The sequence below is a fragment of the Neopsephotus bourkii genome, unplaced genomic scaffold, assembly GCF_033783945.1.
Source record: "Neopsephotus bourkii isolate Nb327-2 ecotype Australia unplaced genomic scaffold, CSIRO-AGI_Nbou_v1 NB_1707, whole genome shotgun sequence".
Taxonomy (NCBI): Eukaryota; Metazoa; Chordata; class Aves; order Psittaciformes; family Psittacidae; genus Neopsephotus; species Neopsephotus bourkii.
In genome coordinates this window covers 8,630,653-8,919,010 of record NW_026902181.1, presented here as the reverse complement: position 1 = coordinate 8,919,010, position 288,358 = coordinate 8,630,653, and the positions used below count along the sequence as shown (strand labels likewise).

Here is a 288,358-nt window from a genome sequence, read left to right as displayed (position 1 = left end):
TCAAGTGCAAGTTTCAACCGATTTCTTCTCTTTCCCTTCTTAGATGATTTTAAGAGGATTTGAAATCTTTGGATTGTTTAAAATAACAAAGGGCTATAAGCTCTGAACATAGCAATGAAATCTTCTGCTTGAACTCATGACAGAAATGTTCCAGCCTGTCTCTTGAAAATCCAAATCTGAACATCAGAAGAGAACAGCACCTCATTCATTCTTGTCCTTTATTCCTCTATGTTCTTCCTACTTTATTTAAATAGGGTATATCCATAGTAACATGTTAGCACTGTTATTGTTATTATTTTTATTATTTTAACTTGGGCAACAGAACTCAATCAGGGAAATTCATCAGTTTCTAGATTCAGTACCAGCCTCTGCAGTTTCATTATTCCTGTTGACAATTACAGATCGCAGAAGTGCAGATGCCTGGCCTGGGAGTGCTTGTGTATTGCACCCAAATTACACATTCCTGTTCATAAAGAGTGAAGCAAAGTATGAATGTGAACGTCATTGCTCTGTCTCAGGCAACTACTCACATCTTGATTGAAAATGATCAAATAACAGCGTTCCCTTTGGCAAACAAATGACAATGTATTGCCACCCTCACTGAGGATGAGGTCAAACTGAAAAGCTATGGGCAGCAGCTGGTGTTGGCTGTAACATGCCAAGAACACATGCTTGCGCACTCCCACGTGCACACTCCAGTCCCGGACCATGTATCCTTTCAGGTGAGTTCCTTGAAGGATGCTGCTCCTGAATCCAGGATTATGCTTGCCACTTTCCCAGTTTTGATTTTGCCTTCTCCACAGGCACCTCACCTTCGCTTCTGCTGGTGAGCTGCAGGTCAGTGCCATGATGATAGATCAGTTGCTCTCACCTCCGCTGACACTTTGAAATGTAATTTAGGACGATCAGGCTACCTCGGTGCTAGGTAGACCAGAGGTTTGATAGCACCCTAGTCAAAGGCCACATTGATGCGAAGCATGTATGGAACAGCAGATGAAGCCTTTTCTGAGCCAACTGTTCCACCTGGACCCCACTACAAATTATTGTTTTCAATTACCACCTGTGTACTCCTTCCCATGCAACTTATTGATGTAAAATTACAACAACACTGGTATAAATAAGTTATGCTGCGGTTGTAAAATGGAAGAAATTTTGTTGTAGCAATTATGTTCAGCAAGATGACAAAATAAATTTCCAGTGCTGTGCTTGCAGTAACCTGGGGAATTTAAACCTCATAATTTCCATTCATTTCAGATAATTTGGAGTAATTTCTATATGTAATAACTTTGTAATGAAAAACACAGCAGTACTGAAGTGATTTCAACTCTTTTTTTTTTTTTTTCTTTCCTATGGTATACATGGCACAAAATAAATAAAATAATATTTCCTTTTTGTATGTGTTCTGTAATTCTTTCAGCAAAATCATAAACTAATACCAGGACTAAATCTCTGTCCATGAAATGAAAAATAAATTGAGTTAAAGAAAGTGAAAAAGTATGAAAGGCCTTGGATGTTTTATTGTGACTTTATTAAATTGTATCATCTCTATGCTCTATGGTATCCCCAGGGGTTACTGTTCTGGGGAAGGGCAGAGAGCTAGATAGGTACATGTCCCTAGATCAAAAGCAGAGATGGTTGGAGGAAATTCATACAGAAGTGTTTAATTCAACCCTTTAATTTTTAAAATGGAAACTAGAAGTAATAATAAAAAAATCAAAAATGTGAGAGGTGTGGGATAGTACAGGACAAAAGGCACAAGTCGCTTTGGGGTGCTGATTTTCATTAGTGTATTTGATGGTAAGTTACTTAGATACTGTAAACACTTGTAATCATAGAATATGTTCCAATACAAGGGAATATCATTTAATTAAAGATAAGAAAGAGTAGCATACACCACTGAAAAGCTGTATCTGTGTCCTACTTACCATCAAAACACAAGGCTATTACTACACAATAAACAAGAAATCATGTGCTCTGCTTTGTGGAAAACAGCGATTTCCTTGGGAAAAATAATAATACAATACCAATATTATTATTTTTTCATTTATGTCTCACTTGCATCTCCCAGTGATTCATAAAGGTTGAAACGGTTCTCCTAGTAATGAGCAAAAGGAGGCATAAAAGGTGTTCCTATAACCTTGAAAGGTTACCCAGCCATGCTGTGGGACAGATGCAAAAATGCAAGATTATAAAGACTAAAAGCCAGTTCTCTTAACTGCTAAAAATCCATCTCCCAATACCACCTCTACTTCTCTTCTTCAACAACAGCAATATTAAACGTCATGTTATTACTCAGTATGCAGCTACTGAGCTGTACAAGGAGAGGGTCAATTGGAGTAAGTTAGTCAGTGTCATACATGGATTGTACTCAAGGTTTGTGCTTGTCTCTGCACACCTTTGAATTTGCAGATGCCCAGTGACTGCAGGGTCACTCGCTTGCTAGCTTCCCCATGGCCTGGCTGTAACTGAGCTGCCTGAAGATAACGTGAAACACAAGAAATTGAAGATTTATGATGGCCCACTGGAAATGTTGGCCAGAGATCATGTAACAGCAGCATAGGGATAACCAAAACAACTTTCTGCTGAGAGGAGGAAAGAAAAAGGTAGCTTAGAAAAGACTGATTTTGAAGGGGACACGTGCAGATTCTTAATTTGGGGCTTACCTGCTATCAAAATCAGTGGTCATTCATTGCCTAAATAACTCCTGAGGCTTTGTTGCCAATCTGATCAAGTAGGGATTTGCCATACAACAGTTTATGTCCCTGGTCACCAGGATATGTGGGTCCAGAGGCTGTATTCCAGCAGATATTTTGGACAATTCAGGTCTAGAAACACAAGAGGAAATGTAAGAGAGGTAAAAGTGAGCCACAGTACAACAGCACACAGCAGTTGGCACCAAGATTGTAAAAATACAGATTCCCATCCCTAACCTTCACACTAAAGAAATGGAAATGGAAACAAAGTTCTAAAAGCTAGAAGCAGGTAGAGGTCAACAGCAACATGTAATGGCAGGGAGCTGAAAAACTCTGATCCCTTCATCAAAAGCAGCCTCAAAAGCAAGGACCAAAATAGAACCCACTTGTGGTGGCAAAGTTGAGGGGCTACATTTGAATAGTGGCTCCTGTGTCTCTGTATCTTTGTGTAACGATGTTTCAGCCTCTGAGAGGAGGGAGCTGTCTGCTGATGCTCGGAGCCTCCATACCAAAGCCCAGGAATGTTTTTAGAAATTGATTTTTTAAACCTATATATATATATATATACATGCGTGTGTGTATATATATATGCTCATTCTACCTTTTGTGAATTTTCTGATCCCCCTTCAGAATTACAGGTATTTGCATTGCCTTCCGCTAAATTACTCAAAAATTCAGTAGATGCTTTCCCAAATATAATTTTTTAAGAAAGCAAGTTAATGCCTATGAGCGAAGCAAACAATCATCTACCAAAGTTCATACCTAAATTCTTCTGAGTCAGGTTAAGACAAATCCTTCCAAATAGCAATGCCCTTGCATACCAACCGCCACCATTCAAAGCCTGACCCTTCCTGAGCCTTTCCTGCGAAAGAAGGTGTCTTGTATTGAATCTTACCTGGGACAGGGTACAAGTGGATTTTGTTTGTTTTACTGAATATATGTAGGTGAGGTGAACCTATAGATATAAAAAACAAACCAACCAACCAAACAAAAAAAAAAAAACAAACCCCACTATATTTTCTGTATTCAAATCTTAATTGAGATACTGAGCTCAAACTAGCTATCCAGAAGCAAAAGTATACTGGGAGGTGGAAGGAAAGAGAGATAGAGACACAAGCAGGTGTCATTTAAAGCACATTACTAAGTCCTCTTGCTTTTTAGATTATTCATGTGTTTGCAGAATCAGGGCCTTATACTAAAGTACACCCAAGGCCACGTTTGCCTATATGCACAGCGATGAGCACACTACCAGCATTTGCCATGCAAAGGAGCACATCGAATAAGAATAAAACCATGCCAACAAAATCCCCCTCACCCCATGCGCAAATTAAATTCATGATGAGCAGGCCTGAGGGAGGGAAGCAGCAGTGGAGGCCTGGCATGCCATGTTAAACTGAATCTCCCTTCTGCCTACTCCTCCACCTCTTTCTTTTCCTCCTCCTCGCCATGTGGCATCCTACTCTCCTGCTGCTTGCCTGCTACGCCTCTGCATCCCCTCCATGAAGCACCGTACGATAGCAGTAGCAGCAGCAGGAGCACGCTGCCAGTCCCTGCCTAATCATCCCCCACCGTGCTGTCCAGGAAGATGTGCTCACCCTCTCAGCCTCCTGTCCCACCGACCATCACGCAACTAATTGGGGGAAATCAGGCATTAGCACCACAGCCAGGAGCCTCGGGCACCTTCTGGACTCACTACAGTTGAGGACACAAGTGTTAGGCAGCTGATGGATCTTCTCCCCCTCCAAAGACCCCACCAAGGCTGTTGTTGCTGCCATGCCTGTGATTTATTTGGCAATCTGTAAAAGAATCTCAAAACAGCCTCCATGGGGCACTTAGACCTACAGTCTCCTGTCCTCTGCAGCAGCTCGCTGGCATATTGAACTGTTCTGTGCCCTTTTTCAGGATGAAGCCTCACTCTTCAGGGTGGATTTCATTGCCATAAATCCTGTGCTGGTAACTTGTGGTGATAGCTGCTGCTTTATCACTCTCTATCACAGCCACGTTGCTCAGGCTGTTCCTGGTGGTGGTGGGTGAACTTTGCTGAACTCCACACTTACCTGCAGGGAACGTCACAGGAGGAGCCTTGGGACCAGCAGGAGAGGAAGTGGGGTGCTCCGGACCGCAGCTACCGACCAGCAACACTGGTGATAATACTTTTACCACTGACAAAGCAAGCCTACCTCTGAACCTAAGTACAGCATTATCTGTCTGCTGCAGGCTGGACATTGTTCTGAGATGACCAACCCATGATATTAATTTACAGTTTCAGTGTGATACAGTCTGCTGATATTAGAAAGGATATAAAATATGAACACAGTAAAACCATCATCCCTAAAAGCCTCAGTGTACATCAACTCAGTACAGACAAAACCAGCAAATACTCTTACCCTGTGTACACAACTTGTGTCATGTTTGCAGAAAGGCATTCAAACATGCTGAGGAGGGCTGGGCTTGACAGTGGGCTCTGAGCAGGCAGATTCTGCCTGTGGGCATCAATGGTGGGCAAGCACTGCCCTTCCCAACACAGGGCTGGACAGTCCTGCTGGTGATGCTGGGGTAGTCAACTCAGCCATTGACCCAAACTGCCAAGATATGAGACCTTACAAACTCATCGTAGCAGTGGGATGAGGATCTCTTCACCGTGTGAAGCAAATCTGCCCAGGAAGCTGCAGCCATAGCCTTGCTACTGTTTCATTGCTGCCATCTTCAGATTTTATTAAGATTTCGGCACTTTTTTTTTTTTTTTTGTGAAAAAGTTCACAGTTAAAAAAAGAGCTTTTCCTAACTGCAGAGGGAAAAAAATCCCTGAAATGAGCCAAAAGCCCAAACTGTGCCAACCAAAAGGCTCAGCATTTCAGAGAAAAAGGACACTTTACTAAACACAACAAAAGGAACTAAAACAGCAAATGCTTCTTCGATCACACACACAGCGCTTAGGCTTACCTCATGAATCCCAAGTGCCTATGGTTACCATCTTGCTCTTCTGTACCAGCTTGGGTACACACTGTTCCCCCACTGGCCAAGGCAGAAACCTGCAGAGCCTGGGGGCTTTGGCTGACCAGCAACCATCTCTGGGGGCACAGCAATTAAAAGCACAGTAATGAAGCTGCAGTTAAAGCCTGATGGGTTGTGTGAGAGCTCAGCAATTGTGCTCTGCTCACCTATCAGAATTCAGCAGGTGAGCTTTGGTGCAGAAAGCAGATGGAAGGATTAAGGCTGCCTGGTGTGGCCAGGCATTGACCTGGCTTTGGCTTCTCAATCCGCTTACATTCCATGGTGCGGTGCAGAAGTGCCCACTGCTCCCTGACACAGCATACGTGTGCTTGTAAGCTGCTGGGTGCTGCCTGGATTTAACTGTATGTCACTGCAGGCATATTCCTGTATGCTTGAGGTCTTAATTTTACTGATGAATATGGTGAAACATTTGGATTTAACAAGGACTCTCCTTTTTCGGCCATTTGGGACATTTGGTATTCAAATTGCATGTCTCTGGGCCATGTGCAATTCGAACCTTTCCACTTTCAGAGATCTGCCCATTGCTCGTGAGTACTTGGATTAGTTGGCTTGAAAGCTGGAGGCTACTTGCATAATGCAGGCAGCAGAACCTCACCCAGGCTTTCGAGCAACCAAACCCACAGCTCACATTGCAAGTCTGCAACAACCCTAAGTTAATTGTTTCAGTAATACATTGCCTCCCTTATTGACAACCTGAATTTGTTCAGTTTCAGCCTCCAGCTGATCTGACTGATTGATTTGATTCTGATTCAGTTCTCTGTCCTAACTGTGCTAGGACAGACAACTGAATCCTTTGCCTAATACCGGTCATCCTAATTCCTGGTCATGAAATTTCTGAACTTTCTCCCTGGTAAGTCAGGTGTGCTATCTCAATAAGATGTGCAGAACCAGAATCCTTACCACCTCCTTACCTGTTCTCTGAACTTTTTCCAGCACTCACAAAATTAAACAAGACTTCCTTTACAGCACCAAAAAGGAAACAAAACTGGTGTTCTCACCTTGTTTGCAGAGCCAAAGAAATCAGTCATCTGGAACCAAAATAGATTTATTGTGCATAACAGACCTAAAGAGCTTTTTGCATTTTTTTAAATGAACTGGTGAAGAAAGGATGCACAAAACCCATTTTAGAACCAGAGCTGTGCTATAACCAGTCGGCATCAAAGGCAAATTTACTGAGGAGAATAAAAAAGACTCAACCCTCATCCTCCCTAATTAGTTCTAATCAGTGAGAAATATTCCTGCCACAGGGTAAAAGAATTGCCACATCACTGCAGAGCCCTCATATCCTTATCACTGCTGTCTCATATCCTGGTAATTTCACTGTATTTACCCTTGTTCTCCCTCTCCTTTGGTTATTATCTCCACTTTCTTCAAACCAGAGGATGCCCAGTATTTTTTTTGTTTCTGCTGAAACAGACAGCAACCAGGAGCTTCTGCCCTTTGAAGACTCCACCGAGGTATTAATTAAGTTTTCAAGGGACACATACACCTTCAAAATCCTACTGGCCAGAGCATGAGTTTGGGACTTCTGAGAGGCAGGTGCACTTAGTAACAACCAGTATCAGCATCGTCATCCAGTCTAACATACTTCTCTTCTTCCCCACCCCACTCCCCATCTCCCAGCCCACTTTGATTCTAGTTTAAATGTTACTTGGAGCAGAATGGAGTGATTGTCCTCAGTACCCAATAAACTGATTTGTAAGTAAGTGCTGTGTAAGCACTTTCTGCAAGGGATTGTCTTCTTCGATCTTGCTTGTACCTTGCCAGCACAAAAAATCCGTAATTCCCCATGAAGGATATTGTGAAGAGTAACTTTTCCAAGAGAATTAAAAGCTGTATTTGTATCTATAATTGTTGCACAGATGTCTTATCTCAAGTTGTGCTTCAAAAATTGTATTTACAAAAGAAATACATGTTTAAATGTATGTTTCATGCTTTACCTAGTATGTGTTGGAGTAATAGAACAGATGTTCTACAAGGCCATGTTTTAAAGCTAGGTCATCTGTGCTGCCGCATATTTATTGGAGAAAATGTCCAGCTTAAAATCTCTGCCTATTCCTTTCCTGTTGTTCTCAAAAATTCTTACTCTGTCTTTAACACAGGTCAGCCAAGCTGTTTTGATAGTGAGAGACAAACTTCAGGTTTTGTTACTTATTTTCATTAAAAGAAGGGCAGAGCGGATTCCTTTGAAATTTCAGCTGTCAGGAAGTGATGATTGTTGTGTAAGTTATCTTTCTTTTATTGATAATTCCAGCATGTCAGTTACTTTGAAATATATAGATACCTGCATAGGATGTGTCAGATATTTATGCATCTTGATGCCAAACAAAGAGGCAGTTGGTCCCACTGTGATTGCACTTGAGCTCATGTAGATGGGATTTCTTCATCTGCAGAATGGCACCACTGGTTTTAGAATTCGACCCCATAGTCTGCAAGGAGATGTGTGAAAGCATGTGGCCACGTGCCAGTCTCTTGGCATGGTAGGCAAACCACAAATTTAGCCATCTCTTAAAAATACAGGCTGAAGACATAATTTTTGATGATTATATAAATTAGCAGCACAAGATCTATTGTAAAGAATATAATGCACTTGCTGAAACAGGAATATATAAGCTCTGGACTTGATCCATCTCTGGTAGCTTGTGTAGGTATTCAGACGTGTCCAAAACTGGGTGCCCAAAGCAGGGCAGAATATTTTATTGCCCTTTTACCCTTTGTACACCACGCACAGGGGCATGCAGTCAGGAGGTCTCTGATCACAATGCTGGCAGTGTCTGGGCCAAATTCTCTGGCCATGTTATCTTTTCTGATGTGGCACAAGAAAGAGAGCTATGCCCTTTAGTCCTGTTCAAATCCTGGTCATGGCCAACAGAGATTGTCTCCTCGTACAAGTGGAAGGTGCCGAGGGTTTGTATCGTGACCAGAGGAAGGCTGTGCACTGCCCCAGTGCTCTGCCCAGGTGCTGATCTTGAATGTCAACTGCTGTAAACTCTGAGCAATAACATCCTGTATTTCATGGATTTATTATCAACAGCCTGCATTGCCCATTGACCTCAAGGTGGTTTTATTGTTCATCACCATGATGTGGTCACATTTCTCCAGGTTAGAATTGCTGCTTATCGCTTCTGTCAACGGCATCACAGCTTCATGACTCAGTTGGCTCTGACCTGGCTGTTGATGTAAGGGCAGATGTGGGTCCTGAAGGCAGGTGACCATGCTCTGCCAGGTGTGTGGACCCCCAAAGTCCCTCCTTCTGCTGAAGCTGCGCTGCAGGTATCTGAAAGACATTCTGCTTTCTAATTCTTTAAGAAGCTGCAGGATTGATGGAAATGTTTTGTTTCTCCACCTCTTTGCAGCTTTGCACTTGCCAGGCATTTTTCTTTCAGCCTTTCTTGTTGTTTCACTACAGAGCTCCCACACTGGCCTCTTCTGCGTGTGTTATTGGTAGGTTGTTCCCTCGCACCCACTGCCTTCCTTTCCTGTATTGGCTTGACCTTTTCCTGGGATAGCTAGCTGTTCCCTTGCTATCTTGAGGTGTTTCTCCAGGGCTAGATCTCTTTTTATACCTTTCTGTAAGAGGGAATCATGTCCTACAGATGATCTTGGCTCCATTTAGGGAGTGTTTAACATCTCCAGAGCTATAGATTTTGCAGCTCTGGAAGGCGGGTGTCTAACTCCGCTCCTTCTTCTTGAGGTGGGATAAAAGATACAATATTTCTCCAGAGTCTCATTCTGTCTGCAGGGTCATGATCCTAATCAAACACCTTTATCAGCTATTCCAGTGTTTCAGGCATTATTCCTGGCAACAGCATCTCACTTGCTTCTTGTCGTTTAATTCCCAGTGAGACAGTAAAAATCTTTACCTTCATTTTCTCACCTTTATCTTTCATGGTCAGCTCTGCATACAGACTTGTTTCTGGCTTCCCAGCTAATATACTGGGGGGGGGGGGGGGGGGGTTCCCTTCACATTACTTGTTTGCTCTTCTTCTAGCTGCTGCTCTGCAAACTTGCTCTTCCTTGCTTGCTATGGGTTCACTACCTGGATTCATGTATCACATGCTATGTGATCCCATGACAGAACTGTAATACTTCTAGGTGTGGCTCTCTATCAAGACAATTTCTTTGTTTGTGCTGATATGCCACAGACACTGTCTTCCTGGTGCCAATAAATGCTTCTGTCCTGCAATTCTTGTCTCCCTGTTGTGTTCCCAGGAGGAGGCTGGAGGTGTCCATAAAGGCATCATCCATCACAGTACCTGCCAGAGTGGTGGGGTGAGACATGCAGGAACAGCAGCTCCTTTGTACTTTCATAAGGGGTCAGAATCTTTACCAGTTATCAGGATAAAACTGGCCAGACACGATGGGACTGCCCAGATGCAATGGGCAGAACTTATACAGTCACACACATACATTTTCAGGGCTTGAACTTTATCCTACCCAGAAAGAAAAAGACATTCATCTTAGCCTAAAATGCATCCAAAGATTTACTCCGAAAAAAAAACCAAAACCAAACCTATTTCCCTCTTTATCAAAAGAGCAGAGTATCTCCAGAATGGAGATAGCATGAGGCAAGAGTGCTGAGGAAAGAAGGAAGCTTAGGGAAATAACCAAGGAAAAAATATTGATTTTGCTCTGTTTTGCTAGGAGAAAGAGGATAAGAATTCTTTTGTACTTAGAAAAGGAGAACAGTCTGCTGTTTTCTGCAAATGTTCAGGGTCCAGCTCTCTTTTGCTGGTACTTTACTGAGTGCACCTATCCCAGTATAAGACCAACAACAGAATAGAGAAGCAGGCCATGTATTTATTTTGTTTTTTAATAATAGATAAAAAAATAGATGAATGAAAATTCCTGGTCTCCTGGTGTTAATGGAAGGCTTCTTTGTATTTAATACTGTGGAGAAAATTTGTCCAAGAGCAATTCAACCAAATGTAAATATTGCCCCCTACTAGTACTGCCAAGATCAATGAGAAGCTGGATTATCAGCCTCATAAATGCTACCGTTTATGTTAGATCAATGCTGGGGCTAGTTACATGTATGAAAAAACACGTGTATTAAAAGTACTGATTTTTCAGTACTTTTATGATATTTTTTTTTTCCTGTAATTTCCTCATAGTGAATGCAATGCTGATGAAAGCTCTCAGGTTGGGATGTCTGGAAACTAAAGTCATCTGATTATCATCAAAGCAGCCTCAAGTGTAGAACCAGCTAGTCCCTGGGCTCTTTCCAGGAGACACCCCTCAGGTAACTCCAATCTGATGCCCTCTGGTCGATTGGTCAGTCTGACAAAGACACTTATACAAGTGCAGGACTGCTGGACATGTCCATACCCAAAGGCTTCCTCACTCAGGTTAAAGGCCACAGAGCTCATTCCTCACTGTTTGTGTAAATTTAAGTTCTTATTGCTATGTTGAGTTGTTTGGTGAACATGATAAAGCAGTGGAAATTCATCACACATTTTTATTAATTTTCCACAAACATTTATAGAGGAAATGTTTTTGTTTCCTTCTTCTAAGAGCATTCCCAGAAAGTGAAAGTCTTGCCGTATTTACCAAGAAATTTACACCCTGATCCAGCAAAGCAATTAAGCATGTGCTTGAAATTATATCCCACTGCTGAAGCACTCTGCCAAAACCAGGACATCTTTATTCAGTCCTGAAGTTTCATTATCGAAGTAATGGAAGACAAAGCAGAGACACAGGGTAGACTTACACCACAAGTGCACAAGTGTTATCCCATACAACCAACCCCAGAAACAGCTAGTTGGAACCTGGAAAGCACATTTGTACTTCCAGATCCAGACTCTCATGTCCACTTAGCACTGCCCCCTCCGGCCCCCAGCTGGACCCAGTGCCTAAGCACCCCTGGATGGCACCCTATGCACATACACACAAGCTCCCTGCAGCACAAGAACTTTCCCTGGGGGGCTCCTACACACAGATCAGAAGGAGATAAGCACCAATTCTTTGGGAAAACTCCCATGAGATGGGATCCCTACAGCTTTAGCATGGCCACAGCAGCATTTTTGAGCAGCTTGGGATGGAGGTGGTGGTGCCAAAGCTTTACAGGAAAGCTGCACTGTGTGGAGCAAAAGTGGTTCAGGACACCCTGAGGAGCCTTAAAGCAATATGACATTTCATCAAATTTAATCCAATTCCACATATTTTGCCAGCACTTTCCAAACTTCGTTGTCCTACGAATTTGGCAACTCTTCCTTGTCTACCCTTACAAAACAGGATCAGCTTTCAGAGAGAAATGTGCCCAAGCAAAATCTTCATCTTCCTTGCCAGCAATTATGGGAACATTTTCCATCTCTTTTGCCTTTCTGTAAGAGCCTTCTCCCTCCCATTCAGTATAGACTTTATGGGACATTCCGTCCTTCACCATGATCTCCTCCAGAAGGATTCACTAGCTAAGGAATTTCCCAAGCTTTCTCTTTTGTAAGCTGAATCTTCTTCAAGAAAATGAACATTGTTTGGAAAAGGAATTTTCGCTTACTGCTGAGGGAAAGTAGCTATCTTCCATAACAGGGATGAAGAGGTGGTATCTCTGATGAGGTTAAAAGAACCAAATAACCCTCATGCAGTCCAGTAATAAGTGAAAGAGCAGTGGGCTATATACATGTGCTCTCACAAGTACATTCATACCTTGCCGTCTGCTGAGCAGAACCTGAACTGGCAAGTTGTGTTGCCTGAAAGTGCTAAGAATTAAAGGAAATTCTCCTTTGGCTCATGATGTCTGAGTGTTTCTCCTGAGAATCTGAGAACTAGGACCACTGTTGTCCCAGTATAGCAGCAGCTCTGAAGATTCAAGGAGCCAATACTCTTGCAATAGTTTGTATTTTTAGTGCTTTTCCTTGCAGAGGTTTTGTGTTGGTTTTTTTTTCCTCAAATCCCATCAGTGAAAGGATTAGGTGGGGTGAGGGGAGAGATAACTATCCAAGAAAGTAAGAATATACATCTGTGAGTCATCACTTGTCTTAACAGACCAGTCCTGAGAGCAGAGTGCTATAGAAATGTCTATTTTAGTCCAATAGGGAAAAAAAAAGTTTGGAGAAGTGAACATTTCTGCACAGATTGTCACTACTTTGTGAATGCTCACTGCAAAAGCCATGAATCTGGTGCAGCTCTACAGCAGACAACTTTGGAGGAAAGCTTATTCTCCGGCCGTGAATTATGCACAGATAATTATACTGTTCCTTTTTGGCAGCCCACTCTGTGGTTCCCAACTTGGCACATCATCTTCTGTTCCAAGTCATACACCCATTAGCTCAAGCCTGAGAGCCCTTCCCCGGGTCACATGCACAACACCCTCTGAAGGAGTGGAACCATGATGACAATTTGTCAGCTATGATAACTAACAAATTAGTGCCTCGCACCGCCGTCAACGTTTGGGGTTTCTGATATAGTGCATGTAGAGCTATTCATTAGGCATGTTTGACAGAGGGTGGGAGTGGAGAGGTTGTTTTGTCTTCCTTCACTTTTAATTCTGACAATTACAAATACGCTGCAGGCTTCTCAGCTCAAACGCTTGTTGCACTATCCTGGCTAAATCCTATTGAGCAGAAGAAATGAGCTCTCTTGGGTGACCACTCCAGTGTGTAGGAGTGAAGCATCCTTTTCATATTCTGTCAGAGCTACAGCAAAAGCAAAAACCTCTCAAAACATCCTTCATGTGTATATTCAGATTCCTCATACTTTTATTCTACTTTAGGAACATAAGATCACTGGAGACGTCCTAATTCTAACAAGTATTGTGGAAATACATTGTCAAAGCCTTTTAAAATGTTCCCTTAGATACCTCATCTTAAGAGTCAGCCAAGCTTTCAGCAGCTGTGAGGTGCTGTAGTTAGCTACAACTGCTACAATTTGTTGCAGCTCAGTCTCCTGGAATAATTCCTGTCAATGAATCATTATGGATTAGGCCATACTTAAAAGGTTAATTTATATACAACTGCTGGAGCTTGTATTGACCCTTCTTACATTGGTCTAAGGCGCTGAATGTTTTATTGCCTCTCTGTATAAACAGAAGTTCCAGATAACTGCATATCCTTGACAAGATGTTTTTAACTCTTTCAGCAGTGGCCAGCATTTCTGAGTTAGCTCTGCCGGTGAGGACATCAGGAACAGTACGCATGGGAACATAACACCTCCTGTCTGGGGTACCACTTGCAAGGTTGTACCATTACATCACAACAGTGCCAAACTAGATTTTGTAGGTTTGTATCCCTCATAAACATATAAGAAAGGAAAGCTGCACAGGGAGAGCTAAAATCTTTCATTGGAGGAAATGATGTGATTTAAGGGATATGCTTATTGTTCGTTGCTCTTTCTTCTGCCTGGAGGAAGTTGTGTGCCTGGGAGATTGTCCGTTTCTCTCCAAGTCCATCGCCTTTCTAACAAACATATGACTTACCCTTACAAACCTCATGTCACCTGATGCATGCTTAGCCACAGCATAGGTAGGTGTTAGAGCCTTAAGTGCTAGTCATGAATAAAGCTAACCATATGGCCTGGACGTTACTCCACACCATAGCCACAAGACAACAGGTAGTGTCCAGGTACCCAAGGTATGCTTTAATCCCCAAACATACATGGTGCTAGTATGCCTTGGGAAAACAACAGAACCACACTGCAGTAACAGCTCAACGGTGGTTTAAATGTCTACAGTTGTAGAGAGTGTGTTTGCAATCCTTCCTGGCCCAGCCATATGTTATGGGAGCACAGGCTGATTTCAGCCATCTTCCCTGCATGTCAGCTGCCACAGTGCTGCAACCTGATCCTCCCCACAGAAACGTTTGTCGGTACTGATGCCAGGACCTCTGCCATCCCCAAACGATTGCGGCGGAACAATCACATCAGAGACTCCCCGGGCTGCATTCACTATGGGCATTTCATGTGTACAGATGCTACTGGAACCTGCAACCACATCCCAGATGGCGTGCCCCATGTTGTAACACCTGTCCCACAGCTCTCTGTGCTACACAGATTGACACGCTTCTGCACACCTGAGATAGCATGTGCCTCACATGATATACCTAATTTCATTGTATGTACAGCACCCATCCACCATGCATGCTCTCAGCCATCCATTAATCAGGCATCCACTACCCACATGTGAAAGCGTGCTTCTCACTGCCAGTCTTCCCAAAGTTTGAGAGGCAAGATGTGGGATGCATGTCTTTGTCAAGGTTTTCCCAGGTAAGGAGACTTAACCTTTCTAAAGCCATCGCAGTCTGTGTTTGGCAAAGATGTTTCCATCATCTCTTCCTTCTGACATGGGCCAGGATCACAACTATGATGTACAATTTTTTCACAACTTAGGATGGTGGGAAAAGGCCATCACCCTCTCTTCCCAAAGTTCCATGCTAAGAACTTTCCCTCCTTCATCTATGGGATTACTAAAGGGCTAAGGGGCCTTTTCTGCAAAAGCCATGTCGATCCCATGCAGTGGAAGTTAAACCCAGCACCAAACCTCCCTGGACAGGTTATCAGCACTCCTTTGCTGCTGTTTGCCCCCATATCTCTCCCCTGTATAGTGATCCTGTGCCTCCCCCAGGCTCAAGCTGAGGCCCAGCCCAGTGCTGTCCTTCCTGGTGCTACTCACCCATGTGAACAGGGAAGTTAAGAAACTAAAGCAACCTCCCCACATCCTCAGATGTAAGGAGGTGGCACACCACTATGTACTAAACACATTTAATAGTAACTGTTCACTTAGATCAGATAAAAAATGCCAGCTTGGCTTAAAAATAAATGCGATACCAACTTGGACAATAAAAAAAACCCCAACAACCCAGTGTGTCCAGTGCTCTGTTGTAGCACCTTGCTGCTGTCAGACCCTTAGCAGGACTGGACAGGCCGATGGCTGGGACAAGCGTTTGAGAGATTTTTGTCATGGGAGAGTGACTGAGCAAGCACAAAAGTGCTTCTTAATCCTGCTCCTGTTCTTGCAGCTTGTGCTCTGGGTAATGGGGACATGAGATGCCTGTTGGGATCACTTTTGCTTAGGGAGGGTTCACTCACTGTGTGTTGTTACATTCATGTCCAGCTGTTTGCTGCCAGAAGTGATTTGTGATGTGGTGAATTATTTTTGCTGGAAATGGAGGTATTTCTACTAGGAAGATAAAATGGTTCTAACTCCTGCCCCACAAAAGCAGATAATCATCCATCCCTGCTTTAAATCGGGGGCTGCTAAAGCAAGTCAGTCTTTTCTCATAAACACTTTGTGGAGGGAAGAAAAATGTCTCCTCCCATATCCTCTGGACAGGGATACAACACAGAAGGGAAGGCTTGCTTTCCTCTTACCATCCTGCCTGAGCTCAAGGCCAGGTTTCCCCTGAGAAGAGGCCCAATCAACCGTACACTGTTCTCAGCAGCAAGACTTCTCTTGTGCAAGCCCTTCCACTTGTTGTAGATAATAAAATATTTATTAGCCCAGAGATTTGGACTTCTCTTCCTTATTTCACATTAGTGCGTTAATCTCTGGCAGCAGAGTAAGTCTCTCTCCCCTCACACATGTGCAAGTGCACTCCTCCTCCAATTCAGTGGTATTTATTTTTCATACAAAGTAGACTAACTGGAAGACCAGAGTGTCTGATTGCCTGGGGAGAGCACATGATGCTCAGAGACGTGCAGCAAGCAGGCAAAGAGTTTAAAGGTGGTCTCTAGCTCCCATTCTAGATGGTGTGGTTGCCATGGGCAGAACGGGATGTATTAGCGGGCTTCTTAGGCCCTGATTCATCAAGTATCTAAATAGTTTAAAATGCAACTCTGGTCCTCTAAAAGGACTTCCTCTAATGTAAAGTTTACTCCTGTGATGAGACCAAAGTCACATTTGGCTAATATCCAATATTTTTCCTTTAAAATGTCATGGAGTTTAGGGATGATGAAAACCCAGAGCCACAATCACCTCCTTATCTCTCTTGGCTTAGACAACACCTCTTCAAAATGGATAAATTTCTAGTACATTTTTCATTCTGACACAGACCTCTTTCTGGTGAATTGCAGGGTTTTTGTCTGAGGATTTCTGTCATTGAACTCTTGAGTCCAAGACTGGCAAAAAAAGGTTCTCAAAGACCTGTCTGAGATTGCCTTGCATTGTGAACTTGAAAGTAAAAAGAAATCTCAACTGTACCATGAATGCTGTGTTCATCTTCATTCCTTCATACCCAATAGAAGTCTCACGGGACCACTTACCTGAGTGGACAACTGCAGATGCAAGCAAAGAGACCGTAGTTTGTCTCCTAGAAAATTTGTGGAACGTAGACAGAGGGCAAGTCCTGTCCCTTATCACCATTCCCTGAAGAAATCAGCCATTGTAACTACCTTGAAAGTTGGGTGTACCTAGAATGCTACTGAGAGCATTTTTCCAACATTGCAAAAAAAATTGTCATGACAACGTATTATTAATAACTAAACCTGCTGCTGTTCTTCCTCTGTGGCACCAAAATATTAGAAACTACTTAAAGCAGGAAATATAATAATCTGTTTAATAAGCATGTTTGATTGTAGAAGACAGTGCTTCTAAAACTTCCTAGTTGAAGAATCACCTAATCTGTACTAAAAAAAAAAAAAAAAAAAAAAAAGAAAAAGAAAGAAAAAAAGGGACAACGGGAAATCTAAGAACTGCTGGAAATTGAGTTCATTTATTTTTGTCAAACTTCTGTTTGAAGATTTCTAAATGGTAGAAAGCACATATTCAAGAATTTATGTTTATTTTTGCAGTATGCCTACAGTATTTCTGTGACCAGGGTGGACCAGAGCGTTAGATGGTGGGCTTGATAGTGAAGATATTACATGGCTTAGGTGACAGGATGCTTTGGTGGTGAGAATTACTGATGCTTTTTGCTTCAGTTAATGTTCCAGCACAGCCCTGATTTTGTAACTGCCCACATCTGATGGTTGCTCTCGATAAACTCATTGCTGCCTCAGAGATGACCACACTAGGACTGGCTTAGTTAAAGCTCCACAAACCAGAATGGTTGTAAGGTGTTTTTTTCAGTGTAGACCAGCAAAGCCATGACTATTGTTAATGACTGACCACATATGCAAATCTCAACTAATTTTGGTCTCTGCACCAGGAAGTGTTCTGATGGCCACCTGCAGCTGCAGACTCTAATGTACGTAAGCTGCGTAAGCGTCCCTGTCACTAACTTTAGTAGCAGCAAGTCAGGCTGGGGCTTACACGAGAGGGGTTCTTTTCCCTACACCAGGTACCCTTTCAGAATAGGACCGAAGCACGCTGGCAGGGTTTGAGACAGCAGTTTGCAGAGTTATCATTCAACCTGCACCTATGTTGTGACTGAATATATGCCCTCAGGTCTACAGAGAGCCATACACAGCCTTTCTTTTAAAAATATGTTATATTGGAAAACATTTAATGTACGACAAAGCCAGTAACTGGGTGTGTCTTTTAAAACTCTGAGTCATTTCTCAAGTCCACTCCAAAGCCAAATCATTTGAGTCCTAACAGGCAAAGGAGCAGTTAAGCAATTACTGCAGCACTGCAGTCCACACTGCTGATAAAAGAGAAGGGCTCAGGTTGTTATCAGTGCTCAGAGAAATGGCCATCTCCATTTTGATATTAATCAACAGGGCTAAGGTTTTCATTAACATGCTTGTCAAATTTCGTTGCAGTAGGTTGTAAAGTAAAATCGGATACATATTCATTTCAGCCAGCCCAAGTTACAATTATTGGTCAAAAGTCACAACGCCAAACACATTTATTGTTACTTATCTCAGTAATCTTTAACCTTCCATGGCAAAAGATCTCCAAAGAGAAATAGAAAACAAACAAAGGTTGGGCATTAAAACATAATGACTCAACTGAATCTGCACTAGCCTAAGGCACTATTTTCTCTTCTTTTGTTTTAAATGTCCCTCCAAGCTTGCAAAGCAAGCCTGATATCTGTATCAAGACACAAGAGGTGTTAGCTTAATACTGATCTTATTCATAAAGTATCTGTAAAAGCATTAGGTTCCCTGAAATGCATGGGTCTGGGCAATCAAGACAAAAACCATCCCCTACCACTGTGTGATAACTTCACACATTGCTTGAAAGTCTGGCCTGAACTGAAGGTGTTCATTAAATCTGTGTGTAAGTTCCAGCCTCTCTGTTAGAAACTGAAAGGGTAGGTACTTCAGATACCATGCAAAAAGCCCTGAAAAAGTGCATATCACTGTGCTGAATTCATATGCCACTTGATATTATGTGCACCAGAGCACATAAGGTATGTCCAGAGAGAGATAACTCACCTATTCTTTAAATATGCAAACCGAATCACGAAACGCCATTGGCACAAACAGAACTAGATAGCTCTTCTGCCAGCAAGGAAGAGAAGCTTCAGTTTAAAGCTCTAAGGAGACCATGGTTCAAACCTTAGTACTGACTTTTTGTTTGACCACATGTCAGCTAATTACTCACATAATTTTTGCACAGTGATGTGAGATCTTTGAGTGAGGGATGGCGTAAAAGCAAGGTGATACAAACTTCTGTTAATCCATGTCTCTAAATACAGTACTGAAAAAAAAGAAGAGCTGTGTGAAACTACCATTTCATATCACAGGGATCCATTTCACTTTGGTCTGCAAAGGAAATACACACCCATGCTTCATTTTGACTTTTGGGTTTCAAAAAAATCCAGCTTTGGCCCTAACACTATGACAATCAGTAGGTTTACTGAGACATTTTCAAAGAAGGTGTTCAATCCCTTGATGAACTGAGTCTGCAGCTCATGGATTTGCAGGAACTGGGAGGATGTTAGTTGACCATTGTTCTCTTGTTTTTATTTTATGTGTTTTGTTTGCTTGTTTTTCTTGGAATGAATCACCTACTTTCACCTGGTTTTGAATTGACACCATGAGACAGTACTTTTGGCAGGTTTTTATCCAAACCTGTGAGTCCTCCTAGCTCCTAAACACTGTGGAAACAGGCTTAGAAATTCAGACAGATTAGAGAGAGGCAGAGAAAAGGAGTGCACAAGAGAAAGAAAGAGAGAAATTTCTCAAAGGCCTAGCAAATCTCAGTAACCTTTTGACAGACGTGGTCTGAGTTCCAAGTTTGCAATGAAACCTGAAGCCGGGCAAGTTTCTTGTGATTTGGGGCTCTGCTATGAACATTTTGCACAGCTCTAGCTAAAAGGATCTGTCCTGCTGTGCTGCACTCTGTGCCCTGTGTGCAGTGCATTTGTCACTGTGCAGAACAGAGGAGGGGAGTACAGATCAAAGGCAGCAGAGAAATATGGGCTCAGCAGCATCCAAGGATCAAGGTGCCCCTTAAAGTTTTTGTGTTTTTCTATTTGTTGTTTAATATTTTTATTTGGGGGTGGATGAGGGGGAGATGCGGAGAGGAATCTGAAGCCTTTCTATGTTTTGCTGATCATTTCTGTCCTTTCACACTGATCCTTCTCATCAATTAATGTCCTCGCACCCACATAGAAGTACATTTGTGATCTTGACATACAGAAAATCAATCTGATTCCTTTCTGGATAAACCCTTGTTTCCCAGAGCAGGCCAGCTCTAGAAGCCCATTTCCAAAACAGTGTTTGTGATGCTGCAAAGGAAGGATTTGGATTCATTTCTGTTGCCCTGCTTATGTGCAGAGATCTTCAGGCAATCAGAAACATCACCTGCAAATCTTCCTGACAGTATAATTTTGCCTGTAGCTATGCAGTTCAGTCATACACAACACGTCTTCCTTCTAGTCTCATTGCTCTTAGAACAGTGCCGGGCACATTTTCTGTTTGCGTTACGTGTAATTCATAGACTCAGCATTTGGCATTGTTTATAAGTCTATCATTATCTTTTTCATATTTACATCAAAAGTTTCCCTTCCTGTGTGTGTCTGTGAGCTCGGTGGAGCCTCTCTATCAATCAAGCAAGCAAGTGGGCAATCAATCTATGTACACATATCTGAAGCTGCTAAATACAGCAAGAGAGCATGTCAGGCAGATACCTGGCTTCTAATTAGGACTAGGTTTTATTCTAATTTCTCTGACTTTGTCTGTACTTCATAGGACCTGGGGAAGTACTTTGTCATTAATATGTCAATAAAGCAATACAAATGAGGCTGGAGGGAAATATCAGCTTCCAGCACCACAATGTCAGCCCTGGTCTCTGATGCATTCTTTGGCTGTGGGGGTAGGAGAGGGGGAATGCACTTTCAGACGTAGTTGATCAAAGAAATATCATATACAATAGATATTCTTTTCTTCACTCTAGTGGCTGGGTGGCCCATTGCGATTGATTGAATTTTATGAATTAAGTGAATAAGTGAACACACAATGACAAGGAGGTTGTGTTACAAAAGCTAGGATGCCAGATTCTGCATCCCTTAAGCCAGTGTTAGTTGGGAATAATTCTACTGGCAGCAATGGAGTTACACTAGATTTCTTCTGAGGCAGCTTGGATCTGGCCTGCCTTGTTTTTTGATGGCTGTAATTTAGTTTAATTATTTATGCTAACCCTTCATGCCATACTTTAAATGTACTATGATATATTTTCTCAAGGTAGAGAAAATTTAGTAATATAAGTCATTAATGCAACATTAACACTGTTGGATCTTTGGAGATCAGGGCTCCAACAGCTGATGGTGTGAAAATGATGAAGAATGTAGATTAGCATAATATAAGATAAAAACATTTGACTGTAAAAGCAGGGAAAAACACAACAATTATTTTTCACTTCTTGTGTTATTTGGGAATATCAAACCCATCTTATTTATTTTTTTCCTTATGTGATATTTGAAAAATAAGGAAGGACGTTTAGGGATTATGAAAACATATGTCTGCAATTAAAAGTATCCATCTAAAAACCTTTCATATGACAATGTACTTTCCCTGCCCCCTGAAAATTTCTCCACTGCATTAACAACAAGAGAAAAAAAAAAAAAAAAGGCAAAAGAATATGAGAAATAATAGCTTTGGTGACTGAAGAACTTGAGTAAGCAAAATTATTTTGCTTTATATCTTATAAATCTTTATTCTTAGATGGTTGCATAACACAAATAACTTTAAGGAAGAGATGTTCTCTTCATGAGACTTAGGGATTGTTTAATGCATGAATGAACTGCTGCCATCTTCTGACTTTTCTGAGTTCTGCAAATTAAAAAGACAATTTTCTACTGTAATCAAGTGCCATAGGGAAAATACTTGTAGTGTTAGAACTTGGAGGCACCAAGGGCTTTCAAAATCATTTGTAAAGATTATAAAGTTCTTTGGGTGTCTTTTACAATTGTATAAAGAAAGACTAAATTTGAGGTATGGATACATTGGTGGCTTACCATGAAGAGAAGCTCGTGAAAACACTTTTATCATTGTCTGAAAAATGTTTCTTATCACAGAGTTAGACCCTAATTTCCTTCTCGACAACCATATGGACAACTCTACTAAACCACTGGGCAATGCCCATGTGTAAATGGGATGAAAACAAGACAATGAACTCTAGACAGTATGATCTCACAAGGGGACTGAAAAGCCTTAAATTTAAGCAATTCAGTTTCAGAGTTTTCATGTGACTCTTCAGCTTTACAAGAGGCCAAGCTGAAATCCGAGTCCTGAGCATCCACAGCCTTTGGGACATTTGAAATGAGAAGTTTGAGCCCTTTTGAGTATCAATGCCTTTTTTTTTTCTTTGTGTTGTTGTTCTTGGTGGGTTTTTTTATTCTTTTTTTCTGATGCAGTGTTTGCTTCTAGAGGCCGGATATATTCATTTATCAGCCTCTCATCTACCATCAGGGAATTCATGGCCCTGTTAAATTCCAATAGTTATTGGTGAAAAATAAAGACATTATGGGCTACTTTAAGTGAACTGTGGCTGCTGCCTGGCATATCAACTGGCTATGGATTGCCTTGTCCTTCCATATGGACCCTACTCAGGTAGGATTGCCTGAAGAAAGACTCTGTGCTGAGTCTAAAGACTGGCTATTCACATGCTTCAGGAGGAGATAAGAGGATATGCCTAAGGAGAAAAAGAGTTTTTGAGAAAAAGTTGAGGTCCAACGGTAGGACAATTTGGCTGCCACCTCTCGGTTGTGCTCAGCACCATCTGTCCCCCATGTTTACAGCTGACTTTGGAGAGGTCTTTGCACTCAGCACATAGGTCTGGGTATCTGGATGCTTATTTCTGTACCTGTTGGGGCTAAGTCTCAACGCCAGGCAGCCCCTGCTATCACACCCTGCCGGCAAAGGCACCCAGCCAGGACAAACACATTTTGCAAGCAGTCATCCTGCTCTGGGAAACAGCCATTTAAAAGAAGTTCCCCTGGATCACAATATGCATCCAAAATGGAATTGCTTTGGATAATTTAATAAACCCAGAAATTCACTGGCACTGTGCACATAGTCATAAGGAGCAAATTACATGTCAAGAATCACAGATACAAACATTACCTGGTTAGAGCCTTCCTCTGCTTCCCTAGGAGATGTACCTCTGCCCTTTTTTAATTTCTTTGGCTCTGAGGAACAACAAGTTGATAAAGTACATTCTGATCTGCAAACCAGTAAGATTCAAACAACATACGATTCTATGATTCCATGACACAGCATAGCTCTTTTCCATGTGCTCCTTTCCTTTCTAGCAGCTACTCAAATCATACAGAGATGGCATGGCTTTCAGTGGGATGCTAATAGTCTCAAGTGAGATGAAGCAGAAATGCAGGATTCCTTTTGCCATGTGAATAGGTTGTTAGGCCAGGCACCAGAGCAAGTACAGGACAAGTACTCAGGAGTACTTCTGTCAGGGCAGGGAGAAACTCAGGGCCAGACAGTGCCTCTGAGTGTGGAGCTTTTAGGAATCACAAGCTCCTTGCTCTAGCAATGTAGCAAAGCCCCAGAGCATCCTGAGATGCACCTCCAGACTCAGGAGCATTCATCCATATCAGGCCAGACCTGATTCAACAACTCAGTTACCCACCTTACCCTTTGCCCTTCACTTCATGGCATTGTGCCGTCCTTCGGGTGGCTAGGAGCCCCTCGAGGCATGGTGACCCGCTCTCACCCTGGCAGCTTGCACCATCATGCCTACACAGTATTTACAGCTTTTCTGTGCCAACCCCACTGCCAGCTGTGAGAGTGCCAACATACTTCCTTTCTATCGCCTGTGGAGAGCCATGAGACGAGAAGGGCTTCTGCCTGTGTGCTGAACCGGTGTTGGCTTATGAAACATATTTAACATCCAAAGGCCAGCTGTGCTCCATTCCACCCCTGAAATCTCGAGCCAGTGAATAAAATGAATGAAATGTAAGTGCTGCTTTATTAGCTTCTTTTATGTAGTCACCTCGGGCTGCACAGGTGTGCTAGGAGCTGTTGGGGATGTTAGATGTATGTGTTCCGTATGTGGTTAAATGATGTGGAGATATTTCGTATCAGAAGCACACAATGAGGGACAGAAGGGCTCCCCAGTCCATGTCTCTTCAGAGACTGTTGACCTGGGCCTTTAGGAGTTATAAGGCTGAAATACTAACTGCATGTGGCTTTCTCCTTAGCCCTAGCTAAATTCCAGGGTGGGTAAATAAATTTGCATTGTTTCTATATGCTTCAAAAGAATATAATATCTCCTTCCTATCTTAAACTACTGTCAGTTCTGCCTGAAACACCTGTACCCTCCCATCCCAGGGATGCCCACAGCTTTTCCACGCAACTTCACTCGTGGGGAAAACCTTCCAAACACCTTAGCAGGTTTCCACATCATCATTGGTTAGGAAACATGTTTCTGCCATATTATATATCCTAACCCCAAGAATCCTTGAGGAGAATTTTGTGTTATTAGATGATATTGCTAACAGATGAAAGTGACAGTTTTCTCCGTATTCTGTTGCCCCCGCCTGTCTTGTGCCATTAAACTGAAGATCCAACATTTTGTCATTCTCCTCAGGAACATGCACAGCTGCAGTCATCTCCGTGGCTTCAGAAAGTGCCTTCTTGCTTGATGAGGAAAGCTTGGATTCCCTAGGACCCCCTTGGAAATTTGTCTCCACTTGCCCAAGAGATTTACTTTTCATGATACCTCCTGCATTTATTGATTGTGAAAGAAACCAAGATTTTAGAAGAAAAATGCATTAAAAGTTGATGTTTTTTTCCCCATCCTCATGAGTGTTTCCTGCAAAATATTTTGAATCATGCCCATTGCATTTATATACTGAGCCTTCCTCAAGGAATCTGGCAAGACTCTCTGGTGATTTACAGCCCTTATCTGTAGACATACAATCTCTGGTCTGTAAGTAGGGAACAGCTATGACCCCGCATTAGACCTTCCATGCTGACAGCCTCCACCACTGACCAAGCTTGGCATGACATCTGATGGATGTAGTCATACGAAGCCTACATGGTGCAGAGACATAGGAGACAAGGGTAGCCACAGGCCTCATCTGGGCCAGTTCTGAAGCAGATGCTGCCTAAAACAGTACAGTGACCTCTCTAACAATTGTAAGTTCCAACTTTTCATCTTCAAAAGTAATTCTGATACCAGGGCAAACTCATTTTTCCAGTGAAGAAAACAAAATCTAAATAGCTCGCAAGTTCATCCTGTGTGCCTTCCTAACAAAATCTTGTTGCTGTTTACACAGGCTGGAAAATTAAGAATTCTGCTTTCTTTAGTAAGAATAGAAAATGGTTGGTCTTTAATCCAACCCAGAGGATGTGGATGTTTCCAAGCACAGTAGAGTTACTGCTACATCTGTCTACAAATTGCTCATCCTGGACTTCAGTGCTCAGGGTGCTTTGGGTATTCAGGGTACTGTCATTGAGGCGCAGGAGTGAGAACTATGACAAAGACGCTCCATTGCACAGACTCTCTGCCCCAGCTCCAGACTGTCAGAAGTTTCATCAGGAGAAAGCTCTTTGGCTCAGTGTGTTTGCAAATGGAGGGGGGTAACATGTACCGAGTTTCATTTGCATAGACTTCCACTGCAGAATTCATTTTGTAATGCTTTAGGAATTGCGATGAATAAATGCTAATTCAGAATTGTTGAAGTAGTAAAACTGGAAAATCAGAAGACACTGCACATTGCAGCAGGATCTATTTTTTTTTAAGTGTTCAGTTGCTTATTCTGTTCCTTGAGAAAGTCTTTTACTGAAAGGGAGAGTAACTTACACGTGGTTGAATAACCTTGGGTGATATACATATATATATATCTGTGTGTATACTATAAACAAACACCTCACAGATTAATATGTTTCTTTTTTCCAGAAGATATTCCACAGTTGATGTCTCTTTTCACAGATTCCCACCTACACCATAGTGTCACTCACTTATTTACCTCCACTTGGAATGAATGTATATTTGGAATACCTTCAAATGTAAGTTATACAGAAGGTTGTCCATCAGAGACTGACTGCATGTTAATTGTAATAATTTGGATTTGATGATTACAATTCAATGAGTATGTTAAATCTGGTGGACGATGGAAAGGAATTCCACACTCCCAAGAGCAAAGCACTTGACTAGAATTGGCTTGAACTTGCATGGTGCAGCGTTGGTGTCAGAAGTGTGTTGAGTTAAATTTAATTCTTGCTTTTGAAATCCAGAGAAATTCAGGCTTTACCCACTCTCACTTTCCATGGAAATAAGAAGAAATGCATTTAGGTTCTGACTAACATCTCTCATGAGCAGTTTGTCCTAGAATAAATTGCATCTGCCTGTATTGCTTTTTAACTCAAGAATCTCCTCCTCTGTAACGCTGGTTAAGAGGACAGCAAAGAGGTTCACAGTGCCCTGGCAGCAGAGAACCAACTTGCTTGTGGTAGTCTTGGCTCTGTCTTCCATGAATGAGCAATAGTTCAGCCTCTCCTCCATCCAATTTCAGTCTTACAACAGCAAAACCCAGGGACTCCAAGGCTCAGAGTTGCCAGCCAGTCTTTACCAAGGAGATTGAAACAATAGCCTGGATTTTTGGGGAAGCAATAATTTGAGAAAAGAGCTGAGGCCTGACATTTCCCTTGATGTTTACCTAGTATAAACCCAAAGATCATGGAGGTCATGGGGTGTTTTTGATAATCTGTGCACTGCTGTAAAGTTTCATACCAATTGCATCGTCTTGACTGGGCTACTAACGAGATTCAACCTGCGTATTACAAATTGATTTGTCAAAGGACATGGGGGAGACTCTAAACATCAGGGGTGGTAGTGGTAACCTTGGATCAGCAAGCATACATGCAGTTCTCTTGCTTTGCCTGGCGTTTCACAGTCCTCTGGGTGGGCAAAGTGATCTGCTTACCAGTGACCCCAAACAGACTGTGAAAAGAAACAATAGGACTGAAATACTTTATGAGAATGGGAAATAATTAAGACATTTAAAAAAAAATGTTCTGTACATGTTATGCAAAAATGATTCCTCCCCCTCCCTTTCCAGTGCACTGGGGAGACAGTAGCTGTAAGAGAAAGCCAATGTCAGGTTTTTTGTTGTTTGTGCTTGCTTTCAAATTGCAGCCTGAAATGTTTCTTTAATTAAATCTAAAGGAAAGAAGTTGCATTATTGATTTCCCCAGAGATGTTTCTGGTTGATACAAAGGCGGTATAAGCCTTCTGACCTCTTCAGAGGCTAACTTCAGGCACCTTCCCTCTGTCACCTTCTTATATTGCTGGACACAGATGCAAGCTATGAAGTGGATACCAAAAAGATGTGGAGCTCTAAGTGTTCCGGCAAATAGCAACACAAACCGCTGGCTAAAGCAAACCTTAAATCCAAGCAAATGTACAGGTGCAGCACTGAAACTTTTAGCACTTTCCTGACTGCCCCATCTTCTGCCACCTGCTTTTCTGTCCCTGAGGGCATCACCACCCCTTGCCTGGTATTCTGTACCTGTCTTTTAATTACTGTTTTCTGACTCTCTCTCCTGATCTTGACCAGTACTGGAGGGGGAGAGCTGTAAACTGAGTGAGTCCCAGTGCTGGAAAATCACCTGGGAAAATACTGTTCTTACAGGGCTCCTGAGAGGATAGAAAGCAGATAAACTAGAAATTTTTTCAGATTAATTTTGCAGTTGCTGTTGTTGCAGGTCAAAGCTGCTTGGACAGCCCACATAGCCATCTGTGTTTCAGAGTGCTTACCTGAACTCAACTGTCACCTTTTTGTATTTTATTTCAGGCTTATCATTAGCTTTGAAGAGAACTTTTTCAGGTCTAGGCGAGGAAGGCAAGGATGTATCTGTTGGCCAAGTCTATCTTCCTCCACCTTCAACAGAAGGGATGAACCTGTCAGGGGCTCATTTGCCTCAAGGTGTCCTGTGGCACTTATTTGTTAGTCCTGTTACCATTGACCTGACCACTGACAGTGACTCCGGCTCCTGGTTATGGACATACAGAAATTACAAATCAGGTGCTGGAAACACAGAGACAATTATTTTGCAAAGAGCCACCTCTCCAAATATGTGTTGGCACACACATTTGTGATTTTGCAGTGAAGGCTTTCTCTGCCCATCATCCTTACAAATGATGAGCCCCAGTTGTCAATGAATATCTCAAAAATCTGAAGTTAATCTTTCAGAGACCTGCTCTGGGGCCTTCTGTGTTAGAAGAGTATTTTCAAAGCAGTATGTTAGAATAACTTACAGCCAGCTGTAAGGTGCAAGGAATCATGCTTTAAAAGCAAAACTATTGTTCAATGGTGCCAAAATTCATTCATTCCTGTAAAGCCTCAGATTTTCTTGCTGCAGCACATTCATTCTTAAATGTCGGAATGCACACAGCTCAATTTGTTATTTATATGATGAACACTGAAAACCAATGCTCCTTAATATAGTTGCATCCTTGTGATGGGATTATTTCCCTTGTGAAAAAGCAGGATATTAAGTCCATTAAAAGATATGTGAAGTATGGCAGGTGCACAGCAATTCTGCAAGACTGAGGGAAAAAATGATACCTTGATATGCTGAGTTGAGGCCTTTTCTAATTTTTGACAGTTTACATTTCCAAGCTATCTGGTAAATATCCTCTTTGGTTAGCATCACTGGAGCAAATTCAACTCTCAGCGAATGTGGGTGTAGACTGGAGTAATTACATTTTGAACAGCAGAGCCACTCAGAAATACTCTAGACCCTCTGTTACACGGATGGCACGGTGGAAAAAGAGGAATCCAGTTCATGAAATGATTACCAGTGATGTGACTGTTGCCTGTGTTTATCCCCAGGGGTATTGCAACTGGTGAGGTGAGGGACCTATCCCTGGAGATGAAAGAGCCATATTTCAGACTTCTTTTGTAAGAAACAAACTAAAACAGGCCTTGCTCAGAGCCATACAACTCTGCATCTAATGGGGGTTTATGTCACTGATCCCACTCTGCCTGCTGGAGAACTGGGGTACAGGGACAGAAATTGCTCCAGGGCACTGGAAAGCCACCAGCAGAGAGAGGACCAGCCTCTGGTTTGGAAGGTGAGCCAGGTGCATTGGCTGTCTTGGAAGGAAGCATTAAGGTAAAGGTAGGTGTGTATGAAACAACTAGTAGGGCTTTTGCATATGGTTGAACAAACTCTTTGCAGGACAGGAAGAGCGTATGTATGTGGGGATCAAGAAATTACTGTTTTGTGCCAAGTTTCAGGCTGCCATTCAGCCAAGTTTCCATTCTTCTTCCACCACCCCACTCCCAAAACAGTAGGATTAACAACAGGGTGATACAGCTGCCCACTTGCTGGGGACAGATTCTGCAAGCCCATCCCTCGAGGCAGCTAGTGGCTTCCACAAGAGCCTATAGAGGCAGTGTGAGTGTATTTTAGGGAGGAGGGGAGAGATGCTCATGTGGAAGGGAGCCAAGGCCAGCCACCTGAGGACAGGTGTCACCTCCATCCCACCTTCCCGATCCCTCCCTTTCCCTTGCTGTGGACCTGATTTTCAGTCAAGCTGTGATTTTGCCTTCACAGGCAGGGCTGGAGTGGGATGTTGCTGTTTGCCCTCTGGCTCATGGTGACTACTTCACATTACTGCCATGTTGCTAAGGCTTTCGTGACTCTTGTCCAAGCCAAGCAGCTGGATTTTGGCAGTCTTCAAGGCACATCCACTAATGTAACTCAAAGTTACCGCAGGTTTTCTCAGGAGGTTCAGGATGCTTCTGGATTTTCAGGGATGCTCGCCTTTCCAGGCTACCCTACTCCAAGGCTTTAGCTTTAATTCTGGGTAGTTTACATCTCTGAAGTTGTTAGCAGTGAGACCTGTATGCTTCTTCCTGAAGATGTGCCACACCAACATTTCCTCAGAGCAAGGCGCAGCTCTGGTGATGTATGACAATAGTATATCATCAGTCAGCCATCGCAATAATGATGCATTAGCTAACATGCCTTCAGGATGGAGTTGTACTGATGATGTATTTTCAGAAAGATGGAGTCCCAGAGTAAAGAAACAGTCTTGAGCTAATTCAGTATGAACATGGCCACTGAGAGCACACAGTGTGCAGCTTACTGGGATAAGAAGGATGACTTTACATTACCCAATCTGACCCTGATCCTTTCTTTTTCCCTTTTAATCTTTCCTTCTTCTCTCCTTGCTTCTTTTTTTCATCCACTAGCAGTTTTCCCCTCTTACTCTTTGTTCTTCTTTCTCTTCTTTTTTCTTTTTTTTTCTTTTTTTCTTTTTTTTTTTTTTTCACACTGGTGACTCTCATGGCCACTGGCTTTATTCATATATTCTTGTCTCTCACAGTCTGACCTTGTGTCATGCTGTATAACTTAATATTATCCCACTAGAAACTTTTTCCCCCCTCTGAGTGAGATAATATTAAGGTGACCTGTAAGTGCAATAGATAAAAATCTCCAGGCCATCTAGGCAGTGACATTAAAAATCATCACAACCCTTTAGTGATAGAGGGGGGGAAATCTTATGGGATCTTTCCTTGGCAAAGGCAGCAAATGTGGGCTGAGGAGTGGCTACCCCTGGGATTTCTCATAGCCTTCAGCTTCTGGAAGATGAGAAGTGTGTTAACCCATTCACACAGCTAACAATATTAAAACAACAAACAGTGTTCAATCAAACCCAGATTGTCATCTATCACTGGATAAAAAGTAAGCTTTCTAATAAACATTTCAACTAATAAAGACTACAAAAGTAATTATACTATTAGCTCACTAGCCCCTGACACCAGACATTCATTTCAAAGTAACTTTCCTGCAGTGTTTAGACTGAGACAATTGAATGACGGGAAGATATTATACCAAGATGAAACATAAATAAAATTGGCTTCAGTCTCGCCTGGAATTTAGGCTATACATGGAACTCAGATAATGTCCTCAGTCCAGTACTAACACGTTGTTTGCATCCACCTCAAGAATACATGAATTCTAGGAATTTGATCTTTCAACACTTTCAAATGTATATTCTATGAAATAAAGTATATTGCAATACCTCACAATATCAAAGTGTTTTGGAATAAATACTCCCCACAGAAAAAAAGCAAAAGACCTTTTGTGTCATTTACAGTCATTTTAAATTTTTGTTTTTACTTTACCTCTTGATTTATAAGTAGTCCTATTTACTCAAGTTACATTAATACTCAGAGAGTCCAGTCAGGACATAGTAACCCATTGTGAAAGGATGAGGGCACACACACATCAAAAGGCAGTTCTTGCTTGGGCATTTAATCACTACATCCTACACAGTGCAGAATTTCTCTTTATGTTTAGAGTGAGTTAAAAATCTTCTGAAAAATGCAGGGCCTTGTAGCCCTGGTGGCTGGAATCATCTGTTTATTCATGTATAACTCAGGCACATCAGTGTGCCTCAGCACTGAGCTGAACTGACACAACAAGTGTTGATTTCCCATGTCTAGCTTGTAGCCTCTCTGCTATAAAAGCTACTAAGCAGGTCAGCTGTGGAGACATGCAGAAAATGGATTGTAGCCCCTCTGCTCATTTTCCATAGCCTACCACACTCACTGCAGTCAGGACTGGGAACCAGTGATCTGCAAGCTTGATGTAGTTCTGCCCTTGTTGCTCCAAATTCATTTCCAATTAAATTGTTTGTGTGGGAAACCATAGTATCACTGGAACGGGTGTCTTGCTTTTCATTTACTTCCAACATGAGCTAATTCATCCTCAGATTATCCAGACAGAAAACCAGCTTTATTCCCATTTTACAGGTAGTGAAATTGAAGCAAATTTAATTGACATACTCCAAGTCATAAAAAGAAGGAAGAGCATGAAGTGGCTTAGAAGTAGGAATCGACTATTCTTAAGCACCAATTCTGCTTTCAGCCCAGGGAAACCAATTCTGCATTCAGCTTTTACCCCTTCTGAAATACAACTTCTAAATATCCACTCGTTAAGTATCAGCATGAATAATCTTGCAATTCTTTGATGTTCTTTTCCCATAAACTCTCATGAGTTCCTCTACCAGGTCATAAAGGTTTGGCTTGCACAAGAAATGTTACCATATATAGCTAAGAGGCTATCTCTTATGCTCTCTAGCACAGAAGCTCTAATTGGCTGGTGAGATTGATTAACATGTGAAGCAAAGCTAAGGTCTTTAATCAATCTTAGAAGTCATTTATTGAGAGTATATGACAAAGCCGTAAAGGTTATTGCAAATGACATATTTTAATATTAAACCCAGAACCTTCTGCCTTTGTAGAGATTTGAATATGCTTTTCCCCCTGTTTATAATAAATTAAGATTAAAATTAAATAGATACAAAATAAAAGTATGAGTTCAGGAATGTAAGCCTCTTTAAGTCAGTAATATCCGAGCACTGAAATTCCCTGCCCCAGAATGCCTCAGAGCCCAGCCCAAGGTTCATTCACCCCATCTAACACCTACTATCACTCCAAAGTGGTTACTTATCATCATGTCTGATCTTGATGAGAAATTGGAAAGCACTATGCACACTATTCTCATTTCTCTCTTTGTAGAAGTAAGGTTGAATAAAGTATAGGCGGTTACATGAAATGTTGGTCTCCGTGTATAAAGAAGTCATATGCTGAGGACTGACTCTCTGCTCTGCAAGGCAGAAGGGAACATTTACCCTGCATAGATATCAGATTCAGAATGGATCCTCAGGGAAGGTTGGGGGTTGTAAAGATAAACCTGTTCCTAAATCTGAAAGCTCAGCCCGAGACTACACTTCTATGTAAGGAAGAGCTGTGCCAAGAAGTTGCATAAGCATCTGACAGCTTGCTAGCTGGATGAAACAGAGAGAGACACCTCTTGGGTGATCTAACATATAGATAGTTATAATTATGTTTTTCTATTTCTATCCACCTGTCTTGAAATTGAGTAACTATTCTGTTAAATTTGGATTGCAATAAAAACAATCTTCTTTGCATTTACCTGAATATTTGCCTTCTGCTAAGAGTGACTTCAGAATAACTGGAAGTCACCCCATTGTAAGGACTTGAGAAGCCCCAACATCAGAGTCCTGGACCAACATCTTGTATTATCTCATAGGTAGAGCTGCACAATACTGCTTGGCGACTTGTAGTTCAGGTCCTGAAGGAAACCCAAAGAAAGTGTCTGTTGCTCCTCTTGGCCCAGGAACTTCTCCAAAGGACAAGTGCAGAAATCAACATTCAGGATAAGAATTTACTGGTAGTTATTGTTTTTCCAAATATCACATTTTCAGTCTTGCTTTGACTACAGATTTATTGCCACACACTTTTTTCATTTGTTCAGCTGCTCCCCCACTCCTTTTCAGTCACCTCAGGTGAAATAAAAGGCCAGTCACATTCAAGATCAAGTAAAACTGTCATAACGAGGATTTCCAGGACAGTTCAGAATAAGCCCAAATTCATCCTCTAGTGCAGATAATATGAAACAGGGAGCAGCCAGGTGTGATTTCCATGTATTTTGCAAAGAAGAAGGAATTCAATTCCACAAAATCTGCAACCTAGATTGTCAGATAAAGAAATAAAAGCACAGAGAAATCTATATTTTTTTCCTGTGACCATACAAAATAGCAAAGGAAATCCAAATGCCTGAAATGCAATTCCAAAACTTTGACCATGAGACCAATCCCCTTCTTTTTTTTTTCTTACTATTGCCAGTCATCAACATGTAGAAGAAGCAACTTTAAATGCATGTCCTCAGCCCTGAAGACGTGTGCATAAGAAGTTAGGATTTCCATGGGAAATCGAGTGATCTGGCACAGAAAGACTAAAGTGAAAGACCCCACTATTGGTTGCCAGAAAGCCAGTGCTTGACCTCAGAAGAGTAAACCCCATATCTTTGGTTTCTCTGACCAACGTAAAAGTCCCCTAAAAAAAAAAAAAGAAAATGAGAGCAATAGATAAGAAACAAGATGTGCAATTTTGTTTCTAATGATGGAGTCTATACGACCCTTAATGACCTCCTTCCATCTTTGGGCTCTTAGCACCTTGAAGACCAACTGATGCATATCTGCTACTGATAAATCAGGGCCAACAACACAGCAAGATGGTTAGGGAAAAAAAAAAGAGAATTTTTTTTTTGAGATGCTAAGCTTGAGCCTCTGCCTTTTATTGTGCAGGAGTGTCATAATGAGGGAAATGTGTATATAGAAATTAGAGATGGCTATCAGGTCATCTTGTCCACTGTCCTTACAATGAGAGGTTCTGAAAGTAATACAACATTTATGTCAAGCCAAAGAACAGAAAAAAAGGCAGAAACTAAGTGAAATAAGTTCCACAAGCATTAGTGGCTCTTATAGGTAATACAAGTTAATAAATAGCATTAAGGCAGATGTGGATATTAATTGGCCATTCGCATGTGTGTGTGTGCTCAAAGTTATTAATGACAGACAAGTTCTAATATATCCTGTCCATGTCCACAGTAGAAGTCAGAAAGAGTCTTCATTCAACAGGATAATGAGACTCTTAATAGATGATCCAGCTATTTGATCTGTATTTTTAGTGCATTTAAATAGCATAACTATAATATGGCAGCTACAGCTGATATCCAGCAAGTAGAGTGACAAAAAGAGGAAGATGACATTTCTTTGCAGGGAAAAGGGCTGGAAGCATTACTTCAAAGTTCACACTATGCTCAAGAGTGGCAGGAAACACAGAGGAGAGGATGTATCGCATGAAATACTGCACTCCAGGAATCTCTATCACAGCACAACCCTGGTCGCAAATGTCACCAGGGAAGAACCGTCCTGATCTAGTTCCTTTTACCAGGATTCACTGCAAGCCAGTGCTGTCTACCACGGAACAGAGGTTTTGCTGGTTGCTGTGGTTTAGATGAGTCAGGGACTTATGCCTGAAACACCTTCAAAACTACATCACAGTGGTTGTCTCATAAGAGGAGACTAATTTAGACAGCTGAGGAGCATCCTACAGATCTGTCCAGCTCTTACCAGATCTCAAAAGCCTCCTCAATATAAAGAACAAAATATAAAACCAAAGCTTGGTCATAGCATTGCCTCTATACATGTTCTATGACTGTAGGTGACACAGTCTATAATCTTTGTAAACACAGAAGCTAACAACACTCCTAGTGCTTGATGTTTTTAGAAACTCTGTGTAGGGCTTACTTGTAGGCATGACACTGTCACTGCCTGAGTAGCAGGCTGCAAGTAACCCCATGGTCCCAAAGTGCTCTGTCCCAGCAGCCATCACCAATCACATTCTCCAAGAGATGGCCCAACCTCCTTGGCATACACCAAGATAGCCTAAGCTCAGTGGGGTAGAACCAAGTCCACGGGAACAACTGGGCTTGTGAGACAGGAAGGCAAACCTTGTGGTGTGTGAACACAGCCCATATTCATTGGAAGCAAACAGCGTGGCTATGAAACACGGCCAGATTTCTTGTGTGACTGGGCCAAGAAAAAATGCACACATAGAAGAAAGATGGAGGTCATCAGCTACTAGGAGAGACATGAAATAGTTTTGTAACTAGAAAAAAAATGGTCCTACAGCTTAAGTAGGCTGTCCAGTCCTTTTGGGACCCCACCTACTTGATGATGAGTGTTTCTCATACCACTGTTTAAAAAGAGTTTGGGGGAAATTAGATAGTTTTAATCTCATGATTGACCTCTACAACGTATTTACATACACAAATATTTAAACTGTGCATAGGACACCTCCTGTTGGCCAGTTTGTCTGGCTCAGTAAGCCCCTCCTGAAGAGCACTTCACACCTGCAGTGGTCCTGATCTCCCCTCCAACTCTGCTGGCCTGCCAGGGGATGTGGATGCCATCCCAGATTCTCACTCACTAAGATGAGGGGCTACATCATCATGTGGGGTGATTGCCAGTGCTGGGATGTCTAAAGAGGGAGGTCAGTGCAGCCCGAGCACTGGATCTTACTCTGAGGCACCAATCTCAGTTTCTGACAAGGGGATGGGAATGTCTCCAAAGGAGTTAAGCAAGGTAAATCCCAGGTAAATCCCAAGACACCCATATCTATACATCAGGAGAGAAAGCCCGCAGTACAGATATTAAAAATGTGGGTTTTCAGGAGGCAGTTAGTGTCATGCAACTTCCTGGTAGGGTGTTTAGCTCTCCCAGAGGTTGTAGGTAAGGGACTGAAAAGCAGTATTCTCAACCTTTTTCTCCCAGAGAGTCAAGCTATAATATATCCCACCCTCCCGCAAGGGTTAACAAGAAGCCTTTTCTGTGCCCCTGACTTTGTCTTCCCCTTTTTCTATATTCTTGCTTCCTTGCCGAATCCATTTGCAAATGATATCACTTGTCTGCATATTGTCACTTGCCGCCTGCCCACCCATTTATCAAGTGTCTGCAGCTCAGCACAGGCTAGCCCTGTCCTCCCTGCACCATTGTTCCTCTTGACCCAGGGGAAGGTGTGTGTGTGTGAGACAGGGCGGGAAGATGGGTCTCCCACAGCACCGGGAGCCGGAGTCCCAGCAGTGTGGGCAGCGGCAGGCAGGCAGTGCAGCTGGGAAGACACAGTTACACGGGGAGACTGACAGCTTGCCCTCCCCGTCTGGCATTGACAGATGACCTTGCAGAGACAGCAGCCCTGGGCCTCCCCACAGACATTAGTTGATATAATGGGCTAGACTGGACATGCCATACTGAGAACGTAGGAGGTTGGTAAATCATCCCAGCAAAGTTGAAATAAACCCTGCCATTTACTTTCACAATAGGTTTTCCCTCAAACTCACAAACTTGTTTCTCAGTAACCCTAAAGCAAAATGATCATGGAATTTGAACACAACATTTACCAAGTCCTAATGAATAACATAATTATCACTTTATGCAAATCAAAGATCATTTGCATCTGTGAATATTTAACTATTAAAAACAACACTTTGATCTTGAATAAAAATATGTATATCACATAATCATAGCCTTATGGAACATGAAAACTATCTTTTTTCTTCCTTTTTTTTTTTAACTGCACAGTTTTGCTGTGCTCGGGCTTGCTGTTTGAACCTTCTCGGCAGGGATTCCATCTATGGATCTTCTTCCCCAGGGATGTCCACTGGGGTCTCTCGATGGCTGTCATCCAAGCTGGGTACATCAGACTTTTCTCTTCAGGTCACTTTGTCAGGAGCACTGCAGCCTTCTTTCAGTTTGCTCCTTTATCCTCTGGTACTGTCCACTTTGGTGTCAGGAGTGAACCCAAGCTCTGGAACACAGGAGTCCTGCTGTGTTACACACCACACCAGATACATTGCCAAGAGATGGGTACTTTATACATTAATTACAAAGTAAGGGAAGAAGTAAAATTCTACTTGCATATTTAAATTAAGCCACAGCAATGCAGATTTTTCTCTTGGGGAAAGATTACCAGGGATAACAGAGGAAGCATGACTCTTTCACAGGATATTTCCCCTCTGAAAGCTCTGAATCTTGTTCATGGGATAGCCTGGACACTTTGCCCAAGGATCTAGAAGTATCCACATGCCCAATACCCACTCATATCATCTTGAAATTGCTAAGTAGCAGCTCTTTGTCCCAGTCTGCAGATTCAAACCTTGCACTGTTAAATGATAAATATCCTGTTTTCATATACTAGAGCTATTATCACTGGTTGTTGTCCTGGGTTATGCTTCATTCACAATAAAAATTAAAGAAACCTTTACCTTCTCTGCAGAGATCTTCATAGGTTATTAAACCAAGTGAACTAATTATGTATAACTGGCAACTCAAAATTCCCCCAATGGCTGTCATTGATTATGACCCCTGATCAATGAGTAAGTGGCCACAAATGTGCCTACCAAACTGGAGTAAGTAAAGAATATCAGGGCATGGTGGCTTAACGTGCCTCGCCCAGAATGTGGCCTCTTACACACTGATGGAGACATCCCTTCTCTCCTTCTCTGCTCCCCTGCACCATCAACTCCTCCCAGCTCCAGGCTATCAATTACTGCCCTGCCTGCAGCAAAATCCTGTACTATAAGGGGGCCAGACAGGGACACAAAGTATGTGCTTGACACTAATTTAGCAAAGATGTAGGTGTTCACCTAGGAAATAACCCCACAGGTTCCAGCTCTTAGCTCCAACGCCTGCTTAAGTATTGCCGTGAAGGTTTTCCTAGAGCAAAGCTTGGTATCTATGCCTCCTTATTTCAGGTAATCTTGTAATCTTGCAGGGGGAGGGGGGGGGGGGGGAATCATGCTAAAATTCTTTTATTATTATATTATTTTTATTATTAGATTTTATTATTATTATCTAGCATCAGACCAGTGAAAAAGCCTTTTGCAGGACTGACTAAAGGAACCCCTCCTGAGGATACCCTGAGACTCTGTGGGCTCAAATGCTTTCTCATCCTTCCCGGAAACCAAACTTGGGTCATCCCCATCCTGGCAGAGCACACAACCACTGAGCTGTTGCAAAAACTGGGAGTGGTGAGGAAGAAAACAGGTGGTAGCACTTGCACCTCTTCTGATATTTTGTAAGCAAAGGCTGGTGCGGAAATTCAACTCCAGGACTGCCTGTAGTGCCGCGATTCCCAGTTGGACTTCAGTGACTTTAAAGTCTGCGCTGTTTAGAATTTGAGTGTTGGTTTGAACTTTGCAGTTTGGGCTTCAGTCTAGCAAGTGCATATTTTAAACAAAGAAAACAGTTGGCAAATAGTTGATTCTGCATTCAGGCACTGTCCCTCTGCTCCACATGATTTATTTTTAAAAGGGTCTAAGGGACACACATTTCTCTAAAAATAAAAGACATCCACACGAGGCTGAATTATTCCTTCCCAAACACATACTGATCTTTTGCTTGTTTCCAAGCACTTGACAAATTGTAACAACAAAGCTGCACCGTACCCCTTAAGTTAATGAGCTTATGACGGCACTTTTCGATCCTACCCCTTCCAGTCCCAAGACATACGCATGGCTCCTCTAATCCTTTTGTCCATCAGAATTGATATTGTGACCCCTGACTTCTGAAACTTTAAAAGTTACTGATTGCATTTCCTACCCACCATGTAAAATCATGAAGTCAATGACTAAGGCAAAAGCAAATGATTGGAGAAGGATCTTAATTATTTTTTTTAACTATCGAACTTCTTTTTGCAAAAAGCACAGGAAGAAGATCTTGTTCAAATCATTCAAGGCCTCTTAATGTGCATAGCTTACAGTTCAGTGATGTGTAAAACAGAAACTCCTGTAGGTCTGTGAAAGAGCCTAGAAATAGATACCAGCACTATTTTGATATTTTTAAGAGTGCCAAAAATCTTCCAGCATGTGGTGGGTTGACCCTGGCTGGACACCAGGTGCCCACCAAAGCTACTCTATCACCCCACTCCCTCAGCTGGACAGGGGAGAGAAAATATAAGGAAAGGCTTGTCAGTCAAGATAAAGGCAGGGAGAGATAACTCACCAATTACTGTCACAGGCAAACAGATCTGACTTGGAGAAATCAGTTTGATTTGTTACCAATCAAATCAGAGTAGGATGAGAAATAAAACCAAATAATAAAAAACTCTCCCCCAACCCCTTCTTCCTGGTCTTAACTTTAGTCTCGATTTCCCTGCCTGATCCCCAACAGTGGCACAGCGGGATGGGGTATGGGGGTTGTGGTCAGTTTGTCACATGTTGTCTCTGACACTCCTTCCTCCTCAGGGAAGGCCTCCTCACACTCTTCCCCTGCTTCAGTGTGAGGTCCCTCCCATGTGAAACAGTTCTCCATGAACTTCTTCAACATGAGTGCTTCACAGTCCTGGTCCCTTCCACAGGGTGCAGTCCTTCAGGAACAGACTGCTCCAGCATGTGATCCCCATGGAGTCACAAGTCCTGCAGCACACCTGCTTCAGCGTGGGTTCCTCTCTGCACAGGTCCTGCCAGGAGCCTTGCTAAAACATGGGCTTCTCACAGGGTCACAGCCTCCTTCAACCATCCACCTATGCTGGCATGGGGTCCCCTACAGGCTGCCGGTGGATATCTGCTTCACCATTAACCCCCATGGGCTGCAGGTGGATATCTGCTTCACCACTAACCCCAGTGGGCTGCATGGGGACGGTCTGCCTCACCATGGTGTTTACCATGGGCTGCAGATCAACCTCTGCTCAGGTGCTTGCACCTCTCCTCCCCTTTCCTCACTGATCTTGGTGTCTGCAGAGCTGTTCCTTTCACATACTCTCACTCCTCTCCAGTTTCAATTTCAGTATCCTGCACAGTAACTTTTTCCCCTTCTGAACTATGTTATCCCAGAGGCACTACCACCATTGCTGATGGTTTTGGCCAGTGGTGGGTCCATCTCAGAGCCACTGGCATTGGCTCCATTGGACACAGGGGAAGCTGTTAGCAGCTTCTCACAGAAGCCACCCCTGTAGCTCCACCCCGCCGCCCCCCAAAAAAAAACCCCACCTTGCCATATAAACCCAAAACACAGCATATGTTGAATAAGTAACTCTTCTGTTTACCTGCCCAACACAAAGCATCACCTCTGTGCTGTATGCATGAAATCAGTTTGCTGGGCTATCTCCCTCCTCCTCTGAGAGCTGCCCCTCAGGAGGACATCCAGAAATGACCAGCAGAAGTTTATGCTTGAGCATCTTGATTCAAAACATGTAGAGAAACAGGTGAAAGAGGATGTGAATGCAAAGTATGTTTGTCATTGCCCCCCCTCCCCCCTTTTTCAGAGGTATAGAACAATGAGGCCCAGATGTTATGGTTGCAGGAATGCTAAAAATTTCATAAGTTATTTTGCAGACAAGAAAAGCCACAGAAGGTCAGGCCAAACAGGCTTAGGGTTTGTGCAGGGCAGGAGCTGTTCAGAATGAATGTTTTTAGTGTGCAGTATCCATTACCAATTGATGTCAGAGATCCTCTTATAGATAGATCATCTAATGTTTTTTCTTAGAAGGCAGAAAAATAGCCATGGCAAAGTTTCAACACATGTATTTGAAGGGAAAGTTGGAGTTATGGAGACAGAACTTCTGTTTTGACCAGCTAAGAATGGCAAGTTTGAGCTAACCTGCTGTCTTTTGTTCCCATGGTAGAATGATTACCACTGAAAAAAAAGAAAAAAGTTGGAAAATTCTATGCTGTATAAGAAAAATCTTCTGGAGCTCTCTATTTCTGGATGATAAGTGAACCAACCCTGCTTTCATCTAGTAGCTTGCTGTCAAGTAAGCAGGTTTGAACACGCTTGGGTTTATTAGTACATAAAGTGCAGTGTGTGTTGGTCTGTGTTTCTAGGACAGTTTAAAGTTCAAGGTTATATCTAAGGCAGAACCACGTGGATAGTTTGCAAAGAACCACTAGCCTCCAGCAGCTTCCAAAAACTGCTGTGTTTGCTCAAAACGATAGCCAAACTATGGGCATACTGCTGTCTCCTGGCTCAAGAAGGAGCTGTGGCTTCTTTGCCAGGATGTTTCCCATATCACAGGGGTTTCCCATATTAATGTACCTACACGCCAGTGTCTGCAGTAGTGTCTGCTGGAGCTCCAATTACTCCAGGCCACATCTGAATCAGCGCCCCACCTATGTCCTCTGCTTTAACCCCTCTTGTGGCCTCCTCAGAAAAAGTTTCCTATCCCTTTTCCCTGACATCCAGAGTAGTTTTGGGAAAAGATCAAGCAGGTTTGATAGTCTGAGATAAAGATGCAAGGACCAGTAGGACTCTATTGTCCTCCAGGAGTGGAAACCTAGGTGCACCTCAGGACTTCAGTAGCTCTCATGCAGCACCCACCTCTGCCTTGGCCATTCCACTAACACTGTGGCCATTGGCAGGACATCAGCTCCCTACCCCTGCGGTAGAAGAACCATACACCCTTGGAATTTCCCCCTGTCCTCCCCATTAGTGCCAGCACAGCTGAAAATGACCTTCAAGCATTGTTTCCCCACTCAGAGCTCCTATTTCCAGTCCATCCTGCCATGCTGATCTGCCCATGGTCACCCTCACACGCACATCTCACGCTCTCAGTTACCCACTGTCAAAACTTCTGACATAAAGAAGATTAACCAAAAAGCCAACCAATGTCTTCCTCCCATTTAAAACAAATCAGAGCAGGAGCAGAGAGCTTTTGTCTTGGCTAAATAGGGTCATACATTCAGTATTTGCCCCATTTGCAACCAGCCCTATCTCCTTGCTTTCCCTATGGCACCTCTGCAATAATGTTTGGGAACAGGTCTTGCTCTGTATCAGCAAAGCCAGACTATAAATGGAGAAAGGTGACGTTTCCCCAGTGCAAACACCTTCCCCTGGCTTCAATACAAACATATAGAGCTTGCTGATGATGAGCCTCTGCTGGCCACAACCTTTGGTAAGACAAAAATCAGGGTTTCATTTATTCACATTTCCTAGGATTTCTCTTTCGTTTGTTCATAATTTCACACAGGCTTTAAGCTTTTTTGCTATATATATCTCAAGTAGAAATCCGTTTAACCAGAATTCCCTTAATAAAGGTTAAAAGATTTGCAGTGAAGAAATGTCAAAATACACTAGCTTATAATTGCCCTCAAATATGCAGTTTTATGTATTTACTTCATGGAGAGGAACCTTGGCATATATTTAATTAAAGAAATGGAACCTGCAGGAGGTCTGAGAATGGAGCTCATTGTATTTTGGTTTGAGGTGAATTTCACAATCTACTATATAGTTTTATTAATCTCCCCAAGCATGAACAAACTCCATCTATTTCTGTAGAAAATGGGAAGGAAATAAAACTTAGAAGCCCTTGGAAGTGGTTTTAAACATAGCAGGAGAAATTACAGTATTTAATGTCAGAATGTAGACAATTATTACAGAATAAATGGCTGCATGTGAGAGAAATAAACTTTGAACCAAGACTGCTAATTGATACTTCAACAAAGGAGACATTTTTATGAAATAGAAGTTCTGAAATAGACTTTTAGCACTTTTGTCAATTAACCAACAATAAAAGTTACAATCAGCACGGGGAAAGCCTACAATATGATTCCTGTTGACATCATCTTTTTTGATTAAAGCTAGAAAGGTTAACCTGAAGACCTGCAGAACAGGAACCCAAGAAGTGAAGCTCTGGTGAGCTTCCAAACACCAGCAACCGGATCTAGGAAAGAGTGCAGAAATATGTCAACTAAAAGGTTAGTTGGAGGCTAATATACAGCCACAGCTCAGCAGCACACAAAATGGTGCCACGCCAGTTGGAAGGCCACGAGACTTGTGGACAACCTTCGATAAGAGGTGGAAAACCTGATCTTGTGATACAAGTAAAAATAGGAAATGCATACATGTGATACTGTGTGTGCCAGGACCAGGGACATGTGCATGTGGGGAGCACCACTGTGAACTTTCAGTCTGAAGCCATGTCACATCATCAATGAAAATTACCTTCTCTCCTTCAGAAGAGGGAGAGTTTTAAGACCTCAGTGAGGCTAGCAAGGGATGGGTCTGGGGTATTTATAGGGGAATCTGTGACAGGAGCATGCTGCTATAATCTTTGACTTTGCTAAGGGAAAAGCAGTATTCTGTTCTGAAACAAAGACTAATGCTTTCCTCCTCCTCTCTCTTCTTCCTGAAATGCCAGAGCTAGAGAAAGAGTGACCAGAGTGGTAAAAACATGCAACAAAATGCTACAAAATGTGACTAATTCCATTAGTCAAGCAGGCTCAGGTATCAGAGAGTTGTAGGTCTAAAAACCCAAGCCAACCCTGTTTTCACTGCTTTACTCCTCTTCACTTCTACTTTTTCTCATAGGAGAGTATGGAGGTTAAAATGTGTGGGAATGGAGATATTTTCCACTGAAGTAAATGCAATTTACATGTAGGAAGGGAAAATATAAATTTCCATGGTGAAGCAAAGAATTTAAGAAACATCCCATACAAACCCAACTTGTTCATTAAGAAGAAAAAACCTCAACAAATATATTTATCTTTCCCTGGCTGGTGACTGAAATACTTATTGATCTATAAACCCAGAGTCATGTACCAGTCAGATTACAAGCATTATCTCTAAACAGCTCCCTTCAAGTCCCACATACATGGCAGAAAGTATAAAGTAGGCTGAGTTTAACAGCACAAAGGCCTTAAGCATATATTTTCAGCCAGAGGGAGCTCCTTACAGAAGATCTGAGACAAAGAGCTCTGTGTCATAGGATCACAAGGCTTGATTAATTGTGTGCATGCATTAGCCAGAAGTACTTCTTTCCTCACTGTTCAACATGTTCATAGTTGAGGTAAAAGAAGATTTCACACCAAAAGAGAAAACCCACACTGTTGTAATACCTAACTTCCATCTATCCCTGTGCATACCGGAATCCTCAGCCTTGGGTTAGAGACACAGGCATCCCAGTGTGCAAGGTCTGGCATAGGGGACAGAGTAAATCTGATACCTCAGGATGGGATTAGAGAAGCTGGAGAGGAGAAAACAGAAGCTGACCAAGCTGGCAGCAAGAAATGTCTACAAGAGGTCTTGTGGTGTAAAGTATTTAGTGGTGAGGCAATTAAGCAGAGGCAGTTACATAGCTACTGGTGGGAGAGAAGGTGGCACCTATCTCCTTTGGGAGTCTTGGCTGTAAATCCTCCCCTGGAGATCAGAAAAGTACTGAAAAAAACCTAACAGTTATCTCCCCCATGTTTTTTCCTTAGCCACATAAGAGGTAGGAAATCTGCTTTCAAGTCTTCCTCCTCTCTCCTCGCCCACACACCCAATTAGAAAGCAGATTTGAACCTTGGTCTCCCACTGAGGAGAGTGGCCTCACCACCACCTTCTCAGGTATTTGGGAACAGGACTTACTTAATACCCTCTGCTGAATCTGGTGTACTTTGCCATAGCTAATTAAATACCTGCATTCAATAATAAACCAAACCTGACTCTTACCTTTCTCTGTAAGGCCAGAGGATGAGGATATTCCCCCAGGATGTGACAGATTCAAGTTTAAATCACTATTCCTGAGGAGATGGGCTCAGATGTCTAGCATGAAAGGACTGGTTCTCAGAAGACTTTAAGGCATTTCCCATCCCAATAGGCATGTTCAGAGCATGCTGGGAGGTGATCCCATGTGCTTTCCTGCACCACTGTAGTATCAGCTGTACATGGAGAATCCCTCATAGGCACTCATGTTGCTTAAAATCTCTGGGGATAGATACTCCATGACCTCCCCAAGCAATCCACTCCAATGATCCCCTTTGGAGCAGCTTTGAGCAAAGCACTTAAACACTAGGGCATAAATACCCTTTGTACAACTAACTTCTGACTCAGTCCAATGTACTCCACTTTCAAAGGTGGCTCTTAACTATTGATGCTCTCAGTGGATGTCTGACGGGTTGCATATCTGTCCAGGAAATACAGCTGGAGCACTGCTCCTCTCCTGGATCACTGCAACAAGAGTGATGACAAGAGTGCTTGTGCTCATTGCACCACAATAAGTAACAGAGCAGAAGCAGCATTTTGCCAAGGATAGGAAAGACTGGCTGTTCCTCCACCTACTTTCAGTAGCAAGGGGAAGCATTAGAGTCCTCTTAAAGAGGAGAAAATACATGGACATGAAAACAGGGTGGGAGGATGAAACCTGTCTGCATCAGGCATCCTCCTCCCTCTGGTACTACAGATGCCCTATCAAGAGGAAAAGGTTACGTAATGAAAGAAGTCTGCCTACAAAGCCTGCTGCTACAAGAGTTTGCCAAGAAAAGACTCGAGAGAGAGTGCCATACAACAGCCTTAAAGTGAGACATTGCAAGCTAGAACCTCAAAGCAGGATCTCTGACTAATATCCTAGAAGGGATTAAAAAGATAGAAAGACCACTGAATCAGCCAGAAAAAGCATATAATGGGACATCTCTGGAGATTTTCACTCACTGATGTTACTGCTATTGCACATAATAATAATTCTCTTTGCTACTGTAGAGTGTGGAGGCTCGAGTGGCCAGAGCTGGTTGTACTTGCAATTCAACCAGCAAGGAGAAAATTTGAATCTAACAGTATGATAGACAAATTATCACACTGAAATTCTTTGATGTTCATTGACTGTCATCTCCTTAGGCCCATCTAACAAAGGCCAACAAAGAGAAACTGTGTCGCTGGCCACTGCCTTCATGTTGTCCAGGTAGCTTTGTCTTGCCCTGGTTTTGTTTCAGTTCTGTTACTCTTACAGCCAGGACCTGCATATGCACTGGCATGAAGGAAAGAAAATGGAGGTGTTTAAATACTTAGCTGCTCAGTGAACCATGAAATAAAACAGTCCTGATTTGATTGAAATTTTGGTTGACAGTTTGAGACTGCCAGAGACAGATGCCAGTAAGACTGTTAGTGTTCTCTAAAGTGGCCAACTTCTGATACTTCACTGATACTTCTGGAACCGTTTATCATTTGTACATACATACATGTATTAAATATACATTGCTGTCTTCCCTTGAGCACTGTGATTCACATGCTGATGGCATCAGGAGATCTACAGCAAGATGAGGACCCACGTGGTTTAGGGGGTATCGGTGTACTTGCCTCTGTCTGTCTGAAAGAAAACTAGAAGCTAGAAACCCCTGTGCCCCCTTTTTGAGCAGAGAGCTGAGATACAAGCAAACTGACTTACTCAAGATGCCACAGGCAATCTATGGTGGGGCTGGGAACCAAATCCAGATTTCCTGAATCCTATCCAGTGTCTTAACCTCAAAAGCATCCTTTCTCACTAATCAGGTATATCAGACGACTCATCAGACACCTATACATATATCTGCTTACCCTCAGATCTGTATACCTCTGTGGTCCTGAAAACTAGTTTGTTCTCTCCTGCCTCGCCCACAGAGGTTTGATAAGGTTGTTAAACCAGCTTAAAGACTTCCTTTGTTCTGATGACAGGCGCTGCAAATAGCAGCTCTACCCAAGACTCTGACCTTGCTCTTGAGGTCCTGAAAGATGAAACAGCTGTGAGATGGGTTATATCCACATGGAAACTTCCTCGCAGTTTGTGCCTTTTAGGTGTCTGTTGGAGAATCGATGGCTGGACGTGTCATCCTAATGAAGGCAGTGTAGACAAACTGCTGAAAGAGGATCCTCAGCAGTTCTCCAAAGCCACCTTACCTATAGACAGAAGGCAGGAAGGACATGGTCTGTTAAAACGTGCAGAGGTCTCAAAGAGAAGCCAAATGGTCTAGCAGCTGCCAGAAATCATGGCCCACTGAAGATCCTGTTACTTTACCCTCAGTAAATCCCACCAGATTAGAGAAACACAGACTCAAGAGTGAAAACATGACTCAAGAGTTTCGACATGAAAACGAATTTCAGGTGAATGTTAGCCATTAATTAGTCAATCTTCATGGAGAGAAGATCTGTCTTTCCTTTTCGAGAGCAGTTGCTGCAGACTTTGTCTCCAGGTGTGATCGAAGTCTGCTGTGTTAAAAAGAAAGTTGACAGAGGCAGCAATAGGCATGACAGGAGCATATGAGACTTCTTAAGCTAATCATTAAAGCCCAGGATCAAGAAAGCAAGTGCTTACATGTGCCTCTGATAGTCCTGTCGAGCCAAGAGAAAAAGGGGAGGTGGGGGTTTAACTCCTGAAAAAGTAACAGCTGAAAAGTGAGGCTGGTGTGATAAGATGGCAACTCCAAAAAGGGGTGATTCAGGCAGTAATGTATGCTGGTATTAGCTAAAAACACATAAGGAAAATGTTGTGAAACTGGCAAACCTTATGGAATTTAAGAAGAAATCAACAGTTTGAGAATTAGCCTATTACCATCAGAAAAAAACATTTTGGAAAAATTAACAAGGGATAAAATGTTATAACTGCTGTAGCTGGTGGCAAAACTTCTATAGATCTCAGTGGTGCCAAGACTTCATCCTAGGAGCCTTGTCATAAGAAAAGAAAATGCTACTATTCTGACCAACCAAAAGTCTTGAGTAGGGAGAGCTCAAGCTTTTCAGCTTTTCCACTTCCACTATTTCCACCACCCATGGATTTTCTGAGCTCCCCATAATACCAGTGTCATTCCCAAAGACTAGGATAGCATGTGGGTACATCAATGCTACACACTATAGTGCTTAAGTGAGTTAGCTCTAAAAGAACTAGCTTGAGGATGAGAAGTAATCCAAATTTATTAGCATGGTGCTCTACCTATGCTAATTTATTGTGCTAATGTAGCTATACCACTTCTAGGTATCCCTGAACTACACCGTGTTGTGAGATCTGGATCTGCCAAGAACACAGACGTGTCAGCAGGTTGAAGAGGAAGGCCTGAGACTAACAAGTTGGTTGGTAATGTGAGGTACACCAAAGGAGGCTATTACTGTGTGCTGCCTTAATGCCTTCTAATTTTTTTAATTAAAGCTTGGTTACAATATCCTGTAGGGAAAAATCCCTTGCTGGCAAAAGTCTAGGCTGAAAAACCTCACAAGCTCTTTTCTGGCATTAACGTATATTACTCTAAGTAGCAGTCCAGCCCAAACTTGTAGGAGAATAAAGCTACCACACTCCTACCGCAAAGACTGCTGTTCTTTGCCAGTAATTGCTGTTTTTCCATATACAAGGACCAGATCATCTACTTTCATTCAAAATGACTTATTTTAGATTAAGGGAAAACAGCAGTAAGAAGGGGGGCTGGAATTAAAATGAAAGGTCTCCAAGAGAGATCAGCGCGGGTTCACTTCCTCAACAGGCCGGAGCAGGCAAGAGGAAGATGGCTGCTGCCTCTGCACACATGCAGAAATTCCTCACGTTGCTGGCAGGCTTAAACGTTTCATTTATTACATCGGCCTCTCAGGGCTCCCAGTCATTTGGCTGTGCTGATATCAAGCCTCGCATATGGCTAAAATCCAATAAGGCAGTGACTGTATATGTCTTTGTACTTGGGATCAAGACAGGCACCCAGCTACATAAAGGTTTCGCTCCAGGAGACCAGCAATGCTGATGCTGCCAGTGCTGTCTCCAAGAGCACCCTCTGATACAGTTAGGTCTGAATTTCCCCACCTGATCATGTCCAAGCGCTACCTCATGTTGCACACTGAGAGAGCAAGTTATATGGGGAAGAAAAGAAGCATATTGTTAATTCTGTGCTTGTACCGTCTTAGTTGTGGTCTACAGCCAGATCCCATTGGTGTTACTGTAATACAGCACTAATAACAGCAAAACAGAGAAATAACACAACCACAGTGAAACTTCTGCTGGAGTTATCCTGGGGCCAAGCTGCCCCCAGTAAAGGCAGCTGCTGGCAGCTGCCTGCTCTCCCCGCTGGAGGGAATGGCAGCGCTGCAAGAAAGCGATTGATCTGTGGGGCTCCACACCAGAGCGACAACCTGATTTATGGTTATGTAGCTGCACTAGATAAAAGAGCTGTGGCCTTTTCCTTTCAGCATAGGTGTGGTCATCGCGTAATTATCCCTGAGAAGGTGGAAAGCATTAAAACCTCAGGAAACTCTTGTGCCAGTGAGTGTGAGAGTAAAGACTGTAAGCATTAGGCAGCTAAAATTACCTAAGAATTAATTCTACTTTCTCTGAGGCTCTGCTCATTTCCACCCCACACGCACGTACACTCTGGCACGCACAGACAAATACATGCACGCAAATACTAAACAAATACATTCACCTTGAGAGCATTATTGACTATTCGATATGGTTGGATTGCTTAAGTTAAAAACTCTCCAAAGAAAAGAGTTTGCAGATTTCTGTCAGCCAGAGATCTATTACTCATGCTCAACCATCTGGTATTTAATGAGAATATGACAAGCTGATTGTTATTTTTTTTCACATGGCGAATTGAAAAATGCGACTTTTTGATCTGTATTTTAATTACACCCCCTCTGATCTCTCTCCCTTGCACTTTCTTAGTAATGAATTTGGAGAGTTAACACACTCTGACTTTCCATATTAGCCCTGTTTCTTGAATGGCTAAAAAAAAGATGTCATTTCTTTACATTTCTCTGGTTCACCTGCGATCTGCGGAGGTTTAAAGAAAACTCTTTTCCTTCCAGCTGAAGAGCCAGGGAAGGGTTTCTGATGAGGTGAGACTGCTTGCCTCTGCAACAACCCTCGGTCCTTCCTGGCACCCTGTTTCCTTCATATCATTTTAGGTCTCATGGAAGGGGAGTTATTTCATGTTATAGGTGTTGCTATTATCAAATAGGCTCACGGTTTTGCTCAAATGCTGGAAACACAATAAGAAATAAAACCAAAACAAACACAAACCTCACTTTTGCCACAAAAAGAGGGGAAGATGTTGGAAGTCCTAGAAATGAGGATTTTTGTCAGACTGACCCCGCTCTATTTATGACAGGTTGCTGCCTGCTTAGTCGGGCCTCATGCCTATAGCTGCAGCTAAATCAGACTATGTATGAAAGCGTGACTTTAAAGGGACAGGACCCAATCACATGACAAGTTTTTGTCCAAGTTCCACTATCATGTGACAATCTACAGTAGATTTATGAAATTAAGCACAGATGGCTACTTTGTTTTTGTTCTTTGAACTGACAGCTGCTGGTGTAAAAATAAATTAAATTAAATTTCATATAAGTCAGACATTGCGATTTTTTTTTTTTTTTGTTAAATAATCTTTAAGGTCCCCCCCCCCCACATGCATACACATACATTTTAATGTTTTACTGGTTCTTCCTTCTCACCCCACGCTCCTGGCATAGCCCCAGGAGCCTTCCCCAGCCACCCTGGCAGTGACCTTCCTTCTCATCTGGGCATACACTTCCCAAGGGACATGAGGCATCCAGACCCTGTCCCCAAACAGACATTGAGTGGCAGTGGGGACAACCTTTGCCAAGCCTCACCAGTGGGCATAGCTGAAGCAGGGCCATTTAAAGCCACTTTGCATTAGGAAACCCAGTCAAAAGGAGGGAAAACCCCATGAATTCTCCACCTTACAAGCCTGGGGGAGAGTATTCCTAAGCCCTTAGGAACTGTCAGCTCTGAAAGACTGCATCTGCCAACAAAAGTAGGAGGATTGTTGTTAACTGAGCTGCTAATAATCCAATATATAGGGAAAAATGAAGGAAGATCCTTCTAGGTAAGGAAAGTAATGGCAGGTGCATGAAAGAAAATGAGCCGACTTTTTAAGAAAACAATGTTTCAGGATTAGCCAAAGGGCTCTCCTGTATTCACAAATCTCCAGGGAGCACTTTAAAAGTCTTCTGTGTTTGTATCACTTAAAGTGCTGCTATTTTAGGTCAGTGTAAATAAGTCATGTGTGCTGTCAGCCTTGTACGAGTGCTTTCTGCTGCTTAATAATATATGTGCTTGTCCATTATAGGGGCTACATGGGTATGTGTTGGGATCTAGAGGCAGTCATGCAAAGATCCTGTCTTTGGCATAGCTGCTTAATGCTTTGAGTGAGGGCATAGGGTATATACTTGTGATGACCTAGAGCAGGGCAAAGGCTAAACCTAGCTGTGATCACAGCGCCCAATACATAATTAATAAGAAACTGTCTCATGGTATCACTGCTTTCCTCCCAACAATCCAGCATTATTATCTTTTCTTTCATTTATACAGAGATATCAGGGTTTGAGGTAGGAGGGGGTTAACTGACCACATCAGAATACGTCCATTTGAATTACACTTCAGCAGTTTGCTGGGGTTTGGTGGGTGTTTGGGAATTATGTTTCAGATTCCCTCACGGAAGTGCTTGGCACAAATGATGCAGCATCCTACAGGACACAGCAAGCAGAGCATCTCAGGCCTGATATTCCCTTTGAATACATATAGATGCTGAGCTCCGGTCTCAGCTGTGGTTTGGGCATCCAACAGACTCCCACCCCTGTGAAAACTATTCAGGTGACTAGCCTCAAGTGAGAGCAGGACATTCTGAAGCTGAGAGCCTCACTGACCTGATATTCGTGGCTCCTGTATTGTCCGCTCCCTTTTGTGTCCCTGCTCTCTCTGGGTCTCTTTTTCCATTTATAAAATGGACTCGTCAGTATGGGGACTCTCATTATAAGTTTACCCAGAAATTAGCACAACGGGGTCCTGTTCTCCATAGCTCTCTAGGCAGGACAGCAGCAAACAGGATTAGTTTCACTAAGGGTCTAAACTGCACAATAGTGTCATGCAACAGTCTGAAGATAGAACAGAGAGCATGAACTTTCTAGATCGCAATCATTTGATCATTTTGCAAAGTTACAGTGAAATGCATAAGCAATTGCAAAAAAGTAGGCCTGTCCATGTTGCATAATTACTGAGTTAGTGCTGGAAAAGCACTCAGGTGTTAGGAACCGTTAAGTCCTGCTAGGAAGCCACCTTGCCACATATTCTTCAACCCATCTGCATGTTGCTGCCTCCAGCCAGGTAGGTATCCCATTGAATGTGAAGTGTGTTCTCATATTCTGATGCTTTACCTGGGAGTTTGTGGGGAGAAAATGGGTTAAAGTGCCTGTTTTCCCTGTTGGGCATCTGCAAGAGTTAATTAGGTGCTATTTGTAAACGATGTTGCCTTATGCTCCTGTGATTTTGCTCTCAGAGAAGTCAATTCAGATTTGCCATTCCTCCAGCAGAAGGAAAATCCACCCAATAAAAGAGCAAACTATTGTACTGGAAAAGCTAAATGTCTTGAGTCTGACTTGCTGGGAGGGAGATGCCAAAATACCTTTACAAATCTGTGCCTCAGTGCCAATGTCAGGTTTGCGAGGTGCAAACATTGTGCTTCTGAGAAAAAAATTGAAGAGGGTTTTGGTAGCAAAAAACTTGCCCAAACACACCTCAAGAGACCTGTGAAGGCTGCTGAAACTGAGCACAATGTCTGCAAAATTAATAGCGGAAGAGTTATCTGGCAACAGAAAACGGTACAAAGAAAAAAAAATTATTTAGTTTAAAATGGTCCTTTGCTTTGCCCTTCAAATGCTGCAGATCCTATTTCTTTGACAGAAAAATAAGTATGCATGTGCATCTATATGGCAAGTTTTAAGGAGAGGTTTAGAAACAAGGTTTTTAATTGAAAACAAAGGCACATCAGTTAATAAGCATGCATTAATGTTGAAAAGGCCCCATAATAGTGTTTCTTGTGCATATGTGGGAGTGAGGGATTGTAAGAACAAGTGGTGGCTGGCTGCCTGGGTTTATCAAAGCCTGGTAGGGCAGGATCACCTCTTTGTCTTTGCTGTGCTCAGAGTCATCAATCCCTCCTGTTCCTTCCGGAGCTGTGAAAATGTCAAGGGAGAAACTCCTCCTCCTCTAACAAAACCCAAGTGCTGTGAAAGCCCCAGTGACACGCAAACACCCGCCATGTCGGGCTGCTTGGCGAGGCCTGGGGAAGCTGAGCTGGCCCAGTCCCACCAGCTCTGCGGGCCAGAGGGGCTGGATAGAGCTCCTGCACGGTGGGATCTCACAGCCCGGCGGCTCTGCACCCTCCAGGGCTCGCAGCCCTCTGCAGAGCAAGTAAGGGCAGGCCTGCCCGGGCACCATGGGAAGGAGACGGACTTTATGTTACCCCTGAGCTGGGGCTGGCCACATTTCCATGCCCTGTCAAGGCAGTGCTGGAGGCAGTTTTACTTTATGGTTGCGCTCACACCTGAAACCACAGGTCCCAAATAGCCTCGAGCACACCCCGCTCCTCAGCGTTCCTGCCTCTTCTTCCCCTTCCCACTGCCTCTCTGCTTAGTTGCAGACCCTGAAGTCGACCCCTTTTTAACAAGGCAACCCCCAGCCTGCCTACCCTACTTTCCCCAACCTGTAAACAAGATCCCTGAGCCGGCTCCAGTGTTTATGGAGGCCCCGGAAGGGCCTTGCTGCCCCCTGGGATGCAGCGCCCTGTGGAGGTGACTGCCCTGGTCTCTCTGCAGAAAGGCAGGGTCTGTTAGATGCTGTGATGGGACACAAACAGGGCAGACGGAGAGGAATGCAGACAGGGGAGTGGGGATGGCTGGAGGGGCGGAGAGGCAGCAGGAAGGTGGCCAAAGGCGGAAGGGAAGGCTAGAGGACTAGGAGGAGGGTGGAAAGGGTGGTGAGGTACAGGATGATACAGAGATGTAATCTAAGGCAGTGCTGTCCTGAGCCTCCAGGCGGGGAACCAGGTGACTGAGCATGATCTGGGGGAGGCAGATGCCTTCACAGCACCTGCAGCACAGCCCCCACCCAGAGGTAACGCTGCTCATTATCTCACTGCCAAAGCTCTCTGAATCAATGCAGCCCACATGCAAAAGGCTGAACACCAAAGGGAGAAGTTCGAACAAGCATTGCTCCATATGCTGGTGTTGACAAGCTGGAATCACAGACTTTCGCTTTGTCTTTACCTGGTGTGATGCTGGGACAGCATGGGGGGGCCTTTATACTGCCTGTTTCCACAGCAGGATCAGAGGCCTGAGGTGGTGGCTGAGGGAATGCCAGCCCCTTGCCACAGTGTGAATAAGTGATGGTTTGTGGAGGTACCTGTGCATCCTGTGGCCTTCTTCTGTGTTCAGATGGGGGCTGTGTGCAGAACAGCATTTTCCCAAGCATGCTCAGTCAAATATTTCTCTGCCCTCCATTTTATTGCTAAATGATTCCACCAGAAACATCCAGCACAGGAAGTGATTTCATGAGGGAACAGCCAAAGACAAGAATCTGAACCAGGTAAAACCCCAGATCAGTAGCACAGGATTAAACATAGGATTTGCCCCAGCTTGATAGTCTTACTGTGCTTGTAATTAGAAGACTCTTTTCTTCTGATTGCAGAGATAACCTTCTAAGTGTTGCTAACCTAAGCCAAATCAGTCTCATACACTGAAGCCTGCATATATCCTAGAACAACAAATATCAGTGAGAAATAGATACCATCCTAATGTTGTCCACAAAGCATCATTGTTGTGCCAACAATTCTCTAAGTGTTCAGCTCTTGCTTTCCCTTTGCTGTTGGACATCCCGGCACAAACTGGTGGTAACCTTTTCAGTGTGGTGCTGGCTTTGCCAGGAATGCTCATGACCCCCAACTCTTTTAGATCATGTGAGATTGAGTGCAAGGGACAGAGAAAATGAGGTTCCTTCTCTGTAAATTCTACTTAAAATTTCAAAATCTGACCTTACCTCCTACATCCTCTACATTGCCCAGATCCCCTCCTTTCCATCCAAAGTATCCAGTACCCCACAGCACCTCCCTCTTTGTCACTTAGGAGCATTGGCAGCACATTAGGGAGAAATTTAGGGTATTTATGTAGTAAAATATAACATTTCTACAGTGGTAGGTGAGGAGACAGGTGGATTAAATGAATCTATTGAGGTGCATCCTACAGTAAAAGAATGAGGCCATGTCATGCTTTCTTCCCAAAGAACACTGTAAGACAGTGCACTTGCTGTGCTCAACATGGTCCATCAGTCCTAAGGATCTCAACTTTGGGAAGAAGAGCCATATGACCATATTGCCTTCAGCGTTTCCAGGGACAGCAGACAGGGAGCTATTCTGAGGGGCAAGTCAGTAGCTGCCTCACAGCACAAGCAGGGATAGGAGAGATAACCTTAGTGGGAGACTCAACAACAGAAAGGACTGGCCCACACTCCTTCTCCCTATCCCACTTCATGCTCTTGTCTGCCTCTGTCAGCCCCAGTTTCCTTTTCTTATTCCAACCCCCGCGGCACAGGCAGGGGAATAGGTCAACCCAGTTTCCTAGAATAGAGACACATACTTCTTCACCACGGTTAGCTGTTGCAGCCTTTGGGAGTTGTTATCCTCCCCGCACAGGAAAAATACAGGAAGGAGGCTTACATCCCACACAGATTTAGGAAAGAGCTATCTTCTAGTACTGGGGAGCACAATGTGAGCCCTGCTGTCTTCAGTGGCAACCCCAGCTATAGAAAGCAAAACCTGTAATGCTACTGCAGATTTCATTGCCTTCAACAGCTACTAATAAGCCATTAAAAGCTACTTCAAATAAATCAAACTAAAATATAGCCCCGGATTGGCTTGTGGCCTCAATACACATTAAGAATTTATGCCTGCCAGCCCAAAGTTTGTAGCAAAAGATGTTTCTTAGTGACCTGGGAGTAGGTATGTAAATAGTGAATTAGCAAAATGTCCGAATGACACAGAATTTTTTAGGTTACTCAAGACTGTGGGGAGCTACGATGTGTTCCAGCAAGACCTGACCAGACAGCATGATGGAAGATGAAATTCAGCATAGACATGTGCAAGCTAATGCACACTGTAGGAAATAATTTAAGCTTTCATACATACCAGGGGACTGTGAATTAGTGATGAGAGGCATTATGGTGGACACACAATGCCTTCAGTGAAGCTGGCTGCTCAAAGTACAGCCTGGGTCAGAAAAAGATTGAGGGAAAATTCAGCTATCTAAAGGTGAGTGGGCTGATACTTACATTGGAGAAACCTTCTGGGTCAGGCTGGAACATAATTTAAAGCTACCTGGGAATGAGGCAGCTCTGGAATCAATTCTCTCTCTTTGCCTGAGCCAGGTCTTCCAGGGCTCACGTTTTACACATCGAGAAGGTCAGAATTAGTTGTCAAGTCTTGTAAAAGATCTGGACCCCACTGAATTCTTTATCCATCCATAAAGTCCTTGAAAAGTGATAGATATCCTGACAAAGGCTCAAACTTGGCAATTAAATTCCCATGAGCTAGAATTAGAAAAGGTGTCCCACTTACATGAATAGATTGCATAAATAGTATTTGGAGATAGTTTCAACAAGACAGGTTCCCTGGGTTTTGCTGTGAAAGAGCTAAATGCGCCCTCAACATGAGGTACTAGTGCAGTGTCACCAATACCAAATCCCCCTTACAGTGTGGAGTGGGAAATAGGAGTCTTTATTTTTTTTCTCTTTAAGATAAGGGGCATAAAACAATGGCTGGGAATAAAAGCCCTGTAAATTAATTTGTATTATAATATCTGCAACGCCTTTGGAAAGTTATGTGCATAATTTATGGAGGATGGTATGGATTGGAGTCTCAAAGCCCCTCAAACACGCTCATTCAGGCATGATTCAACACTAACTCTCTCAGACAGTGTGCAGATTGCAATAGTAAAAAAAAAAGATCACTCTAATACTGTGTGTTACAATAATAAATGCGGGAATTAGAGGGTTTTACCTCTCTGTAAATAAATTATGCATATGTAGTTTTAAATTAACCAAATTAAATGATTAAAGACACTCCATTCCTTCATAAACTTGTCTCAGGAGTAAGGAATGCAGCATACAAACAGAGGTCTCTGGTTCCTCTGAGCCTCACTGCTTCATTTGGAGCAATCTTAGATGCACTTCCTTTCCTCCCAGCTTTGCAAGTATAGAAGGCATTTTATTTTCCCTTCAGCTAATTATTTCATATAAATGCAAGTGTTGAGACTAGAAGCACCACATTTGTTTGCATCCCCTTTGGTGGGATGTTGCTGGTGCTGGAGAGGTATTGTGTGGCTCCTCAGAAGTCAGCCTGCCCACAGCCACTGGTTCCAACCAGTGCCTCTGGATTTAACCAAGGGAGTCAAACAGGTGCAGCTCTTCAGGACTGGGCTGGCAGTGTAAGTGGACAACATTCCTGAAATGCAGGTCCATAGTGCCTCATCTCCACAAAGTATCATTGTGATATTTTGTCACTGATGACATGATTTGTCCTTGTGTGGGGCACCATGGTACATGCTACCATGATTCACACTTGGCTGCAAATATTGTTGCCCATTTTAACGTGTGAGGGAGTTCAGGTCATAGCTCAACACACTCATTCCTTATTCATTTCATGAAATAGCATTATAGCCTGAAGCCTAAACTCACCAGTCACAAGTAGAAGAAACTGCAGAGATTTGAATAGTGCTTATTTCTCAGTATTACCGGTGTTGTCAAGCCACTGTATTACCAATAGGGCTTCACTCTGCTACATCCTAGATACCAAATTACCTCAGTCCTTCCAGGGAATCTCTGACCATTGAGATGGGTTTTGAGAGTATCTATTACTCTCAAAACACTTAGCTCAAAATGCCTTTTTTTAGGCAGAGAGGCAGCCACATTAAAACAGAGCCCTTTCTCACGATCACAGGATAGGGCAGTGCAAGAGCTGGTATACTTGACCCTCAATATACCTTCTACTCCTGGGCAGCATCACCTCCATACACAGTGGTTGTTTTGTCAGCTGAGCCACTGCAAGGTGTTTATACTTTGCTCAACAACCCCGAGTAACTTGGTTCCTAGACAGCTCAAGCATTTACAGATGTTAAAACTTACTCATTCTGCATTAACAAAAGGGTCTACTGAGATCTGCAGGTTAAACAAAGTCAGGAAAAGTCTACATAATACAGCTCTGTAGGGATAGAAGGTGTAATGGGTTTACACTTAAACAGGGGAGATTTGGATTGGATATAAGGAAGAAATTATTTTCTGTGAGAGTGGTGAGGCACTGGAACAGGTTGCCCAAGGAAGCTGTGAATGCTGTATCCCTGGCAGTGTTCAAGGATGAATAACCTGGGCCTTGAATAACCTGGTTTAGTGTGAGGTGTCCTTGCCCATTGCAGGGGGGTTGGAACTAGATGATCTTAAGCTCCTTTCCAACCCAAATCATTCTATGATTCTGTATTTCTATGATTTTGCACGTCCCTGCTAGGGAAGAGTACACAGGCTTCTCACTCTTTGTAAACATGTATTTCAGTGCAGCTCTCTCCGTGCAAATCAGCCAAATGATGATACTTGAAGCAGTGTGAAGGTAAAAGTTTTAAGTGAAGATGGTGTGGGTATGTCACAGTTCACAGAACTTGTTGAGTATTTCTTCTTTAATTGCACCTGTATGTACAGTGTGCAGATATATGCTTTCATTCACTTCATTTTAACTGTGTTTTCTCTTCTTGCTATAAAACCAGCCTCAGGCTTAACAAGTTGCATGTAAGACAGCAATATCTCTCAAATCATTCTTGGTATTTTGGAGGAAAAACCCATTTTCAACAGCAGAAGGAACTGACTCTACACATCCACGTCAACAGCGCTTTGGGAAGCAACTTCAGTTGTTGCTTCAGAGCAGTGAGATCAAGAGTTTAATCTGTAACTTTATGAGTTTATGAATGGGTTATAGATAAATATAAACCCCATAGCTTCAGGAAACTAAACTTACTAATACAGAGGTGTCTGCCCATCCTGGGTACAATAAGCATGCCATCCATCTTGGGAATTAGGGTATCTGTTCTAAGGTAATTAAATACTAAGACTTCTATGATTCAGACACAAGGTAGTTACAATAGACTTAAGTCAAAATAGAAAGAGTTATATTGAACTTAAAAAAATAAAAATTATTAATTTAGTTTAATCTTTGGAGGAAAGCGGGGAGCAAATTTCATCTCAGAGTGTCAATAATGATTCCACTTCATTCTAAGCAATCAAGGTTCAAACTTCTTCCAAGATACTTTTTTAAAATGCTGTATAAATCTGTCATTGAGATCTTCACTGCAAGTTTCTGAGTAAAAATAAAGCCTCATGGTGAAACAAAGATAAGCTCATTTTGTCCCTAGCATGATTCAGGGGTTCTGAATATTAACTCGGCATGCGCACTGGAAGGAGTTGTGATCTTTCATTTAGAAATCTTCTCTTCCAGAACTTTACACCTTTCACTTGCTGACTTGTCATTAGGATTAGGAATAGTGGAATTCAACATTCACACAAAGCAATGACAGGCCATTAGGCTACAAGCATTCTGGGGTTTGTTTCTAGTGTGATGGGTTATCAATCTGCCACTGACCTCCATCATCAGAACGGTACAAATTAGCATTACTTTTTCCCTTTCCCAGCTGTTTGCAAAACTTACCAGTACACATTTTCCATATCCCAAGAACCTGCTACAAGCTGACATCCGTGTGTACACACCACAATGTGAATGCAAAAACCAGAAATACTTCACACTTTTACATCACCTGGGTTCCTGGTTTTGTGTTTAGATTCTGTGTGGGATGTGTGTGAAGGACATAAGTGAAAGACAAAGACTATAGCGTCTGTGGTGGCAGTTACACAGTGGGGTGGCTGGAAGAAAATGCAGTAGGCACTGAGAAAAATAATGTCTGAACAAAATGAAAAACATGGCTGAGGATGGAGAAAGGTGGCAGGGCTTCACTTCCTCTCCATGTACGTGTGGCTTGGCGATATCTCACTCAGATCAGATCCCACACTTGTATGAATGGCTGTGGTCTTTTCCGCAGGTGAGGATACAGCAACCCGGGCAATAATGCAGGGATTGTCCACCGGAGTTATTCAGCAATTAAATGTGGATGGGCTCATCTTAACTCTCACCTCCAGTGGGAGATGAACAGGGCCCAGTCCCACTTCTTGTGTCACTACATGATATGCTAGGAAGTACTGGCAATTAATAACCAAGGGAAGGTAGATAATAATCCAGGCCAACCTACTTTGAGCAAACACATACAAGAAAACATTTGTTTCAAATTAACCTAAATATTCTGCAACATTGGTAGAAAACAGAGAATTTAAAGACCCTCCTCAGTCATCAGAACTTTCCCATTCTCTTTTGCCTAGTCTCTGCCCATTGTGCAGTGCAACTTCAACCCTTACCTCCAGAAACTGCTTTAGGAGAGCAGCTCTTACTGCCCTTCCACAATCTCAGGGTAGTTCAAATGAGTTCTGACTCAGCATTCCTCTGTCACCAAAGGCCTGCCACCCATCAGTCCTTCAGACAAGCATATTTAAAACCTGCGTACAAAGTCAATTTGAAGGTGTAATTTCCCTTTGAGAGTCCACTTGCCCTCTCTGCTGTGAAGGCTTGCACAGCCCTTGGTAAGAAGCCATACAGCTCTGCCACAGCTTGCAAATGCCTCTGCCCTGACACAGCCTGACTGAGCAGAGGCATTCCCTTGAGACCATTTCTAGGAGATGCCTGCCTCGAGAATTGCCTCGTGCAGATGATCCATATTCTTCCTTACTGAAGTACTGTACAAACTGACTGCTGAGCATGAACATATTTAACAAAAGCCATGAACACCCATGCTGTATAATCCTCATCCACAGTAAAAAGAGGAGGTACCTGGAGAGACAAGTTTTGACTCATCCCACTATTGGGAAAACTGAATTTGGAGCTGAGCTTCGCAAACTTTGCAAGCACTTTGGCACTGTTGTTTTTCCAAAATTATGACTAAATGTGAAAAGTGTGGAGTTTAGCAATCTCTGTTCCAAAAAAAATGTACTGGAGAACATGTCCCTATTTTTATCTGTGTTAAGTAAAAATATTCCAGAAAACATTAAACTTAACTATGAGCTTCTTGTCAGAACATGACATGCAGCACATGAAATTACGAAGATCAAAGAAACCCTCCAAAACAGCACTGGACTTATAGAAATAAGGAAATAGAAAGTTAGTCTGAAAAAAAGAATTGGAGAAGGTGTAACAATTTCAGTCATAAGTGAAGATGGTCACAGAGCTCTTGTTATGGTCCAATGTTCTTGCTAAAATGGCATCACAAAACCTGAGAACTTTTTAATATGCCTGAATTCAAAGCCATGTTACTAGAAATCAGATTACAGCGTCCACCTGTGAACTGTGGAAACCATATCATTGGTAGCAGTGATTCAAATGATGAGCATGGAACTCAATGGGAGCTTCAAAGAAGCACTAAGATGAAGAGATCCTCTTTGATATTTGACCAGAAGAAATGGTGATTAAAAACATAAATACTACTATAAACAGCCTGTGTGTTATAAGTACCTACATATATTCCAGTGGAGAAATCTTTGAAGAGTGCTAAAAAATGAGAGGAGCACAGAAAGGACACCCCAAAATGACTTTCAGACTGGAGGAAACAGCTTACAATGGGAGGTTTCCTTTGCCTATCTCATCAAAAGAAGAAGCCTGGGAGGTAAAGTGGATTATTTCTTACAGGTATATTTACAGAGGGAAATTTCCGGAGACTAGAGAGAGCACTTTTGCATCCAGCAAAACAAAGCAGTACAAAATCTACCATTAGCACCTGAAGCAATAGGAAAATATTTTTTTTGAAAGTGAGAAGGATCAAACGTTGAAACAAGCTGCCAGAAATGACAACGGAATCAACCATTTTTTCTTATCTTTCTATCAACATTGGATGCCTTTGTCTTAGCCAAATGCAGGGTATGTGCGAGTACAAGGTAACTGGATGCAAATGGGGAGATCAGGGTCAGTGTTCTAGTTGGACCCTTCCAGCCTCAACGTGTAAATCTAGAGTTGGAGTGGTTACTCCTAGTGCATTCTGGAAATGATGTATGCTTGTTCTTCAGGGCTTTCATCAGTCTCTTTACAGGATCAGGAGAAAGATCTCCACAGAAGCAGTTTCCCAAATCTGCAGATTCCTAAGATACTTTTTCTACATTTCCATTAAGCATCAGTAGTTAGATTCTGCCTCTTCATGCTTCATCATTCTTTTTCATGGTCTTTTTTTGCTATTTGGGCCATGTGTCTTCAGACACATCCCCAGCTGATAGCAACTTCCTGGCTTATGTCTGCAAGACTTCTCATTTCTACAGACTTATCCAAAATTCACAGAGTTCGGGTTGTTTCTGTAGCTGTTCCTCTGCAGTCCAGGGTTAGATAATGAACACCTTGATTACAGAATTCACGAGAGATGATTTACATTTTTTCATTGAAAATGTCACTGGAAGTCCAGTCTTCCCATGCTACAATATTTGAAGCCACTGCCAACAGCATACGTGGCTGATATTAATTAAAGTAGAAGATGACAGCGCTTGGAAAATGAACAGTTTTCGCTGCTCAGATAAATGACCTTTAACAAGTGCTTGTTATTTAGTTAGACTAGGTCATTACTAGAGATTACCGAGCATTTTCAATAAAACTGGAATCTCTGACTCATCTTTGGCTTCAAATTTGAATGCTGAAAAATAATGGAGGCTCTTCTTTTCGTGGTACATAGTGTTGTCTGCAGCTGTCACCATCCTGCCCCACCACAACAGAAAGCTAGCAATCCTTGAGTATCATTTTGCTCTGAGGAGCAGGAGAAGGGAGGTAGTGAGCTTCATTTCTCCCTCATAAGTAGAGTCTTTCCTTTGCTGCACAGAATCAGGCTGGGGAAGATTAAAGACAACCCTCCCCTGACATAGATCCTTTTATCACAAATGCACAGGTTATAGGAAATGGAAGAAAGTTAAGTTTGCAGTCTGCGTTGTTGTAGGTTGCAGCCATGTCCAAAATACAGGCAGAGTAAACTTTAAATAGCTGCATTGCTGCCCCTGATCCCTGGGTAGTGCCTTCTCTTCACCACAGCTCCACTCCATGGCAGTGAAACTGCAGCTGGTTCTGATATGAGCTCTTAATGCTGTGGTTCTTCCTAAATTTCTTCTAGGGTGTTGTCCTCTTTTACAATACTGGAGCTCCAGAGTGCGCTGCTGGAGGAAATCCATTTAGAGAGACTCTGTGCTTGTATATCAGTCACGCTCAAGATCTCATGGAACTAAGGACAAAGCTGCACACATGACGCACACCATGCAGAGCAAAGGGCAGTCACTCGGTTCCAGTACTTCTGGACAAGATGGGGTGAGGGAAGCAAAAATCTCCCACCCACCCTCTTTGTTTAGAGGCAAGGGCTCCCACCACGTTCCATAGCTAGTGGGCTCTGTGAAACCCTCTGTCAAATCTGGCTCCTTTCTGAGCGAGACATTAAATGGAGGTTCTGGGCATACCATGCTGAGAAATTATGATGCAGTTTAAGACAGTCAGAAGAGAAGGCCTGCTTAGGAAGCAGTCTGAAATTATTGAGAGCAGCACTTCACATTTCCACAGCAGAAGCCTTTATAGGCTGCAAGTCTCAAACCTTGATCACTTCCAATTGAACCACTTATAAAAAATGTGCACTGCTGGAATATTTTAAATGACTGTGTGCAGTGTATACTGACTGAACATTACGGGCTCCAATTAAATAACAGTTCAGAACATAATGAACTGAAAAATTTCACACTCTCTAAAGTGAGATAAGTATGAAGTGAAGGAGAGAGAATTAATAGTGCTCTGAACATGGCACCAGCCATTGCCTGATGAAATTCAGACAGAAACACAACAGAATAGCTCTCTGTTGAGTTAGTGGGTTTTTTTGTTGTTTTTTCCAGACCCCTCAGAAAGCACAGGACATGGTCAGGTCCTTTTTTAAATAAGTGCTGAAATCAGGGCTGCACCTACCCTGTGAACTTGGCGGGTCATGTCTCAAGTTAGGCACTTCTGGATGCACATTTAGTCAGCTGTTCCCTGCTGCAGGCTGAGGGGATAATCTGGAGCCCATGTCTAAGGTCCTGGCCTGAGATTCAGCTAAGACTGGGTCTTCTGCAGTTCTTACATTTAGTAATGAAATAATCTTCTCTCATGACCCATCTGAACCAGACAGAAGCAGTACAACGTCTGAAACTCTGCTTGAAGGTATGGAGAGTGATGCAGCATGTCCATGCTGTAGTTTTCTCTGCATGTCAGTGAAAGGGGAGAGACAGCAAAGGTAGAAATCCTGCACCACACCATAGAATCATAGAATCATAGAATGGTTAGGGTTGGAAAGGACCTTAAGACTATCAAGTTCCAACCCCCCTGCCATGGGCAGGGACATCTCTCTCTAAACCTGGCCTTGAACACTGCCAGGGATGGAGCATTCATAACCTCCTTGGGCAACCTATTCCAGTGCCTCACCACCCTAACAGGAAAGAATTTCCTCCTTATATTCAATCTAAACTTCCTCTGTTTAAATTTTAACCCATTACCCCTTGTCCTATCACTACAGTCCCTAATGAGGAGTCCATGAGGCATGAGGCAGTTGCTCCAGAATACTGCAGCATGCCTTACAAAAGGAAAAACTGGCACTCAAGAGTGCCAACATACTGCGTTTTGGTAGCCACTGACTTCAAACAAGGGCTATTCTCCCTTTGTTCCATGGCTGGTTTGTTAGCTTTGGAGGTAAATCCCTTTACAGACTTTTGATGATCTCTAAAGCACACTTACTTGGTTTGAAACCGAACAAAATGAGATCTCATTCCAGTAAGCACCATATTTATCCCATTACCAGAGAGGGCATGGGTGTCTTTAGAGATCTTGCAAATATGAAAGATGTTAAAAAAAACCCCAACAAACCTAAAGAAACAGGAAAATTGACACACACCTGGTTTTTAGGCTTATTAGGTTTAAGATTTCTGTGCTTGAGATTACGGTTTCAACTGACTCATTACTATTGCTCTACCTGGATTATTTCATCCCAGACTTTGACCACCTCAGTGGCACATGCTCTATGCATATTCTCCTCCTTCGTATTAATAACTGGTGAGGTCCTATAGCCAAATGCCTGCTGACAAATGCAGCTGTATTCTTTAAGGGCCTCTGAAGGCTGAAGATGAGGGAGAGTCGTATCAGCCCCTACTGAGGTTGGTATATGACTTACATGCTCCATTAAACTTGTAACTGGACCAAAAAGGTCAGAAAGCTGAAAAGCATGTAGACTGTTTCAAGTGGTAGAAAGTTAACTCCATTTGCCAGTAAGTGTTCATGGGGATATCAAAAATCAGGTGGGAGTCAGGAGCCTGCATTTATTCCAGTTTACCTGATATAAACCCAGCATATGAAAAAGATGAGCAGACTACAAAAGCCATTTATAATCATATGCAGCAAGTTTAATGATGTAGAAGTTCTATAAAAATTGTAAGTATGCTCTGATCTTCAAAAAAAGGTTGTCAAATAAAATAAAATAGGAGGGAAACTTATGCACACTTCCTGAAGTTCCATATTGCCAAACTGACGAGTCTGTTATCAAAGACTTGGTCTGACTGGTCTTTCGAGGAATGTAGGAAATCCAGCTCAGACCACTGAACTTCCATTCTGTTGTGCACAGAAAAAGCATCAAAAGCAATGCAAAAACCTTGCTCCTTGGAGAACTGCGTAATTACCTGCCCATGGGATAAGTTTCTACCTTTATCCTTCAGTCTGAATCTGTTTGTAATCTTAGGGTGAGAGAGGGTGCTTGTAATCTTAGGGAGAGCTGATTATCTTCTTAATTTTGTCTATTTCCTTTAACAAAAATCTGAGACAGTAAACCAATGCTTTGCTTTTTCAGACTTCTCCTCAGTTTGTTGGCTTCTTTGCTATGGTATGAAGTGTCAGAAGTCAACTATGTTTTATTGGGTCAGTATGGGGTTCTCTGTCTTTCAGACTGACCCTGGTGCTTCTACATAGACATGGTTGAGAAGATTTCAGTTGATATAGTGGAGGGAAGGAATACCATAAAGCAGGACCTTGACAAGCTTGTGAGGTGGGCTGATGCCAACCTCATGAAGTTTAACCATGACAAGTGCAAGGTCCTACACCTGGGTCGGAGCAATCCCAGGTACAGCTACAGGCTGGGCAGAGAAGAGATTCAGAGCAGCCCTGCAGAAAAGGACTTGGGGGTGCCGGTTGATGAGAAAATGAACATGAGCCGGCAGTGTGCGCTTGCAGCCCAGAAAGCCAACTGTATCTTGGGCTGCATCAAAAGGAGTGTGACCAGCAGGTCAAAGGAGGTGATCCTGCCCCTTTATTCTGCTCTCGTGAGACCTCACTTGGAGTATTGTGTGCAGTTCTGGTGTCCTCAACATAAAAAGTACATGGAACTGCTGGAACAAGTCCAGAGGAGGGCCATGAGGATGATCAGGGGACTGGAGCACCTCCCGTATGAAGACAGGCTGAGAAAGTGGTAATGGTTTAGTGTGAGGTGTCCCTGTCCATGGCGGGGGGGTTGGAACTAGATGATCTTAAGGTCCTTTCCAACCCTAACTATTCTATAATTCTATTCTATGATTCTATGAATGAGTCTAGGGCTGGACCAGAAAGAAACTTTCCAATTCAGTTCTTAGTTTGTTCTTCAATTTGCAATAAAATTCATTCCTGACCATTTGCAGCAGAGGATAAAAAACTATTAAGATACTGATAATTTTGAATCTTTTACTTCAGTATTTCAAAGAAATGGGTTGAAGTTTTTTTAAAAGGCTCTTTGAAAAGGGTCTTTTTAAAAGGTCATTTCAAGCCTAAATCAGAGATTTTAAATGTAAGTTGCTTTTGTGAACAGAGGCATGTTTTTATTCTGGCCCTTGTGACTAACCATGAGCTGTTGCTCCACATGGATTTTCTGCATAAGCGTGCATGAGACTGTGAAAGAGGTCTGTCCCTAAAGCAGGGCACTGCCTGGCTGGTGACTGTCATCATGGGACTCAGCATTCTTTGAGCTTTCCATACTTTTCTCAGATTTGAAGATGACCAACAAGAGGCAGAGGGCTGGAACTAGATGATCTTTAAGGTCCCTTCCAATCCAAACCTGTATATAATTCTGTGAAACTCTTAACACTTGACATTTAAGTAATTTAAGTACTTAAGTAACGCATAGGGAAGTGCAAAGAGATTGCGTTGCTGCCCATGTTTTGTTTCTTTAACAAATCAGCCTTGAAACATCAAACTAGGATGTTTTGACAGATCCAGCGTTTTGAGAAGTTTTCTGCATGAGGAAGGCATGCTAAATCTCATACTTTCCTGCAGATTTGTGCAGTTTAGACCAACACATTTGAGAGAGAACACTTTTGTCACCAAATCAATGAACTATGTTTTTCCCTACACCACTTTTTATTAGTGTATCTGTATCACGACCACTCATTACCTTAAAGTCTTCAGAGGCTCTTTCATGCAGAAGCTCCACTTTGGCTTTTGTTGTCTGTATTTTACTTTTTATATCTTTTCAGAAATAGGCTGACCAGACTGTACCATTATGTATTGTCTTGTGGGAGGCTTAGCCCTACTGTTGCAACGTTCCCTTCTTCCCCCAGTCCACAGCTAGGGAGAAAAAAACCCCAATGCTTAATGATCTTCTATTCCTAAAGATGAACTGCTTATTTTAGCAAGCGTTTGTTCTAAACAAATAGCAGGCACATCTTTCTCCTTCTAGAAACAATCTTATTGTTTGCTCACAAGACTATTTCACTTATCCTGAAAATGTTTAACAAAACCATTTCTCGTGACCAGGACCACAGATTCAGGCTCTGCCACCCTATTGTAGCCCCTTCTTCATGTCAGAAAACATAATAATGCTCCTTCATCTCAGAAAAGTACTGCAGAAATTCAGCTTTCTGAGCGTTGCGAGGCATTTGGAAACCATTGGGAGAAAACGTGCCATGAAAGTTAATGTCTTCTCTGCATGATGCAAATATATGTTAAGCAATAAAATTCTAGTTCCTAAATAGGCTTGCCTTGTTTTGATATTCAAGGATATGAAAAAAAAGACATACATACTTCTCATTTAATCCTGCCAAGATATAAAACTTGCCTATTTTTATACAGTTGCCCAATATGGACAACAAAAATAGCTTTCTTAATGAAGAGAAAGAAGAGGGAAAGGCTAGCTAATTTCTTGTGCAAAATCATGAGGTCCTTCTCAACACTGCACGTTATTTTTAGGCTGAAGCTCTACCTGTTGAACCTCATTTCACTAAGGAAAAAAGCTGCTGCATCCTGAAACTCAGCTTAAGATGAGTGAACTGTTCTGTCAGACAGTATTACTACTCCCAAAAGTAAAATTGAGGAAAAGATTAATATACTTTGCTGAGAGTAAGCTTGGTAACTATCGTTGTGCTGTGTATTTGCTTCTTGTGGCAGATGATATTTGATCATTTGAAATTATTATTTAGCTTTAGCTGAAAATCTTTTGAATCAAGTGGCTATAAATCATCTGTCCCACAAATATTACTCCTAACTGGTGAGCATTTAGACAGCCTTAGCACAGGCTAATAACTCTTCTCAATGGGCAAAGAGGCAGAGAGTACCTCAAGAGTGTGTGTGTGTGTGTGCGTGTAAAAGCCTCTGGGGACAATGCAAGTTTTTAAAGCAAAAACTAAACCTCTGCCATGAAAAATAAGCCACACCAGTGCCAAACTGTATTTCAGCATTTTAAACTCAAAAGCCACACTTTATTACAGGGGGGAAATAATTTAATCTAATCTTGAGTGAGAATATAAGAATACGAATGTTATGCAATTACACCGGTGCCTGTGTTAATACTGCCACACACTTTGTACATCCGTACTTGCAGTGAGTCTGGTCAGAAGCTGCAGCTTTCACAGAACAGGACTGAGAATTTGTGACAATGATACCTCCCTGTCTAAGGTCTGGGTAATAGTACTTGCATTACTTCATGAAAAAAATATTACAGGAAACACTATTCTTTTCAATCCATATTATTATATCTTGTAAGATTTGGATATTATTCCAGTGTTCAGCATCAACCTATAAAACTGCTACAGTAATGCTCCAGAAGGATTCACTATCTTGGTTGATACCTAAAAACTACTGAAAAATGTACGTGAAGAATAGGTGTCCAAAAGTCACTCGGCACTGGCATAATACTAGAAGTTTAACGATTTTATTAACATAGAAAATTACTATGTCCGATTCATCTGCAAACACTTCTTCAATGGATGATGCAATTTGAAATTACTATATATGCTTTTTGATAGATACTTTTCAGAGGTTTCAAAAATGACAGCATACTTCAGTTTTAATTTTGAAGTGGCAGAACCAGCCTACCAATGTATCCACATTAGGAAGTGATGCGACTACATAGAACCAAGAGTCTATTTTTATCTAATCTTGTAGTTCATTGAAATCCAGGTATTACTAAAATACAATACAGCTAGGCTTTGGTCGTGTGAAAACATCACCACCATTTCCTTATTCACTTTGCTTGCTTATGCCTTTCAGCTGTGGTTAGATTCTGTTTTACAGCTGTAGGGAAAAAAACTCCACATATGTACCTGAAAAATAATTAAAGGGACAAATTATGGATTTGCATAATTAGAAGCTAAGGTAGAATAAGTTAACAAGGATGCTAGTGGAAATGATTTTAAACAGCTTACTGTGATCTATACCTTTCTATTTCATTTTCCTGTAGTCTGTTTAAGGCTATTCCTTTCACTTCAATTCCATTGCAGCTCTGGTCCTTTTGTTACTAACTGCTCAATAGTATCTTGACAGCAGAACTACATCTTCTTTCTCATTTAATAACTATTTATCATTCTGTATCTGCCCATTTTCAAGAAGGAATAAAGTTAAGTGTTCCAGAAATTGGAAAAAATTGAAACTTGACCTTTATTAAGTGGGTTAATTGTCACAATCTCAGCATGTATGAAATTAATGACCAAAAAGTGGAACTTCAGAGTTTCAGAAGACTAGGTTAATGTCCAAAAAAGTCTAAACTCTGACCTTCTTGACATATGCCAAAAGAAACACCCACCATAATAAATTACTACCTGTGCGAAATTATAATAAACCATTCCTAGCATCCAATCACTTGAATTAATTGCTCCAAGGCAACAGGGCTTTCTTGTGCATATTCAAGTAACTCTATAAATTCCTTTGTAGCTCACAGGAGGCTGATGGAATATGTCTGTTGCATATGGACATTCAATTTTAAGCACATTGTTCTTACCTTTGGACCATAGATCTGTATACCACCCCACTTATTAGTGCTGAAATTAGGAGGCATGGCTGAGTTACTAACAACACTGAAGATGGTGAACAAGTACAGGGAAACAAATTTGCCTTCACCCATACCATAAAGCAATTACTGGATGAAGGACACCCACACAGTTCCCAAATTTCAGCCTGACGGGAGAAACAGACAACTTCTGTAAATGTGAAACAAACTGCAGAATATTTAAATCAAACAGCATTCACAAGAAGAAAGCTTAAAAAAAACCCAACCCCAAACTCCATTTGCACAGATCTGAGTCAGCAGCACAACACAAAACCTCCACTCACTGTGTCAAACACTGATAAATTAGCCAGGAGGACAGCCAGTATTTCTCCTACAGATAGCAAGTGCATCTAGGGGAAGGGCAGGTGGCACCAGCCTGACACAGAGCAAGAGGCTTCCTGGCCAGTAACATCTGTAAGTGAAACAAGGACTAGGCTAGAATTAAGCTACTCTCAGTCTTGCCATGTGTGGGATGCTGCAGGGAAACTTGCTTCCTGCCCCTGTTGATTCTATTCAAAGGACAAATGACTTATGTGCTCAGGGCTGTCAAGCTAGCCTCTATTTCAAGAACAAAATATGCTTAATATAAATAAAAAGCTAATGGTGTCTAAATCTGTGCATAAGTAATAGTGATTCGGTTATGAAATCAGCATTGCTCACACATGCAAGATTTTATACCCTATCCTCATGCAGATTTTAAACACCTTTCTGAAGAAGCAAAGTCAAGTCTCAAAGAGCTAGAGATCTGTTTCACTCCTATTCACGTTAAGCTGCTGAAGGACACAGGTTGTGGTGGTCTGCATTACCTGTTTTAGCATGTCTGAATCGGATTTAATTGGAAAATGATTGCCTAGTTTATCCAAATTGTAAAGGTAAGATGGAAGAGTCGAATTCAAAAGCCTCTTCCATGCTTCATCAATTTTATATAATAATTTCTACACACAAAGGTCGCTAAATCAAGACATACTATGTTTCAGGTGAAGGTCCAGAGTACAATGCTACCTCCTCTTTTCGTAGTGCTCTCTGTGGCTTTGTGCAACCTTTCCATGGGGGATTCACGAAGCTTCTCCTTACCCGAGTGCTGAGGAGTTCTCCCACAACGGCAAAGGAGCAAGTTAATGGGCAACAGCAATTCCAACCCAGACTGCACAAAGAATTGTGCTGACAAGGCAAGCAGTCACTTACATCTATCTGTTCCTCACTGACAAGTTTAACTCATTACACCAGTTTGTAATGAATGTTTTCACCTGTTCCTAGGGAAAGTGAAGCACTTTTCTAATTGTGAGATTAAAAATCCACAGTAATTACAGTACAAATTGGAGATACTCTTTTTGAACACACACTAAAATTATTCCTACATTTCTTATTCTTTAGCATAGCAACCCCTGCATCCAAGACAAGCTAGGTAGTGTTCACTTGTCCAGCTTTTATTTTCCACTTAAGGAAAGACACCTCCTTGCTTTTCTCCCCTATCTAGCTTAATCTTTCATGATGAAAACCGGCACCAGCTCCAGCTGGTATGGCTTCCTAGCAGGAGACACAAAGGCAAAAGTCAAATGCTTTTTGGTTTCCAACTCCTCCAGTACAGACTGTAAAACAATTTCTGGGCAATGCAAACACTGACTACCAACTTGATTGCTTATGTAAACTGCTAGGTTCAGTTCATGCTGCTACCAATGTGGATAAAAAAAGATATTATTTAATTTGCAAGTGAAGTTTGATGTCTACGTACATTGAAAATATAACCTGTTTGAGACTAACAATAGACAAAAATCATGCTGGAAATACATGAGCACCATATACCACCCAATGTATGCTGCCACACAAAAGAGTTTATTCAAACATATTTCAAAGCCTGTTAACTGATAACCCAGGAGTATAAGTACTAGAGCAATCCATATTCGGCAAAAAGCTACCAAAAGATGTTAAAAAAGGTTTGTTCTGGTTTCTGCTTGGTACTGCAGGGTGCGTGCTTTGGCATTTGGTGAAATTTCACCAAATAAAGTATAGATTTCATTTACGTTACTGAAGCTCAAGTTCATGTCATGTACACTAACTCTATAGCAGACTTTCACTGAGTTTTGAAATACACTGAATACACCACTGGACATAAGGAGACACAAACCCCAAGGAACCTAGGACCATTTGTGGCTTTTTTTTAGTATGGTTTTTTTTGTATTTTTACTGAAAAATCCTCCTTAGAGTTTCCAAACTTGTGGCATTTGTTAGGAAGTAGATGTAGAACCCGAGAAAGGCTAAGGAAGCTCTTCTAACCATGAGTCACCAATTTCCGTGCTGTAGTTCATATAGCAAGCAGTGCACTCGGAAGCATGTTAGAAACTATTAAATATAGATGGTAATTATGTGAAAGCCATGGGTCGTATCTGACTTCAAGGATCAGTTAAAAAGCTTCTAGAGAAAAAGGAATGGATGCTGCTTCACCAGACAAATTTGAAAGAGCAATGTTTTTTTCTGACCACTCCCGTCTGGCATAGATTGTGAGAAATAGCAAGGACTGGCTTTCAGTCCATACCATCAGAAAAAAACAGATTTTGGGAGCACCTTTATTGTGTCAGACTGAGACACTTCTAATTAGGTTTCATAATTACTTCACATGCTCTTAAGATCCTTTCCAACCCTATTCTATGATCCTATGATTCTATGCCTTTCGATAAAGTAAGAGTGACAGAAGTGGCAACAGCAGATAGTACATACTGTTTCTAAACATGTGAGCAATATGTGAACAATAGCTTGCCGAACCTAAGTCTTCCAGTGTACCTTTGTGTTGTGGTTTAACCCCAGCCAGACAGCTTGTTCACCCACTCCCCCCCCTACTCCTGGAGCGACGGAGAGGAGAACCGAAAAGAATGCAACTCCCACAGGTTGAGATACGAACACTTCAGTAACTAAGGTATAACACACATCACTACTGCTACCACCAATAATAGTAATGATAAAGGAAATAACAAGGGAAGGGAATACACCACCTCATCACCAGCCAACCGATAACTCGCCCCCCCAGCCCAACCAAGCACTGACCGACACCTCCTCCAACCCTGCAGTCCACCTAGCCCTTCTGGGTAACTCCCAGTTACATTCTGGGCATGAGGTGCTGTGGTATGGAATACCTCTTTGGTCAGTTTGGGTCAGGTGTCCTCCCAGCTTCCCCTCCTCCCTGGCAGAGCATGAGGCTCACAAAGTCCTTGGCCAAACCAAAACATAATTTTTATCAGCTCTGTTCCCAGCCCGAAAGTCAAAACACAGCACTGCACCAGCTACCAAGAAAGAGAAAAATGACTGCTACTGCTAAAACCAGGACACTTTGAAACATGGAAGTTCCATGACTCCATCACGATCAGTCCTCTCTAAAGGCAAATTAGGCTCAAGAATGCAGCTACTGTTGAGCTGCACAGATTTTCTGTTTATACTGCCTTTTCATGACGTCCAAATGAAGGAATACTTATTTTTACCGACATGCTAAAACACAACTTATTTTAGCCAAGATCCTAACCCATCTTACCTCCAGAGCCAAAAGGCTCTCAGCTCTTCTTTGCTACAGCACTTGAGCTAAAGTTGCATTTACATACTTTAAAACCATTTTTTCAGAGTGGAGGTTGTTGCTCCATTTTGTATATTTGACTTTATCAACAGGGCTGCATGGCCATCATCTTGCAGGACAGAGCTAAAGGAGGTATGGGTTGTTAGGGAAATGATTCATCAGCAGGTAGGTTCATATAAAATTCAAAAGGGCTTTTTCCTCCCCCCTCCTATTTTGTTTCTGAAGAACAGTCCGAGAAATCCAAGTGATGTCTTTCTTACAGGAATACTTCAGATAGCTAGCTAAACAGAAGCAAGATTTGGCATTTAGCCTGGGATTAGTGTGAACAGCCTCTTAACCAAACATTATGAAGAAAGTTAACTTTAAAATGCTTTGAAAGGTCTGTTTTCATGACAGATGGTAATAAGGGCTCATCAGTGCCAATTTTTTTTGTTTCCACCTCAGTTTTCAAAAGCTTAAGTTTTAGGTTAGTGCTTCTGAGAAACCATTACATACATGGAGGAAAAATGCAAATTGCAAAATTAGATTACTGTTATTGTTGTGTGCAACATATTTTTCTAAATAACTGTAACAGATGAAGAGTAAGAATTTGACCATGCGCTTAACAGACCACTTTCCTTTACTGTTTACTAGAATCACTTTTTTCTTTCCCCCCAGCTATTTCTCCTTGAATCTTTATATGTACCTGGACAGTTACTCCTCTCCCCACAGACCCCAAAAGATTACAGCAGTAGCTGGTAGGAGTTTTGTTTGTGGAATACACTCACTACAGTAGACATGGTAGAACTATATTTTATTCAAGAAAACCCACACATTCTGTCCTGTGGTGACCACAGGCTTTGCTAAGCCATAGATATCAGCAAATACTGGAACAAAATACAGTGTATCAGGTTGAACCAAAGCATTTAAATTCTGAATTACAGTTATAGTTTTCAGGGAAGGCTAGCTTCAGAACTGCATCATAGTATCTACTACAATGTTGTGCAATGTAAGTGGCAAAAACAGAACTGGAATATTGGTCCTAATAAAAACCTCAATGTAATGACTTTTGTATGACATTTAAACTGTCAAGACAATAATTCATAACATTCTACCAAAGGCAGCATATAGTTACAAAAATACCAGTCCAGCATCTTGTTAGTGGTGAAGCAATATCCAAGGTGCAATGGCAATGTGCCATTCTTCTTAGTGAAATATTCTTTAAAAAACTAATTTTTCTTCCTATTTTCCCCACACTGATACTAGCTGAACACCAAAACTGCTATGACAACCCAAAAGTCACTACTTATGTGTATTGCACCAAAGATTTATGCAAAAACACATTTCCAAGTTGCAGTATAAAAGAAGCAAAATCTAATAAAACCATGAATATGCCGAGAGACATTTTACTGCAACTGATCTTGGATAAGCAGGTTGCAACATCAACCTTTAACAATTTCAACAGCTTTAAACAATTGTCCAAGCTTGTTCATTCTATGCATTATCTTGAACTTAAGGACACAAAGGTAAAAGACAAAGTCCTTAATATGGAGAAGAGAATTAAATCACTTTATAGTCCTCTCCATTCACCCACAAAATAAAAATATTCCACCTTCCTCTCTCCCGGTACCCACGTAATTTCTAAGTCAGGCCTTGGAATTACCCTTGTTCTGGTATTTCACTGTGCTATGATTGTATTGTTTCCATTTAGAAATCAAAACATAGTACGAGGGTGACCAAAACTCCTCGAGACAGTAGAACTCCTTAACTTGTGAAGGTATTCCAAGAAATGTGCATCAGATGGAGATGCAATCTAAATGGCAAAGCATACTGCAGACTTGGCTGTGGTCTGGACTTGGGCCAAAAATGTATTAGCCTGCCTGTCATCTCCTTCAAGAAAGGATCATCAACTAGTATCTTAACCAAAAGATAAGTTGAGTAAGATCAGGTAACCATGTCACATTCAACGTTACATCCAACAACAGAGAAAGGAAGGAGTATCAGATAGGAATATTAATTGTATTTTCCTTTTAGTAATGCTTTAGTCAAAAGTGTAGCTTTGAAAATCTCTAGCTAGCTGTGAAAACCTGAAGCAGCTGGGAAGCGACCTCACTTTGAACAGTACAGTTTAAAGCTGTGGCTTGGCCTATCTGCTTTCAAACTCTCCAGTAGCAGCTGTCAACCTTGTAAATAAAAAGTACCACCTGGAAATACAAAGAAGTCAGCCTTTAAAAGTTGGTGAATGTTGTATTGTAGCAGCCTAACTGACTGAAGAAGAAAGATGAGACATTTTTATACAGTAAACAAGAAACAAAGTAAACTGAAATCTTCAGAGATCACTTTAAGTGTATACAATTTGGATTCTCATCAACATTTAAAACTACCAATCATAAGGTTGCCACCTTACCTTTCTCTGGACTGGCACACCTGATTTTAAACAGGTTTTCCTCCAGTCTCCCAAGTTTCTGATTCTCTTATCCAGCTTTCTGCTGTACTGCTTTCCCACCTTCAAGCTGAATACCGAGTCAGTCCTGCCTTCTGCTTTTCTTGGCAGGAGGCAGAGCAAGCTTTTAATTTCGGTAGTCAGAGTGACAGAACAACAAAAGCACAGCAGATAGAAGAGCTTAATTCTTCCCCAGGAAGAAAATACATTTGGTTCAACAAAAGGCTGCAAAATCTTCCGAAGGCACCTCTTTCCCCAGTTTCTGCCTGAAAGCAAGATGGCAATCTTAGTTAAAAAGGGATGCTAAATCTTTTAAATAACTTAAAAATTCATTTTTATATAAAGCAGCAAAACCATTTTTTCTCTGCAGAAAGAGAAATATTAACAAAGAAACACACCAACATAAACGCACTGTTCATAAACTTCAGCTAATTTAATTTCACAAGGAAGTAAAGTGTTAGGACTATTCTTTAACCTCGTCAGTACTTTCTGAAGAAGATTCTTTGGCATCTTCAGTCTCTCTGTTGCTTTTCTCTTTATTTAGATTTTTGCTTTCTGATTTGGTCCCATTAAAAAAAGAGTTTTCACCATTTACAAACCCATTCTCTGTGACTTCAGCATTAATAGCTTCATCAATCTTTAAGTCCTCTTGCTCTTCCACATCTAGGTTTCTCAACACAATAGGGAGTCTAGAGTCTGCCACAGTGTTCTCCAACAAGGCAATATTGCTCTCTTCATATTTAGGAAGCGGAGCTCCTTCTGCCATTTGTTTGGTATAATACTCTCGGCTAGCAGCTGCACTTTTCACTGCTTTCTCCAAGATCTCTTTTTCACCTAAGCGCAATTTGATGGCCATTATCGCATGTGTAGTAAGGTCATGGGTCTCCAAGAAGCACCTATCATCCTGTTAGAAAAGGCAAAGCAAGACTGTTAATAAGAAGCAACACAATAAAAAGATATCCTCAACTTTTCTCTGAGTTAACAGTAAGTAACACTAAGTTCTTCAGGCTGAGCCAATGGATGTTTGTATGAATGAGGGGTTCTGCGTGCAGTCCCAGTGACATTTGTCAAGAATTTATAAAGCAGCCCCAAATTTCTCCACACAGATCAGCCTGCGTAACAAGCAAACTCGGGATACTTCACAAATGTATGAAACATTTAGGTTTACTTATATGCTTGCAATAGTAGCACATTTCTTTGCAGTCTGGAGAACTTGCAGCCTAACTAGTAGACGACGAGTTGAAACTGATTCCCCATTTTACTTGCAGAGAAAAAGCAAGTAGCCTCTATTTGGAGAATCAAAGAAAAAAAATACATTAACAAAATTACATTAAGAAAATTTTCCTTTTTGCAATCTGATTTATTTTCCTTAGATAATGCAAATCTGCTTCTACAGTTTAAACAGTACAGAATGAATTACGTGCTAACATTCTGACTGAAGTTTGTAAAGACAAGATGAGGGACAAAATACCTTTTCCTACAATCATAACACAGAACATTTCAGACATTTAAATTACATGTAATGATAATGATATTTTTACCTCCACAGTTGTTTTATAGGTTTTCAAGAGAAGGGATGCTCTGGCTTCTAGGAATGTCCAAAGTTTAACTTCATTGTCCCAGCTAACGGGAAACTCAGAGTTCCCCAGAGTGAAGATTTTGTCAATGGCATGCTCGCCTATCAAGTGTTCCTTCAGCTCTTCTGCAATAAGCATAAAACCAATCTGTTAAAAAATAATCTCATCATTTGTCAGTTGACAAACTGCAGAAAGCTTTATTTTTAATAGTATAGATTTGAGCAGCTAACAGAAAAAAAACACCTCTCCTCAAGTAAGAATTATCAGAGATGCTGGTTATTTCTAGGGCTCTCTTTGAAGAGACAACTGGAAGTCTTGAAGTTAGCAGAAAATGAACCAACTTTCCGCTCTATATGGAAATAAAGATACTTTATGTATCATAGCCTCTGAAACACAGCATAACTCTCAAACAGCAAGACAATGTCTTGTATAATGCTTGATAAGCCAAAGAGAGCAATTCTTGAAAGAGTTCAGTGAACTTTGATAATAAAAGGAACAAGCCATAGTGTGCAAATAGAAATGGAATAATTTTTCCCCCTATTGTTTTGGTAATCTTTTTCAGCAGCAGAAACTCCCTACAGTTGGTCAGAAAAGACATCCATCAAATAAACCTCACACAGAGCAGAAAATGCTTAGCAGCTCCTTGACATTACACAAATTCCATTAATCTTTTAATTACCAAATTTCACTCCTGCAAAGCAGCTATCACAAACTTCACAGACCACTTGCATGTAGTTTCTCAACAAACAGTTTTCTTCCACAGTATTTAAGACATATGATTGTGCTCAGCCTATTCACGTCAGAGATGCTATTAAACTGTCCACTAGCTACATTTTGTCCTCCGAGCCAAAATTCACCCCTCACCAGCATCCTAAAACTTTCTTTACTTGAATTTACTGCCCTGAAGTGGTCAGGCAGTTGGACTAGATGATTGCTGTAGGTCCTTTGCAACTGAACTATCCTATTACAGTTTCTTACTATGTTCTAAAAGATGGGTGATAGGATGCAGTGAAGGCATAACACTAAGTAAGTTAGGTTGTTTCTGTTAAAGACAGCAAATAGAGCACATGTAAAATCTAACAAATTCAGTATTCCTACTGGTATTAAGACCCACATCATGTGCACAGCACCCCTAACTGCAAGGAAATTCACTGTCATGAAATACTGTCACATCTATAACCTCCAAAACTGCATCTAACCAGCAAGCAGCTATTATAAACATTTAACCAGAAGTTTCATATGCATAAATTAGGTGAATATTTATTAATTGTACACATATTCCTCCCCAAGCTCCTAACATAAGAGAAACACTATGAAAAGAGTTTGCAAATACATAGTTGGTTTTAGCTTATGAATTAACAAAAAATACTTAAAATACTTCCCAAGTTCCTAACATTAAGAGAAACACTACAGAAAGAATCTGCAAATACATAACTTAGTTTTAGATTATGAATTAACAAAAATACTTAAAATACTCATCTTTGAAATGTCTCTTTCATATTTCTCCTACGGTACAGAACATTCTAATACCATGCCTAAGTGACTCTAGCAGTGATGGCTAATATGTTATGATTTTAAGCATGTAAACCCCCAAGTCTCGCATAATCTTGTTCTGTGAATCATTGTTAAATCTAAGAACTCTAAGATCAAGCTCCAAAGCCCACTCATTCACAACAGGCTGGGGGATTAAAAAAATACCAAACAAACCATTAAAAAAAATAATAATCAGCTCATGCTTTAGGAGTTACAGAATAGCCTATGTTAGCCTATGCTACTGAAATATTCCTGCAGGCAACATGGCAGAAGATTGAGTTTCTCACTGGTTTATAGATCCCTTTTTAACCTCAGCTCCTCAACTTCTCCGGTCTTCCAGCTTAATGTTTTATATAAATGTCCATCATATTCCTGCATCATAAAAAAAAAAAAAACCACCCCAAAACCACAAAGCCAACAACAAACAAACAAATAATCTCCAAACATAACCTTATTAACATTGGGTTTGGGTATCTTTATAAAACATCTTACCTTCGCTCATACAAAACACTCGAAGAAAAGCCAAAAGCTGGGCAGAGATTGGAGGCTCAGTGGCGTGCAAAGCAAAAACACTAGAACTAATAAAAGAAACAAACACAATAGCAAATGTAAGATCAACTGTCATACCTTTAAACTCATTTCAACATAAAGGACTACAAATATAAAACAAATGGACTGTTACAAAAGTAACTTTTAAAAAATTACGTAATACTAGTTCTAACTGGAAAAAAGCTTCCCTAACCTGTGTCTGAAAAGAACAATTATCTCTACAATTTTACACTTACAATTATTTTTACACAGCTTTTATAATAAATTCATGAGAATGAAATATTTCACATCTGCTGCTCCTAACAGTACCCTCTAGACTGAAAAGACTAAAGGAAAATGCTGTGGTTCGCATACTGAGCATCACAGTATGTCTGCAAGGGACAGGAAAGAAAGAAAACCCACAGATTGCTTTAAATTAATCCTTACTCTGGTTTTGTTCAAATGGTTATTAAAGCAAAGGCTTTTTCCTTTATATACTGTCCAAATTAGATGATAATATAGCTCAGAGAACTTCTGTAAATGTTATTACAATAACTATAATTTGCTATACAAACAGGAGAAATATTACACAGAAGAAAAGTATCATAGAGCAGCTTTATATGCACTCTACTGGACACTATGTACTTTGGAAATGTTTTAAAAATCCATGGCATTGTGTTTTACTTACGTAGGGATACCAGCACGAGCTAAGACCTCTGCCTTCATAGCATACAGCCTGTCACTTTTACTCACGCCAAGCTTTATTTTCACTCTGTCATGTGAATTATTGTCAAAGAAAAAACCACTGTGGATCACAAATTCAGCGTTTGACCGAGTGCCATAAAAAATGTAAATCTAGAAGGATGAAAAGAGAAGTTGAAGGGACAGGGAAAAAAGCTTAAGATAGCTCACAAAACTGACATAATTAGAAAGTTATTTCCTGAAAGAGTTACTAGTCTGAGTACAAGATATATTTGGTTATAGAAAGAAATAGGCTTTGTTTTCTGGTATCCATTCAAATGCTGTATACAGTGTGGCAATATAGAGGTAGATGTAAACTTATCTATGTAACTGAGAGACTTTGAAAGAAGAGGTTCTTACTCTGTACTTCAAAATAAAAATACTTTTGTTTTCTCAGAGTCATAAAATACCCCTATATGGAAATAAGCATTCAATGATCTTATGCCTTTAAAGACTAAAAAATCTGAGACAAGGCCCATTAAAAGAAATGGTGTTTCTGAGGTAATTTTCCTCACCATATGTCCACCCAAAAGAGTAACCTACACTGCTGATGAATGAACTTTGCTTTTGTTTTAATGTTACCTTAAGGCACAGACATACCACAGTATGTCGCACATAGATCCCATCTGTGGTCAGCCAGTATTTATTTTTGTGTTACACTCTGAACTCATCATCTAAAGGATATAGGTTACTTAATTCACATTATAGAAGTTCCTAAATATAACCAAGAAGTGTTTAATTTGGGGCTAGGCTGTATGAAGTACGTGGGCAAGAGGTCAGAGTAGCACTTGTCTTCTCCAGCATCAAGAGGATATTGTCCTCTTTTGTTTAATAATGATACTGTCGATCAGAAAAAGTTTCAACAGTTACAGGACTCCCTTCTTAACCTTAGGGTACAGCAATGCTTTGGATACCTGTCAGCTTCTACTCTTCTCTAGCTACAGAGAAAGGCATAGTGTTCTCTTATGGGTTCAGCAGTGACAACGGCATTTACTTTCTTTGTTTTCAATTTCAGATTAGAACTATTTATCCTAAGCACTAAATGCTTACACTTGAGTCTAAATCATAGTAAACATTGTACTGTAACACACTCCTATAATGAACAAGTGACCTGCCTAGTTATGTTAAGGTGGTGGTTAAGGAAAGAGTTGCTAACCATCTCCAGTTTTAAAGCTATGGTGATACATCTCATATTAAAATAAAAGTCACATATCATGTGCAGCTTATACAGTATGCTCTTACACTTTAAGACTGTTTCACAAAAAAGACAATTAAACAGTACGAGAAAGTTGCTTTATTCAAGGCCAGTGCTGGACAGATTCTGTGGACTATTTCCTGTAGTAAAAGCAGGGATCACAACCTCTTCCTGCTGAAACTGTAAGAAATAACATCTCCATAGTGCCTTAAAAGATTGAAACATTATATAATTAAAGTGCCTTAATGATGTCAGTAACAGTTAAAGTTTGCACAGAAATATAAAAAAAAAAACCCGGACAAAATGAAACTACTAAAATAAAATCAAAATAGAAGAAGCCTCTATAAGTGAACTGGAGAGAGCAGCCAGAACAGCTATGTGACACATCTACTGCCAGCTGTGGAAAATTATAAATTGGATCACTTGTAGAAAAACTGTGGACCCCTTTTAGCTCATCATACCAGTATTGGAAAAAACAGCAAATATTTGACTGCCATAACAAATTCTAAGCACAACACAAAAAATATACAATCACTGTAAAATTCAGCATAGCAATGAGGATAAACATACCTCTGCAAAGACATACTTAAAAACAAAATTTCAGACATATTTTTGTTAAAGAAAGAAAGTAACAATTCATAAGCAAAATCAAAAGTGTAAGACTGGCAAAATAATACTCCAAAGGTAGTAACTCGGAGACAAAGTTACAAAACATTTCAGGATGTTTTACGAAGTCTTTTTCTGGCCGTGCTGGCTGCAGTTGCACAATGAGTAGGAAAAATTGAGTGCTACTACACTTGTGGGTTTAGGCTGGCTGCTGACACAGCACAGGAACCCTCCTACTGGAGATTTCCTATACTCCTGGAACCACTGTCTTCAATCCATCACTAGTTTTAACACTCATTTTTGTTTCTTAGCAGCTTTGAACAAAATACTGGATTCTGAACTGTTTCATGCATCTTTGCAAGACTCTCCCTTGGTATTTTCTGCTTCAGGATGAAGGGGAATGCACACGCATGTCTGCGTCAAAGGCAGTAACTACCTTTTTCGGTCCTTTCTCATTTTCACAAAGTATAGGAATGACAACATGGGTAAATGACTGGCCAACATACTGCATTTAACCGCTTGTTTAATGAAAATTAACAAACAAGCCAACAATGTTAACAAAGACTACAATCTGCTATTGTATTCAAAGTCATGCCCCAAATCCAAAATATATTTACCTTTGGTCGTTTTGATATGGCCTTTTATTAACCTCATCAAGAATACCAAACTCAGTGCCTATGTATGTGCATTTACCAGTGATTAAATATTTCAACTAGTTCTGTAAAATATGAGGAATCAAAACTCCTCTGAAGATGGGGTCTACCAAGTGACAGAAAATACTCATTTTGAAAAATGTGCACTTAGTTTGGTAGCATGTTCTCACAAAATTAACTCACTATAATAACACTGTAAAGTAGCAGGGCTTAATCCACAACCACTCTGCTATTAAAATGCTGTATGGAATTACCAAGTGCCCACAAAACTTAATTGAAGAACAATTATGTAGATAACTGTTCATGCTACCTGTTCTCCAGCTTTGAAATCTTGAAGCGCTACACATTCACACCGGTCATCTTCTAAATTGTAGCCTGTAGTGATCTATCCAAGGAGAGAGGAACAAAAGCACCTTCAGCATTTTATATTTATCTCTCCCACCAATGACAAAACATCCTATTGGAAGCAGATATTAACAACAACAATTGCATCTATTTCTTTCTCTGCACAATATAGCATAGCTGGTAGTGATTGTTTTATGATTCCTGAGCAATCTCTTTTAAAAAAAATCTCTGCATTAAAGAAATCCAATGGAGGAAATAATTTACCTGAAGTGAACAGAAGGCTCTGAGAAAAGTACCCTCCACAGACCACAGGCAGTCCCATGCTAAAGCCAGCAGATTGTTATAAAGTTCTGGAGCTTTCAGTCACTCCCATGAGGCCCAAGGGAGCAAGGCAATGACAGCACTATATGCTGTGCTTTATCCTTCAACTGCCAACACATTTCTGATCTCTCAATGAAAAAGGATTCAATAACCGTGGATCTTTAGGGGGTAGAGTCTTCAGAGAACTATAATTTACTTGCAAATAATCCCTTTATCTAAAAGTTAAGCAATACTCTTAAAATGCTAAAAGATTATCATTTTTTTTGACAGTAGCAGGCAATGGAAGAGGATAAACTTTAACAAACTTGTACTTCCCCAAAAAAGATTATAAAACTGTAAAGTGGTCCTTAAACTAACAAGTAAAGCTATCCTAAAAATACTTTTATAAAGTGACAAACAGCATCTTCTTGAGTAGTATTAGATGCCAGCACAGGTTGAGCCACAGGATTGAACATAAGCTGCTGAATGATCAGGAAGCAACTTTTATGATAGGTATCCTGAATTCAGTCCTGACAGAGCTAACTTATAGAAAAATATGCTCTTGGCCTGGGGAAAAAAAAAAACAAACAAGAAGAAGCCAAAGATTCTCTCTCAGCTTTCATAAGTGAAAACACACTTTTTTTGTAAGCTGACTGACACAAGTTGCAGTATACCCGGATTCCCATCTTGGTTGCATCTGTCCAAATACAGAACTCCATAAATTATTTTGAAAGCTTGGTTGATGGTTTACACAATAATAGTTTTGGCTGCTTGCATCATCAAGTATGCACTTGTCAGCCAAAACAGTGCTTTCACAAAGTGAGCATGAGGAACTTGTCCCTGGTGCAGCCACTCCAAGACAGAAGCCCCAGGCTTGGGCAGCCCGGCCCTGTGGAGGCTTGTAGTACTCCTCTGCCTGGGGAACCACCACCACAGGTCTACTATGGGTTTGTGGTGTATTGCAATCAGAAGAGAACATGAGAGCCATACAATACAGCCTAAAATTTTCTTAGTGTGTAAAACCAATGAAATACTTCTGAATGTGAAAAGTCTGTATTCCAGTCTCCTGAAATGCCTATGGAAAAGGAGGTTTTCTGGGATAATTCCAGTAAGTTAAGAGAAAGATTCTGTCAGTTGAAGCATACTTCACTAGAACACTGCTCATTTTTTGGACTTTACTTTTTCTTCCATAAAGGCAAGCATAAAAACACCACACACACAAAAAACCCCTATAAACAGCAGTGTTTCTGAAAGGCTTTTCTATAAAACATAATGGAGTGATAGACTCTTATTTCCTCTTTCTTTTAATAGTAGTCATGTAAGAGAATTAACAGGATGTTTACTTCTCTTCCCACATGATAGCTGACAAATTGCATCCCTTCAGTTTTATTTCTGAAGCAGACTGATACATGAATTTCAAGTTGTGTATAAAGCATGCAGTAGTCTGCTTGGTCAGTGATTAAGGATGGACCCAGCCCAACGGGCAAAACATAGCTTATTCAAAGCTCCGTCAGAACTAGTAATCAACCTCTGACTGTCAAAATACAATCCCACTAAAGAATAACAATGCGAAATGCATGAAGACAGCCATTTTGATATAGTTCTTAGAGCCAGGTTGATCTAATTAACAGTGTCAGAAGCACGAAAAAGCTGGATGGACCTAGCTCCAGTTAAAACCCAAAGAGCATTTTATTATCTAGCCCACGGAAAGGGGCCCTGTGGGATAAAGCAAGAACAGGGATATATAGCAGCTGATCGACTTGAGAAGTATTTCAGCACTACATTTGGAAGAGACTAGATGGGCACATACTACGCCATCTTTTGTTTCCTAATTTCTTGCACTGAAGAACAATTGCCTTCATGTATTTTCAAGGAATGCACTATGATTAGAGCAGAACCCACCCTCATCTCACTCTACAATAATATAAACTATAATACAGACAGCTTACAGTTGTCTGAGCAGCTTAGTTATCTTAGCAGTTTTTCCCCCTATCTCTAATAGCAGAAGGTAACCAACACACAACAAAAATAGGTTTAGTAGCTTTTCTTAACCCATTATCCATATTGCAGTTGTTTATAGATTTAGGTTGGATAGACATTTAAACTGTTTTCTGTAGAAATATGAAACAAACGACTTAAGTTTGTATATACATACATAATACTTAGAGCTCAGTCCCTCCCCCACCCTTTAGGATATACTTCAGCATAAAAAAAGTGCTTCCAACTCTGACATACTACTGCATTAGCAGGTTTGCCTCCAGAGCCTGGCTCCATATCAAACCCACTGTTAAAGAGCATAATAAAAATAAAAATTACTTTATCAATTTAAATAGAAGTTTGAATGATTAAAACAACATAATAAGCTGCTCTTTTAATATAGGCTACTTAATTTTTTCCCTCCCAGAACCTTAATTCTCTTCCTCTTTCCTCTAATCCCAACTTTGAAGGCACTCATTAAAAGTTGTCTAATGAATACAGACAAGTCTCTGCAAAAGCATCTGAAAGAGATGCCCAGCAGGAAAAGGGTACAGGAAGTACTGATGCTTGCAGCTAAGACTTCTATTACAAAAACATACATTTCTGAATTTTATTTATAATTTCCTGAATTTTCTTTATATTGAAAACTCTCATTCAAGCTTTATTGCTAAATCAAAGTTATGAGATTGCATAACAAATAGTGAAGACAAAAATCACTTTTAAAGAACATGCAATCACCTTTAAATAAGGACAACATACAAACAAAAAAACCCAAACACTTGCAACTTTGTAGCCTAGCCTTAAGTGCTATATTTGGTACAGTCATAGTAATTATAAATCACCTAAATGTCAAGTGAGAAACAACTTGCTTTACAATTTGTTCATTTAAACCAGGCTTTTCTTATACCAACAATACTAACATGCTGCTGTTCAAACACTCAGGTCAACTCTCATACAACAGAGCCACATTACTTGAATAGTATGTTTGTATTCATTGCTTACAATAAATAATACTATCTACCGGAAACACAATTGAAGGGTATGAATTTTGAAGCATATATGAGATTGCCTAATATCATTGCTAAACCATCCTCTTACAGCTTTCCATTTCCTCACTTCACCATTAACTAGCTTGTTGATGAAATCAGGACCTCATGCTCTGAACTAGCTCACAAAAGCCAAAATGTCAGCAGGTCTGGCTTTCTATATACATATGTCACCTTTTAAATGTTTAATATGCCCTAAAGTTGTATTTTTGCATTTTGTTTCTTTGATGTAGTGAGAGATGTTCTGTTTTTGTTGAAGTAGGCTTTGTTCTTGTTATTGCTATCTCCATAACAAGGCTCTTTGGGCACGGTTAGGAGAGCAGACAGTATTTCTCAGTTGCAAATTTCTAACCACTTTCCCTAGTGGTAGCTTCAGAGGCAGCCTCCATTACTGTCTGCTTTCCTATTCTCAGAACAGATCTGTCCAGTATTGTAAATCTTTTTTGGCCTGGAAACAGGAGCAAAACTCATTACGAGGCATACCTCTAAGTACCCAACCACTTCTAAAGTTTTCTCTAGATGAAGAAAGTTCTCCCTGAAAAGCCAATGTAAAACATTTAAGGAACTGACAAACCTTTCCTTCAGATATTACTTTTTTAGGGTCACTTCACCTGTGTTAAGAAGCATAATGAAAAGTGTTATTAAACTGTTCTATAGCAGTTGAAAGGCTTAATACTTAAGACCTAAAGCTTTTCAGCTACACTGAAGAAAACCTTACCAGTCCATTAGTATGATTACACATGTCCCATAAAGGTATTAGAGCCAATGTAACTCTGGAACCATCTTCTGTTGGAATCTGGTTCTGTCGTGTCATAACAGAGGAAACTGCCCATCTACAAAAGTTAAAAAAATTAGATGGTCAATGCTCAAAACATTAAAATATGATTGATTGACTGTAGTGCAACCTGAAGCAATCATTTAGGCTGAGAATTTCCAAATTTAGTTTTCTTAAAGACCATACTGACTATAGTAACAGTAGAAGGCAATACACTCACAGAAGAAGCAGCTCCTAAGGTTTCCAAGACATGCACTTAGACCAATTCCCAAACCATGATTTCAATCTCACCCCTCTCCTGCACTCTTTGCAACAGAACCTTCACACTTTCCACTGCCTCAACCAGTGCCCACTACTGTGTCTCCTTCTGCTTCCCTGACCCTTCACTGCACATACAACTCTCACCACACATCCTAAATCTGGGGTCAGCTATTTTTGCAGGCTTCAGAGCAGCTCACAGCTACTGCTTGGCAGCAGTAACTCTCATCAATGCGCAGACTCTTGTGAGAGCCAGAATGTACTCTTCCCCTTGGTCCCTAAAAAGCTTATGGACTGCCTGAACTGGGAACCAGTGTCATCATCTGATACATACATGGTATTTTGATAAGCACTTCTCTTCAGTTTGCAAACTTTTGGCTTAGAACAGAGTTGCTAAATTTTTTTCCTAACAGAATAAAGAGGAAAAAAAAACCCAAAACCCAATACTCCAAACAGATATCCAGGTAAGAAGAATGACGGAAGTATAACACAGTTTAGACCACAGAGACGATTCAATCCCCTTCTAAGCCACGTTAAGCAAATGAAATGCCAGCTACCTATTCAAATGTAAGAATCTCCAGAGGATCTTAATGTTTCAGTATTTTCTAAAATCTGGGTTTTATTTCAGGCAAAAATCAATATTAAATGCCAAAGGGGAAAAAAATATTTGCTTCTGGCCTGAATACATATTTTTGTTACAGACTTTTTAAGGAGAACAAAAAAAAACAAAAAAAAAAACCAAACAAACAAAAAAAAAACATAAAAAGAAAGCATAAAAAAAAAACCCACCAAAAAACACAAAAAACACCAGGAGAAGGTCAAAATAATTTTAACTTCCATAGACTCCAAGTATTTGCTATACAGAATTAGACAGGATTACAGATTGCTCAGAAAGGTACTGTCAAATTGAAACCTACTCAATTTCTAAAAAGCAAGCTAAAATTGTAGATAATTTTGATATAAAAACACTGTTTAAAACATAACAGTAATATGTTTCTTTTTAATTGTTGTAATTTATCTGCAGAATTTTAGAACACTTCGCATGTAAGCTGGTTTGTTCCTCGGTGACCCTATCAGGGAAGGGGGCATGCTTTGGAAACCTCACTTTCACAGACTTACCCAGAAGCACAACTAGGCTAAAGAAGTCCCTGTAAGACCTCATGAATGCCTTTTATTCATGCTATTTTAATTACTTAACAGAATTAAAACTCTCATTATCTTAATTGTTCTTACTTTTATCTAGTCACTCCCTATAGCACCTCCAACTGACACGCTTCAAATGTACAACTGCAGTTCTCCAGCTCTTCCTGTTGAATAGCCACTGTAAATGTTAATTTTTTCTGATATGTGCTGGTAAAGCCTTTTTATAAAAATAAAAAAGTAATTTTAAAAAAGATTTGACCCGAATCTCCTGCAATGTCAGCAGAATTATTTTCTTCAAAAACAACAAGTTACCATACTAATCTCAGGCTACGTGTGCCAGTTAGCTAAATTAAGTGCTTATAATGGCTACTCCTTTGTAACAATTAAAATCTGCGTATTTATTTTACTTTCTTCTTCTTCATTAAGAAAGTGCATCAGTATCAAATCCTACATTTAGCATTTCGGTAACAATAGGGCTTTCCCACCACAGAAGCATTACCAGGGTCCCACAGTTCACTATGTATTAAGGGGGGGGGGGGGGGGCAAATAATTAAAAAGAATTAAACAACAGACCAACCTGTAGTCATCGTAAGTGAAAGAATCCTTTAAGGGTAGTTTGCTGGTCTGGGAAATGCAAGTTTCAGAAAAAGGTGAAAAGAGAAAGAAAAGAGAAATCAGAAATCAGTCAGCAGAATTTCATTATTTAGCTGCCTAACAGATCCTAACAAGAGCCAAATGAAGCAGGAGGCGTCCAGCCGCGCTACAGAGGGATCATCATGCTATTATGCTCTCATACATCACTGTCAACTTAATTTGTTGTGCCCAGCAGCCGCCATAAATCTGTTTCTTCATATTTCAAGACTGGAACACACAGACATTGTAAAAAATAAAAAAATTTAAGGTGGACTGAGTATGTGAAGGTAAAACAAAATCCAGCCCTTGATGCAGCGTGGGGGAAAGAAATAAGACAACATGCACACATAGGGTTTCACCAACTTCCACGTTTTCGTCTTCTCTGGAATACCAGTACAGTATTTCACAAATGCAAGAAAAAATACACAAAATTTTCAATTCTTCTTTTATACCTGCAAAGGTGTTATTCAATAAAAGTTTCATTATACCTCTGAAACAAACCAGATCAAAATATTTGAATAGTTTTGGTGACAAACACTGATTACATGGTATCTGCATTAATACATCTACAAGTGCTCCTATCTAAAAATTGAGCAATGCCCTTTAGGAATGCATACTGTTATTGTCATCAACACAAGCAAAATATTTAGGTTTGAAAAATGCTTTAAGAAGCTGCAATACCTGCAACTTTCCTGATCAATTAGCTCATTAAAACTTTAAAAAACACAGGTAGCTCTAAGCGCTCACACACCTTCTTTAGAGCTTTGTTCCAATTCACAGATGGAAAGCCATAACAGCGTAAATTTTAACCTTCAGGTTCAATTAGTTCTCAGAGATGAATTGAAGTAAATGATCAAAAGGCTATTTCAGAAGTTACAAATGATTTTTTGCATAGCTCTATCTTTGCATGACACTCTTAATGCATGAAGCTCCATGTAGCATGCAGGTTTTTTTACTCTTGATGCATTAGCATCACAAGTGCACAGTAATTTATCATTTCTCACTGTAATGTACTTGCTGGCACTGTGTGCAGGACAGTAGGGGATGAGGTAAAAGTGGCTCAAACCGTAAATCAATTAGAAAACAAAAGCTTGTGCTCAGTGAGCAATTCTAGGCAAATTATATATTACAAAAGACTGCCAATTGGGTGTGAGGTCCCAGGTGCCTGTTCTCCCCTCAGCCGCCCCCCCCCCCCCCGGTTAACCCTTTGCATGGGGTTTCTCTGAAACCTGGCAGAAGTTACAGCTCCAGCACCTCCTGTCCCTTCTCTTACGTTCTTCCTTTTTTCTCCCTTTTTAAAACACTCGACATTTCCCTATGATTTTCATTCATATCGAAGCTATTTATGGTCATTGCATCACAAATCCCCTCGAGTTTAACTGTACACATTTTACAGTTATTTCTTCTCACCAACGCATTCCATCCAGAACAAGAACTGAACCCCAAGCCAACATATTCCAGGAGGTGGCTTCCCTGCAGTACAGCAGTCCAGACTCGATTCCAGAAATGAAGTCAGCAACTCAGCCTTCAACTGGAAAGAGTAATTCTTGCAAGCAAACACAACCCTGTGTTATTCCTTTATGACAGCTTAATTTAGAATCATAGAATCACAGAATACTTAGGGTTGGAAAGGACCTTAAGATCATCTAGTTCCAAACCCCCTGCCATGGGCAGGGACACCTCGCTCTAAACCATACCACCCAAGGCCTCGTCCAACCTGGCCTTGAACACTGCCAGGGATGGAGCATTCACAACCTCCTTGGGCAACCTATTCCAGTGCCTCACCACCCTAACAGGAAAGAATTTCCTCCTTATCCAATCTAAACTTCCCTTGTTTAAGTTTTAACCCATTACCCCTTGTCCTATCACTACAGTTGCTAATGAAGAGTCCATCCCCAGCATCCCTATATGCCCCCTTCAGATACTGGAAGCCTGCTATTTCAACTTCTACTGCTGATATTATTAATCTATTTCACAGTACTGGGATGAGCCAAGCAGTGAGTCTACACCGACAATGAGACATGTAAGCCTCTGAGTTTAAAACCACAATAACGTTTTCATCTGTTACTGTTGGCTGCGGTAAGTCGGGCTCTCGGTCAGCACCTGAAGCAGATGTTTCACACGAACGGAGAAGCCAGGCTCCCTCAGCAATCCTCCTCCTTCTTAGCAGACCACGCGCGCAACTTGCGCGGGAGCAAGTCTTGCTTCGCTTCCCATCACGGCTTCCGACACCGCTTCCCCTCCCCAGCGCACTCTGCCCGCCCCGAGCGCGGACACCCGGTGCGATGGGGCGCCGCTGCCGAGGGGCGGCGGCCACACGGCGCCCGCGCGGGCCGTCACTGCCACCTGCCGGTGCCGCCGCGCAACCCCAGCGCCGGCGGAGCAGCGCCGGCCAGCAGCCGCGCCGACAGCCGTTCCGCTCGCTCCGAGCGGCACCAAACGCGGAACTGAACCGAAGCGACCCCGGAGCGGCCCGGGGTACTCTTCCAGCACCGGGAAATCCCGGCTCTGGACAGCCGCCCTTCGGGTAAATGAGCGCTGCTGCCTCAGTTAGAACCGAGGGTCCGGCAAATTTACGGCAACAGAAAGACCCGCAAGTATGCACACAGACAACCCCTGCCCTTCTCTGTCCTTCGCTGCTCTCCTCCCTCTTCCCAAACTGCAGCTTTCCACGGAACAAATCATCTTCCAAACGGCAGTAATTACTACGGTGATACAGCACTAGCAGTATGAAGGCATTACGGAGACTGTAACAGTGTAAAAGCAGTTTTTACAGAACAAACACATTGCCTGCGAGCGGTTCCTACTATGCGGGGAGCGCCAGCCAAAATGCAGCCCTAACTTGGAACGAATACCTATATAGGAAGCATGATACATACATACATACTGCCATTGTCCTCTCCCTGAGAAATTCTCTATTACATCAGCAGATCCCAGTGAGGTTAATTGTTCATCTGACATAAGTAATCCCTCTCTAAAGAGTCAACTCGAATGAACATCCCATTGGCAAAGATTCTGGATGCCAAACACTCTGTACCCCCCATTTGTGTATCTGTGAAACTTGGGGACTACTGCCCCTATATGGAGACTGTCCAGACACCATTCACAAAAACCCAGTAGTAAATAACAATAAAGGACAAAATACAAGGTCTTAAAAGGCACAAAGCAGAATTAAATCCCAGTGTACGTAATCACCATATTTATAACATTCCACAGTACAATATTTCATAGTTATTTTACAGTTAAGATACATCAGCATATTTGACCATGTTAGATTTCTGACTTGCAATATTTTGCTATGTAATTTAAAAAGCCCTATAGATTACAACAATCTGAAGACACACAAAAAAGAACAATATTCTGATTAAAAAATTGATTTAGCATGCAGCTTCTCTTTATAGTCCCTTGGTAAAAATGAAATCTCCCTAACAAACACTTAATAAAACCTGTCAATATATCTAGAAAGAAAAATGACACAAATGCATTAAGTATTAAATACCCTTGAAAAAAGTCACATATTCCATGAATTTTTGATGTACTATCTTGACATTAATGTAAAACCTTGATATTTATAATTGACAGATATTTAATAAAGTATAGAAGATGACTGCTGCACAGCATGCAAATTGCTCGGGCTGATCAAAAAAGATACAGACATATTTAAACTAAACAAACACTTAATACGTAGAAAAAATCAGATCTAGCTTTTATAGGTTCACGCAGCTAGGTCTCTACAGATTAGCTTTGAAATGTGACATTCTCCACTGCATGAACCCTAATTTTAACTTACCAAGTCTGTATGAAGTAGTTTCAAAAAGTTGGGAGGGAAAGCTTTAAATAAGAAATGGGAACATGAAAATGTGAATATATTCATTTAGATGCAGGTCCTGACATTCTACTGAAAGAGTTATTATAAAGAACAAATACCATCTATTTCGTTACCCTTTCTGTGAAAATATTGTCAGAGCTGGCAATCAGGGTGATGACCACTGCAAAAACAAATAGTGGCACGCTGAATTTCATTTTCCTCCTGATGCTGCTTTTCCTAAAAAAAAATAAAAATAAAAAATGCTTCTTCCCTTTCAACGTTCCAAGACTTCTTTGAGACATTTGGAGGATATCTCAAAATAACCAGAAATATTAAAAAGTAACAGTGATTGCTGCCAGATTGTCTACAGCCACTGCGGAAAGAGACAGACTGTTATTCTAGTCACCTAAAACACTATCAGACTAGAAGCCAGTTACTCAGTATGGCAACCAGAGAAAAAGGGGGGAGGGGGATCCAGGGGAAGGGAAGAAAAAAAGGGAAAGAGACACTTTCAGACATTTTTCTGGGAAGCAGTAATATCCAGGGGTTTGTATCTCACATGTAATGTCTCACAAGAAAGCACAACTCCCGATGCCCCATAGGGGCCTTTGGGCTAATAATCTCTCCCCATCACATCTTTGGATGGACATCACAAGATAATGATTCTCAAGTCTTATAAACTAGATGCGAGTGGACTCCTCCACTTCTGACAAGTGCTTGATTTTATTTGGACAGCATCAAGATTTCAGTGTAGAAAGGGTGGGTGCCTTTCCAGCTGAGAAACCATCATAACCTTTACTTCTGCAATTCAGCCTGCGAGGGCATTAACCTTCTGTAAAAGAGTGGCCAGACTATTAGAGGCAGTAACCTCATTCAATCACAAAATGCAAAAGCTCATTTATCAGAGCTCCTAGTTTGATGAGGAATTTCCACTAAAATTAAATAATATTTGCTTGCTTACCAAGTGATGCAAAGTTCAAGTCCTATTACTGTAACATGCAATGCAATGTCTGGAGTAAAAGTTAAAATAACAGGATTACACAGTGTTAAATTTGTGTTTATATCTGTGCTACCACATGCCTTGAAAAGAACTGATGTATTTTGGTGTGGAGTCATTTTGGCCAGTATATTACATTGTGCCATTAGCCCTTGTACACTTTGGGTAAGAAAAGAGGTTTAAAGATACTACCTCAGCTGAGAGAAGCTGACCATCAGAGTAATATACTATTCCACTGCAATACATAACTAAAAATGCCAACAATAAAATCCTTGGTTTTGTTGGTTTCCTGAGTTTCTAGACAAAAGCTTGTTGGATTTCTGTGAAGAATATCTCAAGTACTCACAAGTCCAAGGCAATCTCTATATCGGTATTACTAAATCAGATTTCAATATTCACAAAAACCTCCCTCTTGTGTACCACTGAAGTAGTGACAGCTCCATGTCTAACTAAGGAAAGCATCAAACCAAGTGCTGAAATTATACTGAAGCCACCAGTCCACTCCCCTTCCAGTCCCCAAAACACTAAGTGTATGGAGGTTAAAGCCAGTGAAAGCCAAAACCAGTTTAAGCTTCCACCTTATTAACTTTTATTCCTTTGAACTTCAAGCCTAAGGGTTTGTTCTTTTTGACCAAACAACTTTTTCCTCCCCTTCTATGCGGATTCTCCCGTCTTTCCAGCATACTCATTAACATTGGGAGATTTTGTTATGAGCCTTGCTGGATGTTACTTGATGGTTTCAGGCCAATGTGTAGGTGTACAAAAAAACAAACACAAACAACACATACACTTTCAGGGCCAGAAGCAGGAAGATCTGTCTGCATTTGCTGGTTACTGTCCCTTTCCCTGCTTTGGAAATCCTTTGAAGCAGCAGCCTTGAAGAGAAACTCCTCTCTGTGGAGCTGCTGAGGCTTTAACTGCCCTAAAGCTAAGTAAAATAAAGAATTTAGAGTGGAGGATCCTAGTGATCTATAGGGATACAAGAATTCACTTTATCCACTGGATATAAGATGCAGAAGCTAATGAGGTAATGTCAGTTCACTGACAGGGAAAAAAGGCAAGACTATTTTACTTTGTAATAACAGTTTATAACTACAGAAGAATGCTTTGGAATTTTCAAACAGCCTAATTCATGAAGCATTAGAAATTAGGTCCACAAACTTGTGCTGTTATATGACTTTTCTAACGGAAGAAAGATCATCCTACTTTGCAAAACCTAATAGAGCGAATCTTACAATTAAAAAGGTGCCACAGGATTGAAACTTATTAAATCTAAATAACATTCTTGCTTATTCTTTATGTCAACAATTTTTATTTACTTTCTGCCAATATACACAAGAAAGTACTGTTCCAGGCTATTAGGGGATTCATGTAGCAGAAGCAGAGTGGAATGACTCCTCCTGGGGCAGTGGAATTTAACTGCACAGTCCCTTTTTCTGTACCCTCTACCTGCAAAAATTGGTTTTAGTTAATGTGACACCAGTGGCACAACAGACAACTCAAGCCATGTCATCAACTACTAACTTGGGAGTCTGAAGGACTGAAAACCCACTTTACGTGCAAAGTGGATGTTACCATTTGGCTGCTAGAGTACACAGACATTTTGAACCAGCTGCGAACGAGTACCCTGCCTACAATCTTGCAGCATCTCCTTTATCAAACAGAGGCAAGACAGTGATTGACTTCTTAACATGTATTTCTTGCTCACACCACTACAGAAAACTTTCTAACATACAAAATTCTAAAATACTAAATTTTCCCAGAAAAGAAGTACTCAGATATGACACAAATTTGTCTATACCTTTTCCTGTCCTTTCACAAAATCACTTAGCTCTGAATGTAGCTCCACAAGGGGCTGATGGGATGAAGTGCGAGGGCAAGCTGGCCGAAGACTGGCCATGTTTTGCAATGAGACCACCCTCCCTCCTGTCCCCATTCATGTTAACAGAAAGATACACTACGTCCATTATCTCGTGTGGCAAATCTCCTAACAAAATATGACTTTAGTGTTCATGTTGAGCCTTAGATTGATAGGTTCAGTCTGCAGTGCTTCATTCGCACAGTAAGATACAGTAAGGTACAGTAAGACAGCTACAGAAAAAGGCTTCCTCACAAAGGTCTATGCCTGTATACCATAAGATGTCACTCAGCCTTTAGTCTCCTTCTGAGGTACAAGCTTTACGCTGTTCATTTTGTTTAGTGCAACACATGCACTACGTTCATGCACAAATTCATCCCACAATTCTACTACTAATTCATTAATCACAAATAAGATGCTGTGATGGAAAGCCTGAAGTGAGCTGCTTTAAAAGGATAGGGACAGCATTTCCTATTCACAACCACTCCACATCCAGTTTGCTAACAAGCATTAATATTATGCAGTATGGCCAAAATCGTGTTACCTGTGAATCACCTACTCAAGGTTACAGATCACATCAGAAGCCACTGAGGTGGAAGCTTGGATCACGATCATCTTAAAACCAAGGTATGGCACTGCGCAACCAGCATGGCACACGGGGGCATGATAAGCTCTGGAACCAGATGTACTAAGACTATAGTACGCACACATCCTAAAACTTACCACTTACTCTTCAACTCGCATTCAAACCATAGTAGAAGAAAATAAACTTAGCAACATAGCAATCTCCTACTGTGTGGAGTATTAGCATTGGGTCTGACTGAAGAGGATAATCCACTTTGTAATTTAGTTAAATTACTAATTTTAACAATGACAAGTCCCCTGTATAATTTTGCAGTGCTTAAAGAATACATCCTTGGAGTATTCCATTCTAAGAAACATCAGCTTGTTATCATATTTTAAATTTATGGAACATTTGTAACTGCTGTTATATCAGGAAAAATATTAAATCTGCACAATAAGTACAAACTTTATATGAGAAAGTATACTTGTAAGTGTGTGATGATCTCCTGATGGCTGCTGAGGCACTCACTTCCACAAAAGACACAGACAGCGTCTCTGGGGATAAACTCAACTGCCCCAGAAAGTGCAACTCAGTTAAAAAATAAAAATAAAAGCAACCAACAGATGAGCAAACAAAACCCCCTCTCCACTCTATTGCCTGCAAAAAACAGATGCTTATCTGCATTCTCAACCAGGAGAGTGGCAGAGAACTCCGTCTTCCACAAAAATGCTTTAAAAGCCCATAATACTAACAACAGAACATATTCCTCCCAAATGGAGTTTATACTGTGCAGAAACAGATTTTGTTTAGCACTGGCATATATGTTTTGAAGTACATCTCTGCTTCTCCAGAGGAAAGAGGGCATTTATGCTGGTGTAACAGAATCCTAACCACTCAATATATAAAAAAAATTAAAACCTACTGACTAGTAGATCTTAACGATGAAATGTCCGAATAAAGATAACATCTATATCCAGAAAGAAAGATACGTTTTATCCATCTGTCCTCCAACTTTAAAACATTTTGACTGTAAGAAATAGAAGACATCAAGTAGGACATGCCTGTATTCTGCTATAGGCCAGCATGGTCCAACTGGCGCCCATCGGCTGAATCTGGACCACAGGATACCTCCATATGGCCTGCCACCTTTTCCTTGGAGGAGATAGGGAACAGCTGTTTGAGGAGCAAATGCTGCCCGAACAGCCAAACACCTCCTCCTGTGTCCGGCTGGCTGAAAGCCCAGAGCTGTCACTGAGTTCCTGTGGAAGGCAAGGAAGGAACAGGGGAAGAAGGCAGCAGACCTCCTACTCACATAAGGACTTGAGCTCTTCATTTGTCTGAGATGGCCAGACACAACCCAGTGAAGCCTGTAGCTGCTTCTGCGATGGAAAGGGGCAGCCACAGGAATGGCCCCATGAAGCCCAAGGACCTGCCAATACTGTAATCATAGCTGGGGGTGGGGTACACCAGAAGTGACACAAGAATCAGAAATTTGGCACATGTTTGCAAAATCTAAACCACCTTACACTAACGCTAAGTGGTACAAGCATACAGTCAGTCTTGAATTTGCTGCCAGCAAAACAGATTAATACAATATTTTGGCCTTCACAGAGAGGAAGAACACAGAAAAGCATAAATATGTTCCATTATTAACCGCCTATTGATTTATTATTGATCAAGCAGAACAGCTCAGGTGTTGAAATGCAGACAAAGCAAATCAAACAGCAACACTATTACACCTTTGTAACTGCCCATTCAATGGAATTTTAAATCCCTCCTTAAGGTGACATGTATAGTGTACAAGGCAACAAAAGGGAGATTTTATAGGGATTACAACTGTGACATCTATCCCGCTTTTTAGAGTGCCACTGACATAACTTCTGGAAAAGGCTATCTGACTGGCATGCCAATTAAGTATAAATCAAGGTGGGGGGGAAGTGAGAACCCCAAGGACCTACCTGATACGTGATCAAAACTGTAATCTGCTTCCAAATATATTTGCTTTTGATTGCATATTGGTTGAACTCCTTAGAAGCATTAAAATATTCTCTATTAGATCAACTTAAAAATAATAAACAACTTCCAAACATTTGAATATCTTGGAGTGTTTTAAAAGGCAGTACAGTTCTCTGCATTCAACTCCAACGTTATTTAGCACATGGAAGTTAAATGGTGGTATCTCAAAGCCAAGTACAGAGAGACACCAGACGCTGTATTTCACCCTGACCTGGAAAATCATATGCTTATTGGAATAGGATAGATTAGAAACAGAAGAGAAAAATAATGAAAGAGCAGCATAAGTCATATTGAAAGTATCATCACAACTTCAAAAACTGGTGTCAAAATTAAGCTAGAGACGTGAAATCTCACCTAATATACCCAATATTGACGAGTCAAATGTGATACCAGATTTTAAAGATGCTATAACATTATTTTGAGATCTAGAACTTCATGTGCTAAAATGTCCTAGCTAAAATGATATTCCAGTGCCCAACAGCTAATAACTGGATTTTAGAATTTCATTCACACTAAATCAATTAGTCAAATTTTATATGAATAATAAATCAAATTTAGTATCTGATCAAAAGGGATTACAGCCTCCAGGAAATTAAGTTCTGTGTCCAATAGTGCAAACAAACAGATCAAAACATCTCTGGATAGATTCCGGCAAGGACTGTATTCACAATGGGTCTACAATAACACTTTCACAAGCGCTGTCCAGATGTCAGTATGCAGTAGTCAGAAAACTGGTACGAGTGCTCCTATGGAATAATGGATACAAACCAGATGACAGATATTATCTGAAAGTATTAATGACTTCTACCAAATAAGATTCTATTTAAAAAAGTGTGATTCATGGGGCAGCTTCTGCTTTCTTGAGTAACAGTAGCTTAACAGAAGGCAAAGAAAGCATTTGCAAGTATTTGCTCATTAACTTAGCAAGGAAACATAAAACTGAGTCAAAGAAAACCCAATTTCCTTGCTAAAATGTTACATAAACAGGTGTCTATGCTTTCTCCATTTGTTTTAATTCTAAAATTCTTACTGGCCTCTCTTGTGTAGTGGGGAGCCCAGCACTGGACACAGTGCTCTGCGTGTGGCCTCAAAAAGTGCTGAGCAGAGGGAAAGGATCACCTCCCTCAACCTGCTTGCAACACTCTTCCTCCTCAAGTGCAGGACTTCCTACTTCTTGCTGAACTTCTTCAACTGTTAGCCCATTTATCCAGCCTGTCAAGGGCCCTGGATAGCACCTCCCAAGGGACTGAATGAGGCTGACAGGCTTGTAGTCCCCTTGGTCCTCCTTCCTGAAGATGGGTGACATTTGCTTTCCTCCAGTCCTCAGGCATCTCTCCCAGTCAGCATGATAGCTCAAAGATCACCGAGAGTCACAGATTCATAGAATAGTTTGGGTTGGAAGGGACATTTAAAGGTAAGCTAGCCCAGCCCCCCCAGCAGCGAATATGGGCATCCTCAACTATATCAGGCTGCTCAGAGCCCTGTCCCACCTGACCATGAATGTTTCCAGGGATGGGCAACCTGTTTCAATGTCTCACCACACCCTCATCATAAAAATATTTCTTTCTTATATCTATCTAAATCTACCCTCTTTTAATTTAAAACCATTACCCCTTGTATTGCAACAAGCCCTGCTAAAAAGTTTGCCCCTATCTTTCTTGTAAGCCTCCTTTAAGTACTGAGAGGCCACAATAAGATCTCTTCAGAGCCTTTTCTCCATGCTGAACAACCCCAACCCTCTCAGCCTGTCTTCATAGCAGAGTTGCTCCAGCCCTCTGAAGCCCTCTGATCATCTTTGTGGCCCTTCTCTGGACCTGCTTCAACAGGTCCATGTCTTTCCTGTGCTGAGAGCTGGATGCAGTAATCCAGGTGGGGTCTCACCAGAGTGTAGTGGAGGGGCAGAATCACCTCCCTTGAACTGCTGGCCATGCTTCTTTTGATGCAGCCCAGGATACAGTTGGCTTTCTAGGCTGTGCTCTCACATTGGTGGCTCATGTACAGCATTTCATTCATCAGTACCCCCAAGTCCTCCAAAGGGCTGCTCTCAGTACTTTCATCCCCCAGCCTGTCTGGATCCTGGGGGTTGCACGACCCAGGTGCAGGACCTTGGCACTTGGCCTTGTTGAATATCAGGAGGTCCACATGGGCCCACTCCTCAAGCTCGTCCAAGTCCCTCTGGTTGGCATATGAGTCACCTCACAATAACATCAGACAGCTCCCCCAGCACTTGTGGGTGCATTCCATCAGGGCCCATGGACTTGCCTTATGTTTGGTTTGCTTAAGCACTCCCTGACCCGATCCTCTTCCACTAAGGGTGTATCTTCCTTGCTCCAGCCCTTCTTCCTGATGTCTGGGAACTGGGACTCCTGAAGGCTGCTCTTGCCAGTAAAGATTGAGACAAAGGCGCCACTCAGTACCTCAGCTTTCTCCCCATGTTCTGTTTCATCAGGTCCCTTGCCCTATTCAACAGAAGGCTCATATTTCCCATAGGCATCCGTTCTGTCACTCATGCACTTACTGAAGCCATTTTGGCTGCCTTTCACAATCCCTGCCAGGTTTAATTCCTGCTGAGCTTTTGCTTTCCTAATCTCATCCCTGGATAATTGGACAATATTTCCATACTCCTCCCATGTTACCTGTCCTCGCTTCCACCCTCTGTATGCTTCCTTTTGGTGTCTAAGTTTTGCCAGGAGCTCCTTGTTAATCTGTGCAGGTCTCCTGGTATTTTTGCCTGACTTCCTGCTCATGGATTCACTGCTCTTGAATATTGAGGACACAGTCCTTCAATATTAATTGAGTTTTCTTTCTTGGGTCCCTCCTTCCTCCAGAGCCTTATCCCATGTTGCTTTTCCAAGCAGCTACACAAAGACACCAATACTGCTCTCCTGAACTCCAGCATTGTGATCTTGCTTTTTGCTTTGCTTCTTCCTTTCATGCCCCTGAACTCCACCATCTCATGGCTACTGCAGCTGAGGTGTCTTTGACTTTAAGATCCCCAACAAAACTTTCCTTGTTTGCAAGTATGAGGTCCATGAATGTGACCAGTCACTCTCCTCACTGGCTTCTCTATTGCTGGGGTCAGGAAGATGTAAGCGGTGCTCTCCATGAACCTCCTGGATTGCTTATACCCTGCTGTGTTTTCTTTTTAACACATACTGGGGTGGTTGAAGTCCATCCACGAGGACCAGGGCCTGCAAACATGAGGCTATTTTTAGCTGTATGTAGGAGGCTTCATCCACTCTTTCCTTCCTCCTGATGAAGCAGCCTATAGCAGATACCCACTACAGAGTCACCTATATTGTTTTTGTTGGGGTTTTTTTGTTTGTTTTTACAGACAGCTAGCTTGCTGGTGCCCTTCAGAAAAATCTGCAGTCCCACAGTGGTCTAGAGACTACAGGCTGAAAGCACTGTCTAAAGCAATGTCAAACTGCCATCCTGGACAGTCCTGCAAACTCATCCTTCTTCCAGTGCATGAGAGGCAGCTACATACAGACACTACTTACACACAGAATTCCACTGGATAATGGCTACCATGGCAAAAGCTATGGCTAGCTGATGGGCTCTGCTGGTTTCAGACTTACTATTTCAAGGATTTTAAAAATTAACTAAAACTATCATAAAATTGTCTTTTAGTAGCACAGATTATAACAGTCTTTACTACACCTGGGGAAAAGATAAAACACTCCTTCAGACCTGAACTGTCAAAAATGTAAATAGAGTTTGGGCACTTCCACGCTGTCTAAGAGCACTCCTTGTCTTTATGTCTTTGTTTTGATTTACCAAAACTTCTCTGTAATAGACTACAAACAGGCATGCAGATACAACTGAAAGTCAAACATGAAGACCACTGCATATTATTTTAAAAAAGGTTCAAACTTGCCTGTATTTTCTTTAGGAAAGTAATCTCACTGTGAATGTCTGTAAACTATATGGCTCCCTCTTGTGCCTATTTTACCACATGTCAGTGTACAGAAAAAACCCCAAATATTAAACCGTAAGTATTTGGTGTTTGTTCACCCTTCAGTAGACGTGCAGGACGCATAGATGTTAACAGAAGTCACGCACACACCTTCCAGGGGAAGAGATAACCCTGCAGTTTACAAATTTCTCTTTGGAACAAGCTGTAAAAACACTTTGCAAACTACACATCTGCTACAATCAAAGTACACTTCTGACCATTCACTGTACTTTGGTAGCAATGCAGAGGCCAAATATGCCTTTAAAGTCTGTCTGTAAGAGCTTCTAACTATTTTTTAGTTATCAAATCACATATGTTTAGAAAGGTGTCAGTGCCGGTTGTAGAGCCTGGCTAACATACTCAAGGGTTTATTTTTGTCTACTGCATATCCCACCTGTTTCTGCTTCTCAAACCAGACTAGGGTTTAGCTTGCAACAGCTGTGAAATTCATAAATCTGCCAATTCTTCATCTGTATCCAGACTAAGCACTTGGAGAAAGAGCACAGCAGCATTCTGAGAAAACCACCCTTACAGAGCAGCCAGGGAAATACAACAGACCAGTGCTTGTCAAACAATGTTTAAAACTGCACACCTATCACAAGCCAAATTATTTTAGTAACAGTCTGGCAATCCCGTATGGAAGGAAAATGAAGCATTTGAAGAAATTATTTGGTCCCCCAGCCATTAGAAACATTTTGCAGACTAAAAATACTGTAAAGGAATTAAAATATTTTGCCTGCACAAAATACTCCCTTTTTCAGTGTCTCCAAGTATCAAAACAACTCTTATGTCAAGATGCTACGAGTTTTACTTTCTGCAGTAAATAGCTATCAAGAAAATAAATATTTAGAAGATTTACAGCTACCAAGAAAGTAAATATATTGAAGATGTGTGTATTACATAAGATTTTTGTATTACAAAAAGATTTGCAAATTAAAAAAAAAATATTAGTCTGCATACCTGAAGCAATACCAAAATCCAGCTCACACAGGACAGCTTTCACTAAAACACTTATGCTAAAGCAGCAGCAGTAGCAAATGAAATTATGGTATACAAAAACTAACATTCATAAAGTTTACAGAGTATACTGCCTTTCATAGTAAAGTGGTTTTGCTTTGCTTTTTTTCCATTTATATGATGAATTTTTCTCTTTCCACTTCTCCTTCCCTTTTCTACATGCTCATGAATTACCCTTAGCATGAGTATTTTGTGGGTCAACTTTGTTCAGGTAATAAATGCATGCAAGATTATACCAAAAATCATTTATGCTTTTCTGAGCAATGGAAAATGGTACTTTGTTTTAGGGAAGATGTTCCCCCCTCCTCCCCCCCCCCCCCTTTTTTTTTCTCCACTATTTATAAATTAGATGCTCATATTTTTGAGAGCAAAAACAGAAATTAAAATGTTTTAAAAAACTTTTCCCAGAGTTTTCATCAAAATCACTAATAATAGGTACCCAGCACATTCACTTGGCACTCCTGGAGACAGCTGAAATTATCTGTCTTCCTAATTTGACATTTACTGAATAGTACTAAAGAAACACTCAGATGAAATTGCGGTTATGTGGCAGTGCATGGCACCAAACAACCAGAACATACCTCCAATTTGCCTAATATTTATTACCACCCATTCTCCAAAGAACAAGTAAATAAAGCATATTATTTCTACTCTATCTACCTTCTTGCTCACGTTCAACGTGAAACAACAGCCGTATTGTACAAGAACACAAAACAAGTAATAAAAAGAATTTGTCAGGAGAACAAAAAAAAAAAATCTGGTCTTGATTTCTGACCATATGTGACCAGAACCTACATTTTAACAGTTTATATAAAAGGCAACAGAACAGTACTAATCACTTTCTTGGGTATACTAATATGCTCAAAGAGAATATAGTCATTTATTTGAACGCTATTTCCACAAAGGTTTCCACTGAAACTGAATCTGAACTGAATCAGTCTCAACAATACCAGACTGAGAAGTTTTCTTCTATGAGCTGCCATATCAGCTTCCACAGAACTGTAAATGCAGAAAATATAATGCAGAGTATTAAAGGCTTGTTACCAAGCAGAGCAGATCACTCTCACCAGGGTTCTAAAGACAGTCTGCTCCTAAAGTAATTTCGTGTACATTATTTTCTTTGTGTGGACTTCAATGCAGAATATAACTTATTTTTTAGTGAGGCATTACTTGGACCACATTAGCTTAAGTGCTGTACAAATGATCTCTGATTAAGTTCAAGAGACAACAGGAGAAACAGTGAGTACATGCCACATGAAATCACTTACTTGCATACCAGATTTGTGATTTATTTGTTGTAACAAATACAGATTTGTTATTTGTTATATCAAAGTGTTACTTTCATAACAAAAATGTTTTGTCAAGCATTTAAGTTGCTTTTCATATAATAGGTATCTCATTGCTTCAACTGACGTTACACCACTGCATTTTATATACATTCTTCAGCTGTATTTGCATCACTTTGATATCAGTCTTCATATATTAATCCATCACTGAGAAGCGGTTCTGAAATACTGGACACATGGCAGTCAAAACCCAGGTCTTTATTCCAGATCTCATTTCTCTATAAAACTGTATTTAATTTTATTTTTTTTTAAACTAAGGTTGTGACCACATAACCTCTCACATAATATTACTAGTGCAGGACTAGTCAATGAAAATGATGGAACAAGTCATAGTGATAGTTTAGCTGTCTGATCAAGTACATGCAAGAGCATGAATAGCAGTTGGATGAATTGGATAATGTTACACAATATTCTGCTAAAAACTCTTTGAAAACAGTAAAAAATTTAGGAGTTCTGTTTGCTGAGACATTATACTTCGAGAAATTAAGTGAAAAGCTGGAAGGTCAACTGTGGACTGGCAGCCTAGAATAGTACATGGCAAGAAAAGACATTAGCTAAACCACTGTTTCCTCAATTGTGACACCTGGAAGGGAGAATTTTATTCCTTCCCAATATCATACCCATTGTTTGTACCATACTCCCTGCCTCAAAATGAAGTGCATCTTATGTGGTTTTCACCCACTATTTTCATAACTTTGGTTTTCACAATGTATCCCTCCACTCCTTATACTTGATAAATTGACACTGTATCTGAAATATATTAATTTCTTCACCAAATAGCTACACAAAATAACTTAAATGTTGTGGACTTAAAACAGGTAATAGCAAAGCTTTGCAACTCTGATAACGTTAAAGGGGAAGAGAATGAATTGTTTTGTCTTCTGCTGTCTCCTATGGCCGAAAAAAAAATGCGTGTAGATCACACAACTGTGGAAATTCAAGTAGAGTCATACATGTTTTACACAGGTTGTGACACAAAAAGCTTTGGATGTTTGGACATTAAGCACTACCTTGACAACACTACATCACCATTCACTTACAACATCCATTATCTCTACACATTAAAGTAACAGTTCTGAGAAACTAAATTTAACTCATTTATTCAGAACATGATAAAAAGTTCACCCATCTCAAGCCTCCCCACACTCACATAGTTACCAGATGGACTTATATTTTTATTTGAAAGCAATCAAAATAATTATGTTAAACAGAATAGAAAGTAAGAGTTAATCCACGGTCGCTGGAAATACAACATATGTAATGGTTTTATTCTATGTCAATAACAATTACAGTTTAACTTTGTTTACTGCGGACTATACATTTTACAATGAGTTATAGAGGCATAGGTTGTAGCTGTCTGCAGGTCACCTAGCCTGACTTCCCACAGGCAAACTTCTGGAGACTGGCTATCAGTAGGAAGTTGAAAACAGTAATTGGATCATCCCTTATCATTTTCCTCAAAATAAACAAATCCAGCTCCCTTAGTCTCTCCTTGTATGGATAAAGGGCTGAAGCAAATGACATCTTAATAGCCCTTCTCTGATCTCATTCCAATTTGTCAACATGTCTCTTGTACTGCTGGGGCCAGGACTGTACAATATTCCAGATGAAGCCTCACCCAATGCTAACAAAAGGCAGTAATCACCCCTCTCAACCAACTAAATACATTCTTGCATATTCATAAGCCTACTGATCTGTGAAATTTTAACAGCAGTTCAGAAAACAGCAGGAAATTGCTTTAATGATTCAAACCTTTAAAAGCAATACACTTGCTCTATTATTTAGCATCACTGTTTTCACACCTTCCTCAATCATCATCATGAGAACAACATATACTATATATTACATTTAAGATGCTTACCTGGATAACTCTGTAGAAATACGCATACTGTCGAGCTGTATTTTTATATTGGCTAAAAACATCATGTATGGCCTGAGTTGACTGAAGGTACTGCACTTCATCTTCTTCAAAATAGAGAGGAGTGTCATATTCACTGGGAAGTGTCTGGATGTAGGGCAGCCAGAAAGAGTTGGGGTTGGCTCGCTCACAAAGAAGATGGAATGCCAATGTTATATTGCCCATGGCTTGAAGAATTCGGTCTTGAGAATACAGGGATCCTGAATTAACCCAGAAAGATGATGCACTAAGTTAATTGCCTATGGAAACTAGCACTGTAGATTTACTTTAAATGAACATGATGAAATAACATGTAAGAATTAAGGAAAAAACAACAAACAGACAACAAAACAACAACAAAAACCCCACAGCTTTTTCAGGTTTCTAAAATATTTAGCTACCCATATTGCATTATGCTGCAAGTTATTTGACACAGTAAATGCCACATGTACTAGTGCACTCAGGCAGAAACAAAGAGAAAATTAAATTCTTTTCACTGACACTTCAAGCTTCTAGGTATTCTAAAGCTTACAGCTGGCATGATAAGCAAGTCCTGTAATAAAGGAGATCAGCTAAAAATGAATTTCTCCTACTGAATGATCCCATACAGATCAACTTCTTGCTTAGGGACTGCTTTAAGTTCTTACCTAATACTGAATTTTTAGCTGACTCAACTGTCATCAACAGTTTTCTAGGAACCCACAGAAACAACTCTTCAGCCTACAGAAAGGAAAAAAAAAAGCAGAGGCTCAGTTAGCATTTATAATGATATGCCCAAGTGTCTCAGATCTACATAATCCTTAACTAAAGTTTGGTTGTTGTTGTCCCCCCCTTTTTTTTTTAATCAAAATTCTTCATTCTCTTCCACCACAAATTAAACAAATACGCTATGTTTTACATTGTGGTAATCAAATGATTCAGTCTGCATTATACAAAGCTTAAAACAAAGCCTTAGATTACAAAATAAAGTGCTTCAGTTTGGAACTGCTAACATGTAGATTGCCCACACAACCTCAAAGATATCAGTTTATATTGCTATTAACTATGTGATCAAATATTTTCTCCCAGTAGCTTTTTTTCACATTTCCCATTCTTATTTTAGAACTACTCTTCAGATTTTTATCAACCAGTAGTGCTAGCCTTATTAACTACTTGCTATTAAAGCCCTAAAATCAACATAATATTCTTGTTTTCTAATATTCTTTGTACAGCAGCTGACTGTTCCTCAAAGCTGTTTCCCATCTGTAAAATGGGAAATGGAAAGAGGCAATCTTAAGTGCTTATCTTTTAACAGTTAGTTGGCTGCGTGTGTCTTTATTCCTCACCTGATGATCAAAAGATATTCTTTACAATTATCAGGTAATTTGTTTGGGGTTGGTTTTGTGTGTGTGTGTGTGGTTTGGTTTGGTTTGTTTTTTTAATTCGGGTGGGGGTTAATTTTTTCTGGAAATTAAGTACTGCAAATACCTCTTTCTGAGGCAAAAACATCAGTGCTTTAAAAGGGACATGAAAGAAGAAAAGAGACTACGTTCTTAATAAATATGGAAGACAAGGATACATCAATGAGGCAGAGTATTCTGGAGATTAGGTACAGAATATAAGCAACAGAGAGAAAAAAAACGGCCGATTAAAAATTCACATTACTATCCAATAGTCAAAAAACAATACTCAATTTTATCAATAAATCTATTTCAAGCACACAGGTTGGACAGCATATCAGAACAGCAGTTTCATAAGCATTTAAAAGGTAGGAGAGAAGGTAGTGAGTGTTTCAGAACTCTTTAGCTACATTCCAAACACGATTTTCTAATCTAAGTCAAATGTTCACATGCTTACCTTTATCTCTCTTGTTGCTTTCAAACCAAACCCCTCCTCTTCAAAGTTAGCTATTTCAAAACCCTCTGTGGATGCTCCATTTTCAGTCGCCCACTTTATCAGTTCAGGGAAATAGTCATCTCTTTTTCCATCAAAGACAACAGACAGACCTACAAACACGATTTATTAAAAACAAATGCAGAAAGATCTGGAAAGATAAAGAAGTTCAATATAAACGCACATGTAAAGCAACCTGCTACCCCACAGCAGTTCTACTCTGAAGTAGCTGAGTCAGGAGTGGTCTTTGTTAAGTGTTACTCAATAGCATACACATGTCATACCCAATTTTCACAAACTCAAACTGCTGAAATCTTAAATCTGTTAAATTGGCTTATCAGTCATCTTAAAAACACGACCACTTAAAACTGAGCTGTGTTGAAATGTGAAGGCTGCCTCTGCTTTCCTTTTTAAATAAGCTGAGCAAAACTATTTCCCAGCTTAATACTGATGATAAATGCAATCACCACCACATGTTAATACAGACACAAGGAGGAATTTGAGAGGCAGCTGCAATTTCATTAATTCAGCACTGGAAATTAAAATAAGCAGATCCCAGGCTTCTACTCTCACATACAAGGCAGTTAGCTTTTTCCTGTAGCACATGGATTTACTGAAACAATTTAGGATTGATCATCGTACCAACAACACAGAGCTTGTCCAAATTTTTTTGCTTTGCTTCTCCAACAGAAACATGATCCAGCTGTGAAATCACAAGCCTCATTCATTTTCTGTTTTCCCCTTTTCCATCATCTGCTTTGAACCTATGAACCTGGCTATACTCAACCAGTTCCTTTTGTACTTTGTCTTGTTTTCTTCAACTCAAACTCATGTCTAATCATGTTAAAAATGTCCAAATGCCCCTTAGATGCTCAGGCCGTGTTACAAGTGAAAAAGTTGAGCAGGAGAGAGAAGTAGGTTAGATATAAGGAGTAAATTCTTTACTGAGGGTGGTGAGAGACCAGAACAAGTTGCCCAAGTGAATGTCCCATCCCTAGCAGTGCTGAAGGCCAGGCTGGACAGGGCCTTAAGCAACTTGGTCTAGTGAAAGTGTACCTGCCCATGGCAGGGGGGTTGGAACTAGATGATCTTAAGGTCCTTTCCAACCCAAACCACTCTGTGATTCTACGAAAATGTCATCATCGAGCTGCTTACCTCCAAAGATATTTTGGTTAAGCAGAGGTGATAAATACATCTTTAGATTAAAGGGATTTTAGAAAAGAAGCATTAGGGTATTTGAAATTTTGAAATCCATATTTGAAAATTGGAAATCCACTCCAAATCATGGATTTCAAGCCCCTGGACAAATCAAATTTGCAGTTAAAAGTGCAAGTAGCATCTAAAACTATAGTCTTTGATGATGCAGTATAAAAACTCAGTATTGATAAAGGGTTTTTTGAATGCAGTGAGAATGTGGTGCTGTTTTGGTCTTTTTTTTTTTTTTTTTTTTTTAAGCTGCCATTTCTGCTTTATTTCATGCTCCCTTCAATTTGCTGTTTTCTGTGGAATATATCCAGAATCAAAGCCTTACAAACCCTGTAAGGCTAACTGCATAGCTTCCACAGAACTTTATTGTTGTTTATACTGTTGGCGTTTATACTGTCCAGGAGTTTGCTCTTTTGATTTCCAACATTTCCTACTTGATAAGGACTGAAAAGCAAATACTAAATAAGGCTACTGGAAGTCTTTAACCTCCAGCTTGTATTTGGAACCATTCTGTAGGCATCTCTGAAATTCATATATATACACCTCTGTTCCTCATATATGGCGTGGTCTGATACTTAACACATTTTACGAAACCAAAAAGAGCAGCTCCTTTAAAGTACAAGCACCAACTACAAATTGGGGAACAATTTATTTCTATACTGAACAAGATACAGCTATACTGATGAAAATCTGTATTGGAAAAATAGCTTTAAGATTTTGCTAATGAGTCAAGAAAAAAATTTTAGAAAGTCAAAATACTCAGTTTTCACCTTTAAAGTTTTGTATAATCAAGTTAATTTTAGTCCACGTTCTGCAAGCCAGTGCTCTATTTAAGAAAAGCAGGAATTATCACACTTTAGGCAATATACACTTATTTGTACATCTCAATTCCCAACAGCGATTTGTATTTCCTTAGCTAATTGTTTAAAGCCTTTATTAAGCTAGAAAACTGTGCATGTGTAGTATACATTACTATGTTCCATTAAAAAATTGTTTTGAAAGAGACCATAATATCCACATTATGTCTGTAAAAGTGTTACATTAAAAGATATTTGTATGTCAACAGTGTTGTGGTTACTAGGTTTTACATCTTTCAAGGGAAAAAAATAAATGCTTTGTTAACATAATACTGTTACACTAATTTTACCACCTCTGCCAGCAACCATTTTGCCATGGCTAGTTCAGTCTTTCTGGTGCAGAAGATAAACAAGCCAATCCCAATGCTAACTCTGTTCTTGTTAACCCAAATTACGTTTCACACATGTATTGCATCATAAAAACATGGACATGTACCATACACTTATAGAAGCCATGGGACAACAAAACTATTTATCAAGTTCATCTTTACACAGCTACAGGATGCAGTCACTCAAACAGTATTATCTATTCCTCCATGGGCCCTCTGCCAGTACCTGATCTTCAGAGTCTTAAAATTCTTTTCATAAAGATTTTTATGCATTAGCCAGAATACATTAAAAACAGGTGTGAAAGGGCATTTCATGCCTCTAAGTACTTGCTTTATCAAGCAAATATATGAACCACTCGAACTTCGTTTTAATCGCAGTCTAGCTTTTTTGTCATCACTGTATAAATATCAGAGAAGAAAGAATTGTTTCAGGACTTTGGGTATGTCCAGACCAGATCATTCATTCCAAGGTTAAAAGTTATTTCTCAGCCATAAAAGAGATTATTTTTAGTAAAATTATAACAAAAGCATTTTTGTAGAATACATCTCCAAATAAAAACAAAGCTAATATGAAAATAGAGTATCAACAACAGATAGTTGTTGCTGAACATGTTAGAAGAAAACTGTTCTAGTCTGAAAAACACGCGTATCTTAAAAGTTACGAAATTGGCAATAAAACTCCATATTAACTGTGGCACCATAGGTATTTCTTTAACTATGTACTTGATTTATAGCAGATTTATTAGCTGATGTCTTTACTTTCTGCATTTACATAGTATTTATATTGCCATGCTTTAATGTCATCATGTAGAATTGCTGAAAAGCTTTTCATATCTAGTAAAGTGTTCATATTAAAATAATCATGAAATTTAATTCAGAATGCCGGCATGTGCAACTGCTTGGATTAGTGCAGTTCGAGGAGTAGCAACTCCAAAGGTTTGAATCTGATTTTTGGACTTCGGAACCTCGGTCCCTCTTCTTTTTTGTTTTTTTTTAAGCAATGGTAGGCCTTTGATGCTGTGCTACAGAGTACATGTTGAACAGGAGAGTGCTCTGTGGAAGCAGGGAAAGGCAGAGTCCTGCTTGCATTCCCCCATCAGTAACCTCTTTATGTCTGTATCAAAGTGTTTAGAGCCACATTGCTAAAAGCAAAATGTATTTTCGGGGTTATCAGTTATTGGCTGTCCAGACTAGTCCTCTTCAGTCTGATAATTGTGTTTTGTTGGTGTTTTGGTTTTTTTTTCCTCTGAAGGAGACAAGTCCTGGCAGGTTCCAGCTTTATTTGTCCCTTTTAGGTTTGGAGCTGATGATTATGGCTGTCCCCTTTGGAGCACTTAAACCCAGGCTGAATCTCACAAACAGCGGGATGTTAAATTCAGGCAGTCTAAGGCCTGAACAGAGAGAGATGAGTGCCTTCAGAAGGCAATTCAGTTCATTTGAGATCTGAATCTCTGCAAAAGCCTTCTCTGCCTCTCTGAGGGAAGGGGGCCAAGGCAATGGTGCTCAGATAACGGCCCTGCTGTGGTAGTAATCCATTCCTTCACATACCCAGTCTGCGGTTTCTCTTACCCAGTCCTCAAGGTGTGCTTAATTAACTTCCCATCTTTCACGGAAGTTGTGTGGGTTTGAAGTAATCAGTCTTTGTGAAATAGCTGAGATCTTCAGCAAAGACTGGGACCAGCTTGTTTCAATCGTATCCTGGGCTGCATCAAAAGGAGCGTGACCAGCAGGTCGAAGGAGGTGATCCTGCCCCTCTACTCTGCTCTCATGAGACCTCACCTGGAGTATTTGTGCAGTTCTGGTGTCCTCAACATAAAAAGGACATGGAACTGTTGGAACAAGTCCACAGGAGGGCCACGAGGATTCTCAGGGGACTGAACTATATTCCAGTCATGTGAGCTGTCCCACCACGTCTCTGTAATTGCCACCAGGTCATAATCTCCTGACTTAACACAGATTTCTAACTCCTCCTGCTTATTTCCCATGCTGTGCGCATTGGTGTACAGACATTTCAGGGAGCGAGCTGACCATCAGCCAGAGAATCAAGACTTTTTTTTTGTCACAAACTAATAGGATTTTGCAATTTTTAAGTGTTCGGCACTGTCCTGCATGACATCCTTGTCTCTAACTTGGAGAGATATCAATCTGATAGATGGACCACTCGGTAGATAAAGAACTGGCTGGATGGCCGCACACAAAGAGTTGTGGTCAATGGCTCGATGTCCAGCTGGAGACCTGTAACGAGAGGTGTCCCTCAGGGATCAGTGTTGGGACCGGTCTTGTTCAACATTTTCGTCGCTGACATGGACAGTGGGATTGAGTGCACCCTCGGCAAGCTTGCCGATGACACCAAGCTGTGTGGTTCAGTTGACACGCTGGAGGGAAGGAATGCCATCCAGAGGGACATTGACATGCTTGTGAGGTGGGCTGATGCCAACCTTATGAAGTTTAACCATGCCAAGTGCAAGGTCCTATACCTGGGTCAGAGCAATCCCAGGCACAGCTACAGGCTGGGCAGAGAAGAGATGCAGAGCAGCCCTGCGGAGAAGGACTTGGGGGTGCTGGTTGATGAGAAAATGAACATGAGCTGGCAGTGTGCGCTCGCAGCCTGTATCCTGGGTTGCATCAAAAGGAGCGTGACCAGCAGGTCAAAGGAGGTGATCCTGTCCCTCTACTCTGCCCTCGTGAGACCTCACTTGGAGTACTGTGTGCAGTTCTGGTGTCCTCAACATAAAAAGGACATGGAACTGATGGAACAAGTACAGAGAAGGGCCATGAGGATGATCAGGGGACTGGAGCACCTCCAGTATGAAGACAGGCTGAGAAAGTTGGGGCTGTTCACCCTGGAGAAGAGAAGGCTGCGTGGAGACCTCATAGCAGCCTTCCAGTATCTGAAGGGGGCCTACAGGGATGCTGGGGAGGGACTCTTCATTAGGGACTGTAGTGATAGGACAAGGGGTAATGGGTTAAAACTTAAACAGGGGAAGTTTAGAATTGATATAAGGAAGTTCTTTACTCTAAGGGTCGTGAGGCACTGGAATGGGTTGCCCAGGGAAGTTGTGAATGCTTCATCCCCAGCAGTGTTCAAGGCCAGGTTGGACAGAGCCTTGGGTTACATGGTTTAGTGTGACATGTCCCTGTCCCTGGCAGGAGGGTTGGAACTAGATGATTTTAAGGTGCTTTCCAACCATAACTATTCTATGATTCTATAATACTTATGTAATAACAGCAGCAAAAAAAATATTCCTTTTAGCTGTCAGCAAACAATTCTTTGGGTTAATCAGTACTCTGAGTCACCCTTATACAGTGTTTCACATTTACCTTTTTGTTTTTTGCGAATTTTCTCTACAAGTGAGCGAATCTGTACATACTCTTCCCATTCTTTTCCAGGGCCTGGGGTAGGACTGCTGCATTCTAGAATTAACATCAAATAAAAATATTTTCCTTAATAAAGTGTATATATATAATTTTAACATCAGATAAAAGGTCATGGTTTCACAGAAACTTTAACTGAACACTAGCACTACCTGTCCTTCAAATATGTTTAAATTGTAAACACAATAGCCCTCATCACTACAAGCATCTTGTTCTTTAACATCGAACAGAGACAGAGGCTTTTGAAATTTTCAGTACAACCTGCTTCAAGCATTTTTTTTATATTCTTTCAAACATAGAAATATCAAAGTCTAAAAAGCTAAGAAAAAAGGGTAAACAACTAGACCATTAAGTAGTCTCTCAGATAAACAAACACACAAAAAAGGTCTCTGTTTTCAATAATCCAAGCAAACTGATCTGTTTACATTAGTCTGCTTGCCATCATTCTTGCTGTAATGAAAGCAGGTAATAGCACAGAGCTTACCTATGTAACTGAGAAATTGGCTGGTACATACATTTGACCTGCCTAACCAATACTGGTTTTATAGATGCGTGTGTACCGGAAGGACAAGTAAAGGAACACTTAGCCAAGCTTTAGCTTTAGATTATAACTCCAGTGTCTCTGACAATATACTAAATGCCACTGTGTGGATTTCTTGATCTAAGCTGGATAAATCCAAGTGGACAGCTGAAGGTTACCTTGCACTGAATGAAATATGGCAGCTTGCAAAAAGAACATCTGACACTTGTCTTTGCTTAGAAAGTTAGATCTATGTTTTATTTTTGGTAGCAAAGCACAGGCCAATTGCACCATAAGCAAACAGCCCTGCCAATTTCTTGTCTCCCCTTTGTGAGCAATGTTAATGAAAAAATTTAATTTTTCTAAGGCAACATTTAGATGTGTCCAGGATATAAAAATTTAGACTTGTGCTTCAACAAGGAGTGTACCTTAGCAGTCACTAACGACAGCAGAAAGAGTGAGCAGTAGTTTACCATCATCATATGAAATTATACTCTGCTTTTCGTATTTACTAAAAATAATGGATGAGTTCCAAGTTCCTCAACAAGAGAATCAACCTTTGGGCCATGCACAAGAACCAAGCACTACAAAAAGTCTCCCAACAGCAGCAACAACAAAATTTTTATTCAAGCAACAAGAATATCAGTGCAGTTGTGCTGAGTTGTATTGCTGCTTTCCACAGTTAACTCACCTAATCTGGTATTAGTTCAAAGAAGTGCTCATATAATAAACAGAAATGGTGCAATTCTTGGGGTTTAGAGGAAAAACATTTTTGACAAAGCTTTACGGTCAAGTTACCTAGGGTTTTTCTTAAATCTAATCTCACCCAGTATTGAATGTTTGCATTTAGATATAAAACCAAAAGCTGCCAGAAATAGGTATATTCAATATATACACATATAAATAAAACAATAGCGGTAGACACTAACAGAGATACATACTATACTACCTTAAGCAAGCTGAAATAGCAAGCTTGGCTGCTTTCAGGAAATTAATAAGACTTCACCAACTTCAACAAGAGAACATTTTTGAGTGGTCTGCACAGCATTCTTTTTCCCAGAGAGGCATAAAAACCGAAACTTACTTTGCAATAACTCACTGATTAGATTCAACATTTCCTTTGGAGGTACTGTCGCTGTGGCTCCTGTACCTGACTTTTGAGTTTTGACTCGGCTCTTCTTCCCCATCTTCCAACTAAAACAGATTAAGAAGCACACTGTCACCAATTACCAAGAAACAAAATACAATAATGATGAATGGACAAGATCTTCTCTTATTAGTCACTTAAAGCAGCAGCATGAGGAGTTGTTTCTGGCACATATATAAATGCAAATATTGCATGGCCCGAACATAAGTCAACCATACAGTATGATCTGAAGCAATATTTCATGTAGTTGCATGTTAATTACCTCAGGGTAATTAAAAAGTAGAAATCTTAAAAGGAAAAAAAATAAATCATTCAGATCACTTGCAAATTCATTAGCTGTGAACAAATATGGATAACATAGTATCCATGCTATATAGCCAGATTATTTTACCTCATCAGATGCACCCCAGACATCAGCTGAATTAGTATTTGTGAAAGCACTGAATTAGCAATTCAAAATGAATAGAAAATTTAGTATTTCATTTCAAAATAAAATCAAAACACAATATATATGTGTGTATATATATTTATATCTTTGCAGCAGCTTCCTGTGGTTCAAGACTAGTTAAGGAAAACTTATTTCTAGTTACCAAAATAAACAGAACATCATCCTAGGCTGGTTTTCCAGTATTTGGAGTCCCTTGTTTCCAGGGAGGACTTAAGTGAGATATCTACCAGAAGGGCAACATAGCAGGGTGTGAAATATCCAATGAGCTTTTCAGATGCACTGGGAACAATTTTAGACGCTGGCAGTGAACAAGCTTCTGGGATTGGGGTTGCACAAGATCTGGTACTCGTGAATACAGTAGAACTCCTCATGTATATGGCAGCCTTGGACACAGTAATTGTGAAATGGTAGTGCAAGAACTTGAGGAAAGAAAGGAAAGAAAGAAGCAGACTAAGGACTCTGGACTTCACAACAGTAGAGGAGGGGCTTGCTCAGGAAATGGTAAGCAGAACGCCCTGAGAAGCTACAAGGAGCCCATGACAGCAAGTCATTTTCCTGCACACACTTCTCTGGGCACAAAAACAATACTTCCCAACACAAGAAAACAAGCAGGCACAGCAGGAGACCAGCTGACTGTATGCGGGACTCCTCACTGACTGACCTCAAACAAAACAGAAACATATGTAAAGTGGAAGTGGGGACAAGCAACTGCAGAATATAGATACACTGTCTGGGCAAGCACAGACTAAATTAGGGAGGCCAGAGCTTCTCTGCAGTAGATATTGAAGAGGGATGTGAAACGTAAGAAGAAATGATTCAACAGGTACACTATGAGCAGAGAAAGCGTAGCTCAGCAGCTCAATTGGAAAGCAACCCAGTGATGAAGGGAACAGAAGAAGTTGAGGTACCCAATCCTTGGGCATGGTCTCTACCAGCAAGGTCTGCTATCAGGCTTCCCAAGTGTCTGCATCCAGTAGCAAAGCTTGAGGGAGAGGACCTATCAGGTTAAAAGACTATTCAGGCAAGCTGGATCTACTGTACAAATACATAAGACCAGATGGGAAACATCCAAGGTAGTGAGAAAGCTAGCTGATGTCAGTGGAAAGCTGCTGGCTAACATCTTTGAAAAGTCATGGTGATCACCTTTGACAGGAAACAGGTAACTTAAAAACAAACAAATGAAACCCAAGAGAAAAGCAAGGTGAGGGCAGGAGAAGATAAAGGATCCAGGAAACTAGATAGTAGTCAGTCTCACCTCATTTGCTGTACAAAATGCAGAATGCATCCTAAAGGGAAGCTATTTCCAGGCATAATGGACATGAACATGACTGGGATCAGACTTCTAAAGGCAAATTGTGCAACCAACTTGCCTGCGTTCTGAAGAAACAAGTGGCTCTATGGACCAGGGAGAATCAGTGGTTGCCAGTTGCTTTGACTTAAGCAAGGCTGACAAAATGAGGAGACATGGACTGAATAGGTGGACAACAAGGAGGGCAAATTAAAAATCCCTTGAACCACAAAGTTCAAAGAGTTGTGGTCAGTAACTGTAAGTCTAAACGCAACTTGTTGGAGGCAGTATTCCTCAGTGGTCAGTACTGGGAAACATCCTAATCAGATTCAGATGGTAGGACAGAAAGCATCCTCAGCAAATTTACAGATGGCATCAAACAGGGAAAGCAGTCCACATGCTGAAGGGCAAGCCCACCATTCAGAGGGACCTCAGCAAACTGGAGGAAGAGGCCAACAGGAACTTTATAGAAGGCAAACATAAAGTGTTCTGCATTTGGGAAAGAAAAGCCCTATTCAGCTTTACAGCTGCAGACTGGACAAGCAGCAGTTTTGCAGAAAAGGATGTGGAGGCTCTAGCAGACAGCAAGTTGCGCATAAGCCAGCAGCACACCCTTAAAGCAATGAAAACTAACTGTAATTTGAGCACTATAAGCAAGACCATAAGCAGTAGGTCAAGGGAAATAATTATTTCCTTCTGCTTGGCACCAGTGAGGCCACATTTAGAGTGCTGTACAGTTTTGGGCCCTGCAGAACATGAGGTGTGTGCAACCTGGAGCACATCCAGAAGCCGGCCATTAAAACAACAAAAGGCCTGACACATGAGATGAAAGGCAATGAGGGAGTTGGATTTGTTCAGTCTGGAGAAGAAAAGGAGCCCATGATTAACTTCAGGGGAATTATACAAAGGGTGGGGGCAGATTCTTCTCAGGAGAGCACAGCAAAAGGCAACAGTTACGCGATGCTGCAAGAGAAATTCCAAATAAACACAAGGAAACTCCTCACTGTGAAGGTGGTTGAGCACTGAGCAGGATGGAGATTAAACAGCGTCTCCAAGCAACCTTGGAGAATTAAAAAATGTTATTGGGCAAGGCTCTAAGCAACCTGATCTAACTTTGAAGTTAAAAGAGAACTAAGTCTCTCAATCTCCAGAGCTCCCTTTCCACCTACATTTTTCTATGATTCTACATGTTACTGCAGCTGATGCTTTCATATCTGTATAGGCAGTCTATGTGGTCTTCCTGGTATATAGTATCTTCCTGTACAGTACAGAAGGTTCTGTGTCCAGTCACTTCATGGGGAGAAGGGATTCAGATACATTCAGGTAGCTTTGGACAACTGAAAGATTTCAGCTGCCTGAGTCATCAAGATCATCTCAGCCATAGCAGCTTTAAGTTATCACACACTCTGATAATCCATAACAGTGCTAAAATACTCATAGAAGCACTGTGGATTCCTGAGCACTCTGCACATACAAAAGGGATCCTCTGATCCTTAGTCAGTGTAGCTTACCCAAAATTTAATGTTTCCTATCGTACTCCTATCAAAAAGTTTTGTTCTTTGGAAGCTGGTATTAATACTGGAATGTACCAAACAGCAGCTTTTCAGCTGCTGCTCCACAGTGATGAAGGCTGAAACAATTGCAATCCATGTTAAGTAACTGTACATGGCAGATTGTTTAAATACAAATGCTATATGTAAAAAAAATAAAAAAATCTAGTGGGAATGGTACATAATCTGGCTAGTTTAATTTTCCACTGAAATTAGAGTGAACAAGAAACTGCAAAACCCAAAGCTTATTTTAAATAGTAACCGTGAATGATCACAAAGCAAGTTAAGGTTAAAATTGTTAACTTATTAACTCCAAATTTAAGGAAGCGTAAAACCAACTGAAAAGACAACATCTCATATCAAAAGGGGGGGGGGGGTCTAAAGCAAAACTATAAGGTGTATTCAGAAAGAAAGGCAAACAAACCAAATTCATTTTCTGACACGGAATACAGCACAAGGAACAGGACTATCCCTGAGCACATGGAGAATGTGAAGTCCTGGGACATTTTAGAGTATATGAAGTTCAGTTTCCTAAATATGACAAAGAAAAATTCAAACAATGCTTAGTATTTCCATGAATATCATAGGTGAATATTGTTTTAGAGGAAAAAAAAACCCTTGTCTCTCTAGCTGAAATCTACTCAAGAATTTCAAGGCTACATCTGTCACAGCTCCTATTGCTCAGATAACATGCAGCAAACATACCCTAGGAAAAAAACAAGCTCAGTGAACACAACTCATTGGACTGATGGCACTGTAATCAGAAATGTGGGGGTTTTTTTTTAGGCGGATGCTACCAAGATATGAACACGAGCTAAGCTCTGGAAGTATCTTTGCTCACTCTGATGTATGTATCTTGTTTAAACTATTGATTCTTAATCATCAGAATTTCTACAGAGAAAATATGCTGCATGTATGATTAAATCAGCAAGTCTCTTGCACAAAAAAGCAAAACCAAGCAGACTGATATCTTGAGATACCTTGGCATGGAAGTATTTCCTTTTAAGGAATCATCTATCTTGATCAAAACTGTACTTTTTAAAATCAAATTCCTGATCAGAAATGTACTTCCTACATTACTTATCTCCATTCATTGCCCAGTTACAGATATAACTATTTAAAATCTATGCGTTGACAACTGTATTGTTTAGTAAAAGCCATAATTTAAAAGGAATCACTGCTGTACATAGCTGTGCAGAAAATGTATTCCAAATGCCAACCCAGCAGAGCTGTGTATAGAATCACAGGATGGTTTGGATTGAAAGGAACCTTATAACCATGTAGTTCCAACTCCCCTGCCATGGGCAGGGACGCCATCCACCAGACCAGGTTGCTCAAAGCTCCATCCAACCTGGTCTTGAACAGTGCCAGGGTACCATGGGAAAAAAGAAAAAAAAAAAAAAAAGCCACATATTTTATATAATATATAATTGAAAAATAGATTATGAAAGTTTTCCTCAAAATTTCTGAAAACTAACACACAACATAATTTCACATTTGACAAAAAACAGTTTAGCTGAGCCATATGCTCTGCCATACTTAAATAGCAAATGAAGACTTACAATGATGAGACCCAGTATGGAGAAAGTAAGTGTGGTTCCTTTGTGAAACTGCTTTTTGTAATTAAAATTACAATTCATGAAACAGAGTTTAGAGTTCAATTTCAATTCTAAAGAAATTACTGGGAATTCCTAAGAAGATTTATGACTTTGGAGAAAACAGTATTTTTTAATTTGTAACAAAATTTCAGATATAAAGCATCCTTTTTTGCAAGTGACAAGCTATTGTTTCAAAAGAAATGAAGTGTGAGCCTGCTTCTCAACACAGCAATGAAAAAACACAGGCTGTTTTGCCAGTACATGCATGGCAACAGAAGCAGCAATTTAAAATATAGCTGGATGACATGTGGAGAAAAGCACACCAAAAAATCCTTCAGGACTGAGATGAACTGCAGACTTCATAAATATCTGAAGCAGCAGCAATACACATTTTGGGTTGGGGTTTTTTTGGTCGTTTTTTTGCAAGTTTGCTTTTCTGGTTGTCTTCTGGTGAATATTTTTTAAGTACTGTGCTATGTTTCCTTTCAAAAGAACATTGTTGAAAATTCCTGAAAGCATTCTGCAGAGAGAGAGAGAGTACACTGACAGCAAGGATGAATAAGCTTAGTAATACATAACACAGCCACATTTCCAAATATAGTGTATCAGCTGGCTTGGCAAAAAGAATCATTCCAAAACTGGCAGGGAGGGGTGTAAACGATCCATCTTTCCCCTCTAATGCTATCAAAGAGCAGTTGTGTTGTGTCAGACTTTGAACTTGTTTCCGCATCACACGCAAATAATATTTTAATGAGCTGTAAAATATGCCTCCTCTTGACTTAGAGCTTCAAAAAGAGAGCATGTTCACCTAACAGCTTTAGAAGGTAACCATGAGATGTCTGTACAAAAACCCTGAGAGTACTAAAGAACTACCACCAAGTGCATGTGGGTTTGTTTTGTTTTTTTAAAAACCCATGACTGTTTAAACATTTTATTTAAGAAGGCTAATACTTCTGGTCTTCGAGAACCTGACCATATCACAGGACCACATTTCCTTACAGAAGCAATGCCAAGCTTGGATGATTCAAGAATATGGATCTTACCAAACAATATTTCAGAAAATAATAAGCCATTTAATCATTAACACCTCCTCCTGCCTTCCCCCACTTTTCAGATTCTCATGACCACCAAGGAGTTTACTGTAGCACTAAGTAAAGCTGCAGTTAAATTTGATAGAGTGGAAAAAATGTAAAAATTTATCATAAGACTATAAAAATGCCTACCTCTCACTCACTGGGTAAAAATACAAGTTTTCAACCTCTGTTACAAAACTTAACATAGTAATTGTGCTAAGCAAGCACTGTATTAATTTTTAAGTACTTAACTCAGTTAGTTTTAAATAATTTAGTCTACACGATGCAGATTATACGGAGCCTGCTTTCTTCTGGATTTGCATCTCCCTTTCTTACACAGACAGGCCTTTTCTAATGGTCCAAGCATCCCTGCAGAGCTTTCAGTTACCTTCCTCATCTCTTCTGGGACTCTGCATACCTTTCAGTTCCCCCACCACATGACCTTACTAGCCAAGCAGCATCCTCTTTTGCAGGTTTCGATTTAACTGTGCATGTTGGGCAAAACCATCAGCACACATACTGACTAGCTAACAAACAGGCCAACCAGCAGAGAAACTATTCTCAACACAGCTTTTCCTGTAGTAAGCCCACCAACTTATTTTTGAGTTCTCCCACTCTGTCACTATTGATTAAAAATATACAATAAACTGACAGGTGAAGCATAAAGAATTGCCCAGCAGACAGAAGCTTTATTTGCTTCAGCTATTAGTTTTTACTTTACAGAGTAGTAAACCAGCTTCTCAAAACTTTGCTGAGCTTTTACAATAACAACCAAGTTAAGAATTCCCACAGCAAGAATTACCCACTGAAGTTTAACTTTGCTTCAAGGACTCAGCATATTTCCAATGCAGTATCTTAACACTGTATCTTCTTAATTCAGATCCCTGTAGATGCTAATTACATTATGTTCCATTACATAATAGCTCCCACCCCACGCATCATCTTGGCATACACTAGCACAGAAGGTGAGGGGTGCAGATCTAGAATCAGTATTAGAAGGACAGACACGGCTCAACAAGGGCAGGCAAGAAGAAGACAAGTGCACTCAAGGTGCATGGAGAGGTGAGCAGAGTAGGTGGATGTGGGATCTGTTCCTTGGCTGCATCTACAGGGAGCACAGATAAGTACCAAGCACACAAATGAGGCTGCAATTTTTTTTCTTTCTTCATTTGTTTGCCTAGACTAAGTCATTTGCCCCTTTACTTTGAGAGAGAAGTGTATTATCTCTTGTATTAACATATGTCAAGCAGCTAGGGTCTTACGGGACAAGCTTAATGTTTACAGGCAACTGACAGGAGTTCTCAAATCAGTATGTAGGAAAACCCAGTTTTACACTTGATATAACCAGGTTTACCATAAATGTGATCTTTTGCTTCCACTGTTCCAAGTTAGCTGTGTTTCTTTTTGGGATCTCCCCCCCCCCGAACTTCAATCTTATGACTGCAGGTAAAAAGATAAATACATTCTATAGCAAATAGAAAGTATGGTATCAAGAAGTGTAAGAACAGCGTGGGTGGAGGAAGAGATCTGTGATCTTTAAGCAAAATTCAGCTTATGCATTTACAATGAACACTGTTTGCTTGTGAAAACCACCTACACCATGTCACTTGGAAACCACTTTAACACTCACATCACTCCCAAGGTATTAATCTAGGTGTTCCCACTAAATAAATGACTAGTTATGGATTCAGTCCCTTTCCCCCAGCTCTCAATTTCTCACCTCTGCTGTACTCTACTCCTTCTCACTATTAATTCTCCTCTCCCACCACCACGCACTTTCCTTTTTCTTCCATTTCTTCATTTCCTCTAGAAACTTGCCCCAAATGCCCTACTACAGACAATGACATTGTATAGTCTCATTGCAGTCCACTGTATTCGTGTAGTTTCTTTCTGCAGCATGTTTCTGTTCTTCTGTTTAAACTGTAAGATCTTTTGGAAGTGGGAACTCTGGTGATTATAGAAGGCTTGCAATAAGGCAGCCTTTTTTTTAAACAGGATCTGAATTATTGCTGTAACACCAATGACAATGCTGACAAAGATTACCTACAGAAAACACTAGTAAGATTAATGACAGAAAAGCCCATACTGTATTCACTTAGAATTGCATTCCACTTACAATGTAAATTTATATTTCCCAAGAACTCCCTTAGCCATACCCACACTACTTCCTTCTTCAAGAGGAAGTCTTTGATACACTTGCTCCCTGTGGCAAGATGCCATGCTCTGAATCAGTTCAATGCATGGCTCAACTAATACAGAGTGCCCTAGGTTCTTCTGCTTTCCCAAAACAACTTGCACCCCTCAAATGCAGTTTCCTTCTGCTAGTTAAGAAAATACAAACTCCCTCCTGTATAAAATGACTGCCATGTGCAGATTTTTCATCTGATCATCAAGTCAAGAATGCCATCAGCATTCTGGGCAACAGCCCACAGGTCCAGATACGCATCTTCTGCAGGAAGAGGGAGATACTGGTATTGGTCAGATGTACCAGTTACAATTTTCTTCCAGTTCCATCTTACAAGATTCTGCTTATCATTCCTCCCTTCTTTTCTAGTGTCTGCTCCCCACATTCGGTCTTCTTGATTAAGAAAGACTTGCCACATCCCCTATCTTCCCATCTCTAAAAAACAGCACTGAGCAGCATCCACCATCTGCTGGAGGAATAACGACAACGTAAGTTGCTCTGTTCTTTCTTTTCAAAGTCTATAATTTTCATCTTCACCATGGTCTTTATTTCTCTTCTCTCCCCATCATGTCTTTTACCAGAAGAAAAGTAACAGTGACAGCAACCAAGAGCAGGTACTTAGAGATCTACAAGAAAAAAACAAAGTGATTTTTCTCCAGTATGTTCACCCAGCTTCTTGCATTCCCAACTGCAATGTAGTAAGTTTTCTTTCTCCGTAAGGTTGTGAAATTACCCAGGTCAGCTCTTCCCACTTCACAGAGAAATTCAGTATTATTTTCCTTTCAAAGACCTAATTTAGCCACATGACCCACCTGTAATTTTTGCATGCCTCAGGTAAAGCAAGTGAAACAGGTTATCCCCATCATTTTTTAACAAGCACTCTTCCTGAGATAAGCTCTCTGCAAGCCTCAGTTTTTCTGATTCAGGTATTTCCTCCCCACACCTCTTTCACAATCAGACAGCAGATGGTTTTTTATCCCCTTTAGGAGGTAGCTACTTTTTACCTGTCTCCATTTTCTGGACTACTTGGTTCTCCTAAATGTCTACTTTCATCAAGAAATTTACCAAGCCAGTGGTGGTAAGCTTCACTGTTTCTGAAAGTAAGTATAGTATTATATCAAAAGTTCACTTACCTAAATTTATTAAGAATAAATTCTTAAAACACTGAAAGAGTAAAAACAACCAAAGAAAGAAGAAAAAAACAACAACAAACAACTCAACCTGAAACTGAAAACATATCCCAAGTTTGCACTAGTGTAAAGAAATTGCTGGCCAAAAAAAAAAGCCACATTAGAAATATATGCCTATATCCTTAATGCTTCTAAATGAATGCTTTATTTTTCTTTCTACAGGATGGTCTGGAATGCAGTTACAGCATATGCATTTGTCACTACTTTAAAAATGGTTAATGTCAACTAAGTACATGAAAAAACATTGTGAGATAACATTTTTGCATTTCTACTTACTCAGAAAAATCCAGTTCATGCAAAGCATCTGTGTTTCAACAGGGTGCTGCTTCTACTTAAATTCTACAGGAGGGCTGTAGAATTACAAATGGCATGAGACAGTCACACAACTGACTTGTGTTGCAGTAAACCCAGATGTAAAATACATTTTGATTGTTTGTGAGAACGCTGCTTACATGTTTCATGCTGGAAGATCTGTTCACTATGGCTGGGTAATCCTAAAAACAACCCCCTCAAAATATACAAGAAACTTTAAAAAGGTTTGGTCTACAAAACAAATGTTGTAGTCAAGAGCTACACCCCCAACGCTCACAGAAGAAAATTTCCCCAAATGGTATAACCATAAATATAGAAATGCTAATACTGCCCTAAATTTTCATTAGCCAGTATGTCACAGCTATGCAAGACCTACAGTTAGAAAGTTACTTTGGTTTTACCTATTATCCCATGAACATACACCAGGAAATAACATGCTACACAATGTTTAATTCCAAACATTCATATGCTAAGCCATGAACTCACAACTATATGCTACCCTTGCCTGTACTTCAACTGATTTGTAAAGATCTAAAAATTCCATAAATTTCCAAATTAGCTCCTATGATGGCTTACCGCAACCTATACCGCTTTCGTTTGGTTTGTGATTTCAGTGACTTCTCGAGCCATGCCAGCATGCTCAGTGAGCTTACTTTACAGGGTAAATACAGCATAGTCACTACAACTATTTTATATAAACCTTACAAGATTTGCGCAATCAACAACTAGGACCTTTAATCACTATTTCCAGTATTTTGCTTAGAGACAGACATTTCACATGGGTCAGCCCTCACTGCAACTTCTTAGTCACTAAGAATCATAATAAATCTAACCACCAGAAAAGACACAGCACATCTTTAAAGCAGCAGAAAAACTTCTAACAAGAAGTTAACCTATTCCTCTATGTGTTATCGAAAAAAATAAAATGCGTGTGAGAATCACCTCTATATTTTGTATGTAAATTCTCTAGGATGCACAGAAAAGACCGGATGCATATTGGATACATATCACTGCATCTGCTGCTTCATGTAACAGCTAGTGCAAACGAAACTGAGCCTGGCTGAACTGGAAAAAAACAAACCAAAACCCCAAAATAAAAATTCTTGGGTATCATTGCAGAGATATTGTTTAAAGTCCTTTTTAATTGCCTTACATTTAATGGCATAAATAATACAAAACTAGGCAATAACATATATTCCAATTAACTGGACTGTCTCATAGGAAGAGATTTAAAGCTGAAGATGCTTAATGCCAAGGAATACTGTTTAATTGCAACAATAATTCCACTTAAGTGGAATGCCCTCAAGCAGCCTAGTAGCAATTGAGCCCATGATTATCCCTGTGCACTGAAAAATTCTATCAGTTGTTTGGTTTTTGTCTTAACACCTTCCCCTACTCTGCTTCCCACACGCGTTGCATCTCCAATATGATTTACTATTGCCTGCTAGGTTGCTCCTTTCCAATCAGGTAATTATGTAGGACCATCCTACTGACAACCCACATCTCTGATCATGGGATAGGCAGCAGATCTTACAAAAGTGATCACCACAGTCCCTGGGCCCTTCTAATAATCATGGAATGGTTAGGGTTGGAAAGGACCTTAAGATACCTAGTTCCAATCCACATGAAGTTCCTCTATCAAGCAGCCGGATAATACAGATGCAGCCGTACACCAGATATGCTGTATCCCTTTCATTCAAAAGGACTTCCTACCCACACAGTCCTTGTAATACTTACATTAAGTGACAAAAAAACATCTTGCAAGTCTCTCTGATGAAAAGGAGGAAGGAAAGATGCTATCCACAGCAGAAAACAAGTTTCTACAAGCTTGAAGACCTGTTTTATTCTATATGGCAGGATATGTGATGCTTGCCCTCAAAATGAGTTTCATTATATATTCATGTCTTATAACAACTTGAATTGGCTGAATGTTTCCATAATAACACTGCTGGAACAAAAAAACCAAACAAAAAAAAAAAAAAGAAAAAGCTTAAGGACCTATATTTGGATACTGAATTGACACTACCCAGTGTACATAATTAAATTGTACTTGAAGTTATAAATAGCTGAATTCAGCTACAGTTTTGTGTTGTTTCCTGGAATACCCTGTCCTTACAGAAGAGAATCTAAGCAGTTGCAAAATAACTGCTGTATTTTTCTCTGAGTGAAGCACAACTGTTCCACCAAGCTTCTTCCCACAGCAGATGAACTCCCTAAAGGTATACTCAGAGATGGTACTGTTGGCACTTCACCTTTACCAGCAGTGCTTAAAGATCACTATCAGAGTACAACAAAGAAAGCACACCTGAATAGTAAAGAAGCACCTATACAATGCCAAGGACTTCCAGGCTGTGGTGAGGAACCACAGTACAAACTAGGGTGAAAAAGGAAAAAGATAACAATATGGATAATTTCAGTAGGCATGTGTGTGCCTTTTCTTAATCTTTCTAGGACATGTGGGAGTACCTACACCAGTTAATGTGCTCACTTTCATATGGTATCATGTGCCCAGCACAATTCTGAAAGACACCAGACTGCTCATCTTGAAAGAGAACTGAGTTCACGGTAGGAGGAAGGAATAAAACCCCAGAAGTCTGGAGTCACACTCCGTCACTGTGAGACCGTGCTGCACTTCTTCACACCCAGATAGCACACCTGCCTGCCTTCCCTTCCTGCTCTGGGTGCAGACTGACATCAGCTAGCTGTATATAGAAAAAAATCCCCCTGGTCATTCATTCCATATGCAGCCATGTGAAATCCGAGGGAAACTGAACTCTGTTATATGGTAAGGTCAAAAATGATTGCCAACATAAACTGCAGCAGTGCACAGATTTACCGCAATGCAAGTGGTAAGAAGTGCACCTCCAAAGTATTTCTTCATAGTGCAAAGGAAAATCTTTCCCAGTAAGATTATTAAAGACCAGCCCCCAATAGGTGCCAATGCTTAGAGCCCTTTATTTTTTTTATTTTTTTTTTTTTTTTTGCTGGTAAAGCCCAGTTACAATTACACTTCCAGGTACTGTAATTTCAGTGTCCTTGGAAACATCCACAGCAGACCAAGCACTCAGCAATTTAAATCCCAAAAAAATAGTATTTTGACAGTTCAGAGAGGAACTTCTGACAATATTTAAAGTACTATGCACATTGCAAAAAAAAAAAAAAAAACAGAATAAATTTAAGAACTTCTGCTATGAATGCTATGATGTTATTGAGGGCTTACCAACTATTGGAAATCCAAATCCACTTGCCTTAAGCCCATTCCCTAAACAGTGGTTAAAATGGTGACTATTCTAGGAAGTGTGACTATCAAGTTTCAGATGAAATACTGGCAAGTTTTCTTTCTACTCTAGACCTTGAAAGCAAAGAAGCAGATTCCTCCAAGCCCTTTTTAAATGTTGGCATTCACAACTGGCAACTTGAGCCCTTAGAGGGTCTCCTCCATGTTTACTCAAACTAGTGACACTTGAAATAAGAAAGCTGGCATTTACTGGACTCTCAGGAACAAGAAAGATGCAGCAATATTAAGTGTTACTTGGCTTTACCCCTGAGCTTTCAGATGTTTGATAAAGTAGTAACAAAATGTAAACAGACCACAAGACACTGTATACTGCCACCAGCTTTTCAGAATTTTATTTCTCAATTCAGAAGAGCTATGGTAGAACTGCTTGGTAAGAATTTCATTTTTATTTTAGTAAGTTTCAGGGTGACAAAACAGACTCAAGCAGAAACATTTTAAACATTTATTTCAGCACACACATTACAGAGAAAATGTATTGCCCCCCCAGTCCCAGAACACATCCAGAACGGCCTCACTGCTTTCTGAACAAAGTCCTCTTCTGTATATTAAGGGAGAAAGATTAAACAGCATCTTTTCACAAGCTGACTCTGCCTCAGGTATACTAATGCACTATTAACATGCCTGCTGAAAATCAGTTTTCATGCTCTGTCTTATTTTGATGCAAACCACTAGCCATGTCACGAACCTGTCCCTCTGGCCCCAAGAAAGGCCATGCACTAAAACCCAGAGGAGTGCCAGCAGCCTGACTCCTCACTGTACAGGCTGTTACCATTAACATTCTGTTTCCCAATTCCTGTAGCTGAGTTTCCCACTTCCACAAATAGAACCACTATCTACTAGTCTGCCAAGTTTCTAGAGAGAGATGACTTCCACTCAGAGCACTTAATTCTTCCTTAGAGAGCACGAAGGCCAAAACTGAGTACAAACCATGACTATTACCATAGAGAAGCCACTCTTGACATCTTGCTGCAGGTGATACTGGTAAATATCCATCAGAGAAAAATGCATTCTGGGAGCAGCAGTACTTTCCAAAACTAGACTGCTCATGTCCTGTGCCTTAGGCCAACATGTCACATACTGTAAGGGTAAAAGTCTGCAGAAATGTGCTCAAACCAGCTTTTGTTATTAACCTGTTCTGACATTTCTGAGAGTTTTCTGGAAAAGAAAGTTGTATTTTTGCAGAAGGTAAAATGTTCCTTCAGTGTTACACAGAATTTTGTTTTCTTCAAGTACAACAGTAAAACCCTGGTAAAACAAATAAAACCTGCATCACTACACTAACTTCCCACCTTCAAAGTAGACATACACTGTACCTTTAAGACTACAACCACCATTTACTAGTGAACAGCTAAAAACTTTGCAAACATCACTTGCAGAGACCAACTAGAAGACACCACAAAACAAAGCAAGCAGTTACTGCATTAGGCTATCATTTCATTTTAGTCTAAATGCCTGAAAACAAAGTACAATGGGTCAGGTTTTTATATTAAAGCACAGATTCAAAGATTTAAGGAGCCAGAGAACAAGGCTGCACAAGCCAGGCATCCTACCGTGACAGAAGGAAATCACATTATCTGTCATCATCTTGGAAGCAGGAATTCTGTTTTTTAAATACAGCACTGAGAAATGCAAAAATTGTAATTTCATGAACTCTTAGAGAGCTCACTATTATTCCCAAGCATCACCTGGGAGCAAAGTGAGAAATACCTTCTTGAATGCTGAATTTTAGAAGAATGGGGATCGAACAGATACCCACCCAAATCTCACAGCTACATGAAAACCCAACAGCCATTTTCCACAACTCTAAGCTTTACAGTTATATCAGAGTCTTCACTGTATCAGCACATAAAGCCTCCCAGATTGGTCTGACAACATCCATTTTACTTGCTCTTGACTGACAGAATCAGGTGCAGCACTCTCCAGAGGGGATGGATGCTTTTCTATTTTAAGAAGAGTTAATAAATTAATATGATATCAATGCAACTCTGCTTAGCAAAAGGGAAGATTAAACATTGTATGTGGTCATTCCAAAGTAGACTGCTATTTTTTACTTCTTTACCAGCCAACCTTTGCTACTTTCTGCAAGTCTAAAACTATTCTAACACGCAAAGTTCCTCAAGTAAAAATTCATCCATACACAGCTCAACTTCCTGCTGAGGCCTACTTTATTTTGAAAAGGCAGTTTCCAAAAGATTATCTAGTTGCAAGATCAGAGATACATATGTAACAGCCTCCAAACATTAAGGCATATCAGGAATGTCCAAACCCAGGCAGTATGACCCTCCACAGTGAGCAGCAGTAGTTATAAAGGGTGCTGCTGGCTCAGGTTAGCAATGGAGTATCACAAAAAAGGCCACTGTAATGTATTTGTTCCACCAAGTTCCTTAATTCTAGGGCATGGCACCTGTAAGCTCAAGTCAAAGCAGTATTGACGCAGAAGGCTGTGAGCCTATGTCGAGAAGTCGGTTTTGTTTATGTAAAAATCTAAAAACTGGACAAATGGATCACAGGCTTTTTTAGATACACACCAGTAGCTATTTCCTAGTAACATGTTCAACAAGAAATAACCTATGCATGTCTATAAAGAAATGGTTTCAAATCAAGGATTCAATTAGCAGAACTGAATAAAATAACCCGTAAATAGAAGCAGGGCACCAGCAAAGACTAGAGGATACAAACATTTTACCACTGGATTTGAAGGATTAAGAAACCAACTTTGTGAACATTGGTTCATAACTTCTATCCCATTCCATCAATAGTCAATGGAAGAGCAAATCGGTAACTATTCATTATATCCCAGTTAAAGTCAAGAAACTTTAAAAACAGAACAAGGTATAGAGACTATCAAAGCAGTAAATCAGAACTGCTTGACAAACACTGAGACATCGTACAGATATAAAAAATGGAATGAAGTCTTATATATGCCTGAACACTTTAACCTTGGGTTACAGTTTTCAAAAGGATAAATTGCTTTCTTTAGAATTAAAAAAAAAGTAGCATCAAATGCTCCAACAAATCCTATATAGCTTCTTGGAACCAGAGATTGACGCGAGATGGTATTGACTCTGTATTTGCTACCTCAGGCATCTGTTCTTAGCTTCACAAGATATGTTCTAGTGGCCTACTACTTTCATCCCTTAGCATATGCAACTGAAAACTGAACGATGGAAAGAAAGCTATTCTGCTAGTACTCCATTATTTTTAAGAACCACAACAACGTAAGACCTTGAACAATGACTTCTTTCAAGCTCAGGAACAGCTCATCCCTATGTGCCTCCCTATGTTAAGCAAAGGTGGCAGGGGGCCTGCATGAATGAGCAAAGAGGCTCCTGACAAAACTCAAACAGAAGTGGAGGCAGGGCCAGGTGAGCCAGGAGGAAACAAGACACTGGGTATGCAGGGATGTGGTCAAGAAAGCCAAAGCACATTTGGAGTTGAAACTGACATGGGACATGAAGTACAACAACAAAGACAGTAAGAACAGCTTCTACAGGTACATCAAGAGCTAAAGGAAGCTAAGACTAGGCCAGGTGTGAGCCTGCTGCTGAATGAAGGCAGAGGACCTGGTGACAAAGGTCACAGGAAAAAACCAAGACTTTGGTACTCTATACCTTCTTCTCTGACAAAACCTGCCTTCAGGAATCCCAGGCCCTGAGATGTGGTATAAAGAAGACATCCTCAGTGAAAGAGGATCAGGAGAAGAAGCATTTAAGCAAACTTAATCTCACAGAATCTCAAGTTGGAAGAACTGGACATGGTACTCCAAGTATGGCTTCACCAGTGCTGAGTGGGGGGAAGCTGTTGAAGCAAGTAAACTGGGAAGCCACTCCCAAACATAAAAGGTGACTGGGGACAGTCAGCATGGACTGATGTAGAGGAAGGAATGCCTGACTGACCTCATAACCTTGACAGAAGAGTAGTGGATGCTGTTCATCTATCCCTACATTAGCAAGGCTTTTGGCAGTTTCTACCATCACATCTTCATAGGCAAACTGATGAAGCATCAACTAAAGTAAGGTGGACTGAAAACTGGCTGCATTGTCTGGGCCAAGATATGGTGATGAATTGCACAAGGTGCAGCTGATCACAGTGGTGTAACACAGGGATTAATACTGGGATCAACACTGTTTACCATCCTCATTGGTGACTTGGACAATGGGACAGGGTATACATACAGATTCACAGCTCATGTAATTTCAGATGCTAAGATACTGTTCACCTCCATTACCTAGAAGCAAAATCTGCAAAACTAGATCTTTCAGAAGTCCTTGTCAAATACTTCCATATGAAAGTTCTTAAACCCAAAAGCATCTTTTTTCAGCACCTGAAGTACTTATGTGGCTACAACTATAAACTTCATTGTCAAGTAAAAATAACCAAATGGTTCCACGAGTGGACAATTAATCCAAGCCCTCAGAAGGCCTGGAAGAGGCTGGAAACAGCCTGCGCCTCATGCTTGGCTGCCACTGTTTCCCCCCACAAAGTAATTAATATTCCCTTAAATTATCATCAGAATGGGAGCACTGAGCAAGACCCAGCATAGGGGAGGTAACAATCAATCAACACAGGTTCCATGGAAGTGGAAACCCGTATGTCACATCCTCTTCCTACTCCACTAAAACAGTACTGCATGAAAGCTTTGGGCATTAGTGCTGTAAAGCACTGAAAATAACTGATCCACATGCAAAAGCTAGAATCAGACTGCTAAAACAAGAGCCAAGGGAATGGACCCACCTCCTTTCAGTGCAGGTTGCTTACACTCTTAAGAGAAATGACTGAAAAGCGAGTTATTAGAATTGATACAGTTTACAGATCATTTTCAACCACAAGGACAATTTTGACCTACATTAAAACACTGGCTGAAAAACAAGCTAAGCACTGCTTTTCAGGCACTTCCAGGGCAGGTCAGCCAATTCCATCAGAGATACTGGGAAGACATCAAAGAATAAAACAAAACAGGAAGTAGATACTAGTCTGTCATCCCCTAATATATAACTTAACAGCCTTTAACTTTGGGATCAAAATAATTCTGTAAAGTAAAAGAAACCTCTCAAATTAGAGGTCACATTGTATTTTGATTCATAATAGGATATTAGCAGCTACAGTCTCAGAAGCATGCCTTATGTATTACTTAGCTGTGTCCAGCTCCAGAGCGTGTAAGCACCTGTTTGCGTGCACTCACTGGAGATAAAACTGATCTCAAGCACAGTCATTCACATCTTTGCATGTTTCAGCCCAGGCTAGGAAGACAGGTAGAATCTTCCCTGCAGCTGACAGATCTGCTGCTCCAGCCTGGTAGCAGATCCCAGACTGAAATGCAAGACTTTGTTTCTAATTCTTCCTTACTTCAAAGGAAGAAAAAGCATTAGCAGATTGCTGAACAGTATGGGAAGTGGTAAAGGACAGACAGGGATAGATGGAGCAACTGGAATAGTCATTTGGTAGAAGAGATGCAGGCAAGAACCAATGTAGGGCAGAGCAGCTAAAAACAGAAAAAGAGAGCAAAGAAGGTTACAGCAGAAGAAGGGCAAGAGAAAGAATGCAAAGCAATGTTAAAACACTCTTGGGCACTGAACTTGACTTCTACTTTGTACAAACACAAGCCTCTTCAAAGCCTAGCTCCAAACATATAAGACCAAGGCCAGTGAACACTAATGGGGCATCTTTATGGAATGACGTAGAACTCCTACTGTACTTTATTTAGATTTGAGGTTCCTTTCTTGTATTTTACACTTAGTAGTCTTGGTTAGAACATTATTAGACATATAAAACCATCTCTAGGAAGCTGAAGCATCTCTAATAAGTCAGCTGGCAAAGGATGGCCAGAATTAAATTAATTATCCCCTATGCCTTATATTAAAAAAAAAAAAAAAAAGCCGTGCCATCACATGTTTGTCAACATTAATGCAAGTCTAAAGCATCTGGAAAAGAGAGAAGATTGAACCAGTGCTGTATACAGTGTATGTACCTACCCTGCAAAGAACAAACTTCATTAATCCCATCCTGGTTTCAGGTTAAGGAAAGAACAATGGCATATAAATATTTCTGTGATATTGGGAAGAAGCCACTGCAGAATAGTATCAAAAGAAGCTACTAAAATCAGCTAAATGTTTATTTGATGCACTTAAAAAAAAAAAAAACCTCCAACAAATTTAGCTAAGTGTTGGGAAGCAAATTTCAAGTGTCATTTAGTACTATATTTAGAATGCAAGAGAACACATCTTGACAATATTCTGACTTGGGATGCTCAAGATACTCCTGATTACTAAAAAAAAACAAGTAAGTACTGTCAGTTTGACATTCTTCTCCCCCCACGCCACCCGCAGTTGAACCTAGTTAGGTACTAAATACAAGACTGCCTCACAAATTAAATATAAACTTCTGCTAAGAAATTATTAATTTGAAGGTAACAGAAAATGTTGAAGGGCAAAGAAAAATGGCTACATCCACAACATCACAAAGTACATATTTCATAATTACTATCACTTTTATCAGCTTGCTAACTCTGAGATATTTTATTAGTAACTATAGGATTGTCCCCACGTTCCTTCACTTTCCATTAAAGCTTTCTTAGGCAGAAGGAGTGCTTCTTACTATAAACACCTCACTGATATTCTAGGCAAGATAATTTACTAACTACCCCACGAGGAAACAACTCAAACCCTTTCTTAACCCTTGTAACTCCTTTGCATCTCCCTTGAACCAGCTCCTCAGACAACTATTTGACCACAAAAGAAAAAAAAAAAACTTACTCTTCACAGAAAAGCAGCTGTTAAACTTGACTACTTTGCCAACTTTTTGTCATTTCATTTCTTAGGTTTAGCTCCTCCTGAAGACTCCCACAGACTTCCCCCCCCAAATTCCTTTCAAGCAGAATTAATTAGAAAACCTAATGTACTGTTTTTATCTGCATGTTTCTAAATATGTTAATTTAGAAAATGTTAACTTCATTTCATAAAATATAACTCCTGAGAATGAAGCAAGTCACTCGACTTCAGTCATCAGCACAAACAGACCTAACACAACAGCCCAGGCCTCCAAAAACACTAAATGCTTAGGCCACTGGCATCATGATGTGTCCTTTAACAAGCCCTAAACACTATGACATCCTGGTAGTAAAAAAGACTGAGAACTCCTGAGATCCCCAGTACCCTTAAACTACCTCTTTCTTTCAAAGAACAGCCACTAGAACACTCATTTGCTGAAACTGCTCAATGTATCAACTGGATAATCAGCACCACTATGAGAAAGTATGTAATACTTCTGATACAGCAGATGTGTCTAAGTACATTCCATTTATTACAATAAAAACATTGTCAAGATGTACACTCTTCCATACAGAGGCATAATACAGCTTATTTTAAAAACATGTACCACACTCAAAATTAGAAACCTATTTCTAGACTCCTCTGGCTTCAGCTACAGATCAGGCCATCTCTGGGAAGAGTAACAGAGAGATCATAAATTATTTCATTTCTTCCCTGAACACCCTAAATTATTTCTAGGTACACCATGCCAAGGACGTATCTTCAACTGTACTTCAACATGTACTTCAATCCAGCTTGCTAAATGTAACTGAGAGCTCTACTGAAGTGCAGGCTGGCATGCTTGAACCTCTACTATGTTAAACCAGTTAACTGAGCAAAATTATCAGGAAACACTCCCACCGCTGTGCCCATCATGCCACTCCTTCCAAAACTTGTACACTGGCTTACTATCTTATACCAGGAGCCAGTTTCTGGATATGCAGAATGCTACAGCTGTTTACTCACCTACAAAATGCTCTATTCCCTTTTATAGTTACAAGCTTACAACCGAAAGCAGAAAACACTTGTGAGACATTAGCTGCAATTTTCACAGAACAAAGTTGTCACCTAAAAAGACAGGTTTACATAACATGATCTTAAAGGGACAAAGGCAATTCACCTTCAACTTTATCTCATAATTAAGTTCCAAGGACAAGTCTACCCAAAAGAGCAGATACTGAGCTTGGAAGGAGCTTTGAACTAAGCTGTGAGAGACAACTTCCAAAAGGAAGAACTGAGCTTGTCCTGGTGGCTAAATATTGTCTTTTGGTAGAAACACAAATGCTACTTCAGTTGCAAATTTAAGAAGCTGCTAAAAATTAGACACAAATGCGAAGCACAGCCTCAGCTTAAGCAATTATAAGCTAGTGCTGCTGGGTAACACGAAAAGCTTCAGAAGATCCACCTCAGCAGCTGCTGTAGTAACAAGGGGAGGCTGACACTCCTGTTTCAGGAGTAACACCCCGGTACATAAACAGTTTACATTACTTATTCTAATTCCAAAACCCACCTTTATCCTCCAAAGGTTTAACCCCTTTACTAAAGCAGTAAAGGAGGTGAGGAAGGGAAAGAAACCAGAACATTCCTTTCCTGCCAAGGGGGGGACTCCGAGGAGCCACGTACCAGCAAAAACATTCCTTAACCAGAACCCGAGCGCTGGAGGTACGGGAGGCTCCCTGGAAAGCTGAAGGAGTAGGAGTAGGGAGTATTCAAGATGTATCACATATAAAAAAAAGGAATTACATCACGGGGAAAGCAGTTTTAAGCCACTTGTTTTACTCCGGTTTCTGATCAGCCTCGCGGGTGGGCGAGGTGGGGGTGAAGGGACAAGGGAACGGAGCGTGAACACGCGAATGTCACCGCCTCACTCGCTTCCAACCCTCCCGGACCAGGTTGAAACAAGTCCGATCCACCCACGGCCGAGCGGGCCGGCGGCGGGCCGGGAGCGCCCGCCAGCCTCCGGTGAGGCTGTGGAGCGGCAGCGGGGGCCAGCCCTGCTCCCCGACACGGAGGCGGCCGCTCCCCGGGGGAAGGGGCGGGCGCGGCTCCGCACGACAAGGGGCGTGGCGCGTGGGCGCCCAGCGCGTGGGGCAGGGGCCGCCCGGCTCGCCAAGCGACGGAGGAAGAAGGCCGGGACTGTGGGGCGAAGGAGGAGAGCGATGAGGCCTGGGCCCACGGAACGTGTCCCGGGGCCGCAGGGAAAAGGGGTGTCCTGAAGGAGCGGCGCCTCCCGTGCGAAGGGAGACGACGGAGCTAACCGCAGCGGAGCGAGGCCCCCCAGGAAGGCTGAGGGGAAGGGCCCAGGTCCCGCCGGGATGGGAGCGGGGACCCTGGGCGGGAAGCGACCGGCTCAGCCAGGGGTGGGAGCCACGGGCACGGGCACGGCCCCGCCTTACCTCCCGCGCGCGGCGGCTCCTGCCTCGCCTGCTGCGAGCGGTGCGAAGCCCGAGCCCCTCGCGCCGGACACCGCTGCCCGCGGGTGGGGAGGCGGTGGCCGAGCTCGCCCCAGTCCCGCACTCTCAGCCCAGCCCCACCCCTTCCCTCGCCCAACGGCCGCCATTGGCCGAGCCACGTCCATCCGGAAGGCCCCACCCCCCCGAGGCCTACGGCTACCAATCCTCAGCTACCAGCCCCTTGCCTTCGCTACCGGTCTTAAAAAAGGGCATGGTGGCTCCCCCATTGGCTGGGGTTTAACCCCTGCCTTCAGGTTCCTATTGGCTTCTATAGCTTGCAATCTTCAACCCGCCGGCTTTCTGATTGGCCTTCTTTAAGATTATGTGGGTACGTCACCCTCCTACTTCTTACCCTTAGCCGCACCTGAAGGAGACGGGATTGGCCGGGGTGTAGGAGTTGCCGCTTCTCATTGGCCATTAGGCAGCACGGGCTCCGTCCTCGCGCGCTATGTGACGCCGACGCGATGACGTTGTGAGCGGTCTGGCCTGGTTCCCAAGATGGCGGCGCGCAGGGCGCGGAGGTTGCGCTGTCGTTAGACGCTCCACGCTCCGGTGGGGTCTCCTCCCCCGCGCCTAGCCTGTGAGTACGTCGCACACGTGTGGGACCGCGGGGCCCCGGCGGCTGCGGCCTCCCTACTCTTCCTTGGCCGCCCACTGGCGGGAGCCGGGGCCTGAGGAAGAGGGGAAGGGAGCGGAGAGGCTGGGGTGGCAGCGAGCGAGCGCCTCCCCGGGCACCGGCAGCCTCGGCGGCGGGCGGGCAGGCTCTGGGAGGCGCTGAGCACACCCCGCCGGTTTGGAACTCTAGGGGACGGGGCTGGGTACTCAGGTGACTGGTTCGTGGAAGGTAGGATGGAAAAAGCCCGGGATTAGGCTACTGAGATCGTCTGTTGGGTGCGTGGAAAGGCAGAAGCAGGACTTCCATCGCTCTTGTCGGTCGTTATGGTTTGGGGTGCTTTAGGATGTTTTCGATTATTCTAGTTTTGCATTCAAAAATACTTTCGCTGCATATAGTAGTATCTGTTGTTGCTTCGGGCGATTTTAGTACTAATTGAATTTTAAACTGTTCAAAGTTTAGGAAGCAAAATAGCTTGTGAGGAAGAAGAACCGTAACTGATGTGAAAAGTAACGTTTTCTTGGTAAAGACGGTAAGAACGTGTGGTCGTGGCAGGGTGCTTTTTGTTGCTTCTTGAGATAGTTTTAAGTAGCTATTTGATTATTTGTGGTAAAGGTTGGATTGGTCTGTGACTGGTACCATCAGTTGTGAACGTTCTTCCAAAACCAACGTGAAACAAAGACGGTTTCTTTTTTTCTGGAAAACAGAAACTGTGAAGTTGATCAAGATGCCGATCACAGGCATCTTTTTTTTTCTGGCAGTTCATGTAAGCTTTCTTCTGCTTTCAGAAAGGAAACATCTGGAAAATTATAACAGTTTAAGAGTTTTAAGCTCGGGTCTTCCTCTGATAGTTTTGCTTAATCTATTACATCATAATCGTTATTTGTTAAGTGAACCTTTGCAGGTGACTGGAGTAATTTGAGCATAGTATTTGTAATTTATTGAATTACTCTAAGAATAGTCTTATGTGTAAAAGAAATAACGGCAGTGGGACAGTCTCCATTCTGCCTGTAAATTGAGGTATGGCTGAACATCAGTCATACATACGAGAAAGTTGCCTGTAGAGCTTGGTGTTGTATATACATTGAATATACATACAGAAATGCTGGTAAAGTTATGAATAGTGAGTTAATATCCTTCCCAACTTTTAAAATCTTGCTGCTGCCATCACTCACTTGTTTTTCCTTATTTTATGGATAAAATAGGTGAAAGTTGTTCTACTGAGAACTAACCGATAGAGTTGATAATGCATTCTTGAAGTTTCTTTATTAAACAAGTAATAACAAAAATTACCTGTGTCTGTTTCTTTGAGGTGACTTTGTGTTAATATGGGGAGAATAAGGGCAAGGTTAAACATTGTTTGTCTTTGAGTGTAGAAGATGTCCCTTCTAATGGGCAAGGCTAAACACACCTTCCTCTTTACTCATGTTTGAGCAGGTGGAGGTGGGGGGAATCCTTTTTTTAAGAGTTCCTTTTGTCTTAAAGGTTCTGAAGTGACTGCCTGACGACTTCCTTTTCGAAAACTTAAAAGCAAGAACAATTCTGTTTTAATAAATGAAGGAGAATAAGGAAAATTCCAGCCCTTCTGTAAACTTGGCAAACCTGGACCATACAAAGCCATGTTGGTACTGGGATAAGAAAGATTTGGCACATACACCATCACAGCTAGAAGGGCTTGATCCAGCTACTGAGGCACGATACCGCAGGGAAGGGGCCAGATTCATATTTGATGTGGGAACACGTTTAGGGCTGTATCCTTTAAACTCATGTTACTGTGAAATGTCTTTATGAATGGGGACTTTCTGAATGAATCTGCAGGAAATGTCATGTGCTCAGTTAGTTGTTCAAATATTTTTTAATCATTAACCCAAAATCTCCTTGAGTTGACTTTTGACGTAATGTGTTCCTGCACAGTTTTTATCATTTTTTATTCATTGGATAAGCAACATTTCAGCTGAAACATTTTGGCAACAGAGAAGTTAAGGTGATACAGAATTGTCAATTAAGGCTGACTTTTGGCAGTTGTGAAACTCGGTCTTTTAGTACATGAATCTGTGTAACTTGTCAAATCTTCCATTTAGCATTCAATTTCCTACGTTGGATATTGCAGTTCAGTATTTTGCCTCTGAGGCTTATAACCTCTACCTCCCCACTCTTGCTGGGGTTTTTTTGTTTGTTGTTTTTTGTTTGGTTTTGGTTTTGTTTATTGTTTTTTGTTGTTTAGATTGGGATTTACAACTTTATGTATATTAGTAAATTCCATTCTCTCATAGACTGCCACTTAAACTTCTTGCTTCCTATTACATTCCTGTGCTTCTTTTAGTCCCCTAAGTTCTTTGTTTAATAAAACCTGGTGAAGATGAAATTTTACTCTTATTGAAGAGTAGGGAGTATGTTCAGAGTTTATTTCCCTTTGTAAGTGTGAATAGCTAGTAACCTTTCTCCACACCAGCATTTTAATGTGAAATGATAATTGTTCTGTTCTTTTATGTACTTATTTTGGGTTTGATCTTCTCTGAAGCAGGCGTGATTTAACATCAGGATGACCTTGCATGGATCTTCTTATAAATGTGATTGTGACTTTGCACACTTCCAGTAAATGCTTCTGGGCTGAATCATAATATTTACAGAACCATAAGGGGGTTTGTGGCATTTTTTCCCCCTAAAGCTCCTGTTTTAGTTGTGTTGTTTTCTAGCTGGTCACTGAACTTGTGGTACTTGATAAAGCAGTATCTATATTTTCCTCTGTGCATGTTTGGTTTTAAATTTGTTTTATGTTTGAAAGTCCTTATACTGCACCACAGACATTATGATACTCTAGCAACTGGGATAATTTATTTCCATCGGTTTTATATGTTTCATTCCTTCAAACAATTCCCAAGATATGTAAGTATTTACAGTACTGATGACCTTGTACAGTGATTGCACCGGGTATGCACTACTGAAGTGGTGCTAAGTCACTTGGATACTACCACTGGCCACTACTCTCGATGAAAACTAAGCATTTTATCTTTTAATCATAACAGCTTAAAATACACTGTTCTTGTTTGTTTGTACATTTCTATTCAGGCTTAGAAACACACTGCAGTTATGTCTGAAGATAACGTTCTTTAGAAGAAGTAACAGCTATAGTGCTGGTGCTCCTGTATTGGCTAAAAGGAAAAAAAGAAGTGCAATAGCATTTTAAGACTCCATGATAGTCCAGGTCAAATTCTGCTTTGGATGTCTGACCTTGAAATAAAGTTGTATAAAACAGGCAGTCCTCCAAATTCTATAGTTTTTCATTTGAGAAAGTAAAGGCTTAAATTAACATAATAAAATTAGAAATTAATATGCTCTCAAAGTCCTTGCAAACTTTCACAGAACTGTTAATGGAAACTGACAGTGCTTTTACAGCATTAGACTCTATTGCATATGTACATGCAGACAGCTTTTTGAAAGCACTTTGTTTTTTAGGTGACAGGAGCCTGCTGTCTCTTCCTAGCAGGAAAAGTTGAAGAAACGCCTAAGAAATGTAAAGATATAATTAAAACAGCTCGTAGCTTGCTAAATGATGTACAGTTTGGACAGTTTGGAGATGACCCAAAGGTAAAAACACTGATGTTGAAATTGATTTCATCCTATTGCTCAAGCGAAGTGGCAACCATTCCTAAGAGCACTGGCCGATTTTCAGTTGTTCTAATTTTAACTATTCAGCATGCACTTATGGCTCTTTTGGGTAATGTGATAGATAGGCTTTGGGACATACTGGGATAATTGTGTAAAAAGTTTACATTTGATTTCATGTCAATTCTGATGTTATTTTGCAAGTTTGAGTAAATTTGAGTAATTTTGGTTAGGGCTAGAAGTGTTATCAAGATGTAAATCATATTTGACAGTCTTAGTGTCATTTTAGGAAGCAACAGCAAATCTTAAGTCAAAGAACTAAATCTCAGAAGTATTAAAGTTTCCTGTTTAAAGTGTTTGACTTAGCAAAACTATGTTTCTCTCAAAATTTGCTTATCATAAATAGCAGAAGGATCTGAAACTCAGGAGAGGGATGTTGTGACAGCTTACCATTTTGTTGTAGTTTTGTTTATTTGGCATTTTCATGCTGTGTTTGGTTTGGTTCTTTCCCTCCATGGAGGAAAACAGTCTTAAACACCATGTCCCCTCTCCTGACTCCAGTTAATGTGAAGGAAAAGTATCTGAGTTTGCAGTAATGTTTGAAGTTAGAGAAATTTCTGTTCCTCTCAGAGGCAAACCCTAATCAAGCAAAGGCAGATGAACATATTTGCCTGGAGATGTGTGTAGTCATGCTTTGTACCAGCATTAAAGAATTTGTGCTGGTACTTTATGTGAGTAAAAGAAGGAATAATATTGTGGTTACCCTGTAACATTCTCTAGGAAGAAGTGATGGTCCTTGAAAGGATCTTACTACAAACAATAAAGTTTGATTTGCAAGTGGAACATCCATACCAGTTTCTTCTCAAGTATGCCAAACAACTCAAAGGTAAAATATTACAGGGTGAGCAAGTAATACCTGTTGTTAATTTTCAGAAGTTAATTTACATTAACAGTGCAAGAAAACTGTATTCCATACTGTTTGTCCTTCCTAATTTTATTTCTTGTAATTTTCCTAAATGTTTTTCAGGAGACAAAAATAAAATTCAAAAACTGGTTCAAATGGCATGGACATTTGTTAATGACAGGTAAGACACTCCTACAAAACCTTTTGAAACACTTTCTGTTGCTTACTTTAGTCTGTGATTAGATATTTCTTTGACACATGTTTCTTTTCTGCTTGTTACATGTTTTCATGATCATGTTCATCAGTATTTCTTCCATCATTACCATGATAGTTCCATTGAGCGGGGAATCTAGGATAAGTATAGAAGTAGACCAATTAAGACCTTTGCAGTTTTGAGGTAATGATTTAGTGCTGCATTAAAAAAAGTTCCTGTTTGAAAGAGCCAAACAAAATTATAGAACTCCAGGACAGAAGCTGACTTTTTGCCCAGTCTGAGAAACATGGCACTTCCTGGGAGAAGCTGCTACTTCCCAATTCCATTGTGCCAGTCAATTTTTTATTTTACTTTTTTTTTTAAGCAGTGCTTTGGTAGAAGTAAACTAGCGATTAAATTCAGGGAGGAATACAGGTTTCAGTGCTAAATTTACAATTTCTTGAATATTGGAGGTGCAATACAAGGATCACATCAGTTAACAGGAGTGTGTGCAGAAGCACTTTTCATGTGTAGTGTGGCACTGAAAAAAAAATGCCCACCCAAAAAAAACCAATTCCAAACCAAAAAACCCCACAAAACAACTCAATACACTATAGCCTTGTTGAAGAGGATTCTGCAGAGCTGGGCAGGTTAATTCAGCAAGGATGGCTAAATGTAATTTTTAATTTCTGTACAAAACCTGGAAAAAAAAAGTGTAGATGCCCTGACTATCCAGAAATGCCAAATAGACTGCTTTCAGTCATACCTACAGCAATAGAACACCATTAAAAAAATACGCATTTTTTACTTATGTGCCTAATTTGTAGTACCCCAGCGTGGTCCACTTTCTGTAGATACTACCTAAAATCTCTAAATTAATTTGAGCCAAAGGTTGTTTAATGTATTTGGATGTCAAGAGATGTTCGCTTCAGCTGCTGTCAGACTTTCAGGTGTTGATCTTACAGGTAGAACAAAAAGTATGGTTTGACTGTCACTGCTGAGTCTGTCAGGGGGAACTTTAAGGACATAATAAAGACTTAGCTGGCTAGCTGGAGCTAAAAGTCTTTAAGTAGATTGTTACAGAGTCTGCGGAGGAAAAGTTAAAACAAGAAAACCTGAGCTTGTAATTTAAAATTAATATTGGGAAACAGTAACTTTGATTATGACAGAACTTAGTTAATGTCAATAATACCAGTTATCTTAGCATTAGGTTTATCAGAAGCTATTCAAGAGAGAACCTTTAAGAGTTTTTACAGCTTGATCTAAAACTTGCATTGTGCTTCACAAGTTCATGTTGGCTGTTCAGGGGAGAGGGGATGGGTAGTGTTTGTTTACATTTTATAGCAAAACATTGGGAAACTCCAAAATCCAAATGTGCCCATCATTCCCTAACCAGTGTAATGCAGTGACAGCACGCTTGTGTAGCAACATGAACTCTATATTTAGTTAACGCTACAGGTGAGAACCAGTGGAAAGTAGCTGCCCCTACTTGGAATATAATGCTGTCTTTTCTTCTTCTTCCACACTCATATAGTTCTATGTTTTCTACTTTTCAACTCTAAACTTGATGTTCCTAAGTGGTGCTTTGCTTGTATAGACATATGTCCTCTGAATTACCTGTGTAAAATTACCTTGTTTCTTTATAGCAGTAGTGCAGAAATAGTTACGTAAACTCTTCAGTTAAACAAGGATCTTAATTTTAATTGTGTCAGATGTTAAAGTGTTGTGGGATTTTATACCATGTTAATTATAGCTGTTGTACATTGAAGTGTTGTACTGAGACAGAGATCTTCATGGCTGTGGGGGTTATTTGTTACTACTATTATTTATTTTTATTCCAGTCTCTGCACTACACTGTCACTGCAATGGGAACCTGAGATCATAGCTGTTGCAGTTATGTACTTAGCAGGCCGTTTGTGTAAGTTTGAAATACAGGAATGGACATCAAAGCCAATGTACAGACGATGGTGGGAGCAGTTTGTCCAAGATGTTCCTGTTGATGTGCTGGAAGGTATGAAAAAACATTTGCCACAGATGGAGGAGTATTTCCTTTAACTGTGTGATCTAGGTCATAAGTAAATGCAGACTGCTTTCTATCTATTTAGTCAAAATGATCATGTGTAGAGTATATAACTCAGGTCACATGTGCTATGCCTTAAACAGGGTTTAAATAAAACTGATTAGACTGACTTAGTATGGAGGCACACTTGGTTATCATGACAAGTATTTTGGTTAGTATTTCCTTTATGATTTGTTTAGTTTATAACACAGCTAATTAGCTGCAGAATTGTCATGGTGTGTATTTTCTATTTTTTTAATTATTCCTTTTTCCCCATTTAAAATAAGCAGTCTGGTGAACACTAGAACTGTTGGAGCCTGACTTCCAGTGGTTTTCTCACTGATGATTGACCTCTTCAACTGAATTATGCTAGGTTGTTTTTGGTTTTGTTTTTTATGGTGTACCATGGCTGAGGAACAAATTATGGGGGTGAATTCTGATGGGATGAATTACAAATCTTTGTTATCAATACAGATATCTTGATATTTCATTTGTGTATATATAGTGCTTACATTTACCTGCTGCTTGTACTTTTGAGGGAGAGAGCCCCAAGAAGTTAATAAACCTAGACCTTTCTTGACTCTTGTTAATTAAATAGTGGTTATGTGGTCACTGATTTGTCTTCATTAAAGTATTTACTGTCTTAGCTGGTATAAATGTCAGGCAAAGCATACTTCTAGTTCTATAAATTGCTTTAGAAGCATTTAAAAATTTACGTTTATCACAGTCTGGCATTGGATTCTAAAAAATTTTAAGTGGAATACTATCTGTTGCCCTTTTAGGTGAATATTCTACAGTTCTGATGATTTCTTAGATGGTTACTTGCTGTGTTTTTATTATGGCTTTTTTTCAGAGTTCCTTCAGTTTCAGATAGATCCTTTGTTGAATCCTCATCAAAGAAGGTTGTAGAATGGGCATTTCTCCAGTTTCTGCTGCTGCACCAGTGAATGCTCGTGAACTCATTTAGCTTTCCTAGAAAGGTTTTCTTTTCCTTGAGTGCTGCTCTTGCACCTGGTTATCAGTCGGTCCTATGTGTTTCTTACAGCCTTGAGCTGCTAATGTGTTGGAAGAATTTAGTACTAGCCCTTTACTTATTTTTCTACAACTCTTTTGACTGGCCTAACTAGGCATGTAAGTTTTAACATATAATCTTCTTTCCCTCACTTTCTTACTGTATTACTACCCTGTTGTTACACAGTTACTTGGCTGTCCAAGTGCACAGTAATGACGTGGTATATTAATACCAAGACACTTTGTTCTTCCGGAAGGTGTGCGTCTACATCTACATGTTGTTCAGCACAGGCAGAAGAAACTCTGAAATGCAAATATAAATTGAAAAACAGGCTGTTTTAAAAAAAGTTAAGCTGAGTTTATAATTGTATATTAAATGTACCCTAGTACATTATGGGAGTATAATATTTTGGATTTATTTTTTTTTTAAGACATCTGTCATCAGATCCTGGATCTGTACTCACAGGGAAAACAGCAAATGCCCCATCATACGCCTCACCAGTTGCAGCAGCCACCATCTCTTCAGTCTGCACCCCAGACACCTACGGTACAGCAATCACAGCAGTCTCAGGGTTCAGAGCAATCACAGACTCAGCAGCAAAAAGACTCACAACAGTCAGCGCAGCAGCAGCAGCAGCAAACACAAGCACAGCAGTCTAAAAAGCCCTCTCCCCAGTCAAGTCCTCCTAGACAGATTAAAAGACCGGCAGTAAGTTTAACTTTGAACTTTAACTTGCATTTTATTTTCAAGCTGATCTGACGACATTCATTTGATTTGAAGCCTGTAGTGTGCAGTAGACTTGCATTTGCTTTAAAAACAAGCCTGGTAATTAATTTGGTATGTAGACTTCTGTCGGTTATATGGCAAGGTATGTTAGCTTAGATGGTAAACTGTTCACCGGTTATATGGCAAGTATGTTAGTTTTGGCATACGGCATTTGTATGCCACTTGAAGCAAAACTAGTGGAGAGACTTTTTAGTCAGCATGACCTATTAAGATTGTAATTGTTTGTGGTTCTGTACTATCAAGTTCTGTTGTTTCTGTTGTTAAGCACGCTTGATTTAGGGAAGGTCTGTTGTGCCATACCTGAACGTAGATGTAAATGAACATGAGCCGGCAGTGTGTGCTTTCAGCCCAGAAAGCCAGCTGTATCCTGGGCTGCATCAAAAGGAGCGTGATCAGCAGGACGAAGGAGGTGATCCTGCCCCTTTACTCTTCTCTCATGAGACTTCACATTTAATGAGCAAAAACGCCTGGAATCATGAATGGCTTGGGTTGGAAGGGACCTTAAAATGTGGTTTCAACCCCCTGGCACAGGCCAGGTTGCCCAAAGCCCCATCCAGGCTGGCCTACAACACTTCCAGGGATTGGACAGCCACAACTTCTCTGGGAAACTGGTACCAGTGGCAGTGAATAGTGCAGGTAAAAAGATGTAAGTCCTGGTACATCAGGGGCATCCAGAATAGATACAAAGCAAAGGGTGACTAAGTAGCACTTCCGTAGCAGAACAGCACAGGCAGCCTGAATTTGAGAAAAGCAAATGTGAAGGTCTGAAATTGTTCATTCTCCAGAAAGCAGTCTACAGGAGCAAGATGTGTAGTGCTTGAAAGATTTACTTGGTGCCTCTAAAATGTTCTTCAGTTAGATGTACCATAAACCTTACTTAAAATGTTTGCCTCCTATAAATAGGGCTTTGTGTGATTTCTCCTTTGGTTTGTACAGAACATAAATACACTTTGTTCCTGGAGGATGTGTTATCTGTTTACAAGAACTCCTATAACTCCATTACCTGCTACTGAGCATGATACTTTCAACTAGCTGAGGCATTGGCCCATGACTTACAGGCTTATACCGAATGTCTGAAGTATCTGCACATCCTTTACATCTCTAGTAGTGAGGAGCACTTTAACGTTCAGTTGTCTTCACTAAAAATGTACTGGTGAATCTTTAGATGTAAATAGGGTATTTAGTTTGGTTAAACTAGAAACTGCTAGTCGGAACAATGTCAATGCATATGGAAACAGCACTGAAATAACAGCTCTACTGAGGTATGGATTTAGCTAATTAAATAACAATCAGCATGCTAATAAATAATGTTGACCCTGGAATGTGATGGCTGGAGCAGTACAGTGCAGTGGAAGGACCAAAAAAACCTTCATCTCTTTTGGCAGCTGCCATTATTAGAGAAATGACTTAATTTTTATATGGTTTGGTTTTGTTCCTTCTTTATTAATTTTATTTTTCCGTTAGCTTAAATGCAGTTTAAACTGATGTTTGGATTTCTGTCACATGAGGTACTTGGCTGCAGTTGCTTCTTCCATTTTAACAGTGTACCTCAGCGACATTATTTTCTGACACTGCTTCATGTTAAGAAATGCACAATAATGGAATTACTTGCCTCTTGAAATAATTAACTGACTTCCCAGAATGAGTCATTTTTGGGAATGTTGCAATAGGTAGTGAAGACTTGCTTCTGTTTGAATGTGCAGGGAGATCTAATGTTTGCGTGCAGTTTTACAGGCAAGGAATTTAGTGCTAGAAAATTGAGAAAAGACCACCCAGCAAAATGAAGGCAATAGACGAGTTTGTGAGAGTCATCGAGAAAAGTATGTATGTTTGGAATGGGAAGGTAAACATTATCTTTGAAAAGCAAGAGAGCAGCCAGAAAGAAGGTGGCTGGAGATGAATTGAAATGACTGAATATAAGAATGAGGTAGCCACAAGGAGGCCTTGAGTTCCTTGGTATTGGACAGCAAAAATCTTGAGAACACTCATCAGAATTAAGGAACATTGTTCAAGTTGGACTGAAATACATGTTCCTTCTTGGTGTGGAAAGTAATGTGATGGGGGCTGAGCAACAATTTGTGAAGGTAAAGCCACTGGAGATAAATAGTCTCTTAAAAAGAACCCTTTCATTGAAAAGACAGAAACCACATACCACAGTCCTCTTCTATCATTAATTTTAAATATGTTTGTAACTATGCTTATTGTACTTAAAATTTCAGCGAGGTTTTCTTCTTTTCTCAAAGACCATCGCTAGCCATCTCAGTTGGGCTAAGTAAACTGGAAAAGATTTTTTGCAACAAAACAACAAAAAAAACCAACCAAAAATTTGGGATTGGAAGGATGATGGGAGGTTTTGTGGGTTTTGCTCAGTGTGCACGAAGTTTATTTTCTAGCATAGTATTTGACTTTTATACAGTGCTTTCCATCTGAAGGCTTCCAAAATGTTTTATACTAAGCAATGCTTTCACTGCCCTCCTGTCCTGGTAAATAAAGCATAAAGGCCTGAAGTGATTTTGGCAAAGGTTGAATGACAGGTCAAAGCAGAATCAGGAACAGAGTCCAAGTCTCTTGCTTTCAGCTCAGTGAGCAGTGTACCAGACCGTGACAGTGGATGCTAAGTAAGTTAAATGAGATGCAATACTCAACAGTGAAAACAGCAGGAAAATGCTGTATTTAAATACCTGCTTTTTTTTTTTTTTTCCCTTCAGCCTTACTCATTCTGCCAGTTAAGCTGGGCTTTCCCAATGTGATTTGACTTTGTTCAGTGTTTGTGTTGCATCTGCCTAAAGAGACTGGACATTATTAGCATCCTAATAAAAAGACAGGAATAAATAAAGGGTTTGTCCTGTGTCCTTTTATGGAAGGGAGGAGGAAACTGGTTCTGAGTTGGAAACTGGTTCTGTTTTAGTCTGAACCATACAAATACTTTTCAGCAGGTTGCAAGTTGTTTCCTGTTTTGCTCACTTACTACCATTTTAAAATGCTTTGTATTTTGCAAAGGTCTTACTTCCTTTGTGTTTCTTTTTTTTGTTTATTTTTTTTAACAGGCTGTATCTCCAAAAGAAGAGACAAAGACACAAGGTAAAGGATGATATTCTATATTGCTTGCATTTTACTGTTTTAACCAAAATAAGTAATTTGCTGATGTACACTTGGTTTGTTTGCTTACAGCCTTGGTAGTTTGAACCTACTCTGATTCTAATGATGTGTCTTTAGGTATATACTGTAATTATAAATGTTCCTTTAAATATATACTGTAACTTAAAGTGTTCCGAAGTGCAAAACTTGAAAAAGTGCAGTCCCTTACTACAGTCTATTCAGTAGAAGTCTTGCTAGCCTACTTAACTCTCAATGTATAACTCTGCACCATTTGGAGGAGTTCTTCAGCAAGTGGTAGTACCTTGAAGCAGTTGAAGGTACCATGTCATTAAATAGCTGCACTAATGGTATGTCTGTTGGTAGTCAGTGACATTTGTAATTAGTTGTTGGCATGGCTGCCAGTGAAAAGTATTTTGTATTAATAAACAGTCTAGATTAAGAAATGCTTCATTGCAGTGATCACATCTAGTTCTTTTTGTTTGGGGGTTTTTCTTCATTTTGTTCTTCTGGAGCAATGTATTTTGGGATAGCTAGGATGGGATTCTGTAACCTTTCCTTAAGTAAGTCTGGCACTTCCCCCCTCTCCAGCTCTGCAGGTAGATTCCAGAGAGCTGTCTCTTGTCTCTCCTGTGCAATTGCAGTTTTGTTTTTTTTCTAGACACATGTTCCCCTAGCAGAGAATAGTTCAACATTTTCTTAGATTTGTTTAAAATATTTGCAAGTTATGGTTTTGTGCTAGAAAAATGTACATATGCTTGTCTTCACTTATCTGCTGTTATTGAACAACTTGTCCCTAGTTAAAAATACACAGCTTGAGCTTATAGGCATGTGTTCTTTAGAAGACTTCTGTGTAATGCTTGATGCCACTTTATTTATACAAAGGTCTTTATTTTAGCTTTCTTTTATTAAATGTAGCTAGTATGTAGGATTTCCACTGTACTTTTGCATAGTGTAATATGATAATCTTTAGTGTGAGACCAGAGTTAGAATTTGGAAAATATTGCAAAGCAATGACCAATTAGGAACTTCCAAATGTTTTTTAGAAGCACCACCATCTAAAATTCCTAAAATTGAAACTTCACATCCACCAATACCTCCTGCACATCCACCTCCAGGTAAGCTTCCATTTTCTTAAACACATTTGCTCTTGCTGTTAATTGCCTTGCTTTTCATTCAGATGATGGTTACAGTGAGGGGGCAGGGGTTGTTGACTTGATTAATCAGCTTGGCAAGTAAAAGGTAGGTAAGCTCTAGAGGGAATTTGATCTTGGTAGCACAGGCTTTTCCATACAGATGCAAAGAAGTTATGATGGAAACAAGACTGTACTAGGTGGACAAAGGCAAAACAGTTGTGACTGTTAAAGACCTAGAAGACTATAATTGCCACTAGCAGGCAAAAAAGGGACTTACGTGCTCAAAAGGATGGCAGATGCCATATTACATTACTAAAATAGCTTCCAGTTGTCCTACTGAAGTCCTCCATGTTACATCCTTAGTATAGAAGTTGTGCAGGTATGTAACTTCTGAACAGTAAGGGGGATGCTTTCTTTTCTGTCTCCCAAAAGAGGGCTTGTATCTGCCAGAGAACTTTAACATTGCACACATCTTAAATTTGCAAAATGAATTGTACTGTTGTAAAAATGTGCTTCCAGTGACTTGAGGCATTAGCTGTCCTTCCAGTGACCCTTAAATATTACACAAATATTTTATAAAGCATGGTCCGTAATGTAACTCTAAGATGACAGCTTCTAGTAGGGAACTATAAGAGAGAATAAGTGTTCTGAAATATAGTAAGACCATTTTTCCTGTTTGTTAAAATCAAATTAAAAATGAAGGGCTGCTTTTAAATACAGTGTTTATTATTCCTTCAGTTGTTAAATCTTGAGTGCAGGTCTTGCATCCGGAATTATTCTGAAAATAAGCAAATGAGGAAATTACTGCCTGCTATAATTTGGGAACCAGAAGTCATTGAAATCATAGGTACCACAGCCAGCATACCCACCTTGCGTGATCTAATTATGTAGTTGTCCCGGGGACAATTTTGCTGTTAAACTTAGGACTGCTTAGATAAGGTAAATCCTATGCAGGCAGGTAACAGGTTTTTTTCCTATGTTATCTAAATTTTTCTTCTTAGAATTTATACAAGCAAATCATTGTATAAGCACTGCAATATTTTAAGAACAGTCTTTAGAGACCAACTGGTTGTTTTGGGGGGATCTGAGGAAAAATCAGGTAAAAATCAAGAATGCTTATTGACAAATGAACGGAAGTTCTAGAAGGTGGATTTCTCAAATTCTGTTTACCACTGTGTGTTTAGTTGTTGTATGTCCCTGGAAATTACTGCCCTACATCTGCTTCTAAATAACTTTTCTTACTGAAGAATGTCTTAGATTTTTATATATACAAAGCAAGGTGGATGTCAAGATGCCCCAAACTCTTGTTTTGTTGGGCATTTTAATACTGACTGTATGACCATAGAGAGATCTTGCCATTAAGTCAGTCTTCTCGTTGTGGTATTCCTTACTTTATAATGTCTGCATCAAGAGGAAAAAAAAGTAACTTGGATTTTTATTTAAAGAGAAGACAGCTTAAAGCATGTTCTTCCCAGAAATGGGCAAATATAGTTCTGTAAATTTCTGACCTTTTCATGAAATTCCCTAGACTGTCAGGTAGGGATTTCCCTGAAATCAGTGGAACAAAGCTGGTAAGATTTCATGTCCCAGGCAACCTGTTGCTCTTTCTTACTTACCCTCCAGTTTTCATTTTATAAACAGGTTTAGAACCAAGTGTTAAAAGCCTTGAGACTTTGGACTGTATTTTCAAATGACTTCCAAATGTGGGAGGCAAGTGAGGTGTAGAGGGTAATCCCAGGCCACCTCGTGGAGTGTAAAAGAGGAAGAAAGGAGTCCTTCTGGACTAAAGAAGATTGAAGCACGATCGAAAGATTTGGTTTCTTGGGTTGAATCTGTTAGTTGTGATTCTGTCCCTCCAGTCTGCTTTCTGCTGGCTGCAGAACAATATTTAAATTGTAAGAAAGGACAATGTATTTAAGTTTTAGAATGGGAAAAGCTGACCTTGGATCTTTGTTAGGCAGCTTAATTATTTTCTGGTGGCATAAGAAGGTCTGACAATATCACATGGCATTCGAAGACTTGGAGAATTGAGTCCTTTTTTGATATGTTAACTGGAAGAAAAATACAAAGCATTGAGGAGCTGTATTGCCACTATCCTTCAAAAAAATTAATGAAATTTTCTTTTCCAGAGCGCAAGCCTCCTTTGACAACTGCGGTTTCAATGGGAGAAGGAGAGCAATCTACTACTGTGGACTCAGTAGATATGCCAAAGGTCCAGATTCCTCCTCCTGCTCATCCTGCCCCAGTACATCAACCTCCACCTCTGCCGCATCGTCCCCCTCCCCCACCCCCCACCAGTTACATTACAGGGATGTCTACTACAAATTCCTATATGTCAGGGGAGGGTTATCAGAGTCTTCAGTCAATGATGAAAACAGAAGGACCAACTTACGGAGGTTTACCACCGGCCTATGGACCACCAGCTCATCTACCATATCATCCTCATGTCTATCCTCCCAACCCTCCACCACCAGTTCCACCTCCACCCCCTACTTCTTTCCCCCCGCCCAATATTCCACCTCCTACTCCAGGATATCCTCCTCCACCCACATACAACCCTAATTTCCCACCTCCAAGACTGCCTCCAACTCATGCAGTACCACCTCATCCACCTCCAGGGCTGGGAATGCCACCAGCCAGTTACCCCCCACCTACTGTTCCCCCAGGTGGACAGCCGCCTGTACCACCTCCAATTCCACCACCTGGTATGCCACCTGTAGCAGGACTCGGACGTGCTACATGGATGAGATAGCATGAGGTAATTTGCACGATACCCATTTCTAGGCAGGAGTAGCTAGCCAAAACCTACATTGTAAAGAGAAGAGGAGGGTAATTTGTATAATTTAGATGAAAATGAGGAGGAGAAATGAAAATTTAGCTGATCTGTTTGCAGTATTGTTTATGGTGAGTTATATAGGCTTCTAGATTTTAATCAGCTTTGCAGTATCCTAACTTTATACATTTGACTTAAGTTTAAATTGTCTTGAGTTATTCCAGCACTGGATTACTTTGTACTAGCAAAAGCAGCCATATTGGCTCAATTGTATCAGCAAGAAAATAATTTCCTTCTACAAATCAGTGCCTATTTTTGCCTATCAAAATAGCCAGATACCATTAAATTTGATATTGTAATAAGAAACTTTTGTGTTTAGCAATTAAAGCAACACAATGTCAAACGTAAAAGCTACTGTATTTAAGAGAGATTCTGAGTGCTAGCTGACTGGAATCATTTTGAGGTGTTGGCTTTGCTGATATTTTTGGTTTGGAATGTACTGGTATCTTAAAAGTATTGTATGTTTACACCTATTTGCAAATTTCTGTACATAATATATATATTTTGTAAGTGTGAAAGTCTGAATGTAACAGCCTACTGTGATGAACATCCTGGTTATAAATGGGACTACCTTGCTCACATCTACTCAAATAAAATTGGTTCTGAATTCAGTGATTTCCAGGTTTTTCCTATTAGTTCAGAATTCATGACTGTGGTACTTATTGCAAAATATTTCAGCAGGGGTCTCCCAAATCTTATTCATAAATTTATTTAAAAAGGATGTATTTTATTTTATTCAACTAGAAGTATACACTATCACAATCAATCTCTTCATTTTTACTAAAATATTTCAAATGAATGTTTTACACACATTATTAAAAAAATCTGTACTATTACTTTCCCGCCCCCAAAAAGCCAGAGTGGTTCAGTAACAGGTAAAAACGTGTGCTAAAGTCTAAAGAACTTTGCTATATACACAACAGCAGGTGCTGACTTTTCCAGTTCTTTGTAAATCATATACAGAAAATAGAGCAGGGCTGTAAGATCACAGGTTTAACAGAAATCAAACTTTAAAACTGATTTCTAAAGCAGCACAAATAGACTTTCCCCACATTATGAAAAATATACAGTTTTATCACTTTACAGTCATGCACTTTGAAGACCAGTAGTACTCTTCCCCCACAGTTTTTAGAAAGATAAAAGGTCACTTTAACACTGATTTCTTTTTATATCTAGTATTTGGATAAAAAATGTGCCATTCTCAAACAAGGTTGTGCTCAGCAGTCTTCTCAAGGTGCAGAGAGCCAGCTGAAGCTGGTTACACCACAGCATTTCCAAAACTGTTAGGGAAATGCTGCTTGCTTCAGCCACTCCAACAAAAGTCAAGGATGTGATTTTACTTTCCTTAAGCAAGCAAAGTCCATGTGTAAACAATGGATGCTTTCTTTGTCAGAGGACTGCAGAACCCCGGGTTTCAATCTTGAGGAAATTAACTTGGACTATTGCTCAAAATACATCAAATTAATGGCCACTATTTCAAGGGATGCTTCCATCCAACTGAATACATAAAGCTCTTCAGATAGCTTTCACAGAAGACTTAGCACATGGGTGAATGCATCTAAATATGCATAAACACCATCTTTTTAGACAACTGAAAATTCAGCACCCAAGTCATCCTGTAAAGTCATTGAGCGTCATTTTACCTAAGGAAGACACTTTACAGCTCAAATGGAGCTAACTATGAAGAGCAATGCTAAAAGCCCCCAGACAAGAACATCCCAACATACAGTATGTTCTTCTGCAATATCAGTGACACACTTTTTACACAGAAGATTTATGCTGCCAAAGAGAATCTTAAAAAAAATGGAATCTACCCTAAAAGTATAAAGGTTGTTCAGCTGAATGACTGCCCACCCTGTAAACTGGCTCTTCAGGACCTGCAGCACTAACAGACCTCAATTGTAGCACTCTTTCCTTTGGAGATGAGATCTGCAGGTGGAATAAAACAAGCTTTGCCTGAAGTCATTGAACAGATTTGGAGAGAGATTCGATAGCAGGGAGTATCTGAGCATTACATAGCTGGAGGGGCTAGTAATCAGATTAGTAATACAGCTCTTGTCTTGTTCAGAGGTCCTACTAGTCTAACGCACTCCTAAAATAGCAAGCATCTCATCAACACAACTCTCTACAAGTGCTGGCAACATTTGCATTGCTTTAGTTAAAATTCACTGATGTAAATTAACCTTGTTCCCAGTATGCTTAAATTCTCCACTTAATCCAGCGATTGGATGCCACCAAAATTAGAATGGGCTTTCAAGCAGACAGATTAAAGTAACCCTCTGTTCAATATTAGATGTTAAGGAAGAATGATGTCTCTGCTTTACATCACCTTTTCTGGAACGACAATCTTAAGGTATAAATTGTACTGGAGGAAGACAACTAATCAATGGTGACAAGAAACTGGTGGTCAAAACACAAGGCGAAGAGGAGGAAATCCACAAGCCTCCAAAGACGCTATATTTTAAAGGAGACAGACTCTAGAATGGATTTTTCCTGACTCCATAGTATGTAAATATTACTACACTTAAGGGTTAGCTAACTCAGTGTTGGCTGATTGAGAGCTTATTTCGTACTGAGTAAGAAATAAAGCTACAGGTAAGTGTACGAGTGAGAGTATGTGTCTGTGTTTTGGGGGATGGTTCTTGCTTTTTAAAATATAACCTACTTGACTGTTACATTTTTGTTCCTGAATGAAGTGGTGCTTACTCTTCCTGGATACTGTGTATTTTGACTGTATTCCTTCTCTTATTTTTTACTGGTTACAGATTCCAGCTCCGACACTGCAAATTCTTCACCCAGGCAGCTAGTTTATCGTATACCATGGGACCAATTACCTTTCATAACTTGCAGCAAGGGCTCCTTGGTACTGTATCGGTGCTCCTTGTTAACACAATACTACAAATCAAAGAACTCAGCTGGTAGAACAAATTAATTTAAGAGGAAGAACCTGTCCAGTTAATTCAGCTGTCTGTAGCTGTGACCGATTCTTATGGAGATAAAAAGAAAGTGATGGTGTTTGAGGTCATTAAATCTTCAAACTAATCACTATAATCAATGCAACATTTGAAGAGAAGGCTTTGATCTTTTCACATGCCTGTCTTTAAAATTATTTCACACCAATGAGTTTAACAACCCAGCCCTGCTTGCCTGGACTATTGGGAAAGAACATCTAATGAAATACAGGGGCAGCTGCTTTCACAACTTGGAAAAGAAGGGGGGCAAATTCTTACAACTATACAAGCAGCTACTCCACAATAGCAGAATGTAAGTCCCATTGTTTTATATACAACCATTTGAAGGGGGAAAACCGACTTGTTTTGGTTCATTAAGAAAAATAAAGCTTGAATGGCAGAAAGCAGTCTCAGAGGACAGCCTGTGTTTATGGCATTTTTATTCAGCTCCACAAGGTTGTTGTCCAGCCACTTTACACAGGAACCAGTATAGGTGAGGGATCCAGCAAGAACATTAAAAAAATCGCCCAAATCTTCCTTACGTGAAAGGTTTGCTGCTCTCGAAGATCCTGTGAACACCACAAGCACTGTGAGGATGGCAGTTTCTGATTAATTGCTCTGTAGTAGATGTACAGGGAAGGTGCTGCCATGTTTGTAGGGAATACTGGTGTGTGGCTAAATGACTTCATTCACATTGTGACTGCAGACATCTCGTGTCATTTTTAAGGAAAAATAGTTCATTAACAGATGATACAGAGTCTCATGCGTTTCTGCATGCTTGTGTGGTGAGTACCACCATACAATGCAGAGTGGTGCTGGCGTTTTTAGCTCACCACTCAGTATTTTCCACAGCGCTTTGTGAAAACAGTTGCATGTCATTCTTCTGAACAAGGACCTCCAAAATCAAGTGTTAGCAGCTCAAGAGCTTGGCAGGCAGGTAAGCCAACAAATTCAAGTTGCATTTTCCTTGGAAGGTGCTGCCGGGAGCCACTATGAATCACTGACAAACGGGTGGACAGGAGTGATACAAACTGTGACTTCTCTGCAGTTGAAGGGTTCTTGTTCCTCATAGAAATTCTCTTGAGTTAGTTAATTCTACAAACAGACCATTACAATGAAGCAGGTTTGAACTACAATACAAATGATGCAAGTCTGGCATTACTGGATGGTTACCCATTGAACAGTAGTTCCAGAGCACCACAGCCTGGAAATCAGGCCTTTAGCTGCCATATTTACACTATTGTTACAAAAGAAAGGGGGGGGGGGGGGGGAGAAAACCCTGAAAAAACTCAACCCCAACTCCCAAATAACAAGCAGCCAGAAACGCTGAGCTCTGCCTCTTCAGTCTTCACAGAATCCATCACTTCCAGTCTTGGGATGCTGCTCCTACAAGGGACCCTTGAACTGGTTTCCTGACAGATGTTGCCTGATGGAGGGTTTGGAGCTCGCAGCATCACCCAGCTTTCGCCAGACAACCTGTAAGAAAGAATAATTGGGTGGGGAAAACGAACTAAAATCCAAAGTCTGTGAGGATTTCTACAACTGGAGTCTGCAAGTCACCATCGGCCGTTTCCCAGAGCTGCGCTGTAATTCTCAACAGAGCCACTGGATGGCACCTGCGCACCAGTTCCCAAGGAAAACACTATTGATGCGTTTTTCTAATTAGTCCCTCTTGAAACTAAAACTGGTTTTGCTTTGGGTAACAGTATAAACAAATACACTAGGTTCAGAAGTTAAGTTCAATGTTAGTTCACCCCTGCTATGCTTACAGAAAAGATGTTACCATGAACAGAAAAAAAGAATGAAAAAGATAATGATTAAAAAAACACATCTGTGACTTTCTAAAAACACACAGTTTATCACTCTAGGGCCACTGGATGGACGGAGACAGTTTCTTTAAAAATAAGAAGCTGCAAAGCACTTTATATCTGCCTACATTAAATGAATATTTTAAAGAAAAAACAGCTGATGATGAACAAACAGAAATTAGTCCATTTGGAAGGATAAAGTTACGGTGTTTCACCATTCCCCCTGCCAAAGGGGAATGTGGCATTAAGCAGACAAAATACCCTAAAGAGCATGTGCCCATTTACTGTGGTTTTGGCTTTGCTCATAGGTATCCGGCAACTGAAGGACCTCAGCCCTTGCCAAGGATGCTTGCTCTCAAACTCTGCTCAAAGCTGAAGCATGGAGGCAGTGCAGCACATGGAGGCAGCAGGCACCACAGAGCAGAGGTTTGGTACTAAGGCCCACCATAGACAATGTGGCAAGTTCAGTTAACAGTGTGGTTGCCCAACATGGTAGCAGTGCTGATAGCACTCCACACGTCATGGTGCTGTCCAACAGCTTCAGACAAGAAGATTCTCCCTCTGATGTTATCTCAGTTTAGGTTCAAACCCATTCAAGCTGTACAGCTTTAAAGATGGCAACCAATTGCGGCTCAGCCCAAACCAAGTCCCTGAGGGCACAAGGTGGGGTCAAGTGCTAACAGGATCCTTCTAGCCAGGGAACACCCCTAGCACAGCTCTCTGACAGCTGGACTAGCTACTGTACACCCTTGAAGGCAGCAAAGTGGGAATTGCCAGCTAAGCAAAGGCTGCTCCATGCAATGAATGAGGCACTCGGGTTACTGATACCCAAAGCAGTGGTCAGCTGAGCCTCCACTCTGCCCTCGTGCCTGTAGATCTTGCATCAAGCAGGGCTTCTATGCAGTAGATCCCTGCTCCTCCATAATGCTAAGAAAAGACCTTGAAAGAAACCCCTAGAGTTACTGGGAGTTCTTACATTGCACATTTCACGAACGATCGCCTTCTCCTTTTCACTCAGGTCCTCTTCATAGCTGTCTTGCATTTGCCTGTCCAAATTTTCATGGACCTCAAGGACCTACAAAAAAAAACATTACAAAAGCATTATGCTCCTCAAATAATTACGTGTCCCTAACAGCACCATTAACCAGTATCTACATTGGCAGGAGGCACAAGGCCTCGAGGTGGGTCAAGATGAGCACATGAAGATGGGTGCCTCCACCCTCCTCCTTCACTGGTGATGGCATGCATCTGTCCACCCCCTGCATGGTATGGCTACCATCACAGTCCTGGGGGACCATGTTGTAAGTGGCAGTGAGCTGCCTGTGCCCAGAAACGCATCTCTTCCATGAAGGCTGCTAATAGCCCCACCTTCCAGGCAGCACCCACAGCAAGGCAACCCCCTCCATACTGCCTCCATCGCATCCACATGCATTCAGATTGCCCCTCCAGACAGGCATGTTGCACAAGTCAAGTGCATCACAGCACAGGACTACCTCCAGTGAGTGACCTACATACCTCACTCAGAACTTTGCCACTGATGAGCAAGGCAGTCAGCTCAAGTGTGCAGGGTCAAAGCTCCTGGAATCACCCAGTGCCATCAAACAGTATGTGGTCTTATTCACTACAATACATCCACACACATGTAAAGCCATTCAGCAGATGTATTTGTGTGTGTAACTACTCCTACATCTCCTAGGGAAGAACAGAACTAGATGCTGTGCAAGGATGGGTTTCACCCTTTCCTGAGGTACACAGCACTGGCTGCTCCATGAAATGGGATACCAGTGTAGATTATCTCCCCGCCTGCCTCAGCACAACAATCCTGCTGTATTCAAACTGTGTTACAGACAAAAACAGGTCATTCTCCTAGGGCCCTTAACCTACTTGGGGACCAGTCTTTGCACAGGTAAGAATTATCCTCATTCTTTCTAGGAGGAGAGGAAGGAAGGGCAAAAGGGTTACAAAAGGCATGTGCGTGCTGACAAAGAAAGCATCTATTTTTTGCTAAACAGGAGGGAGGAATTAATTATTGATCCAGCTGGACCGGCACATCGAACTTGCTCGTCTGGAGTCAGTGTGCCTCCAGTGCTCAGCTACAAAGGCAGCAGCCTGCAGGATCACATCCCCATGCAGAGCGCCGGGGTTGCCCGGCTGGCAGCTAAGCACTGGCTGTGTCCACAGGGCAAGCGTCAAGGACAGCCATGGTTTAAATTAGTTAAAGATCACATCAGTTCCAGCCTCTGCTTCCACCAGCCATCAATCTTGCAGGCACGGGAGTCCCAATGGTCAAAAATAAATGGTTTTTCTACGATTTGTGTTTAAACTAAAGCCACATTCCCTAGTCCAGGAGGTATGGAAGGATGGCAAAGCCCATTTCTTTCAGTAGAAATTTCTGTTAATGGTGTGAACCAGGCAGAGCTAGAGTTGAGAGCTGAGCAAACAGAAGTTATGGTTGTATTTCATTTCTGAATGACTCGGGACTCATTTACCCTGGAAACCGTCCTGCTCCCCAGACACACCTCACATCTACATGGGCACTTGCAAAGATGTGTTAGCATCTTGGGTATGGGAAGAAGTGATTCAACAGCCTGGCTGGAAAGGCATGCTAGAAAAAAAATACACTCTGATGAGTGAAATCAGGTCCTGAAGAAAGACAGGAAGGACTCTTAGTGCTGACCCAGCCCCAGCCAACCTCAGATTCTGCCAGGTGCCTCCTCAGCTGTTTAGACCAGGTTAATGTTCCTCCAATTACACTGCTGGGGACTACGGATGTGCCTTCACATAAATTGCCTATGGCTCAGCTAAAGTTCAAGGATTGTGGATTCGGCGTGGATCTAAGAAACCAGGGTACATTTTCCCATGATTTGTGCCACATCCCAACCCAGGAGCCCACAGGAAACAGAAAAACGTACCCCAGGCTTAAAAATGGCTCATGCCATCCCCTCCTTTTTGCTGTTCTTCAAGGAGCCCTGACAGCACTTGTCCCTTTGCGGACACATGGGTGAGATGGGATGGCCCTGGGTAAAACGCCAGCCAGTGCGAGCAGCCTGCTCCACTTGGATGCAGGCAGATGGGGCTGGACTGGAGTGATGCTGCCCCTCTGCCTGGAGACACCATGTCCTGAAGACAACCTGCACCTTGCTCACCTGCACCTTGCTCTCAGTGAGCATGTGGCTTGTATGGCTTTCTCCCTGATGATGTGTGAACTGTGAGGAACACCTCAAGCACATTGAATTGTCCTTCATGCACTGAAGTCTGTGATCAAGGCAGTGTCACCTCGAAGTCACCCCGTCCATCACATCCACCTCCCTTCTGACTGGCTGCACTAGCCCCACATGGCCATGAAATGCATATTTCAAAAACAAACAAAAACCTCATCAGAGTCTGGATGACTGTAGTAAAGCTTTGGAAGGGAAGATGAAAGCTGAAGTAAGCATTTCTGTACCAGAAAGCACTCTGAGACTGAAGGATGCTTTCCAAGGGGTGCAAGGCTCACTGCTTCTACTGATTTATAAGTCAACTGGGCAAAGCACTGGGGAACATGGCATCCTTCTTCAGCAAGGGAACAGTCTACATGCCCTGCTAGGACTTTTCCCTAGTTTGGGCAGGACCAAATCCTGCCTTAACAAGATCAGCAGGAGTGATTGATCACCTGCTTGATGGCTCTGTGCACATGGAAAAGGTCTAGGCTGCTGCTACAGGGGAAGTTGGGTTATAGGCTGAATGTCATTCTCTTACATGTGTCTCCTCCTCAGCTCCCCATATCTTTAGCAGGTTTTCTCAATTCCCAAGGAAAGTGCTTTGATGTTCAGTGAAATACTGAGCTGTAGCATATGTACCTTTTATTCTTGTTAGCAAAAACAGCTGTTAGGAGTGCCAACCTGTCATCTTGCTCCTTATTTAGTAGGCGCAAATAAACAAAATCTATTTCAGAAGCAAAAATAAAAGAAAACCCCTAAATGTGCTTAAGGGAGAACTTATTGATGCTAAATGGCAGACAATGCTTCAGCCACATTGCAAGTATTCAGCTGCCAAAAAAAAAAAAAAACAAGGAAAAAACCTACAGGACACTAAATAGATGGGTGCAGATGAGGCAATCCAGAAGCCCTGCAGGTCTGTGCAAAGTGCACAGCCCCTCAGTGCCCTTCGCTTGGGCACACAGCTGCACCGCTTCTGGACAGGTTTGAATGCAAGCATCCCACGAGACAAGCAAAGCCAACTTCCATCTCTCTTTGCTTTTCTTCATGGTAAGGAGCTAGCCTGCTACAGCCATAAAGTCTTCTTTACACAACCAACAAGGGCTTTTTCTAACATCTGATGTGTTACAGCCACATCACAAGTCTCCTTTTTAGGCTACCCTCTTCTCTACTCCCTCCTCAAGGGAAGGTCATGAACTGTATCACAAGCAATGAGGGTCTAAGCTGCATCCAGTTTCCCACATGCAGGGGGCTGGCACAGGAAAAGCTACCCAGTTCTGCAGGGTGCAAAGAAGAGCTATTCCATATGTTACAGCATGCCATGGCCAAAAAACGTCATCTTCCACCCAGTTTAAGATCCGCAGCTGGAGACCAACAGCCACAATATCACTGTGCCACAAGAAAGGAGGAGGAAAGACTGAGAGCATGACCAGTTTCCTCAGTCTTTTCAGTTACCAGCTGACCCTTGGAAATGGGCCACAGGATGGAAAACTAAACACCTCCCTTCCATACTGACCTACAGGAGAATTCCTCCTCACTTCAAATGTGAGAATATTCTTAAACTAAGTGTGCAAGCAGGACATGTCATGTCAGACCATTTATGGCCCATGAGATGTGACTGCTGTGCTACCTGCTTCCTGACTCTAGTCATGGCACCTTCCAGGGTTTTGGAAGCAGACAAACATATCACACTGGGCAAATCATGAAACTGCAGAGAGGAATTTTTTCCAGCCCTTCCTAGCAATCAACAAAGTTCTGAAATAGAGGATTAATAACAATATGCACAAACACCCAGCCATAAAACTTCAACTCCTGTATATGCATCACTGTGCCAGACCCCCCAAACTTACTTTCCAGTTTCCAAGAATCCTCTTCACTGATTTTCCAGTCCTTTCCATAAGCTTACCAAATGACATCTTAAAACTATTTGTTTCCTGCCCTTACTAACAAGTTCATTCACATAACCCCTAAAGCAAATAAGAACCTGATTTCCCCCCAGCATGTGTTCATGATCAATTTATAACTATTTGATCTTGTAACTTAAAAACATTATCAACTTTGCTTAATTTTGTACCTCACCAACACCCCACCAAATGCAACAAAGGGCAGGAGCAGAAAAGTACAAACCCCACAGCTGGGGAAGAAAAAGCCAAAAGCAAAAGTAGTCTGGACTGCATGAGGGTTTGGATCATTAAACACAAGTAAAACTGGATTAGTACAAAGTGTCAGAAAAACAAAAGTATCCCATGAATCTGCAACATTCTGCAAATCTATAAATCAGTATATTCCAACCAGAGCCTACTTTACTTACAGATTTTCCAGCCATTGCTAGAGCACCTTGGAAAGAACTTGTGCTTTTGTGTCCCTTAGATACTCAGAAGGAACTTGCTTAGCTAGTTAAACACAAGGGTATCACATTTTTCCAGTAAAGGATGCTCACTAGCACTTGAGAACTGCTGTGAAACCCTGGTGCAAGTTTTCTCCTTTAACTCAGCTAGCAGTGTCCCATGGGTTTTATTGCCAGTGATCCTGACTGTAATCCCCACTGATGATACACAGATCTACATGAGTATGATACTGTGGTTTGCTGTGTATTTATATAAAAAGAAGTTCTTCTCCTTTGAAGACTACTGCAGAATTTCAATAACAAAGCAGTGGAGGAACTGCATTTTTTCTGCTCCTTTTAAAAACAGCATTTTGGCCACCACTGTCACCCCAAAGATCCAGTTTACACAGGACTGATGAACAGACAGGGTAACCAACATCTTCAACATCAGCAGCTTTTGTTGGAGGTTTCCCACCCCAAAAAAATAGTCACTCCCAATCTCGCATAAGTCCACAACTATTTGAAGTGATGATTATTCACCATGATACAGGTGCTGGCTACCAACAATCTGCCTGAGCACTAACTTTCAAGTTGTTGTGTTTCCATGAGAGGAGGAAATGCCTAGTTCTGCCACTTCAGTGTTAGCTGCACCACACCACACTGTACTGCACCACGCTGCATGGCTGTGTGGGGATCTGCAGCATCCTTACCTTCATAGCGTGCACAACAGCCTCTGGCTTCTGACCAACAGGCATGTATCCTGCTGCAGGAGAAGATGCAAGATCAGATGTCATGCGAGTTGGTCCCTGTTGAAATAAGAGAAGATATGCTCTAATCCCTTTTGGGTGGTTTAAACGAGAAAGAAAATATCCAGAAAATTTGAAAGCTAGCTTCTCTCAAATTCCATCAGCCACCTGCAAAGACAAAAGACACCACTACCCTTCCTTAGAAGTCACTTGACTTAATGCCATTTAAGCCTACTATCACTCAGTCTAGATGTACTCAGGCAGGAGATCACCCCAGTTTTAAAGCTAACTTGATTTAAGAAACCTTTTTCACTCACTTAGGATAACTTTGCACAAGAACAAGATCAAACAGTTCTCATCCTTCTAGCCAAGGGAGAAAAGCAAACAAGATGATTTTCCAGCACAAAGCAGTCACTGCTAAGGACTAAGAAGCTGCATTCTCGTGAAAGAAACAGTTGGTATAACTTCATTGCTTTTCTGGCAACATTTTTACATAGACATCAAGTACCAATCTTCAGCTACAGAGAAAATTGTGAAAGCAACCTTAAAACAAGCAGATGTCCAAACCTAATGTTGGCCAGGTTTGTTTCCAAAATGCTGGCCAGTCCTCCTGCATGAAGGATCCCATTGGGAAAGATGCCGAAATTATATTTTACAAAAGATTTCTACTGTCCAAACAGCCTTGTAAGCACTTTTCATAGGGCTTTCCCTCTTTCTAAATGTGTCCAACTTGGATTATGAGAGACACAATATCTTTATTCAGTGAGATGCACCCTGCCTGTCCCTAATATTTCTTCATTGCTTTGTAGCAGTGAGAGAAATCAACAATGAAACCATTGATCAAATTCTATTTAGTCTTCACATCCTTTAGGAAATACAAAGAATTATTATACTGAGCCTCTGAAAGCAAATTAGGATGGCAGAGCGGCATGTAGCACCATCACAAGAATGCTTTCACATACAACACGAGGCACTCCTTTCTCATCTTTTGCACGTTTGAAAACACAGCACGTTTTACGCTTCATCTCATCGCTTTGCCTTCTAAGCCAAGGCCAGCAAGCTAGTTGTGTCAGAAAGGAGGACAAAGGGAGGGGCATTTCACCACCTCACATCTTTCCAAATGTTTTAAGTTGTTGGGGCCTTTTTACTAATAAAAGTGTTCGTGTGCATACATTAAAGAAAAAGATGGGCCCATTCGTTAGGCTACAGACAAAAATAGCATGAAAAGCATGGAGTCATTCATGCCTAGGCCACTGATCTGTGTTTAATCCTTGTCATGACCAACAGCCATATACTCACAACTGAGATGCTGGTGGCACAAGAACTTCCTACTGAGAGGCAGGCACCTCAGAAAAAGCAAAATAAGACTTAGCAATTCCACAGTAATTCTCCAAGGAGATGTGACAAACTGACAACACACAGAGACCAAGAGACACTCATATGCTGGGCATAGTTCTGGACTTGCTGGCAGGGAGTTACAGCAAGCTGGAGCTGTGGCCACTTGGGGACATGTCCTCAGCCATCCTGTGCACAATGTCACACAGAAAAGGCAGAAGCTGGGGACCAGGGACTGGGGCATAGCTGTGACTTAAGACTGCAAAATGGGTTACCAGTTTCTCACAGGGCTGGTAAACGCAACAAAGTCCTTCCAGAATCAGCCTCCCACAGAGGTCAAAGACACCAATACATGTGTAATTCATCTGGCATCAGAATGAAAGGTGCCTTCTTTCCATGACCATCACAACTGACAGCAGAATACTCAGGAGTTTGCAGCCATGAACGACACTTGCTATTGATCTTCCCTACAGCCCTCTTTAGAAGTAACACAGGAAAAATCAAGCAAAGGTCTAACATCCAATCTTTATTCTGAATTGAGAGTAAACTGACAAAGTAAAAGGAATTCTGAGGGACCTGGCTGTTGACAACATTTAAAATAGTTTTCTGACCAAACAAGAGTAGATCACAAGGTCTCCTATACAACAGGCAGCAGCAGCTTTTCCTCACAGAACTGAAGTCACTAATAAGCTACAAAGCATTTCCATGATCGTAATCACTCTCAAAATCATTATACAATGCAAATGAAACCAGAATGATTAGAGATTTCTTTTTTCTAGAGAGCACGATCATACTTAACAGATCACCATACCGACAAGATAAAAGTATTCCTGCAAATATGGAGATGTGCCACATGTATTGTATAACACAAAAAACATCGAAGCTTCCTGTATGGAGGCATACATAAAGGAGGCCACAAAAGAGGGAGCTGTACATAGCTGTAGGAGCTGCAAGGAAAGAAATTACAACATATCCACCAGGATGCATGGCTAGCCTTTGGAGGATGGAGAGGAAAATGGACAGAGTTCACTGATAGCGTTAGTTGAAGGGGAGGAAATGGAAGGAACTGGAGATAAGGTCAAGGTTGCTGGACTGGAAGACTGCCAACAGAGGAGAAAAGTCATGGAAAGGGAAGAAAGAGGAGGATGTACGTTTTCCCAGCAGGAAACCAGTTGAGATGAAATGCAGGGGAGGGGGAATCAGAGATAGGAGACAGGAGATTGGAAGAAGGGCAGGAGGGCAGGCGAAATGTCAGGAAGTCATTGTTAAGGTAGTAGCTGAAACCACACATATGGAGGAGATTCCTCATGCCTAAAATAGATGCATTTGGAAACTGTGGGTAAGAATTACCACAGCTGCACCCCAGCGCTCTAACTCAGCCACTCTGAAGACCTCTGTCACTGCAGAAACCCATGCCCTTCCCGTTCCCTATAGCTGACATTTTCACAGGCACGGGAACACACTGACTCAGCACCCTGCTGGACAATAATAGCAAGGTTAATCTGGTTACATCCTAAGAAGCAGAAATTGTGCATACAGGCAAAAAGCAATACGGTATGTTCTGGGGCATGTATCACTCTCCATTTCCTCTCCTTGCCTGGTTTTGTCAAATATGCACTCTCTATATTAGATGCACATCTGGCTTTTCCACTTGATAGGTTTCCATAGCATTTGGTAGCTCAGAGATAGTTCACTCTTCATCCTCAGACATGTGGCTGAGGTGTCACGTAACTATATAAAGGAATGGTGCTCAAAAACAGCTCAGAAGTCACCAAAAGGATGAAACTACATTTATAATAAACTTGGTCGTTTTTCTAGTTCTGCTGAGGCTGAACCTCAGCAGAATGAGAAGCCAAGCAATTTCAAAATGCAAAGTTTCTTTATTCTCTTTGGCCCAACTAGCTTTAGAGTCGCTCCAAGTTTACAGCAGCAGAGACAAGACTTGAAGTCTGCATGTTTAACTCAGCACTCATACAAGAAACTCGTCACTCAAAAGGAAACAACTGTGTATCTATGTTGTGGTGTCAAATGGTCAGCTGGGTAGAACTGCAACATACACCAGTTTCTGTTTCATCCACAGCCAGCTGCAATGCCACTTAGCATCAGTCCCCATCCTGCCAGCCCCACATTGTGCATGCTCAAACCACAAGCCCACCAGAGCAGCTCAATTCTGCTTGAGACCCTCCCAGAAACCTCTCACTAGAGCCTGCAGGGCTTGTGATTCAATCTGCAAGTGAGTAAGGAGATTCACAGTCCAGCTGTTTCATTAACAGACTAAGAAAGGAGAGAGGAACTCTGCAGTCTCTTATAGCACAGCATCCTTGAAGCAATATGCTATGCACAGGGGATAAATCCCCCAGTTCTCTATTGCTAAGAATGATACTTGATCTAGTGACAACCTCAAATCCAAAGCAGAAAACAAATCAAATCAAGCTATCCCCACTCACCACTCCAGCCCAGAACTCAAAGACAATCAGCAAAGCAACAGCGCTTATGTGGGAAAGAAAATCCAAAGACCATAAATACTGCCAATGATCCTTTTTAATCTAACACAAAAAATGAAGAACAGAGGCCTCAGCCTGCAGGTGCTGAAGAACATCTGCTGCTCTGTATCAAGCCACACATGGCATTGCCAATGTCTAAGACTAAGTTGCCTAATGAGTCCTTGCTGGCTCTCTCTGGTTGCATGGGATGTAGTCCAGCACAGATGCTGACAAGTACCACCAGCAATACTCTATTGCTACATGCTTGGAGGAACAAAATTAATAGGACTTTCTGTAACAGGGCATGCTGGGAATGCCTGGGAACGCCTGGGAACACACCTCCAGAGAGGCAAAGTAAGGCTTAAAATATGAACATTACTTAATAACAGTGGGAATGCTTTGGAACCCAAGAAGAAAATAGCCTAACTGGGGATGACAGGTGTCTGCTCTTTTAGAGGTTTTGGGTTGGAAATCTCAAAAAGGAACAAAGAAATCGCGATAAACAATTTCTCCTTGATTCCTCCGCGTATCTGGAAAGACATGAGACCTTAGTCCTACCATCAGTTTTCAATCTCTTTCTGCTCAATTATCATAGAATCATAGAATAGTTAGGGTTGGAAAGGACCTTAAGACCATCAAGTTCCAACCCCCCCTGCAATCGGCAGGGACACCTTGCTCTGAACCATATCACCCAAGGCCTCGTCCAACCTGGCCTTGAACACTGCCAGGAATGGAGCATTCACAACCTCCTTGGGCAACCTATTCCAGTGCCTCACCACCCTAACAGGAAAGAATTTCCTCCTTATATCCAATCTAAACTTCCCCTGTTTAAGTTTTAACCTATTACCCCTTGTCCTACCACTACAGTCCGTAATGAAGAGTCCATCCCCAGCATCCCTATATGCCCCCTTCAGATACTGGAAGGCTGCTATGAGGTCTCCACGCAGCCTTCTCTTCTCCAGGCTGAACAGCCCCAACTTTCTCAGCCTATCTTCATATGGGAGATGCTCCAGTCCCCTGATCATTCTCGTGGCCCTCCTCTGGACTTGTTCCAACAGTTCCATGTCCTTTTTATGTTGAGGACACCAGAACTGCACACAATACTCCAAGTGAGGTCTCACGAGAGCAGAATAAAGGGGCAGGATCACCTCCTTCAACCTGCTGGTCACGCTCCTTTTGATGCAGCCCAGGATACGGTTGGCTTTCTGGGCTGCAAGCGCACACTGCTGGCTCATGTTCATTTTCTCATTGACCAGCACCCCCAAGTCCTTCTCCGCAGGGCTGCTCTGAATCTCTTCTCTGCCCAGCCTGTAGCTGTGCCTGGGATTGCTCTGACCCAGGTGTAGGAACTTGCACATGGCATGGTTAAACTTCATGAGGTTGGCATCAGCCCACCTCACAAGTGTGTCAAGGTCCCTCTGGATGGCATTCCTTCCCTCCAGCGTATCAATCAAACCACACAGCTTGGTGTCATCCGCAAACTTGCTGAGGGTGCACTCAATCCCACTGTCCATGTCACTAACAAAGATGTTAAACAAGACCGGTCCCAACACCGATCTCTGAGGGACACCACTCCTTACTGGTCTCCAGCCGGACATTGAGCCATTGACCACAACTCATTGTGTGCGGCCATCCAGCCAGTTCTTTATCTACCAAGTGGTCCACCTATCAAATTGATGTCTCTCCAATTTAGAGACAAGGATGTCGTGTGGGACAGTGTCGAACGCTTTACACAAGTCCAGATAGATGACATCAACTGCTTTACCGCTGTCCATCAGTTCTGCAGCCGCATCATAGAAGGCCACCAAATTGGTCAGGCAAGGCCACCAAATTGGTCAGGCAATTCTGTCTTTTAATGACATCCTTTCCTGCCTCAGCTCTGAGAGAGCTATTCCTGACCTGCAGAAAGACAGCAAAAGACTAAGTTTCAAAACCCAGAGGAGAATATCTTGCTGATTTGACTTCACCTAACAGCCACAGCCCAGGCACTGAGGATGCTCGAGACTAACACAGAGCATATAAGCAAACGTTAGTGCTTCTGAGCCTCACATCTTCTCGTCCTCTTCTATTAATTTTTGTCTGCCATTTTCAAAAACAAGCAGACATTTAGGATTCAATCCCGATTAAATAACCCACACTTTTCTAATGGTATTCCTCAGACAACATTAAAGCTAAATGGAGTCATATCAGACACTGTGAAGTTTTTATTGCTGAGACAGAACAAGGAAAATTACATTACAGGCAGGTCCTGTCAGACAATGAAATTCCGAAGCACATCTATTTATCTCACAGTGGTTTTGTTTGCAGCCTGCTTACCCAGGTCTGAATTATACTTGGGCCCTTCCTTAGCACCTTGTCAACATCCAGGTGTTTTACACACATAAAGGTGCTGACACCGCTATGTAAATTAGGAACAATTAAATTAATGGACAAGCAGGAGGCAATACACACCCACAGCCATGTGGAAAACGGGTGGCAGAGCTGCGCAGTAATGTGGAAACGTGCCATGTCTGACTGCAAACCCCTGCCCGGGCATGCTGGCAGAATGGGGGCCCAGCATATTTTGGCTTTATGAATGGTTCTTGTGGCTTCCAACTTTATAAAGCTCCTGGAGCAGCTCCAACCAGAGGCAGTACTGGGGGGCAGAGAAGGAAAACCAGGAGCAAAACCTATGACGGAGAGCATGGGGCCACTCTGGAATGGAAGAAGCATCCCTAAGCCCTCACAGGGAACTCACTGAAGCCCTGAAGCATGGTGTCCCTTTCAGAAATGTAGCACAGGCAGCACTGAGAGCGAGCTCCAGGCTCACACAGTCAGTTCATTCAGAAAGAGAAATGTCCCATCACGCAAAGATGAGCAGCATCCCTGGAGATGACACACACAGAAATACCTCCCGTTGCCACCAGCCTGAGAACTCCCCTGGGCCCCACAAAAGGCAGGTCACACCTCTCACTGTTTTGCAACCTGGGCCATGTTTCCCATTCTCCTCTGCCTTCCAGCTGCAGGGGGGTTAAAGGCTGAAACAAAGCGACAGAGCTGCACAGCACTGAAGCGTGACATGGCTCTGGGCTGACGTTTCACCCTCCCTTCGAAGTGCCTTCCCTCCTTGATGTATCTTCTCATGCCCACGGCAGCTCTGCCATTGCCACCACACATGCTGCTCCTGAAAGGGTCTCGTGGCCCCATGGCTAGCTGAAGGCACCCTGGCAGCAGCCCCAGGGCTCCTTGCTGGCTGCAAGATTTCCCAGATGCACAAAGAAGCACCCAGCACTAACTCCTCTGGGATCCACACTGCAAAACACAGCCTTTTTGACACCCTGCTGCAGGTGATGCCAGAACTCTCATGCCTGAACGTGGGACACCCTCAACAAAGCTGGGCAGTACACAAATGCCTTATGTGTCCCGTCTGCCTGGCAGATGATCCAAACCGATGATGACACTTGGCTATTGTTACTCTGTGCCTACTGTGCAGAAAGCCTGCCAGCATCCCACTCAAAACAAACCACCCGCTCCCCTCTTGCACACTCACATGGCAGCTCAGACCTGTGTTCCCAAAGTCACAGTGGGATGCCTCGCAGCTGCGAGCGCTTGACACCCTGCCACCAGGCACAGGAGAAGGAACGTGGGGGATTCTGCAGACACACACCGTCTTCCCAGCACAACGTGGGTCCTGGTCACCGGTGGGAGTGAGTGCAGGAGCCATCAGTACTCTGTATTAGCATCTTCCCTATCAAATCAAGGGACTTTATTGCAGATGCTAATCTCCTTTGGCATTACTTAATTTGCAGCCTTTAATCATAGAGAGCAGCTGCTCATGTAAACTTTCAAATCCATGCATTAACCGCTGGGTCCACACAGGAGCCAGGGAGAGCCTGTCTGTATGGCTCAGACACAGCCTCCTGCATCTTCATGGCCTCTGCTGTGTTCACGGGTATCTATTTAGGGTCTTACATGGCCATTTTGACTAGTAAAGAAACAACTTAACTGCTTCATTGCTTTCTGAGCATAAGCATCACAGATAGCCAACGACAGAATAGCTCTTCTCCCTGGCAGGCATGACACAGTGCTGGCTGTATGGGCTGTGTTGGGGCACCAAAGGAAAGGGAAGATTTCAGGGACTGCCCAAGAAAGAATAAACAAAGTCAGGCCATTGTTTGCAACTGGATCTCATTTACAAACAGGAAGGGTGTCTGTTCTCAGCATCGCAGCTCCAGCCCTGTTAAAAAGCCCCACTGAGAGCTTCAGCTGCCCCCTTGGATTGTGACACTATTACACACATGACATATTCAGAGCAGTTTCAGCCCATAACTACTTGGTAGAAGCAAACAAGAAGCTTGACAGACACAACGAGCCCATGCTGTACCTGCAAAGTGCATTAACTCTGACCAACCCACAGGGGCACTCTCAGCGTGTGTATTCTGAGAGGTGCTAGTTCTTTTAATAAGGGAACATCAAGCACATCTGATTTCAGAAGGAAGAAGTGGGTATTTTTAAGACTTTCCTGATTTTGAAGCATATCTCATTTGGGGTTGGCCCAGGTGAAAGCCTCTGGGTGGGTGCAGGATGCAGGCAAACAGGGGTTGATAGCTGCACATGTGTGTATTGCCCCTCCAGGTCCCCTTTGCAACCTGGCTGCCCTGGCCATCGCCTCCTCCCAGGTATGGGACAGAAGGAGGGTCTGCTGTGCCCCTATCTCTCCCCTGACCCATTGCCAGCCCCACACAAATGCATGTGACAAGTGAGCATGACAACCTACAGCAGATCTTCAAAGCAGACCAATTTTTCTTGCCTCCTGCCGTCACCTGTAACAGCAGATTATGGATACGACTTGTCAGTGCCTCTTTTGCTCATCAAATCCCCAAACTTTGTATTGCCAAACTTTGTGCTGGTTGGCTGCCATGGGGGAAAAAAGCCACCCACCGCTCACAGCCACTGTAATAACTGCTGATGAAGGGCAGCTGCCTTCCAGAATAGATCGGCTTGTTCTCAGCTGTGGGTAATACACTCTGAAGCTTCACAATAGCACTCCCCAGGCTGCAAATCCCAACAAACCTTTCATTTTACTTTCCTTTCACAGCCACTGTTGCTGCAGCAGCAAAACGAGTGCCTTGAATTTCTCTCTTTGTCTGACTAATAGCATCCTGGTGGTATCAGTGATGCTGGCAGGAAGGAGCTGCCTTCTGCCATGCTCCTCAATCATTGTCTCCTCCTGCCTAAAAAGGAACCGTGGCCATCACCATTGGAAGGAGAGAAACAGGCCTGGGGTCATACTCTGACACATGCTGGCAGTGCTCAGCTCAAATGACAGCCACAGGGATGAGGCACGTGGATGCGAGAAGGTGGGGGACCATTGGGGTGCTGCACAGGATGGGCTTGGGGAATGCAGAAGGGGCTGAAAGCATATTGAGGGGCCACGATGCAATGCTGAAGCTGTACAGAGTGGTCCCAGGGATGCCACAGGCAACAGGCAGCCTGGGGATCCCTGCACCCACGTGCTGGGGACTGCTTTATGCTGGCAGTGGAAGCGTCCCTGTGCTGTGCAGGGACATCTTGGGACCACACTGAGGTCCCCAGGTGACTCTGCAAGGGCACCAATGCCCAGAGGGCTCCCCTGGCTCTTCTGGGTGCATCTCCTGGGCACCACGATGGGAACAGTGGTCTCTGGCCGTTTCAAACTGGTTTTTTAAAGTCAGGTTGGCTATAAGGAGACGATACAGTTCTCCTTCCTAAGAACAGATTTTACTTCCAGGCAGACTGAGTAAGGGACTAGCAGACTTGTTCTGGGCCCCACAGTGAGATCTGAGACCAGGCTTGGGCCACAGCCGCATCTCCTTGACAACACAAGGCTGACGCAAGGGGCCAGCTTGGTCCTTCCTCTGCAGGGAGCCGAGGAAGGGACACAAAGTCACCTTTTTGTGTTTTCTTCTGCCTTAACCCTTGTGTGAAAGAGGATGGAGACCACCATCTTTCCAGTCAACAGGAAGAGACCAGACTGTCACTGGGGCTGGGATTTAGCTACTACATGTCCTCATACCACCTCCCTCAACATTGCTCTGCTAAGGAGACAGCCAATGCGTCATCCAAGGATGCTCCTATCATCCCTTCCCACCCCATCTAATGGCTTTCCTTTACACCTACAGACCACAAACATTTTGATTTGTTTTTATAATAGTATGTATGCCATCTGGCAAAATGGAATGTACTTTTCCCAAATATCTCTACAAGGCAGAGCTATGAAACACAACTGGTTGTGACAGCATGATGGGAATCAAGTGAAGGAGCCCAAGAAGCCAGCGCTGCAGCCAGAGCCACCTCCCAGGCCTTGCCTCGTGCATGAAACAAGCACTGCAGAAAGAACAAGAAGAGGCAGTGCCAGGAAGTCAGGGACTTGGTGGTCCTCAGTTGAGTGCTCTCTGCTACATAACCACACTTGTCCTGCTTCTTCATGTTTTCCTCTGGACCTTGCTGGGTTTGGGGTAGATTTAGGGAGGAAAACAGGTTCGTCTCTTCCCAGCCTGGGCTGTAGTCTAAATCAGACTCCTGAGAGACATGGCTTTGAATACCCTAATGGAAATCTCACCTTTTTCTGGAAATACTTCTTGCAGTCCCTAGGGATGTATACAAAAGCTGAGCACAGGCACCATCACCACTGTCTTCTCAGAAGAGGGACGTTTGCTCAGCCTTAGTGGGGCATATCTGCAGGTGCTTTCCCCAGGGACCCCAGCTCTGGACCCTAGATGAGCACATGTCCCTTCTTCCATCCACCACATACAGCACCTACAGATACGTCCTCCTGCACCCACTGGCACACCCTTGGGAGCTCCTACTCCTCAGCAAGGGGTCACACAGAAAACTACGACAGCACAAACTCAGTACAAAAACTTAAGTAAGGGGAAGGTGATATTTCTTTTAACCTAAAACTTATTCCTCTAACGTGTCACTCACCCACACACCTACAAACTCATGCTTACGCATTCACCAAAAGGTAGATGTCCATGTGGCGTGTCAGGGTTACTGTGTGTGACACAGAGGACAAGGGACACACACACCAGCAAATCCTAATGACAGCTCTGGCATCCCTCCTCATTGATAGCAAAAACTGGGGTTTGGACACATTTTTCACATGCTTTAGGAGTCAATGGTTATTACAGGCTGATCCTTATCTCAGCATCTTGCTTTACTCACCCACCATAAACCCACAGAAAGCTGCTGCCTGTTGCTTCTCCCTCATTTTGGGCACCTTATCTAAGACTTCCTCTTGGAATGACAGGAAGCGCATGGCACATCACAGTGTAACCTTCCTCGTGTTATCAGGGAATAGGTCTTCTAGTGATGAGCCATCTGTGCTATGGCCTTATCACAGTACAGACCTCTTGGTCCTGACACAAACCATACATCCTGCTGTGTTTACCCATTTGCTCGCTGTCAGTTGTGTCTTTGGTCATCAGCACAGTCCATCCTTGCATCCCTTGTACTAGTACTATTCCTGCTAGTGTTCTCACATGCTTTTCCATTCACACTCCATCCACGCTAATCTTAATGTTTCCATTACAAACCTCTACAGTTACTCCCACCAAAGGCAGGATTCCTATTATAAGTCACATGAAGGCTGCTAGTAAATTTAAAGTCTAAGCCAGCCAGGCTAGCTCTGACTGTAATAACAGCTGGCTGAATGGTGTTTTATGCCAATGTGGATAAATGGTTTCCCCAGGCAGCTGGCTTATAAGCTTCTCAAGGTGAAGGTACCTCCAATCATAGGAACATGAGCTGCCCTCAGGCCACCTTCCCATGCCTGGGCACTGAGACATGCCTGGAGCAGCAGGCAGGAATGTGGAAGTCTGCAGAAACCCTGTGTCTAGGTAGGCAGCCAGAGCACGGAAGAAGAGGCCAAAGAAAGCAAGCTCTGGAACATGCCTTAACTGTGCTACAGGGACCTCATGCTCCCAAGTCAGTAGCTGAGATTTTACATCTCAGAAAATGAATTGCTGAAACATGATTATTAGTAACAAAATAAGGGCTTAGTGCTGTGGATGGGGAGTTTCATTTTCCCCCATACATTCTCCCCACGTCAGAAGAGTAACTCAGCAATCATTACATGTAACCAAAGTTAACCTTTGTACTGTGTAGAGTGGCTTTACAGAGAGTGAGAGAGCAAGAGCTGACACTGAGTGTGGACACCTCCACCTTCCAGTCTTCACTCATCATTAAAATGAAGCTGCAGAAAGCCCACAGAGAAATAAGTGAACTCTCCAGCAACACTATACTGTTCCAAAAATTAAACACCACCTCTTAGTGTCCACCCCTGGAGGATCTTAGAGCACTCAGTGATATTTAGCTTAATAGTAAAGAACTGCCTGAAAAACATGCTATGGAATGAGTGATTTCTCACCCAATTCCTTCAAGGGAAATACTGAGGCATGGAGAGGTGAAAAGAAGGAGCATATGTTTGCAGAGAAGAGTCCCTCCATGGTGGCAGGCATGGCTCTGAGTCTTGATTCACAGTACTGCACCAGCAGGGCTCCTCTTCTCCTCCAGTGGCAACTACCTAAACCCAATGTTATTCTCCTTAAAGCCCTCAGTGTTACTGAAATGTAATTTCACTAACCAGAGGTGAGACCATATGACTGAGTAATCCAGACTCCTTGGACAATGACAACAAACAAAATGGGAAGTCTGTAACTCCCATCTGGTACTGTTAAACTCCAGAACAGCTCTGATCTGGTAGAGTCTCCAGGACAGACTGAGCATCACCTTCTCTATGCACTCCAGCCACACATGCATCTGACCTGTTACTCCTCCAACAGCTTTCTGTGGTAAATCAGAGGGCTTAGTACAGTAACTCCTCCCAAGCGTTGCCACATCCACATGGAGCAGCCACAAAGGAAACACATGCACCACAGGTAAGACACGAATGCAACATGGGTGAAAAATACCTGTTCCAGCTACTATGGAGAAACAAAGTACTGAAGACATGGCAACAGCCTGGCAAATAGCAACTGGAAGCGTAAGTCCTCCAAGGAACCTTTGGGACCGTTTCCATTGCTGACACCCAGCGTGCTGGTTTTGGCTGGGGTAGAGCTCACAGTACCTAGTATGGGGCTGTGGTTTGGATTTGTGCTGGAAACAGTGTTGGTAACACAGGGATGTTTTAATTATTGCTGAACAGTGCTTACATAGAGTCAAGGTCTGCTCCTCACACCACCCCACCAGACAGTGGCTGAGTGTGCACAAGGAGCTGGGAGGGGATACAGCCAGGACAGCTGACCCCAACCAATCCAAAAGCTGCTGTGTACCATGTGGTGTCATGCTCAGCATATAAAGTCAGGGGAAGAAGAAGGAAGGGGACATGTTTGGAGTTACAGCATTCATCTTCCCAAGTAGCCATTACATGTCTGGAGCCTGCTGGCTATAGGAAAGAACAAGCCGGCCCAATCAGTTTGCCCTGGAGCCTGCCCTTCTTATCCAAGGGGAATCATAGGTCCCACAGGAGCTGCTTGTTGTCACCTCCTCTCATGCCTCACTAAGGATCTAAGACCAAGGGAATCACCCTCACTTTCCAAACAACACCAGGAGCCTCTACTACACCACGAGATGACTCTGGTTTGCAGTTCCCAGGGCTGGTGAGTTTGATCAGCCTGCTCACAGTTCAAGCTGACAAACATGCATGTCACACCTTCCCCTGCAATAGCCAGGGGCCTGTAGGTCAGAACTAATCCCCTGGGAGTGGGTATTTGGTAACTGTTGCAGACTCACAGAGCAAATCTATAATCCTCCACCTGCATGATGCGCACATTAAACAGCGCACAGAGCAACGGAGTGTCTTTTGATTAGGTGTCTTGAGCATGCACTGGTGTCCAGGATCCAGGATTCACTAGATACAAATTGTTTCACTAACTGAGGTACATCAGGGCCGCAAGAGAGCTGGAGTGGTGCCTGCGTGCAACCTGTGTGACAGCGAGGGATGTGCTGAGCATCTTCCCCAAAAAGCTGCACTGGCAGCGACGATGATGAGACCTTGAACAGATGTGACAGCTTCGGAGCAGACACCAATTGTCCATCACTCACATGTGTGAAGCCTGTGCAGGCACAAAGAGGAATGATTTCTCACAACCTCGTGCCTGCTGTCAAAAAAACAAGGCTGCAGAGAAAGTCAGGTATATCTTAGTGTCCACTTTCTGGGATATGCTTGAGGCATTCAAAGACATCTGCATGAATTTGTTATTGCTATTCTTCGTCACAAAAACAATACATCATGTAAAGCCGCAAACCAAAGGGATTTTGGTAGGAATAGGTAGATAAATGGCTATGTAAGTATCCCAGATAATGTGGATTTGGATCTAGAGCTGGTTGTTTTAATCTATCATCTTCCCACAAAGAAGGCAGAACACAGCCAGGGTGACAGATGATGGTGAATGTCACGCAGCACCTGGACCTCTCCATAAATGCCAGCTGCCACCTCTTCCTTGAGGAAGGAGGGAAAGCAGGGACAAGTGGCCGGGAAGGGCTCCAGCAGTGGCACCATCTGCCACCAGCCCTGGTGAGCTGCGGGGGCCAGTGCTCAGGTAGAGAAGTCCCCTGCCAGATCCAAGCCCTGGCACAGCTCCGCTGCAGGAAGCTGCTGGCTGTATCCCAGCCTGACCCACAAGATGAATAGAAAACTGTGCCTGGAACCAAGCTGGGTTCAGAAGCCCAAGCACAAAGGAAGTGAAGCAAAATCCCCAGAACTCTAAAGCACTGGCAAAGCCAAACACCTTGAGACTCATCTCTCCCTATAAAGTCTCCTGACTTTATATATGGGGCACAAAGTTAGAAAATGGCATATTCAACCACAGTCTTCCATAGCATTTGCATGGTTTTGTCCATTTCTTTTGGCTGGAGGGTCTCCATCCATCCTGCAGGTCAGCAGGGGTAGAAAGGGGGTCTGCTTTCACAGTGGAGTTTTATTTATGTGTGCTTTCCTAAATTGTTATTGCCCGCTGTTTTATAGCTCTAAGAGGCACACTGAATCTACAGAAGGGCTTTTACCCAAGCAGGCAGCCAACATAAAACTAACTAGTCCTGCAGCACCTACAGCTCTGCTGACCAGTGCTCTGGGCACAGAGCAGAAGACACAGGGTGGCAGAGGTCCCCTGTCTGTGCTGCCACCAGGCTGCTGCTCACGTTCACAATCCTCGCAGCCCACTCACAGCAGGGCTCCCTGACTGCATCCATGCTTTCCCTGCAGCCTGGAAAACAGTGTCACCAAACAAATGCAGTGTCTCAGGCAGTCATGAGAACACCTGGAAGACAGCTGACTGGCAGGCCTCAGCCTTCTCAGCCGTGCCTGGCACACCAGTGCAGGAGGAGCCCTGGCACAGCAGTATATTATCCAACTTTTGCAAGAGGCTTTAATCAAGACTATTCTGTTGTTCAAGAAGAAGCAATGCAGGCATATCTCAGAAAAAATAAACCTCATTCCTGATACAGAAAAACCTGCAATTAAAGTCATAAGAACCTTATTGCTAAAGCAACCCCAAGCACGCACTGCCAGACACTTGACAAACCATACTCTGCTTCATCCATGACCAGCTTTTTGACAGCAGGCATACAAAGCACTGACAAAGAAAGAGCTGCAGGTATAACAAGACTCACCCTTGCTTTAAAAGATACACAACAGTGACCATTCGCTAACAGAAAAACCTATGCTGGGAAGCTGACAGTCCAAACTCAGGCAATTATCAGTATTTCCAGGGGTTCTCCATCCTCCCTGCAGCTGCAGGTTTCAGCTGCACAGCTGTACTGGTTTCAGGGTGAATTCTCAGCTGGGAGAGCTCCCCTCTACCTTTCATGTGCCCCCCTCCATCCATGCCCACTTTTGGGGAAACCCACGGCTCTGTGTATAGGTAAGGAAACATCTCTTACATTTTGCAGAGCGTCTTGATACTGCGGCAATGATGAGAGCTGTGACTCAGAGTGGTACGGAGACAACCCCTTCCTCAGAGTCCTCAGGTCCCCTGTGCTGGACTGCTGCAAAGACAACGACAGAAAACAGGGCATTCTGTGTTAACAAGGAGAAGGAAAGCTTTGCCACTCCTGCTGTACTGGTTTTCTCCATTACTTCTATCCTGCGACCTGCTCCCATTACTTCCCTGCAACAGCAGTGATAGTGAACGATAAAATGCTTTTTCCATGCCCACACCTGGAGAAAACAGTTGCAAGCAGTTGGAGATGAACCATTCAAGGTCTGCTCCATTAAGTGATACAGCAAGGAGGCTTTTTTATTTTGGCTAAGTTCTTACATGTTCATTAAAAAATTTGTTCACATGCAAATGGAAAAAAATATTTTCAAGACTTCAGATTAAACCAAAATCCACAGAAGAAATCCACCAGGAGACCTTTTCTAGATTTTTTATTTTAAAACACCATACACTATTCCAATCATCTGCATGTGGAAAACAATGAGAGTGCTACTGCGAGCCATCAAAGCTACCAAAATGTCTGTCACAAGAACAGTTTCTTATTTGTTTAAAATTTGCTTGTACCCACAGGTCTTAAACAAAGCCAAATAAACAGAGGTAGTCTATGTGTCCCTAGAAGCCAGACAACTGCAATCAACAGTCTGTGCTCAAAGGGAGAATCAGCACTGAGTGTTGAGAGTACTGAATAACCTCCCTGGGACAAAGGTTCTGTCTCATGTTGTTAGCTCTGTGATTCTGAAACAGGCCAGTCCTAGACATCAGAAGAGTTTCCCATTTATAAAAGTGCACCCTTAAAAAGCCAATGCACAAGTAGCCAAAATCAAAGGTCCAGGAGATGACTATGTCTTTTCATTATCGATAAACGTCCTCATGAACTTTTCATGTTTTTAAGAGTACCAAGCAGTGCACTGTCCTCTATTTCAAATCTATAAAATCATGACCTTTCAGATTCTTATGCTCCATTAAGACTTTTGACTTGCATTTGCTGCAGAAATGACGTTTTCTACTTCAAAAGAACCAAAGAAAAGCCATTGGTGCAATAAAATTTAACAGGAAATTTCATAAATCAGCTCAATTGTATATAAAAACCCCTCAGTAAACCCAAAGCCCTGACCATAACCAAGAGTTTGGGGACTGCAGCTGTGTACAGCTCTCTGGAAACAGAGAAAGTTAATTTCTATTTCTTGTTCCCATTTAGCAGAGAAGAATTGGTGCATTTAGACTGGAGACGTCATTTTCTACCAGCGTCAGAATCATTTTCTTGTAGCTCTGTGGCCTTTTTTAGGACACGTTCAGATTTGGTTTTATTTCAAAATGTTGTTTTCTTAGGTTGAAACATCAAGCATGACCCAGAGCTTTCACAACCATTCTGGTGCACTCACCCTATCAACTTTCCTTTTACAAGCTGTGAAGAAAACGGTAGTTTTCAAGAAACCCATCAGGAGAAAGGGATGCTAGTCCTGTATCACCCAGTCTGCTCGGAACTGTTGTGCCTCACATAGAGTCAAGTGATACAGAATGACTTCAGCATATTGGATTTCTAGGATTTTACAAGGTGGCGTCAAAGAAGATCATGGCCTGTATTTCCTTCACATTTCACAACAGAGTCAGAGAAAGATCTGAAGGAGACAACTCTTGCTGAAGCTAACATGTGACTGCTGCAAAACTGAGTTTCCACCACCATGCCTGGGAGGTACATGCTTTCAAACAAAGGTTAGTGGGTCACAAGGGAAGATGATGAGAAGACTCTTCACTTACTGGCATCTTCCCAGGCATGCGATATGTAGGGCTCTTGGAGGTTATCCTGAAAGGATTTTACCCTGGCTGGTTACAATTCCACTGCCCTGCTTTAGAATCATAGAACAGTTAGGGTTGGAAAGGACCTTAAGATCATCAAGTTCCAACCCCCCTGCCATGGGCAGGGACACCTCACACTAAACCATGCCACCCAAGGCTCTGTCCAACCTGGCCTTGAACACCACCAGGGATGAAGCATTCACAACTTCCTTGAGCAACCCATTCCAGTGCCTCACCACCCTAACAGGAAAGAATTTCCTCCTTATATCCAATCTAAACTTCCCCTGTTTAAGTTTTAACCCATTACCCCTTGTCCTGTCACTACAGTCCCTAATGAAGTGTCCCTCCCCAGCACCCCTATAGGCCCCCTCTGGATGGCATTCCTTCCCTCCAGCGTATCAACCAAACCACACAGCTTGGTGTAATCAGCAAACTTGCTGAGGGCGCACTCAATCCCACTGTCCATGTCAGTGACAAAGATGTTAAACAAGACCGGTCCCAACACCGATCCCTGAGGGACACCACTCCTTACTGGTCTCCAGCCGGACATTGAGCCATTGACCACAACTCTTTGTGTGTGGCCATCCAGCCAGTTCTTTATCCGAGTGGTCCATCCATCAAATCAATGTCTCTCCAATTTAGAGACAAGGATGTCGTGTGGGACAGTGCCGAAAGCTTTGCACAAGTACAGGTAGATGACATCAACGGCTTTGTGCAACCTCTTCTTCACTACTGTATGTGCACGGGGGGACAGCAACCTCCTGGAGAGGTCCTGACACTCTGCTACCCACTCCTTTAGTTTGTCAGTCCAGGCACCCTTCCCTGACATTTGTAATGAATGGGCACTTACATAAGCAAGGGAAAAGCACAATACAACAGCAAAACAAAAACGTGAGGTTGTAGCTTTGTGCTGGAGACTGCAGAGGTCACTGATCTCCTTGAAGGCTCTGTTCCAGGAGGACATGCACTGCCTCAGCAGTGTTTAGATGCCCTGGATTACCCAGGCTTTTGCAAACCACACTGAGACCTGCAAGATGTCACATGCTATGAAGCACCAGGAGCATATAAACAGGCATGAGAAAGAGATTTGGTGGACATTTGTTTGCCTCCTAGAAACTTCTTTTGCCCTAGCAAGAAACTTAGCATGTGTTTCACCACACTATGGCTTGTCCCCACAGAAAGTCGAAATGCCTCACCAGCGTGAGGCAGTAAATAAGGCAGGAAGGCAACCGGACCTAAGTCTAACCAACACACAGCATCATACTGCTGTGGCTAAACATATGCTGGTTTAAAGTGATTTAATTTAACTGCCCTATGCTCCTGCCTGGAGCAAGAGTCTGCATTAATTTCAATTTGGCTTAAATTGGTTGAAACTGTTTTGGTAAATATACATATACAGTCAAAACTCAGCTATAACAAGTGTTTATAATGGATTAGTTTTATTGCTTTTCTTAAGCAAATCCCATTTAAGACAGTGCACTTGTGTGTGACAAAACTATTGTTAGGTTGTTTCAGTGACTGCTGATTATGAATCTGACCTAATGCATTCAATTTGATGGAAAGATTCCCACTGAGTTCAATGAATATCAAAACAAGCTCTCAATTAAAGACAAAAAAAGGGGGGAAAAACGGGGGGGGGGAAGACACCTAAGAAATAAAAATGCTGAACAGAGATCTACCCAGCATCTTCATAGATAAGCTAAGGAAGTGTGGGCTTGATGATCAGGTAGTGAGGTGGATCAAGCGCTGGTTGAAAGGAAGAAGGCAGAGTTGTGGTCAATGGGGCAGAATCTAGCTGGAGGTCTGTCACTAGTGGAGTCCCTCAGGGGTCGGTGCTGGGACCAGTGCTGTTTAATATTTTCATCAATGACCTGGATGAGGAAACTGAGTGTACCCTCAGCAAGTTCGCTGATGACTCTCAAATGGGAGGAGTGGCTGACACACCAGAAGGCTGTGCTGCCATTCAGTGAGACCTGGACAGGCTGGAGAGTTGGGCGGGGAGAAACCTGATGAAATTCAACAAGGGCAAGTGTAGAGTCTTGCATCTGGGGAAGAACAACCCCATGTACCAGTACAGGTTGGGGGCTGACCTGCTGGACAGTAGTGAAGGGGAAAAGGACCTGGGGCTCCTGGTGGATAGGAGGATGAACATGAGCCAGCAATGTGCCCTTGTGGCCAAGAAGGCCAATGGCATCCTAGGATGTATTAGAAAGGGTGTGGTTAGTAGGTCAAGAGAGGTTCTCCTCCCTCTCTACCTTGGTGAGGCCGCATCTGGAATATTGCATCCAGTTCTGGGCCCCTCAGTTCAAGAAGGACAGGGAATTGCTTGAAAGAGTCCAGAGCAGAGCCACAAAGATGATTAAGGGAGTGGAACACCTCCCTTATGAGGAGAGGCTGAAGGAGCTGGGTCTCTTTAGCTTGGAGAAGAGGAGACTGAGGGGTGACCTCATCAGTGTTTACAAATATGTAAAGGGTGAGTGTCAGGATGATGGAGCTAGGTTTTTTTTCAGTGATGTTCAGTGACAGGACAAGGGGCAATGGGTGTAAACTGGAGCATAGGAGGTTCCACGTGAACATCAGGAAAAACTTCTTTACGTGAGAGTGACAGAGCACTGGAACAGGTTCCCCGGGGGGGGTTGTGGAGTCTCCTATGTTGGACATATTCAAGGCCCTCCTGGACAAGTTCCTGTGTGATGTACTCTAGGTTACCCTGCTTTAGCAGGGGGTTTGGACTAGATGATCTTTTGCGGTCCCTTCCAACCCTTGGGATTCTGTGATTCTGTGAGGTGTTCAGGGCCCAGAGTGGATTTGGTAGTGCAAGAACAGCCTTCATCTGCTGCTATTTGTAACACACCCATGTTGCAGATGGTCGAAGGACCTCTTTACCTACTGCTGTCAGCCATAAAGCCAGTCCCTTCCACCAGCATTCCCCTCAACACAATTTTTCTTCTATATTTTCTAGAATTTGTTTCAGAATCTATCTTACTGTAGTTATTTTTTTACAACAGCCTACTAATCACAGCTCTGCACTACTTATTTTCCTTGCACAAAAAGCAAATGTTCATTTTTTCACCATAATGCTTTTTCTTCCTATTTTAAGTTAACATTGTGCAATGTTATGTATTAATCAGACCTCCCTAAACATTTGTACGTTCACTGGGCTTTGCCATCAGTGTTAGAGCTAACCAGGAAAAGAAAGCGAATCCCTCATTAAAAGGCTGTATGACTAATGATGTATCAGAATTAGTAGCCATTACTCTACTTAAACCTAAATTAAAATCCTGTTATTTGCATTGTCAATTCATTCACAAAATGGAATCTCTTATTACCTTACCCAATTTTCATTACGGAGATGTAAGTGGATCCCAAATTGCCTTTCTTGTCAGAATGGCATTTTAGAAGTACAGAATCCCTGATCATCTCCATTCATCATCATTGTTGGAGATTATCTCAATTAGTGGGCAACATGTCTGTAATAAATTACTCTTCAGGTAAAATCACTTCATATTTCTGGAGTTTCAAGGAATTTATGAGCAAAACTATTTTCATCTGAACTAAAACTCCACAGGACAGTGCTGTTTCAACTGAAGTTTTATTGCTAATGTTTTCTGACATGAGAAGCAGAGAGAGTGGGAGTGACAGGAAAGGAGACAAATTGAGAGATAAGGAGACTCACAGTCAGTCTTTACTTAACCAGATCAAATTTACAACTTGCATAACCTGAAATTCCCTTGTTCTCAGCAAATGCCAACAACTGGCCATTGACTACTCCAGAGTAGCTCTTGCTCTTTTACACAGAATTTGTATGAAACACTAGTTTCACCCAAACAGTAAACAAACAAACCAACCCAACCAACCAACCAAACAAAACAACAAAAAAAAAAAACACCAAAAAACAAGAAGAAAAAAAAAAAAGGAAAAAGAAACAAGAGAAGAAGAGAAGAAGAAAGCATCTCCTAACTTTTACCATGGTACCAAAGTGCGAGACCTTCCCTAGGGTCTAACGCAGCATCACTCTACACAGTGTCGCCTCCCTTTACCGGCTGATGAACATGGGAACAAAGCTGAGGACTCAAGGCTTCACCTTCAGAATGAACCTGTGCTACACACTACCAATGCTGACAGCTCCACAGCGGTCACTCAGGCACAGTAACTTTTCCTTATCTGGAAATACTGACATGACATTTATTGCTATATTTTTCAACTAGGCAGAACTTCAAGTGACCCTGGAAGATGCTGTTCTTTGACCAAAACCCGAGATCCTTGTCAGCCCTGTTATGAAAGAAATGGACCTAGATATGCCCCTCCTGGTGGCGGGGGTGGGGGGGGTGGAGGGGGTGGGGGAGTTTCGCTTATTCCTATAAGTGAGAAAAGAACAGGCCGAACAAATCAGGTTTTTAGTAAAAATGGATTGTAAACCCAACTTTTTCTCTGTCTAGAAAACAGAAGCAATGTTAACATGAATGAAAAGTGGTTAAGTATTTTCCATAAAAAAATAATGTACCATTTTAAATACCTGAGATAGAAATTAAAGTCTTGGTGCTTACCAAAGCCAAAAATTACACTTTTAAAAAATCAGCAAACACTTGTTCCTATCAAAGCTTTCTATCCTGATAGCAAGGAGAAGAAATGGTGGCCTCTGACTTTTTGACCTGATGTGCTGAGTGATTCAATTTGAAAGTAACACAAATAACACAAGAAGATAGAGAGTTTGTGGCACTTTAAGGTCAAAGTACTATGAAGAAACATTTATTTTCCTATCCGTTTCTGTCCAGTAAAGTCAGATCAGTGCTGTGGCCATGCTGAACCAACTGTGAAGATAAAGTGTTGAAAACTTACAGACAAGTTAGACAAATTATTTTTTCTGTTATGCTTTGGTGTTACTTCTGCTGGAAGGGAGAAAAAAGAAGACACGAATTTATTTCTGAAATACTTTGATGTAACAAAATGGATCAGTCTTAACAGAAATTAAGAACAGAGAGGTAGAAATTTACTTGACCAATATTTCTTGGCATTCGTGCAAGAGATGAGAAAACAACCCAGAACTACTTCAATTTCAATTATGCACTGAAGTGACCGAGGAAAATTAAAAAGTAACACAAGTAATTAATGAATTAGCATTCAAAACAGGGTTGTTATGTAAGTGGCCTTTAATTGAAAAGACTATTTTCTCCTTTCACGTAAGTTGTAACAGCTGAAGGCGAAACAGAGCTTTAACGAAATTAATCATAAATGATGGGTTTGACCCTGTGCCATACAAAATATTAAAGCTTTTACAAGGGTCACAGCTTCCCTTCTCCACACGGGCTGCAGGGTCACCTGGGAGTAATTCAGGTGTCTACACTTGGGCATCCCCTGCCTGAGTGTGCCCAAGGTACACTTGGAGGCTTGGCAGATGTGATGAAGAGCTACTAGAGATCTACATCCTTCTGCTCCGTGGCAGGATGCAGCAGGGATGGCACTGGTGGCACCTGAGGACCATGCCTGAGTCCCTGAGATGATGCTCTCTTCACCTCTTTGCAACCTCCTGCATTGTGAAAGCTTTGTCTCCTGGTCCACATGCCATTTAAAAAAAACAAAAACAAAAACAAAAACAACAACAATACCAAAGCCAAGCACCAATTTGAAGGCCAGGAGTCCTAGAAATCCCCCTTCTGTTTACCTCTGGGGAGTCCCTTTATAAAGGAATGGAAAAATGTGTCCAGAATGAAAAGGAGAATCAAGCATATGTGAGTCACTGACAGCAGACTTCCCAGAGGACTGTCATTTTAGAGGCTTTATAATAAACCAGCTTGGTTTTCCTACAACGCAGACGCAGCGGCACTAAGCTCAAGAGACAACAGATTACACACTGCACCACTTAAATGTATTAATATTATACCTGCTATTCAACATAACGTTAGAAGAAATTATGTATCTTAACATGAAGTGCAACTAGATAGAAAAGCATACTGTGAAGAACTCAATACTGGCAATAGAAGACACCCTTATTGACCCCAGCCTAAAAGATTTTCTTTGGTCAAACGAAGATGCCACACCATCACCCAGCCCTCAGAGTGACAAGCAATTTCCATTTTTTAGTGGCTGTTCCACCCTTTTACAAAGCACAAGATTTCCTTTAGGTGCCATTTAAATATCAGGGTGAACCTGACCATGTAAATCCGCACGGATTTGGGCTTTATGAAGAAAGGTCTATGTGAAAAAAAATGTCATTCTTACTTCATATTCTAGCTTTATCCTATAAATCTTGGATGTTAGCTGGAAAACTCTGCTGAGACCTTGGCTTGTAATTATATGTACTTGTGAAGAGAAAAAGGAGAAAGATCTTATTTCAGTCCACTGTGTCAGCCTGCTTTCATCTTCATGAACTCTTATACTGCCCGTTACGTGAATTACTTGCCTGTCACTGCAATGTAAATTCTTAAACCTACCAGCAACAATTTTCTAAACCATAATTGTTCCAGTAATTGAAACTGCCTCAATTTTGACACTCAACAACCCATTGTGCGCAACTGGGTAATTAAATTGAAGGTTTAGCTCAAAATCTTTCCCTGTTATTTCCTGCAGCAATTTAGCTAAAAGTACCAACCTTTCTTCAGGTAGGTAAATGGCTTTGATTTGAAGTTGGTCAAAACTCAGCTATTACTAACCAGTGTCTTTTGCACAAGTACAGGAGGGAAATAAAAAATAATTAGAGGCATATTTAACATGATTCAGATTATTAAAAAATGGAAATCACCAACATTAGCATGTGAAAGTACAAGCAATCAGAGCCCCGACCAACCAGCAGCAATACTAAAAGGCAACCCCAGATCCAAGAAAGAAGCTGTTTGTGGATGTATTAGCTCTCTACCTTACTGAAATTTCTTGGCAAGCTGTTGCAGTCAGCCAGCTAGAAGGGAACAGAAGAACATTATACATTTAGAAACTTCACATAAAAAAAAGTTCTTTTATAATCTTAGAAATAACTCTTATCTTTACCACAGAATGGCTAAAATAAGCTGGTCCTACGTTCAGCACTTGACAAGATAATACCGTTCTTTGAATTCAACCTCTTTTCCAGTATTAATGAAGTCCTGCAGAACCCATCATTAATTACAGAAACATTAACATCTTACTATCCTGATTTAGAGCATTGTGACCCCACAAACAGTTGCTAAAGAGTGATCAATTTACTTTTCTTCACAACTACAGATATTTTACCATACCCGCAGGGCTCAATGGCACTATCAGAATACATGATTCTGTAAGAACAACCTGACCCGAGATATCCTTAGTAATCCCAGCAGAGCAGTGATATTTTGCTCAGGTAAAGCAAAGCAGAAACACATCTGAGATACCGTGAAGAAGATGGTGCAAAAGCACCTGCCTTGCGCATGTCTCACACGGGGACCTGGGCAATGGCCCTGTTTTCTTCTGACCACAGCACCACGCACAAGTGACTCTTTCAGACAGCCTTGTGCCCAGCGAAAATCCTACACCACATGACCTTGCACAGAGATTTCCTACTTATCTCATTAATCCATGTTTTAGGGTCTCATGCACCATGAAGTTGAGGGATGGGCTATTTCACTGTGTGAAGCTAGTAAATAATTGAATTAAGGTTCAGTAATTGCAGTTATCACTACAAGACATATTAAAGCAAAAATAAGCTCAGCAAAGCACATATCTGACTTTAAGTATATGTGAAGAGTCCCATTAACTTCAACAGCATTTATCAGGCAAGCTGGAAATTACACACATGAGAATGCAATAAAAAAAATCAACGTCTTTGATTTTGAAAGAACTCTGCAAATAAGAAAAAAATTAAGGGATGAGATTAAAACTATTTAACATCCTCCATGTCATGTAATAATATGACCTTTCTGTAACAGGAGAGATTAAATTCCTCTGCACTCATTCATATGCCTGTTGCACACACAGCACACCCAAGGATCATTCCTTAGACTGGTGACAAAGGCTTTAGAGGACGATGGTCTGCCAAGACACTATTATCCCAATTTCCTCTCCAGCATTCAGCCAGAGGTCATGGGCACAACCTCAGCCAGCTTCAGCAGTAAAGCCATTTTCAGTTGTTCATGTGGAATTGGAAATGGCACAACCCTGAGAATGAGGCGCGCAGCCCTTGCACAGCAGCACGGGGAGCTGTAAGGATGAACTCTGGATGTTGTGCCATAGCTGGATACCAGCTATTCACAAGTATAACACAGGAACAACCATCCCCACTTCTGCCTATGCTCTTTCTCCTCATACCATGAGCTGCATTTATGCAGGCTGAAGGAGCAGATTTCACCTGGTCGCAATGGTGACAACTGAAATTCTCTATTGTCAGGGGAGCTAATAGCAGGAAAAGCTTAATAAATATCAGGAGACAGTCCGTAAGAGGTAGATCACTCTTGGAAAAATAGTTTTATTAGCATCTCAGTGGGGTACAGGCAATAAAAGCAGCGCAAGTTTCAAACCTCTCTATTCTCTGTAGCAACTGAGGTAGGGAACTTTAGTACACTGGTAATATTCAAGAGTATCTGTATTTTTTCCCTCTTGTTTTAGATCAGCAGAGAAAGATCAATTCTGTAACTCATGGGAGACTCAGATAATCAGCTCAAATCAAATTGCAGTACATAATTATCATCACACAACTGGCAGGCTTTGCTCAAGAGATAATACAGGCTGGTGCAGCTGAGCTTCAAGCATCACAGCCTATAACCCAAGCAGAAATGCAGCTCAATAGTTAACAAAACCAAACAAAGCTATAACCATTGATACGGTCTGTGGTTTGTATGTAATGAGTTTAAGAGTCTCAGACTAATAGAGCCAATCCATGGCTCATTAGCACCAAAACAAATCTCTTCATTAGGGATGTCAATGAAGAAGCTAAGGAATGCTGCCCCAGTTCCACCAGACCAGTAGATACAGATGTGGATACGTATGAATAAACTCACTGGACCATCTCCTGGAGTCACCATTTGTTTCCTTCTGTTAACTATGCTCCAGGGAATTAGGTCAATGGGTACCACCACATCTACTCCCAGAAGCTCATCCACACCAACACGTTTGAAGCTGCCTTCAAGACACTTCCCACATCCCATAAAATGAGGGAGCTGGGAATGAGGAAGGCAAAGACCTGATTCCCGTTCTCACAAATCAGAAGAGGTCCCTTGCAGGCTTTAGCTAATGCTGGGACCAAGCTGGCCAAGGGCTCTGCTGTACACCTCTCTTCTTTTGAGCAGCAGCCAGGGCAGGATGGACCTAAGTACCCCTCTTCTGGAGGACCACTCAGATGTTCAAAGCTCTCTACTGAACAAGGACTCCAATGGTCAGGAAGAATCAGTTACAGCCAGTCTAAATTTTTATGAGATAGCTTGAATATTCTTTAAAAGTATCCTACAAAGATTTAATTTGCAATTTTGGTTTCATGAAACAAAAACTGAAACTTTTTTGTTTCATGAAAAAAAACTGAAATTTTGTTTCATGAAAAAAACTGAAACTTGTTTCATGAAACAAAAACTGAAACAAAACTGAAAATTTTGTCACAAACTTCCAGTTTTGGGTGGAGCCTCTCTTTTTCCCCCCCAAAGTAATGAATGATTAACGTCCTTCCCTTACATCCCCAAGTTGGTTTCACATATCAGACACTGAGATTTTCTTGAGCTGATCTAGACCTTGGCATTGAACTTCTCACAAAAATCTGGTTTTAAGCCTCTACAGCTGTTGTTTAACTTCCCTTTATAACATTTCTCAGTCCTTCTCAGATGGACTGATCATGGAGAATGTGTGTACTTTGAACCTCTCTACACGTTACAAACACAGAAAATGCTGCTTCTTCATAGAAGAGGTTTTTCCCTGACCCTGTCTTCATATACAGAAAGAAGTGGAATCTAGTGAAATTATTACAAAGCTGGTTAAGCATAGGATATGACTAATCCTGCATTTCACAGCTGGAGGTTAAACTGAGCCTCATTAAACCCAGTGTTCTTTCTTACCCAAGACAGAAACAAATGGGGCATGGCAGAGCTTTGTGTGTGCATCGCTCACATGCACACTCTTTCACAGAAATCCAGCTTCAGCCCTTTGAAAATTTTGACTTAACTGAAAGAAATGAAATGATAATCTCAAATTCCTAAGATTCCATCAATACTGTATGTTTCTGTCTGTAATTTGACTTCTGGATTCAGAACTCCTTGAATTGCATTTCCTAGGTTGTTGGTGATGTTCTTGCAAATCCCTTGATTCCACAGGTGACAACCCCTAGAATACAGACTACACCACCCAGCTGTCATAACAAGTTGCAGAAGCTCATTTCTGTCATTGATCCTGCTTTTTAGACAGGCTGCTACCACTGATAGGAGGTGAATACCAAGACAGTATTTATTTTGGTAGGTAGCAGCCCAAGACTCTGATGTCCAAAGTCAAGAGAAGGAATTCTACTGTCTTAAATGGCTTGAAAGCATTTTTGATGCAAATCTGAAACATCTTCGAACTGCTCTTATATAAATGTATAACTTCCATTTGGGGGGGGGGGGGGGGGAACAACCAACCACATTTTATTCAATAAATTCATATTGTATACTTAAATCTCAGGTCTGTTTATTTGATAGCAAATTGGTCGGATCAGTCTTGTCATTTTAAATAATATAAGAAGGAGGTGAAACGAAACATACTTGGGACATAGTGCTGCCACAGCTAAGGAAGCTACATTTGGTGGATTCCGTTAACATCTATTGCATTTACACATGTAAGCAAAATGCAATGCAATTACAGGCCTAAATCAAAGTTTGGAAAGTGGTCTCATGAAAGGCCTCATGAAAATCTGAGTCTGCATGACATATACTCAAAATGAATAGAGTCCTACAGAAAGGCTCACCATTGACTTTGAAGAAATATTTGGCTTAGTCCCCAAATATGCACCTCCATTTTGATTAGTTAAAATCAATATGCAGCAAAACATTTAAACAGCACATAAAACTGGTAATAAGGTAACCTAGGGCATGTCCTCTTCAGTACTCTGAATTTAAATGGAGACCAAACACACTGGAAAGCTTTCATGTCTGAGTTGCTTTCTATTACAAAAAAATCCAATTTCCCTTGTGAGACCTTAAATTAAAGCAATTATACTTATCTTCCTCACACATGAACAGTAGGTATACTTTGGGGAAATAAGACAGGTTTGTAATTTCGTTCCACTTTGTGTGGAATGTGCAACACTCCTGGCACAAGCAATGGCCTCGCAACAAAACCCTGTAGCCGCAATTCAAAGAGAGGCCCAAATGTTACGACCCTGTAGCAGCTCTGAGAGCAGAGGCAGCTCCACAAGCAGGAACTGCTAATGGCAGAGTTGGCACAAAAGTGACAATAAAACAAGGGAGGAAATTGCACTCTGACTCTCCTGGAGCCAGCCAGCACACTGTGGGCAATTCCTCTCTCCTCTGTCCACTGCTCTTCAGAAAGAGATCAAGCTCTCTGATGAATGGCATTTACATCTTTGTTCTTTGCAGTACTAACGAGTCTCAGGCTCTCTTCAAGCCTGAGGTTCAGATTTTCCCCCTTGTTTTCAGAACAATATGCTAGAAACTGCCTGCTGAGCGCATGTTTGCGCCAAGTTCACATTTGCCTAAGAAGAACTGAGGCAGCCTGTAGAAGTCCTCACCATGGAAATTGCCAGTTCAAAACCCTCAGCTCTGTTTTAATAGCAGTGTTTACAGGACTTATTTACTGATATTTTACTATCTGTACAGCTGCAGCCTTCTTTTAATTCAGGCTAAGCATGCAGTGTCTTAAAAATAAGACTAACCGCAATTTTTAAAACCTTCCAGGGATGCTCTGAAGACTTTCCAAGGGTACTCTAAATCCCCATCAGCTAGCAGGGAGATGCTGAAATGCTGTGAAGTGCTGGTAATAATGAAGTCTATTTGGTAATTTTAATTAAATAATCTCATGTTTCTCATAAATCCCAAGGGTTGTCCACTCCCCAGGGAAGAACTTTTTGTATTTCTGATCTGGACCAGGGGACCTGAAAATTTCCCTGAAAGATGTACCAGGACCTTACTGTCAAACATCCAGTTATGCTGAGTCTCACCAGCCCAATACATCTGCTCTGTGCAAAGCTGGGCTTTTTGAAACAAAGGTGTGCAACATGCCCTGGGAACCTTTGAGTAGGAAAATGCCTCTGGCATCCCTGTTACTAAGGGAAAAGGCAGACACAGCTCAATAGAGACTACAAACCAAAAGAAGTCCCAACAGCCAGCCCATGGCGCATAGGACTTGGTTGTGAGGAGGAAGAACAGGGTGATGAGTCCACAAAGCCTGTAAACTTCAGTTTTAGTTAAAAGTGTCCAATCCTTGCGATTGTATGGAATGGCTGAAAAAGCAAAATAATGTAAAAGAATGGTCAGAAGTTTGTTACTGTTACTATCTCTAATATGTATACATTAGTTCCTAAAACTAACCAGAACTGACCTTTGGAGATCCCAAAGTTCACAAAACCAGATTTCTCTAATCTTGAGGGGAAAGGGTGTAATTAAAAATTCATTTTTAGCTTACGGCAGTGTGAGTTGGCTTAAGGGGTCTATTTCCTGCTTAGACACTTTCAGCTCAGAGGAATAGAAAGCAAATATGGTCTCCCATCTCAGGGGTTGTATCTTACCAATACAGAAGGCACTCTCATGTAAACCAGACGCTGCAAAAGAGACATTAACACCAACTCTTCTGGCACTTCCCACAATGACACAGTGGAAAAGCAGGACTTCTCCAACATGATGTTGCATAAATTAATTGCATGCACACTGCAGAACTTAGTGCACTTCTTCCCTAGAGAACGTGAGACTACAAAAGTGATGCCTGTGAAGCTCTCCAAAGCCAACACCCAACATGCCTCAGAGCTTACGTTCATCTTCACTACACCTCAACTAAAACTTCCAGAAACCAGCTACACTTGTGAGAAAGGCTGACACTATCTACTCTAGGACACTAATGTTCCCATCTCAACTGGAGGGGCTTTGCCATTGTGTTTACATCACAGGGACCTACCACCATTGGTGAGCAGGCATTAAGGGGCCCTTTCTGGTAGCGGCACGTGCTACTGCATCTCCCTAGCCCATACAAACCAGGGCAACAAAAGCTGTACACTGTTATAGCTGCTGGCAGGGATTTTGCCAGCAGAGCAATGCTATCCAAGAGCATGACTTCCTAGTGAACACAGCCAGCAATGTTAACAAATTTAAATTAACAAATTTAACAAATTTGAATAAGCGAAGTTAATACAATGCCAGCAAAACATTACAGTGTAAACCTGAGTCAAAGAAAGGTATACAGCTGAGGTCATTTCTGCTCAGAGAAAGGAGAGTGGGAAGAGCAATGATTACTGATGGGTTAACAATGTCAGAAGCTCACTTCCCAACTTCAAATACAGACCTCCTTACCTACAAAACAAAAGAGCCAGATAAATCCATACATGGATATCATAAGTACATCCACTTCTCCACCTAATTTCCTCTTACTAAAAAGTGTGGCTCATGAGATGGTACTCCTTGATCTCCCAAGGGGAGGAAAAGCTTTCGCCATTGATCTGTTCAAATGAGTCACCAGAAAAACAGAATTGTGAATCCCAGCATGCCTGTGCTACAGCAGGAAATAGTGGGAAACACATACAGGGCAGAGCAGCTGCCTCGGCACGGGCTGGAGAGCTCTTCCTCTGAAGGAAGAGAAACGAGATGTCAGGAAGCAGGAGAAAAAGTGCAGGCTAGGGACCCCTACACTAACTTTATCCCATGCCTGAAGGTGGTACAAAGGCAGTACCTCTCAGCATAGCTTTCAGCCCCAGATGCCAAAGAAGATAACACAAGAAATCTCACTCAGGATGCACCACCTAGCAAAGGCATTGTGTCACTAGACACTGTAATACAAATCTTCCTGTAAACTTCCAATATCATTTGCAGCACCGGCCTTCTTGGGTGTCTCTGGATGAAGCACTTTTTCAGCTCTATGTTTAGCACTTGGAGAGAAGCCAGAAAGACTTCCATAACCACTACTGATTTGTTAATCCTTTAATGCACAGGCACTGTTTGTTACTTAGGACGTCAGGTTTCATCACTCCTCAGCATGCTGGTGATAGAACTTCTTGACACCAGACTGCAAATATTATTGCAATGTCAATACTCCCAGGGAGAAAGCCAAGCCAAGTTAAAATGTGACTTTGGTGTTGACAAGGCAGTTTGGCACTGCAGAGTTCAAACAGCCAGGATCACCAGGCAGCTTTACAAACAGAAGAAAGTTTGCCAGGATCCTTTTTGACTAGAGTCTTATCCCAAGATCCGCATGGTAACAGCTAAACGCTTTCCAATCAGATGGAGCAAGTAAGAATACAGTAAGTGGATTATACTTTTCCAAGAAAGTGCTGGGAGCAATATGCGTGTATGCATGTGAGTTTGTGCCTATACAGATACTCCTCATCTTTCTCATTGAAAGAGAAAAAATCCAAATCTAGGTTTGCAGCATGACAGATTTGGAGCTCAGTATTCCCAGGGAGTTTACCCAGAGTGTGGTACTTTCAGCTCTTCTCCTGTTGCCCTAAGGAAAGCTTTACATGATAAAAAGAAGTATTCCCGAGTGTGATCTAAAATAGATCAGATCCTGGTCTTTTTGGAAGGCCATTAAGACATCGCACAGGGGTTGCACAGAAGGTCACAGCCAGGCTGGCATTGGTGTCTGCTGCTGCTGGGAGTGCGGTGGGCAACTGGCTTTCACCATAGCACATAGCTGTTTTAAAATCATTTCCCTCCTGGATTCAAACATCCGTAGTGACACAGCCTGAAAGGTGAGGACACCTGAGGAGAGACACATGGAGGAAAAGGCACAGCCTTCCCACCCAGGACAGCAGGAAGGGGAAGGGCTCATGGGGCTGGTTCAGCCCCACGCACCCCCAGACTGACTGGGTTTCATCTTCTCAATGCAGTAAGTCCAGGCAGCTATTCAGCCACTATTAATTTACCACCCATTAATTACCAGCCACTTTTTTTTTTGACCTTATAAGGCAGATCTGATGCTCAGCTGTGGCAGGACAAAGCTGGGCCAAGGGCACATAAAGCCCATTCCTGAATCCATATGCATCCCAGATACCCACACACAGCCCGTCTGCTTATCAATAGCTCCAATTGAATGGTCTTGGGGTTTCAACTGCCACCAGCTTTCTCAGGATTGGGAAAAAAAGACAAAGGGAGTTAAAATTGAATTAGCAATTGATTAATATACGAAGCCACTCAGCAGCTGTTCAGTTGAGCACCCTTTGGGGGCTTTAACCCTTTGTTGCCTTGTGAGTTTTGTTTCACAGCTAGCAATACCAATGAGCACACTCGAAATTTGGGGTAACCACCAGAAAAAGCTCACAGTCAGTTTAAAATGTGTACTTCAGTAAAATCCAGGTTTGACAAAATTATTTTACTGATATTTCAGTAAGCATAGATCCTTTATCCTTTAACAGGGATGTTTTAGAAACATGGATCCTGGAGCAGTCTGTCTTCAGACTTGGTGAAATGCAAAGATCAGCACAACATAAACTGGCAAAAAGGTATTTTTAATTTTAAATAATTGAAGGTATTTTTTTTATTCCAGTCTTTATAATTGGAAAGAATCTGGAACAAAATGACCATGAAACTCAGTGCTTGAAGTAAGAAACAAAGTATACAAAAAAAACTTTAAAATGTGAGGGAGGTAGAACATACAACAGTGAAAGGATGCAAAGAACAAGAGAAAAAGGCTAACTTTTCCATTGGTTTAAACAGACAGCTGAATTCAGCAAAGCTGCCCCTATCTACAGTAAGCACAGTGTTTTGTGGGGGCATCCAGGGGACATATCAGACAGAATAGCTGTTTTCTTCCCACTGCTTGACATTGCTGTATACAGATAGGAAAGCACCAGGAATGATCAAAAGTCCATTGGCACGTGGAGTAGACTTTGAAGGGCAGATGCAAGCAAAAAGTGCCAGTTTAGAGAGGTCTGTTCGGATTTAAGCAAGATCTAAAATAAAAGCTGGGAGCCAGCACTACACAAAACTATTCCCAAGGCTGTCTTTTGACTACAGCCTCCTCTTTCAACAAGATAAAAGTCAATGTAAATGGGCAAGCAAGACAAAATCCTACAGCAAGGACATCGGCAGGACCAGACCCTCGCAGCATCCCCTAGAGCAGCAGCAGATCAAGGTGCTCTGCAGGGAGGCATCTCCGAAACACACACAGACACTAACAGAGGGTTTTTTCCTTTTTCCTCTTTTTTTTCTTTTTGTTTTTTTTTTTTAACAAAAGGAAACCAAATTCCATCAGTGGGTGCTTGATATGAAAAGTCCATTATGCTCTTCCCCTGTCAGGATGTCCATGGTAAGCCTTTGTGTATTCAAGTGGGCAGTCAGACACAACTATATGGAAAACTAAGCCACACTAATATCTACGAGGCAATAAAAAACCTACCTGGGAAAGCAGCTTGTTGTCATCCTCCAGCAGTTTCACTTTTGTTTCAAGTTGCCTGATATAGTTGGAAGATGAATCTTTAGGAAAAGAGAAAAAAAACACATTTAAGCTTCTTTAGTTACAGGCAAGTACTGACAGACAGTGACACGTTTTCCTAGTCCATGGAAGGCATGGTTGAGAAAGACCAAAAGAATAAAACCCCAAGTGCATAGGGTGAGTAAGGGATTCAGCCGAAAAGCTGAGATTCAGCAACAGCAACATCTTCTGTGAGTACATGTCAGTGCCACCTGGTTTGGGGGTGAGGGAGCAGAGAAGGAAAGTAAAGTTGAAATACTGTCTTTCGTGATTTTACACAAGTCATTTCCTAGCTTTGAAAGCCATTCTCATTCATGTAAAACGTACCAAAATATTCAACAACAGAACATTTCCTTTTAGGCTTGAACAAACAACCCCTCCACACACGTGCCTTTTTTCTTTCAAAAACAACTGAAAACCTCACAAAAATAAGCTGCTGGCACAGCCCTACAAGGAGATCACTGCCACAATTTCTAGTACTGTAAAAGGGGAAGAACAGTGTACAGCAAGGCTGCAGAGCTGCAGCACGCACACAGCAAGTGCCTGCCCAGGACATCTGTTTTTTCTAGTGGAAGCACGTAATACTAAACAGAAAAATTCCAGGAGAATAAAATGCAGAAAACCCTCACATAAAATGGCAATATTCAACCTGAAAGAATGTAATGGCCAGTTTTTCATTGCAGCAAGACAGCAACACAGGATAGGGTCACCTGGTGTATAAGATAACTTACTGGAGAGCCATGTGGGTGGCTTACTGCCCTCCAAAACATCTGATTCTTGTTTTGAAACGTGCTTTGAAGCAACACACTTGCAAATTCCAAGGGAAGAAAACAAAGGAACCTGGGAAAACCTTTTCTCCATTTTCATCACAGCTTAGTGGTTTGCAATAGTTCCTTCCAGACGTGCAGCTGTCTGCAGAATTTCTCCTCCACTTTGGTAGCAGAGGCTGAGGGTTGTTACAGCAGCAGGAAAAGGGTTTTGCAGCTTAAGGGTACAAAAACCCCCAAACAAATTCTGCACTGCTAAAGGGGCTCTGCAAAATGGAATTATGTTTTACCTCATTTCATTTATCACAGTAGGACTGCAAAAGCCACTATTCAACCACAGAGCTTCTTACCAAGCATAAGTCAATGAGAAGAGGGTGTTAAGGATGCTGGCTGGTGCATGTTGCCGACTGACAGCACCTTTCAGGATCAGCCCCACTGTGGTTAGCAGGCACCACTGCCTGCATCTCCTCACACACAAACATGCGCCCATGCACACATATGAGGTTTAGGCTGGCTCTGTGCTAAACAGCTTGTCTTTGCCTTTGCCAGTAGCCACCGAATGCACTCCAGCACAAGCCTGGATGCTGTTTCTTGGCCACTCTGGGGGCAGTTTAGCAGAAGAGCTAGCATGCAAGCTACAGTTAATCACTGAGAGTGCTTTGACCATTCAAGAGAATAATTGGAATATGCTTGAAAAAGTGCTGCCATAAACAAGTGCCAAACTGCACATAAAGGAACAGCAGGATGGATCAAGTCAAGTGCCCATCTAAAAGCACAAATACTCTCAGAGGAAACATGCTCCCTTTTTTGTTTGGATTGTGCTTTGTCCAAACTGAGGAAATCCAAACTGTCATGGAAAAGGTTAAGATGACACTGTAGGACGCTATGTAAGTTCAGTGAACAGTTCAAGTGGTGGTAAGGTTCACAGGAGTATCACCTTCAGCTGCAGGGACCACAAACTGTCCAACAACAACCCCAATATGGGAGGGGTCTCCAGGTCAGAGAAGAGGGCAAACCAAGTAGCTTATATAGGTTATAGGATCAATCCATAGTACCTTCCCTGCCAAAGCCTCATGCCAACAGCATCATGAATTTAGTCATGCATATCAAAAGGTGGTGAGTATAATGCTGCTGAAGACTGGTGCTTAAGTCAGCAAGAGTCAGCACCAGCTTGAACAACTTGCTGAATTAGTAATGAATCTGTCCTCCAGCAGGACAAGAGGGGAGTTAGAGTATCTTAAACACAAAGCCAGGAGGACCACAGACCCCGTGGTCTGACCACCTCTGTACCTCAGGCCACCACACTCTGTTAACTTACCCCTAAATTCAGTCCAGTAACACTGTTTGACTAAACAGTTTCAAGAACAGTCTCTAGTTCCCTGAAGAGAGATTGCCTGAAGACAGAGACTCCACCATTCCACTTGTGTGCTGCATACAACAGCCTCCAACAGTAGATCTGGTCAGATAAAGTGTCCTTCCCTGCCTGCCCTGTACCTGCATTCTGCCAGGGCAGCAGCAAAGTCAAGTGCTTCTACACAATGAATGAAGCGATCCTGATACAACAGATCCTGATTTTTATCTCAAAGTATTGGTGCATTCAAAGCAACTTCAAGGAAGCATTCAAAGTGGTGTCAAAGAAAGGCTCCATCCATGCCCGTCTGGGAATCAGAGATACGCCTCTGGATTAAGCACATTCCCTGTGAGCATAAATTGCACAGGAAGCAACACTTGCATGAACAAGTGTAAAAACGCTAGATAATGCTAAAGATCTCAATGCGATGCCAGTAACAGACATGGACTCCACAAGAACCATAGCCCTGACTAATCCTGCTGCCTGTTAGTAGCCAAAACCCACTTCCCAGGTGGCAGGGAGCCTACTACATGCAGTGATCCCCCTCACCTTTGTATTCTTTTACCACTGCCAAGTGTTTATATTGTGAGATACCACACCACGTCCACCGTAACCAAAACCCGAAAAGCTTACGTGTCTTATTTCTGATGCAAACCAGCTCTTTTCTCACAGCTCTGTGCCAATGGAGAACAGACAAACTGCAGCAAGTCCTCTCCAGCAGCTCTGCTTTCAAGGACAGCAGGATGTGACCCAAGGTAGAGGCTGGCAACCTGAACTTCATGAGCAACCTCTTCAATATGTGCTTATGGTGGGTTCCAGCACTGCTAACAGCTAAAGGAAATGTATGTTAAGTGGATGAATGGTGACACAGAAGCTGTTGTGTTCAGCCCCCCAATGCTACAAGGACTGACTGGTTGGTTGATGAAAAGAATAGAGATTATCTGCCAAAGAAAAGGAAATTGAGAGAGAATAATTTCCTCACTTTGGTTTCATATCCCTTGCAAAAAAAAAAAAAAAAGTACTCCTTGGGAAGGCAAGCCCTGCATCCCCAGGACACACTCGTTACCCCCAGTCTTGAAAGCCTGCTCTGAGATATACTAGAACTCTTCAAACACTACTGTTCAACCCCAAATCATGTCCAATATCTGATCTCAGTGAGACAACACCCCACAGCAACATAAAATATATGGAAGAAACAAAAGAAAGAAAGCAAATGAGGATTTTTGTCAGCAGAAGATGCTCCGTCTCAGGCAAAGGCTGAGAAACAGCGCTCAGAGCCATCACCATCCTTGCTGTGCCCTCAGAGACTAATTGCCTCCATCTTCTGGACCTGCCTGTTTTGAAATAGGTGTCAGGTGAGCCATCTGCATCTTGATCTTGGGTTTAAAAACCCCGTAACTCTCATGACAGCAGGCAGTAACACTGCCGGGCTGAGCAGTGAAACCCTAGGCTGCATCTCTCCCACATTAGACCAAGAAACACATTCCCAACATTTTTCTGCCTCTGACTTTCCTCTTATCAGAGCTTCCCTCCTCTCCTGCCTCCCCCAGAGCCATAGGGCAAGGATAGCCCTGCTGACCCACTCAGGAGAGGCAGCAGAGCTGAATCACTGATGTCTTGGACCCCCTTTATCCCCTTCATTAAAATTAAACAAATGGTCCGCATTGCCTTGTCAAAGCCTGCCACACGCTGTGAGGAATGCTCCACCTTCACCAGCCCCAGTGCACTCTCCTCACTGGCAGGAGTAGCCCCCAGACCCGGGTGCTGGGGCATATCCACAGCACAACCACCCAGCCACAACCTCATGTCACTGACTTTGAGTCCACCCATGCCTGCTGGAGCCTTGCCACTGACCTGACACTTTGTCCTAGCCTGGCTGGTCAGCCATGCCAGCTAGCTCTAGCACAGTGAAGGGGAGGTACAGTATCAGGGAAGCAGATAAGGCCAAGGACACATAGTCAAGGCTAAGCAAGGTGGTCAAGGATAAGCTTTTTAGGAGGATGGTCTGGCAGTCGGTGCCACCTGGGATGCCAACAGCACCAACATCCTCCTCCAGCTACTCCTCAGGGCCACAAGCACAGCTGCATGAGTAATGGGTGCCTTAGTGGACCCAATGGTACCAGAAGGAAGAAATTTCCCATCAGAACATCCCACCTCACACCCAGCACCCCCCCTGTCACAGCCAACCATCACACTTGGTACAGAAGAGATGGCTGGCGAGAGAGACGGCATCATGCCTGCAGGCTGCTACCCGCAACAGCAAAGTGTATGAAAACCATAATCACCATGAGCCATCGATCACTTGTACAGTGCAGCTGCTTCAAGCTAAATTATTCAGAGCTGTAAAACCTGAAGTCCCATTTCTTCACAAAGCCTTTGAAAATCTAATTGAATGTAGCACTGCACATTTTCTCCAAGACGTAGAAGAGTCACATTCCAGCCTAAAAAAGAACATTACTGTTATTGTCCGCCCTCCTCAAGATTTACTGTCTTAAATACATACTCCATCTGGAACGGGGTGTAATTCAACCTGGATGTAATCTAGCTCAGTAACTTTTTTCCACATAGATAAACCACTTAATACTCATTACAGCTAAACTGAGGTAAGACAAATCACTCTACCTTGTTTTAACTCAACAGCCTCTGACAGAGCAGGCAACTGCCTGACTCCTGAAGCTTTTTTAAAACATAAATTAGAAACTGTTTTAACAGTGAAAACAAACTTTTAGTCTGCACAACACAGAACAGTGCCATTTTCAAAGGCACTTGGACATACTGGAACTGTTCTGATTCTCATCGGAGATATCAAAAGAATGTGTCAGAGGTAATACTATAAATTATACATTTATTTTGATAGTAGCAAAATAAATGTTTTTGTTTCCTTGTATGTCATTTCTCCAAACCACAAGCACACAGAGCAGAGGTTTGTGCGAAAACTACATGGTTGGGATTGAGACACTTTTATTGAAGACCTTTTTATAACGAGGCTTTAGCACTTAAATGAATGTATGAAAAAAATCCAATCCTTTTAGTTAGTGCTGTTCACAGAAAAGATGCAAGAAAAGGTTACTGGAGGTGTTGGTGAGATGAGGAAGCTGTCAAGATCCCTCTGATGGGGCTCACAGCAGGATGGTCCCTACACCCAGCCTGGGCAATATGAAACAAGTTGGCACGAGCAAACTTTAGCAAACAGAGGTGCCTTAGTCCCCTTCCACACCATCCCACTGAGGTTTGGTTTGTCTTTTCACTGTCTGCTATGCAGTGTGATAGGGTGCTGGCTGGCAGGTCAGGACCACGGTGCCCCACTCCAGCACTGCCCTCACATGCACCAGAGAGAAGAATCCTAACAGGATTCTCCACAATCCAAACCCAAGGAGGAAAGATTCAGGAAGGAGTGATGCTCTACCAGGTTAGCACCTTGTGGCCAGCTGCTACCTGCTCCTTCATGTGATGGGATGCTGACGTTTTCACTTCCTTCCTTTCCATCAAAGATCATCTCATAAAAAGGCCTTCACTTGGGCTCAATGAAACATTTTACTGTTAGTTGGCAGTTTTGTTACCACACCTCTGCTCTTCAGCACCATATTTCAGATTTGCATTGCTCTGCTGGTTTTGATTCTTGACACAGACAAGCAGGACGAAAAATAGGCCAGTATTCTTGTAAGGAAGTTGATTTATTAAGGCAACAGAACTCTTCCAGAGCATCTGGGAAGCAGATGAAACTCCCTATCTTCATAGATTGTTATTAAAGCAAATTACTGAGAGATGGACAAACCCACCACCCTTGCCCACCACCTCACTGACCTACAACCACCTTCTCTTCTACCAGGTCCAGAATACCATACTCTACTAACCCCAATCCTCACACCTCTCCAGTAGGAGGTTGTGCACAATTTGGGGTCTCTCTTGGGATGAGGTAAGACAATATGCAACAACAAGGTCTATGACAGACAGAAGCTCCTTTTGTAGCTTTGCAAGATACTCTGCAAACAAACCGTACCAACTTGCTCTACCTCTTGTCCCACCACCTCATTCACTGTGGATTGTGCAAGGAACAGTTTCCTCTGCACTCCGCTGGGCAGCGTTAAAGAGGTGTCAGGAGGGCACTTACAGAAACAGAACTAAGGCCAAATATCATTATTTCCATAGCTGAGATGATGCAGCACACTTACTGAATAGACACTGCATTAGACTATGCTAAAAAACTAAAAGCCCCATATGGAGCACCCAAAGCCACCCATGACAATATCCGTCTTTGTAAGACCTCGTTTTTAAGGTGCAGGTGATAACTCAGGTATAGAACAGGTACACAAACGTTAGTCAAAACAAGAGAGAAGTGTGTTACCACTCACAAACAGCAAAGAAATCTGGTCTCTAGTAATACACATTTTTCTAACTCTCACAAGGCAGTGGTTACGTGCTGGCAATGCACTGCGCTGCTGCTAAGTGCTGCTCTGGCAGGATGCAGCATATGCCACTGCAGCCATTTAATCAACATTTCATAACAAGCCTGTAAGTACGAGCTCTCAAGTTTTTCAAGACCACACATTCCCAACTCAGTTCCAGTTCATTAGGCCTGTCTGGGAGCTTAGCGGCCTCAAGTCAGTCTGTAACCATTTGATAAAGTCTCTTCTGATTTCAGATTTTACAGCTCCCTATTGTGACTTCAAGCCATGACATCATCTCCACGCACAGCGAAACATCTGCTTGTGACAACTGTCAACAGGAGCTCAAGATATCCTGATACCGGGATTTCATTAGGAGTTGGCTGATAGGGAAGCAGGAGCATGTGCATGTGTATATCCATGTACTGCAGTGCAGCTGGAAAAGAGCTGTCTTGTCCCATCAGAAAGTGGCCAACAATTTCTCCTTCATGCTTGGATGAGCTTTACATTACAATCTTCATGGGAGCTGTTCTTCTATCACAGAATAGCACAGCAGGAACCACTGGAATCGCTTGCATTTCAGCATATCTAACCCATAAAACCTGTTAATGGGAAGGTGGTAAAACACTTTCCAATCCTGTAGTATGACACCACAGTTCCCCTCTCCTGGGATGGACAACCGGTAGCAGCTCTTCTGCTGCTGGGAGTGGACAAGGACAGATAGTACTGCTGTGGCTCTCCAGGGCTTTCCACAGCTCTCCTTTGTAAGCCTGCTTGCAGAGGATGGCACTTTCACCTGGGTGTACCGTGCAACTATGTAGATGTACTCAGTGAAAGACTGCCTGAATGCAGAAAGGACAATTCTATAAGAACATTCAAATCATAGGTGGGTCAGAGCAATTCTCCCTTCCCGACACTGTAGTACCACCATGTTGCTATCAGCTTTTCCTAGCTGATATGAAGGGAGACAACAAAAGATGCGGAAGCTGAAGAAAGGACAGAGGCAGATCAGACTGGCTACTGAACATGATACTGCGCTCATATAAACTTGTAAGAGAGGATGAGTATCATCCACAAACTGGAGGCTTTTTGACTGCCTTAGTCAATGTAGCTCCATCCAAAAAAGCTTTGCTTCCCGTGTCATAGCTGCACTGCAGGATCTTCGGCTGTCTCCAGTTCAGGCAGAGTAAAGCCATAGTCCATTGACCAGTGCCAAAGCAGTGAATTAGGAGATCATCATAATCTTCCTTATCCTGTACCTCTCTGCTACTGCCACAGATGGGCAAGGGCTGATCTACCACAGTATGGCCTAAGCAGGACCTTCAATGAGAGTCTAATTTTAGAGACAGAGAGATAAATCCTCCCCTTTTCATAGACCCATGGATTGCTCCTCATTGGTGAGATGGACTCCTCGATGCACAGGGAGGCACAGCCAGACTCTCTGCTCAAAGTTTGAGCCCTACCAGACAGTTGTGGTGGACTCCCCCATAGGGGAAGGCAGAGATGCACAGAAAGTTGTCACCAGCACTTATTTGGGGACTGGAGCTGCAAGTTGCCACTAATGGGATTCTGCAGCTTTAATGATTATGAAAAGGTTAAAATGACCTGCCAAGAACCCTCAGCTGTTTAAGCCTCTTTTCCTTCCTCGTGCTGCTTTAATCTTGATGGCTTGGTCACGTGACCCAGTAAAAAAAAGCCCCAAAGCCGATTAGTGGCTTTCCACCAGCCACAAAGAACTCAAAACATTTGGGATGCTTTGGAGGCTTCAGGAAGAGTAGCCTACTTAGCTCCATGCCCTCCTTTTGGCAGCACTTTGATGAATGCTGCAGCCTCTAGAACTCACCAAGAGGGTATGGGCCCAGCGGAAAAGCCCTGAAACCAAGAGGACAGGCTGCACTCATTTCCACTTCCCATCTAGTTACTTAATTCCTCCTTCCAACCTGACAAACCCAACCCTTTCCACCTGACTTGGGCTACCGCTGCAGTAGTCACTGTCGCATTCTCTGCAACAGCAACCAAAGGCTACCTAAACCCATCCCATTGCCAGCATGTTATGCTCAAAGCCTCTTCCAAAGTCAACCTAAACTTTCATGGCAGCGTCCTTCAATTCCTCATACACAGCAGATCTGTGGAAAAGGATCCTGGGGCTACTGCAGTTTGTAAACTGTTTGCAAATCAGTGTCACACAGGTGCAAAAGCAGTATATCGTGATGCAGGAACAAGAGCCATGTACGTAAACAAGGGAAATAATCCTCCTTCATTGGTGCTATTAAAGATCTTGAACAGGGATCTGTGTCTAGTTTTAGGCATCGTGCTTCGAGACTCATGCGGACTAGTTGGAAGGAATTCAGGAGAGAAATAAGGAGGATCAGAGTGTGGAAAGCATAATCCAGCAGGAGAGCTTAAAGGAACCCAGATTGTTTAGCCTTGAGAAGAAAAGACCAAACATAGATGTAGCAATGGGTTCAAATACGCAAACGATTGTCAAAAAAAAAGATGAAGTGAATAAACTGTTTTCCGTGTCCACACAGGACGAGCAAGCTCCCTAACAACAAGCGTGTTTAAGTGCTAGAAGAAATTGCCTTGGGAGGTGGCAGAACTGATACTGAAGGTAGTTTTCATGATCATGTTAGACAAATATCTGTCAGGAGTAGTTCAGGTATAGCTTTCTGCCCTGGGGCAAAGGGATGGGTTACATGACCCTGAGAGCCTTTCAGTTCTATTTTCTATGCCTACGCTGTCCAAGTATCACATGAGAAAATCTCAGGCTATTTCACTTACATTCCAGAAAGCAAGCACCACAATTATTTGAAGGCAAAAATGGAATCACTAAACAGCCTTTGATTGGCACGTCAGATTCAATAAATCTGAAACCATCCACATATTTTGGTTTTCCAACACCTGTAGAAATTCCTACCTAGCTGCATGGTGGCTGGCAAAGGAGAAAGCAGGGCTGGCAAAACCATGTGGAGAAGAAAAAGTGCTGGGATAGAGCCCTCCAAATACTAATGGCATGTTGCAGTAAAGAGGTTATATTGGAAACAGTTGGATGCTTTAAAATACAGTCAGTGATTTCAAGAGTTAGTACCTCCACAAAAAAAAAGAGAGTTCTTATCTTGAAGCATTATCATTTCCAGCTTTTCCAAAGAAATTCACAGTCCTAAATCACAGAAGGCCAACATGCATGAGGCTCGGTATGACTACAGTAACAACATATGGTCTCCAACCGAAAGAGCCTAAAAAAGAAGAGCTCAGTAAATACAGATAAGCTGTGGCATGCCAGGAAACCATGTGGGTTAGGAAACGGCCTCAGCAGCACTGACAGTCTGACTGTGGCCAAGGCTCCTAGCCACTGTGACAGAAGAAAGGGCTGGAGAAGGCCACAGACACAGGCGTGTCTGTGTCCACAAGTCTTGGGGCAGCACAAGGGAAAGTACAGAGGTGCTAATCTGAAAACTGAGTATGTGGGGAATGGAGATCAGGTTGTCCTAAGCTACTGTTAACAGTCCAGATACCCCCCTAATAAGCTGCTACCTTTGTTACCTTTCCCAAAACAACAACATGATCTTTCAAGATGGGAAAGTAGCTATCAGCAGCACAAATATTCTTGAGTTTGCACTAGTGAAACCAAGAAGAGTCGCAAATGAAAGTCAAGTTGGGTTCAGAGCCCCTTGTCACTGTCACAGCCAGAAAACTCTGTAAAACAGGCTGATCTGCAATGTTTACACACCCAGGTGTCCTGCCAGTTACCTCTTGCAAATCCATTGAAATGAGCTCACGCATATCCCAGAATCAGCTTCCCGGTTTCCATGTGGCACTATTGCCAATCCAGCTCTCAGCAAAAAGGAACAGTGAGCATCCACAATCGGTGTTTTTCTCTTTGAACTCATCACACTGACCAAAGCTGCACAAGACATTTGCCCTCAAATCTGAACCCACCCAAACACATGCAGATTTGATCCCACCCTTGAAATATCTGGCAGGGTTGCTGTAGTTGCAAGAGCTTCACTGTATTTAAAGAGAAACTTTGCTGAAGTTTCTTCATTTTCATGGTGACTTTCTAACTACCAATGGTTAAAAAGCCTGCAGGAAAGACATCAGGTTAGTCAAAAGCCTCATGAAACAGAAGGGTGGTGAATGAATTTTACTTTAACGTTTTAGGTTTGTTTGAATCCTTCAATATTTTCTCCTGGATAGATTAACATTACCTCCTAGGTAAGAAGCACTGCCAAGTTTCAGATGGCTGTAAATCTTATGTTTGACATTGTACATAAAGATGGGCTGGTAGGTTTTATGCAGAAATTCCCACTGCCTTTGAAGGAATCCTGCTTAGAGACAGATAGCACAAAGCATTCCAGCTGCAGAAGTGCTCTCTTTAGTTTACAAAACTACTTCCTAAGCAACCTGCGGGGGTAAAGGCAGATGACCAGATTAATTGATGGTGTGGGTTTTTGTTAAAAGACTAAATAAGAAAATCTTAAATATTTGCTACTGTCTTTCTGTGCAAACATCAACTTGAAACTTTTGGATGCTCTGAAATGCATTTTGGGTTGTAAATCTGCTCCCCCTTTTTGCTTGGGAAGATTCTTCTGGACAATAAACGCAGTGAGCCTGGGAGAGGGCTGCATAATTATCCACTCCACACAATGGAATCCAGCCTTTCCAATGTGGTCTTCAACCTCCAGGAATCCAAGCTGCGTGATAATTAAAACTCAAAAATCCTATTCCATCCAGAGAGAAACTGAACTTTAATTTCCACTCCTCAAATACCCCCGCCACATCCAGGAAGTCACCTATTAAAATAAATCTCACAGATGCAAATGATGCCCTTCTGAGTACTGACAGTAAAAACATAATTGGCAGCGAGAAAAAAATAATTATTAGGTTAATGAAAAATAGGCTCTATTGACTTGGGCCACTCGACCATCCCTGATGAGGGTAAACAGCCCCCCCCTCATTCTTCCCCGCTCTCCTCGCCTTTGTCTAGCGTGCACGGCAAGAGTGAGTGCAGGAACGCATTCAAAAGCAATGTCTCAGTGGGAAAAGGCTGGAGTCAGATCAAAGTCCTTCCACGCAGGGGCCTGCCAGAGCACAACGCTCACTCATTGTGTGCCCAGGAATTTGTTATACCCCCTGCCCCAGTCCGGGCTGTCTCACACTACATCCAGACCCCAGTGCTGGCTGCCACCATCTCTCCCCCGAGCCTAAAGAAGTGCAAGGTAGCAAAGGTGCTAGAAGTTGCTGGCCTTTTTCCAGCAAAAAGCATTTAGCTGGTTATGGCTGCCTTTTTCATATTGGTAACAAATATCATTTCCAAAACTGGGGCTGGCAGGGAAGGGCTCTTGCCCAAGTGATGAGCAAGATGCATGGCTTCATGGTATCATCCACCCCTGCCACACTAATTGGGCCGAGGGCTGACTGGGAATTTTAGGTAAAGCAGGTTTTCATAGGAAAATACTGATGTATCAAGAGAGCATTTTTAACACAAGCATCCAACTTCATGCCATTTTTAGCTCAGGATGAAATTTCTGGTCAGACCCTCAGAGAAAGAAAGGGAAAAAGCCTAAAATAGCCATGAGCCCGTAGCTTAAGTCAATCGCCTGGGAATGTCTAAATCCCTGAATGCTAAGCTCTTTCAGAGTTGGGGATTGTACACTTCTGTATCAAAGACTCACAAATTTCTATGGCCAAGGATACCAAGCCTTGCTAAATTGCAGGCAGAAACCCTGCGCCCGGTCCTACTTGCCAAAATTCACTGCAGTTGTAGAGCCAGTGGCTCCTACCAGCTAGGATGGGTACCTGCACAGGTCCCAGCATTCACCCAGAGCTCCATTTGGGATGAGCTGGTTTAATGTGCTGGTCTCTACCAGCAAGCCAGTGCTTCAGTAAGCAAAGCTCTGCTGCAGTCCAGGGCACCAAGGAAAACCTGCTCCCCTCTACCTGGTCCCCTCTGATTTGGGGTATTTTCTGAGGTGGTTTTTCTCTCTTCCCCTGCCCAGGTTCTCTTTTCTACCCAGCAGTAGAAAACCATTCAGCCTCATGCTTTCCTACTGCAGACTGTAGTTAAACATTACATGCTGTAATTGCCTAGTAATTTAACTCACTTAAGTCATACTAACAGCAGCATGATGGTGGGAGGAAGGTGTGTTTCTTCACAAACATCTTTAAGGGCTCAGTACAGACAGAAGAAACAATAAAGTACGTACAGTTAATACACTGTACTTCAGTGTCAAGCTGGGTCACAGAGGAGCCCATTTGTGCCATCAAATTACATTAGTGGACAGAGACTGTTGCTTGTATTCTTACACGAGGGTAAAAGGAAATCGTTGTTTTGGAAAGCAGTGTTGCCCCACTTCCTACCTGCTTCCCTGTCCTGCCTGTACCCGCTGCCCTGCCATGGGAATTAGCAAAAGGAAATTAAACCGGGAGAATGGCTGTCAAGTATAACATGTTGGCTATGCTGAGCTAGCGTGGGCTTTGTCAGGGCCAGCTGGGAACAGCAGTAGACCAGCCAAAAATATGCTATAACCCAAAACTAAGCAGAATAAGGTCTCCAGATAGGTAAGCAAGTGACACGTGGTACGGCTTCAGAATGTGAATACAGTAAACGTATAATTAATGCCTGGAAAGAAAGGCTAGACAATACCTAAGTATTTCCTAACTGCACAATGTCTAAAGGGAGTAGAAACAAGATGGAAGAGCAGATTACAGTATATCAGTGGGCTGGACTGAAATAACGAGACAACGGGAAACAAAACCTGGTTTAAAATAAGTTAATAGTACAATGCTACTATGATAAAATAGGATAAATCACTTAGAAACAGCAAGTCAATCCTCAGATAAATCTCCCTGATAACTGTGACTCTCATGCTGCCACCCTCAGCCAGGAGTTTTAGGAAGTGCTCTACAAAGCCAGTGCTTGCCAGCCCTGACCCTTCCCACCTTGAGGCTGAGGGACCCCACCATGAGGGAAGGTGGCTCTGGAGCATCCCACAGGATGTCTCCCAGTGATTACAGCAAAGCAGGGAACTGCACCGTCACCTTGCCTAGGGCAGCCCAAGAGAGCCCAGGCATTTGGCCACTGGGGAGAATAAAACCAATCCCATAATGATGGAGAGAGCAGGCGATCATAAGAGCCTCTGATCCCACAAGCCGAAACAGTGCTTGCTATGGCTTTGCAAAAGGGCTGTGCAAACCTTTACCATGCTTCCATGAGGTTACATTCAGAAAGTAAAACAATGCAACACAGCCAGCTTTCCCTGTTATTTATTAACAGGTTCATTACCTCTCACTCAAGCCCTTTGGACTGGTGGCTGACCGCTCCCCATAAGGCAGGTTAACATGCACTTCTCTGGGTCTCCAAAGCGGCCTTCCCAGCTTACTCTTGGCCTCAGCACTCCAGCAGCACCGGGCACACACGGGATCCACCACTGCACATTGACTTTCAAACGCATGTTCTGCATTTTGGCCTTGAAGAGTGGGCTCTCAGCAGCATGGACCCTGCTCACTTCATAGTGTCGCATTCATGAGTTGGTTCTGGTCACACACGTCATGGCAGAACTGGGCCAAAGGGAAGGGATACGGGAAGGGACTCTGACATGAACGTCTTCTTTCCCAGTCACATGTTGCTGCAGGCATCTCCTGTCTGCTCACCGCAGAGGGTCACCTGGGGCTCCTCTGTGTCTGCATCTCAGGACTATATGAGAACTAGTAGAGGGAAAATGATATTATTTCCACAGGATAGCTCTTTGTCAACAGAAAAAAAAAACTACTAAGCACAGGCGCCCTAAAGCCACTGATATCCCAAATCTCCTCCCCAAACAACAAGGTGGGCTCATTTTCTAGCGGTGCACATTGCATAAAGATGGGAGATGAACCATTACACCCAAAGATAAAAGGGGTCGTTTTGGTTCAGGCACAACAATAGGGAAAGACATGTATGTTCAAGGTAATGCCATTCATAAAAGCAAAAAAATGTTTCAGATCATCTAGCATGGAGGTTCCCAAACTATTTTATTTGCCAATTACTCCCACTCTTGAGAGATACGTCCTATGCCCTCCCTTGCAAGCCAGGCAGTATTTACAAAGAATATTCTAAAAGACCAGTGAATTCAGGGAGTGCTGTCTTGGGGCCTACCAGATTCCTGCCTCACACCGGGACAAGTGCCTGCTGCTGGTAAAGTCTCGCTTTGACAGAAAGCAGTCCACAGCTCCCCTAAGCACAAACCTCAGCTGAAGACCCTGCCCTGCAGAAAGACAAAAGTCCCATTCACAGCCCTCTCCATCCCTCGAGAAATGCACTGTTCGAGGGGGGGGGATGTATTTATGTCTCCCTGGAGCCCCTTGAAGCCACTGATACCACCCATCTCCTCCCCAAAGCCAGCTTTTTCTCAGGTTCTCATTTTAACACAACCTAAGGAAGTGCCCATAGCTTCCCTCGAGGAACTGTGCCGCAGCCTAATAGCATTCACTTTGAGGAAACATTTCCTGATTACTTTCTCCTTCTCCTAATTTCATCCTATAAATCCTGGCTATACACACCGGGTCCACGCCGCACCATGACTCCCCAACCCTGCAGACATGGGGCTTGGTGAGCATATCCCCATTAAGGCCGCTTGCCCTCGCTGCCAGAAAAGCAGAGACCTGATCCTTACACTCGCTTGCCGCAGGCTTAACCTCCACAGGCATGTGAGAAAAGCCTGGGAAGCTGCTTGCATGGAGGGACTTGTCCTTTCCCCCTTGCAAAATGTCCCCTGAATGCGGTTCTAAATGACAGGTTGTCCATGCCTTTCTCTAGGAAGTGCTTTGCAATGCCAATTTCCATCCCACTAACGCACAGCCTGCACAGCATTATTTGTGTTGACCAACAGGAATTTAATCAACGAACAATAATAAACTGGGTATACTCAATTGTATGAAGCCGCCAGTCAGATGAAAGGATTTACAAAGGCTGGATTGATCTCCAAGCCCTGGCAGCTTTCCCACGGTCCCCCTCTAATCTGTGGAGCCAGAGAGAATACATGAATACTCCGAAATCCAGGTTTTCCTGGAGGGCATGTTAAGTTCAAGTAAGTCTCTCAACTGCAGATGTGTATCTTTTTTTCACATACCCCTGCTCCGTGGCTGGCTCTTACCTAACCCTAAAGGAACATCATGCCACGGCAAAGCCCCCTCGGAGACAGACAGCTTATGTAACTGCTAATGCCATAAGCACTACAATGTCTTTAGTGACAAAAAGGCTCAATGCAGGCTCAGAACAACAGCAGCCAATTCATCGTGGTGAATTAAAGAGAAGAAATTGACGTTACTTTGAGAAGCCAACCAGCATGGCCACCATTGCTTTAGCAGATAACACCTTTCCAGTCAGTATGGGAGTTATCTTCTGACATTGCAAAGTACAGGCAGGATGCTTTTTGGGGGGAAGGAAAGAAATGCTCCAGGCTACTTTTGTCTGCAAATGCCCTCAGGGAACGGAAAACCTGAGGGTGTTTCCCCAGGCAGAGCCACATGAAGATCTTAATGAGGTATGTGCACTTGTGGCCTCTGGCTCTGCATTGTGGCTGCTCACACCCTCACCTTCCTTCCACAGAACCTGACTGAGCTGGGAGCCCTGCAAGCCAAGGAAGGACAGAGGAGGGTGACACTGGTCACCACTGTGGGAGCCAATGTGGAACAGGCACAAGAGGCTAATTAAGGAACACCAACCCCCTGCACACACAGGGGTCCACCAGTGCCATGGATCTCCTCTTGAGCACCTCCGCTACAGCACACGGCCACTGCCACACACCTGAGCAGTCCCATCCCACATGGTTCAGAGCACTGGGTGGCTTTGGCAATGGCCTATTTCTCACATTGTCCAAGCAGTCACGGTATTGAGGGTTTTACAGCCATCTCCCGACAAACCAGGGGAGCATCTGGGTTTGAGAGCTGAGCTGCAGGAATGGAAAGCAGCTGTGATGATGCCAATGGTGGCTGCTCAGGGGACACCAAATTCTAAGGTAACACTCCTGGCTTGGGAAGCCCTTGAGCTCGGCAAGTACTGTAGGTAAACACATCATTGTATGGGATCATCACGTTGTACTAGTTTTAATTTCCCTGGGCACTGCTGGAGACAGGACATAAGACTGGGGGTATCTGTGGTACAACCCAAAGCAGCCACAGTTTTAAGGTTATTGTCACCTCTGCTCATCACATGGCTTGGAAGCACCAAAGTGGAGGGAAGGCTCAAGGAGCAGCAGTCCATTGCTCCAGCCAGCTTATAACCACCCTGACTGGCACATCAGGGAGATGTGGACAGAATTAAAAGAAGAAAAACTAAACAAAGAAGTACTCAAGCAACAGGGACAACGCAGCAAAAAAAAGAGCAGCACTAACCAGCACTAACCAGGCAGGCTAGGCTGCTAGTAGCTGCTTTCCAAGGGTCCGTTGCAATACCCAATTCATTCACAATGAGCCACACCCCTGTCAACTGTCATAGCATAGTATCTAATAAAAGACACCTTAAAAGCCCAGCAGAGTAATAATTTTACCAGGAGTGGTTATTCAATCCATTGATGAAGAACACGACACTGTGGGAGGGCCCTGCAAGCAGGGATGCCTCCCTTGGCTAGGAAACAGCCACTTGAGCAAGCTGAGACACCACAGCGTGGGCATCAGCTCTGCTTTATGCCCAGCTGTGGCTTGTGGTAGGAAGGAAATAGCAACAGAGACTTCCTGTAGAGGGATGAGGTCTGGGCAGAGGTTTCACAGCTTTCATCCCCCAAGCCAAGTCTGCTGTTTGGGAGGTCACAGTCCTCTGTCCACAGAGGTATTCACCACAAACACCCATCAGAAAAACAAAGGAAGCATCTCTACACAGCTATGAGCAATCCCCTGTCCATTTCCTGATTTTCTGGTCACACCTCCATCCCACCCTGGCCAGCTCACGCCACCACCATTGGCTAGCTCAAGTGAATAAACACACACATACATACAGCACCTCATGGCATGGCAGGGCCCTCCCTCCCCTCCAATCTGCACTAATCTCCTCTAGCATCTGTGTGGCACAAGATAATTTAGAGGCAATAGCATGCTCCTGAACACACTGCCTCTCTCACACAGCAATTAAATGTACATCATTGTCTGGATGTCCCATATCCTTGGGGCAGGAGGGATTGTCATCACCTTGAAGTCATGATTTACAGAGGTAATAATCATGGCACCAGCCTCATTACATGCCAACTTTCAGGAAATTAGGTGATAGATATTATTCATTAAGTTGCCACACGATACCCATATCCATCCATCTGTTACAGCTGAGCTAACATTTTGGTTCGGCGCATGCAAGCTAATGGCTTCTTTAGGAAAGAAGCAGGCGCTGTCCTGAAAGGCGATGGGGAGAAAAGAGTAAGATTGCAAATGGGTATATCATTTCCAAAAAACACCTAAAAAAATTAAATTAAACACAGACCTCTCAGAGCTTGGAGGCTTCATGAGTACCCAGCAGCAGAGCACACTAGCCAAAGCAGAGCAACATACAAGTCATAATGTGACGTTCAAAAATGGCACATGTGAGGCAAGAGCTTTGCTCCTGGTGAGCTCAGCCCAACCAGCTGCACATGCCACAGAGTGGATTAATTCTGGTGTGCTCCATTATACCAAGCTGCTTGGGACCCTCCAAAGAGCTGTTCAGACCTGCCTGGCACAGGGTGTCTGGGCTGTGGGTTGCTGCTCCCCTTGCAGCAGCCAGTATAGGACTGCACAGGGGTATATTTGGAAAAGCTCAGCTGCCCTTCACTCTCAATGGCCAGAGATCCTCCAGCCATCCTCGGCTACTTCCAGAAGCCCCAGAAGCATGCAGACATGTGTCCCTTGTCCCTGTGCTAGAAGGACAAGGCTTATCTCCGCACACAAGAGAGTGAAAGTGGAAGATGCTGGATATTTGGCTGTATCCAGCACTAGGACAACCCCTGCCAAAAGCACACAAGAGTGCATGTCCCAGACGAGACCAGGGTCTCCAGCACTTCTCTGTTTTTCCCCAAAAACTACAGTGTTGCCTCAGCAAACACCAAGATGGGCATTTTTAAAGAACTCATTTTCAGGATGATTCACTCTCAAAAAGGGGGAATGAAAAGGATTCCTGTGAAATATTTTTCATTTTTATCTTTTTAGGGAAGGTTGTGTTCTTAGGCACAGAAAAGAGAAGGTAAGTGCAGAGACCTCAGACAGGCACAGTCTTACATTCTACAGATATCCACTTTCAAGTATTGGTCGTCATTAGTTAAATAATACAAATGGTTTCCCAGCCAGTTTCTTGCCAGAAGGAGAAGTGAGTGCTGATGATGGTACAGTAGCTGGTGCCAGGCTTTGGTATGACGGCTCTGAAGTCTCTGACAGAAGCAGAGACAGAAAGAGCTTTGTGCCCACCAAGCACACCCAGAGGCCCAAATTTATCTTCTCTAACCCTACTCAACCCTTTTAACAAACGCTTCCTCAAGCAAAATGCATTAAGAGGTATCACAAAAACAAAAGGGTTCCTACTTGCTCCCTCAATATAAAAGTGCTGTTTTCAGCCACAGAAGATATCAGAGCTAGCTAGGGTTCTCAGATCTGGGAAATCCTGTAACAGTGACTACAGGAGGGCAAGGACTGGAGTATGGGGGAGGCAGAGGGCCAAAGCCCGGGAGCTGCAAAGTCTATGTTACACTTAAAAGCTTGCCACTAACAATGGGCAAGACCTAGGCTTTTGTGCCCGCCCAACTGCAGAGAGCTGCCTAAAGGGGTGATGCTACCTCATGGCACCCCGTGATGAGCTGGTGACGCACTGCATCCCTGGCTGGGAATGGCACGAGGCAGGATAGGACGTGCAGCTGGGCACGGGGAGGCTGCACCAGCCCTTGGCAGCCACCCAGCACGAGGTCAGTCGAAGCCGCTTCTGAAACCACATGCCGAGCACTTCATCACCAAACAGGAGCTAATAGCTCCCTGCTGGTTTTTACCCTCTGTAACGCAGGGTATTTGGCTGAGCGGAATAAAAAACACAACGTGCTGTTATAACAAGGTGGCTCAGTCCAGGTAACATCTCAGCCATGCTGGATAGCAAACCTACTGTCTCTGCAGCACTAACAGATCTGATAGTACCAACAAATCTGGTGCTGTCAATATGCTATATAGTACTGATAGCACTACCCATACAAACTGATACACTTCTGGGTTCTGGGCTGGCACTGCTGGGTTCCAGTGGTGCCATACAAACACCCCTATGAACTCTACCCTGGGCCTCCCTGTCAAGAGGAAAAAAGTGAATAAACTACATATCAACAAAGCAAAGCTTCGCACAGAGGTAAGTAAGTGTTACACGCTGTCTGAACAGCTCAGTAACCTGAGAAATGATAAAAAGCCAGGGCCTAGAGTCAGTCATACATCCATATGCTTCGCTGTGCATCACAGGCCTTCAGTAAAGCCATGAACAGAGCCTTCCTTGCCTACCTCCAAGCCCCTTGTTTCAGGCAGCAGGCTGTCTTCCCCACCCCATTCCCCATATGCCTGGCACAGCCAACAGGGCCAGGGCAAATCCTGCTCGCTAGCACAGGATGCTCGGTGTTGCATGTCCCTGGCAGGTCCACGTATGCTCCTAAGCACCAATGTTCATCTTCACTCAAAAGAGTCCAGGGAGGGCACCCCAAGTAAAAATGCTGAGCAGAGAGCTGCAAGGCACAGCGGCACAGTGCACACCAGAGCAGTTACACTACCCTTTCCGTGAGGCAATACTGCCTCAAATATGCTTCTCTGTAAATGTAACAACCAACTGGGAATTTTACACTGCCCTTGACTATGTTCCTATGGGTCTTTTTCCAGCATACTGCATTAGCCCAGGTTCCCAGGTGGGAACTGAAGGGTTGAAACTCATTTTGCAGGGCTGCCTATGACATCTGTAGCACATATCATAAAGTTAGGACCTGTTATTAGGATGAAAAGAACATAATGATACCAGAACTCAGGATTCACACCAACACATTTGTGTTCCTTTAGGACCAACCCAGCGGTGTTTGCCTTGGGCAACAAGATGACAGGGAAAGCAAAATATTCAGCAGCTGAAAGGGATGAAAGTATTAATACACACTAGATGTGAAGACGTTTAGGTGAGAAATCAGGAAAAGGAGGCATGAGATTCAGGAGCAGGTCTGCAATACAAGCAGTAGGTACAAAAATTTCAGAAGGCAGGCAGCAGCAAGTGGGAGTGCTTGCTGTGGCACAAGGCAGCATTCCCCAACCCCAAAGGTCCCTGATGATTTCACACGTCCTTTAATACTGGTGCATTTTGCATATCCATATATAAACACACACACTATCATCCTGTCACACACAGCATCAACGTAACATTAATCTAAGGGGACTGCCTTAGATTAATGAGGGGATTCACTGTGCTTGTTTTGGGTATTAGAGCATTCCTCTTTTGTGATATTAAATCTGGTATAGTCAGGTAAAGCATAATTAAAAGTACATTCCACCCAAATTAATTTGCAGAAGGGAAGTTTCAATAGCAAATTCAGTCCTGGTTTAATTCTGCTGAAGTCACTGAAACCACTTCAGGGATGAACTTGGCCAACTGAATAGCCATGTCTCATTACTACCACAGGAGCCATGCACCTGTGAAGGGGTAATAGGTCTTTTGGACAAACATGATCACATGCAGAGATGGGCATGTCCAGGGTGAAGGCAATGGATAAAAGTGCCTCTTGTCTTAGGATCCTCTCGCACTTTAACTGCTGCTTTCACTGGTGGTTTTGGTTAGGTAAAAACTTAAGTTTCAGCTTTTCTAGAGTAACACAAGTAACACACTTTCCTTCAGGTCACTGCCACAGCATAGCCAGCGCTGGGTGGCCCTTGGGAATGTGAGCTTTCAGACAGATTAATACAGCTTGACTGAAGCAGGGAAGACGACAGACACTACTTAACAGACTCCACGCTGGCCTCATCGTCGAGCTGAATTTTCTTCGCAGTCTCAGAACCCCTCAGTCAGAAAAGTCAGTCCCCACATAACGAAGTGCAAGTACTTTGCTCTTAGTAATTACTTTTAATTTAGACGGTGGGCACAGGGTAAAGATTCATTCCTTGGTTTTTTCTTCCTTTTACTGGCATTGTCTTCATTTTTTAAGAGGATCTCCAACTTTCAGATCTCAGAACCACAGGGTCAGTGACAATAACTTAAAAAGCACCATAACAACATACGTTACAAATATTCTTATATTTCCACATAACAACTAGTAGCTTATTACAGTACTATACACTTAACTAATGGATTTGCAGTCAACAGAAGAGCCATGGGGCCTTCACAAAGCCCTTGGAAAGATTATCACGAGGAGTTTACCATAGTTACTGGAACATCCTTGACTTTTTCAAGCCTTTTTTTGAGCTGTGAATAATGATATTAAAAAGACGCACACATACTACACTTGTCTGTGTTTCTGCCCACAAAGGACACAGCCAAGGGCAAGAAAACACAGACATAAACCAGAAAATGTAACTCTGTCCTCATCCCTCTTGGTCCCCAAACTGCCAGACAGTCTGTTGCACAGGAGCACCAAACTGCTGCATTCCATCCCGACCATCGGTGTACCGAGGCAGCAGAGCCAGGGGCACAGGGGGCAGGCAGCTGCCCAGCTCAGCTCTGCCTGCAGAGCAGCTCTCCATGCCCGCAGCAGTGCTGTAGCAGGGAGCAGGCAGCCCCATGGTGATGCACATGCTGCCATTGGTGCTGGGGGACCCACCGCCCTGCTGCTCTAATTTTAGCACTAACAGCCTTGCTAGCATCTGGGGAAGCCATGCAGACACAGGCAGCCAGTGACCGAGCCCTGACAACAGCAGCAGCAAACCCCTGGTGAGCTCCACAGAGGGTAACAGCTCGAGAACACAGCCGGGAGCTGTATCTCAGCTGAAACGCACAGGGACAGTGATGTCAAGAGGAGCACAGCGCTGGCCCAGAAGCACAGGCAGGCTCACAGCACCTTCCCCTCCCTTTCCCCTGGAGAACAAGGAAATGTTCAAAACCCTGGTCAAAAATTATGCACTCCCAAAGGTCTGGTTCACCCACTGCCTCTTTTCCCAAGAGCCCAGCTCCAGCCATCCCCAGCTGCCAAGGATAACACAGTTGAGAAAGGGGTGTTATATTGTGCACCAAGCTATTGGAGAAAATCACACTTTCATCTTAGCAAAATAACTTTCCCTTTCTACCACTGGCAGAAAAAAGACGGTCCCCACCTATCTGCATTGCATAATCCAGCTGCAGCATCTACAGCAATGTTTAACTGGGAAAAAGATACTGGACAACTGCTTCATGCCTGGTTCCCAGCCTGAAACAGATGCAGCACTTGGAAACCAAGATAACAACAGTGGTGGGTATTGGCCAAATCCAGGCATCGCCAGTTTGGAAAAGGAGCTCCCTGGGAACACTACACGTTAGACAGCCAATTCAACACAAGTACAAGGAAGATGGGCAGGATGAGCCAGTCGGGCTTTTCCACTGCTGGTAGGTGTGATCCGGTGGCAAGTTTTCTCCCTTGAGACACCAAACCTGCTTGTGCAGCAGTGATCTGCACATCCGCACTATGCCCTGCACCTCCCAGCCCTGCTGCCCTCTGCTTGCCCCTGGGGCAGCTTTCTCACTCCCTCCTGCGTGGTCACCCAGGCTTTCATCTGCTCAGTATCAAGGAGTCAGCTCTTGATATGAAAATGCTGGGAAGTGCACGGGATGAATCCACCAGCCCTTGCTCAGGCAATGTGCCCACACGGCAGTGGGAAAGTTCATGCTCTACGTTCCTAAGAGGAACCTGAGCTAATATTGATGCTCATTATCAAAAAAAGAGAAAAAAAAAAAGAAAAAATATCTCTTTGCAAGGCGAGGAGAAAAAGTCCTGCTGTTTTGGGAAATGCCTTTCCCACTGGCTTCTCCTTGAGGATTTGGTTTAGGCTTGTGGGAGCTTAACACATTAGAGACTTGCCCATAATTTGCATGCCCCAAACAGCAAGGAGATATCATGAGATCTGGTATTACTGAGATTTCTTTCCTTTGGCAAAATATATTCCAGAAGATTTACTTGGAGAAAAGTTCACACATCATTACAATTAAAGTGTATGCATCTAATGAGTGAAGAAAGAACACAAGATGACACATTACCCTGTGGTTCTGTTATACGGGCTTTGCTTCCTTACCTCATTTGCAAAATTAGGGTTGGTCATAATCCTTCCATCAGTCTTTCCTGAAAATTAGGAAGGGACCAAACCAGATCTTCCAATTAAAAAAAATCTTCCCACAGTTTCAGAGATGTGAACATGGATTTGCCAAGTATTTCATCTGAAGGGACTCTCTGCAGTACCAGCTCAGCATCTGAATGCTGAAATGTTTCTTTGCAAGTGATCTGGGAGATGCTCCAGTGAACCAGGAACACAAGGAACATACACAGCTCAAGGGATCCCTTCACACTTTACCTGCTCCTCTGCAAGGGAATGAGAGGGAATGTGGGCCAGAAGGTAGATGAAGTTTAAAATCTTTAAGATGTGTGCTTTAACCACAGCATTATTTGAGAATGAATGCCTCATTTTCCTGCACATGCTCAGCAGCAATAAATAAGTGCAAGACCAAGCAAAACCACGGAAGCCTGCAAACCCCTTGGAGACGGGGACCACAATGTAGCCACCTCCAGGGCCTCCTACCCGTTCCTTTTCCCCTTGAGCTCAGCAAACTCAACCTAAAGAGGTCCTGGGACGCTGAAACCTCCTCCAGGCAGGTCTGAGCCGCATGTTGCCATGCAGGACTCTAAATGGGGTAAGAGATGTTTCTGCTCCTGTGGGGATGAAAGAGGCTCTGCAAACCCGAAATGCAAACAACAAAGCTGCAGAGAGGTAAGCAGGCAGTCTCTTCCTCAGGATAGGGAAGGAGAGATCCCCACACCGTGCCAAGTACAGGGGCCATACAGCACCTCACCAGCAGATACCAAGCCTTAGGGAATGCATCCTCCTGAATGCTAAGGCAATCTCTCTTGCTTTTAAAGCAGCGGTCTGCCTCAGCGTGTTGGCCTTGGAGCATGCAGACAATCCACAGCAGAGTCTGAAGCCTCATTTGCAATGCCCAGGAATGCCACTGCTGCCCAAAGACCTTTTATGGTTCCACTGGACATGATGAATGGAGAAAGCCTTGCTACTCCAGTTTCACCAACAGGAACTGAGACACAGAGAAGCTAAGTGACTTGCCTAAGGACACACAAGAAGTCTGTGGCAAATCCCAGTCCCACGAGGCCCAAACCAGTGCTGTAACCACACGCTGGCTCCTCTCTTTCATGTGGTGATGGGTCTGAAGCTTAAGAGCTGCTGACATTCCACAAGGCAAAGCCACATCCTTGAGCCTTTCCTTGGCAAGTGCCCCATGGCTGCCAGCAACTTTGAGAGTCTCATGCAGTGACTGGAGCTCATGGCCCATACTTCTCCCCATAGAAAAACCCTGAGCCCCAGCTCTGCCCTGTCCAGCACTTCATCACCTCCTCTCCTTCACCTGCAGGCTGCAAACTCAGAGCCAACTGTTGCCATAGCAGACTGTGTCACCAAGGAAATACAACAATATGCTTATCAATAACAAGTGTTGGGCGTGCACAGAGAAACCCGTGAAATTCACTGGGGCTGGAGCTGCTCCTCCAGTTCTCCAGCTGTTCTAACCCACCTGTGACCGCCTCTGCAGCTTTAGATATTAGCGCACACACAAGCAGAGGCACAGACTTACTGGTCTGAGGAGTTTCCTTATTCCTTCAGTCCAACATTGCAACAGGCTGTCCAAAGAAGTTACATGGTCTCCAGCCTTCGAGGTTTTCCAGACTTAACAGAACAATGGCTGCGGAACCCCCTCTGGTCTTATGGACAACCCTGCTTTCAGCGGCAGGTTGCAGTTGGGTATTCCCTGGGGTCCCTTACAGTATGAATTACCCTCTGCCTGTCCTGGCCTTGACCCCTATTGCTCCTGCACTCCCACAAAGCACTCACATGCAACAGGCAGCAGCACTGGTGGGACTTGAAACCCACCATCCCAGCTTTCCCAAACAGCCAATGAGAAGTATTCCCAAATCTAAAGCAAATTCAATATCCACTTGAAAAATGAAATTCACATGTTCAAAGAAAAATTTTTTAAAATCTAAACACAAATGTAAAAAAAAATGCAAGGACAGTGTTAAAACTGTAAAGAAAAAAAAAAATCTACCTGTAAAGCTCCTTCCCTGCTCCAGGATACTCTCCAACACACTCCTATTCTCTAGTATTTGCCTAGAGCAGTGGGCAGGAAAGACTCCTGCCAGCAGTGCCTACCATACACTGACTTCCCCCACCTACTACTCTCTTTTCTTGTAAGGCTTGGATGTTTTGAGAGACCTTACAGGAGACATAGGGTTTTCCCCCATATTTTTGTTAAACAAAATGTTAAAAACAGGCTACTCAAGTGCTCACATTCTTCCAAACAAGTTCACCCGCACCTTTAAAATGAGGAAGAGAAAACAACTCATGAAACAGGCTGGGATTTACTTCATTTTAATTATTATTTAATTATTAAAAATGACAGTGTTGATTTCAGAGCCTTCAATAATTCAGCTTAATTATCCAGGAGACAAAACTGTCAGGCTAAACCCTGTAAAATATATATAAACAAAACAAAACCTATCAGTAGCAGGCAGAAGGACTGAATCTATTACCATGTCCCCAAATAAAACACTGTGCTGCCAAGAGCTGGCACGGCTGCAGGTAATAAAATTGACACTGAATGTTTTGGGAGGAAACAATGCTCCAGCGTGTAGTTAGAAGCAGGTGACAGCATCCTTTCTTCCATTCAGTTAGGGTTTTTAAAGCCATAGCCCCTCAACCCCTCCAAATCCTTTTGTTCAGCAAACAGATGGCACTGACTTGTGAGACAAACCGCTCTGAAAATTGCTCATCCTGGTCATGAGCAGCAGGAAAGCACGTGGAGCCAGGGACCATGCAGCCAAAATCGCCCTGCGATGGTTCTATGTACAGAGTGCGTGTGCAGGGGAGAGAAAAGGATGGAAAAAAACAAGCATGTTCAAAAAAAGCTTATGTACCAAAAAGAGCTGCATTAGTCGCGACACCAACACACCCAGCATCTTTGCTCTGCCTTACATGGGAAACCTCTCAAGCACAAAAGAACGCATCCTGCTATTTATACAAACCACCGCCTCCCTCAGTATCAATCAGAGCCTTGCACTCACCCATGTTTCCCAGCATGCTTCTCTTGTTTCCAGTGAAAATGGACCCCTCCATTTCATCTAATTAATTTATTTCTTCTCCCAAGCACATTCAGGGGGAGGGGAAAGAGGTCGGAGTGCCCAGGGACAGGACCCCAAAGAAATCTGCATCAGCTTCTTGTCACCACAACGTTCCCCAGGAAAACAAATGCCAAGTCAAATTCCATAAGTCACTGTAACCACCATAAATGCAGATTCCTGAAAACAGAAATACATCAAAAAAAGGTCACATCAGTAACAAGGGTGACCTATGCTTGGAGCCAGCCAGAGCCCTACCCTCCTGCTTTAATACTCCTGCTCCCACATCTGGAGGAGATGAACATCTGATCCTGAATCTCCATTTAGAACGGAACTGGGAAATCTATGCCTTTTATTGAAGGCACCGTTGTGGAATTCAGTAAAAGGGTAACATGCTCAGCATCTACTAGCATGACTATAAACACAAAAAAGGAAAGGAAAAGCCTGCGGCAAGACTAATATTAATACCCAGCCATGTCACTCTCAATTAAGCTCATATCTAATGAGCACATTTTCTCCTTGCACTGACCACTGAGATGCTGTAAGCAATGTCCAATGAAAAGCATAAAGTGCTGCTCCTGGAAAGCAATGATCTGTACTGGTGAATTTTAAACCAACCAATTACAAGCATTATTTTTAATGGAATGAGCACAGTTCCTACTGATGACTGTAGTCCTCAATGCCAGAAAATGTCTGTGTCCACAAAATGTCCAGACAGCCTTCTCAGATTGCAACAACTATTGTTATTACTTGATTTGCTATTACTATTACCTCTCTGTGTATATATACATATATATATATATATAATGTAAATAAATCTCCTGTGCATCCTGACAACCTCTCTCAGTCAGTGCTGCATTTGTATTGGAATCACCTGTTTTCCATGAACATCAACTGTTCTCTCCAGTTTGCACAAGATCTGAAACTACATGGTTGAATCTATCCAAGCAGCATTCATTACGTAGGATGCAATTTCACTTTGTTGCCCTAAAATCAGTGTTGTAGCTTTTAAAATGGAAAAACTTACATCATCCCCCAAAAGTGCTTATCTGCTCCCTGCAGAAGGTGTGGCAGGGAGAACCAAGAGCAATGCCAGGCAGATCTCAAGCAAGTAGAGCAGGATAGCGCTGCAGCCAAGCAAACAAGTCCTGACGCACAACCTTCCCTGAAGGAGGTTACGTTACACCCGCATCCACCGCTACAGCCTTCATTCCCACAGGCATTTGTCCATCCCTGTGTTGTGCTCCATGACAAGGTACAGGCACACCCTACAAATCATTTTAATGAAAACTAGTTGTAGGGAGAAAGTCTGACCTACCTCCCCAATCCAGTTTGCTTTGTAGCCATCATAAAATTAGGCTTTGGATTGACTATATTAATGTAATTCATGTTCATTTGTATGGCTTGAGGCTCCTGGAAGCAACATGGAGCTCTGAAACACTGCAAAGGACAGCTCTTTTGCTCCCAAGGGGAAGAATCACCTCTCCTCTCCATGATGCCCTGATATATCCCTCTCCCTCCTTCTTTTTTTTCCAGGAAGAGGTCATTTAATGCCAAGGATGTTACAGCACTTGGCTGGCCAGTTCTCATCCCCTCCCAGAGAGTTCTGGAGCATACAACCATGTCCAAAAAGCTTTCAACACCTCTTCTGCATTGATGAGACCCAGGAATAAACAGGACCAGCTTCCTGCCATCATACAGATGTGGTGCTGGCCTACCCTTCTCAGCCAGGAAGAGCACACTAATAACTGGTGGTTAAACCCAAAATATGTATCCAATGCCCTCCTAGCCAGTGACAGACCTATTTAGACAAGAGCAGCAACAACCTGAATGTGGATTTTGAAGCCTGGTACAGGGCTGTCCTTTCCAGATGCACCAACAATTGTGCCTAGATCATTGGCATGGCTTGCTCCATAGCTTTGGTCTGCCTCCATTCTGTACTTCATCAATAAAATCCCATCTTCTGTTCAAAACCAACTCACAAGCAGTCATAGGCCAAAGCATTAATCCCAGCAGGGTGGTGGATAGAGTAGGAAGATCATGTTGATCTTCCATCTTCCTTTTCTTCTGCTACCAGCATTTTCTTACTGCTCTTTTTCCTGGTTTAGGTACTAGATGTTTCAAGGCAGGAGTGAAGGAGCAGGAAAAGAAACACACACTGAGCTACAGACCATTTCTCAAGGATTTTAACACACAGGCTGAATTTGCCTTGAGGATTCCCTGCAAAACATTTAATAAAGAAAACCACTTTTTTTCCCTCAGTCTGGACCTGTTACTTGGAACAAAATAAACTCTGTCCTTTGGGGAGGGAGGAAGGGGAGAAGAAATGCTCTGAGTCAGTTCAACCTCAAAGAAACAATGCTGTTGTTTTAAAATTACCCATCCTTCTGAAGTCAGCCAGTCAGAAGCAATCCTTCCCAAACCTATCAGCTTTGTTTTCCCTCACTGTTTTAGTGAGGTTTTAAAGGAGGAGGATGGAGAAGAAAAGTGAGTATTCTCAGGAGGAATCTGAGCCCCACCTGACCCCCCCCACCCACATGCAATCCGATACAATCATTTTATTACAGCTTCAGTTCTGCAAAATCCAATTTATTCACCGGGCCATAAATCTTCCCATGAATTGGAGCAGTGCTCCAAGAGATACTTCACCCAAGTAATGAATGTCCCAACTTGGTTACTGTTTAACCCGCAGTGCGGCGGGGGGAAAGGAGCAGTGCAAACAGCAGCGTTTGCTTGTTGGTATGTGTAGCCCCAAACAGCAAGTCAGCAGATGACCGAGACCCAAATGTTTAGCAAATGCCAAAGGAGTAAAAAGAAAACATTTGTATTCAACAGTTCCAATGAGCCTGTACAAACACTCCAAGGCCAAATCCACACATAGACTGCTAAATTATTGGTCATGTGTTATGAAATTCTCACTCCAAACCCCTCCAAGTTTTAAGACTACCTGGCAGGGACAAAAGGCCTGGTAGGAAATCTAATCTATTTCACAGGGCAATTATCTTCCATCCTTTAAAGCTGTTGCCAGTACTGGAGAAAGGGGAAACTAGGATTATTGCCTCAAAACACCGCAAGAACAGCCCTGTGTCCTCTTGCATCACCCTCTTGCCTGGCAGCCCGGCAAGGTTGAGAGCGCGCTTGCACAATTCCCAGGGCTGGCATGCGGCCCACTGGTTTGGGGAGGGGAAAGCATGGGCATCTGTCAGCAAGCAAAGAGAAGAATGCATAGGGGTGTGATCCTGAGCTCTGGGAAAAAGGCTGGAGGGCTCCTTTAGTCATTCTTTTGCCACAGGTAATGCCACTTGGGACACGGCTTGATGCTGAGCCTTGGGCAAGCAGCTTGGCTGCAAGGGACCTGTTGGCCACGTTTGGGAGTTTGATTTGCTGAGGTGCTTTTGTCATACGTGTGACTGTAGGAGGGAGCCTGACTTCGATGCCAGAATTCCTGGTCATTGCAGAGGAAGACAAGATAACTTACAGCAGATTGGTGGTGTGGAAGCAGAGGCTGGTGGGCAACCAGTTTTGCTGCAGAAGAAAACATGCTGGGTAGCTGGCCCTTCCCATGCACCCACTTTCTGTGAGGTCTATTTTAAGCCCGAGCATAAACTGTGATTTCAAGGCAGAGGAGGTTCCTCAACCTGTGTCACACTATGACAATGGGCATGGTCCCTTGGTTTGGTTTCATCGCACCAGGTCCCCACACACACCATACTCCAACAGCTTCTTATTAAATCAGCTGAAACACTTGGAGCAAATAACAATTAAAAAATAAATAAATAAAAAATAAATTCCTAAAGCAATGGCAACCTGCCAAGTTTTTAAAGAGGCAAAGCTTGAGAGGCTCTCTGGAAACTCAGGTAACTCGCTGCACAAGCCAAGGGGAGAAATACTCTGCTCCCTTCCCTCAGCCTCCTCTTTTTCATATATTTCTGCTTGATAGAAAAGAGAGCAGCAATGAAAATGGATGTTGGGACTACAAAAGGACCTGCTCATAGATGCCTTAGGGATCCTGTAGCCCTCCCAACAAACTCAGCCCAGGCTGCAAACACCACTGGAGCTCCAACAGCCTGCTCTGACATGTGGGAACCTCAGAGGCATGGCCCATGACCGGAGGAGGTTTCTCCCTCTCTAAAGCCTGGCCATGAAGTATGTGTGCCAGTTATGGTACCTTGCTCAAGGAGAGTGACACACTGAGCTCCTGGTGACCAGCAGCCAGCCTGTATCAACTCCTCCCTCTCTGCTTGGCATCACCCTCGCACAGCCAGCTGGTTTGGGGCATAACGCTTCAAAAAAGGGAAGCACATTGATTTGACAGTCCACTGGGGAACAAGACTTCTCTGCAGCCTAGAAAACATGACCTACAAAGAATGACTGAAGGAACTAGGTTGTTTAGTCTAGCAAAAACTGAGGGAAGACACAATAGCTATCTCTAAAATACATGACAAGTAAATGGAAACAATAACCCATTCTCCTTTCCCACAGCAGATTGGACAAGGCAAAACCAGAATTAAATTGCAATGATGAAGATTTAGCTCAGAGGTTAGGAAAAGCCTTCCAGTTGGGAGTGACAGTGCCACACTAGAAGTGCCTGTTAAGGTTATGGAATTGCTATCTGCAGAGATTTTCAAGACCAGGCTATAGAAACATCTATTTAGATGCAAGCTGGTCCTGCTTCAGGGCAGAGAGCTGGGCTAGATGATTCCAGGAAGACTACTGCACATCCTATTGTCTCTTACGCAATTAGCAACAGTGGTTCACAAGTCAGTATCACAACTTTCAAATCCACTGGTTGCTTTGAGGCCTGTTCTCAACATCCACAATTTCATGGTAAGCCTGGTCTTCCCAAGGACTCTGTAGGAGGCTGATCCCAAATTCCTACCACAAAACAGGTGACTACAAGATTGTACCTGCTTTGCTCATTGGCTTCACACAGTGGAGGAGCTCCAGAGTAGCTGGTCTTGATCACAAGGACAAGAGTTCCAAATGACAGTGGAGCTGGCAGAGAATCACACAGAAGCCACTGCTCTCCGGAACTGGTGTCCCTTGGCCAGCTTGTCACCAGTGCAGCCCCAACCTTGTACACACAAATGGAGCAGAACTCTATTGACACTTTTGTCACCAGACACCTAAATCTGAAAGCTGACTGTTGTAATCACAAAGGGTGCATTTTGTCTCCTTGTACATGTGTACAGTGCACAGATATGCAAGACACAAAACATGACCATTTACAGTCAGGAGATAAAAAAACAGTATCTAAGCAGACATCAAGAATGCATCAACTTTTTGAACCCAACTGTCTTGCAACACACATCTAATCAGATGCAAATCAAAGCAGACAGCTTCTAGCTAAACTGATGCATGAAAGGAGACCCAAACCTCTTCCACCTACCCATGCCGAAGATTAGACACAAACACAGAATGTCCAACCAGGCTCCCAGCCAAGGACAACAGAGGTGGGCCAGGCTTTGTGTCCCATGACAGCACAGGTGAGACCTGTCAGCATTTCAGCTGAAACAGTTGGCTTCCCTTCCAGCTTCCTCTCCCCAAGGGCATCATTTCTTCCTTCCAAGGCATGGCAATGGCCAGCTCATACTGAGGAATACACATTTCTGGAGCTAAGGTGCCAATTCAGCCCACCAAGCAGAACAACCTCCTCCTTACAGCTCCCATTCAGAATGTGCATCACAGCCCCAAACACTGGACCATGAATCAAAACAGCACATTGTAAACAAGCGTAAACAAGCCACTGGCTAAAATACACCATCAGAAATCAGGTACTGTGCAAACTAATAAAGGTCTGGCTTTAACAAGGGGCAGAAGGAGACATATTTAGCATCTTATTTTAATTCTTCTAAATTGTAAGCAGTTTTCCAGCTATATTAAATCTTTGAAGCGAGTGGCTCTCCCCTAATCATCCTGGTTTATATTTACATGATGAGGTGTAATGATGCATCTCAGGAACGTTATGGTATTAGTTAAATTAACTATGACAACTCTGGATGCAAACTGATGAATTTTAATGTGTCAACATTAGATATGAAAATGCAGTTGTGTGGGTCTCCATATTTGCGTGACCATATGGTTCAGAATTCTAATTAATGCCTCTGTATTTCATTTCACATAACTTACAGCCACATTAATTTGATATTTTTTCAGAATTCTGAAGAAACATTTATTTCGCCAAGATGTGGGTTTTCAGAATAAGTGGAAGAAACACCTTGTGTTTCCCCTTTTCCTGACACAGAACAACCTCATCTTCCTTCCACTGGGCTGGCAGTTTTCCCAAACCAGAGGTCATCTAGAGCTGTTCCTCTGCCTCAACCAGTCTGGAGAGACACACTTTGCAAGAGCCATAAAGGTTTATTACTAAATCCAAACTCGTTTTCAAATTGCTATGTTCTGTGAGCAATTAATCAGACAAACTCTCCAGGAGAAAATGCAATCCAGCCTTCTGAAACACAGTGGTTGTGACATGCAGGGATACCACAGACCCTGAAGCCAGACACTGCTATCACCACTGCAGACCATCACAATCGTATCAGCATTGACAGAAGATTTTCAGCTCCATGGGGCATTGCACAGTGCATGGGTTTGCAAGTTCCAGCTTGGGGACAGTGATATTTTCTCTTCTTCATCTGACCCCATTTCTTAATGATCCACATTCAAGATCTCCCTCTAGGCAACAAACAACATTTACTTGTGCTTCTCATTAGTTAAACCAAATCTAAATAAAATGAAAGTGCAACGCACATTCATTCCACAGCTCAAAGCAGATCTGGTTAGACATACATGCCATCCACTGTTATTTCGGAAAATGTATTTCAGTACAGAAACTAATAATCTTCGAGATCTACACGGTGTGAACAGAGCAACTATGGCATCACTCTACTGCTTTCTGAAACATGTGCAATGCTTTCAAAAGCCAGGTACTTTAAAAACTGACCACATGAGCCTTTAAAGACCCCTACAAGTGACCTTGGTAGGCACTTATTCATGCCCAGCTTCTTACCTGTAAAGCACATCTTGGCATGGCTACATTCATGTTGGATTTCTTCTGATACTATAGAGTTACTCCTCACAGCATGGCACGGAAAAGATGGCCTTGAGACGTTTAAAGATTTAAGATGTTTTTCTTATTTTCCTTCACAAGAGCTACATGTAACTACAGGCACTACCAATTTAAGAGCTCAGCTCTGCAAGAACTAAAACATGCTCAGCTCCCCATCCACAGTGCCCTGCGGGGGGGAGGTTTTAAAGTGTCAGGTAATATTTGTTCCATTTTTGAAAGGGTCAAGAGGATCCAAGATTGGGATTGCCAGATCTGCAGTTTCCTGCAGCCCTTGCTTCAGAGGACTCCTAGGGAAAAACTGATCACAAAAACCCCTAAACAAAACAAGTGCAGAATTACTGGTTGCACTCCCTGAAGTGGTATTATAGAAACACGAGTAAGAGCCAGGCGATAGAACATGCAGTGATGATGTGTCTTAGAGCTGGTTGTCTCCAGTCTCTAAATGGAAATGCTCTGGAATGGGCACAATGTTTTTGCTGCTCCAATGGTCAGTCCCTTACATTATGTTTGAGACTCTGGACATTACTTGACTAATATACCAAACAACTCACCAAAACGCCACAGCAATAGACCCCATTCTCAAAGAGCATTTAGGTATTCGATTTGGGCTACAGACCTACTCTCCTGAAACCAGGTTATTTACTTGTTCACACAAGAGGGGCTAAGAAAAAGTCAGAAAGCAGCAGGGCAAAGTGCCATAACTGCCAAAGCAGAGACACAACCAGAGTCCAGCAAGCACTGCTTTTACCCTTTTCTCAAAAGAACTAAAACTGCATCAGTATAAGCCACCAGCCTCCCTACTCTTCTCCCTGAGTGGAAGACAGTCACTTCCACTTGGGCTGCATCAAATCGTTAGCAACAGCTCCCCTTGGCCACCCTCTCTGGCAAAAGAAGTGGATGAGAGAAGAGAGCCTTGTACCACAGCGGGGACAGCCAGGGGCCAGGCATGTTACCCGGAACTTAGGCTCCTTCCTAGCCCCCTTCCCAAATCCAGTTCCAGATCTGGCACCTTGCTTCTAAAGGTCTGACTTCAGCAAAATAAATAGACATTGAATTGAAAAGGTTCAAGATCCCCCTTTCCACCCAAAAATGTGAGACAATCTGGACGGTCCTAAGCAAGGGACAGCTTTAGGCCTGTTTTAAAGCTCTCCAAACGACACTGAATGCCAGTCTTGCATTACAGGGGCAGAACGATGGTGGGAAAGAAAAAAGAAAACCCCCAGAAGTACTTAACAGAGCATTTCTGAAGTGAAACAGCCGCACAGTTGCATCTCACGAGCCTCGGTAAAAGGATGCCAACTAATGCACAAGTAAATGCCTCTCCGTAAATGCTGCGTGACAAGCAGTCAGATAGAGCCGATGAGCATTTACTTAACAAAACCCCAGGAAACATTAGGGAAAAAAGAACCCAACAGACTGAAATCTTAATCCTGCTACCTATTTTTTGCCTAAATATTATTATTATTATTAAGTTGTTTTTTGCATTATAAGCCTAGTCGCAGACAACAAGCCTTGTCTGAGCTGCTGCTCAGACACAAAAAATAAAGACAAGTTTTCATTCCGAAGTGACTGGAGAAATCACAGCAAAAGCAGACACAAGACTGTGGAGTCTTGCAAAGGCTGCCTCCCTGCTTCTGCTCAGAGATTAATTGTGCCAAGTGCATGTGACCCTGCACTGGTACCCACCATGGCAGAGCATTCCCATCTCAGGCTGTGATCAGCCATCCCACCTGCCCCACATACACCAGGGACCAGCCTACGTTCCTCATTTATGCATAATGCCTGGTTATTACTTCTGCTGAAGTGCTTAAAGACTCCTAAAGGGTTTAGAGCCCCATCACCCCAGGCACTGTGAAAGTGGGTATCCTGAGGTCACTTCCCAGCAGCAGACACAAGTGAGACTGCGTACATTAACCATGGTGGTCTCCAATGCCTCAGGTGGTCCCAGCAAACCTTTAACTCGGCCTGAGCACTGCAGCTGGCAACACCCCATACAACTGAAGGGAGGTTGGTTTCTGCTGAAGCAAATATAAAATCATTTCTTAATTAAAAAAAAGAAAGTGATTCCCAGATCAATTTAAACCTTGTTCTAAATGCCTGTTAAAACGGAAGAGTTTACTTTGGGTTCCATATCTGTTTTATTACAAGAGATTTCTTCTTTAAGGCTCTGGGGCTTTCATACCGGAGGTTCTTACCCCACAGTGGGGCAGCAGCACCAAAGCAGAACGTCACAAATACAGATATGATATGCTGAAACACTGTCCTCAGATGAGGGAGTTGGACATTCCTCGGTTCTGAGAACAAAATACTGTTTCATAAGGCTTGGAGAGCTGTTTCGTAAAAAATACAAACTTCATTCAAATCCCAGAGCAATTCATAAGCCTGATGTTTAACACCCACCCTCATATAAATCACTGACTACATTTTGAAAGCAATCTTGTTAGCTATTGTATAAGGAGCTCACATATGTATTGATGAGTGCTGCGGATCACTCCCTACCTTCCCACATCTTTTCAAATAGGTGGAACATGCAACAAAGAAATCTTCCCCAGGCTTTGAAAAGACCAATACGCTCCAGAAAAGGCTTCTTGCCACCATTGTTTTTAAATGCACACACACAAAAAATCCACTGAAGTCTCTACCCCTTCTCTGAAGAGAACCCAGCTGTGTTGCTACTCTCTTTTGTAGTACTCAGCAAGCAGTTCCTTCTCAGACAAAATCGCTGCTGATGCAAGGGGAGGGAGTTAGGAGGCTGGACCCTGACCCAAGAGACTCCCTCCAAAGCAGAGGGATCCCACAGCACATCCCCAAGCAGGGCTGTTTCAAGAGAGGGTCCACACGCCTTGCACTCATGGCTGACCATGCCTTTGCCTTGCATATGTTTCCTTTGAGCCTGTCTACATTTTCTTATTTTCTAGACTCATTTGCTGATCCTCCTCCTCCACATCTTCACTGCTCGCTGCTTCTGTGCCTTCTGTTTATGCTGGTTTATGCTTCACTTCCAGTTCAAATACACATATTTAAACAAGCAAAATCCCAATATACCCATTCCTCCCTTTACACAAAATACACTCTTTCCCCAGCAATTCGATTGCTTGGCTCCAGTCAAGTTAGGTTAAGAGTTCATCCAGGCACTCTGTGAGCATGGTAATTCTGCTTCATTAGGGACCTGCTGCATGGGCAAGCCAGCAGAGCTACTAATCAGCAAGGGCAAGTCCCACCTTGCCAAGAACATCAACTTCTTCCACCAGGCCAGCCAGGTCCAAAATGTCACTTTCCTGAACAAAGCCTCGTCTGAACACAAGCAAGTTGTATCACTGCATCAGCACCAGTGGAGCCGAGGAAGAAACAGCCCCTCTTTACTCCAGTGCTGTCACACCAGCATACACGTGTGCTCACTACCACCAACACCCTCTTCCCACCAAGAACAAGCCACAGTGACGTAAGACATGTTCCTATAGCTAAAGCTATGCCCAAGCCAGGAGTAACCACACGGGTTACAGCAAACAAACACAAGAGGCAGGCACCAAACCCACAGAGCTGGGTACATACTGCTGTGGTGACACACCCTGGGAGGCTCCTGTTCCTCCACCTCCCAGCCCTGGCAAGCATGTGAGAACAGAGCAGGTCTAGCATCAGGCGTTCCTCCTCCTTCCACTCGGCACTCACTCCTGTCTCTCCTTTCAGAGAGGAACCTTTACACTGAGATGCAGGACACACTGTGAAAAGAAACCCAAAGACACCAAATGAGCCACAGCTAAAAGCTGAGGGCTGGGGGTCTTTTGGGGTTCAACCTATTTGAGGAAATAATGACTTCTAAATACATGCCCCAAATTTTTCACAAACCAGGTCAGCTCTGCAACTTGCACTGTATCCAGTTCAGCAGCATGACCAGGCACTTGAAACTACCGATGATAACAGTCCTCTTCCCTAGCAGCAGCAGCAGATGATGCGCTATTGCGTGTGGAGACATTAAGCAGATTAGCAGCAGCAGCAGCTTGTTTGAACCCGTTTTGCCAGCCTGAGGGAAGGCTCAGGCCACAGGAGCAGCTCCAGTTTGGCCTCACATACAACTTCAGAGCCCAGTAGGTACCAAAGTCCATCCATCTGTCCATCCTGGAGCAGGCCACAGGCACATTTTGGTGGCTCTGCAGGGTAATCAGCTCCTGATCTCAGCTCATGGGATGCAATTTCAGAGCTTGACAGTCACCCCTGATGTATACTGACCGCAGTGTAACGCAAACAGGACCACATCGCTACAGATTTCAACACCGCCATTGAAAACCCTATGGAGGGTAACCCCAGGGCTGACTCCTACCTCCAAGCAAGGACTGTTTATACACCTCCATCTGCACAACAGGGAACCATTGTCATTTATTGCTGCCAGAGAGATCAGTCCTGCACGAAATATGGAGGAAGACAGGCGCCTGACTCCAGTAGCTAATAAGCTAATACTGCTGCCTAAAATGGCATCTTTGTGCGTCTGTGAAATACTTATGGCCTCACAGAAAGCATGAGGAGGAATGGAGAAAATAAAAACATCCCTTATCACCCAGGATGCTTTAGTAGAGATTAAAGTCATAAGCGTCTCAAAGGAGAAACCCAGGCCGGCAGAGGAATCTGCCAGAGCATCTCTGACAAACTCAGAGGTTACGGGCAGTCCGAGGGTCACCATTAATCTATTCTGTTACAGGGGAGAAAAGTCTTGAATATCATTTCTTTTTTTTGTCACCCAGGGCCATGTTATGGGAAGGGATTAGAAACAACAGCTAAATTCTTCTTTCCTACCTAGGGCCAAGGAGTTGAGCCACTCAGGACAGACCCTTTAACTCAGATCTCGGGTTTTCCAGCTCTGATATCTGCCTTTCAAGACCCTTTGTGCAGCAGAACTAAGGCTCTTTATGGTTCAAAGCAGGGATTGCCTAATCAAAGCACAGGCTAACTTTCCCCAGAACCACATTCTCAAGATAGCTCCAAAAGCAGCCCTAAACCCAGCAATAAAATAATCAGAGGCCTCTTCCAGGTCCCAGCACCAACCATCAGAGGAAGCAGAGGGCCAGGCAGGGGGCAGGAGGCTAGCCAGGTCCATCTCATCCAGCAGAGCTTCGGTGGCCAGGCCACAGGGGACATGGAAAGCCAGCTCAGGGGAAAGAATCAGCTCAGTTCAGACTGCAGCAGTGAGGGGTTTTGTAGGTCCAACCACTGCAGGTCCTACTCCCTGGCTTGCTCTACAAAAGAACCTTTCTGTGTTGGACAGGCTCTGTATCAGAGCTAGCTGGCTTCTCCTTCAGGTGCATGCACAGTCCCATGAGCAAGCTTATGCTCCAGAAGAATTATAGCTCCAGGAGCATTTTCATGAACCCAGCGTCTCAGCAACAGCAGCTGCATGAAGCCTTAAAGCACAAATGGAAAGCAGCATCTTGGCACTTGAGTTGTGGCTTCCTAGAGAAGCTTCCTTTTCTACCTTCTACACCACAGGAAAACCTCACTTTCCACCTCTCAGAATAGCAAAAGCTGTGACTAAGGTATTTCTGAATGAAGCAAACCCAACACCCATTCCAGATAAATAGCTTTAAGGATTGGTTACACAAAGACTTCTCTGAGCACCCTCAGTAAGGACTTTTCCAGGCATCCCCAAAAAGGACTCTTCCAAACATCCTCATTGCAGACTCCTCCAAGCATCCCCTACCAGCAGTGAGGGACTGGAGCAGCTTGGGCCACTGGGCAGCCTGCCCTGCCTGCTCTGCTCTTTGCAAGATCCAACAACCCAGCATCTGAAGGCCCGTGTCAGCCTGCAACCAGGAACACTACCAGGAAACAAGAATTCAAGCCGACACAGCCCTCACAGGGTTCAAACTGCTGCCGCTTATTTCCATATACGGGTATTAAAATGCAAAGGCTGGTAACCACTTCTTTGCTGATCATTTTGCAACAGAACAAACACACTGGTGAACACCAAGGGAAAAACAAACAGAAGGACCATGCTTTGCCTTCTTTCCTTTTTAAAGTGGCATGTCTGGATTGACAATGCTTCACCTGGGAAGGATTCCCTTGCTGCAGACTGTACAAACAAGGGAATTCAGAATGAAAAGGAAAAAATCCTCCCTAACCTACAAATTCCAGCACTCAGGAAGGTCCTGCAGCACCACACAATGCTTCTCTCCCCTCTGAACACCACACAGGAAGAAACCATCTATGATCGAGAATTTCTTCTAAGTCACGCTGGCAAACAAACAATGCGCACTTGCTATTTTTAGATATGACCTCGGATACTTAACAACTTAAAACATACGCTTCATTCACACATATGCAAGCAAGAAAATTACTCACAGGCAGTGAATAACAAGTGGATGACATTTAAATGTGACTTATTTGTAAGAGTAGTTAGCATTTGTATTAATTAAGGCATACTCAATTCAAGATTGTTCCTAGTATATATATGAAGATTGTTGCCTGTCTCAGAAATTACCTGCCTGTACTTTCTGCCTGGGTATCACTAAAGACAGCAGAATGCCACTGAATTTTAATTCAATGTTCTTGCTGAAAACCTCACAGAAATATCAAGTCCTGGATGTCATCAAGATCACAGGGCTTGGTGCACACAGAAAATACATCTACAAATCCTCTGGTATCAATGGATCAACAGTGCTCTACCCCTTTGAAAATAATCCATCAGCTTATCACATTTTCAGGAATGCCCATACATGTAAGTCCAGATCTAACAGGATCACACAGGTATCTGGACTGGTTCTTTGACCTGCCTGCAGCAGAAACAGCAATGATTTGTGCACAAATGGCAAAGGATGTGCTTCAACCTGGGATCTGTACCTGGGAAAGCAAACTACATGAACCAGTATTCCCCCACCAGGCACAAGCATTTTCTGAGTACCTACTTTCTGTTAGTAGGAGGAGATGCTTACACTTAGCATGAGAGAAAATAGCCTCAAGTTGTGCCAGGGGAGGTTTAGATTGGAATTTCTTCCCTGAAAATGTTGTCAAGCATTGGAACAGGTTGCCCAGGGAAGTGGTGGAGTCACCATCTATGGAGGTATTTAAAAGATGCGTAGATGTTGCACTTATGGACATGGTTTAGTGCTGGACTTGGCAGTGCTGGGTCAACGGTTGGACTCAACGATCTTAAGGGTCTTTTGAAACCTAAATGATTTTATGATTCTACAGTAATTAGTTGAAAACATTACTTTTAGTTTTGCAGCTGCGAGATAATTACCGAGGCGAGCCCACCAAAGAAGATGGGACTGAGGCCATTGGGGAACAGCAATGCCACAAGTTACTCTTCAGAAAGGCAACCATGCTTCCCCAACACTCAAGCTACATCCCCTTTTGAAACAAACTTTGCTAAAGAGCAGAGCTTCTGCTGGCACAAATAAATAAATAACAACATGCCTGCAACCTCCCCAGCTTTTAATTAAACGGCAACTGAATAAACAGCTTGGAAGCTGCCACACCAGGATAGCTGTTCCTGCCGCTGCCCTTTTGGCTTTGTGCTCCTGGGGTCAGATTCTCGGCATACCCTTCCCTGAAGCCCTGCCTTTTGTTTGAGGTGGCACAAGCCCTAGCTCTGTTGGGGTTTGGGGGTTTGTTTTTAACATAAGGGCAAGCAGCACACCCGCTACACACCAGGCTGCTGGTGGGGATCTCCTTACCCTCCCCAGCACTGCAGAGGTGTTTGGTAGATACAGTTTCCAGGAGCTCAGGAAAAAAGGCAGAAAGCTTCAAAAAGATATTACATCAATCTCAAAAGTTGCTTCCTACCATCACTTATCACCTTCCAGGTGAGACCTTGTATTCGTAACATCTATAAAAGGATCTGTGGCCAGGTAGTATGTATTCATCATGGTTGCAATTCCACCAGCAACAAATTTGGGCTCCCCCCTGCTCCAACTCTGTCATGACCAAACACAGCTCTTGCCTCAAGGAAAGAAAAACCCACAAAATGTATACAAAAAAGCACCACACCTTTGTAGCCTTATCTTTTTGTGCAACATGGTATGTTGTTTTATATTAACAGCTCAAGTTATCAAGGTTTTCCACCCTGGACGGCATTATCAGATCTCACTCATCCCAATACTGAGAAAAAGACCAGATAGTGCTATTGATATGCAAGTACCTCAGAATAAATTTGCATTGTTCCTGGGAGAGCAGGGATAGCTTTAAAATAACAACCCTAAGATACAAGGCATCATTTTCACTTTATTAAGTCAAGGATCTGTTAAAGTGCAGATTTCCCCCCTGTGCCAATAACACCTGACAGTACGCAAGAAACTAAGCGTTTTTACTGTAATGACATTTCCACTGAAATATATGCAGGCATTTGACTACATTTCCAGAGAGGTGGAATATTATTCAGTGAGGAAACACAGATATACTGAGAGGTGAGAGGGGGTAAAGGGAAAATTACAGGCAATTAGTATTTTCTTGACATAACTGTAACTTGCAAATATGCAAAGATCCTCTTCTAAAATGCTGGTTAATTTGATCTGACAATAATTCAAATGTGGCTGTTCTCATTCCTGCCCCCACACCCACATGAGTCAAATGGTGCCAGCCGCCTCTGCCCTGTGCATCCATCCCAGCAGTGGGCAACCCCCTCCCACCCCACCTGGAGAATTGTGGGCTACCCACAATCTGATCAAGGGCTGATGCACTCAAAGAAGGAACAAAGGAGGAGACTACAAGTGACTAACAATGCTCTTCAAAGAGGAAAAATGCTTTCCCATGGTTTAAAATTACCATCTGAACTTTAGTAGAAAAGCAATAATGGTGCTGTAACCAGATAGCATTACTGAGTCCCCCGCTGTACGGCAACATAAACTGCAGCCCCACCACAGGTAATCCACAATCTCAAAATATACTGCTGACCTACATGTCCAGGTGCCCCATCACATAGGTGGTCTGCTGCTTCTTTACAAGAATGCAACTGGGATTTCCCTGCTTTCATGTCTTCCCTGCTTGAGAGGTTTTGCAGGGTTCCAGTACATGTGTGAAATAGAGAGAGAGGCGCTGGGGCACAGGGGGTCAAGTGAAGCCTGAAGAAGGGCCAGTAAGTTTCTTTGACAAGATAAACGGTGATCCCTTCCTAACAGCTTAGACACAGGATACCACTTCTCATGTGAAAGTATTTACACTTAAGTAATACATCTCTATGACCAAAGGCAAGGAGTAATCAAAATCTGGTATTACAGCTGGTGCTCTGCAAAAGTAAACCTCCCTCAAAAGTGGAATTCCAAAGGGAGGAAAGCGAGAGATATGCTTTGATTCATAAGTTACTTTTAAAATTAGCAGCAGGGGAGCTCTTCCAGTAGCCCTTGAGAAGGTCTCTATGTTTATTTGAGGAGTTCACAGGCACATAGCAAGGGCACAGCCTCCTTTCCAGTCCCACTGCCCAGATGGAGCCCCATCTATTTCATCAGTATTTATTTACACTTAAACACAAAAAGAAGGCTATCCAAACAGAAGTTTAGAGTGTCCATCAGATTATAAGTACACTAACACACAAATCTATTTAGACAAGAATGAGTGTGTTGGTACAACCAAAAGGCCGGTCACGGTTTATAGTCCATTCCCAGCATAAATAAGCTCCAGCAGTGCCCCTCATGCCAAAATTGTACTTAGGGGGTAACACCCTCACCCTTGTGAAATCCTGACAAATGTGGGATTTTTGCAGAGCATCTGCAAGGATGTTGCTTTGGGGATGCTGGATGCATACGTTTGCCAGTGCTCAGCAGTGGCTGAACAGCTCCCACCCAGGCTTTGCCCCACTCACCATCATGTCCTCCTGAGAGCCCAAGCTCCTGGAGCCCTGGCCATCCAGCCTCAGGGAGCTGTCACTGCTGCAGCATGCTGGAGGGACCTGCAGGCATCACAGAGCCCAAGCAACTTCTTGCTATAGGAGCTGTTTCAACTGTTTTAATGAAACCACAGCTTACCTGTTTTTATTGTTCTCTGTATACCTGTTCTGCTTTCCTGCACATAAATTATTCTTCACTTCCTTCCTGCAGGAGCTATTATTTAACAGCATAGCCAGCATTAAGTATTGTATCACATTCTCCAGAGGTCCATTAGAGCAACGATAGCGCACAACACCAACACAAAAACACATGCAAAAACACTCCCTGAACTAAACCCTTGCAGCATAGTCCTTCCAAATAGAAGAGGCAATATAAATAGAAGAGACGACCAGTCTAAGCGAGGACAGTGGGCAGATTACTTCTTTCAAATAATAAAATTAAAATACACAGGTTATAATCATTATTTGTGCTTGTTCTGGAGGTGTCTAATCCTGAATGGTCAAAGAAGGATATTGCTGAGATTTCTTCACAGATATTGAGGGGTCAAGCAGGAATTCCTTTGGATTCTCTCTCTCTCTTGAAAGCTGTCTTTTTTTAACCTTAATTCAAATTACCTAAAGCAGCCAGCTCACTTAACCCAAAGAAATAACACTGGACTTGGGCTTGATAACTGTCCTCCCTAGTATTTCAGGACAGAGATATCTCTTCATCTGTGGACATCTTTTCACAGTTCTCTTGCTGATGTTGCACAAAAAGTCAACTAAAAGAATAATTTCACCCCCTAGCTTATCTGAAGCAATACACCAGCTTTATAACACATCTAAAATTTTATTTTACAGACATCTTTGGGTTTTTTTGAGATTCTGATGTCATTTCAGCTTCTCTCCCCAAAGCAGCTTTCAGTGGATGGTTCCTTCACCCTAAGAAATTTACACTAACTTCCAATACCCACACGAATCCACTGTTATCCAACTAGGAATTCAACTGAATTAGTATTATAATGAGCCTCACAAAGCTGCCTATAGGCATGGATTTATTTAACTAAGGCCACACTGTCTGGGGATTAGTGAACAAAGTATTGCCTGGTCCCATGGCGCGCCCCAGGAGCCCCCATCACTGCGGGTGGGTGAGGAATGAGCTGTGCAGCAGAGCACTGCAATGCTGCTGGTTCAGAAGGAGATGCCAGCAGGCAGCAAAGAGCACGCTGCTCAGTAAGCCTCAAATACAAGTTATCACAACTATCTCAAGGACAGTTTGTGCTGTCCTTACTGCTGAGGAAGTGGGTGGGAAGTCACACCACCACTTCCCAAGACAATGGAACAAACAAGGAGTTCTCTTCTGCTGCAGAAAGCTTTAGGCTTCTCTTAAAGTTTTAGGTCCAATCCTACTCTGATGAGCTTTCAGCAGTAACATTGCTCTGGAGCAAAGTGCTCTGGTTGCATCAGATGCAAGGAGAAAACAAAACCAGCAGAGTATCTGAAGGGGGCCTACAAGGATGCTCTGGAGGGACTCTTCATCAGGGACTGTAGTGACAGGACAAGGGGTAATGGGTTAAAACTTAAACAGGGGAAGTTTAGATTGGATACAAGGAAGAAATTCTTTACTGTGAGGGTGGTGAGGCATTGGAATGGGTTGTTCAAATAAATGGTAAACGCTCCATCCCTGGCCGTGTTCAAGGCCAGGTTGGACAGAGCCATGGGTGACATATCTAGTGTGAGGTGGCCCTGCCCATGGCAAAGGTTTGGAACTGGATGATCTTAAGGTCCTTGCCATTCCTAACTATTCTACAATTCTATATGCAAGGCCAAAGTTTGCATCAGGAAACCATCACACATCCTGCCCACCACAGACAAGCAACAGAGCTGAACAACCTCTCCCCACTTCAGCTCCCACTTCTCCTCCAAGCACCTTTAGAAACACGTTCAATCCTACCCTGAAAAAAGGTGATGCATGAAACACAAGGTTAGTGGAAAGATACTCGGTTTAGACCTGCAGGGAAGACAGACAAGTGGACCTGGACAGGCCACCTGGCACCAGACACGCAGTTTGTATCGTCGTTTGCTGTTCACAGATTTTGACTTCACAAAATCAGCCCAGATCTGCTCAAAGCAACAGAAACTTCCTCTTCAGATTCACACATCTTTAGCCAGAGGAGAGGAACAGTTAATGCAGAGCCTCCTTGTACAGAAAGGGAAGCCAGGGGCTTCTCTCCAAAACTCTGGAGGCAAAAGACAGACCGACAACAAGCCCTGGCTGGGTGATAAAAGGAAAACAATGTAAAGCCGCAGGGAAGATGATAGAGTAGCCCAACAAGTGCCAACACGGTGGGGGCCTTGGCCTGAGACCTACCAGGGTCTCACCTATAGCTCAGCCTTGGCCAGGTCACTCTCCAGTTCTGAACAGACCACTTGAGAATTTAACATCTCCCAGCCACCTCTTCACAATTGGAGAGCTTAACATCACAGCGACAAGGCTGTGGTTTCTCCTAGGGAATTTCTATGGTCTGCCATCTCTTCGTGGCCTGTTATCCCAGTGATACTTCTCTTACAACAAATAAAGCTTCTCACCCCTTTTCAGCCCCAAATGCAGAGCCAGGTGTTCCAAAACACAAGTCAAAACACAGTTATGAAGGGCTAAGAGAAAGCTAGAGAAGCAGGAATCCTTGCAGCAACTTCAGTAACATCATTTTACAAGATTTAAAAAATAAAAACAAAAAGGTCACCCAGAAACTACAGCACTCAGGACGGATTAGTTTAATGCCAGGTTGCCCAAATAAAGGTCAAAAAGAGCTCCTCCAATTGATAAAGTTAAGAGAGTGTGGCTATTAGCAAGATGGTTTCTTAGATCATATTTACGTATTTGTCTAAGTGGGTCTGAAGACAAGGTAGATGCCACCAAGAGACTGCAAGATAAGGAAGTCTGCAGTGGCTCTTGAAGGCAGATTTCCAAGCCATTTAAAAGTTAGGGTTGCATGGGCCTGTCTGGATTTGCAGTGTGAATCTGCCAAACATTTCAATGAGTATATCTGTAACACAGACCAGGATCTGTATACAATCCAACTGGAGGCTAACACATTATGTTTAAAGGATGGTATCAAGCAGCAGGTCTCTGGAGCATGCCGTGAGGCCAGTGCTCCTCAAAGAGCAATCCTTGGAGGAAATCCAATAACAGCGCATACCACAGCAGCACACTTGCTATGCTGTCTTAACCCTTGCCCTATGGCGATTCATCTTTGCTTGCAACTTCTAACATTTTCCACCACCATTCATGCAGACACATTAGTAGGATTCAGCAACAGCCTCAAACATCCTGCATGGATCAACCACAATGGGCCAAACCCATCTTAGCCTTTACCCTGGGCCACAGGAAAGGCTACCCTGTCCAAAAGAAGAGGAAAACCAGGTCCAGAGCACCCAGGAACAGTCTTGGAAATATGGAGTTTGGTGTCCCTTAAATACCCCACTTGGTAAGCTGCTTCAGGCTGTAGCCTTCACCTTATTTCTGTCAGAAAGGACCAATCCCTGCTCACTAAAAATACTCTTTGGATCGTCATCACAGAAGTTAAGCAGGGTTTGAAGTTAACAGCTGTATGATGCTCTCTCCAGTTCCAACTTTCAGTGCCTGCTTCCCTGTCCCAGCACCCCCACAGCAGAGGCTGATCAGAATGTGCCCTAAACCCAGGTTATCAAGAAGCTCCCTAGCACATTGCCTGCAGTTGCCCCAGCTCACTCAGACTAAACGGATGCTCTGTCTGCATCAGCATCCCTGGTTTCAATGACTGGAATTAAGCTCTGCAGATTAGGCAATGTGCTGAGGCTTATCTCTGTGTCTAATCACTAATAAAGTTGCAACCTGGTGCATTTGTACCGTATTAGGTCTTGCTCCACAACATGGGCTTTAAAGGTCATCTGCCTCCTCCAATCAGTGCCAGGTTTATTGCAGCAGGCATGCCTGCCCCAGCAGGTCCCACTCCCACCGGATGGCCACCGCGAGCAGAAATCCAATTACGGGCACAATGGTCCCAGCCTGTCAAGGCTCCTGGGCCCCTCCATGCTCCCGCCCCGTCGCCCCCTCCACAATGGATGCTTTTGTCTCAGCCTCACTATTGTTTGGCATTCTCTCGCATCCCCGGACACTGGATAAAGAGCCATGTTTGCAGAAATGTTTATGAATGAGGTCCCAGATCACAAGGGTGCAGCAACACAGGGCTTGACCGTGGACAAAAAAGGTCATAGTTTCTAAAAGCCACATCGAAATGAAATCATTAAAGATGTAGTATGCATTAGCCAGGAATAAAAAGTTTTGGGCAAATGGAAAATAAGAAGTGAAAACCTAGTCCTTCCAAAACCAAGGGAAGTTTTGCCACAGACTTCAGTGCAGCCAGGGTGTCTCCTGGAATATCTATACTAAGTAAAATACCTAGCAGATCTTACTGCTTTAAGCCACTGTTTTGAAAAGACTTTACATCATCCTGATTTCCAAAGGGGGAAAGAAATTATTTTAGTCTAATGAGAATGTTTTATGCTTAAAAATGTGGCAGATAGGAGAGTAAATAGTAGCACAAAAATCTGTGCCAAAGAACTTAGATGAAAAATACTAGCTGATAAAAATATAAATTCTAATGTCAAAGAAAATGCTCTGTTCTGATCTTCAGCTGGTACAACGAATATGTTACATTAATCTCATCGAGGAAAGACCTACGCATCCTGTAAAACCTGTAAGAGTTACAAGGATCTTCCCAAATAATAGCCTGTAAGACCAGGTCAGTTCTGCAGTGCAAAACTCTGTGAAAGCTTAGGCAGCTGGCAAAGCTCAACCTCTAAAACACCATCAGCATAACAGTACTATGAGTCTTGCTAATAAGACAAAACCTTCACACAACCAGGCCTACCTACCAGGGACAAAGCCACCTGCAAATTCAATCCATCATGTTGGAAAGTGCCTCTTTGTGAGGTTCTGCTGAGCAGAAGACAGTAATATCGTGAAGCCTTTCTCAACTTTAAAGAGTAGAGGCAGACATGTAATTGAAAGATCATATGGTAATAAGCAGACATGGAATAGCCAAGTATAAATCTCCCATTCAGTAGACTGTCACATGTATAAATCTATTTACTAAGGATTACTCTGTAGTTCCCACCATAATAAATCATCAGGAAAATGCCTTGTGCACCGCTAGCAGAGCAGGGATTCAGAAAAGCAGGCAGGCTATTCTTCATCAGGAGGCATTGATAACTAGCCAACCTGAGAGTTTGTTACAAATATTATATTAATTGCACTCTGTTCATTTGGCACGCTTGTTTGTGTACTTGGGGACCTGAAGTGGATTTTGTTACTTTTTAAACTAAGACTTTTCCCTTTTCAATGAGAACACTGAAACACATAAGCCGTAGTGGTAAGCCAAAGTCCAGGGGTCCAAAGAGTCTACACTAAGCCAAAGCCCAGGGCCCAAAGTCCATTCCCAGAAGGAACTACAAAGGCTCTTTTGACTACAAAAGATTCTGGATCAGGTCACAATTCATTACCAGCATTCACAAAAGAAGGGTGTTCTGGCCTAGTTTCTGCTCAGTGTGTTTTATGTAGGCTAATCCCAGATAAATAACCATTTTCTTGCATTATCTAGATCTTTCACTACACATTATGGGCTGTATTATGAAGATTAAACACTGCACAGTCAGCTAAGAGCCTCTCTATAGGATGCTCCGGCTCCTGGCTTGGCAAGGATGCCACGTCACTTACTGAAATACTCTGTGTATCTGGCATGACTTGCCAAAACCTCTTGCTAATCACCTGAAGTTTGTTACCTATACCCTTGAGCAAACTGTTTCAGAAAAGTTTTTGTTCTGTGCTGAAAAGCTAAGGCTAATATGTTCCAGAAATAGTCCGATAAGGAAAAAAGTTACATGCCAATATAGCATTTAATATACCAGAATCATACTAAAAAACACAGGCCAGTCACATGGAGCAGCAAACTGCTTTAATGCCATTTAACTTACTGAGACACACATCTGAAGTGCAGCAATACACTGAACATAGTTTCACCACCAGAACACATGGTGCAGTACAGCTCTCATACTTCCAGGCCTGTGGATGTCATGGTAGAAGGGAATACTGATGTCAGAAATCGTCTTCCTGAAATCACTCAGATAATATATATTAACACACACTTCAGATCTTTTCTTCCTTCTGCTTCTGACCCCAGATGCCATTACATGTTTAGAATCAATTTGCTGGAAATCAACCAACCTTCTTCATGTTCACGTGGTCATGACCTGCATAGCAGAAGACCATGAGCTAAATTCACCTTTGGTATAACTCAGTTACTGCATGTAAACAGCCTCAAAAAAGTGCTGTAATATCTTCAGTGCAGTAATATCTCAAAATCTGAGACAAGTCTGATCTACATGTGGAAAGACAAAGTAAACAAAGCAGTTCCTCTGAAAAAAAGAAAATCAGCATCTTTTTTCAAGTGCCAACTAACTTATTATTGTAGCCTCCATCGTGCCAACAAAATAATAATCAACCACATGTAAATCTTCCTAGGAAATTCCCCACGTTGTTCTAATGAAACTACTGTAGAAAACACAGGTATGTTTTCCTATTTCAAATCCTCACCATCAAACTTTCACTACAGTCACTATGCCACCCAATCTGGAGCTCAAAAAACAGCTTCAGGAGCTCCTTAGTCTTCTGGCTTGACCACCACGGGCCAAAGAGAGAGTATTTGTGGATTAAAAGCAATGTGCGTTCACAGGCCAGAAAGCCAATCATATCCTGGGCTGCACCAAAAGAAGCCAAGGGAGGAGATTCTGCCCCTCTACAACACTCTCAGGAGATCCACCTGGAGTACTGTGTGTCCAGCTCTGGAGCCCTCAGCACAGGAAAGACACGGACCTGTTGGAGCAGGTCCAGAGAAGGGCCACAGGATACTCTGAGGGCTGGAGCAACTCTACTACAAAGACAGACTGAGAGAGGTGGGATTGCTCAGTGTGGAGAAAAGAAGGCTCTGGGGAGACCTTATTGTGGCCTTTCAGTACTTAAAGGGGGCTTATAAGAAAGATGGGGACATTTTAGTAGGGCCTGTTGCAACAGGACAAGGGTACTAATGGTTTTAAACTGAAAGAGGGTAGATTTAGATAGATATAAGGAAGAAATTTTTTATTAATGAGGGTGGTGAGACACTGGAACAGGATCCCCATCCCTGGAAACGTTCAAGTTCAGGCTGGATGGGGCTCGAAGTAACCTGATGTAGTTGAAGATGCTACTGATCACTGCTGTGGCATTGGACTAGGTAATCTTTAAAGGTCCCTTCCAACCCAAAGTATTCTATGATTCTGTGATCTGAGAGCACAAATGCTGCTCATTCTAACAACAAATTCTGCTAGCAGATGCACAGCCACATCATGAAGATCACCACCTCCACATCTATAACTTACCAGACTCCTTGGGATCCTCCCTGGTCTCCAGTCCATGAAAGAGTAGAGATCTGGAAGCAGCTTTTCAGATTAGGAATGTGAAAGCAGTATGTGAAATGTCTGCTTGCATATGCTTATCCTACAGCCAAAGAGGGACTTCTCCCTCTAGAACTGTCTTTCTGGCAGTTGTCACCAAACAGTGAATTCACACACAAAATACTTACAAAATTTATCTACAATCCCCACAATGCTCATCTTGCAGAACACCAAACTACATAAATCTACAAATCATGAAGACATTCTGGGATGAAGAAGCTGCTAGAGAAAAATCTGCATGTGCCCATCAGTGCCTGATCCTACCTACTTTGCAAGGCATTTTTCACAGGCATCACTCTCACTGCCCTTTGACACAGGCAATTAACTGCTCCCAATCCCAGCTGACCTCACATTCCTTACCCACCTGCAATTCCCATGTAAAGATAACAGCATTTTTCATTCACATTAGTTTAGCCTCTCTGTTCTGGGCAAGGAAACTATATTCATAATGCCCAAACTGATTTCATTCCGCTAGACGATTAGCTTCAATCTCTGTTGCTGTAGAACGAAAAGGCGAGCAAGAAATAACTATCAAATAATTACAATGCTTTTTGCTTTACAAAGGATACCCAGAGGTTTGCAAAAAAAACACCCCTTTTGCTGGACTGAATCTGCAATAAATTTCTAAGCATGCCTCAGACACACTTAGGAAGCCTTCCAAGTCCTGCAGGTAAGGCCCAGGACTGAGGACCAGGAGATAAAAGCTCTGCTGCCTGCTCTTTGCACACTTAGGCTAGTCAACATCCAAACCACAGAAAAAAAAAAGGGAATAACACTGCTTCTCAGACTTATAAATATGCCACGAGGCCAAACTCCTTAGCGTTTACAAAGCACTCTTGGACTCCTCATCTGGAAGGAGTTACACAACGATAAAGTATTGTTCATGCTGTTCTAAGGCAGAAAAGTATGTATTACTGCAAATCCAGCAGTAGCTTTTCATGCACCATTAAGGTTTACTACACTGTCTTAATCTAATCATAAGCACATCAGAACCCAGACCTGTCATTCAAAACATACAGATCAGACTTCACCATTGAATAACGAACTGGGTCAACAATATACATCACAGAGCACACAGTTTTTCATTTATCCCACACATCTACAATTGATCTATTTGTATTTTCAAAACTTCGTCATTGTTGGGTTTCCTGACACCTTGCATTACGTCTGCTCAGGATTTCAACAGGTTCAAAATTCAGGAACTAAATCTGCTTGCATATTTTAAAAAGCTGAGGTGGGAAGGAGTGCAAAATTCAGGTCCACACCTCCTCCAGCATTTATCGAGGAATCTGGTTCCTTCAGGCAACTTTTTCTGTCCATTATTATTCTGGGATCTCCTGTGCCTGCAATTCTGAAAATGTATTCATAACTAGTGGTAGACTTGCTTTTGACTTGCTGATCAAAATACAATCTTTATAGCTCCAGGCACCATCATCAATGCCGTGCTGGAGGGAGTTCAATCCAGTTCAATGAAACTGGCTGTTAAAAATAACAGCTAGCTCCCAAACCACATCTTTGGACTCATTTACTCCATTTCCTCCTTCGGGCTGCGGCCGCACCCCTTTGCAGTGGTCTCCAACTCCATCTCGAGCTAAGGAGCAACTCTTGATGCCCACTCCTCAACCACTGTGAGGATACAGGGGTTGTATGAGCTTCATCTGAGCTTGACAGAAGTTCCCTCCTCAACTGCCCACTTGCTCTCTACCCTCTTGCAGCAGGTCCAGGATGCTGGCACCTCCACGGCCCCCATGTCAGGCCACACGCTCCATGCTGCCCAGCCCTCCCCTCCAGCTCTACAGATGTTGTTTTTGACAGAACAACCTTGTCCCTTTGTGTTTGATATGGTTTTGGTTTAAATCCAGATATGAAGTCTCTCATTTAAAAAGAAAAGGTCAAATTCAAATACTGCCATCTTTAAACATAACACAGTCAGGGAGTTTTACCCTTTAGATAACATTCCTTTTACAGGGCCATTTCCAAGCCCTTCCCAAAAATATTGCATTTGCTTCACTTTGAACTGCCAAATAAAAAAAAAAAAAAAAAAAAAAGACAGCCTTCTAATTTTTATCCAAATAAGGCAGAATAAAAGGACAGGACATCAGATTTTTCCATCGGAAACCTTCCCTGTCCTACCTGGCCAAAATGCTATAAAATGAGCTGAAAGGAAAAACAGAGGCCTCTCCAACAACTGCATCAGCTGCTATATACATGATCCAATCCTCATCTTGCAGCACTCCAAGCAGACTTGTGTCCATTGTTGTGGGATCAGAAAGCTTCTATCACCTATGCTGTCACAGACAGAAGGCATTCACAGCTCTGCAGCGACACTTTCTCAAGTACAGAGCCCCATGGCCTGGAAAATTATCTAGTCACCTCAGATACTTCCAAGAGCAAAGTCTGAATGATGTTCAGAATCCTTAACATGCTGAAAATGCAGAGCACCTGTCCTCTGAACAGAGGATGCCCTTCAGATATCCCAATGGATCCCCAAAGACGGAGATGCTCTGGATCACCTGCCACTGTGCAAACTCTTGACCTGCTGCTGCAGAGGCAAAGCAAGACTGATCTGCATGCACCACCCCTATGTCCACACTCACCCTCAGCTCTCACTTGCATTAAGGTGCTACTGCATTACAAAATGCTCCCTTTACTTAAAGAAATAGAACACAAAACCAATAAACCACATAGAAGTGGATAAGCATGCAGCTTTACATTTAAGCATGGATTAATCAATATTGTTGTTCAGAGGAATGTGTTCTTAAAGAACAAATTTCCAGAGGAACTAAATTATGCTCCTAGGGTTAACGAAATAATTTGTGTGAGCCCGTTTCTCCTCCTCACTGCGCTGCAAGTGATGAATGTGACTGAATACAACAATCCACTTAACCCCACAGGATCTACACCCATCATTTTAAATAATTAAATAGCATGCATTTGGGGTGATCGTTTCTTCCCCGATCCCCACTGCTTAGCTTTACATATAGAAAACATTTAGCATACAGGGCAAACAACAAACAGGAACATAATTAGTCCTTTCAAACTGAGATGTTTAACTAATTGAAGAGAAAAAAAGCAAAAGCTTGCGCTGTGTGGCTAGTGGCAAATTCATAAAATGTCACTTTTCTGGGGTTAGCACTCCAGCAATTATCTTTTATACAAAGAACAGTGACTCACAAATCTGCTTTTACATGAGAACAATGCATAAAAAAAAATCTGCAATAAAAGAGCCCCCCTCCCTTTATCTTGGTCAACTTGAGGCTGAAACAAGATCGTTATGAGCTGTGGGAGTGGAAAGTCATTAGGGTTTCAATTCCAAATGAAAATTAAGGTTTTTAACTTCCCAAGGTACTCGTATTGACAACTTTTCAGTTGCCTACAAAGAGCTACTGCAGTCTTGTTCCCCTCCTAATGATTCAATGGTACTCTGGCAAATAAATCCTGCCTACAAAATCCACTACGCAAATGGAATAAAAGCCCAAGATGGTTAAGAAACACAGGGCTCACCATTAAGAGTGACTTTGATGACTTTTCAATCAGGACTTGTTAGGAGGTACCAAATTATCAGCATCAGAGTAAACAAGCAATCAGGTTAAGAACTGAATTGGAAAGAGGAAAGGTGTCTTCAGGAATCACAGCAAAGACACTGCTGCTTTGCAGTGACACAGGGAGCAATGTGACAACAAGAACTCTCGCTTCACAGCTGTCATTCTTCACCTCAGCCAAAACTGCACAAGGCTGACAGATAAACTCTATTTTAATACACATCTATAGTATGATACTTAACTGGGCAATGCAGATAGGATAAGATGAAATAACAACAAACTGTCCCCAGTCTCTGAAAGACACTGAGGTAACCTGTTGCTGTGACAGGAGCAGCACCAGGCAAACACTGCTCTTTGTATTTTATTCTGCTCCTTGTCTTCTCATTTGGGAGAATAATTATTATTTGACAAGTTTTTATTTTGACAGTCAACTAGAGACTGTTCATCTGTCATCATCCTGATCCCAAGACATACAATACAGAAGGAAGCACCCCAGTGTGTAAAGTGCTTGCATCCCAGTAAAACTGAAACAAATTTGAAGCAACTCCAAAACTGGGAACTGGAAATGTCTGGAGTTACTGCTAGTGCTGCTTCTTCCTTGCTAGATCATTCTAACTCGAAACCTGTGTTGCTTGTTGTCACTGGTATCATAGCAATGATTACAGGCCCCATTTGAGGTAAGGGTCTAATTCTGTTGAGCACTGTAGGAGCACATTATAAATGACCCAATGAACCACAAGGAACATAGAAAAGACAAAGGAGATACATTATCCTGGTTGCATTAAAGGAGAATCACAGACCATGTAATTTACCTAAGACTATCTCAGAAAGCCATGGTACAATGAGAAGGCCACCAAATCAGAGTCCAAACTCAGTGCTGTAAATTTCAAAAACATCCATCATTTTGTAATTTCAAAGTTTACACCTAAACCAGTACAGTCTTAACTGATCTTGTCCAAAGAGGTCTGCATTTTGTTACAAGAGGTCATAAGACAAGCATGGGAGTCTTCCAAATAAACTGCGAACAGCTACACCAGAAACTCAAAAACAACGACTTTGAGAAGGAAGTTGAATACAGTCACACACACACACAGCTACATCCGCACGGCCTGGAGGACAGAGCTGCAGAAATCATTTTTCCCACAGTGGAACCTGCAGCCACTCTAGAAGATCTCCTACAGACAAGGTGTGTATTATTGTGTTTCAGGATATCAAAGAGGAATAAACATGTGGGCTTTAAAGCTGATCCCCATATCTTAAGAGGTAACAAGCAGCTAGGAGGATGAAGAGAGAAAACACTGCACATGTTATCAGGATTGGAAGACAGAAGGGCTGCTGCATTGGCTGAAATACTCAAATGGTTTGTAGCCTCAAAAATAAACATCACAAAGAAATGAATGAATAACTGAAATAAACAAAGTGAGTCCACAGGTATACATAACAGCAAAGGGCAGGTGTATCAGCCACCTGACCAGGAGCGAATAACTGACTCCCTCCCACACTGGGTTTGAGTTGCAATCAGGAAAACGAACAAGGAGACATTTTATCAGAGTTTTTCACAATATGCCATCTTCGTATGATGTACGAGCCACTACTGAAGATCATACAACCTATAACTGTGTATCACATTCAACAGCAAACAAGCTTTTAACTTAGTGGAAAGGGATTAAAAGCTCCACAGATCCAAAGAGTAGATCAAAGTTACATGCAACTGCTGGGAAATATATAAAGATGAGACTGCAAACCCCAGTAAGGTAGATAAGAAAAGGAAACCAGAAAGACAAAATAATACTATGTATCACAAAAGCCCTTTAAGATTGCACATAAAAATAAGATTTTGCTAACACCTTTGTTAGGAGCTGAAAAGATATAGCATCAACCAAAATGAGTTATTTTTTTTATTACTGATACTCCGCTAGCATCTAATAATGCTACTCTGGCATAAAAGAAATGACAGTAGGCTGTCCTTGAGCATCCCACTCAAAACACCAACATGATAAAGGTAAATACCTGCAGGTATATAACCAGGGGTAGCCCTCTGGCTACACAAAAATCAAGCAGACTACTACTTAATGGGCCAGAGCATGTCTGTTGTTGCAGATCACAGACATTACGGATTTCCTTTGAATAAAAGGCTAAAGCAAGTGTAAAGAGTCCAAGTCTTAACTCCATTCAAATTGACCAGTGTCCCTGCAGTGACTGGGCACTGAGATGTACCACATCACTAAACAGTCCATGGCCTGATGCAAAGTCACTGCCATCCTTCAAGGAGCAGTGTTACAGGAGTGGCATTTACAGGACAAGGCATTATCAATAAGTGTCACGGAGTGAATGAAATGCACCTTAGCAGGTAAAAAACTGCAGATGAAAGATGGTTGCCAACCCTCCAGAGAATGATTAGCACTTAATGGAGAGTCGGAAACCAGAAATGTAGGTTTTAATCTTGCATTTGTGATATGCAGCAACCTGTCTTCAAATGATCCAGGGTGAAAGGACAAACATTTTTTAAATGTAGTCAATCCCACTAGATCAGAGACTGACAGCAAGCCTCCTGCTGCATTGGTTTCCATAGAAATATTAAGCTTTGGGGACTGGAAATGCTGTAAGGCTTACTTCTTCTTTTCTGAAATAATGGTTTGGGTTTACTGCTCTACTGTGAGTAGTCTTTTTGCCTGCTCCTTTCCTCCACGGGTCTTCTGCAGCTCCCATTCTGCAGCTCACCCCACCACACCAAAGTAGGGCTCTCAGCCCCATGTGGCCTTGTTTCATTGCAAGGGAAGGCAGGGGCAGGTCAGACAGGGGAACCAAACCCTCAGGCAAAAGCAGCCCTGGAGCATCCTGCTACCCTGGAGATGGTTTGAAACAGCAGCAAAGCCTCTCCTCTTGCTTCCCAGGCCTGCTCCATCAATTTGCCCTATACACTTCCTTCTCCATCCCTCACAAACACTCAAATGCCTCTGACCCCCCTGTGAATGAAACCCCAACAGCAGAGAAGCTTGGTGATGAAATGGGGGCATGCAGTCCTGAGTGTCACTGGGCAGAGCTGGGGAATCGAGCCATCTGAAAGGCTTTTCAGAGCACTCCAGCTTTGATTGAACTAATTCTGCCAGCAAGCGAGTTGACACAACTGCACAAGACAGCTAGCGTGTCATCCCTGTGACTGCAGTTTACAGCTGGCCAAAACCCCAGTGCAATAAGCCCAGCACTCACTGCTGGTGTTCACACTGCTGCAGACAGCACAGCCCTCTCCCACAACAGGCACCACAGGCAAACAGGAGTCATTCTACCTTACAAGCCTGCAGGAGAAGCCCAGTACAGATGACAAGCTAATTCACATCAGATTTAGGACTGCTTCAGTCTCACCCCAAGATCCCTGAAGTCTCAAATCCAACTAATAAATAACCTGTAATCTGCTTCCTAAGGACTACCTGTCCCTTTCACAAAGACCCTTTAGAGGACTGCCTCTGAGCAGGGCAAATACTTGGCACCACCACTGATCAGAGATGTAAGAACACAGTACAAGCTATGAGCTTCCTAAGAAGAGCAAATAACAAGGCAGGAAGCAATTCAAGTGAAGGAAGAATATCTATATATATTATATATATATATATATACACACACACCTGTATGCACGGCGACTAAAGTAACCTGGCATAAATGTCATCAGCCCAGACATGAGTCACTAGAAAAGTGTTCAAAATAACCTGTACAGCAGCCTTCAATTGCCATGGTGATGTTTCCTAATGCCTAAGAGCAGCCGAGCCCTGAACTCCACACACCTCATTCACTAACAAAAGCACTCATTATATTGAAAAAAAAAATGAAAATCACAAATGTATTGTGGGCATTTTAATCCCTCCTCAGACCAAGGGATGATTTACACACTCTTGTTTCAATGGGAGCACTGTGCTCACATTGCCGTCAATTCAGAAGATGGAGCTGGCCTGCTTTTCGCTTCACAACTCAGTAGGCAGGGGAAGGATAGATTCTCTGAGACAGTGTTACTTTTTCTGCCAGGAGTTATCTATTTGCAGAAGTGGGTCAACTTTCTCTTGGTGGACATGTTAGTGTGCAAGTGCCTAGCAGCGCTGCCTGCGAATTTCTGCCCGCTCCACGTGTGCAGGAACCTCTGCACATAACTATTTATGGCAGCCAAGTGTTTCATGAATTGCAGCAAGTTAACCACAAGGGGATGATGACATTTGGCGACAGGGCAGCAGGAATCCTGGCTGGCAGACAAAAAGTCAGGTTAAAAATACAGAATGAAGAAGCAAACCCAGTCAGTTGCGACTAATTTGCAGGAAAACTGGATGCGCAATTCCCAAACCCTTCCTGTTGCCGGCAAGCAGCACTGTGTGTTTTGCAGCAGGGTGCATTAGGTTTGAGTGTGAGCATGAAAGAACTTCAGCCTTCCTGGGGTCAAGTATTTTTGGTATATTTTATATGGACTTACAACTTCTTTCACTTGCCTACCCCATACCTTCTAATGTATAGCAGACACTTGATAGCTTAAGCACCTTATCCCCATCTTGCCTACCAGTAAGGGCATGGTGCATCAGGCTCCCAGAGCATCTCCAAAGGACTGCCCCAGTACAGAAGAATGCTGCAGGGGCAGTCTGAGGGGACATCAGCAGAACCTGACACGTTACATCTGTGTGAGATGCAAGCGAGGCCACAGCCAGGTTTCATGGATGTGGCCAGCCTTGTCTCCAAAAAAGGTCCTCAAGCTTTCAGATACAATGCTTCTGTTAGTGTTCATGCCCCACATCTCCACAGACACACCGAATGTAACACCTGACAAGGATACATTTTGGGTTTCCATGCCTGCCACTTAATTAGATCACCATTTAATTCAATCCTCAGCTTTACTTGATGAAATGCCTCTGGAGGACCAAGTAATTTACATGTAACCAACAAAGTTTATTCCCCTTATTGTAATTGCTTTGACAAGCATAAGCAGTTAATTCCACCAAAGGCCCATGGAAAACTGCCATTTAATCAATACTTTTTTTTTCCTTCAACAGGACAGCTGAGAATAAGATATTTCTATAGAAAGTTGAAAGAAAAAAACAAATCAGAACACACTACTATGGAGAATGTAATTCCAGATATGGCCCAATTTTAGTACCTCCATTAAGCATCTTGAGCCTTGTTTTCTGGGACACCAGCTACCCTAAAGTTCAGGAGCCTAGCACACTGCCACACAGCCACTGCCCAGGAAGAAATCAAGAGCTTGCAACAACAAAGATGCCCCAAGTGGAGCACTCCACTGAAGCCCCTTGGATGGTCAATGACCACCGGCTCCAGGAAACTCAAGCTGTACCCTTAGCGTCTGAAACCTTAGCATTGATAAGCCTATTAGCAGAACCCACTGAACTTACAGCAGAGATGGAAACGGGTGTTTCTACACTTAGTGTACCAGCCCAAGGCACGTTTCCTCCCCTAATCACAAGAAATCTATATCAAGCAGCCTACAGCACCAACTGACTTTAAATGGTTGCATACGAACTATCTGACAAGGCTTCCTTCCCATCAGCAGAAAGAAAGAGCACAAGTGGCATGCAACTTTTCCCCCCTCTAAAGCAGGCATAGTTGACATAAAACATGACACCAAAGTGCCTTTCTCTACACATCCGATAAAAGAAGCCCAAGGGGACACAGATGTTAAAGTCTCTATTGGAGTTATCTCAAATTGAATGGAATGAACCTCACCCTTTGCTTCTTTCCCTGTGTCTTCTCATCTCAAAGGCCTCATTAATACATCACAGTAAATAATACATATATTGATTATAAATACACTAATAAAAACAAAGAAGTTTGGCCTAAAGGGTGTATAGAGAAGTAGAGAAATAAAGAAGTACAGAGTAGCTGCATGTCCAATCAATACCAACCCACAGGGAACAGCCATTTCTCTTTGCCACCATTTTATCTGCAATATATCGTACCCCTTAGGTAAATACGTGGACATTTACAAGTGGGAATCAATAGAACTAGAGATCTTCCCACCCCTTCACCCAGACAGGCCATTCTTCTTTCATTGGAGCAGACAGCAGTGAGAAACCATAGATTAATGTTTCCTCTACTACAGGCTATCTGTTGTACCCAGGCTTTCTTTTGGGGCTCTCTGAACACTTTTACCCAACTGGAATAAGGTCAGAGACACTGGAAGCCACACAGACCATTTTGGGAACCCAGAGCAAACAGCTTCAGTGGAAGGTGAAGTTCTAACGACAACATTCAGTTGATGGGAGGGGGAAAAAAATAAAGCCTGAAAGCTTTGCCTGCATGTAGAGGATTTTGTCCCAGGCACATCACCAGCTAGTAAGTCTGTATGTCTCCAGGCTTGCAGATGGATAAACAGTTGTCCCAATCAGATCTAGATAAGGCCAGTGGAAGCCACTGCCCTGGCTTCAGGGAACTTAAAGTCACTCCTCCCAGTGTTCCCACATACCTCAGCCCAGGGACATATCCTATGATACCTAAAGGCTTTTTTCTTCCCCCAGGGCATGTTAATATCACTCAATGTGACTGCCTTTTTTCTTCTTTCTTAACTTTACTCTGGCAGGAACCGGGCAATCGCAACGGCCATCACTCCAATGTGGCTGCCTAAAGCTGGACAGGCAGAAAGACAATGTGCACACAGAGAGACTCCTGCCATGCATACAAAGGAAATCCAAAGCACTCACAAGCACAACACAGTGGCTGTGCCTCGATTTGTGTCCTGCATCTGTGGGTAAATTTATGGGAACTGTGAGATATCACTCAACACAGACACAAGTGGCCAGTTCCTATCATGTAGCTTGGAAATGCCCCTGGTCCTGCAGCCCAGATCCCAGCTCACACAAAGAGAATGCATATATCACTTACGTTCAGACAAAGAAGATTTCCTCTTGGCTTTCAGCAGAGTACCCAGAGCTGCATAAGATTAATGTGTCATCTAATATTAGCCCTTTTCACACTATGAGTTATACTCATTACCTTATCTTCCATGAGCAAATAATTAATCATCAGCTTTCAAAAAGCCAGTTCATAAAAGTACATATCCAGAAAAATGACGGGATGGTGGATCACAGGATGGGTTGGTTTTGTTGTTTAAACTCATATCTCCAAAGGATTGCTGAAGAGAAATTCCCACTAAGATTTCATTAAAAACTACTTCCTTAACACGGTTTAACTGCCACCATACTCCTGACTCCTTTAGAAAAGCACTAAACAAGTTAAATAGTCCTACTCAATACCTAGAAAAGCAGAGCACCATACAAACCCCAACACATTCCACTAGCAGGGGCAGCGCATTTCAGGACTTTCCAGCTTCCAATTTCAGGACTTTCCAACTTTCTCATATGCAAAAGTACTCTAGCAAGCAGCTCACCATGCCTTGCCATCAGTCATCTAAGGCTTCTGCTGTGTTCTTACTACAGATGCTAAATTCTGCTCTGTGTCACTTTCAGATCAGCTTCCACTCTCCATAAGAAAGTACATGAGGGCTGGTTCACCACAGTATTAGCTGAGCTGGGTGCGCAGTCTCTGCTTTACCCATCATTTAGTCACCCAGATCTTTAAAGACATGAGACAATAGCAAATCACACTGAAGTTTGCAACCTGGAAATGAAAGGCTACACTTTCTTCTTTTCCTCCCTTCTGTTTTACTGCTGGGTTAAATAAATAAATAAATAAATAAAGTAAGTAAGTAATCAAAAAAAGAGTATAAGAAAGCTGAAATCTGGGCTACATGCACGGAAGGATGCTCAGAAGGATGCTCTCTGCAGGGGCTCCTCTGCCACCGCTACATCAGGCACCTGACTCACTGGGGTTGCTTTTCACCTTCACCTGCTCTGCTCCTCCACATAGTCACAGGCTGAACAGAACTGGTTGAGGCAAGCCCCCCTCCTAGATCTCCTGCTGTCAGTCAAAAAAAGGGCCTGATAAGCTTTACATTTGCATATGTATTGAGAAGCATTTTCAAAGGCACAGTCAGGGAAATGGCCTTTCTGAATACCGATGCTATCTGAGAATGACAACTATTCAAGTCATTCTACAGCTTCACTACCTAAGCGGAAAGATCAGGCTTGTTTGCATCTTTACAAGGATTAAAAGTGCTGATCATATCTGTCCTTCACTCAAAAATGAAGCCACGCATGTTCAAAGCAAAAGGCTATCTTCAGTGTTTCCCACAGAGACCACGTTCTAAAGACGCCCCAGAGCCAGAACCTAAGGTCACATATGAAATGCTTGCGCCCATACTCCTCCTTTCTGTACAGGCTCATGAAAAATGGTGCAAAGGCATGCATGGAAACATAAACACGTGCATTCTCTACCACCCCTCCATACACTTACCCTACATTAGGGTAAGGCATGACCGAGATAAGAGTGATCAATCCCCTCCGAATGATGTTTCTGGGCTCATTCCCGCACACAGCGTTTGAGGAGCGCAATAAGAACCCAGCTCTGCAAGCACAGGTTTTCCTCTGGGCAAAGTACCCCACAGTGCCTCACCCCGAGTTTAAGGGCCAGCTGAGAGTGTGGTGGTGTCCCGTATGTACAAGAGTCCCGGGTTAACAGATTAGTTCGACTGGCTTTGTCCTAGTCAGCTGTCGATACCTAAAAGGGATGTGGTCCAACGATTACAAACCAGAACTGTGAAGCCCTTCTGTTCAAAACAGTAACGGTACATTCAATATCTACCCCGTCCTCTCTGGGCCTCTCTGGAGAGCAACACTTTAAGAAAGGGAAGTCAAGGCAGGAACAAAAGCTATCTGCAGATTTACAAACCAGATACTTCTGATTTACACAACAATAGAAGAGAGAGGTTTAAAAAAACAAACCACCAAACATTTAAAGACACTTGCTGCACCATCTGGTGACTGGATCACCCTTGAAACCAATCCCTCACTACTGACTGAGGTGGCCAGAACATCTCCAGCTGTGAGTAGAAACACACAGCTGCAGCAAGAGGACCACACACAGCAAATTCATGGATGCGCACAGTACCCGAGAACTGGGTTAATCAGTGCTGTGTGCCCCCAGATCTCCTGGGGCATAAGGACTTGCCATAAATCACCAAAAAAAAAAAAAAAGGGACCTGGTCCCACCAGGACCACCAAAACCTCTGGTTGCTGCAGGCATGGTTATCTGGTAAACACATCCACCGCTGACACCAGACTGAGCCAACCCCTGGGGCTTTAGCCCCCACTGTGCTTGGAGGAGGGAAGGGGTAGCCCAACCAGAAAACAGTCCTCTCTGGTTGGAAAAGAGGATTAAGAACATTAAAAGGAGCCTTATAGACAATAAGTAATTAGATTGGTGACTGGTTTGATTCTTACTGAACCCTCTTGGCCAAACTTCTATAAGTCAAGTATTTGGTCTTGCTGGTTTCAAAAAAGGAGAAAATAATCTCAATTTTAAAAGACATTCCAACACTATTGTTTTAATGACTGATCGCTATTAAACAACAGGAGAAACTTTGCTTGAATACAAGCTGTCAGAGGAGGCTTGGCATGATTTCACAGTGGAGCTTGTTCCTAACTTTAATGACTAAGCTGAACAAAACTGTGAGCACAGCGTCCTTTCGAGAGTAGTCTCCTCTCTACAAACCTCCCGTTTCTGAAGCAGAGTGGGACAAGCCGAGTTGCACCTCTCCAAAACTCCTGAGCTCTCCTCAGCCAGCCTGCCCTGAGAGCCTATGGAGCTAAAAGGTGATGCTCTGTGGGGCAGACCAACACTGGAGATGCTTTCAAAATCTCAGCCAGGCTCTTTATCAATCTGATCTGCCTAGCAAACAAACAAGCCCAAGGTAAACCAAAATATTTAAAGGGCAGGAGAGACAGGGAGAAGATGGAGTGTTTATTTAACCCTGAAAACCCAGGCTGGTTTTCGTCAAAAAAAACAAAACAAAACAAAAAGCCAAGATAAACAAACAAAACAAGACTCCAACCCTCAGCCCCAGACATCGGTAACACAGTCATGGAGCACACACCACACCGAGGTCCTTCCCTGGCCCCCGGGGCTGCTCCTCCGGAGGTCACCAGGGCTGGGCAGGGCTGGGGCCCACAGGGACCCCCCCTGTCCCGGGATCCCTCACTCAATCCCCGGGGAACCAGACCTGCCGGCGGAGCGGTGGCAGAGCCGGACGGGCGGCACCTGCTGTCCGCGGGACTGGGGATCGGGGGATGTCACTCACCGTTAAGGCCGTTGGGGATGCTCCGGTGGTGGAGAGGCGCGGACAGGTCATCCATAGACCTCCGCATGGCCCCGGCCTTGCTGTCGCCGGCCTTGTGGTGGTGGAGGTGGTGGTGATGGTGGTCGGGGCTGCCGGCGCTGCCCGTGCTGGAGGTGCTGCTCCCGTCCCCCACGTCCCGGGTGGCCGAGCCGCCGTTGAGGTTGGTCAGGCTGGCCTGGCTGTCGATGGAGCTTCGCGAGCCGGCCCCGCTCCGCTCCTCGTCCAGCATGAGCACTATCTCCTTCAGCTCCACGTTCTCCCGCAGGAGAGTCTCCTGCCTGGCCTCCAGGTCCTTCAGCTTCTGCTGGTACATGCCCACCTCCTTCCACATCACGCTGGCCGTGTGCCTCCCGAAGCGCTGCCATTCCCTCGACAGCTTCTTGCCTTTCTGCCGGTCGTCGTCTAAGAAACAGCAGAGCTCCCTCAGCTCCTGGTTGTCGTCCTGCAACTTCTGGTTCACCTCCTTCAGCCCGCGGATCTCGTGCAGGTGGAGCTGCAGCCGCCGGTTCACGTCCTTCATCAAGTTGCCGTGTTCCACCATTAAGTTCATCTTTTCATTCTCCACTTTCCTCAGTCTTTTCACCAGCTCTTCCTTGCTCCACCTCAGCATCTCCTCTTCCGAAATTTTGCTCAGGTCTTCCCTAGACCCTTCCAGGGAATTTTTTGCCATCATCTGTGCAGCGTTCGCTCTCGCACGGTAACAAATGGTTCGGGTTATTCGGGTTATTTTGTTCGCCTGATTTTCTGGGACTAAAATTCACTGCAGCATCTCGAGAAAGAAATATTATAGCTCTCCGCAGAGCGTTGGACAACGGTGAAGAACAACGCCGGAGCGGAAGATCTGCTTCTCCACAGACCCCATAATAACAATAATAATTAAAAAAAAAAAAAAAAACGGGGGGAAAAGGGGGAGGAAAAACAGGCGCTCCCCCCAAGGGGCTGGGGCGGCAGGAGCCAGGAGCCAAGCGCTGCCGCCCTCCAAGCGAAGTCTCCGGTGGGGATCGGTCAACTTACCCTGGGCAAAACAACTACGCTGTGGCCGCCCCCCCCCCGCCCCACTCTCCGGCCACTTGTCCTCCCACACGCCCCCCCCGCCGCCTGCCGCTCCCCGCCGCGGGAGACCACGCACCCGCCGGAGCTGCCCCTCTCCTCCGCGGCTCGCTCGCAGCTCCGCAGCTCCCTGGGGCCGAGCCCGGTGTGGCGGCGGCCGATGCCGGTGCTGCGCTGCCGAGGAGCGGTGGGGGAGCCGGCGCCTTCCCGGAATGGCTCAGCCCTCGGGAGGAGAGAGGGAGGAGGCGGGCGGCAGCGCCGGCGCTGGTCCCACCTCCTGCCGGGCAGGGAGACGAGGCCCTGCCCAGCCCAGCCCTGCCCAGCCCAGTCCAGCAGAGCCGAGCCGAGCCGAGCCGAGCGGCGGAGAATGAGAGCCGGCTGCTGGCGGCAAAACGGAGGGGCGCCAAGCCGGGCCGAGCGCCGCCCCGTTGGCTGCCGGCCTAGGCGCTGGCCAGGCCCCGGTGTGCCGTGCCGCGCCCCGCCGCCGGCTCGGGTTACCGGAGCAGCGGACTCCGCAGCCAATGCGGGGCCGCCTGCCGCCTTCAAACGGCAGGTACAAAGGGATGGGGCTGCTCCCGCCCTCCCTCCGCCCGCCCTGCCATGCAATGCTCTACCCTGTCCTGCCGGCTGCGGCCGGCTCACTGCTGCCCCCCCACAGCGTGTTTCCCACCCTCTTTTTGCCTGTTCTTGTTGGGTTTGCCTGTTTTCAAAAGGCCACTACCGAAGGAACCCCATCCTGGCAAGGGAGGGGTTGGACAGGCAGGAAGACGCTCCCGACGGGCGGCCGGGGAAAGAGGCGCCGGAGCGGCCCCGGCCCCTCTCTCGCCAGACGCGGGGAGGGACCCGGTGCCGCTGGCGGGCGGCTCGAGCCCGGAGCGAAGCGGGATCTCCCGGGGCATCTCCGCTGCTGCCCGCCGCCCGCCACAGGCTTTGTCACCGTCGCCCGGCCCCGCTCCGCTCAGCCCGCTCCCCCTCCGGGGCGGCTGCCTTTGTCCCCGCGTCCCTCCTGCCTCGGCCGGAGCCTGCAGGTCGAAGGAGCCGGTTCTAGCATTCTGAGACCTCTCTGCTCCTGGAACCGGCATATTCCTTCAGACCTCAGAGGTGCGTGAGGAAACTGCCCTGAAGGCACAGATATGGCTTATTCGCTGGTAAAATCTCCCCAGGTCCTGGTGGTCCTTACTGTCAGGAGCACGCATGCCAGCATCACTTCTGCAGACATCAGACAGAGCACAGTAACAGGTACAGAAGGCTCATGAAGCAGATTTCCCAGGCAACATGTATACAGATTTCCTTTATCCTTGCATCATATCCTCAACTTTTAGTCTAATGTACTTTTACTTGGGCCATACTATCTCTCTAGGCTGCTTTTGCCCAGTATTGCATTGTAAAAATGAAAGATGCACTGGTACAGAGCAGTGCTGCCACCTATTTCCTGCATGAGTATCCTTAAAAAGCCCCCAGGGATTGCCAGCTTTGAGTTCCTGAAGAACCTCTGTAAATGATTTGACACCAGGGTTAACCCAGTGAAACCTCAGGTTTCTGACCATGCTGGAAAACTGGTCAAGACACCCTTTGGCTATAAACATCAAATCTGATGCCAGAACATAGGATGCACAGCAGATGGCCTGTGGATGGAGGGAACATCAGAACAGAGAGGGACAGAGGATTGCAACTTCTGTCTTTTGGTGTTATCATCCTAAGTCTCACTCAGTAAAGCTGCAGTTTCTTGGGTGTTTTTCTGCACAAGGCTGGGCTCCTGGGTTTCTGAGCCCAAGTATACCCTTGGCAAATTAAAGACAAGTGCCTGTTCCCTGCTGAAGTGGAACAGCAGGACTTCTCTGCACCTGGGGAAGTTCAACCCATCCATGGGCACTACTGATCCTTCTCCCAAAGCAGCTTTTATCCCTCAGTTATCAAAAGGGTAAGAGAAGCTTAGGACAGAGCATTCACACTAGTTCACTTCATGTGGGACTTGATTCCTGGTAACATGCTGCTGCACAGACATGAAGATGTGGACAATTCTTCCCTAGCACATTCCCACACCAGGGTAGTCCCCTATAGAGAAGGGAATCACATTGTATAAGGCAGTGGTGAGACCTGTTTGCACTTTTCAGGGGGCATCAGTATGAGTAGGTAAAGCAGGGGCAACCCAGGACCAGCTGTGCTCTAACCTGGGTGCCCACCTTGGAGGCAGCTTTGCAGAAGGTACAGCTCTGGCCACGGCTGGTCAGCCCTTCTAGAAGCTGCCACCTCAGCAACAAAGTCAGCCCTTAGGTCGCAAGCCAGCAGGCCTCTGTGCCAAGAGGGGTCTGGCACCCCTTGGGCTACAGCCAGTGTGGGGTGTGATCAGGATGTACCCCATCTCCTGTTTCTCACTACCTTGAGCCAGGGCACCAGAATGCAAGCACCCCCTGTGAATGGCGCACGCTGCCACTCGTGGTGGCTGTATCGTGTCTCGAAGGCACCCAGCCATTTTCCAAGCCAAACATTTATTTACAAGGCTGTAATCGCATCCTTCCCCGCAGGAAGCGGAAAGTGCTTCTCCCGGACCCTCCCAAGCACTGATCTGACTAGCAGATCCCCAGTGGCTGGGAAAAGGAGGAGCAGAGCAGGGGCACCCTGCAGAGCAATTGTTCATTGCTAACCAAAGTCAACAGAGGAGGAGAAGCCTTTGGTGGCTGCACCACAAATACAGGTGCAGCTACGCCATGGTGGTGCCCGGCCCAGGCAGTGTAGTGCTGGGCTTGCCTGAGGTTTGCTTCATCTTTTTCCCAACAAAAGCTGTTTTTCTTAAGTGAAACCTTTCAAAGTTTGAGCTTTATTGATGCTTGTGCAGAGACGGAGCCCAGTAGATAGGGGGGCTCCTAAAAGGAAGTGAGGAGATTATTAATATCCACAGAGGAAGTCCCTGTGATGATTAAGAGTTGCTTTCAGTACTCAGTGGCTATGTCTGTACTTTCGGAGATGCTAATGACACAGATCCACCTTGCTGCCATTCACAAAGGGTTTTCTGTCATTCTGGTAGCTATAAAAGCATGGTGACCTGCTGCAGTTGAGCATCTGGAGGCCTGTATGCTCTGGAGGCAGCACTGAAGTTGCCAGGTAAGCAGATGGCGTTCGGCCCAGTGAGACTCCTCCACTAGCAATGAAGAGAGTGGGATGGTGCCAGTGGGTTTGGGTGACAAGACCTGAATTGAGTGGACACCATGCATCATTACCATTTCTGTTCCCTCCTCTTCAAGGTGGGCCTTGCATTGGAGTAGGGGAAAATCCTTTCATGTTGGAAACAAAAGGCAGCAGTGTTAGAGCAGAAGGGTGAGGCTTGGAGGTATCAGAGAGTGTCTGTGACCCAGATGATTCATGGGCAAAGTGGAACTGAGGGCTGTGAAGAGGTAGTTTTTTAAGTGCTTTGATACCTCGGAGGGAAAGGACTAGGTCAGTGCGCAGTTTTATGATCAATAGCAAACCCAGTGTTGCAAGCAGATTTTTAATCAACACAGGTAGTGTGTAACATCAGAGTATTTTTGATGGGTTTGTGATTTTAGTTTTAGTGAACAAAGCCCATTTCCTGGTGTCGTTCAGGAGGCGTTATGATTTTCCCATGCCGATTTAAAATGAAGCATAGGAGAAGTTGGTAAACAACACACTACTGATTCCTTTTTGTTATATCTGGCCATCGGGCCTTCTGCAAGCTTCCAGTGAAAAACACTTTTAATATGCATGTTATCTTAAGCCTTGATGTGCATGTAAGACAACATCAAAGCCTACCTATCTCTTGCATTGAGTTAAATGGACACTTCCACCCTCTTCAGTCAGGGATAAAATTTTAGAGCAAATTATAGCATCGTAAGAATTTTAGGAAACAACAAAACCAAAACCACCTACTGGGTAATATTGCTCTTGGTCTTAGCTCCTGAACTCAGCTGGTGACACAAAGAACGAATTTTATCCCTGGTATAACACAGCAATACGCCGCGTCATTGAAGTCAAAGCATTCCCTCTACAGGGCTACGTTAGTACTACAGAAGACACAGCTCAGGCCTGTGCTATGGCTTCCCTCCCACGAGAGGGGTGGCTCTCCCGAAGTCCACTCACTCCTCATGGGTGGGAGTGGGCAGATGGGCAGGAGGAATCCTAGTGAGATTCTCCCAGGACCTTGCTTTTCCAAGGCAGCCTAGGAGGTACACACTGCTGCATGTGCATCAAGGCCATGCTCCAGTTTACTCACACTGAGGACCCATCTCATTAAAACATGTACTCCATGAATCATTTACATGGGTTATAAATCCTCTGCAGCATCGGTATTTTCTCATAAATCAGCGCCAAGGACTAATCCTTGATTAATGTTTGAAAATATACCATCCAGATTGCGACAGTGAGAGCTCTGTTTTGTGCAACAAAGCAGTGCGATAACAAAATACGTGCAATGCTCCTAATCTCTGCTATCGAGATACGTACCTCGCTTCTAGCCTGATTAAGCAGTATTTTCAGCCAGAACATTTTTCCAGTTAGCAGCTACCTGAGAACTGCCATGCATCATTCTTCTTTCTTTTCCCAGATCTGAAACCTACGGAAAGCCTTCATCCCTCCACTTGCCCATCTGGCTGAGCTATGACGAAAAAGCAGTCTCTTAGAAGATTATGCAGCACTCCTTAATGCTGGCTTCTGGCAATATAACTGGGCAATCCAGTTCATTCACTCTCCTTATGAAAGTAATATGGTTTAGTGGAAGGTTTCATCTTGTGTCCACAAAGCCTTTTTATTTTATGCCCTGAAACCGCTAGTAAAATTCTAAAATGCACCAGCTTGTTTGAAAGCCTTTGGGATATTCAGAGAAGAATTATGGTTGTGACCAGCAAACTCTTTGCTGTGCCTGTAAAACAGGTCCTCCAAGAGACATAAGAAGTAGCCTCTAAGCACTGCTGCTAAGAACAGCATCCAAATTGGAGACCAGCAGAGATGGAGAGCTGGTACTTGCAGGAAGGTGCAAGACAGGGGAGGTGTGTGTGTGCTCAAGGTATGTCTTCAACTACAGCTGTTTTCCAGTCCCATTTCAAAGTGTCCTGCATTCACCCAAGAGGTCCACACTCACACACTGGGTCCAGATGTGCTCCATGCAGGGACCCTTACAGAGGTGTTGGAGCAATACCAAGTCAGATCAGCTACAGAGTAGGCATACATGGGATGTTTGAGTCAAGTAGAAAAAGCCCGTAAAAATCCCCTCACCCACAGCATTTCCCAAAAGTTCATTTTCACTTAGTTTCTAACCATGTCTTGCAACAGTGTAGGTTTACCACCACCCCACCACCACCACCCCACCCCCCCCATCCCTTATCTATATGTTGGTAAAGGACTGGAAGCTAAATCCTAAGAAGCAATAGGCACCTGCTGCTTCTAGCTGCAGGTGATTGGCACTTCTCAAATTCATACCTAACAGCTAAAGCACGAATTTCACTGCCAGTTTAGTGCAGTGGAGATCCAACTTCAATGTGCAGTCAGAAGGCGGCATACAATATCAGAGCAATTGATATTTTTTTCAAGTATTAAAAATCCCTAAACTCTTACATGTGAATCACTCGTGCCATGTGCCAGAGCTGAGGCGATGTGCTTGTGAGCTTAGTCTCCTGTTCCTCCATAATCTACCCAAAGAGGACTGCCACTGAGACCTTGAATCTGAGTGTGTGTCAAGAAATAAAAATGTCATGAAACTGCTTCTGAATGGGTAAGAAATCAGCCAGTAGCAGGAGTAGGGTGGCAGGCAGGCTGGATCAGGGCGCTGGCCTTTGTATTGTCTCTGCCAGTGGCATATACCAGATGCTTATGAGAACACTGTGAAAAACCTGCCCATGGGGTGAGTTTCCTCCTCTCTGCCATCTGCTACCACTTGGCTTCTTCCCAAAAGCATTAAGGTTTACATCCCTTCCAAAAATATTTACCATCCTAACACGGGAAGAAGGCCAGGAGGTAGCTTGATACATCTTTGCCTTTTGTAAATACTCCTTTACAAACACAGGTGATCCAGCAAATAGGTGGTGGAAATGGAAGGTAAGGTTTTACATCTGTCTTGGCATCACTAAGCTGCACCCCTCTGTTAAACCTGACACTGGGGTATATTGCTGAGGACAAATTCTGCCCTGAGTTACATGCAGAGCTTACAGGAGGGACTCTGCATATCTGGGGACAGAGCTTGGTTCCTGCAGCCTGGATGTACTTGGAGGAGGTGGTTTTGCAGGACAAAAACAATCCCAGATTTTGGTTGCATTTTTCCTGGGTGTGCAGCGCCCATCCACTGCACAAGGCCCAGGGGACTCCAGGGATTTAGATGTGCGTTGTTTAAGCCACTGGTGATTTAAACACTGGCTTTGTCAAGAGTATATTCATATTACATGCACAGTATTTTTTTTCTCTCACTGCCTTTGTGTTTTCCTTATGACTCTAACAGCTCCTTGTTTTAGCTGAGGCAGAGTGAGTGCTGTTCCATGTGTAACAGTGAATTTAGACCAGTTTCAAATGAACAATTTTTGCCATCATTGGTTTACAAAAAAAGAAGAAAAATTAACCCAAGGATGGAAAAATGTCAGTGTTGTTCCTAGGGAGCATTCAGTGCCATGGCAAGTGATTATAGCCTAATCAGCTTCGGAGCCTGTCAAGTTGTCCCCAAGCAGCACCCCCTCGAGCTCTTCTGGGCTCCCCCACTCCACATACGCTGGGTTACCCTGGCACAGCTCTGTGTTTAGGCTTGGCACAGGTGGCTACAGACCAGGCACCTCACTATTCAAGCCGATGAGGCCATTTGTATTATCAGTATGAGGTGATGAAACCTGAGCAGTTCTGAAGTAGAGAAAATAGATAATGTTACACTATCCCCTGTCTTTGTGACACTCTTATTGCTCATTTCCAAATGAATAAATGACCTCTTATATGTACTGATGAACCAGGGACTTACAAATACATGCTTTTATACTATGAGCTAGGCCTGTTGGTACCCTTCACTCAGAAGTAAAGTGTATTTTCTGCTTGCAAGATACCAATGCTGCTGAGGACCTAATTTTGCCTTTTATAGCTCACTGGAGCCACTGGGATTTTACAGCAGATGAGAAAGGAGAGTCATGCCCTAAAATGCTGACACCACTTCTATATATCATAAAGATATCTGAATAATTCAGTGTCAAGCAGCGCAAGTTAAAGGAACAGTGGCATAAATGACAACATCCAATTTTAGTGTGCATCCTATGCAAAAATAAAAACTACACAGATTTCTTTCTTACACAAAACTGTTATCAGTCTTTCCCAGGATGATCTAAAATAGTGTTACAAGATGTGGGGTGACACACCAAACACAGGGATTTCTTTGTGATTAGACATATTATCCTTCCATTTTGCCTTGTGTGGTATTTGAAATGAAATGAAATTGGACCCAGGTTGGAAAAAGGACAAAGTGTCCTTCCCCTGCACTCATTCTAACTGCAGAGAGGTTGCACAAGACCCCAGGGTTGCTGTTGCAGGTCTTCGAGCTATGTCTCACTTTCTGTTCCTGATAACGACTGTCTTTCAAAACAATTAATTCCAAAGCAAAGGATGCAGATAAGCTGTTTATGATGCTGATGCACCAGAGATCCCTGAAATCTGAGGATGTTTTTGATGGAAGCCAGACTCACATTTTGAAGACAGTCCTTATTGTCACACCCAGCCAAATGAGGGAAAGGCCTTGGGGAAATCATGCTTGCAATTCAGAATAAATATAGCACTTCCAGCTTGTCTCTTCTTGCGCATGTGAAAATCAGAAACCCCCTGGAGCCTGCAGATCTGTTTTCTGCTCTACACTTCCCACCCCTTAGTTTGGAGTGGTGACCCTTGCTGGGTCTGATATTTTGGGCTGGGTGCTGGGGAGGGACACCTTGTGAACACCAACACTTTGTCAGCTGCATGGTGTGGTGCTGGGGACCCCATGATGTGCATTACAAACACGAACCTAATGGGAAGGTGGTGTCACGTACACCTCATAACCAGCACTCCTCTCAGTCAGTACACCCTCCTCCCCGGGCTGGGTGGCCACAGCAGCTCCTGGTGGCAGGTGACTGCTGCCTCTGCATTCTGCCCACGTTCACTGCCACAGCCGGACAGGGACGCTGTTACCAATGGGGATGCCATCTGCATACAAAGCAGAGGCAGGATGCCACACTCTCCCCACTGGAGCCGTGGGTGAAGCCCAGGCAGCAGCATGGTAATCAATTGCCATGGCAAGGCTTGGTGTCTTCCCCAGCACGGCACTGCCTGTCGTTAAATGTCTTGTGCCTCTGCCACTGCTATGATGCTGCTTGGCACTGCCTTCCCTCCAGCTCAGTGGGTCACAGCAGTGCTGCTCTGGCTTAGGTTTTTCCCTCCAGCTAGCAGGTTGCCATGCCTTTGCATTTGCCATTCATTCTCTGACAGGCGATTGTTTACCTTGGCTCTGAACAACCCCTCTCCCCAACACACATTATTGTCCGTAGCAATCCTCATTTCCACAGAAGTAAAACTCTGAAAGTGAGGAATTAATTGCTTTGGGGCTCTGATCCTTTTTAACAGTGTGGACATAATCTGTCAGACCCAGGAACTATTCTAGCACTGAGCAGCCGAAGCAGCAAAGATCCCCATCTTTATGATCTTATTTTTAGTTCCTTCCCTTCATTTCCAGAGCAAAGTTGAGGATTCGCATTTTAGGTACAGCTCGAGTTTTGCTCTGCAGATACTACTTTAAACAATCATGCACATTGATTTTGATAGCATGCAGGATGTACCAGGCTTAATTGGTCAGATCTGCCTGCACATTTGAACGTATTTGCTGTACTCCCTGCTTTGCCTTCATTAGAAGTGAATGTAACAGCTCAGGAAAGTTTCCAGAATTGACAACTCCGGAAACCAAAGTTCCAGCTGAACAGAGCAAATCAAAGCAAATTCATTACGCCCTTGTGCTCCCTGCAGTTTAACCCCATGCCTTTAGGTCAACGTTATTGCTGGGATCACCACAGCATCATTGGTGAGGACCAGCCCTACGGGTGAGGTCACCTGCTTGGTAAAACGTGCAGTGGCTTAAACAACCCTCCTGATGCTTCAGGCTGGGCGCTGTGGACTTCTGCTGACTGATGCAGCTGGTCTGCTACTGAGATGGGCTGGCCTCAAGAGTAGAAGGAGCTGGTGGTGGCTCAAGAGTAGAAAATACGTCAGGGTGGTGGCAAATGGTGTAGCCAACAAGAGAGTAGCATGCATTGCCATCAGCAAAAGGTAGTATCTAGTCTGTCCATACAGCTTCCAAAGCTTCATCTTAGCAGTGCTTTAGTAAGTCTAGCTTTGGATATATGATTACAGAAACAGTAGCAAGCAATTAATTTCTCTGTATCAAGAAAAACAGCTGTACATGGTACTTCTCTTTTGTTTGCAGTTGAGGGGCCTGCAGAGAACAGTGAAAAAGAAAGGCTATGGGAAAGGGAGTTTCCATGATACCAGAACTGAGAGGCACATTTCTGTGCAAACCCTGTGTAAGTAACGAAAAGAGAGAGAGGGATTAACAAAAAACAAGGGGGAAGTTCCCCCAACAGGCAATTTAGGGCAGGTTCTAGGTTACATCTAACACCATCATAAGGAGCCAGGAAAATATCCCCCAAGGAGTCAGCCCAGTGGCTGGGAAGCAGACAGCAGCCATCAGAGACTCTCCTGATCCTCCTGTGTGTGGCATAGCCCCTTAAGCCACTTGGTGTTTGACCATCCCCTTGAGCCTGTCTGCTGCTAGCCATTCCCAGAACCACGTCTGTGTGATATCTGTGATGGCACAAGAGCTGCACTTCCCTTTCCTACCCCCTTGATCACTGAGCACACCAACATCTTGCACAGAGTACTGTAGAAAAGGATTGCTGTTGTTGCTCTTGAGCAGGTAATAAAGAGCAAATAGTTCCTGGACACAAGTCTGGTGTCCTTGAGAGAACTGCTGATCAGGAAAGGAAACCTTTCTGCAGTTAGTGCCGTTACCCTGCATGGGCTGGAGTCTGTAACTGAAGGCCACAGAAGTGACTGTCACACAAGTTGCAATACTAATACTAATAATGATACTAATACTAATGCTACCACCAATACTACTACTACTAATAATAATAATAATAATGTGGAGAGGCTTTTAGAGACATACCAACTCCTCTATTGAGGTAAATCTTATCACTGACATGAGCAACAGTTACTTAGCTTTCAACCCTGAGCACTGGTCTCTCTTTACTGCTGGGAACCAGGGCAAAGGCAAGGTGGGCTGCAGGAGCCACAGGTCACTGCTGCTGACCCTTTCCACACACAGTCATGCTTTTGTTCTTTGCTTAACTTACCTGACCTGACAGACTGGAAAAGCAGCTGTGGGGCCTGGGAGGGGACCCTGCCTGCCATCCAGCACCAGCCCTGCTGGAAGCAGCATCCCTACCAGGTTTGTTTCCATAGGCAGAGCCCAGCATCACCAACTTGAAAGCTGGGGGAAGGGAGAGAGCAAGAGCTATTTTACATGTAGTTTCTTCAAGTAATGGTTTATTGCCATTTCTATCCCAGGAGTAGGCTTTTTTTGCAGCTTGTAAATATGGTCTGGCTACTGCTTGCTGCTGAATACTAGCTGTATCAGACTCCTGATAAGCTGAAGCCAAAACCACAGTGCATTTGGCTGCTGTTATTTTTATCTGTTTTCTTAGAGGTGGATTATTTTGCAGTCCTTGTACTTCTCAGGTATGTCAGACAGGTAAGCCTAGTCATTTGAGCTTCACTGGATGAGGTGAATCCTCTCTTGGGATAGGTGAGAGCAGCTCAGATAACTTGAATGGATTTTTGTCTATGATTTGTCTATAATTTGGTGCCCCTGCTTTTGTCTCCCAGATATTTTAAAAGGCCACACATAGTAGTCTTAATAAGAATATAATAAAAACTTGAAGCTCCTTTCCCATTTGGAAGTATACTGGGCACTGGGATGCAAAGGGATGCAGGAGTGTAGGAGCCGGCGCAGGGGACAGAGCCTGCAGTACATCCCTGTCATCCAGCAGCCTGCCACAGCACTTTCTGGATGCAGGGTGGTGCTTTCAGGTGCTGGACAGATGTGCCTTTACAAACTTCTTCCAGTGCAGGTTATGATTTAGACACATGATTACCTCTTTTTGAACACTAATGCAATAGGCATCTGCTGCAAGGGAATGAGGTGGCTTGATGACTGGCAATAATGAGATACAAGCCTTTCGTCACTGGGTTACTGGTTGAAGCCCAGGCAAGAGAAGCAGTGACTGGGAGTCATTACCTCCTGACAGCTGCTAAATAGCTGGTGTCAATCAAGTTGGTATCTTGGTCAGCTTTCTCATTAACAAGTGTCTGCATCTGAGCACCACAAAGAGAACCCAATTATAATCCTCATATCTGATGGTGATTTAATAGATATAGGGAGATGTGAATTATTTAGGCACCAGAATGAATTGGAAGTATGGTCCAAGCCAGGAGTGGGGTGTGCTGATGGAAGAAAAAATGTTTTATGTTCCTTCCCTTGGCTCATGTCATGGCTTGACTTCGTGAACGAAGATTTGGGAAGGGCTTTTACCCACGCTTACTACAAGTGCACTGATGACTAAGAAGGCCAATGTGGGATAGGCAAATCTGGCTACAAAAAGCACAGCAGAAGGTCTCCTTGGGTGGAACAGGTGGGGCGCGATTCTTCCTGCGTTGTCTTTTCTCCTCGAGACTAGTTCTTCGTGAGCACTCAAAGGAGTCAGCGGCATTATGTATGGTGTGCCTCCAAGTCTCCCGATTGGAGGCCAAGGTGGACCACTGATGGTAGTCAATATGGCCAAGGCTAAGGTATTGTTTCAGGGAGTCCTTATATCTCTTCTTTGGGGCACCTCTCTTGCGGCTACCGGTGGCAAGTTCACCGTAAAACACGATCTTGGGGAGGCGGTGATCCTTCATCCTAGAGACGTGCCCTGCCCAGCGCAGCTGCAATTTCAGCAATATGGCCTCGATGCTGGTGACCCCTGCCTGTTCAAGGACAGTGACATTAGACACATAGTCAGTCCAATGGATGTTTAGAATTGTACGGAGGCAGCGCTGATGAAAGCATTCCAGGAGTCGCAGGTGACAGGTTAAGCATTTGGAGGTACCAAGCCTACACTTTTCAAAAGATTCACACACTGTTATTTCTCCTGCTCTTTACTGTGATAGTGCTAAAAGACTCTAAAAGTCTACTGCTTTAATCCTAGGGAAATTGTCTCTGATCACTGAGAGTCCTCTCTATAAGGCAAGAGACGCAGATCTGTATCTACAGCAGCTAGACAAAGATAACACAAATGAGACTTCTTTTTGATCATGTCATTAAAGTGCTTTAAATATTGGTCTAATAGTTTTATTTATATATGTGCATTTGACAACTGAAATGCAAAAGTCTTGATAGAGTAAGAAGAAATACTACTTAGGCTTAAGTGCACTTAATTGCACTTATTATTTAAGTGCGAATATTCCTTCGACTAAGTAAGAATAGGACTTGCTTTCACTTACAGTAAATATTTCCCCTTCTCAAACCCTGTCTTAAAATCCCACATAACTCTGGCTATGAACCTAACACACAGCAGTTTCTGCAGGAAAAATGTGGGCAGTTATTGAAAGCTGTAGCCTGTCCACATGCTACTTCATTCAGATGAGATCCAGGCCTCAGATCAGTCATCATCCTTCACCCACCACGTATGAGAGGTCAAGCCTTGCTGAAGAATTGCAGGGAAGCATCCCAGTGGCAGCAGACAGGGTTGACGAGTGATATTTGTGACCTTGCTGCTCTTATTTAAGAGCCTGAGGTGAGTAAAAGCCATCCATTGCATAGGGGCAGCCTAGATGATTGTTGTAGGCCCTTTCCAACTGAAATATTCTATTCTACCACATTTTGCACACACCTGTAACTGGGGTAGTTTGTGTCCGATGCAGAAATAATGATGAACTGCTCAAAAGAACTTTTAAAATAAACTTTTTTTCTAGAAAACTAGGGGAGATGTTATTGCTGCTACAGAAAAATCAAAGAGGGATGGCAAAAAACCCCACTGAATTCTCTGTTAAAATGAGGAGGGAAAGGGAAATAGAGCAGGATGAGAGGAGAGGGTCTGTGTTATCCTTCGTGAGGCATCACTGAAGCTCACCTTGCAAAATAGGCTCTGAAAAATAAATCTCTTAAAGGACAGGGCAGCACATGATGCTTGCAGGATGAGGTCCCTGCATCACCATCCACCTCTTTCACATCCTCATCCTCACCGCCAGGTTTGGGGAACAAGACCCCACCTACAACTGGGGGTATTCAAAAGTTTCCAGTTTGGGTTTCTTTCTTTTACACAGTACTGAAGGTATCACTTTAAGGAAGACGATCATTTTCCTGCAGTCTTGGCAGCACTGTAGTTAGAGTGATCATAATATGATTATTACTGTATGAGAACATGAAATCAGCCATCAACCTGTTGATGTTGTTATCAATGCCCAAGCAGATTATGTTGTAACAAAAGCACAGATAGGGAAAAATATATTGCGCTTTTTTTCAAAGTGATTTATTTGGTATAATTTAAATTCTCTTTTTTTTTGTAGTCTTAAAAGAAAGGCACATTTTTTGTAGCTACATTTCCCTTTTTTTCTAGTGTGTAAAATAATCCTTAATAAATTCCTTATTGTTTACAAAAGCCCCACACTGCTAATTGGGTGATCAGCATTCTTCATTCTTACTCACACTGAAACAACTATAAAACCAATTTATTTACAACTATAAACCCAATTTATTTACAATTTATATAGTAAAATTAAACTCAAAGTGAGAGCCACTTCTTTCTGAAGGTCTCTGAATGTCCTTCGAGTTTGTAAGTAATAAGTTCTCATGGGACACATGAATTCATGCCCTTAATCCATTCTGACTTTAAAAGTCCAGCTTCTTTTATGGAATGTCTCATTATACAAGCTCTTGCTTCAGCAAATGCACTTCCATCGCTTTTCTCTGAAGTCTGTTTAATATCCTCTGAATTATTTAATGGGCAAACATATGGATTAAATAAAGCAAACACATCTTCCAGAGCTTCTATATGCCTTTGGACCAAAACTTTCCAAACTTTCTACCACTCACATGTAAAATCCCTATGCCTCAGACCTGGGCAGTGTTATGCTCTCTGTATCACAGCATGGGCCTTCAGGAATTCTTCCCCATCCTGCAAGAGAGGCAAATCCCAGAAAAGGAGCACTTTAGGGGTCAGACCGTGGAAAAGCGTCTTGAAGCTAATGATGGCATCAATTACAGCAGCTTTCAGGTTGCCCCAGTGTGTGACATGTCTTGGCCAGGCACACTCCCATTTTCCCTGCCCCATTGCTCCCCAGCAGCCGCTGTCTAGTTTGCGCCTTCAATCACAGTTTCTTTCCTATGATTTACATTTTGTTCACTGCTCTGAAATTCACTTCTAGATTATATTTCCATGTTTTGGAGTGATATATAGCCTATGGTGAATGTTTACCCATCTAAGTGTAAGCCAGTCTAGAGTCTGCCTCTGATTAATTTGAATTTAAATCTGCATTTCATTTCTCCTGACCTTTGAAATCTCCCTCATGGCTACTCATCAGAGAACCCTGATATGATAAATTAGAAATTCCTTTAGATCTTGGATCAGATTGGAATAATAATCACCCTGCTTCCCAAATACCCATCTGAGGCTTTATTAGTTTGATTCCAGAAACTGTGGGTAGTCTAAGTCACAACAGTTGCAGAAATTAAACTGGTTACATATCTACATGTGAATTTAAGTGTTTTAAGTGTAGGAAAATAACAGCCCCCCCCCCCTCCCATGGCTCTCTCAGACTTTAAAATCCAGACGTTCTGACCACAGTTTTAGATTATTAGTGACCTTCTTTTGAACTGTTCTGATACGGTGGTTACTTTACATGCTTTGATTAGTTCTATTTACAGCTGAAGCTGTGAAATAAACACAGCAGCCCTATGCATCTGTTAAAACTGAGACGCTGAATTGATGTTTTGTTATTCATAGCAATTTAGTTGCAAACCAACCAAAATCAAATAAAAAACATTCCCAAAGTAATTGCTGTCTGAGCCAATTATCAGATGTATTTGTTGGTGCTGAATAAAAAACCAAGCAGCTCAACACTTGACAAGGTATGAAACAAAACCAGCCCCCAGCCAGAAGGTGTTGGAGTCTAAGCAAGATGGGCACAGAGCAGCCGAGAGGCTTGGGAACCTCTGGCAGCAGAACAGCTGATATTTACCTTAAGGTTGAGGGGAGCAGACAGGTATCCAGGAGGCAAGCGAGTGATATACGCCTTTTAAATGATCTCTTTTCCTAGTAACGGGAGGTGCTGTCCAGGAGGAAGTCTTAGACCCTATAGCTGGTCACCACTATCCATGCTGTTAATGCTAGGTTGCTAAATGGGCAGGGATACTAGGACAAAAAAAAACGTCTTGCACAAGTTTAAAGTCTTATTACTCCCTTCACTGGAATCATTTAGATTCCCATCCATAAATAGTCCATTAACAAAAGAAACATCTCAGTGTCCCAACATGGGGGTCTGTGATCTTGTTCAGTGATGTTCTCCCAGGGTACCAGCCCTTCCCAGCATCTTTGGCCTGCAAATTCATGAAGAAGGGAGCAGGTTGTCTGCTGGCACCAGCAGGACATCAGTGTCCTCTACAGTTACATCTGCAGCATTTGGGCTTGTGTGGGGCTGGGACACCACAGAGAAGGGAAAAAAATGGGTAATGCAGTGCTGCCAAGCACAGTGGAGAGCCCTGAACAAGTCTCTCTCTAGCCTGGCTAATGGCAAGATGGAGCTTAGCAAATATAGGCAGACCTGAGCTGGCTTATACTGAGATACACAAAGTCTACAGCACCAGAAAAATGCAAGGGGCCAACTACACTTCAGCTTGTAAAACCAGAGCATGGAGGAACCCCAGGGCTGTTGGCTGAGCCCCTGTGCCCCCTTAATCACCCATGGGATGGTGGCAGCTGGAGAGGCTGCTCACAGCGGCAGCCAAGGAGTGATGTGCCATGCCGTCATGCAGAATCTGCATCCTGACCCTGTTTCTTGAATTAATGCTTTTCTCTCTATTCCTTCTGATTTTTCTTTTCTTTAAAAAAAAAAAAAAAAAAAGCGCCATTATTTTCTTCAGTGCTCCCTCCTGCAAACTCAGCCTTCAACAATTTGGGGAGGGTTATTTCCCACTCTTCCCAGGATCTGCTCACCCATGGACCAGCAAGATTAATTCTGAATCCCACCTCTGATAGCTTAATCAACAGAGCTGCCTGTCAGGCCAGGAAGACAGCTCTGGGCTTGCTTGCAGTACCAGCCTGCAGTACTTAGAGCATTTTCCCCTGAGAGCATGGGCTCTCCACCTGTGAGAGTTGCTGGTGTTCCTGTAATGCTTTCCAGGGGTACGTCAGCCCTACTATTCATTTCATTTAAATGCTTCTCATCACTGCACATGCATTGTAAAAAGTCTTCCTAAATCCCAGTTTATACCTTCTTTAATCTTCTCTTTCATAACCTCCTTCCCATATGCCACGATTAGGTTTAATATTTGGAGGCATCGCAGTAGCACCTGGAAGCCATCCCTGGGAACAACGGCCAGCTGTGCTGGGCGCTGCACAAGCACACCCAGCAAAGTGCTTTCAATCCCGAGGAGCTCACCATCCAAAGGGCTGTGCTGTGTTTTGGAGACAGGAGCTTTGGCTTATGAGCTGTCTGTAGGGCACGGCTGTAAACTCCATTTGGGTGAGGCACCCTGGCTGCATTATCCACAGTCCTTTCCTTTCTTGGTGGGTTATTTTAAATTTTCTCATGTGCAAGCTTGGAGGACAAAACAGCCTGGCTGAAATCCTGGCCCAAATGAAGCTGGGGGCTGTGCTACCATTGACTTACATGTGTGAAAATTGTGCCTCTGTGGTCAACAGAAAACAGGTCTGAATTCCCACAGCTGGATTTATTTTGGATTTGTTCAGTGTCAAAATAATGGCATTATATCTGCATTGAACAAGATGTTGGCAGTCCTTCATGTGGGCATACAGGAGGCAGAAAATCATTTTGCCTCCAAGCACCATGATACACATTTTTGTAAATACACTTCACAAAGCACTCAGTTTAGTTCCAGCAGGAGTTCATGGACCTCTTCCCTAATGAACTGTATTATACAACTAAATTTTACCATGTAGAAGACGAGGGCAGTTCCAAAATTTCACCTGATAATATCAAGTACACACAACGAGCTTCTTAGAAAGGCATCATTCCTTGTCTGATTTGCCAGTTAACTTTGCATCTCTACAAAAATGACTGTGAGGCCAGCATCCTAGAATAATGCAAATAGTAAGAACTATTTAATTTGGAAACTTAGAAAAGTAACTTCAGCTGATTTGCATCTGTGCTTGCAGCTAAGTCATTTCCCATTGCTTTTCCAGCAGAAGGGTGCTCCTTTCTCACACTCAAATTAACATTTTACTTGAAGGTTTTAACAGTCAATTATTTGACTCAGGCAATTCCAAGTGCAGTGAAAAGGCAGGTTTGAAAGCCAGGTTTGCATATTTGAGCTCAGTAGGAGTTTTGTAATGAATAGCATGGATTGGCAGTGGAGCCTTAAATGAAAGACAGCATAAGAATGTACTGTGTTTACACTGCAAAATTAGCCAGTTACTCATATAGGTAATTTCAAGCACTTTTAAGACATTCCATTCCATTCTAGTCTATGTTATGGATTATATGCTATGCTATGCTATCATACCCTATTCAATTCTACCGTAAGCATTTTCAATTATTATCTTTTCAGTGATGTGCTGGATTCCTGTACTTTGTTGAGTTCTAGACGTGACAGATTTTTTGATGGGGTGGAGCAGATTCAGAGCCTTACTTGTATTTCATTCCAAGGTCCTAGTCCTGGAGATTTTTGGTCAGCAGTTATAAACGTCATAGAAATATTACAGAATATTGGCTGCATCAAAATGGTATCTGCCGCATAGTTTAAATTCAGCATGGGGCTACGAAGTCTTTGAAATGGCCCTAGGTGATGTAGAAGCTTGACTCTGATGAGGTGGCAGGGCTTGTGTGACCCACTTTCAAAGGCTCGGTGCTGTGACAGGGTGGGAGGAGGCTGGCAGAGCCTCCTGTTGCCCAAGCCCCGAAGAATTCCCTTTGCACAGGAGGAGTTCCACGCGTATAAAGGATGGCTCAGATGTAGAACAAGAAGGATGTGAAATTAATAGGGGGAAATAGGATGACAGGAAAGGAGTGTGTGTTCATGTGCATGCAGGCCTGTGTGCAGGAGGGAACACGCTGGCTTTATCTGCTGTTCCGAAGCTTTGCTCTAATAGCAACGGACAAATAATCCAAGCATATATTACTGCTCCTCTGCTGTGCTGCTCATTGCACAGACAATGTGGTGATAAGCACGGAAAAATGCCCAGGGAGAGAAATGCAGCAAAAACCCCGGTGTCCTTTCCTACATTCACATCTATTCTGCAGTATTAGCCAAAGCAGACAGATGCCCAGACATCATCCTGCCTCAGCCCATCCAGTGATCTCAGAGCAGCACTAACAACACAAGAGTAATTGTAAGGCACAAGGATGTTTTGTTTTGCATGGAGCGTATCTCCATTTGATAGTAACCATTTTAAAGTCTGGAAGAATTTTGCACACACTAAGCTGATTTTACAAGCAAAGAGAAGTGCTTGTCAGCAAAGGTTAATGTAGCTGTCACTGCAGGAGAGCCCTGTGGGTAGAAAGAGTTTCATCTGGCTGTTTTTTAAAGGGCAAGAGTCATCACTGTAAAGGAGGAATTTTTCCATTTCCATTTTCACGTCCTGGTGAACTGCTGCATAAGTTGACATTTCTCTGTAAATCCTCTATTTTCATGATTATCAATACTTGTTTCTATTACTTGTATTTTAAATTCTTACTTTGTCCAAAATGAATAAAATCTTTATTTGAGAAGATGAAAACTTTGGGTGTTTTTATGGCTTTCACTGGTACAATATTAGTGCTGTGAAGCAGGAATATATTGTCTCCCATTTTTACTGACAGAAACAGGCAAGAAGAGACTAAACACTGAAATTTGCCTGTACTTCAATCTTTTGCCTTGCATATCGCAAATCCCTTTAATACATGGTCATCTCATTTAAGGCAATTGAATCCAAATCTTCAAAGTCCAGATTATCCCTTCACTGCTTGCTGGACTCAACCTTCCTTGAGGCATCAAAAGCGGAATCTGGGCAGGTATGGGGTAGATACCCCTAATTTGTGTACAGCAAAATTACAATTGAGAGAGGTTTGGCTATGTCAGGCTGGCCTGTGGGAGGGTCTTACACTGGAGGCATTAAAGCCCTGTGGCAAGCTCCCATTTACATCCCCAGGATGTTATTGGCACAGTCAGGGGACACACATGCTCCGTGTAAGAGGAAAAGCCCAAAAGTGATCCTGAGAATCCCAAATAGCAGCTGGCTTTATTTACCCCTGGTTGCCAGGAGATGGAGTCATGCCACATGAAGTATAGACGCACACAACGTTTTGCCTCATAGACAGGATCTTTAGTTGAGATATTCAGGAAATCTCTCAGAGCTTTCAGAGAAGAAATCCAGCAATGCTGTATGCTTGGATGAAGAGGCATGGAGGGAGAGAAGGCTAACTGTGGGTGCTTCTTGTGAAGGCAGGGCTGTGGACAAGCCAGTTTCCCATCTGCAGGAAGCTAGAATACAGGCTAATAAAGATACCACTGGATACAGCTCATATGGCAGCTATTTGTCTGGTAACAGCTCTTAGGTATTACTGAACTAGATTTGAGTCAAAGACTCCAAGGTGAAACCTGCATTTAGATCCACCAGAGACCAAAACACCATACACCTGTTGTATTAGGAACAGGAAAAAAACCCACTAATACTGGACCCAGATCCATTCCTTTAGCTCTGCCACATCAGATAGAGAAAATATACATATGGTAACAGGCTGTGCATTATTGGGCATCTCCACAACCTGGCTGAAAACTGCTGACACAAGTGGTTGTACCCTGGCAGAGGTTCATGCACGGAAGCTCATTGTCGCTACAAGATTTGCATTATTCCAACAGGTTGGCTATCTCCTTCAGTGGAGTCTGGAGACCTGGAGCACCTCAGGGCCTGCCTTGGGCTTGCAGTGACACTGCAAGGCCAACTTCTCTTCTCCTCAAACAAGAGCATTTAAGAGTAGTAAAGACCTGAGGGCCACTGAGAATCTGTTCTCAGTCTAGGGACAAAGGTGGTTATTTCACAGAGCATTGAATAAAACAGGGTTAGCATTTAGAAATGGCACAAGATCCTCTGCAGCTGATGGGTAACCAAAGCACCAGGACTTTTTTTCACTGCTGATGCTTGCTCAGAGGGATTTCCTTCTGCTCCTGACCCAGATGTTGGTACAGCGAACGAGGCTCTGCTCAGTCTAGCTTGGGTTACTGCAACATGCCCCAGGGGCATCCAGAAATAGCAATGCTGTGTGATCTCCAGTGACCTCCCAGTTATCTCTGTGTGTAATTCAGGCTGTTAATTTTGACATATATTAGCTGTAGTCCGTTCAAGACCTCCTTACCTGACCTCCCCCTTGCTTGGCCGCTGGGGCTGTGGGAGGTGATCAGACCATAACTTCCCAGATATGAGCTGTTCAGAGTTTGTGGCATGTGCTGCCAGGGAAAATCCCTTTGCTCCTGAGCTTTGCTCCCTCCTGCTTGCAATGGCCAAAGCTGCCAACCCCTGACACATGTCAGGCCCCCGATGAAAACGCTGCAGCCAACGGGGAGGCCAGGGAGGAGCCAAGGGTAAAAACTACTTAAAACACACGTACTCCTACAGCAACAGATACTGTTGCTCATGAATTAGACATCAAAAAAACTATAGCTCTCATTTGTAGTTACTTCCGACAGATCTTGGAAAACCCTGCAAAAATAAAAATTCCCTGCAACACCTAGAGTTTGTACCTGAGCCATGGACTGTCGATGCAGTCGTGCCTCTTTGGCTTTCACTGCTATGTTGCTGCAATGCTTTTTAAGTGCCTCATCTGCTTCATCATTTTGAGATATGTCACGCTGACACATAAATCATAACTGATGTACAGAATATGAGACTTTTCGATTATGGCAAAATAACTCCAAGTGTCTGAAAATGCCACTCTTTTAAAACTGAGTGTTTAATCCTATGATTTAAGTCAGTACGAGTTTAGAGCCAGATTTTCAAAGGTGTAGGAGCATAAACAGACAGTGGGAATGCTAAACATGCCAAAGCACATCAGACACTGAGCCCATGTGGACACCAATGGAAGGCAAGCACCTATCCCACTTGGGACTCGATGTAAAAGGCTTTTTGTCATAAACTTCCACCAGAGTTAGGCTATGAGAGGATTAAACAGTCTACTATTCTCCAATAAAGCTCTTTCTATAGGGCAGAACAGCTGCCAGAAAGGAAAGCAATCTGAACTTGTTCAGAACTGCCCTCAAGTTTCCATTTATTTCACTTAGAGCAGGCTTTGTCTGAGGCTATGAGACCTTCTGAAGCCAGTAGGTCCAGCTCTGCTATGACCCCAGACCACTGTGACACTTGCTGTACTGGGAGAGATGCCTGCTGATACCCCGTAGTGGCAGCTAGTAGTTCTGGGGTCAAAGCCCTCCTTGGCTTTGGGGAGGGAAGAAGTCACGTGTGTTTCTTCACTACTTTCCCAGAAAATGTGAAAGGAAAGGTGCCAAATTAGTGGATGGAAGAGCATGATCTCCTTGGCTGCCTTTAAATGCCACACTTCTCTAAATAAACTGAAAATTTACATATTTCTGTAGCAGAAAATGTTCCTTGCATATTTCATGAAGACACTTGATCGGAAACCAGCGGCAGTGGGGTTACCACCTGTCTGCTAGTGCTGGGGCAGTTACATACAGGGGATGTAACTACCCCAGAGCTGCTGGTTTAGGCCAGGATTCTCCAGGGGTCCTATGCTATATGGAGTCTGCATTTCCATGGTCCCTGTGCCTCCAGAAGAGAGCTTGATAGGTTGTCTATGTGGACTTGAGTAACTTCTCTTTTCCTTTCTCTTTTGTCCTTCCTTAAAGATTGGTCTCCAGATATGTCTTTTATAAAACGCGTCTGAGGGCCTGACAGAGCTACCAGTGTTATGTACCTCATTTCCTAGCTAAAAAAAAAATCAGAAATATTAAATATGCAGTCTCCCTGTTTCTAGACCAGCATCTATTCTCCTTTGCTGCAAGACCAGATTACTTTGGGGGAGAGTTTTTCAAGTCACAGCTGGCTTTTATTGGCTATGATTTGTAATTTCAACTATTAGAAAACAGCGACAACCTATTTACTAGCTCCTTAATCTTCAGCAGAAGTGGAGCAATGGCAGCATTGGCTGCTGCTGGCT

At 42.8% G+C, this 288,358-nt stretch overlaps 3 protein-coding genes and 1 long non-coding RNA gene across 8 annotated transcripts; 1 reads left to right on the top strand and 3 right to left on the bottom strand.

Moving 5' to 3' along the window:
* Window positions 1-40,885: 40,885 nt before the first annotated feature.
* On the bottom strand, window positions 40,886-53,441 carry LOC133224722 (uncharacterized). Its single transcript, XR_009728941.1, has 4 exons — window positions 52,997-53,441; window positions 51,745-51,898; window positions 46,815-47,001; window positions 40,886-41,013 (listed from the first exon to the last, which is right to left on the bottom strand). It is a non-coding gene; the product is annotated as an uncharacterized LOC133224722 (long non-coding RNA).
* Window positions 53,442-74,652: 21,211 nt separating this feature from the next.
* Window positions 74,653-137,782, bottom strand: SETD3 (SET domain containing 3, actin N3(tau)-histidine methyltransferase). 2 transcript variants are annotated; one of them, XM_061376392.1, is made up of 13 exons: window positions 137,635-137,782; window positions 116,314-116,423; window positions 114,656-114,748; window positions 108,907-109,055; window positions 107,718-107,790; window positions 107,035-107,291; window positions 89,553-89,599; window positions 87,518-87,632; window positions 83,442-83,516; window positions 80,625-80,791; window positions 79,901-79,986; window positions 77,840-78,000; window positions 74,653-77,202 (listed from the first exon to the last, which is right to left on the bottom strand). In XM_061376392.1, the coding sequence occupies exons 2-13, from the start codon at window positions 116,414-116,416 to the stop codon at window positions 76,762-76,764; spliced, it is 1,767 nt and encodes a 588-aa protein (XP_061232376.1). In that variant the 5' UTR covers window positions 116,417-116,423; window positions 137,635-137,782; the 3' UTR covers window positions 74,653-76,761. The 2 variants fall into 2 exon arrangements, with proteins under 2 accessions (XP_061232376.1, XP_061232377.1); XM_061376393.1 differs by lacking the exons at window positions 87,518-87,632; window positions 89,553-89,599.
* Window positions 137,783-140,340: 2,558 nt separating this feature from the next.
* CCNK (cyclin K) lies at window positions 140,341-155,424 on the top strand. 2 transcript variants are annotated; one of them, XM_061376152.1, is made up of 10 exons: window positions 140,341-140,941; window positions 141,995-142,076; window positions 142,647-142,778; window positions 143,577-143,697; window positions 143,824-143,881; window positions 145,735-145,904; window positions 147,395-147,672; window positions 150,798-150,831; window positions 151,893-151,964; window positions 154,112-155,424. In XM_061376152.1, the coding sequence occupies exons 1-10, from the start codon at window positions 140,745-140,747 to the stop codon at window positions 154,732-154,734; spliced, it is 1,767 nt and encodes a 588-aa protein (XP_061232136.1). In that variant the 5' UTR covers window positions 140,341-140,744; the 3' UTR covers window positions 154,735-155,424. The 2 variants fall into 2 exon arrangements, with proteins under 2 accessions (XP_061232136.1, XP_061232137.1); XM_061376153.1 differs by having other exon boundaries at window positions 140,343-140,941; window positions 143,577-143,682.
* A 2,764-nt stretch (window positions 155,425-158,188) lies between these two features.
* On the bottom strand, window positions 158,189-265,958 carry CCDC85C (coiled-coil domain containing 85C). Of its 3 annotated transcripts, none has more exons than XM_061376155.1 (6): window positions 264,851-265,958; window positions 199,874-199,950; window positions 181,563-181,664; window positions 165,808-165,903; window positions 160,551-160,649; window positions 158,189-159,242 (listed from the first exon to the last, which is right to left on the bottom strand). In XM_061376155.1, exons 1-6 carry the CDS (start codon window positions 265,560-265,562, stop codon window positions 159,153-159,155), a joined length of 1,176 nt encoding a protein of 391 aa, XP_061232139.1. In that variant the 5' UTR covers window positions 265,563-265,958; the 3' UTR covers window positions 158,189-159,152. The 3 variants fall into 3 exon arrangements, with proteins under 3 accessions (XP_061232139.1, XP_061232138.1, XP_061232140.1); XM_061376154.1 differs by having other exon boundaries at window positions 181,563-181,667; window positions 264,851-265,956; XM_061376156.1 differs by lacking the exons at window positions 158,189-159,242; window positions 160,551-160,649; window positions 165,808-165,903; window positions 181,563-181,664; window positions 199,874-199,950 and adding an exon at window positions 249,652-249,889 and having other exon boundaries at window positions 264,851-265,955.
* Between the last annotated feature and the right edge of the window lie 22,400 nt (window positions 265,959-288,358).

What these genes read in the sequence shown, in the direction of transcription:
- SETD3 (XM_061376392.1), bottom strand. Translation starts at nt 116,416, where the DNA reads ATGGGGAAGAAGAGCCGAGTCAAAACTCAAAAGTCAGGTACAGGAGCC. An exon ending in AATCAGTGAGTTATTGCAAA is followed by an intron (nt 114,749 to 116,313) that starts GTAAGTTTCGGT and finishes TGTTAATTCTAG; the next exon opens with AATGCAGCAGTCCTACCCCA. An exon ending in TTCACTTACGATGACTACAG is followed by an intron (nt 87,633 to 89,552) that starts GTTGGTCTGTTG and finishes TAACTTTTGTAG; the next exon opens with ATGGGCAGTTTCCTCTGTTA.
- CCNK (XM_061376152.1), top strand. Translation starts at nt 140,745, where the DNA reads ATGAAGGAGAATAAGGAAAATTCCAGCCCTTCTGTAAACTTGGCAAAC. An exon ending in TGGACATTTGTTAATGACAG is followed by an intron (nt 143,882 to 145,734) that starts GTAAGACACTCC and finishes TTTTTATTCCAG; the next exon opens with TCTCTGCACTACACTGTCAC. An exon ending in TCCTGTTGATGTGCTGGAAG is followed by an intron (nt 145,905 to 147,394) that starts GTATGAAAAAAC and finishes TTTTTTTTTAAG; the next exon opens with ACATCTGTCATCAGATCCTG.
- CCDC85C (XM_061376154.1), bottom strand. Translation starts at nt 265,562, where the DNA reads ATGATGGCAAAAAATTCCCTGGAAGGGTCTAGGGAAGACCTGAGCAAA. An exon ending in CATCCCCAACGGCCTTAACG is followed by an intron (nt 199,951 to 264,850) that starts GTGAGTGACATC and finishes CTTTTCCTAAAG; the next exon opens with ATTCATCTTCCAACTATATC. An exon ending in TCGTTCGTGAAATGTGCAAT is followed by an intron (nt 159,243 to 160,550) that starts GTAAGAACTCCC and finishes TCTTTCTTACAG; the next exon opens with GTTGTCTGGCGAAAGCTGGG.